This window comes from Stegostoma tigrinum, chromosome 1 (genome assembly GCF_030684315.1).
Source record: "Stegostoma tigrinum isolate sSteTig4 chromosome 1, sSteTig4.hap1, whole genome shotgun sequence".
Classification (NCBI taxonomy): domain Eukaryota; kingdom Metazoa; phylum Chordata; class Chondrichthyes; order Orectolobiformes; family Stegostomatidae; genus Stegostoma; species Stegostoma tigrinum.
In genome coordinates, this window is record NC_081354.1 from 168192591 (window position 1) to 168414885 (window position 222295).

General features: G+C 43.0%; 2 protein-coding genes and 2 non-coding genes across 6 annotated transcripts; 3 read left to right on the forward strand and 1 right to left on the reverse strand.

The window, feature by feature from the left end:
- Positions 1 to 22809: 22809 nt before the first annotated feature.
- On the reverse strand, positions 22810 to 155093 carry polr1a (RNA polymerase I subunit A). Of its 2 annotated transcripts, none has more exons than XM_059650164.1 (34): positions 154924 to 155093; positions 148757 to 148961; positions 145401 to 145550; positions 139491 to 139595; positions 134779 to 134864; positions 130760 to 130878; positions 128945 to 129031; positions 125733 to 125841; positions 125314 to 125488; positions 122233 to 122406; positions 121255 to 121377; positions 116578 to 116805; positions 113999 to 114253; positions 109297 to 109488; positions 105804 to 105953; positions 102300 to 102483; positions 99223 to 99305; positions 97020 to 97178; positions 94617 to 94715; positions 90548 to 90700; positions 86609 to 86691; positions 84444 to 84609; positions 83383 to 83574; positions 78171 to 78385; positions 70381 to 70548; positions 69881 to 70016; positions 62763 to 62920; positions 57297 to 57426; positions 49094 to 49210; positions 46037 to 46312; positions 42698 to 42898; positions 35745 to 35862; positions 30049 to 30213; positions 22810 to 23332 (listed from the first exon to the last, which is right to left on the reverse strand). In XM_059650164.1, exons 1-34 carry the CDS (start codon positions 154998 to 155000, stop codon positions 23232 to 23234), a joined length of 5139 nt encoding a protein of 1712 aa, XP_059506147.1. In that variant the 5' UTR covers positions 155001 to 155093; the 3' UTR covers positions 22810 to 23231. The 2 variants fall into 2 exon arrangements, with proteins under 2 accessions (XP_059506147.1, XP_059506139.1); XM_059650156.1 differs by having other exon boundaries at positions 83353 to 83574.
- A 248-nt stretch (positions 155094 to 155341) lies between these two features.
- ptcd3 (pentatricopeptide repeat domain 3) lies at positions 155342 to 211972 on the forward strand. Of its 2 annotated transcripts, XM_048543480.2 has the most exons (24): positions 155342 to 155495; positions 155603 to 155655; positions 155755 to 155794; positions 159613 to 159658; positions 159744 to 159812; positions 164358 to 164462; positions 165285 to 165408; positions 169717 to 169829; positions 171000 to 171079; positions 173369 to 173456; positions 173545 to 173605; positions 177368 to 177450; positions 183788 to 183932; positions 187233 to 187283; positions 192080 to 192169; positions 193698 to 193726; positions 196852 to 196958; positions 202757 to 202835; positions 204383 to 204473; positions 204577 to 204662; positions 206362 to 206504; positions 208009 to 208050; positions 209887 to 210045; positions 211689 to 211972. In XM_048543480.2, the coding sequence occupies exons 1-24, from the start codon at positions 155359 to 155361 to the stop codon at positions 211738 to 211740; spliced, it is 2073 nt and encodes a 690-aa protein (XP_048399437.2). In that variant the 5' UTR covers positions 155342 to 155358; the 3' UTR covers positions 211741 to 211972. The 2 variants fall into 2 exon arrangements, with proteins under 2 accessions (XP_048399437.2, XP_059506149.1); XM_059650166.1 differs by lacking the exon at positions 187233 to 187283.
- LOC125460203 (small nucleolar RNA SNORD94) lies at positions 186858 to 186995 on the forward strand. Its single transcript, XR_007249220.1, has one exon. It is a non-coding gene; the product is annotated as a small nucleolar RNA SNORD94 (small nucleolar RNA).
- LOC125460207 (small nucleolar RNA SNORD94) lies at positions 191562 to 191699 on the forward strand. The gene has a single exon (XR_007249222.1). It is a non-coding gene; the product is annotated as a small nucleolar RNA SNORD94 (small nucleolar RNA).
- Positions 211973 to 222295: the final 10323 nt, after the last annotated feature.

Genomic DNA, 222295 nt, shown 5'->3' on the forward strand with positions numbered 1-222295 from the left:
CATAGAAAAGTACAGCACAGTACAGGCCCTTCGGCCCACATGGAATAATCCTAATCCAAAAATAAAATAACCTAAACTACATTCCCCTCAATTCACTGCTGTCCATGTGCATGTCCAGGAATCGCTTAAATGTCACTAATGACTCAGCTTCCACGACTACCACTGATAAACTATTCCATTCACTCACAACTCTCTGGGTGAAGAACCTCCCTCTGACATCTCCTCTATACCTTCCTCCTAAACTATGACCCCTCGTGGCAGTCAATCCTGCATGGGCATACAATGGGCACCACTCCGCATGGCAAATCAGCTCTCCAGCCAACTGAATTATATGGCTCATACTAGTCACACTGTAGTGTACATACAAGTCTGAGCATCTTGTTGTGAGGCTTTAATTGCTAAACTTTATAAATGTCACTTTTTTATCTCCTTTTTCAACTATGTTGCTACTTTTAGTGATTTGTGCTCCTGTATCTGTTCCTCCAAAATCATTTCAACACTTGCTTTCCAAGGATTGCATAGACTCCCGATTTTTCCACTTACATTTTGAGCCTTTGCAATAATTTTGAGATGCAGACAGTATCAGGAAGGCAGAAAATGAAGTCATGGAATTCCTAATTTTTAACCTGTTCTTGGAGCCACGGTATTGCTAATGACTGGTCCAGTCTTCCAAACCCGTAGGCCTCTCTTACAGGGATAAGGGCAGCAAATGCATGGGAATATTCTGGCATTCTGGAGTGGATTGACCTGTTTATATGTGCAGCACCTGCACGTATGCCACTATCATATCAAATTGCTGAGAGCCAGAGATTAATGAAAGATGTCCAGTCTTAGTCACAATCAAACTCAATCCTCACCATCACAAGTCCAACTTTTCACATTTTACAAGATAGTTGGAAATCCTGGTATTCGGAAATTGTGTCTGGTTCTCAGGAACTACTACTGAGGAGAGGAGAGAGGGTTGGAGCTCAGGGTGCCTTCCTTGCTGACTGCTTGGGTCTGTAAATCAGAAAAATAAGTTGAGAAAGGATTGCTGGCCAACCAAATGTACAGACACTCCATAATCTTTTCAAAACTAACTGTTTCCAACAATGAAGGGCCTGCACTCCATCTTCTTGAAAACTTTGCTTTTCTCTTTCTCTAAAGTTACCTGATTTTCTTATGGCACAATTATAGGCCGAAGATTAGGGCTAATCCACATCTACAAAGAGCCAGCGCAGAGATGGTGAGCCGAATAGTCTCCTATTGCACTATCACAAGTCTGTGCTTTTTTTCTTGTAATCAGCAGGCGACTTAAAAACACATTTTAAACTTTAATTTTACAGACTAATCTCTTATGTGGGACCTCAGCGAAAGTCTTCTGAAAATCCAAGTAAAAATCATGCCATACAAATGCCTAGCAATGACCATCATCAAGGAGTCTGATTTGATTTATTTATCGTCACACGTAACGTTACAAAATACAGCAAAAGGTGTTTTATAGAGTCACCACTCTCTGGTGCCATCTTAGAACATGGAAGAATAAACCAATCTAAAAGAGGAAAAATGAAGAAATAAAAGGAAAAGTGTTCCACTTTGCAGTCCATCTTGTTAAGTGCTCTGCTATGAGCTATGGACCTGGTAGCCAGGCACAAGTCCCTTTCACCACACAGCCATCGCTGGAATGAACATTGCCATTCTTTGGTGCCATTTCACCTTCACCCACACCCTCACCACTGAGTCCTCACCAGACCTCACCAATGCAGACATCACCGACGCTGCCAGGTACCAAACCAGCCCATGACTTCGCTGCCATCTCCACGAATCTGCTCTGGAAGTAGACACCGCCAGGAAGCCAAGCTCACCTCTGCCACTGCAGCCACGAATCTGTGCCGCTGGGTCCACTCACTACCGCCACATCCAAGCTCATCACCAAGAGACAATCTATGCACCACCCTTTGACAATCAAAGGCTTTCTAATCGCTGAAGCCACCAATTATCAACATCCTGGGGGTTACCATTGACCAGAAACTCAACCGGACTCACCACATAAACACAGGGGCAACAAGGGCAGGTCAGAGGCTGGGAATCCTGTGGTGAATAACTCACCTCCTAACTCCTCAAAACCTGTCCGCCACCTACAAGGTTCAGGTCAGGAGCGTGATGGAATACTCTGCATTTGCCTGGATGAGTGCAGCCCCAACAACACTCAAGAAGGCAGCTCACCATATGAACATACAAACATAGAGCAGTACAGCACAGTACAGGCCCTTGAGCCCACAATGTTGTGCTAATCTATTTCCTACTAAGATCAATCTACCCTGCATACTGTACATTTTACAATCCTCCATGTGCCTATCCAAGAGTCGCTTAAAAGTCTCTAAAGTATCTGACTCCACTACCACTGCCAGCAGCGCATTCCATGTGCACCACACTCTGTGTGAAGAACCCACCTCTGACATCTCCCCAATACCTTCCTCCAATCACCTTAAAATTGTGCCCCTTCGTAATAGTCATTTCCACCCTGGTCTATTTTCAGGATAACAGTCTGAAACTAGAGTGAGTGTCAGTGGGATCAATGGTGGAGCCACAATTATTTTTGATATATATTAATGACTTGGATGAGGAAACTGAATGCCCAATAGCCCAAGTTTTGCAGATTACACATTAATAGGTGGGAAAGCAAACAGTGAGGATGACTTAAGATTTTGCAGAGATATAGAGATAACTTAAGCAACTGGGCAAAAACTTGACAGATGGAATATAGCGTGGGAAAATAGTAGTTCATGCACTTTGGCAAGAGAAATACAGAGGGGGGATATTATTTAAATGGAGAAGCTCTGTTGGAAGCTGCAGGACCGAGAGATTTAGGACCACACTGGATGTGGCACCAGGAGACAAGCGGATCAATCTCAGTGGGAGCGGGAGAGGGAATGGAGTGGATCAAGCTGAGTCAGAGCAGGAGAGGGAATAGAACATAGAACACTACAGCGCAGAACAGGCCCTTCGGCCCTCGATGTTGCACCGACCTGTGAACTAATCTAAGCCCCTCCCCCTACACTATCCCATCATTATCCATATGCTTATCCAACGACTGTTTAAATGCCCCTGTGGCTGAGTTAACTACATTGGCAGACAGCGCGTTCCACGCCCTTACCACTCTCTGAGTAAAGAACCTGCCTCTGACTTCAGTCTTAAATCTATCACCCCTTAATTTGTAGCTATGCCCCCTTTTCCAAGCTAAAGTCATCATCCTCGGAAAAAGACTCTCACTGTCAACCCTATCTAATCCTCTGATCATCTTGTATGTCTCTACTAAATCCCCACTTAGCCTCCTTCTCTCCAACGAGAACAGACCCAAGTCCCTCAGCCTTTCTTCATAGAGCCTGCGCTCCAGACCAGGCAACATCCTCGTAAATCCCCTCTGCACCTTTTCCAATGCTTCCATATCCTTCCTGAAATGGGACGACCAGAACTGCACGCAATATTCCAAATGAGGCCGCACTAGCATTTTGTACAGTTGCAGCATGAGTCCACACAGTCAGAGCAGGAGAGGGAATGGAGTGGATCGAGCTGAGTCAGAGCGGGAGAGGGAATGGGGTGGATCGAGCTGAGTCAGAGCGGGAGAGGGAATGGGGTGGATCGAGCTGAGTCAGAGCAGGAGAGGGAATGGAGTGGATCGAGCTGAGTCAGAGCGGGAGAGGGAATGGAGTGGATCGAGCTGAGTCAGAGCGGGAGAGGGAATGGAGTGGATCGAGCTGAGTCAGAGCGGGAGAGGGAATGGAGTGGATCGAGCTGAGTCAGAGCGGGAGAGGGAATGGAGTGGATCGAGCTGAGTCAGAGAGGGAGAGGGAATGGAGTGGATCGAGCTGAGGCAGAGCGGGAGGGAATGGAGTGGATCGAGCTCAGTCAAAGCAGGAGAGAGAATGGAGTGGATTGAGCTAAGGCAGAGCGGGAGAGGGAATGGAGTGGATCGAGCTCAGTCAAAGCAGGAGAGGGAACTCAGAGTGGGGCGGGGGGGGGGGGGGGAGAATCAGAGTGGCAGAGGGAGAGGTCCCTCCGCAACCATGGTGCAGAGTGGGAGAGGAAAAGGTAGAGGACCGGATCAAGTTGGACCTTCACAATCCGGAGGCAGATCTGCTGAGGTGACATCAGGATTCAGAAAGTGTTGCAGAACAAGAGGATTGGCTGCGTAGGAATCAATTTTAGGGACAGAACGAGTAATACTTAGTTTGGTAATTATTAGGAATAGAAAGAGACAGACAGAGAGAGAGAAATTTGATTTGGTGAGTATTGGGTAAGGTTGAGTAGTTTGTCCTGGTTTAACGCCTGTAGTTGGTAAGGATCACAATAACCGGAGAACTCAGCCCCTTGGAATATTCTTCCTGCACAATGTGGGAAATGAGGGACATGTCCAGTGTCCATGGTAACCATATATGCAGGAAGTATGTTCAGCTGCAACTCCTGATTAACAGTATGGAGTAGCTGGAGCTGCTGGTGAACTCATGCCACAGCCTCCAGGATGCTGAGGATGTGATAGGCAGTACGTTTAGCGAGCTGCTCACACCACAAGAACGAACTACACAGGCAGAAAAGCACTGGGTGATCACCTAGTAAGCATGGGCAGTCCCTGGGCCCACTCGCCTCTTAAACAGATGTATGGGGTGGGACATTGGTAGAGGGGCTGGCCTCTCGGGGGGAAAGCAGCAACAGCCAAGACTATGCGCCACGGTTGCAGAAGAGGTGGTTTAGGAAAGCTTTAATAATAGGGGGCTCGGTTGTAAGGGGAACTGACAGGCAGTTCTGTGCCAGCAAACGAGACTCGATTGTATGTTGCATCATTAATGCCAAGGTCAGGGATGTATCAGTCCCATCCCTAATTGCTCAGAGGGCAGATGAGTGTTAACCACATTGCTGTGTGTCTGGAGTCACACGTAAACCAGACCAGGTAAGGATGGCAGTTTCCTTCCCTATAGGACATTAGTGAACTAGATGGGTTTTTCCAACAATCATCATTAGCTTCTTAATTCCAGATATTTATTATTGAATTCAAATTCCACCATATGCCATGGCAGGATTCTAACACAGGTCGAATGTTGTTAAACTTGAGAGAGTGCTGAAATGATTGACAAAGACGTTGCTGGAATTGGTGGGTTTAAGTTACCGAGACAGCTTGAATAGATTGGGGCCTTTTTTCTCCTGGAGTGTCAGAGGCTGAGGGGGTGATCTTATAGAGGTTTACAAAATCATGAGGGGCATGGATAGGGTGAATAACCAAGGTCTTTCTTTTAGGCTGGGTGAGTCCCAAATTAGAGGGCATGGGTTTAAGATGAGAGAAGAAACATTTAAAAAGGACCTGAGGGGTAACTATCTCACGCAGGAGGATGATGCACGTATGGAACGAGCTGCCACAGAAAGTGGTGGAGGCCGGCACAATTGCAACATTTAAAAGACATCTGGATGGATATATAAATAGGAAGGGTTTAGACAGATAGAGGCTAATTGCTGGCAAATGGGACGAGGTCAGATGGTTGGCCTGGTGAGCAAGAATGAGTTGGACGGAAAGGTCTGTTTCCGTGCTGTATAACTCTGTCAGATTGGGGCTCTTAAACCATAGCAGGTAATATTTAACAAAAAACCAACATCACCCAATCTCCATGCATTCTCAAATGAGAAATTTTCCTTCAGATTGGAAACTGCACACACCAGTCCATGAAAAGGAAGGTGAGCAAAGGAAATCAGTTGACAAATATCTATCGTTAGGAATTTACTTACTTCTATCACTAAATGTCTTAAAAAAAACAAATTCAGCTGTTCAGACAGGTCCAATGTGGATTTTTAACAGATAGATCATGACTAACAAATTTGATTAAATTTGATGAAAGTAATGGACAATCTACAGACGCTACCTATATTGAATTTCAGAAAACATTTGATAAAGTCACTCATAAAAGGATAATTGCCATAATCTAAATAAATAGCAAAGGAGTTGAATATTACATAAAATTATATGAAGGCAGTCTCTCAAGCTTGTTCTGCCATTCATAGAGATCATAGATGATTTGTGATCCAGTTCTACATTACACCTCTTTCACCCACATCCCTCAAATTCCTTTAGTTAACACGAATCCATCAATCCCTGATATAAAAATAAAACCTGACCTAGCAACAGTTACACTTACAAAAGCAGCTCCAAACGTCAACCACTTTTCGCATGTCAGAATTCTTTTGTAACTTCACAGCTAAAAGGTGTAAGTTTAGAGCGATTGATTGATTTACTATCAGGTGTATCAAAATACAATGAAAAGCTTTGTTTACGAGCGGTACACGCACATCATTACAAACAAAGGACGCACAGATCAAGACTTAGACAGACGCATACAGGTTACATTGCACAGAGCGTGTTTTAGGCAAGATCAACATTAGCAAGATCAGTGTTATTTCAGGCTACAGAGTCTATTCAAACAGTCTGATAATGGTCGGGAAGATGCCAGCGTGTGTTCAAACTTCTGCAGCATTATTGAGGTGTAATGGGTCTTAAATGATGTTAGCCGCCCACTGGCAGCAGCAAGCCATGTAAGTAGAGTCCATGGATGGAAGATAATAAAATGTGAGGCTGGATGAACACAGCAGGCCCAGCAGCATCTCTGGAGCACAAAAGCTGACGTTTCGGGCCTAGACCCTTCGGAAGGGTCTAGGCCCGAAACGTCAGCTTTTGTGCTCCAGAGATGCTGCTGGGCCTGCTGTGTTCATCCAGCCTCACATTTTATTATCTTGGATTCTCCAGCATCTGCAGCTCCCATTATCACTGATCCATGGATGGAATGTTGGCTTCTGTGATGGTCTGGGCTGTACACACCACCTTCTGTACTTTATGGTCCTGGGCAGAGCAGTTGCCGTACCAGCCATTATGCACCCCAGGCAGCATGCTTTCAATGGTGCTTCTGTAGAAGTTAGTGAGGGTCCTTATAGACATGCCAAATTTCCTGAGCTGCCTGAGGAAGGAGAGGCATTGTTGTGCCTTCTTGACTGTCACATCTACATGGGAAGTCCAGGACAGAGCACCTGTTATCATCACTCTGACGGACTTGATGTTCTTCACTCTTGCAACCTCTGTTCTGTTGATGTAGATCAGGGCGCATTCTCCTCCTTTCTTTCTGAAATCAATGATCAGTTCCTTAGTTTTGCAGACATTGAGAGACAGATTGTTTTCAGTGCACCACATCACCAAGCCCTCTATCTCCCTTCTGTAGTTTGACTCATCGTCGTTAGATATCCATCCCACTACAGTGGTGTCATCAGCGAACTTATAGATGGCGCTCATTTGGAATTTGACAACACAGTCATAGGTGTACAAGTACAGTAGGGGGCTGAAGATGTATCCTTGAGCAGCTCCAGTGTTAAGTGTTAATGTGGAGGAGGTGCAGTTACCTAATCTCACTGATTTCAGCTTATGCGTCAGAAAACCGAGCAGAAGACGGAGCTGAGACCAAAGTCACTGAGTGTTGAGATCAGTCTGGAGGGGATAATGGTGTTGAAGGCAGAGCTGTAGTCAATGAGCAAGGGGCTGACATAAGTGTCTTTGATGTGATCTATGGTCCCAGACAGTCTAACCAGTGGAGATAATTTCTATCTATAGAGAGTTGAACAATATTTTGAAAGCCTCAATCTATCCCTTAACTTTAAAAATTACAGGGAACACAACATGAAAGTGCACAATTCCTCCTCATAATTTAACCCTTAGAGTCTAGACAATATTTTGTTAAATCAACTGCACTGTCTCCAAAGATATCCTTCCAAACGTGTGGTAGCTAGATCTGATAGTGGATACTGCAGTTGAAAAAAAGTGGATTTTAGTTTACAGTTCTGTGAAGGTCTGACATTTTTTTTTAAATATGTAAAAAGTAATTTTGAACAGCATCTTCAAGACATCATGTAATTTCCATTAGCAAGCCTCCCCCAAGACATAAATTTTAGGTTTTGCTAAATTGAGTTTTAGAACACAGAAGGACAGAGAGAGGGTGCTAGAAACAGGTTTATTCGTAGAAAAGTTATCTACTATATTCGCAGTGCTGTCAATAGAAATCTTCAAAACAGTCAAGAAGGTTGGGGTAAAGTCTTGAGTTGGAGAGCTGCAGAAGCAGAGACAAAGGAAGACATTGTTAAATGCTGTTGAAGACATGAGCTTAAGGAGCCAGGTTTAGCAGTAATAGTGAATTAAATTATCAGCTTGGATCTTGGGTAAGAGACATTAACTGAAGAAACTAGCATCAAGCCACCTATGTGTGGAACCGCAGGAGATAGTAAACGAGTTTACTGTATCTGTGTTTACTGTGGAGAAGGATATGGCAGCGTAGAGAAATAAATAGCAACATCCTGAAAACTATTCATATTAGAGAGAGGGGAGGTTCTGGATGTCTTAAAACACAGAACATACAGCACAGGAATGGGCCATTTGGCCCACAATGTGCTGAACATGACATCAAATGAGGCTAGTCTCTTCAGCTTGCCCTTGGTCCATATCCTTCTATAAAGTTGGATAAATCCCCAGGGCCTCAGGTATACCTACAACTCTGTGGGAAGCTAGGGAAGTGGTTTCTGGGCCCCTTGCCGCGGTACTTTCATCATCGTTAGCCATAGGTGAGGGGCTGGAAGACTGGAGATTGGCTAACATGGTGCCACTATTTAAGAAAGGTGATAAGGAAAAGCCAGGAAACTATAGATTGGTGAGTTTGATATCAGTAGTGAGCAAGTTGTTGAAGGGAATCCTGAGAGACAGGATTTACTTGTATTTGAAAAGATAAGGCTGATTAAGGATAGTCAACATGGCTTTGTGCATGGGGAATTGTGTCTCTGTCTAACTTGATTGAGTTTTTTGAAGTAATAAAGAGGATTGATGAGGGTAGAGTAGTGAACATGATCTATATGGACTTCAACAAAGCATTCAACAAGGTTCCTCATGGTAAACTGGTTAGTAAGGTTAGATCAAATGGAATAGAGGGAGAAATACCATTTGCATACATAACTGGCTCAAAGGTAGAAGATAGACGGTGGTCATGGAGGGCAACTTTTCAGACTGGAGGCTTGTGACCACTAGTGTGCCAGAAGGATTAGTGCTGAATCCGCTGCTTTTCATCATTTACATAAATTATTTGCAAGTGAACATAGAAGGTATGGTCAGTAAGTTTGCAGATGAGACCAAAATTGGAGGTGCAGTGGACAGCGAACCAAGCTTAATGCAGGCTGCCCATATTCGAAAGACACAAAATGGCCAAAGGTAATAAACGGAATGAAAAAGTCTATTCCAGCATTTGGACATAATATGGTTGACAAGTAATAAACAGAGTTAGAAGCCTGATCCAGCACTTAACTGAAACACAACAGTACCTTTCAAAAGGGGTCACTCCAAGGTGAAAGGGGAGCCGTGTACAAACTGCAATGAGAGACAGTTTGATAAGAAAATGCTCAGGGACAGACAGCTTGAAGATTTGTAACTAACATTGATGGAGGTAAACTTCTATGATAACAAACATAGGTGAACTAATGGGATTGCAGCTTGTAAAAATTTGAAGGATCAAACAAGTTCATTAAACTATGACAAGTGATTGAGTCCAGGCTCATTAGTGAAAGGGTGTTATCCCACTAGGTGAACAGCGTTAGTTAGGACAAGGACTGGAAATCTCATTCCAGGAGACAGTCAAATGGTACAGCCTAACTCATCACGCAGCTGTGAAAACAGCAGCTAAAGTTATCATGCAGTAATTAGCTGCTTCGTTGAAACTATTTACGATAGTAAGTAATAGGTTCTAGTTAGAGGTTCTTCAGATAACCACAGAGATTTCAATGTGATTACAGCTACACATATATGACAAGGTACACTGATTAGCATTAGGGGAAAAACTCAAGCCTAAATGTAAAAGTTATTTAGGCTCAAGAAACTTGTTTCCTTTATCACTAATGGGGTACTTGGTACATCTGGGGAAAAAAAGTTGCTCACAACTCATTAGCTAAAGGGTTCTAATAGTAGATGTTGCTACAAATCTTTACAATAGCTTTATAACATAAATTAATCTTACAGCAATTAATTGTTGTAGATGGTCCCGTGATGCTGTCTAGCCTGCTGTGTTCTGTAAGTTCCATACTGAATAGGCTGGAGCTCTTTCCCTGGAGCGTCAGCAGCTGAAGGGTGACCTTATAGAGGTGTATAAAATTATGAGGGGCATGGATAAGGTGAATAGCCAACTGTCTTTTGTACTTATTATGTATAATTAGGATAGTGAGAAAATGAGAAGTAGCAGAATTTAGAGTTAGCAAAGGAATACAAGGGGAAACAGAATTCAAGCAGTCCACAGAGATAAGCAAGTCTGGGACTTATCTGAAGGAGTACAATAATTTTAGAATGTGAATTAATAGGAAGAATCGAGAGATCCCAAGGCACGGAGATTACGACGACTGTTAAACATAATGAGATTGTGGGAACCTCTGTCTGTCCATAGGAGTGTCCATCATCGATGAGGTGTTTCACAGGATCGGATGTATACACTAAGGGGAGAGGCACAGTGACCTTGTTGTATGTGATTATGGTAACACAAAATGTATAAAAATATCTTATTTCATGTTAAAACCACAGCATCATTCATGTCTTCTGATCTGAGCTAAAGATTAAGGGAACAGTTCTCACGCCAAGGCCAGATGTGAGGAGAATCTTTGGCCCTCTCCCTACACGAACTGGTGATTGTTTGAATAAGAGTAAAGACTGTGACGTGCCTGAATCCAGCCTGCCTCCCAAGTCTTTGTCCCTAGTCCACGGGGACTTCAATCCTACAGTTACCTCAGAGTATAATGGGATCTTGGTCACATGGGCCATTGGGCTGGGGAGCAGCAGAATTTAATTTAGATATATGTGAGGTGCTGCATTTTGGAACAGCAAATCAGGGCAGGATTTATACACTTAACGATAAGGTTCTGAGGAGTATTGCTGGATAGAGAGACCTTGGCTCATATTTCTTGAAGTTGGAGTCCCAAGTAGACAGGATGGTACTTGGTATGCTTGCCTTTATTGGTCAGAGCATTGAGATTGGAATTGGGAGGTCATGCTCCGGCTGTACAGGATATTGGTTAGGCCACTTTTGGTCGAGATGCATTGACAACTGCAAATAGTCAATGGGAAAGGTCCTTTTATATGGTTCACCAGCAATTGGGATGTATGGCCTACATCTATTGCATGCAGTTCTGGTCTCCCTCCTGTAGGAAGGATGTTGTGAAATTTGAAAGAGCTCAGAAAAATTTACGAAGGATGTCAGCAGGGTTGGAGGGTTTGAGCTGTAGGAAGACGAATAGATAGCTAGAATTGCAAATGCTAGAGTCAGCAATAACACAGAATGGAGCCAGAGGAACACAACAGGCTAGGCAGCATCAGAGGAGCAGGAAAGTTGACATGTCAGTTCGGGACCCTTCTTCAGAAAGAAGGCTCCTGACCTGAAACATCAACTTTCCTGGTCCTGTGATGCTCTCTAGCCTGCTGTGTTCCGTAAGTTCCCTGGAGCGTCAGCAGCTGAAGGGTGACCTTATAGAGGTGTATAAAATTATGAGGGGCATGGATAAGGTGAATAGCTAAGGTCCTTTTTGCTGGGATGGGGGAGCCCAAAACTAGACAGGATAGGTTTAAGGTCAAAGGGGAAAGATTCAAAAGGAAGTTAAGGGGCAACTTTTTCATGCAGCGCGTGCTGCGTGTATGGAATGAGCTGCCAGAGGAAGTGGTGGAGGCTGGCACAACTACAACATTTAAAAGGCATCTGGATGAGTATATGAATAGAAAGAGTTTCGAGGGAATATGGGCCAAATGTCTGCAAACAGGACTAGATTAATTTAGGATATCTGGTCAGCATGGGTGGGTTGGACCAAAGGGTCTGTTCCATTCTGTACAGCTCTATAACTCTAAGGAAATGCACAAAAATTTTCCAAAAGGACCATAAAACATTGCAGTCCATTTGGACCATTGCACCATTCAATGAGATCATGGCTAATCTGAAAATCCTCGACTCCACTTTCCTGCCATTTCCCTTTGATTCTATCACTGATTTAAAAATCTATCTCAGCCTTTAAATATACTTGAAGGCATAGCTAGCTGTGGTAAATAACTTCACAGATTTGATTACACTATACTCATCATAGAATCCCTACAGTGTGGAAATTCCGCCCAACAAGTCCACACTGATCCACAGACATCCCACCCAGTCCCATCCCCTATGCATTCCTGAACACTACTGGCAATTTAGCACGGCCAATCCACCTAGCCTGCACATCTTTTGGACTGTGGGGGGGAAACCGGAGGAAACCCGTGCAGACACGGGGAGAATGTGCAAACTCCACACTGACAGTTGCCCGATGGTGAAACCGAACCCCAGGTTCCTGGTGCTGTGAGGCAGCAGTGCTAATCACTGAGCCACCGTGCCGCCCCTAAGTTTGGTTACCCTCCAAGAAAACTCTTCCTTATCTCTTTCTTAAACTGTGACACCTTACTCTGAGATTATGGCAACTGATCATAGTCAGAGATTATACAGCACAGAAACAGGCACTTTAGTCCAACTCATCTGTGCCGCCCAGATATACTAAGCTGACCTGGTCCCATTTGCTAGTATTTGGTCCTTATCACTCTAAACGCTGCCTTTTCATGTACACATCCAGATGCCTTTCCACCAACTGCAGCAACTCATTCGATACATACACCAGTTTTGGACTCCCCCTAACTACGATAAAGACCTTAACTACTCATCCTATCCACAACTCTCAAGATTTTAACCTAATTGGTCAACCCTCAGCTTCCAACACTGCCGCGAATTCTTTTAAAACATTTATGCTCTATTCCCTTCAAAAGGTCATTCATTGAGTATGTTTAAAAGAGGCTGTAAAGTGATTTCCAAAAGTTGCAAGGGTGCAGTGAGAAAGAAAACTTTTTCACTTAGTGAGTAGCAAGGGTATGTATGCACTGCCTTGAAGAGTAGGGGAGACACTTTGAATTGGAGCATTTAACAGAGCATTAGATGCTTATATCAATAAAAAAAAGCAAGTGTATGAGGAAAATGTCTTTAGAACTGAGATTAGGAGGAATTTCTTCAGGCGGAGGTGAATCTGTGGAGGCCAAGCGTGTTTAAAATTAGATAGGTTCTTGATTGGTAAGAAGATCAAGGATTGTTGGGAGAAAGTAGGAGAATTGGGTTGAGAAACATATCAGATTGAATGGCGCAGAGTAACTGAGCCAAATGGCCAAAAAACAGACAAGAGCAAATCAAAGAAAGAAGTAACTCTGAAGAATGAAACTGCATTTATTTTAATGCAAGGTGCCTGACAAGTAAGGCTGATAAACTGAGGGCTTATTTGGGAATATAGGATTGGGATTTCGTAGCTATTACAGAAACTTGGCTGGTAGGGCAGGAATGGCAGCTCAGTGTTCCAGGTTTCACATGCTAAAGGAAGGATAGAAAGGGAGGCAAGAGAGGAGGGGGAATGGCATTACTGCTGTAACTAGCAAAGGTATTTCAAAAAAATCCAGTGAACATAAATGGGTTGAAATTAAAAATAACAAAGGAAAGATCACCATGATAGGGTTGTACTACAGGCCTCCAAATAATTAGAGGGAAATTGAAGAAGAAATATTTAGAGAGATCTCGGATATATGTAAGAATAAAGTTGTAATATTAGGTGATTTTAATTTTCCAAACATTTACTGAGACTGCTATAATTTTAAAGGTTTGGATTGTGAAGGATTCTTTAAATGTAGGCAATAAAATTTTCTTTATCAATATGTAGATGTCCCTGCCTCCAAGCTGATATTTCATTGCCTCCAAACTGATAGCCCCCCAGCCCTGCACAGGTCACTTCTACCTCCTTCCAAAAAACCACAAACAGGACTGTCCAAGCAGACCTATTGTTTCAGCCTGCCTCTGCTCCATTGAACTCATTTCTTCCTACCTTGTCTCAGTCTTCTCTCCGCTGGTCTGGTCCCTGCCCACGTACCTCCGTGATTCTTTTGATGCTTTACATCAGTTTGAAAATTTCCAATTTTCAGGCTCACTGAGTCAGATTCATGGGTCTCTAGTTTCCAGGCTTTACCTTCTGTCCCTTCTTAAACAAAGGCACAACATTAGCCAGTTGTCCAGCACTTCACCCATAGTTATAGATGAAGCAAATATATCTGCTAAGGGCCTCGCAATTTCCCCTCTAGCTTCTCCTAATGACCTGAGATACACTAGATTGGTCTCAGCGATTTATCTACTTTTATATTTTCTAAGACCTCGAGCACTTCCTTTTCTGTAATGTGAGCTGTTTTCAAAATATCAGTATTTCCAAGTTCTCTAGCTTCCATTTCTTTCTCCACAGTTAAAGTGGATGCAAAATATTCAAGTAATATCTCTCCCAACTCCTGAGTTTCAATGCAAAGATGACCTCTTTGATCTTCAAGAGGCCTACTTTCTCTCCTTAGTTGCTCACTTGCTCTTAAAATATATGTAGAATCTCTTTGGATTATCCTTATCTACTAAGGTCATCTCATATACCCTCTTTGCCTTCCTGATCTCCCTCTTAAAAATGCTCCTAAACATTTTATACTGCTCAAGAGATTAATTTGAATCCAATTGTCTATATCAATGATTCTTTTTTATTCTTGACTAGAATCTCAATATCTTTATTCATAATAAAAACCAAAAGAACTGTGGATCTGTAAATCAGGAGCAAAAACAAAGTTGCTGGAAAAACTCAGCAGATCTGGCACAGGCAGCACAGTGGCTCAGTGGTTAGCACTGCAGCCTCACAGCACCAGGGACCTAGGTTCAATTCCAGCATTGAGTAACTATCTGTATGGAGTTTGCACATTCTCCCCATGTCTGTTTGGGTTTCCTCCAGGTGCTCTGGTTTCCTCCCACAGTCCAAAGATGTGCAGGTTAGGTGGATTGGCCATGTTAAATTGCCCATAGTGTTCAGGGGTGTGTGGGTTATGGAGGATGGGTCTGGGTGGGATGCTCCAAGGGGCAGTGTGGACTTGTTGGGCTAAAGGGCCTGTTTCCACATTGTAGGGAATTGAATCTAATATAATCTATGATGAAAAAATATGAGCTAACATGACCCTTCATCATTTCTCTCTCTAGTTGCTGTCTTGCTCTTAACATACATGTAGAATCTCTTTGGATTGCTGTTACCTACTAAGACTATTTCACATCCCCTCTTTGCCTTCCTGATCTCTTTTTCCTACGCTCTTCATACTGAGTAATGGTCACCAGACCCGAAAGGTTAACTGATTTTTTTCATTGCTCCCTCATACAATCAACCTTACCTTTCAATCTAACAGGAACACAATGATTCTGAACTCTCATTATCACACTTTTGAAAACCTTCCACTTACCAGACATGGTAAGTTTTACAATAACATTGCACAAATACTATTCCACACCACTAGAGCAGGTCATATTTGAGCGTTGTGCTTCCCAGCTCAGATTTAGGATGCTACCACTGGGTCACAACAGCCCAAACATAATAAACCAATCAACCCGTCATTGCACACTGGATGGTAGGCAGGATTTGAACCCAGGTCTGACAGGACATTATCTGGTTCTTTAGATTAATGTTTGAGTGATAATATCATAAAGCCGTCACCTCCCCAGACTGTCACTCGCAAAAAGATTTTAAAATTGTTCTCCTGACTGTGACTCAGACAATAATTGGCACCAGTCCATGGAGGAAATGTTTGGGCAAATGAACAAACATCCTGGAAAGAGGAAGTTTAACGATAGTACATTATATAATTTAATGGTGCCACAGATCTTTTTATGAGTATTGAATAGATATTGAAGTGTAGTTTTAATCATTGTCTAAACAGAGAAAGTGTGGCAGAGATGAATTCCAGAGCCTTGGGCACATTCACCAGTTCTGGGCCAAAGTGAGTTTAGAGTTTGCATAAGGCTAGAGTTGGAGGTGTACAGAGTTTTGTAGGGTCTGAAGGAGGTTTCAGGGAGAGAGATCTCAGGTCTGGTGGAAGTTATAGAGGGGTGTGGGTGCTGGAAGAGGTTACAGAGATGGGGAGGAATATGAGTGCTGGAGGTTACAGAGTTAGGGAAGGTTGTTGGGGTTGGAGGAGATTAGAGATTTAGGAAGGATTTTGTGGGTCTGGGGAAGGTTTCGGAGCTAGAGTTGTAGGGGCAGGAGGAGGTTACAGAGATAAGATTGTACAGATTAGAGGAGATTAGAGAAGGGGAGGACTGTTGGACTGGAGGAGGTTTCAAGAGAGGGTTACCAAGATGGAGATACTACTTTGTTTACAATATATCGTGCTTGACATAATGTAAGACAATGGCTTTCTTCCAACTTTGGCATACACAGTGACAAAGTGGAGGGAGGAATTGGATTATATGGAGTGATTATCTAAATTGGGTACATTCTCACAGGAAGAGTCAAGATTGACAGATGATACAATTATAGATTTGAAAGGGATAATTTTAGTTATAACAAGCTATCCAACTTCATCCAGAGTAGTAAAACCAGATAATGCAAACTGCTTGAAGGAGAGATATTCTAAATTAAACTGGGCCAATTATATCACAATAAGAGAAGGTGACCAAACAGGTAGATGAGAGTTAACCGGTTGATGTGGTGTATATGGATTTCAGCAAGGTGTTCGATAAGGTTCCCCACAGTAGGCTATTGTACAAAATGTGGAGGAAGGGATTGTGGGAGATATAGCAGTTTGGATCAGAAATTGGCTTGCTGAAAGAAGACAGAGGGTGGCGGTTGATGGAAAATGTTCATCCTGGAGACCGGTTACTAGTGGTGTACCCCAAGGGTCGGTGTTGGGTCCACTGCTGTTTGTCATTTTTATAAATGACCTGGATGAGGGCGTAGAAGGATGGGTTAGTAAATTTGCAGACGACACCAAGGTCGGTGGAGTTGTGGATAGTGACGAAGGATGTTGTAGGTTACAGAAAGACATAGATAAACTGCAGAGCTGGGCTGAGAGGTGGCAAATGGAGTTTAATGCAGACAAGTGTGAGGTGATGCACTTTGGTAGGAGTAACCAGAATGCAAAGCACTGGGCTAATGGTAAGATTCTTAGCAGTGTAGATGAGCAGAGAGATCTCAGTGTCCATGTACACAGATCCTTGAAAGTTGCCACCCAGGTTGACAGGGCTGTTAAGAAGGCATACAGTGTTTTTGCTTTTATTAATAGAGGGATCAAGTTCCGGAACCAAGAGGTTATGCTGCAGCTGTACAAAACTCTGGTGCGGCCGCACTTGGAGTATTGTGTACAGTTCTGGTCGCCGCATTATAAGAAGGATGTGGAAGCTTTGGAAAGGGTGCAGAGGAGATTTACTAGGATGTTGCCTGGTATGGAGGGAAAGTCTTACAAGGAAAGGCTGATGGTCTTGAGGCTGTTTTCATTAGAGAGAAGAAGGTTGAGAGGTGACTTAATTGAGACATATAAAATAATCAGAGGGTTAGATAGGGTGGATAGGGAGAGCCTTTTTCCTAGGATGGTGACGGCGAGCACGTGGGGGCATAGCTTTAAATTGAGGGGTGAAAGATATAGAACAGGTGTCAGAGGTATTTTCTTTACTCAGAGAGTAGTAAGGGAATGGAACACTTTGTCTGCAACGGTAGTAGATTCGCCAACTTTAAGTACATTTAAGTCATCATTGGACAAGCATATGGATGTACATGGAATAGTGTAGGTTAGATGGGCTTCAGATTGGTATGACAGGTCGGCACAACATCGAAGGCCGAAGGGCCTGTACTGTGCTGTTATGTTCTATGTTAAATGCAAATTTAAAGAGTCAGTGTAGGCACAACGGGAAAAATAACATCTTTCTGCGCTGTAAGGCTTCTGTGATTCTATGATGTGTAAAGTCATTGGATAAACTAACATGTTACAGCCATGATTAAATAGTGGAGCAGACTTGCTGCGCTGAATGTCTAATTTCTGCTCCTATGTCTAATGATAACACACGGAAAAAACATTTTCACGCAGTGAGTGACTAAGATCTGAAAGATACTGGCTCAGTCCAGTGGAGGCAGATTCAATTAATGACCTCATCAGGAAAATGAGTAATTATCTAAACAGAAAAAAAAATTGCAGGTTTACACTGAGAGGATAGAGGAGTGGGATATAGCGAGATGCTTTGCAGGGAGACAATCACAAACATACCAGATCCTACTGAGTTCATCCAGCTGTACGGTTTGTTATCGCGGATCAATTGACCTTTTTGTGCATTAACCATTCTACAATTCTACGATCAAACTTCATTAGGCACTGCAGCCGAACTAAATGGCTTGCATCGTGACATTTTGGCATTTAACCATGACCTGTCAACAGCTTAATTTGAAAACAAAACTTCCAAGAAAAAAACCTACATTGGAAAAATATTGAACTATCCTGGTAATGTTCTTTCACTAGGGACTGAGGCAAGTGTAGCTACAAAACTGATTAATTTGAGAGTCATGGGGCAGAATCATCTAAAGGTCTGAGCTACATGGGATATTAAAGTTATTTTTGGCAGAATTGCACAAGATTGTTGTACAGGATGATGGTGATGTCTCTTCTGGAATACTGTGTCCAGTTCTGACCACCCTGTCATAAGGATATTATTAAGCTGGAGAAGGTTCAGGAGAGATTTCCAAGACTGTTGCCGAGCATGGAGAGTTTGAGTTATGGGGAGAGGCTGGATACGCTAATACTTTTTTCACTGGAGCATAGGAGTTTGAGGGGTAACCTTGTAGAGGGTTTTAAAATCAATAAGGTGAATGGCAGGTGTCTTTTCCCTAGGGTGGGATATTTCAAGGCTAGGAGGTATAGCTTTAAGGTGAGGGGAGAAATATTTAAAAAAAGAAACCGGGGAAATTTCTTTAACAACAGAGTAGTTTGTGTGCGGAATGAATTCCCAGAGGAAGTGGTGGATGCAGGTACAGTAACAATATTTAAGACATTTAGATAAGTGCATGAGTAAGAAACGTTTGGAGTTATATGGGCCTAACGCAGGTAAGGTGGGACTAAGGTTTCAGAGTAGAGTTGTAGCTCGGGTTATAGGTGTTGTAGTTGTTTGGCTCGCTGAGGTGGTTTGTTGTTCCATTACCCTGCTGGGTAACATCACCCATGCAGCCTCCGGTGAAGTGCCCTTGTGTTTTCCCGCCTGTCATTTAAACTCTGGTGTTCATCGAACTGGGTTACCTCACTTCCAGTTCTCCTACGCAGTCACTCATCTTCATCCACATGGATAAGAACCACCAATTCGATTGGGACAACACCAGGATCCTGGGACAAGCAAAGCAGAGACAAGCACGGGAATTCCTAGAAGCCTGGTACTCCACGAAGAAAGCCATCAACAAACACAGAGTAAGACCCCATTTACACTCCACTGTGAAGGAAAACCAGAAGTGAGGTAATCCAGCTCAACCAATACCAGAGTTTAAGTAACAGACAGGAAAACACAACAGCGCTTCATCGGAGACTGCACTAATGAAACGTCTCGGAACAACAAACCAGGTGTAACTAGTTTAGTTTGGATTATGTTCACATGGAATGGTTAGAGTCTGATTCTGTGCTGCAGGAGTCAACAAGAAGTCCCGTGGGTTCTACAATGGCATCCGGAGCAACTCGCTGCATCTTTTATATATCAGCTGGGTGGCACAGTGAGTTACTCACTAACTAATGACAAGTTGCCAATTAAAGGGGATATTATTGTTTAAAGCTCAACTGCACTACTCAGCCCATTAATATTCAGCTTCCTATTTTACCGAAAGCAGCAAAGAAGCTGAATGTCAAGAATTATCTACATAGCAATCAGAGCAACTTTAGCTCATCGCTGGCTGAGAACAGCCTCCACACTCCTCAGCAACAGGTGGCATCCCAGGGCACAATCCACGGTCCCTGCCACAGGCACCCCTTGTCCATGTACAAAGGCATAAACATTATCAACCTCCCGACAATCCTCAAGGCATCTCTCCAATTCATTTGCAGGATGCATCAGAACCATGGACTCGCATTGCAGGGCACACCAGAAACTTGCATTGGAATTCTGCAGTAGGTACACTTTGGACACAGGGACAGGCACTTAGCTCAAGGGGTGGTCCAGATCACTATCTTAGTGCTCATTCACCTCATACTTACCTGCATGCTCACAGCACCAATGTCTTACCTTGCCATGCCAGTTAGTGAATAGGCACTACTGCCAGAGCCAAAGGTGCTCAGTATTGCTGAAAGGATGTGCTCTTTTGTACAGACACACAGACAGGCTGTCAGCAGGAACCTGTTCACGAGAGGTGGAAGTTATCTTGTACAGCACATCAAAACATGTTCACACATATGGAGTAAACACACAGCACACTATTTCAACCAAATGGTTATGTTGGCTCAGGCTCATCCTCAGTCAAGACGTACGGGGGCACTCGGGGGGGGGTGTGTGTGTGTATATCTCTGCAAAGAGTGGTCAGGGGTCTGCTCAGTCATAGGGGCTGCTTGTTGAAGTCAGATATCTGGGGTGACTTCATTTCTGGAGGTGTGGGAGTTTATAGTCAAGTCCAAGGAAGCTTTCAGGGGATCCAGAGGGATTGCTGCCAAAGCGGGTGTAAAAGTTAAAGTGGGTAGTGGAGGTTTACCAGGATGCCGCCTGGACCGGAGGGCTTAACTTATGAAGAGAGGTTGACTGAGCTCGGACTTTTTTCATTGGAGAAAAGGAGGAGGAGAGGGGACCTAATTGAGGTATACAAGATAATGAGAGGCATAGATAGAGTTGATAGCCAGAGAGTATTTCCCAGGGCAGAAAAGGCTAACACGAGGGGTCATAGTTTTAAGCTGGTTGGAGGAAAGTATAGAGGGGATGTCAGAGGCGGGTTCTTTACACAGAGAGTTGTGAGAGCATGGAATGCGTTGCCAGCAGCAGTTGTGGAAGCAAGGTCATTGGGGTCATTTAAGAGACTGCTAGACATGCATATGGTCATAGAAATTTGAGGGTGCATACATGTGGATCAATGGTCGGCACAACATCGTGGGCTGAAGGGCCTGTTCTGTGCTGTACTGTACTGTTCGATGTTCTATGTTGTAAAAGCAGAGGCATGTGGAGGTGGGGGTAAGGATGATTTTCAACATAAATGCGATGGTCAAAAAGGCACAACAATGCCTCTTCTTCCTCAGGTGGCTCAGGAAATTTGGCATGTCCTTAAGGTCCCTTGCTAACTTCTACAGATTCACCATTGAAAGCATACAATTCGGGTGCATAACAGCCTGGTAGAGTAACTGCTCTGCCCAGGTGCATAAGAAACTACTGCCCAGCCATCACAGAAGCCAACCTTCCATCCAAGGGTTCTACTTACATGGCTCGCTGCTGCAGAATGGCAGCCAACTTCGCCACGTAATGACCTCCTACAACCTCTTCTGTCAGGTAGATGACACAGAAACCTGAACACTTGCATGAGCAGGTTCAGGAACAGCTTCTTTCTGGCCGTTATCAGACTGCTGTTCGGATTCAATGTAACCTGCAACGTAACCTGTAGGCTTTTTGAAGTCTTTTTGATCTGTACATCCTTTACATGCTATGATCTGCCTGTGCCACTCGTAAACAAAGCTTTTCACTGCATTTTGGTATACAAGACAATAAAATCAAAATCAAATCAATGAGAGAAAGCCCAAGGTGCATGGTGGAGGGGGTAGGCAGAACAGCATTGGTGGGCATGGCAAGCTATGGGAATGGACATTTATTGGCAGTGACCTCCAACAATGACCCACAGGGAGGTCATACAGCAGCAGAGTAGACATCATTGAAGTGTAACATCAGGGCTAGGGGAAAGGTGACGTTAATGTGGTGGATCACCGCAGGGGGATAGATGGAAATGGCCTGTCAGGAGACGGCAAAGGGGACACCGGACAGAATCAGTGTCAGACTGATGGTAAAAGCACTGGGTCCATGCGTGGTGCCATTACAGCAAGTACATGAAGCAGGCTTTTGTAAACTGGAGTGAGATTTAATCTATAATAATTTCATTGTCTATTTGCTATGCAGATTGAATGCGTCTTTGTTTCAAATGCTGGTCAAAGGCGAACTGCATTGCTCCATTGTGCTTGCAAATCGAAATTTAACATTTCAGTGATTTAGAGGCTTGTGGCAATGACTTAAAACATTGGCCAAAAGCATCCCATCACCCTTGAGACTTGCAATGATGCTGTGAGAGGAGTGGAACATCACTTTATCATTTGTATGTCAATGTCTTGATAAGCTCTACTGAAATCAATGATAAGTTTCACAGTTGACGTGGGTTTGGGATGGAAGGGGCTTACCAGTACGCACTTCTATTTTGATGCAATGCATTGGTCACTCAGCTGGCATAGCACCTCCATCGACTTGGTGCCCATGCCACAACAGAGCCATGGAGGAGCTGACTATAGAGCTGCTGAAGATGTAGTTTTTGGTGGGGTGAGCAGCTGGTGTTGGTAGCAGAGGTGCTGCAGTGCACAGTGTGCTACATCATCCTGGTGTAGTGTGCTCTGCACAACTGGAGCAGGCAAAGTGGCAACCTGATAGATACTGAGGGGGGGGAAAACGGCAGCAGTCTTCCAAGGAGGATGAAAAGGACCAGGAAATTACGCAGAAAATACCTGCCACTGTCCTATGACAGAATTCAGCTGCTTCAGGTGCTACAAGCCAGTCAGGACCTGATTGAGAATATGAAGCAGATAATGCATTTAATTCTCTAATTAATTAATGTAAAGATGGCTCTGCAACAAGACTTGCGCCATGACAACAGCTTCATGAAAAGCCACGTCTTTTGAAAAAAAGGTTCACACTTAATGGCCAGTGAAATTTAATTCATTATTCCTGGGCACAGGACTGAGATTCATACTTCTCCACAAAGGAAGACAGTAAATGCTGTCAACTAGTAGTATCACGTGTAAACATCCTTGAGTTTGCTCCGACTGGATTCCAACATCTAATTGCAACTTGTGTGAGACTTTAGTAAAATTTCGTCTTCCTCTTTATGAAAATTTGGCTGCTCTTTTGTACTGCAATTAGAAGCAGGTCAAAGCAATTTGAAGTTGTAGGGGCTGGTTCATCACTTGCTGCTGTGGAGAGGCTTGTAGTACAGACACTTGTCTCCTTATTTGTCTCTTTCAATTCTGTATTTTAAAAAATATGCAAAATATACACACATTAAAATATTCTATTGATGTCCACTTTTAACAATAGTTCTTAGTCAGATGTGAAATCAGAAAAGAGCGTTCATCTGAGAGGCTGCTTCAGGTCAAAAAGGCCAGTGCCACCACGGACTACTTTCCCCACCACCAGGCAGGCCGATGGAGACTTCAATTCATCATGAGAACCTAAAGAATAATAAATCAGAATTAAGGATTAATACTGAGAAAACAAGTGATACAATATAATAGATTTTTCCCAAAAGAACTTGGCACATGATAGGGAAATACAGGATTGGAGCAGGCCATTCAGCCTCTCAAGCTGCCATTAGAGATCATGGGCAACCTACAACTCCTACCCCACCCGCCCCACCATACCCATATCATCATTAGTATCCAGAAAGCTATCAATCCCACCCCTGAATTTATTCAATGACTGAGCTTCCACACCTTTCTGAGGTGGAGAATTCCAAAGAGTCACAACCTTATGAGTGAAGAAATTCCTTCTCATCTCAGTTCTAAATAGTTTACCACTTATTCTGAGGTTGCATTCTCTGTTTTAGGTCCCATTTGGGCAAAGATCCTTTCTACAGCTACCCTGTCATAGAGTCATAGGGACAACATGGAAACTTGTCCAAACCGCCCAGATATCCAAAATTAATCAAGTCCCATTTGCCAGCCCTCTCAGATCTCCCTATTCCAGATGCCTTTTAAACACTGTAATGTTATCAGCCTCCACCACTTCCTCAGGCAGCCTAATCCAGTCACACACCAACCTCTGCATGAAAAGGTTGCCCCTCAAGGCCCTTTTAAATCTACTGTCTAATCCTTGTAAGAATTTTCTAAGTTTAAATGAGATCACCTCTTATCCTTCTGAAGTCTAGAGTATACAGTCCCAGTCTCGTCAATCTCTCCTCATTGGACAGCCTCACCATCCCTGGAATCAGGCTGGCAAACCTCTGCTGCACTCCATCAATGGCATGTGTATCTTTCCTGGCATTAGGGGATCAAAATTGCACATGACATTTCCATATGCAGTCCATCCAAGGTTCAATACAACTAAAGCCGGAAGCTCTATTCCGGAGTTCAAATCTTCTCATGATAAAGGCGAATTTAAAATTTGCCTTCCTAATTGCTTGCACCAGCATGTCAGCTATCAGTGGCTCATTAACATGGACAGGTCCTGGTGCCTTTGGAGATCCACATTTTACAATTGCTCACAGTCAAGAAATACCATGCACCACAGCTCATTCTATGAAAATGGACAGAGGGGGAGCTGGAGGGGGTGAGGGAGACCTGAAGTTCAGATATGCAGTCTGTAATTAAAAATGATTAGAATCAGAAAAGCTGTGATCCAAGGGAGCTATGCTAAATCAAAAGATGCCTCCATTTAACAGGCAACCTTTAGATGGTCAGAAGAGATTTTCAGGGTTAACCTCACCAGATGTAAAAGGGGTCCAAAAAAGTTTGAGTCCATACAGAAATTATACAATTAACATTGAGTCTAATAAGAATTTTTCAGAACTGGAAGAGGTGGAAAATGGTTTTTATGCTGCTGATAGACGAGGGGGGTGGGGGGGGGGGGGGGGGGGGGGGGAAGAGTCAAACAGATGGTGCCCAGAGAAAAAGACAAAGTGAGTGCTAACAGCAGTAAAGTACTGATGGAAATGTAAGTTGGTTTAATGATAGCTATGGCAAAAAGAAAATGGGTCTGCTCTGCAGAGATCAAAACCAATAATATCACAGCCAGGGAGGTATGGGGGAATGGAGTGACAAATTGTAATCAATACAGAGAACAGAGGTTGTGCTCTGCAGAATTTAAACAGTGCACCGAGTCCTACTGGCTCTGAAGAATCTAATCAGAAAATAATGAGGTGTTGGAACACCGTAGCAGGCCCAGGATGAAAATGTCAGCATGGGAGCAAGATTGTTTACTGAAATAGTAAGCCACCACAAGATCGTGGTCATCTTTATAGGCAGAGCAGAGATGTTCTTCAAACTAGCCACGCAATCTGAATTTGGTCTTAAAAACATTTCCGGTCTTTAATTTTAGATTTCCATGGAACCAAGATCAAATGGTAACTTTCCAACATTTAATATGTTTATAACATGGGAGCTTTGGTGGTATAAATCTAATGGGTGCAGGAGAGCAATCTAAAATGAAGGGTCTAGGCCCCAAACGTCAGTCTTCCTGCTTCTAAGCTGCCACTTGACCTGCTGTGTTCATCCAGCTCCACACCTTGTTATCTCGGATTCTCCAGCATCTGCAGTTCCTATTATCGCTAAAATTAAAACACTTGATTTTGAGCATAAGCAATGATGGCTATCGTATTTTTTTACCTCTAACCTAACTTACTATTTAATGTCTATTATAGTGAAATTGTACAAGTTAATTGATTCCTAAGACGAGTGTAAATAGGCCATTCAGCTTATCAAATATGATCTGCCGTTGAATGAGATTACAGCCGATCTGATAATCCTCAGCTGCAATTTCCTGCCTTTTCACTATAACCGCAAATTCCCTCACTGATTAAAATCTATCTTGGCCTTGAATATATTTAATGACCCAGCCTTGATAGCCTTCTGCTGTAAAGAATTTCATAGATTCACTACCCTCAGAAAAGTAATTCCTCCTCATCTCTGTCTTAAATGTATGACCCCCTTGTCCTGAGATTATAGCCTCTGGTTCTAGACTCTTGCAGAAGGGAAAGTAACCCCTGCTACCTAGGTGTAGAGCTGGATGAATACAGCAGGCTAGGCAGCATCAGGGGAGCAGGAAAGCTGATGTTTTGAGTCTGAGAAGGTTCCAGCTGTGTTCCTCCAGCTCTACACGGTGTTATCTCAGACTCCAGTATAAGCAGTTCCTACTGTCTCTGCTACCAAGTCCCCGAAGAGCCTTTTATGTATCAATAAGGTTGCCTCTCATTCTTCTAAATGTCAGAAAGTACAGGCTCGACTTTATCAACCTCTCCTCATAGAACAGTCCCTTCATGCCTGGGATCAGTCCAGTGAACTTCTTTCCCAATTACAAACATTAAGCTAACTGGCCTATTAGTTATCCTTTTTTTTTGGCCTTCTTCATTTTTCAAACAAAGGTGCTATAATGGCAATTTTTCATTCCTTGGGGACTTCTCCAGAATCTAAGGATTCTTGGACAATTATTCCCAGTGCATGCACTACCCTGTAGCAGCTACTTTTAAGATCATAGGATGCATCCCATCAGGTCCAGGGGACTGATTGGTATTTAGTTCCATTAGTTTCCTGAGCATTTTTACCACTTCTTATACTTATCTCCTCTTCTCCTTTTGCCCCTGATTATTCAGTAGTCCACAGGAAGCAAAGTTCATAAACCTTACCAATCTCATAACATTAACAAATCACAACAGTACTATAAATGCACTGAGACTTACAAGCCTTTGAGGATACTCATAAAAAAGAGCTGATTTCTTCACTGTTGATGCTGTTCCATTTTATTCCATTCCCAGACATGTGATTTGAAAATGCACTGCGTCAGGTCTTAACACCAGTTAATTTCAAGTTTATGTTTCAGATACTTATTTATATCCAGTTTACACACTTACAGTCAGACATTTTAAGCAAGTAGGTGCTAGCTGGGTAAATCTTCATCAGTCATGGCATTCATATAACTACGTTTAGTTCTTCAGGTACATTCAGTGAGGAAAATACAACAATCCAGTATCGAAACAAGTATTGAGCAGTTAAGGTAACTTGCCTTGTTTCCTTCCAAACCTCTGTCACTTCTTGGTAACTCAGACCTCTCTGATCGCCACATGGCCCTTCATGTCCTCCTTGTCAAGCTATGCCATTCTACTCATCCACCACAGCCTTTATAGTTTCCATGTTAACATATCCCACTTTAACCAGTCCTGTATGGCTCTTTGTAAACACTATAAAAATGTAGTACCAACTCATGTCAACTCAGTCTGTCCTGTCCCCTTCACCTACCTAGCCAACTCACCTACAATCCAACAAAGAATGCTCCCATGTGAAGATGAGATAAAACAAGATTCTATTAAATAAATTTCAAAGTGTGCATTTCAGACCTCTATATTGAAAACATTTTAGTAAAAACATTCAACTAAATAAAGCCTCATAACAAATATGTCAATCAAGTACAAAATACTTTATAACAACAAACACTGGAATTCATAATTCCATATTAAAGAATCCATAACGACTTGAAATTATCAAACCGACTGCGACAATGGAAGATATGAAATTAGTCATGCAACAACCGTCAGAGTGAAATAACAAGCAATATTCTAAAAATGGCAGATAAAAGTTTTCAAAAATTTGAAATGCGAGGATTTTAAATCCTTTGATAATTTGGACAGGTCAAAAGAGCCTGATGATAATGGGTTACTGGTCCTTTACAAACATTCACATCCTACTTTTCACCATCTCAAAGCATAGCTGACCTCCTCTAGAGGTGTCTTGGAACACAATCCAAAGAGGTGCCCCAGGAATCTAACCAGCGGGACTAAGTTCATGACTACTCTTACCCGGTCTAACCTGTACACTTTGGGTATGAAGGTTATCAAAATCCCACGAACAGTGCAGGCAGCATGTGACATCTACAACTGATCACCTTTGCAAAGCAGATGCCTTGTTGCTACAAAAACAGGAAGGTCCATGTTCAGAGGCAGGACTTATGGTTTGACCAGTGCCAGCATTTTCACCATAATGGAAAGCCTCTCTGGCAGAGTAAAATCTGGGCCCAAATACCACATAAAGAAATAAGTGCAGGAGTAGGACCCACAGCCCCCAGGCCTATCCCACTTTTCAATAAGATCATAGCTGATCCAAATGTGGCTTTAAATCCACTTTCCTACTGATCCCCTGTAGTCCTACACTTGTGTAGATGAAAACCTGCCTAACTGGGACCTTGAATTTATTTAATAGTCAGCTCTCTGCTGCTTTCTGGGATAGAGAATTGCAAAGATTAATTACCCATCAAAAGAAAAATATCCTCATCACGTTCTCAAATGGGAGACTTCTTATTCTGAAACTATGACCTTCGCTCCAAACGGGGAAAAGTTCCCTTGAGCATTTACCCTCTCTGCTCTACTGAAAACCCTCCTTATATCAAAAAGTTCACCTTTTACTCTTCTAAATTCCAATGAGTATAGGCCCTACATTTCCTACGAGACAACCATGCATTACTTGGCTGCAAAGACCTTAGTACCAATTTTGCTAACAACATTCCTCCGAGGCATGCTTTGACTGAAAGCTATAACAAAGAAAACCACCAATATGTTATATTTAACAAAAAAGGAAAGTGGGTTAAATCAAGATAATGATAGTTTCGGCTCTCCCACCTCCTGCTCTACTCAGTGCCCCCCACTCTCCCGTCCACTGCTTCTCTCAGCGCCCCGATATAAGATACTGAGATGACTTGGCTGGGTCGATGTTAAAAGTAGGAAGATTTGAAAATAGTCCTGAGAGTATCTGTTATTTCCTCCCTGACTTCCTTGAATGTCCGAGGGAACCATGTGACCCTGGCAACTTAGCCACTTTCAAGGATTCAAAACTCCTCTAACACTTTCTCTCTTGTTATGATTATTTTGTCCAATATTTCACAACGCTCCTATCGGTTTACTATATCCTTTCCCTCTGCAAATATGGAGGCAAAAGTTTCATTTAAAATTCTTCTCATACCCTCTGCATCTTAACACAAGTTGGTTCAAACATTATTTGTAACTTGTCAGCCCAAACGTGGATATTGTCCAAAACTTACTTTCCAATCCACACGAATGTAGTAACTACTATATCCCAATATTTTAAAAAGGGTGGAGAAAAGAAAAACAGGAAGTTATCGATTGGTTAGCCTGTGATTGGTAGTGAGGAAAATACTATTATAAATGATAATTCTTACAAAATTATTGTTTTGTATACTTTGATACTTTTTGATAATTATTATAAAAGACAAAAGACAAATGCCGTTAAAAAAGATTAAACAACAGAGCACTTGGAAATAGTGATTGGATTAGACATCATCTTTCTGCACAAGGGAAATCATGCTTGACAAGTCTACTGAAATATTTCGAAGATGTAAATAGCAGAGGTGATAAGGGAACCCAGCTGATGTGCTTTACTTGGGCTTTTGATGAGGTCATACATAAGAGATCAGCATATAAAAATAAATTGCATGGGATTTGGGGTAGGGTGCTGACTTGGACAGAGATTTGTCTAGTAGACAGGAAACAAAATCGAAATAAATGAGTCTTTTTTTTAGGGTGGCAGACAGTGACAGGTGGGATATCGCAGGGATCTGCGCTTGAACCACACCTGTTCACAACATATACTAATGATTTATATGAGGGAATTAAAAGTAATATTTCCAAGCTAATGGAGCGGCACAGTTAATGGGTGGGAAGATGGACTCTGAAGAGGATGTAGAAATGCTTCAATGTGATTTGGACAAGTTGAGTGAGGTGACAATTGCACAGCAAATTAAGAATGATGTGGATAAATGTGAGATGATCCACTTTGGTAGCAAAGAAAGGAAGTCAGATTATTATCTGAATATTATCTGAATGGTGATAGATCGGGAAAGGGGAGGTACAATTTGGCCTCAGCCTCCTTGTACACCAGTTGCTGAAAGTAAGCATTCAGGTGCAGCATACCATGATTCAACAATTAGTATATTGGCCTTTCATAGAGTCAGCCAGCTTGGTTGATCCTATGGAGCTACTTCTGGCGATTGACATCGGCGATGCTCCATTTTCAGTCCATTCTGCGCCCTTGTCACCCTCAATGTATCGTCCAAATGGTATGGAATTCAAAATGTTACTCTACTCATGTGAAGGATACTTGCTCAAGTTAAAATGGAAATAAAACAAAAAGTATAAACTTGTCTCGTATGTTAACAAAATCTTTCTTACCGAGCATAGCTGCATGTTTTAAGAACTTATAGCTGGTTTCAAAGGTCATCTGCTGAAGGGGCGAACAGCTTGATTGCATGCCAATTCGATTAAATGGCTTGTATGAACCATCAAAACACATGTAATCTGCCACAAGAGAAAGATGGCGAGGATCCACTTCAATGCCTACGTAAACAACAGCAAGAGAGAAAGAGAGAGGAAAAGAGAGGACAAGAAAATATGTCTCAGCTCATTAAAAATACTGAATACAATCAATGACACCAAGCATCCAGTTCACCATCAGGACAGCATCGCAATAATGGATCATCACTGGACAGCAGAAGTGTTTCGGCCTCATGACTAAGAACAGTATTCCTGAATTCTAAGTAACACCCTGTCAAATTAACAGCATTTTGTGGCAAAAGCTGATTTTGAAGAAGTTTGTCTATTGTGTATTAGTACAGATGACTTCAGACCCCGAGCAATGAGGTTTCATAAATACACTCTGGGATGGGCAATAAATGCTGGCCTCGGCAGCAACACCCTCAGCCTGAGAGTGAAGTTTTTAAAAAATCATTGACAAATTCCTAAACCTCGCTCCTAAACAGGGCTCGAGGTGGTATAAATAACTGTACTCATTTATACCAGTGCCTATTACAATTGACTGCAGAGGGGTTGGCCGCTGCAATGGAAGCTTCCCATCTCCAAATGATGGAATCATTGGCAGAGGGCATTTTCATGTTTGATCAGGGAATGTACTTATGCATCATATGATGGAGATACCTCTGGTGGGGAGGAGGTTAGGAGTCCTCTCACACTTGAGGTTCACCCATCAAGGGCCCAAATTCATTCTAATTAATTGACTTACACCCACAAAGCTATTATAATTTCAAGAGAGGAGGAGGTGATGGTTCAGGGGAAACCCTCTCAGGGCAATGTAGCAAAAACCAGAAGTATGTTCAGCAGTGTCTCTTTCGGTTTGAGCTCATTCCAACATAAATGTTTGGCAGAGGTCATTTGGAACTGAGTAACCACAGAAGTGTACAAAAATTACAGCACAAAGAGAACACTCAGCTCATCATGTCTGTAATGGCTAAGAAAGCTTGCAGCCCATTCTAATCCCATTTACCAGGAGTTGGTTTGTAGCATTGCTCATTACAGCATCTCAAGTGTCAACCCATGATCCTTTTAAATGAGTTAATGGTTTCAGGTTCAATTACTAACCTAGGCAGCAAGTTCCAGACACCCAAAAACAATAGTTACAATCGTTTGATCAGACCTTATCATTAGAGAGACACACTACTGGAGGTGGTTTAACTTAATGGTCACTACATCTCAGGTGAGGGGAGGGATTGAGAAGGGAAGGCAGCTGGTGTGAGAATCCAACCCAGGCAGTTGACTCAGCAACTGAGTCAACTGACACCCTGACACACTGAACACTATCTGCATCGTCCCCATTTTAATCCCCAGTCATCTTTAATGTGTGCTTCCTGGTAACTGGATTTTCTGCCACAGGAAACATGTTTTCTTGTCGAATCAAACAAGCTGTCATTATTTTGTATGATTAATCTTGATTAAGCTAGCCGTCAGCCTCCTCTGCTCTGGGAAAACAACCACAGATTATCAAATCTTTCATCAAACCTTCAATTTTCATACCTTGGGAACATTCTTAAAAATTCTCCTTGGGCAACTATGTAATGTAACATCCTGGAATACGGTGACCAGAACTGCACATAAAACTCCAGCTGTGGCCTAACCCTCCATGGGAAACTTAGCAATTGGATACTTTGGCAAGCTAAGCCCATAACCCATATACCAGCTCACTATTGGTAGTATATCCACAGAAGCTTCAAAAGGAGTCTGTTTGATTGGCATCAGTTCAAGAGCGACTCCATTACTAGGGTCATGATTTCAAGGTGAGAGGGGAAAAGTTTAAGGGAGAGATGCATGGAAAGTTCTTTACACAGAGGGTGGTGGGTGCCTGGAACGCACTACCAGTGAAGGCTGTAGAGGCGAGCACAGTAGCATCATTTAAGATGGATCAAGACAGATACATGAATGGGCAGGGAGCAGAAGGATACAGATCCTTGGAAAATAGGCAACAGGTTTAGATAGAGGACCTGGATAGCACAGGCTTGGAGGGCCAAAGGGCCTGTTCCTATGCTGTAATTTTCTTTGTTCTTTCGTTCAAATCCACAAATCTCACTCCCTTCCCCAACAACACACAGTAGCAGTGAGTACCATCTACAAGATACATTGCTAAAATTTACCAAGGCCCAGCCAGCAATACCCAAATCACATGAATATATTAAACAGAAATCCTGCCCAACATCTACGGCAATGTGTTTTAAAGGTTCAATGCATTTAAATAACAATGTCACCCTGGCAGCTGTTTTTGAAATAGACCTTTTACTTAAAATTGTGTTAGGAAAACAGTTATTTCCCATTCAAGTTATTAAAAAGTCAATTTGTAAATTATCTGGAGTCAAAACATAAAACTTGATTATCAACTTGAGATGTAATGTGTTATATAATTCACTGTTAAATATCACATGTTCTGGGATAACACATCAATGCAAAACCGAGTAGGCAGTATCCAATATCCCTTAGTCTTTCAAAGGAAACATTAAACTATGGTTTATCTGGTCTTTCAGGCAGTGGGAAAGGATCCCACTTCAAAGAATAAGGGGTTATTGCTTGTCAACATTTATTAATCAACTAACTTCACTAAAGCAGACTGAGTAATTATCAAATTGATGTTTATGGAAGCTTTCTGTATGCCGATTGGCTGTTGTGTTTTCCACACCACAATAGAAACTACACTTGAAAAATACTTCATTTACTGCAAAATGCTTTGGGAGAACCCAAGGGTGTGAGAGGTACTATATAAGTCCAAAATTTTCCTCTCTCATAGGCAGGATAGTTGCTTGATCATTACTCATCAATTTGACTCCTGCTTCTTAGTGTATTCTAAAGGCACAGTATCAGGAGATGGTAATTACAGAACTACACCTGTTGTACTCAACAGGTAAGACTATCTTCCAGTAACAATTTTTTTTATCCATTAACTGGATGAGGGCATTGCTGGTCAGGCACTTATTGCCCATCCCTAATTGCGCTGCGCCCCCCCCCCCACCCCAAGGGCAGTTCAGAGTCAAGCACATTGCTGTGGGTCTGAAGTTACATGTAGACCAGACAGTTAAGGATGGAAGTTTCCCTCCCTAAAGGATAATAGTAAACCAGATTTTTTTTCCCCTGACAATCGAAAATGGATTCATGGTCATAATTAGATTCTTAATTGCAGACATTTTATTGAATTCAAATTCCACCATCTGCCATGGCGGGATTTGATCCCAGGTCCCCAGAACATTATCTGGGTCTCTGGATTACAGTCCAGCAATAATAATACCAGCCCATCATCTCCTGTACAATTATGCCAGATGATAATTCTGATGTATTTATTTCTCTCGAAGTAACTGACAGCGATTGTGTCTGAAATATATAAGCCACTGTAGAAATCCACCCAAGAGACTCAGCTTGTTTCCAGTAAATTCTCAAAGGGAAACTACTACACCTTGGAGCGTGCATGGGATAACTGCCAGGAAAAATTCATTAACAATAGATGCTACATCAAAATAACATTCTATTGTTGGCATCTTTCAAATGATAATATGATTTAAAGAATGAGACACAGGAAGCATTATTTCCTTGGTCGAGGAATCCAGACTAAAGAGGTACAATATCCACTTTCAGCCAGAACATTTAGAAGTAGAAATCAGATATACCATTTTGTGCAGAGGGTAACGGAAATGTGAAACAGCCTCCCTTTTCTCAAGGCAGAGATCGATATCTCAAGAGATGTTCAAAAGGAAATGGGGACAGTACAGGCTCATACATTCCCTTAGGGTGAAATGTAGGACGTCTAGGAATACTCAGAACTGGATAAGGATCAAAGGAGGTCCAAGTGCAGTGTAGAAGGTCCAGGGGACATCTTAAGAAAACACACCGGCAGGTAAAATTCAGGAGAACCCCAAGATATTCAAGGAGCAGAGGTCAACCAGGGAAAGTTTAGGGCCCACTGGGACTAAGAGGGCAATTTAAATGCAGAGCAAGAGGAACTGGTGGCGTGCTAAACAAGTACTTCACATCTGTGATAACAAAGTGTGGAGCTGGATGAACAGAGCAGGCAAGCAGCATCTTCAGAGCACAAAAGCTGACGTTTCAGGCCTAGACCCTGAAACGCCAGCTTTTGTGCTCCGAAGATGCTGCTTGGCCTGCTCTGTTCATCCAGCTCCACACTTTGTTATCTCGGATTCTCCAGCATCTGCAGTTCCCATTATCTCTACTTCACATCTGTTTTGACTTTCAAGGAGGAGGATGTAGGTATGGAATTCAGGGAGAGGGACTGTGAGGTCTTTCAGCAGAATAAAATAGGGAGTGAGGATGTATTGGAAGCTTTGACAGACTTAACAGTGGATAATTCCCCAGGTCCAAATGAATTGCATCCCAGCCTCTGCAGACAATGAGGGAGAACTATACTGGGGCCTGACCCAAATTTTTAAATTTCTCTCTGGCCACAAGGGAGGGGAGAGGAATAGAGGACAGCTAATATGGGCTCACTTTTCAAGAAGGGTGGTAGGGATAAACCAGGGATTTACAGATCAGCGAGTCTCACATCAGTGGAAACTACTGGAAAACATTGCAAAGGAGAAAAATAACATCCAGTTGGGAGAGGCAAAGTTTGATCAGAGACAGTTGACTTTGTCAGGATGTGGTCATGGGAGTCACATAATGAAGGAGAAAGCACTTAATATCCAGAGCAGCTTGGTAAAATGAATCCAAAATTAGCTTAGTGGTATGAAACAGAGGTTGGTGGTGGAAGGCTGTTTAAATGACTGGAGGTGGGAAACCTCAACCTTTAAAAAGTACGTTGATGAGCACTTGAAATGTTATAAGCAGCAAGGCTATGGGCCAAGCACTGAAAAGTGGGATTAGCATGGGTAGATGGGCACAGACTTATTGAGACAAATAACCTCTTCTGCGCTGTACGATTCTATAACTTGAGTATCTTTTTTGCCAGGTATGGGATTTGGAACAAAGGCAAATTATGCTGATAGCAGCATCACCATGACCTACAAAAACAGCAACATAGATAGAAGGGCTAAACAGCTGCTTCATTGCTTTGTCAAGGAGTAATGGTCATATGTCAGGATATCTTAAGTGCAGGGTGACAAAATTTCAAATATCTTTTTGGTAAACATCATACATGGATGGCATTCAACAGTACTGAATTCTGTTCAACGAAACAATAGTTTTGTACATCAATGCTACTGTTACAGACACATTTTTGTAACACACGAATAGAACTGTAGCATTATCCCAATCCAACAAACCAATGAACAGTTTCATCAATAGTTGGCAAAGACCTACTCTAGGACAAAGCTGCCCATTTGACAAGCATACATTCATTATCTTGAATATTCAATTCACTCCATCACTGATACGCAATGGCAGCAATTTATACCATCTACATTGGGAATTGAAGCAACCCACCATCACCTTCTAAAACCCACAACCTCTATCCCCTGGAAAGATAACAGCATCAAGTGCATGGTAACACCACAATCTACAGGTCACACACCATCCTGACTTAGAAAATGTATTGCCGTTCCTTTATCATCACTGGGCCATAATCCTGGAGGAAAAAGTAGGCTTACCATATACAGAAAAAACATCTTTTATTTCTTTCTCTATGACTCTTAGAGCAGCTTCAATACCATATGTGTTGGCAAAGGCATGGATGTCATTTGAATACAAGCGATTGAGGTCCAAAGTCTAAATGGAGGGAAACAAAAGGAGTCAGAGAACATGAGTGACAGCTCAGAAACCTGAAATTAAATTTATTCTCACCATAATACAACCAACTATTAATTGGACACTCCTTGTTCTTTTTAATCTGCCATCCTTATTTACACAGACATAAGATTTCACAAGATTCACAGGCCTGTCAGATGAAGTAGGAGGGGGGAGACTTGTAGTGAGGCCACACTCTGTCAAAACGTAAAACCAAATTTATTTGATTACGTTTGGTATATCGAAAGTAGGTGAGACTGGAAAAGCCACATTTATTGTTTCTAGTTTCTCTACGTCTTGCTAGGTTCCCTTCAACAGCCCCTCTGGATTCTTCCTCCATCTCTTTCCCTCTGATTCCATTCCTTCTTTAAATCACAGTCTTGTCATGCATTCACCATACTCACTGACCTTCCACTCTCTTCTGCTAAACAAGTAATGGTTAGCTAAGAACTCTGTTTTATCCGTTACACCCTTGTCTCAATGAACTTTGGGCATGGCGTGACATTGAACACTCTTCTTCTATTGCCTTCATCTGTGTGCCCACTTCTAGGGTTAGAGGGCCTCTCTCCCTTTCACCTGGACCTCTCTTTGCCCTCATATGTGCATTTGATCTCTTCAGCAAGAACTGTTAACATGATATTACCTTCATTAATTTCTCTGTTCTCTTCACCTACTCTAAACTTGCTTCTCTCCGAACTTGCCTCACTCCCTTCTTTCAGGTCCAACTCTGACTTTGTTATCAAATCAACTGAAAGGGTGGTATTGTTGTAATATGGCATATCGATCTCCGCCTCACAGAGGCTCAGCGTCAACTGCAAACACCTCCTCCTATCTTCCTCTGGACCATGACCCCATCACTGAGGATCAAGTTGTGTTTCCAGGACTATCACTGACCTCATTTCCTTTGGAAGCTTCCCCCACAGCTTCCCACCTATTAGACCCCCAACCCCTCACTTTTACCTTCTTCCCAAAATCCACAAAAAAGGTCTGCTGAGGTATACCTATTATTTCAGTTGGAAAGGAACAAGCTGAAATTATTTCCTCCTATCCTAACCATATTTCCCCACCTTGTACAGTCTCTGTCCAATCACATTCATGATTCCTCTAAAGGTTTACCTCAGTTCCACAATTTCCATTTCCCTGACCCAGTCATCTCCTTTTCACTACGGACATGAAATCCCTCTAGACCTGCATCCCATCAGGATGGATTGAAGGCTCCATTCTTTTTCTCTGAAAACGGGCCTGGACAGTTCCCATTCACCACCATCCTTCCTTTTTTATCTGACTGAATTTGTCCTCACTTTGATCAATTTGTTTTTCTCGTCTCATGAACATGCATGAGTCCCAGTTGTGCCCATCTCTTTGCAGGTATGGCGAACATTCCTTATTTCAATCCCATTTGGGCCCCCACCCAGAGCTTTCACCAGTATATTGGTGACATTACTGGGGCTGCATTTTATTCCCATTCAGAATTGGAAAAATTAATTAGTTTTACTTCCAATTTCAATCTTTGTCTCACCTTCACCTGGTTCATCTCTTCACTCCCTTTCCTTGAGTATTCCACTGCCATTTCAGGAGAAAAGGAAGCTCATCTATATCCATTACAAACCCACCAATCTCGCCTTGACTATATTTCCTCACAAAATGCTTCCTGGAAAAACTTCAATCCATATACCCAGTTTCTTGACGCCTCATAGTACTTGTTACAATGATGTAACTAGGCACGGGGGTGCTTTCACATGTCTTCTTTTCACCTTATCTAAGGAATCCCATTCCCCACCCCAACACTGTTGACAGCTCCCTCAGCTGTATACGACCTTATTTCAGTAATTCCTCCCCACCCCTCACAAAAATGATACAAGTCTCTTTGTCTTCACTTTCACCCCACCAGCCTCTAAATTCAAAGGATCATCCTCTAAAACCTCCAGCGGGGTAGCACAGAAAAAACACATTCCCTCCTCCTTTCTCATGTCAGCATCCCTCCTGATGCCACAGTCAACTCCTCCTTCACTCCTAAGATATCCTCAACCCCTCATAACACCTGCCCATGCAATCACAAAAGGCGTAACACTTATCCCTTTACCTCCTCACCACCAAACACTTCAAACACAGCTTCTTGTTGAAGTAGAAATTTACTTGTACTTCTTGTGTACTGTATTGGCTGCTCTGAATTCAGCCTACTGTACACTGACAAGGCTAAACATAGACTGGAGACTGTGTAAGAATGAGCCCAACCTTCCAGTTGCTTGCCATTTCAATACACCATCTTGCTCCCATGTTAACATTTCTGAGCAAGGCCTGCTAAAGTGCTCTGCCGTGTAAATTTGATAAATTGTCATTATTTTCAGAAAAATATAGTTTTGTTGTGTCCTATTACAATATCTTTGTTAGAAACTACATGGAGAAAGCCTGCAGAATGCTGCAGTGCAGAAGAATCCACACAACCTTGCTAAAGAACCGCAGAAGATTAGAAAATAAAATCAACAAATTCTAGAGAATCTCAGTAGGCCTGGCTGCATCTGTGGAGAAAGAGAATTAGTGGTTTGATGCACTTGCTCTTTGACTCAACATTGAGTTAAACAACTTATAACCATGAGCACTGATCTCCACTTTGATGACAACCCCCTCACATGTCTTGACTGCATGGGTTAGTTCTCAAAAGAACTAACCTTTTAACATAACGAAATGTGAGGCTGGATGAACACAGCAGGCCCAGCAGCATCTCAGGAGCACAAAAGCTGACGTTTCGGGCCTAGACCCTTCATGATGAAGGGTCTAGGCCCGAAATGTCAGCTTTTGTGCTCCTGAGATGCTGCTGGGCCTGCTGTGTTCATCCAGCCTCACACTTCATTATCTTGGATTCTCCAGCATCTGCAGTTCCCATTATCACTGACTTTTTAACATGTCTACATCTACTGTTTATTGCTGTTACCATGAGCACCCTCATCTTTCGCTCAACTTGCTCCTCCTCGTGTTGTCAACAATTTTGATTTTCCAGCACTCTTCAATTCTGAGACTCGTACTGAACTCAAACCACTAACACTGTTTCTCCACAGATGCAGCCAGGCCTACCAAGATTCTCCATCATTTGTTGATTTTATTTTCTAATCTTTTGCGGTTCATTAACAAGATGTGTAGATTCTTCTGCACTGCAGCATTCAGCAATTATTTTCCACGTGGTTACTTACAAAGATATTGTAATAGGACACAAAAACAAAACCTTGTCATTATTTTCAGAAAAATAATGTATCAGCATTACAGAATAGAACAACTCTCGTGCTTTGGGAGAATGTCAAAGCAAGAACCAGGGAAAAAAAGCACAAGAGATCATTACACTTCTCAACCAAGAGTTCATTCAGTCACTGGAGATATATTAAAAATTAGAAAGCAAAAAACAAAGCGCCATTTCCCTGAAAAGGTCACAGCACTGCATAACACATTATGTTATCAGAGAGGGCCATTACAATTAGTCATTGAAATAGTTTCTGAACTGTGAAAGAGTGATCCAGTATACAAATGTCCTATTCATCCTAATGTGGCTGCTCTTTGTTAAAGCTATTCAATTACTTTCACATCAGGCTATGGAAAGATAGCACTTCTTCCAGCTTAAGTATAAAATCATGGGTGTCTCCAGCACAAAAATAGGTCAACTCAGCCCAACATGACCTTTGAAAAAACAAGTATGCATCCAACTTTCTTTTCGATACGGTTCGTTTCTACATTTACCTCCCACCACATTTTTGGCCTGAGAAAGACCACATTGTGACAGAGTCAGCATGCATGTATAAGAAAGGATAAATAACTGCCAAAGGTGCAAACCGCATTGCTTGATGCATCAATTGCACCAAGACAATTAGCAGCTATGTACAGGCTCATTTTAGCACAATCTCTGCCTAGTCAGTCAGTTGTAGAAGCACAGAGGCTAAGAGATGACAAGCTGGTGCTATGGTGCTACATCAGGGAGAGGGAGTTATCTGGTCACCGTTTTTCAGAAAGGCAGTCACACTCCCTTAGATTAATTACCTCAAATTTGGTCAATGATCAGGAACAGGAAGGGTGTGACTACAAATTAGGCAGCTAGAGGGGTCCAGAAGGTAGCACTGTAGGATTCTCAGTCCATGTCCAACAGATTCAAGATACTTGCTTTGTGTGGTTGAGAGCAGGGTCTGTACAGAGGATGAACAAACTGACCACAGCACTGTAGCAGAAGAGTGCTATTCAAGTGGGCGAAGTAAGGAGAAACTTAATCATAATTGTGAATATTACAGTAAGGTGAGTAGACATTGTTCTCTGTAGACATGAAATGCATTGATGATAATATTCCAAAATTCCCTGGATTCTATTAAAGTTCCAGCAGATTGGAAAAATGCTAATTTAACCCCTTTGTTCATAAAGGGAGGGAGGCAAAGACCAACCAGTTAGTTTAATATCCATCATTAGGAATTTGTTGGAATCCATTATAAAAGAAATAGTAACAGTCCATTTGGAAACACAATGTATACCACGGCTTAATGAAGGTTATATCATGCTTGATTAATTCGCTAGAGCTCTTTGGAGGAGGAGACTGGCAGATTTTTTTAAAATGAGTAATGGATCAAAGGGTTACTGGGAGAAGGTGGGGAAGTGGAGTTGAGATAGAGACAAGGCCTGAAATAGAATGGATGTGGAGAAGCTGTTTCCAATAGTCAGAAAGACTAGGACCTGAGGGCTTATCCTGAGATGAGGAGGAACTTCTTCAGCCAGAGGATGGTGAATCTGTAGAACTCATTGCCACAGAAGGCTGTGGAGGCCAAGTCATTAAGTGCATTTAAGCCAGAGGTGGATATTTTCTTGATTAGTAAGGGGATCAAAGGTTACAGGGAGAAGGGAGAACAATGGGGTTGAGAAACAGATCAGTCACAATTGAATGTGGAGCAGACTCAATGGACAAAATGGCCTAATTCTGCTCCTATATGGTCTTAAGGCTATCAGCCATGATCATGTTAAATGGTGAGCAGGTCTGAAGGGCTGAATTGCCCACTCTAGCTCCTCGTTCTGATTTTTTTAAAAATGTGAGTAACAGCAACCTACTTTCATCAGAAACTGGGCAGAAATCAATGTTTTTCTGGAGGGTTTGTTATTAAAACAAACACATTTTGTTGAAGCATTTCTTCTTGAAGAATAGAAATTCTTAGGAAAACTAACTATAAACTGCATGAGAGGAGAGTGTTGATTGGTTGACAAGTGAAATCTGATTGGTAGAGGTGTAACCATAATCAGCTGGGCTCACAATTTGGTGCACTTGCATGTACTGCAAACGAAATTTTGGAAAAAAAGAGGGTCCTACTCTTTGCAGTAAGAAACATGTTTCAACTAGCAAAATAGGCGATAGCCACTCACTTTCATTTCACAGCAGAAGGCCTTCATCAAGAGATAACCTGAGTTAAATTTAACAAAGCCTGGCTGTTAATTGTCAAGGGACATTAATGGGACCATTCTCCATGATAATCACTCTGCAGAGTCCACTTGCCAATCAATCTGCAATCTCCACAATGCAGTATGCATGTTGGTTTTCCTCCTGAATTTGCATTCATGTGAAACATCCTGACGAGTACAAGACAAAAAGCTTGAAGAAAAGCTCAATTCGTGACAAATGACTGCACCTCCGAGTCGCGAACCACTTGAACTCCCCCTCCCACTCCTTGGGAGACATGTCCATCCTAGGCATCCTCCAGTGCCACAGTGATGCCACCCGAAGACTGGATGAACAGCACCCTCGTATTCCACTTGGGAGCCCTGAAGCCCAATGGTCTCAATGTGAGCTTCACAAGCTTCAAAATCTCCCCACCCCAACCTCATCCTAAGACCAGCCCAGCTCATCCACGCCTCCTTGACCGGTCCATCTTCCCTCCCACTGACCTGCCCCTCCCTCCTAGCTGACCAACCCCCATCCCAACTCCCTTAGGTATACTCACCTTTACTGGCTCCATCCCTGCCTCCTTGACCTGTCCGTCCTCTCTCCACCTATCTGCTCCCCGATCCAATTTCCATCATCGCCTCCCCCTCTGTTTATTTCAGAGTCCTCTTCCCCACCCCCATTTCTGAAGAAGGGGCCAGACCCGAAACATCAGTTTTCCTGCTCCTCTGATGCTGCCTGGCCTTCTGTATTCATCCAGCTCTACACTTTGTTATCTCAGACTCCAGCATCAGCAATTCCTTTTATCTCTCTTTTAAAAAAGTGACTTTTTTCCACAATTTGCATGTTATGTACTACCTACGATGCTGCCTGGCCCGCGGTCTTCATCCAGCTCCACACCTTGTTATCTCGGATTCTCCAGCATCTGCAGTTCCCATTATCTCGGACTACTTTTCTGGTCTGGTTTTCAGCATTGTGTTTTAGTCTAGTATTATCACTGTTTATATTAAAAATGGCAAAATCAAAACAATTTACAAACCTCAATAATGTTTAGCACCATTCCCAAGAAATGCCATTCAAATGTTAAGAGAATGGTTGAAATATTCTGCGCTAATAAAGGTTTCTTGCGAAGTTAACCTCCAGGCATTCCTATCTGCCTGAAGTTGATCAATGGCAGCTGCCTTATCCTAGCTATAAGCATACAGCAAAATAGAGTTACCAGCTTAAATCAGGAGGAGATAGAGATACTGGTGGATTTCAAATTGCTTGTAGTAGTAGGACTGCAGGGTTGAAGAAGAAAGGTAGTTTATCATTTTGTAATACTTACTAACAAATTCTTAAGTTCAAATGCAGCTACACCTGAACCAGTTTTACCTGACCCTTTCCAAGTTACAATAGTACCAGACAAGACATTGCACTTACATCACCATATTTGAACATTTCAGTGAAATTTACTCCCTCTGTGTTCAAAACCGATTCCTTCTTTCCTCTCCTGTTGGTTGTTTCATTTAAGAGGCAACGGGTGATTCCTCTAGTTTCACAGACAACTGCATTTTGTGCTATTGACATCACCAATGAGGACAGGTCAAAATGCACTTTCATAATGGGAAGCTTGAGGTTAACCTGCAGGACAAATATTTAATTATTGGAATGTATTTAATTGCATGTTTCAACAAGAGTAGAGCATCTTTTAATTACTAACTCAGAGTTAGCATCGACAGAAATTTTATTGGTCCAAAAGCAGTTGTTCACATACATAAAAAGACTAAATTTTCTTCCTGCCTATTAATTTTGTTAAAATTCAATTTTAAACTAACTTTAAATGCAATCATGGAGATTGCATTAACATGTTTAATAATGTTGTGTTTTCACTTTGTGGGATATTTGTGTGTATGAAACTTCACAGATCACATATAACATTCAAAGCGTTCAAGGATATGTAGATTAGGTGGGTAATGGGGGGGGGGGGGGAATGGGGATGGGGATGGGTCTGGGTGGGATGTTCCAAAGGATAGTATGGACTTGTTGGGCCAAAGGGCCTCTTTCCACACTGTAGGGATTCTGTGATTAAGTCATGTTCCCACTCATGTTTCCCTAACAGATCTTGGTAACAGTTCTCCACCAATGAGTCAAGAACAATTTTCATAACTCCAACCCAACAAAATTTTTTTTAAAAATTGGATTATAAGAACCATAGACAATAATGATATCTAGGTTTGCAAGCTGAAACATGGTTGTAGCTACTGGATAATGGACAACCCTATTAAAGGCACTGTTACTAGGTAGTGGATTGTGGAGTCTGGTGGGCTGCACACTATAATGTCACTCCTTTAAGGACTATGTTAACCAAAACCGCTGAGCAGAAATCAGAGCAAGGACTTGCAATGGATCATGGACTTGCTTGCCTTGATTCTGTTGTCTTCTGGCATGGATTCTGATCTTAACCTCATCATTTGAGAAGGTGTAAGAGAAAGCCAAGGAAGGCAGTAAAGTCCAAGAGTTTCCAACATCAACTGCAGGGAAAAATCATATGTTGAACCATATCTCTGCATTTTTATTTGGCTTAAAGGAACAGTGGGATGTGAAGATGCAAATGCTTCTTTCATCATTGTATCAGTCAAATGACAAGGTTAGGGTGACATGAGCCCCAAGGAATCATACCAATTCTGCCTTCTGCTGCCATTACAGATGTGGGACTGAAAATTCTACATCCAGAGGCAATAAATTACCTTGAACAAGGCGGTTGCTGGAAAATGGCTTCTTTGTGAAAGGTAAAAGTCTACAATTTTTAAGCACGATTCCCTGCCCATCACACTCAAAAGAGCAATAAGGTATCACACTGAAATCCCTGAATCGTTAGGGATGAGACCCAGGGAGGGCTCAAATAAAATGAGCACTTCCCCCTCCTTTATACAAATTACCCATGTCTGAGGTGTTAGAGGGTTGCTTTTGGGGATGGGAATGGAGTGTCAAAGCTGGGAAAGACTGGCAGCCAGGTGTCCTAATCCACTGTACAGCAAACCTTCAGGAGTTGCCAGCTACACAATCCACTTTAGCAACGAAGTGCAAGCTTAACTTCAAGAAACCTTTTAGTCATAAAAAAATTTGACTAAGTTGAATGGCAAGACAGTTTGAGAATAGTTTGTTCCATTATTTTCTACTGTCAATTTTGACTGAAGTAGTCAATGTTTCATGGATTTAAAAACGCTGTTGCAGCACTTCCATATCTATGGCTGGGCACACAATAGTCAGCAGCAAGAATGTTCACAAGTTCACAGATGTCTGAAGTCCTAATGGGAATCAAATCTTGAAGATGTATGTTAACTTGCTGCTACCAATAAATTGTAAGCTCACTATCTAAATTGGACTGTTTATCTAAATGAGTCCTGGATGAGCAGAAAGCTCCTCCAAGTATTGGGAAGACCAAAATACTGACCTTAGTTTCCACCACAACTCCATTCTCTAGCTGTGAATTCCACTACTGTAACTGGCTGAAGCTGAATCAGACTGTTCACTTCTTCAATTCATACCATTGCCCAGATGGCCTATTTCCACCATTGTAGCATCACCTGACTCTGCTCCAGGAATCCGGGTTACTTCTATTCTTGAGTGATCTGTTGTACTCCTGCTGGCCTTCCAGCTACCACCCTCCATAATAGTGAGGTTATCCAAAACTTTGCTCCCTAAGCCCTAATGTCCTGTTCCACTATCACCTGTGTGGCCACTGGCCCTACATGGGTTCCCAGTCATGCAAAGTCTTGATATTAAAATTCTCATTCTTGTTTTCAAATCCCTCTTTATAGCCTTCATCCTCCCTATCTCAATCTCCTCTAGCCCAAAAAGCCTTCAGATACCTGTGGCTCCTCTATCTGGTTGGCCTGGGCATCCCAGGCTTCAGTCAATCTACATTTGTTGTGTCTAAGCTCTGGAATACCCTCCCCATATCTCTATCTTGCCACTACTCTTTCCTCCTGGAAGATGTTTCTTATAATAAGCTTTCACGGTCAACGTTCTGGCCATCTATTTTATCAATTCCTTATGTGGCGTGGTATCAGGATCTATTCAACAATGCTGCTGTGAAATGTTTTAAGACGTTTTGCTTTATTGAACAGCCTATGAACACAACTTATTGTTGCTTTACTGAACAAATACAGTGCCATTTCAGATGCCAAACCAGTGATAACTGGCAGTACACTGCAGTAATTGTTGAAATATTTTCCATTCTACTCATCTTGATTTGACCACCCTTTCCCATCCACAATCTATCACAACCGCTTATAACAATAGCTACTGTATTGGTTGAAGACTGACTATACACAAGAAAATCTTTGAACTAAATCCATTTTTATAAAAAACAAGTTAATTTTTTGCATTTTCTACAGAGTCAAAGAATGGACAGCACAGAAACAGATCATGTGGTCCAACTTGTCCAGGCCAACCAGACTCCCTAAATTAATCTAGTCCTATTTGACAGCATTTGGCCCATATCCCTTTAAACCCTTCATAATCATGTACCCATCAAGATGCTCTTTAAATTGTACCAGCTCCCACCATTTCATCTGGCAGCTCATTCCATAAACGTATCACCCTCTGCATGAAAAAGGTGCCCCTCAGGTCCCTTTTATAACTTTCACCTCTCATTTAAACCTATGCCCTCGAGTTTTAGACCTGGGAAAAAGTTCTTGGCTATTCATCCTATCCATGCTGCTAGTGATTTTATAAACCTCTACTATGTTTTCCTGCAGGAGTTTCTGATCTTACCTCACACCAAAGACTGTCTGCTGCATCATATTTATAATCTTCAATAGCAGAATGTAAATTCAACACTGATTTCACTCTCAGCTCATCCATAGTCTCTGTGGCAGCCTGCTTTCTTCTCCTCTTTTCTTTGGTGATTTTAGTAAAATTACAAGGATTTTCCAAAAGGTTTTGATCTGTGACTTCATTTTGCTCGCTACGTGAAAAATCTTCATCATCTTTTTCTTCTGGTTCATCTGCACTATCTCCAGCCTCCTCCTCTTCGCTGTCATAATCAATCTAAAATACAACCATAAATAGGAAAATAGTGAAATTATTAACTCATACACATGGAGCAGTGGGAGTGTTCATCACCTAACTGCTACTGAGCCATACAGAGCAGGAATGAGAGATAATGGGAACTGTAGATGCTGGAGAATCCAAGATAATAAAATGTGAGGCTGGATGAACACAGCAGGCCAAGCAGCATCTCAGGAGCACAAAAGCTGACGTTTCGGGCCTAGACCCTTCATCTGATGAAGGGTCTAGGCCCGAAACGTCAGCTTTTGTGCTCCTGAGATGCTGCTTGGCCTGCTGTGTTCATCCAGCCTCACATTTTATTATCTCAGAGCAGGAATGATTCAGGTTTATAACCCTCATCCTACTTTTTCATTTGAATTTCATCAAGCCCTTATTGAAGTTTTGGCTCAGATCAAATTTGATCTTAATTTTAAAAGTGAACACCCAGGCTGGAGGAATATTTATCTTTGCCCAAAATTCATTGCTGACTTATTGGCGGATCACAGCTTTAGCAGCAGAGGATTATTGCCTCAAAACATATCTGGTCAACTTAATTTACACTAAGAATACCTGGTGCGATGAAAACTCGATCTGTAAAGCTGATTCAAGAATCTTTGTTACACATAAATTATGTAGATACACAGGGGAGGAATTTAATGCCCTCCTCCTTGAGGTAACCTCCCTGCTTATACAAGCTTGCATCTGTGCACGTTGCTTTTAACCAGCTGAAATTGAAGGCATTGGATGTGGACCTCCACTGTTTCCTGCCTCCCTCAGATTTAGCTTGTGGTGGGAAGTTTCATAAACTGCCTTGTCACCCTGCCATCAACTGAATGGCTTCTTCAAGCTGCTGCCCTGGTATTAACACAACAGCAGGCAGGGCCTGACCATGTGAGGAGTGTAATTGGGGGTCCTTTCAAGGTTCCAGAGTGGGGTGGGTGATGGTCCCTTGTTCAAAGGCACTCAGTTCCTGATCAAGGAATCCAGCATGATGGCAACAGAGTGTCATGGTACTGGCTAAGATCCTGCCCATGCTGAAGACACCAATGGCCAATGAGCCGCACCTCACAACTCCACCCAGGCTATCAACTGTCAGTGGCATGGGATCCACCAATGATGTTAGACCTCATCTGGGTATTGTAATGGCACTCACTGCTGGGCCTGCAATTTAGTATATCCACTAGTCTCTAGTTGGTCAACATCTCTTGGCAGGAAGACCTTCCACTCTTGAGGTTCTGTCTAATTAGCTGTTCAGGAGGTGAACTTTCTTCTCCAGTCTACTGACAAGACCTACGTTCCCTTATTGAGACAGTGCCCAAAGAATGGAACTTCAAAATCTGTCCCAAAAACAAAAAAAAACAACTCTCTAAGAAATGTCAAAAAAATGACTTTCCAAGCTTTATCCTGAACATAAGAATGCTTCTAGTGATGTGAAAGGGTCTGGCCCTGACATTAAGGCAGCATTTCACCAGGAGTGGCATCAAGAAGTCTGAACAAAACCAGAAACAATGGGAACCACGGAGAAAACTCTCCATTGTTTGAAATTATGCCTGGCACAAAAGAAGACACTTATGGATGTTGGAGGCCAATCACTTCAGACCCAAGACATCTCTACAGGAGTTCCTCAGGATAGTATTCTAGGCCCAACCTGCTTCAATGACTTTCTCTTCATCATAGAAGTCTGAAGTGGGGATCGTTGCTAATGAATGCACAATGTTCAGCACCATTCATGACTCTTCAGATAACAAAGCAACCCATATCCATATGCAGAAAGACCTGGACAATACCCAGGCTGGCAAGTGGCAAGTAACATTTCACTACACAAGTTCCAGACCCTAAACTTCTTCACTAAGAGGGAATCTAACCACCACTCCATGAGATTCAATGGCATTGCCATCACTAAATCCCCCAATAACAACATCCTGGGGATTTACCATTGACCAGAAACTGGCTAGGTCAACTATGTAAATACTATGATTACAAAAGCAGGTTAGAGGGTAGGAACTCTGGTAGAGATTAACTCACCTCTTGTCTCCCAATGTCTGTCCAGCACACACGGCACAATTTAGGATTGGGACAAATACTTCCCACTTGCCTGGATGAGTGCAACTTTAACAACACTAAAGAAGCTTGACACCACCCATGACAGAGTTGACCCCTCAACTGGAGTCTTATCCATGTTCAAATGTCAATCCCTTCACAATAAAAACAGTGAGTGCCATCAACAATATGCACTATAACAAGTCACTAAGGCTCTCTCTTCCTCAACCGCTTCTGTCAAACATTGCTTTTCCTCACTGTCACTGGGTCAAAACTCAGAAGATCCTTGCTAACTGCATTCCCTACGACCCAAGGATGACAGTAGTTCAAGAGGAAATTGTGTCATGACCACCTCTAAGGCAATGAGGAATGTGCAATAAATTCTGAGTTAGCCAACAATCCTCATATCCCATGAAAGCATTCTTCTTTGTTTAAATTTGGTGTGGGGCAGGTGGTAAAAGGTGACAGAATTTTAACATGAATGTTGAAAATAATTTAGATCTCAAAAACCTCAATTCTACGAAATGAAAACCAACTTGACCTAATTACCTTAACTCATTGCAATGATTATGTTCGGATTGAACTGAAAGATACTGACCTCAGGGATTGCAAGTAAACATTGTTGCAGTATATTAAGTTTTAAAATTGTATGATAGATAATCACAATATCGGCAAAGAGTTCATTTAGCTTAATGCCAAATCACACTCCTCATAATTCAGGTACAATTTGCCTTGTTATACCTCCTCCTCCTGTTTTTCACGCCTTTTAGCTTCGGTTGCATCAGCATCTCCTTCTTCTGCTTCAGCATCAATGATTGGAGACTCATCTTCACCCTGAACATCATGGTCATCCTCCAGCTTTAAACAAAAAGTGTATGATGTCAAAACAAAGGGTAAAAACCTATGACAATCTCAAACCAAAACTTCTGACCAAATTATTTCCTCAAGAGATGCAATACAATAAGAACACACCAATCATATTACAAAGGTAATAAAAAGAAAAAGTAAAGACTCGATATCCAAGCATACATTGCAATCACGGAAAAGTAAACAAAGTCATTGAGCCATAGCAATATACAGCACACAAACAGACCCTTCAGTCCAACTGGTCCATGCTGACCAGCCAAAATTAATCTAGTCCCATTTTCGAGCATTTGGCCCATATCCCTCTAAAGCCTTCCTATTCAGATACCCTTCCAGTGCCTTTTAAATGTTGTAATTGAACAAGCCTTCCTCCTCCTCTGGCAGCTCATTCCATACACTGATCACGCGCTGCATGAAAATGTTGTCTCTTAAGTCCCTTCCATATCTTTCCTGTTTCACCTTACACCTATGCCTTCTACTTTTGCACTCTCCCACCCCTGGGAAAAGATCTTGTCTATTTACCTTATCCATGCCCCTCATGATTTTATAGACCTCGATATAATCACCCATCAGCTTCTGACATTCCAGGGAAAATAGCCCCAGTCTATTCAGCATCTCCTCATAGTTCAAGCTTTCCAACCCTGGCAACATCCTCGTAATTCTTTTCTGAACCCTTCCAAATTTCACAACATCCTTCCTATAGCAGGGAGACAAGAACAGCATGCAGTATTCCAAAAATGGCCTAAGCAATGTCTTGTACAGTCACAAGATGACCTCCCAACTCCTATACTCAACACACTGACCAATAGAGGCAAGCATTCCAAGTGCCTTCTTCACTGTCCTATCTACCTGTGACTCCACTTTCAAGGAACAATGAACCTGCATTCCAGGGTCTCTTTGTACAGCAACACTCCCCAGGATCTTACCATTAAATGTGTAATTCCTGCTCTGATTTCTTTTTCCAACATGTAGCACCTCACATTTGTCGAAATTAAACTCCATCTTCTCCTCCGTGGCCCATTTGATCAAGGTCCCGTTATAATCCGAGGTAACCTTCTTCGCTGTTCACTACACCTCCAAATTTGGTGTCATCTGTAAACTTACTAGCCATACCTCCCATGTTTAAACCCAAATCATTTATATAAATGACGAAAAGCAGTGGACGCAGCACCGATCCTTGCAGCACACCACAGATCACAGACCTCCAGTAAATATGATTTGATAGCCATTACTTCGGTGGGGCTGCAAGATGACCAGGACTGTGTCCTGAATATTTTTCTGACTCTCAAGAAGAATAGGAAGCTAAGCAAATATAGACAGGCAGCATTGCTAATCAAAGATGACATATGTGCAATCGCTAGTGATGACCTTGCCTCAGAAGATCAGGATGCAGAATTAGTTTGGATAGAAATAAGGAAAATAAAAGGTAAGAGGCCAACCGTGGGAGCAGCCTACAGGACCTTTAACATTAAGGTGTCGGTCAAAAAAAAAGCACCAGAAGAAATATTAGGTGCTTGTGACGAAAGGATGAAAATAATCATGGGTGGCTTTAATCTACACAAAATGGAAAACTGGAATTTCAGATTGATAATAGTAGCCTGGATGAGTAATTCATCAACATTCAAGGTGGTTTCTTAGAACAACATGTTGTGGAACAGACCAGAGGGTCTATGAGATTTTGTACAGTGTAATGTGACAGGATTAGTTAATGACCATGTAATTAAGGCACCTCTAGGTAGCAGTGGCTATGACATGATTGAATTTTACGTCCAGTTTTAAAGGGAGAATACTGGGTCTAACACCAGCATTTTAACTTCAACGAGGACCCATCGGTGGGCAAGAAAGCTGAGCTAGATGATGTGAACTGGCATACTAGACTAGGAAATAGATCACTAGAGAAACAATGAAAGATAATTTAAAGAGACACTACAGAATACTTAGAATAAGTATATTCCTGCTATAATGGTAAGTTCTAAAGGGAGGACACACCATTCATGGTTAACTAAAGAAGTCAGGCACAGTATCAAACTTAAGGAAAATGCATATAACTACAAAGATGAGTGAAAAATCAAATGGCTGATTAGAACATAGAGGAAGGCTGAAAATGACAAAAAGGTTAATCAAGAAGAAGACAAAGAATATAAGTAAAAGCTAACTAGAAATGTGAAAAAGCATAACAAGAGTTTCTACAGATATTTCAAAAAGGCAAAGTGAAAGTAAAGAGAGGTGGGTGCTCCAGAGTGAGAGGTGATCTACAGTAATAACCGATAATGAGATGGTAGATGAAAAGAAATACTCTACTTCTGTTTTCATGACGAAAGATACAAAAAATTCCAGTAATGGCTGTAAATTAGGAGGTGAAAAGATAGAAAGGAATTTAGTGAAATTACAATCATTTGTGAAGTGGCAATAATGAAACTGATAGAGTTACAGGCTGATAGGTTTCAGGATCCACATGGGCATTATCGTTGGGTCTTAAAAGAGGTGACCAATGATGCAGTGAATGCCCTGGTGTTAAATTTCCAAAATTCTCTAAATTCAGAAAAAGTTTCATCTGACGTGAAACTAGCAAACATAACTGCGCAAATATAAAACAAAAAAATCTGCATAAATGAACCATTGCCGGATTGGCGGATTGTGACGAGTGGAGTTCCACAGGAGTCTGGGCTGTGGGCTCAGCTTTTCTCAATTGACATCAATGAGTTAGATGACAGCAAAATCATGGAGCTAAATTCGCAGACCATATGAAGGTAGGTAGGGCAAATACCTTGTTTCCAAGATGGCAGTGGAGTAGGACACTTCACCCGGAGCTCATTCACTCCATCCATTTCTTTCTTTTTCTCTCTTTTGTGTTTTTTAATTTGATACCATACTCAATTTCCACAGCTAGCCAAAGAAAGGGTATCCTACTTCCAGCATCTCTTTCTCAAGGCAATATACCTTGATTCTGAAATCTCCCTAAATATGCCTGCCATCGTTTCTCTACCATCTTATCTCTTAATGTTTCTTCCCTGTCCAGTTTAGCCAACATGTCTTCAATAATTGAAACAGAAGCAACTACAAGGGTAGGAGGGAGATAGTAGGAACTGCAGATGCTGGAGAATCTGAGATAACAAGGTACAGAGCTGGGTGAACACAGCAGGCCGAGCAGCATCAGAGGTGCAGGAAGGCTGACGTTTCAGGCCTAGATCCGTCTTCAGAAAGATTTCTGAAGAAGGGTCTAGACCCACGTCGTCAGCTTTCCTGCTCCTCTGATGCTGCTTGGCCTGCTGTGTTCATCCAGCTCTACATCTTGTTATCAGAAGGATGGGATATTAATTTCAGACCAAAATTTTCACACTAGAATTGAATGTGAAACAGTATTATGCTATCAGTACACGTACCTAAAGGATCACTTACAATGGGATGACGATTTAATCCTGTCTTATTACACATTAAGGTCTTCAACAGTCCATTCCCTGATTGGATTTAGAATATACTTTTCTAAGGGCCTGTTCAAAACAACATTAAGAACTAATCATTCAGGCTATTTGATTGGCGTATTCTATAAGAAGATTAAAATGCTCCAATTATTGGACCACCTTTCTTAAAAGCTGCCAACTGTTCACTGATTTATACTGTCTTACAATGTAGCTACAAAGAGAAGGCCTATAAACAACTTCCACTAGTGACATCTTCCCTTTGCTTTTTCTGAACTCACCTAAACTGTTTGCGTATATTAAATCGACCAAACTAAAACCATCTTTACTGAAATGAAAACAAAGGGCTGCAGAAATTCAGCAGGTCTGGCAACATCTTTAGAGAGAAACAGAGTTGACATTTCAAGTCTGAAACAGTCAGGGTTAAGACTAGGGCTTGATATCAGACTCAAAGCGTTTACATTGTTTGCCTCTCAACAGATGCTGCCAAACCTGCTGACTCTTCCTAGCATCTGTTTTTATTTAGGCCAGGTATAACTTTTATTCTTCCTTTCTGAAACACTAGCTGCTTTCTAAGTTAGAAAGCACACAGCAACAGATATAAAGAACTTAAATAAATTAAAAATATAGTTTTAGTTCTGGATTACAATATTTTTTGTTAAGAGTTTAGAAAATAAAATAGTGCAGCCCAGGAGCAGCTCCATGTCTGTAACAACCATCATGCCATTCTAAACTAATCCCATCTGCCTGCATGTGGTCCGTATCCCCACTACTCCCTGTCTGTTCATGCATATCTAAATGCCTCTTAAACGTCATTATTGTACATGCTTATATTGCCTCCCTTAGCAGCATGTTCCAGGCACTTACCACCCTCTGTGTAGAAGACTTGCCACATTCATCTCCTTGAAACGCACCCCCTCCCACGGTAAACTTATGCCCCCTAGTATTTGATATTTCCATCCTGGGAAAAAGACTCCAACTATTCAACCAATCCTTGCCTGTCAATTTTATTTGCTTCTGGATGCGAGTTTGCTCGCTGAGCTGGAAGGTTAGTTTTCAGATGTTTCGTCACCATTCTAGGTAACATCAGTGAGCCTCCGGTGAAACACTGGTGTTATGTCCCGCTTTCTATTTATCTGGTTAGGTTTCCTTGGGTTGGTGATGTCATTTCCTGTTCTTTTTCTCCGAGGATGGTAGATTGATTTGGAGCCAATGTGTTTGTTGATGGAATTCCGGTTGGAATGCCATGCTTCTAGGAATTCTTGTGCGTGTCTCTGTTTGGCTTGTCCTAGGATGGATGTGTTGTCCCAATCAAAGTGGTGTCCTTCCTCATCTGTATGTAAGGATAAGAGTGTTAGTGGGTCATGTCGTTTTGTGGCTAGTTGATGTTCATGTATCCTGGTGGCTAGCTTTCTGCCTGTTTGTCCAATGTAGTGTTTGTCACAGTTCTTGCAAGGTATTTTGTAGATGACGTTCGTTTTGCTTGTTGTCTGTATAGGATCTTTTAAGTTCAGTAGCTGCTGTTTTAGTGTGTTGGTGGGTTTGTGGGCTACCCTGATGCCAAGAGGTCCGAGTAGTCTGGCAGACATTTTGGAAATGTCTTTGATGTAGGGGAGAGTGGTTATGGTTTCTGAGCCCGTTTTGTCTGTTTGTTTGGGTTTGTTGCTGAGAAATCGGCGGACTGTGTTCATTGGGTACCCGTTCTTTTTGAATACGCTGTATAGGTGATTTTCTTCTGTTCGTAGTTCCTCCGTGCTGCAGTGTGTCGTGGCTCGTTGGAATAACGTTCTAATGCAGCTTCGTTTGTGGGTGTTGGGATGGTTGCTCCTTTAGTTCAGTATTTGGTCCGTATGTGTTGTTTTCCTGTAGACGCTAGTTTGAAGTTCCCCATTGGCTGTTCGCTCTACTGTGACATCTAGGAATGGCAGTTTGTTGTTTTCCTCCTCTTTTGTGAATGTTATGCCAGTAAAGGGTATTATTGATGGTCTTGAATGTTTCCTCTAATTTGTTTTGTTTAGTGATGACAAAGGTGTCATCCACATAGCGGACCCAAAGTTTGGGTTGGATGATTGGCAGAGCTGTTTGTTCGAGTCTCTGCATTACTGCCTCTGCTGAGAACCCTGATATTGGAGATCCCATGGGTGTTCCGTTGGTTTGTCTGTAGGTTTTGTTATTGAAAGAGAAGTGGGTAGTGAGGCATAGGTCCACTAGCTTGAGAGAGAGATAATGGGAACTGCAGATGCTGGAGATTCCAAGATAACAAAATGTGAGGCTGGATGAACACAGCAGGCCAAGCAGCATCTCAGGAGCACAAAAGCTGATGTTTCGGGCCTGGACCCTTCATCAGAGAGGGGGATGGGGAGAGGGAACTGGAATAAATAGGGAGAGAGGGGAAGGCGGACCGAAGATGGACAGTAAAGAAGATAGGTGGAGAGAGTATAGGTGGGGAGGTAGGGAGGGGATAGGTCAGTCCAGGGAAGACGGACAGGTCAAGGAGGTCGGATGAGGTTAGTAGGTAGATGGGGGTGCGGTTTGGGGTGGGAGGAAGGGATGGGTGAGAGGAAGAGGGAGGCAGAGACAGGTTGGACTGGTTTTGGGATGCAGTGGGTGGGGGGGGGGGGGGGGGAGAGCTGGGCTGGTTGTGTGGTGCAGTGGGGGGAGGGGACGAACTGGGCTGGTTTAGGGATGCAATAGGGGAAGGGGAGATTTTGAAACTGGTGAAGTCCACATTGATACCATTAGGCTGCAGGGTTCCCACGCGGAATATGAGTTGCTGTTCCTGAAACCTTCGGGTGGCATCATTGTGGCAGTGCAGGAGGCCCATGATGGTCATGTCATCTAGAGAATGGGAGGGGGAGTGGAAATGGTTTGCGACTGGGAGGTGCAGTTGTTTGTTGCGAACTGAGCGGAGGTGTTCTGCAAAGCGGTCTCCAAGCCTCCGCTTGGTTTCCCCAATGTAGAGGAAGCCGCACCGGGTACAGTGGATGCAGTATACCACATTGGCAGATGTGCAGGTGAACCTCTGCTTAATGTGGAATGTCATCTTGGGCCTGGGATAGGGGTGAGGGAGGAGGTGTGGGGGCAAGTGTAGCATTTCCTGCGGTTGCAGGGGAAGGTGCCGGGTGTGGTGGGGTTGGAGGGCAGTGTGGAGCTTGCCTCTCCCTCACACAAAGCAATGCTCACTATCCCTGTTGAGTCTAAACTTTTCCAAATGCGAGTAAATACTGTCCCAAAGAATCTGCTCCGACAATTTCCCCACTACTGATGTAAAGATCACTGGCCTATAATTTTCTGGATTATCACTGTTGCCCTTCTTAAACAAAGGAGCAATATTGGCTATTCTACAGTCTTCTGGGACCTCATCTGTGGCTAAACAAGAAACAAAGATCTCTGTCAAGGCCCCAGCAATCTCCTCCTTTGCGTCCCTCAGTATCCTGGGATATATCCTGTCAGACTCTGGGAACTCAGCCACCTTCAAGGCTTTTCAAGACACAAATCCATCTCCTTCTTGATATCAAGATGTCCCAGATTATCAGCGTACCCGTCCCTAATCTTACCATCCTCCATGTCCTTCTTGTTGGTGATTAGCAATACAAAAATCTCATTAAGGATCTCACCCACTTCCTCTGTCTCCACGCATAAATTCCCTCTGTCCTTTAGTGGACCTATCCTTTCCCTAGCTAGCATTTTGCTGATAATTTTACATATAAAATGCCTTGGAATTCTCCTTAATCCTACATTTCTTGGCACCTTTTAGCTGTCCTAATTCATTGCTTAATTTATTTCCTGTTTATTTTATATTTCTCAGCAGCTTTTTCATTTCCAATTTTTTAGAACTTGTACATAAACTCAATATTTCTTGTCATCCAGGGTTCCAGAATTTTGGCATTCTTCTCTCGCATCCTCACAGAAACATGCTGGTTTGGAACTCTGTCAACTGGCCTTTAAAAGATTCCCACATATCAGATATGCATTTACCCTCAAACAGCTGCTCCCAACCTAACTTCTCCAATTCCAGCAAAATACTGTTACAATTACCCTTCCCCAAATTTAATGCTGCCACCTGGGCACTTCTTAACTATCTCAAAACTTAGGGAATTCTGATGTTCCTAAAGTGTTCCCCCACTCAAATTTCAATGACCTGGCCAGGCTCATTCCTCAATATAAGGTTTAATACCACCCTTTCCCTGTTTGGATTATCCACATATTGCTTCAAGAAACCCCTCCTGGATGCACCAAACAAATTTTACTCCATGTAGGCCTTGGCACTAAGGGAGGTCCCAGTCAATATTGAAAAAATTAAAAATCACCCATTACAACATATTTCTATCATCTGCTTACATATCTCTTCTTCTGTCCCCCACTAGCTACTGGGAGGCTTATAGTATGACACCATCATTCTGATTGTACCTTTCTTATTCTTCGAGTTCTACCTACATGGCCTCGCTGCATAAGCTGTTCAAGATATCCTCTTTTTGTGCAGCAATACATTATACATAAAACTGGAGCTTATAAATTAAAGGTCCAACATTTTAAAATCAATCAAGCATGACATTTAGCCCCTAAATATAATATGTACACAATACGAGTTTATGACTTTAGAAAAATGTGTAATACGCAAATCAGCATACAATGAACCTCTGTAAAAGTGCTGGTCTTACCTGTTTCCCTTCATTCTCTCCAGAGTCCTGATCTAGATCCTTCTGTGTGGCTTTCCTGACATTGACAACTTTAAATGAACCCAGCTTGGCACTCTTCTTTTTGATGCCATCAAGGAGCAATTGGAAAAACCTGACACAAATTGAGACAAACAACAGAAATCTTCTGTAAGAAAGGTCTGCAGCCTAATCATTTAAAAATCTCAGGCATGTACTGACTATGACTGATATGATATGGAAAACATTGTTTCCTTATTATTCTGCAGAATGTATCAGGCACATTTAAACCATTTAGCCCAATGATCCAAGTTTTATTCTCCAAATTTGCCTAAGTGGTGGACTCTTGAAATCTGGAGTTTACGGAGCTAATAAGATGCCTATGTATTACTGGCAGATAAACAAACGTGATGAAGCTACTTATAACCACTTCGAAAAAGTAAACACAAAATTGCACATACTTGACCATTTTATGGTCGACAGTGGTTCTCTTGAGATCAGATATGAAACCGCTGGCCAAATGAGTTTGCAACCACAAAAAAAAGCACAGGACCACATATTCAAATTATTTTCTCAGGACCTTGAGTTTCAGTGCAAATGTGGAATGCATCATCTGCATTGCATTCTTATACAATTAAGAACACCACAGTTAAGATCAAACAATTTTTAATGTGATCCCTTAACAGTTAAAGCACGATCCATATGATTTACTTAACTTCACCAGCAAATTAATCAGTCCTATGAGATGATAAGACTTAGAAAGAGAAGTAGGATATTTGTTACTTTGGCCCATTCCACCATTCAATAAGATCACAGCTGATCTAACAATCCTCAACTCAATTTTATTGTCTTATCCCCAGAACCCTCGATTCCCTCAGTGATTAAAAATATTTATCTCAACCATGAATATATTTAATGACCCACCTATGGATGATTACGGGATAGCGTAGGGGGAGTGACTTAGATTAGTTCACAGGTCGGCGCAACATCGAGGGCCGAAGGGCCTATTCTGTGCTGTATTGTTCTATGTTTTATATTCTGCAGTAAAGAATTCTGCAGCTTCACTATCTTTGGGAAATATTCCTCCTCATCTTGGTCTTAAATGGCTGACTCTGTGATTATGCCCTCTGGTCCTAGATTCTCACACATAGGGAAACAAACTCTCCAAATCTGCCTTGTCAAGTTATGTAAAAATCTTGCATGTTCCAATAAGATCTCCTCTATTCTTCAAAACTTCCAATAAATATAAGTCCAAACTACCCACCATCTAATATGAAAATCTCTCCACACTCAGAATCAGCTTAGTGAAGCTTCTCTGGGCTGCCTCCAATGCCACCACAAGTTTCTTAGATAAGGGAACTAAAACAATTCACAGTATTCCAGCAACGTTCTCTCCTGCACCGCACAGTTGCGCAGCCACTAAGACTTCTACACACATCAAAAATAGTGACGAAGGATGCTGTAGGTTGCAGAATAGTGACGAAGGATGCTGTAGGTTGCAGAGAGACATAGGTAAGCTGCAGAGCGAGGCTGAGAGGTGGCAAATGGAGTTTAATGCAGACAAGTATGAGGTGAGATGCACTTTGGTAGGAGTAACCAGAAGGCAAAGTACTGGGCTAATGGTAAGATTCTTGGTAGTGTAGATGAGCAGAGGGATCTCGCTGTCCATGTACACAGATCCTTGAAAGTTGCCACCCAGGTTGACAGGGTTGTTAAGAAGGCATAGTGTTTTAGCTTTTATTAATAGAGGGATCAAGTTCCGGAACCAAGAGGTTATGTTGCAGCTGTACAAAGCTCTGGTGCGACCGCACTTGGAGTATTGTGTACAGTTCTGGTCACCGCATTATAAGAAGGATGTGGAAGTTTTGGAAAGGGTGCAGAGGAGATTAACCAGGATGCTGCCTGGTATGGAGGGAAGGTCTTATGAGGAAAGGCTGACGGACTTGAGACTGTTTTCGTTAGAGAGAAGGTTGAGAGGTGACTTAATTGAGACATATAAAATAATCAGAGGGTTAGATAGGGTGGATAGGGAGAGCCCTTTTCCTAGGACGGTGACGGCGAGCACGAGGGGGCATAGCTTTAAATTGAGGGGTGAAAGATTTAGGGCAGATGTCAGAGGTAGTTTCTTTACTCAGAGAGTAGTAAGGGAATGGAACACTTTGCCTGCAACGGTAGTAGATTTGCCAACTTTAGGTACATTTAAGTCGTCATTGGATGAGCATATGGACGTACATGGAATAGTGTAGGTTAGATGGGCTTGAGATCGGTATGACAGGTCGGCACAACATCGAGGGCCGAAGGGCCTGTACCGTGCTGTTATGTTCTATGTTCTATAAAAATCCTGTGAGTGACTTTTGCTTTCAGAGGACTACATAGCAGCACAAAAAAAACATTACAGGGAACATTGCATTCTAGGTGTGGTTTGACCAGTGCCTTCCATAGCATAGCTTTCGCAAGACTTTCCTACTTTTATTCTCCATTCTCTTTGAAATAAAGGCCAATCCATCCATTTGCCTTCCCTATTACCAACTAAATTTGGATGCTAGCCTTTTATGATTCATGCACAAAGACTCCCAAATCCCTCTGTATTTCAGTCTCTCTCTCTCTCTATCCACTATATTAATATTCAGCTCCTTTATTCCTCCTGCCAAATGGCAAAATCTCACATATTGCCACATTTTCACCCACTTAATCTGTCTATACCTTTCTGAAAACTCATGTCATCGTCTATTTGCCTTCCTCACCTAGCTTGGTCCAAGACATTAGTATTTACTGTGGATCCAGCACTGATCTGTAAGGCACTCCACATATGACAGGTCATCTGAAAATGCCTCCTTTCTCACATTCTATCTATTTTTTGTTAGCCAATCCTTTATGCATGTTAAATACTATCCTTTGTTGACAAATGCTGTAGTCAGAATTACAAAGTACAATTATTTGAACTTAACAAACAGACACAAATGTAGATTAGAAACAAAGACACGAATCGTACAGTACTTCCAAGTTTCTTCCAGCATTCTACTGGCTCATTTTTCTTATCCAAAAGGCACAATTCATAAATTAAGTGACCTTGGAAAATTAACATATTGAACTTAAGAGTTCTCCTCTTCCTTCTCCACTGGACAAGTTTTAAAACATAGAACAGTACAGCACAGTACAGGCACTTTGGCCCAAGACGTTGTGCCGAAATTTTACCCTAAACCTAATGTCTATCTAATCTACGCCCCTACCTTATATTGTCACCCATATGCCTACCTAATAGTCGCTTAAATGCCCTGAATAAGGCCAACTCCACTACCCTCTCCAGCAATGTATTCCACGCCCCAAACCTACCTCTGACGTCTCCCCTGTATCTACCTCCACTCACTTTAAAACTATGCCCCCTCGTAATAGCTATCTCCACCCCAGGAAAAAGTCTCTGGCTGTCCACTATCTATACCTCTGATCATTTTGTACACCTCTATCAAGTCACCTCTCCTCTTCCGTCATTCTAAAGAGAAAAGCCCTAGCGCTCTCAACCTTTCCTTGTAAGGCCTTCCTTCCATTCCAGGCAACATCCTGGTAAATCTCCTCTGTACCTTTTCCAAAGCTCCACATCTTTCCTGTAATGAGGTGACCAGAACTGGACACAATACTCCAGATGTGGCTGAACCAGGCTTTTGTATAGCTGGAGCATAACGTCATGGCTCTTGAACTCAATCCGTCTACTGAGATGTGGCCTAACACTATTAATGAAAGCTAACACACCACACAACTTCTTAACAATTCTACCCACATGGGCAGCAGCTTTCAGGGTACTGTGGACATGAATCCCAAGATCCCTCTACTCCTCCACACTACCAAGAATCTTTCCGTTAACCCTGTATTCCGCTTTCAAATTTGTCCTTCCAAAATGAATCACCTCACACGTTTCAGGGTTAAATTCCATCTGCCACTTCTCAGCCCAGCTCTGCATCCTATCAATGTCCCCTTGTAACTTAGAACAGCTGTCCGCACTATCCACAACTCGACCCACCTTCATACTGTCCGTTAACTTACTAATCCAACCTTCCGCTCCTTCATCCATTTCATTGACAAAAATCACAAACAGCCGAGGATCCAGAACAGATCCTTGTGGTACACAAGGGTGGCACGGTGGCTCAGTGCTTAGCACTACCAGCCTCACAGCGCCAGGGACCCAGGTTCAATTCCAGCCTCAGGTGACTGTCTGTGTGGAATTTGCACATACTCCCTGTGTCTGCATGGGTTTCCTCCGGGTGCTCCGGTTTCCTCCCACAGTCCAAAGATGTGCAGACTAGGTGGATTGGCCATTCTAAATTGCCCATAGTGTTCAGGGGTGTGTGGATTATAGGGGATGGGTCTGGGTGGGATGTTTCAAGGGATGGTGTGGACTGGTTGGGCCGAAGGGCCTGTTTTCACACTGTAGGGAATCTAATCTAATTACCACTTGTAACTGATCACTATGTTGAATATCTCCTTCCACTACCACCCACGTCTTCTAAGGATCAGCCAATTCTGAATCCAATCTGCCACATTTCCCCCAATCCCATGCCTCCTCACTTTCTGCATGGGCCTACCACAGGGAACCTCATCAAACACCTTACTTAAATCCATGTATATCACATCCACTGCTCTCCCTTCATCCATGTGTTTGGTCACCTCTTCAAAGAATTCAATGGCGTTTGTGAGGTATGATCAATCCCTCACAAATCCATGCTGACTATCATGAATCAAACTGTGCCTATCCAAGTGATCATAACCCCTATCTCTCAGAGCCCTTTCCAACACTGAAGTAAGACTTATTTTTCCTTACGAGTTGAATGCTGGATATTTGGCCCTGTAAATGAATAACAGTAGACGCACAAAGCACACAAAAATGTAGATTCATAGAATCCCTACAGTGCAGTTAGAGGCCATTTGGCCCAGCAAGTCTGCAGTTACATCCTGAACAGCATCCCGCCTAGATACAGCAGCCTACCCTATCCCAGTAGCCCAACATTCAGAATGACTAGCCCACTTAGCCTGCACATCTTCAGACACAGCGGATGCGACACAAAGATGTGTGGTACAGATTGAACATGATGTGGCTAGTGAAAAAAACTGGCTCAAGTTGGAATGAACAGCTTACTTCAGGGCATAGGTTTAATGTGGTTTAAAAATAAGGAGAGTGTTTAAAGGAGATGTGCGAGGCAAGTTTACTTTTAACGTAGAGGGCAGGAGGTGTCTGGAATGCATTGCCAGAGGTAGAAGATGTAGATATGATAGTAACATTTAAAGGCATTTAGACAGACACATTAATAGGCAGGGAATAAAGGGATACGGACCACAGGCAGGCAGAAAGGACTAGTTTATAATGGTATCATGGTCAGCACAGACATGATGGGGTGAATGTCCTGGTCTACGTCCTGCTATTATTGCCATAAGGCAGCATGCCTCTTCTGCTGAAATCTTTAAGTCTGCTCAGCCCATTACCTTGTTTCCATGTAGTGCAATAAGTCATCTGGTGTCAAACACTTCTCTTGTCGATACAGATTGTAAGTGAGGAAATGAAATTTTATTTGGTAAATTCTGAACTTCTCCAGCCTGCTTTGAACCTGGAAGGAATCCTTTACCTCAATTTTGTGTAAAACCTGAAATGTATATAAAATGAAACTTTCAATTCCACAATTAAAGAAATAAGTTGCAAAATAACAAATTTGAATCTTTGTAATAAAGTTCTGAAGCTTCATATAGCAGATGTTAAATTAGTTTGACTTATAGAACATAGAACAGTACAGCACCGAACAGGCCCTTCAGCCCACAATGTTGTGCCGACCATTGATCCTCATGTATGCACCCTCAAATTTCTGTGACCATATGCATGTCCAGCAGTCTCTTAAATGACCCCAACGACCTTGCTTCCACAACTGCTGCTGGCAATGCATTCCATGCTCTCACAACTCTCTGTGTGAAGAACCCGCCTCTGACATTCCCTCTATACTTTCCACCAACCAGCTTAAAACTATGACCCCTTGCGTTAGCCATTTCTGCCCTGGGAAATAGTCTCTGGCTATCAACTCTATCTATGCCTCTCATTATCTTGTATACCTCAATTAGGTCCCCTCTCCTCCTCCTTTTCTCCAATGAAAAGAGTCCGAGCTCAGTCAACCTCTCTTCATAAGATAAGCTCTCCAGTCCAGGCAGCATCCTGGTAAACCTCCTCTGAACCCTCTCCAAAGCATCCACATCTTTCCTATAATAGGGCAACCAGAACTGGACGCAGTATTCCAAATGCGGTCTAACCAAAGTTTTATAGAGCTGCAACAAGATCTCACGACTCTTAAACTCAATCCCCCTGCTAATGAAAGCCAAAACACCATATGCTTTCTTAACAACCCTGTCCACTTGGGTGGCCATTTTAAGGGATCTATGTATCTGCACACCAAGATCCCTCTGTTCCTCCACGCTGCCAAGAATCCTATCCTTAATCCTGTACTCAGCTTTCAAATTCGACCTTCCAAAATGCATCACCTCGCATTTATCCAGGTTGAACTCCATCTGCCACCTCTCAGCCCATCTCTGCATCCTGTCAATGTCCCACCGCAGCCTACAACAGCCCTCTATACTGTCAACGACACCTTCAACCTTTGTGTCATCTGCAAACTTGCTGACCCATCCTTCAATCCCCTCATCCAAGTCATTATTAAAAATTACAAACAGTAGAGGCCCAAGGACAGAGCCCTGTGGAACTCCACTCACCACTGACTTCCAGGCAGAATATTTTCCTTCTACTACCACTCGCTGTCTTCTGTTGGCCAGCCAATTCTGTATCCAGACAGCTAAGTTCCCCTGTATCCCATTCCTCCTGATCTTCTGAATGAGCCTACCATGGGGAACCTTATCAAATGCCTTGCTGAAGTCCATATACACCACATCCACAGCTCGACCCTCATCAACTTTTCTAGTCACATCCTCAAAGAACTCGATAAGGTTTGTGAGGCATGACCTGCCCCTCACAAAGCCGTGTTGACTGCATTTAATCAAGCCATGCTCTTCCAGATGGTCATAAATCCTATCCCTCAGAATCCTTTCTAACACCTTGCAGCCAACAGATGTGAGACTTACTGGTCTGTAATTGCCGGGGATTTCCCTATTTCCTTTCTTGAAGAGAGGAATTACATTTGCCTCTCTCCAGTCCTCAGGTACGACTCCAGTGGAGAGCGAGGATGCAAAGATCTTCGCAAGTGGCAAAGCAATTGCATTTCTCGCTTCCCAAAGCAGCCGAGAACAAATCTGGTCTGGGCCTGGCGACTTGTCAATCTTAATGTTTGACAACATTTTCAGCACATCAGCTTCCTCTATCTCTATCCATTCCAGCATGCACACCTGCTCTTCAAAGGTTTCATTCACTACAAAGTTTGTTTCTTTCATAAAGACAGAAGCAAAAAACTCATTTAGGGCTTCCCCTACCTCCTCAGACTCCACACACAAGTTCCCTATGCTATCCCTGATCTGCTCGACTCTTTCTTGAACCATTCTCTTATTCCTCATATAGTGTAAAATGCCTTTGTGTTCTCCCTAATCCGTTCTGCCAAGCCTTTCTCGTGCCCCCTCCTGGCTCTCCTCAGACCATTTTTGAGCTTTGCATACAGGGAATGGCAGCAGAAGACAGAATAAAAGAAACAAAATCAGAAAGAGGATAGATGACTAGGCTCTCTTATCTAGAATGTAAACAAATGAGAGATAATCTCACTGAAACTTACAAAGTTTTTTAAATAGCTACATAAGGTGATTGCAGAAAGAAGGCTTCCCCAGCTCAGTAATCTAAAAATCAAGGGCCAGTCTTGGGATAAGTCTGCTGGGGGCAGAGACGGGGAAATTCTTCACTTGGAAAGTAATGATTTCTCTATCCTGGAGGACTTTGGAACGTACTCTCTGATCAAGTTTCAAGGAAGTGATCCATAGATTTCTAGGTATACAAGATAATGAGAGGCATAGATAGAGTTGATAGCCAGAGACTATTTCCCAGGGCAGAAATTCAGAAATGTTGCGGAGGCATCATTTGCAATTTCAGCACTTTTAAGAACATGGAATTGTGGAGCTATAGTAAAGTCTGTTTTGTCACCACGCTATACTCAAAATGCTTGCAAATCCCTTCAGTTAGATTTTACAGATGCAATGAATACATGTCCCACTTGTGTTTTCACCATGAGCAGGATAAGTCTTCTCACATCACTTTCTTGTGCATGTTCACTTCAACACCGTTGCAAAGCTACTATACATGTTAGCACAAGCCGTTTATAAAACAGTAGTTTAATTGTTGTTATCCCATCACGGGAAGAATGTTGAAGCAACATCATTGTTTTTGCCCTTTGTAGAACATGGCACTCTATGCCAAAACGATCAATAACTAATCTTTAGTAACAACAGCAAAATACAGGAAATGTTGGGTAACAAAGGCAAAAAAGGAACTGCTATTTTGAAACACCGAATAATGAGGAGACGATCTAAAAAAAATTTGCCAAGTTAAAAGAAATATAATCTCACCGCTTTCCTCATCAGCAAAGGCTGACCTGTTGAAACAGTTTTTACTTCTTTCACCAACTCAACTTGGCCCTGTGAAGTAAGGCATTTGAAGGCATGAGGATCTACCTACACTACACGGGCTGCAGCAGTTCAAGAGGGCAACTCACTATCACATTCTCAAGGGCAACCAGGGACATGCAATAAATGCTGGCCTAGTGAGCAACATCCAGGTCTCATGAGGGAATAAATAAAAATAAAATGTCAGATTAATTTGCTGTGGTGCTCACATTGGTCCAAGTCCATATGCCTGCTTTCTTGTTGGGGCAAATACCGTATAGTTTGTAAGAAATGCATATATATGGCAGGACATGCAGGTAAACCTAAAAACGCCACACCCACCAACCTCAAAACTCCCACAAAACAATATCTCCCCCTCCACTGGAATTCACCTACAGCTGCTTTCACAGATTTAAAAATGCTTTGGAAATGGGTTCAATCTTCATTAGTAGCAGAAATGGCCCAAAACTTAATTTTGGCATTAAAATGTAGCCAGGCTGAATGCTGGGAAGGGAATTGATTGTAATCATGTAGGCTTATGAAAATAAATTATTCTTTCTTTGAACCATGATGTGGAGTTCTGGTGTTGGACCAAAGTGGACAAAATCAGAAGTCACACAGCTTCACCTGATGTACGATCAGTGCTCCAAAAGCTTGTGATTTCAAACAAACTTGCAGGTCTATAACCTGGTGTGGTGTGACTTCTGACTTTGTCCACCCCAGTCCACAGTGGCACCTACACACCATGGCTTCATCAATACCACAAACTGTCAGCTGAAAGTGGAAAGAATCTTCAAGAAGATCGCACATATTGATGCAGACATCAGGTTCCTGCAGAGATTCGGACAGAGAGATGCAAGACAGCAGGTGAAGGAGCAGTGATTTCAGATAAAGTTGTTGGGCTATAAGCTGGTTTCTTGTAACTTCTGACTTCTTTGAGCCAAATGAGAAGTCACCTAGTCTACAAAAAAAGCAGGTAGTTCCTTGAAGGCAACTGGATAATATCTTTCCTTAGTCAGACTTGATAGCTGTTACCCCATTGTGAGCAAAGCCTTGAAGTTCGGAAGTAAGTATTGTCAGTCTAGGTGAGGGTGCTTCTTCGATGTGGAGGTCAAATATACTGAGCAGTCCAGGTAAAAGAAGGATATAAAGGACTAGATATTTCCTAAGCAGGCATAACACAGATTGCTCAACATAATTGGTCTAATTTCTTTTAAAATTAGAGATACTTAATAGCATTTCTGAACGTAAAATTCATTATCAGTTCTTACTTTAGTGCTAGCTTGTTTGGTGTTAATTTGTCCAGGTAGTGTTGATCAATATTCTTGCCACATAGAGTCCTTGGGTATACTTAAAGCTGAGATAGATTCTTTACCAGTTGGGGAATCTAAGGTTATGGGGATAGGGTAGAAGAGTAGATGTAAGGAGCGTCGGATCAAGCATGATCTTACTGAATGGCTGAGCAGGCTAACAAGGCCCAACGGTCTAGTCCAGCTCCTGTTTCTTATGGTCTTATGGACATTAGCGACTTATGGCAGCCCATTCTTCTATGGATGCAGTTTCAGACTGTCTGGAACAATTCATGACTATGCCAAAAATAGGTAGAAAATCCTGCTGGAGAAATGATCCTTAGCTTTAAAAATCTGAAACCTAGTTACCATTAAAATAAGTACAGGAAGCGCCCATTAAAGTAAGTGAAATCTATTTTAACTTTTTCTTGCTCAATAGAAGAGTCTCATGATTAGTTGCTATGTCTCAAAATGTTCAATGACAGAACGCGACTTAGAAAGTGTGTGGGACACCATCACGCAGTTCTATTCTATTCCTCTAATTCTGATTAATTTCTATGAGGCTATTACAAGATTTACTATATCCTTTCCATATACTCTACATTGAGATGAATATGGTAACCTGAATGCCGCAGGTTTCATCTGCATTGAAATTCTAAACAACTAATATTTGGTAACAGAGTGTACGGACAGGAGTAAGCCATTAAATGCCTTCCCAGCCTCCTCCAACATTTCAAATGATTGAAATAAAACAAATAACTGCATGTGCTAGGAGATTCTTTAGAAGGATCACTGTACTCGAAACGTTAACTTTATTTTCTCTCCACAGATGCTGCCAGACCAGCTGATTTCTTCAGTAATTTCTGTTTCTTTGTGTTTTGCGAGATTATGGCTAGCTGGGGTCTCAAACTCCACTTTCCTGCTTGCCCTCTGTAACCCACAAATCCCTTGTCTATGGAAAATCTAATTCATCCTTGAATTAATTCAGTGACCAAGCCTCAACTGCTTTCTGGTGAAGACAATACCACAGACTAACTACACACAGAAAATCTCACCTCATGTTCATGTAAAAAGCATGATCTTTTAATCTAAAACTGTGTTTCTTATTTCTAGTTTTTCCAATAAAAGGAAGCATCTTTTAGGGATCCACCCTGTCAAGTTCCCTCAAGATGTTAAATGTTTCAATGAGATCAAGTCTCATTTTCCCAAATTCCGATCGGTAAAGAAAAAAAAAATCAACGTGCTCACCCTATCTTCGTTAGATAAGCTCTTAGGCTATAAAACCATTAGATATTGAAGCAGAAATTAGGCCATTCAACCCATTGAGTCCTTTCTGCCATTCAATCATGGCTGATAAGTTCCTCAACCCCATTCTCCGACTTTTCCCCCATAACCCTTGAACCCCTCGATAATCAAAAACCAATCTACCTCTATCTTAAAGATACTCAATGACCTGGCCTCCACAGCCTTCTGTGGCAGTGAAATCCATAATTCGCCACTCTCTGGCTGAAGTTTCTCCTTCTCTCTGTTTTAAAAGGTCTTCCCTTTACTTGAAGGCTGTGGCCTAATCTCTCTTACCAACGGAAACACCTTCCCAACATTCACTCTGTCCAGGCCATTCAGTATTCTATAAGTTTCAATTAGATTCCCCCTCATCCTTCTAAACTCCGAGTATAGACATGGAATCCTCAAACATTCCTCGTGTGTTAAGCTTTTCATTTCTGGGACCATTCTCTGATCGTCCTCTGAACCCACTCCAGGGCCAGTACATCTTACCTGAGATATGGGGCCCAAAATTACACACAATACGCCAAATGTGGCCTGACCAGAGCCTTATAGAGCTTCAGAAGTACATCCCTGCTTTTATATTCAAGTCCTCTCAAAATAAATGCAACTCTTTGATTGACCAAAGTCAACATGCCAAACAATCAGCAATCCCTTTTTTCATACAGCATAACATGTTGCTCCCTTGCAAATATGTTGATGAATGCAAGATGAAAAGCTCTGGCAGTACATCTTATTTTTCGGCCATCTTCGTACACCTAAGATGCTTCAGAGGAGTACTATAAAACAAGTTTGAACATTGAGCCACATAAACAGGTATTAGGTCAGTTGGTCAAAGAGTCACAGTTTAAGGAGTGTCTTAAAGAAGGAAAGTCGGGTAGAATAGGGTTTAAGAAAGGAAATTCCAGAGCTATGGCCTCGATAACTGAAGGGAATGATAAAAACTTAGGTTGCTGAAGACACCACAATTAGATCACCAACTAACAACCTCCAAAATGTTTGTTGCGGCCACTTACAGTGCAACTTCCAGCATGTCAGATATCAGATGTGGAAATAAATACAAAGTTCAGTCATAACCAAGTCAATCAGCAAATATAATTAAAATAAATCAATCAAACTGAAAGACCAATTACAGGATTAAAACAAATTGGCAGCCAAAAAGTCACCGCATTCCCTTTAAAAATACAAATTCCCAGCAAGCTTTGATGGCATTTGTACAGAACTTTTTGACATCTTGCATTACGGAATGTGACAAGAAACTGGCCTAATGCCTGCTCATTTGAATGTATGATTTCTAATTCCACTCAACCCATGGCACACAGTCAAACATGTAATCAGCTGCAGATTTTAATGTTAATATTTAGTGTGAGAAATACATCAGTCTACAAACTAAAAGTTGTATCTTTTGGACATTTTATATATAGGTGCAGAAAAGAATACAAGTAGTATACCTACTTCTGACAAACACACCCTTGTGAGCTGCTTTTTCAGTTTTTTAACCTTCTTCAATGCTTTCTTTGTGTTCAACACAGGAATGCTCATCATTGGAGTTTTAATGTTAGCACTCGCCACCATGAGAATTTCACGCAACCTTTGTGAAAAGAAAAACTAGATAGATTACATTGTGTTAAGTCTTGCATAACAGTACTGTACTTGGTTTACTGGGTGTATTACTACATATACATGAAGAGAGGAATAAAACATGCCTTCTTTGTCATTTAGCCTCAACCACCCTACACCTGATCCCAAACCTTTGCCTTCTCCTTTCTCCATACCATCCCTCTCATTTCTATAGGTAGAATAACCTATAGGTTGTTAACTAATAGAAACAACATTTCTACCATCCTTCAGTTCTGAACAGTATCATTCAACTCAAAACGCTAATTTTGTTTCCATGTCACAGATTGCCAGACCAGCCAAGCATTTAGAGAACAGTCTGTATAAGTTTCTCGTACCTGGGGATACCCAATGTGACGTTCATCTCTCCTCTGCCAGCAAAATGGAAAGTGTTCAGTGTCATCTGTGTTGATGGCTCTCCGATACTTTGCGCAGCAAGGAGCCCAACAGCCTCTCCTGGCTCACATAGAGCACGTTGCCACTTGAGACACAAAAGCTCCTTTAAACTAACGAAAGGAAGAGCAAGGTCCAATCAAGTTTTTAAACTGACTATAATCCAAGTGAAATTTCCTCATCTTGTGCTTAGAGCTACTAGATCAATAGGAAGGTGCAATATTTGGCAAGTCTGCCTAATTGGCCCCATATTTTCAACGGGGTCATCAAACGAGCGGCAAAATCCACCATTTTAGTTTATGTATAAAGTATGATTTAACCAGAGGTGCTGTATAAATTCAAGAAAATAGTGTGGATCTTGATGAGTGCATTAGCTGCCATGTTTCCTAGATTTCAGAAAATTACTGTTGACTGTAAAAGTCTGTGTGACATCTGAGAACATAGAACATAGAACATTACAGCACAGTACAGGCCCTTTGGCCCTCGATGTTGTGCCGACCTGTCATACCGATCTCAAGCCCATCTAACCTACACTATTCCATGTACGTCCATATGCTCATCCAATGACGACTTAAATGTACCTAAAGTTGGCAAATCTACTACCGTTGCAGGCAAAGTGTTCCATTCCCTTACTACTCTCTGAGTAAAGAAATTACCTCTGACATCTGTCCTATATCTTCCACCCCTCAATTTAAAGCTATGCCCCCTCGTGCTCGCCGTCACCGTCCTCGGAAAAAGGCTCTCCCTATCCACCCTATCTAACCCTCTGATTATTTTATATGTTTCAATCAAGTCACCTCTCAACCTTCTTCTCTCTAATGAAAACAGCCTCAAGTCCCTCAGCCTTTCCTTGTAAGACCTTCCCTCCATACCAGGCAACATCCTAGTAAATCTCCTCTGCACCCTTTCCAAAGCTTCCACATCCTTCTTATAATGCGGTGACCAGAACTGTAGGCAATACTCCAAGTGCAGGCGCACCAGAGTTTTGTACAGCTTCACCATAACCTCTTGGTTCCGGAACTCGATCCCTCTATTAATAAAAGCTAAAACACTGTGTCTTCTTAACAGCCCTGTCAACCTGGCTGGCAACTTTCAAGGATCTGTGTACATGGACACTGAGATCTCTCTGCTCATCTACACTACCAAGAATCTTACCATTAGCCCTGCACCTTGCCTTCCGGTAACTCCTACCAAAGTGCATCACCTCACACTTGTCTGCATTAAACTCCATTTGCCACCTCTCAGCGCAGCTCTGCAGCTTATCTATGTAAGGCTGCAGAACGCGTCAGAAAAGTGCAATGTTTTATTTTCGTCAGCTCTCCAATACATATAAAAGTTGCATATTTACAGGTCTCGTGGTCACAAACATTTCTCACCAGGCACTGATTGTTCTGTTACATTTTCACAAATTCAGCATCTTTTGGTCTCTGCAATTTACAACTCTGCTAATAGCGAAAATGGATGGAATCAGCAATGACTGTGATAACTTGTAAGGGCAAACAGCCTGGCTTGCGTGTAACTGGGTATTGCGACTTGTTTCAAGAGAAACTAAGTGGGGTGGAGCAATAATTTTGTCTATGTATTTATGGATGGGCACATAAACACACAAACATCAAGTCCCACCACTGCTGTCTCGAAGTCTGCAGACCACAGCAACTAATAAGATACTGTGGGTTCAAATGATAAGTAAATTAGGTGATAAACAGCCCTTTCATAGTGCGGTTATTAGTAGAAAGTGGCATAGGCAGTCAGCAGTGCATGTTTCAAGGATATAAACAGAGATAACATACAAAGCTTCAAGCCTTACCAAATATTCAAAGGGAAAAGAAGTAAACAACTACCCAAAAAGAAAATAAACAAAAACAAGCTTAGATAGCGATAACTCTGGAGAACAAACATCATAAAAGTGGCCACCTTAGTTTCTGGAACCCAGTAATTTAAGATTTCTTTTAGAGGGCTCTGGTCATGTTTACTATTCATAATACTTAAGCTAGTTTGAGAGTCTGATATGTATTAGTAGCTGCTTGTTAATCGGTTGTAGCCAGAATAAAGGATTATTGAATAAACTGTGTCAGAGATAATAGGAACTGCAGATGCTGAAGAATCCGAGATAACAAAGTGTGGAGCTGGATGAACACAGCAGGCCAAGCAGCACCTTAGGAGCAGGAAAGCTGACTTTTCGGGCCTAGACACTTCACTCGAAACATCAGCTTTCCTGCTCCTAGGCTTGCTGTGTTCATCCAGCTCTACACCTTGTTGTATTGAATAAACTGAAATGTCTAAGTGATCATGTTAGTTGAGGTACAACAGTTAACAGTGAAAATGGACTGCACTGCCAGTGAAATTGAATTGCACTACCAGTGAAGCTGGTCTGAGCCAGGAGGAGGAAGGCAGCAGTGGTGATAACGTCATTGGACTAACAATCAAGAACCCCATTTTAATATTCTGGGAACATGGGTTTGAATCCCCCAGTGGCTAAATTTAGTGAAATTTGAATTAAAACATCTGGTTTAGTAATCCAAAGTTAATTTAAGGTTGGGCAATAAAAGCCAGCCTCACCAAACAGCCATATCCCAGGAACGAAAACAAAAATAAACTTGTAATAACAGACACCCTCATATGCTAAAGGTAAAATTGAGACAGGTTAGCATTAATTAAACAGCTGTAAATTAGTCAGAAGTACATGCTAACAATGACAGCCAACGCCTACAAATTCAACATCAAAAATGCAAACTGTGCTCTTATCAACTGTAGCAGACCGTGTCAACAGCCATCTTAAATGACTGCAAAACGTATAAATCAGTAAAGCAATATGTGAGATCTTTGTTATCAGTATTGCTGGAGAGGAGCAGATTGCAATGAAACGAATCTTGACAGCAATAGCCAGAACTGTGGATAGGAAGAAATACTGCATTCCTTGTAGAGACTGATTGAAAACATTCGTTATCAATTTGTGACAGTAATAAGGACTGTAGAAGTAAGGGTTCTTGTGGTACAGTAACAGTTTTCCTTCCCCTGGATTTGGAGGCACAGATTCAAGTCTACCTGCTACAGAGGTGTGTAATAACATCTCTAAACTGGTTGATGGCCCAGATTCAAGTCCCACATGTCCCAGAGGTTTGTAATAATGTCTCTGAACTGGTTGGTTAGAAAATAGGTTAAAGAAGGACTTTGAGGTTCTTGCGGCGCACTAGCAGTGTTGCTATCTCGCAGCCTGAAGGGCTGGGTTAAAATCCCACCTACTCCAGAGGGCTGTAATAACATTTTTGGACTGGTTGATTAAACGTTTAGAAAAGGACTCCACGAAAAGGTTAAATCAACCATGGTTAACCAAGGAAGTTAAGAAACATCATACAACGTAATAAAGGTTTCTAATAAGCCAGAGGATTGGAAAACTTTAAAAACTAAAAGATAACCCAGAAAAGAAGATGGAGAAAATAAACTAGCAAGTGCAATGAAAAGGGCAGAAAGAACTTCTTTAAATATATAGAAAGGGAAGGGAGAGGTCAATCAGATAACAAGGCTAGGGCAATAAAATGGGGACGCAGGGTTTTGATCTTCGGACTGAGCAGCAGCTTGTTTGGAAAAAAAAGAGAGAACAACAAAACTGATATTGGATTATGAGGCCTGACCTGAAAATTAATTCTTGGTACAAAATGCTCTACTGATGCTTTGACCTTGGAGAGGCCTAACACTCAAACAGATTGTATATGTTTGAATGGTAATGGGGGTCTCACAGGGAAACAGCCAGTTGAACAAAGAAAACAGAGTTTGAACTGGCTAGGTCAGAAAGATTTTGGCTACACAACTACTGGATGGAAGTTTCATTGCTCCTTGATTATCCTCTCATTATCAACTGAGTGAAAAGTTTAGAAAACAGAATTTCAGTTGTAAGAATTAAACACATTCCCCAGAGCCTGTTGAAAACTAGTTGCTAGAAGCTGAGATAACACAGTGTGAAGCTGGATGAACACAGCAGGCCAAGCAGGAGCAGGAAAGTTTGACGTTTCGGGTCGGGACCCTTCTTTCTGATGAAGGGTCCTGACCCGAAATGTCAAACTTTCCCGCTCGGCCTGTTGTGTTCATCCAGCTTCACACCGTGTTATCTCAGATTTCCAGCATTGGTAGTTCCCACTATCTCCAACAGTTGCTAGAAGATAGCTGTATTGATGTCAACTACTTTAGCTTAGTTGGTTTCTATTTGTCTGTCTTTGAGCCAGTGGGGAGATACTGTCAAGGAAGATTGGGTTTAAATCACAGACTTTGCTCTGGTAAATTAATAAACTACAAAATCTTTTGTTGCAGCTATAAACTTGATACCTAGAATTGGTCATTCACCAAGTCTGTTAGGAACTATTGGAGTCAACTTTGAGGGTCATTGTTATTTTAATTTGACTGTGTGGTGAATAGTTTGATTTGACTGTTTGTCTCTATGTTATAACATCAGGAAAAATGGCAGGCTAGGTTAATAAATGCTTTGCATCAGTCTTCATGGTGAGAGATATTAATAACGACTCAAACATTTCAAATGATCAAGGAGTAAAAGCTGCCGGAAGGAAATTAAGATAATAGCAATCACTATAGGAAAAGTACTAGGAAAATCGATGGGGCCAAAAATCCACAAATCCCCAGGATCTGAAGGCTACATCCTAGATTTATAATTCCTTTATTCCAAAATTGGAGGAGACAAATAAAACTATAGAACTATAAGCCAGTAAACTTCATATCTGTCATTGGGAAGATCTACATTGTTCCAAGTCAGAATGGTGTGTAACTTGGTGGGAACTTGCAGGCGATCATGTTCCTAGTCATCTGCTATCCTTGCCCATCTGGATGGTAGACAGTTGCAGGTTTGGAAGGTTCCGTCAAAGGAGCCTTGGTGAGTGATGCAGAGCATTTTGTAATCAGCATCTGCTGCTGTCATGATACAATGGTGGTAAAGGAGTGAAAACTGAATGCAGTGGATATAGTTGCATTGTCCTTAATTGTGTGAGTTTTTTTTATAAAGTATTAATAGACCTGTACTCATCTAGGCAAGTGGGGAGTATTCATCTGTGTCTCGAACAGGGCAAGCAAGTTCTGGGTTGTCAGGATTTGAGTTACTCTCCAAAGGAACCCTAGACTCTGACTTTTGCAGTATTGATATTGCTGGTCTAATAATTCCATAAATGGGGAGTTTCAGTTGAGTGGATAGCTGGGAAACTGGGGTGATTGGCTGAAGATTATGAGGAGATTTGATACAGGTAGTCAAAAACTCCAGGGTCTGGACAGAGTGATAGGGAGATACTGTGATCATTGAGTCAAGAAGTCATAGAGATACACCGCATGAAAACAGACTCTTTGACTAACCATCCATGCCAACAAGATATCCGAAATAAATTGGTTCCATCTGGCAGCATTTGGCCCATATCCCTCTGGAGGCTTCCTATTCATAGGCCCATCAATATGCCTTTGTGACTGCACCAGCATCCACCACTTCCTCTGGCAGCTCATTCCATACAAGCACCGCCTTCTGCATGAAAAAGTTGCCCCTTAGGTCACTTTTAAATCTTTCCCCTCTACCTTAAACCCTCTAATTTTGGACTTCACCACTGTAGGGAAAAGACCTTGTCTATTTACCCTATCCACGCCGCTTATGATTTTATAAACCTGTATAAACGTCACCCCTTAGCCTACAATGCTCCAGGGTATATAGCCCCAATCTATTCAGCCTCTCCCGATAGCTCAAACCCTCCAACCCTAGCTGCATCCTTGTACGTCTTTTCTGAACCCTTTCAAATTTCACAATATCTTTCCTATACAGGGAGATAAGAATTACACACAGTATTCCTATTCCAATAATGGCTGAGCCAATATTTTGTACAGCTGCAACATGACCTCCCAACCCCCATACTCAATGCAAGCAGCAGAGGATTCAAAGCTAAGGCAGTTGTCAAAATAAGCAACGGCATTAAGGAAAACACTTCTCTTTACACAACAAGCACTTAGGACCTGGAATGCACCTCATGAGAGTGTGATGGTCACAGACTCAGTCATGGTTTTCAAGAGATACATGAGCAAATACCTGAACAGAAATACCAAGGAAATGGAACTAAGTGAAGTGTTCATGCATAGAACTGTCAGATAGTGTGGATCAAATGGCTTCCTTTTATATTCTCATCAGACCTGTATGGTCCTGTGGGAGGATAACGTAATTCATTTTATTATTTCATTGGATGCTGACCTTATTTGTAACATCAACATTTGTTGCCCATCCTTCATTGCTCTTAAAGTTCAATGGAAACAATTAACGTACTTATTGAAAGATGTTATTAATACTGATCAGATATTTAACTGGTCATCTTGGCTTTTGATTTGATTTATTCTAGTCACCTGTATCCAAGTACAGTGAAAAAAGTTTTGTTTTGCGAACAGTGTTGGCAGATCACAGCAAACAAGGACATACGGATCAGAGGGTGCTTCGACAGAACCAGTTATAGAAGTTAAGAATTTAGGTTTATAAGTGCAGAACAGTTTTAAGATATTTAAGAATAAGATCTGTTGTAGAGAGCTCAGAAAGAGTCGTCTGGTGTCAGCACCATCTTGGAATTAGCAACCGGGGAAATTTTTTTAAAAATATTGTGACAAATTGCGACATAGGACTAGAGTGACAGTGAACTGCTTCAACCTTAGTAACAACAGCCTTTAGTGATCCATTGCATAACACTACAGACGAGTTTTTATTTATATTTTTCATTTTGGAACGTCGAATTTGAATGCAGAATACAGGGTTAACGGCAGGAATCTCGGCAGTGAGGAGGAATAGAGTGATCTTAGGGTCCACGTTCACAGATCCCTCAAAGTTGCCACCCAAGTTGATAGGGTTATAAAGAAGGTATATGGTGCGTCGGTTTTCATTGGCAGGGGAATTGAGTTTAAGAGCTACAAGGTTATGCTGCAGTTGTATAAAACTCTGGTTAGACCATACTTGGAATTTTATGTTCAGTTCTGGTCACCTCATTATAAGAAAGATGTGAGAGCTTTCGAGAAGGTGCAGAGGTGATTTACCAGGATCCTACCTGCACTGGGGGGCAGATCTTATGAGGAAAGATCGAGGGAGCTAGGACTTTTTTCACTGGAGTGAAGAAGGATGAGAGGTGACCTGATAGAGGTGTACAAGATGATGAGAGGCATAGATAGAGTGGATAGTCGGAGACTTTTTCCCAGAACAGAAATGACTATTATGAGGGGTATAATTTGAAGGCGGTCGGAGGAATGTATAAGGGGGATGTCAGAGGTAGGTTCTTCACACACAGAGGTGTGTGTGTGTGCGATGCGCTGCCAGCAGTGTAGTGGAGTCAGATACTTGGAGACTTTTAAGCGACTATCAGGTAGGCACATGGAGGATAGTAATATGCAGAGTAGGTTGATCTTAGTACGATAATAGGTCGGCACAACATCGTGGGCTGAAAGGCCTGTACTGTGCTGTAATGTTCTATGTTATATTTCACTGAATTCAGATTTCACCAGCTGCCATTGTGGAATCTGAGCCCATGTCCCTAGAGTATTAGCCTGGATCTCTGGTTTGCAAACAACGTGACCACAAAGCCAATACTGAGCACAAACTCAAACCAAAGGGACACCACATTGTTCAAATTAATTACAAAGTTTATAGTTGCTTATAATAATCATGCCTTGCCTATATTTCAAAAGTGAAATGCTAAAACAAAAATCAGGTAAGTTGCTTAATAAATACCGATCCAGTGGGAGGTCCGACTTGCTGTAGCAACTTATTTCTTTGCCCTCTTGGTCAGTGAAATATTTATCCACAGTATCACTGAAGTTTTCTGAAACTGAGCCAAAATAAATGTCTGGCCGATAAACTGACAAACAAGGGTCGGGACAGCAAGCAGACTTCTTCAAGTATTTAAACTTGCTCTTTTCATCCAGCGACCTCCAAATCTCTAGCAACTGTGGACAAGACAAAAATGGATCCACTTTAGTGTGTCCTTAGCTGACAAAATACATTGAATCTGAAAAGGAAAAGTCAGGATTCCTTCATATACTCAGTGCAACAGTTACTGGGTTCACAGTCTCTAACTCTAATCTCTTTCAGCCCTACAGTACTCCTAAGAATCTTTTGTATCTCTAACTCAGTGGCCATATGCATCCCTCACTGCTGCCCCATAAGCCCGACTGCTTCAGTGATCAGGTTTTTCAAGAATTGCATAAATACCTGCTTCGGCTCAAGTTTTTTTCTGATTATGCTTTTATCAAGTGCCTTGGAGCAATTTACTGCATTAAAGGCGCTTTGTGAATATAACTTGTAGGAGGGATGATATGGATATCTGGGGATAACTGATGACACTCAAAGTTCAAACACCATCCAAAAATTAATAGCTTGCCACTGCTTTTGATGGACATCAAATACTTGGATTTTCTGAAGGTTGTTGATAAAGATTCCCACAGGAGATTAGAAGTAGGGGTAGTGGGGATTGGTCAATGGGAAGGGTGGCATGGATAGGTGGGCAAGAGGATAAACAGGTAGTGTCAGGTCAAGGAGGTGGGGATGAGGGGGGAGGGTTGGACATGGAATGAGGCCAGAGGTGGGGAACTTTTGAAACTGATAAGTACAGAAGGGGCTCCACCTGTTCACAATATGTACAAAACATTTGGAGGTGGTAACTTACTGTAATATTTCCAAATCTGCAGGTGATACAAACCTAATGTGTTGCAAGAAAAATGCAAAATGGTTTCAGGAAGATTTCAACAGCCTTAGTGAATGGGCAGGAAAATAGCAGATGAAAAATAATGTAGAAAAATGACGTTATCCATTTTGCTAGGAGAAACAGATAGGGGAAGTGATAGCCTTGTGGTATTTTTGCTAGATTATTAAGCCAGAAACTCAGTTAATGTCTAGTGATCCAGCTTCAAAATCTGCCATGGCAGTGGGTATAATTTTAATTCAATGTTTTAAAACAAAATGTAATTAAGAATCTAATGATGACCATGAAACCATTGTTGCTTGCCAAAAAAAGACCCATCTGACTCACTAATGTCCTTCAGGGAAGGAAATCTGCCATACAGGAGACGATAGCCTAGTGGTATTATCACTGGACTGTTAATCCAGAGACCCAGATAACGTTCTGGGGACCTGGGTTGAAATCCTGCCATGGCAGATGGTGGAACTTGAATTCAATAAATATCTGGAATTAAGAATCTAATGATGACCACGAATCCACTGTCGATTGTCAGGAAAAACCCATCTGGTTCACAAACGTCCTTGAGGCAAGTAAACTACCCTCCTTACCTGGTCTGGCCTACATGTGACTCCAGACCCACAGCAATGTGGCAGACTCTTGGGTGCCCTGTGAAATGATCTGGCAAGCCACTCAACTGTGTCAACTGCTACACAGTCTCATCAAAGAAATATAACCGGACATACCATTTGGCATCGATCAAGGCACTGGAAACAACAACAGCAGAAACAGTCCTGTCCACCCTGCAAAGTCCGCCTTATTAACATCTGAGGCTAGTGCCAAAATTAGGGGAACTGTGTCACATACTAGTCAAGCAACAACCTGACACAGTAAAACTCTCAGAATCACACCTTACAGACAACGCCTCAGACACAGCCATCACCATCCCTGGATACACCCTGTCCTATCAGCAGAGTTGGCAGCATAGTGGTTTACAGTCAGGAGGAAGTTACCCTGGGAGCTCTCAACAATGTCTCTGGACCTCATGAAGTCGCATGGCTTCATGCTAAACATGGGCAAGGAGACCTCCTGTTGATTACAATGTACTGAGTCCTCCCTCAGCTGATGAATTGGTACTCCTCCATAATGAAATAAACTTGGAGGAAGCGCTGAGAGCGGCAAGGGTGCAAAATGTACTCTGGGTAGGAAAGTTTCAACGTTCACCGCCAAGAATGGCTCGGCAGCAGCACCATTGAACTGGTCAGATCCTAAAGGACACAACTGATAGTCCAGGTCTGCAGAAGATGGCAAGGGAACCAATTAGAGGGGAAAAAAATATATGACTTCATCCTTACCAATCTGCTGGCTTCAGATGCATCTGATCACAACACTATCAGTAAGAGTGACCATTACACAGTTCTTGTGGAGACAAAATCCCACCTTCATATTGAGAATACCCTCCATCATCATGTGGTGTGGGACTATCATCATGATAGACAGGCTTTGAACAGATCAAGCAATTCAAGACTAGGCATCCATGAGGCATTGTGGGCCCTCAACAGCAGCAGAATTGTACTCTAACACAATCTGCAACCTCATGATCCTGCATATCCTGACTGGAAACTCAGCTGGAGTTGCCACGTAAACGCAGTGGATACAAGAGCAGGTCAGAAGCTAGGAATACTGTGGCAAGTAACTCACATTCTGACTTCAAAGCCTGTCCACCATCTAAAAAGCATAAGTCAGGAGTGTGATGTAATACTCCTGATTACTTCCTGATTTACAATATCCATGGATGTTTCAGTTTTTATTTCCCATTTGCCTGGGTGAGTGCAGCTCTAACAACACTTATATGTAACTTGGCATGTTCTTGGACAAGGTAGCTGCTTGACCGGCACTACATTCACAAGCATTTACTCCCTCTCAGTAGCAGTAGTGTGGACTTTCTACAAGATTCACTGCAGAAATTCACCATAGATCCTTACACAGCACCTTCCAAACCCACAACCACTTCCATTTATAAAGGACCTTTTTTTAATTCATTTGTGGGGTGAGGGCGTTGCTGGCTAGGCAGTATTTATTGCCCATCCCTAATCGCCCAGAGGGCGGTTAAGAGTCAACCACATTGCTGGGGGTCTGGAGTCACAGGGAGGCCAAACTAGGTAAGGATAGCAGTTTCCTTCCCCAAAGGACATTAGGGAACCAGATGGGCTGTTCCGACAATCGACAATGGATTCACAGTTATCATTAGACTCTTAATTACAGATATTTGTTGAATTCAAATTCTATTATCTGCCATGGCAGGATTCAAACCTGGATCCCCAGAACATTATCTGGGTCTCTGGGTTAACAGTCCAACAACAATACCACTAGGGCATCGCCTCCAGCAAATGACAACCTGCAAGGTCCCCTCCAAGACACTGAGCATCCTGACCCGAAAATATATTGCTGTTCTTTCACAGTTATTGGGTCAAAATCCTGGAGTTTCCTCCCTAAGGGCATTGAGAGTCAAACTACAGCAAATGGACTACTGTGCTTCAATTGTATAGGACCTTAGCTCAACCTCACTTGGAGTACTATGGTCACCTAATTTCAGGAAGAATATTACCGCCATGGAATGAGGGCAATGAGGTTCACCGGACTTACTCCTGGGGTTGTAGGTCTGTGCTGTGGAGAGAGATTGGGCAACGTAGGCCAGTATTCTCAAGAGGCCCAAAGAGTGAGGGGTGATCTAAGTAAACTTTAAAAATACTTAAGATGATAGACAGGGCAAATGCAGGTAAGATGTTTCCCATGGCTGGGAGTTTGAAGCTATCCCAGAGGCCTTCTTTTATTCCTTTGGGGAACGTGGGCATCACAAGCAAAGCTTGCCCGTATTGCACATTCCTTCTGCCCTAGAGAAGGTCTGGTGTTCTGTGTTTGATACTACCTCTCTCACTACCACCTGAAGGAGGACTGAGGCTCTGAAAGCTTGTGTTTTCAAGTAAACCTGTTGGACAACAACCCAGTGGGGTGTGATTTCTGACTTTGCCCACCACAGTCCAACACTGGCACCTCCACATTAATGAACCACCTCACTGCTTGGTGTGTAGGGGAACCCACAATGGTCTTAGGAAACAGTCCCAGTATTTTCATCCAGTCAAGTGAAAAGTTGTGGAGGAGGGGCTGTGACAAAGAATTGGGGGTGGGGAGATGGGGTGAAAGTGAGGGGGGAAGAAGATGGGGAGAGGAAGGGGGTGGGGTGATGGGCATGGGAGAAGAGGAGTTGCAGAGTTGGGGTTAAATGGGGCAAGATGGGGGGGGTCGAGGGAAGTTTGTGGGTAGGGTGAAGACGGGAAGGAGTTCAACAGTAGAAAGGGGTGTGGGGTTGAGGGAATGAGGGAGGATGAAGGGGAAAGAAATGAGATGGATTGAGGGGGTATGTGGTATTGGGGTGGAAGAAAAGAGGAGGAAAAGAAGATGAGAGAAGGGGGTTGACAGGGTGGAAAGAGTTTCAGAAGGAGTGACATGTGAGTCATTCTGAGATTGCGCATCCAAATCAGAAATTAACTGTTGTTACATTATTTCCGGGAGATATGATGTTATTGGGGAGTGGATGGGTGGTGGATGTGGTTTTTCCCCACTGAGAACTGTCAAAATAGCAAGGCAGGTTGGGCTCAGGCTCAAAGCCTCACAACAACCTGTGGCAGTTTGAGTGACAGAGAGAACACGAGAAAACATTCACTTCAACATACGTACTTTCCTCATAAATCTCCATCGGAAATGAGGCTCAAATAAATGGATGAAGTCCATAAAACATTATGTTCTGTCAGCATTTTCATGCCAAAGGGTGTTTGAGTAATTACTTATTGAGAATTATTGCTGAATCCTTTTCCTCTTTTGTTGCTGGTCACTTCCCATTCCTCCATCTCTAAAGACTTATTGCCCAGGCTGTTCCAGTTCCTCGAAACATGGACTATGTCTTTCCCACCTTTGACTATTCCTCCATCATTGATTCTGTTTCTCCCATGCTGGCTGCTCTACCAGTCAAAAGCCTCACTGACCATAAACTGCTATCTTTGTAAATCTTAGTCAGAACAGATATTTAAAATGGCAGATTTGAAACACACGAAAGTTTTAAATCTGCCTAAAAGCAGAAATTTCTCATCGCTACACCATCACAAGTGTATTAAGGGATGGACAATGAATGTCGACCTAGCCAGCAATGCACAAATTCGAGAATTTGGCTTAAAAACTCACTTGGTGAGTTGCAGGATCTCTGGTATTTACCCATTCTCCCTCTGGGTTCATATTCTTTATCTTATTCCACTTCTTCTGTGAATAGAGCAGGAACGCGCCTAGACGAGGAACAGAATCTGGATGCTTTGTCTTCCATTTCTTTATTGCTTTATGCCACTTGCTTGCAGCCTGCGAATCTAGTTTGCTTAAAACCTCTTCCAAGTGCTTCGACTTTTTGATCCCCTGACAAATACAGCAGATACAGGAGCATTAAACTTGATTTTTTTTTGCTTAGTTTCCAATTCAACTTTCTTGTCGTCCAACTTAGTCCTCTCCCTTTATCGTTTGAAAGTGCAATTTATACCTACTCTTTATCTGGGTGCACAGGTATAAACCTTAGCAAGCTTTTTCAGCACAAAAGATACCATTAGCTGTGCAGAAGCTGAAAAGCGGTTAAAGTTAGCCTAAATGACACTTTCAGAACTAAGACTGACATATTCTAATTAGTCAAGTGTATCAAAATATTACAGAATTAAGGGGTGTTCTTGGAATTAAAATATAGATCAGTAATGCTCTATTTAATGGTAGGATGCACTGAAGAAGCCAAATCGCTATATCTTGTTCCTAGGACTTCGCTCAATATCTAAATATTGCCATTCATACTTGGAGTAAGCAACCTGTACATTACCCGTTTACCTCTAGCAGAAGCAGGTAATGCAGTGATTATAGTGGCAGTCCCTCTTTCTTGACGTGAGCTGAAACTTTACAGGCCTGGGCAGATACTGGATGGACGAACCAAAGGACTTTTTCCCCCCTTCTGTTGTTGTATGCATGACTCAACACCGAACTGGTTAGCATCATTACTAATACAGCCCATGGAGAATTTTCCCCTCTTTTTTAATCAGCCTATATAGCAGGATGATAAGGAATTAAAACTTATAAATGCTTGTACTGAAGGTATTTATCCCTTCCATTTACAATAGAAAGAAATTTGGACAAGCTCGCGAAGGGTCAACCTGCAGTAATTTCCATTCTTTTTGTCTGACAAATTTTCATACTTTGCACATCAAGCAAATCTTTCAATAATTGAGACACATTGAATGATAACTCACCTCATAGTTAGCAGCAATAAAGGGAAACTGCCCTGGCTGAAGGAACTGGGTTCTTGGAATATCCAAACCATCTTCCCCGTACAAGAACTGTACAACACTGCCATCGCTGTCTCGTACTGTCAGGTCATATTGTACCACCAGCCCTTCCAAATGTTTTATAATGCATCTAATGTAAAATACGAGAGTCAATCGTATATATTTTCCCCTTTACCTTGGTCAGCCATAGGTCAATGGTTGTATGTTCTACCAACTACTCTCCAATTTTTTTGAACAATCACCCCTTCACTACCTTCACCCTAGCACTTTCATATACATTTTCAACCAGTCAAACCTAGAGCTCAAATTCATTCTCAGAACCTATTCACTTCTCTCATGTTAAGAAAACCCACATTTTGATCATGTTTTCAGTTACCTCTTATATTAGGCCCTTTTGTACAAGAATGCTCAACTTAGCACCTTACAGTTTAAGGACACCACAAATCCCAAGCAAGTTTGATGAGCAATGGGCCAGACCACAAGATAGAAATTCACTTGACAGAAATTTTCCACTGTGCCATTTGAGTTGTACCTCTGCTACTTAATAACATACACAAGACAGTCGTGCATTTCTATGGCATTTTTTGTGACCTCAGGACATCCCAAAGTAATTAACAGTCAAAGGAATGCTTCTGCTCAGATATAGGAAAAGCATCCAGGACTCAGTTGCAGAATTTGCAGATAACAGAACATATTCATTGGTGGGATGAGCAGCAGCGTGGCAGGCAAAGTGAAATCCAGATAAGTGCAAAGAGATGCATTTTCAATCAGGAAGGCAATTGCCTTGTGGTATTATCGCTGGACTGTTAGTATTTTGGGGATTTGAGTTTCAATTCTGCCATGGCAGTTGGTGGAATTCAACTTCAATAAATATTTGAGATTAGGAGTCTAATGATAACTGTGGATCCATTGTCAACTGTCGAAAAAACTCATCCAGTTCCCTTCAGGGAAGGAAACCGCCATCCTTACCTGGTTTGGCTTACATGTGACTCCAGACACAGCAAAGTGGCTGATTTTAAACTGCCCTCTGGGCAAAGAATGCTGCCCCAGCCAGCGATGCCCTCATCCCATGAATGAATAAAGAAAAAAAATTGATAGGAGGCAAGGCGAAGCAATAGAATATAAAGGACATTACTCTAAAGTGGGTGCACATATGCTGAAGGCTGGGGGGCAGGTTAATTATAAAGACATGTGCAATCCTGGGTTTTGGAAAGCTAAACAGGGACAAGTGCATGCTAAACAGCATTTGCAACATGCAAATGGAAGGTTTAAGTGATCCCATATCAAGTCATGAATGGCTTTGGACAATTAAATAACAAACCAGAGAAGGGCAGTCTCATAAATATCCTCATCCTCAGCAATAGGTGAGATCAGTACATCAGTGCAAAAGGTTGAAGCGTTTGCAACCACCTTCAGCCAGAAGTGCCAAGTGGATAATCCATCTCAGTCTATTCCAGTCACCCCAGTATCGCAATGCCATTCTTCAGCCACACTCCACACCATATCAAGAAACAGCTGAAAAAACCTGATGTAATAAAGGCAATAATCTTGACAATGTTCTACTGTGGAACTGAAGACTGGTGCTCCAACTAAGCTGTTCCGTACTGTGATGGGAAATAAATTTCCAAATTTTCCACTATCTACAAGATTTAAATCAGGAGTCAGTTACCTCAGTTGGCTGAATGGCTGGTTTGCAGAGCAAAGTGCTGCCAACAGTGCAGCTCAATTCCACATTCACTTCTCAACTTGCCCAGGGCGTGGTAACCCTCAGGTTAAATCACCAGCAGTCATCTCTCTCCAATTAAAGAGGAGCCCCGTGGTCATCATGGCGTCTTTATCTTACAAGTCAGGAGAATGAAGTGCAACACAGCTTCAGCACTGCACAAGAGTTTTATCCTCCATCAATGTCTAGTGCTACTCAAACCCGCAATTTCTGATTTACAGCCGAGTGTCAATACTGAGCCCTGGCTGACACAATATCATGAAAATATTTTCAAAGGTTATATTCTCTCTGCACCCACCTATGTAACAATTTAGTCCTGTTGTTATGGAGTGAGAGAGAAGACTACACGAAGAATAATAAGAGAGGCAAAATTAAAAGAATATATGAAGTGGAAACAGTTTCTTACCTTTGAAGATATCCAGAACGGCTGGTCTTTACAGCTGTGTCCACCAGACCTTCTCTGCCAGCCATACAGTGAAAGAAAAATTCCTGGAGGACAAGCAAGCAACAATAAAACTTAGTATCAGAGATAATGGGAACTGCAGATGCTGGAGAATCCAAGATAATAAAATGTGAGGCTGGATGAACACAGCAGGCCAAGCAGCATCTCAGGAGCACAAAAGCTGACGTTTCGGGCCTGGACCCTTCATCAGAGAGGGGGATGGGGACAGGGAACTGGAATAAATAGGGAGAGAGGGGGAGGCGGACCGAAGATGGAGAGTAAAGAAGATAGGTGGAGAGAGTATAGGTGGGGAGGTAGGGAGGGGATAGGTCAGTCCAGGGAAGACGGACAGGTCAAGGAGGTGGGATGAGGTTAGTAGGTAGATGGGGGTGCGGCTTGGGGTGGGAGGAAGGGATGGGTGAGAGGAAGAACCGGTTAGGGAGGCAGAGACAGGTTGGAATGGTTTTGGGATGCAGTGGGTGGGGGGGGGGGAAGAGCTGGGCTGGTTGTGTGGTGCAGTGGGGGGAGGGGATGAACTGGGCTGGTTTAGGGATGCAGTAGGGGAAGGGGAGATTTTGAAACTGGTGAAGTCCACATTGATACCATTAGGCTGCAGGGTTCCCAGGCGGAATATGAGTTGCTGTTCCTGCAACCTTCGGGTAGCATCAATGTGGCAGTGCAGGAGGCCCATGATGGACATGTCATCTAGAGAATGGGAGGGGGAGTGGAAATGGTTTGCGTAGAGAATGGGAGGGGGAGTGGAAATGGTTTGCGTAGAGAATGGGAGGGGGAGTGGAAATGGTTTGCGTAGAGAATGGGAGGGGGAGTGGAAATGGTTTGCGTAGAGAATGGGAGGGGGAGTGGAAATGGTTTGCGTAGAGAATGGGAGGGGGAGTGGAAATGGTTTGCGTAGAGAATGGGAGGGGGAGTGGAAATGGTTTGCGTAGAGAATGGGGGGGGAATGGGAGAGGCAAACCATTTCCACTCCCCCTCCCATTCTCTAGATGACATGTCCATCATGGGCCTCCTGCACTGCCACAATGATGCCACCCGAAGGTTGCAGGAACAGCAACTCATACTCCGCCTGGGAACCCTGCAGCCTAATGGTATCAATATGGACTTCACTAGTTTCAAAATCTCCCCTTCCCCTACTGCATCCCTAAACCAGCCCAGTTCGTCCCCTCCCCCCACTGCACCACACAACCAGCCCAGCTCTTCCCCCCCACCCACTGCATCCCAAAACCAGTCCAACCTGTCTCTGCCTCCCTAACCGGTTCTTCCTCTCACCCATCCCTTCCTCCCACCCCAAGCCGCACCCCCATCTACCTACTAACCTCATCCCACCTCCTTGACCTGTCCGTCTTCCCTGGACTGACCTATCCCCTCCCTACCTCCCCACCTATACTCTCTCCACCTATCTTCTTTACTCTCCATCTTCGGTCCGCCTCCCCCCCTCTCTCCCTATTTATTCCAGTTCCCTGTCCCCATCCCCCTCTCTGATGAAGGGTCCAGGCCCGAAACGTCAGCTTTTGTGCTCCTGAGATGCTGCTTGGCCTGCTGTGTTCATCCAGCCTCACATTTTATTATCTAACAATAAAACTTAAATCACTTTTGCATCTTTTTTAATAGGATGTGAGCAGCACTTTATTGCCTATCCCAATTAACCCTTGAGCCAATTGGCTTTCTACATAATTACAGAAGGTAGTGAATAGTCAACCCACTGCTTGTGGTCTGGAATCAACAAGAGGGAACTGACCAAATGCTCCTTGACCCCAATGGGATTTCTACTGCTGAATCCTCCACTATCAATTCCTTGGTTTCATTCACCCCATAAACTGAAATGGACTAGCAGCTGAAGGTTAATGGGCCTGCGACACGACTCAGAGGAACTCCTGTTGAAATGACTGACCTCCAGCAGGCCTAACTAGCTTCCTGTGTGCCAGGTAGCATTCCCTTGAATTTTCTTAATGGCTACACAGGCTTCAGAGATCGGTTTATGGCAGTGATATCTGAAAATGGACGGCAGTACCATGACGTGAGTGGAATGGCTGTATATGCACATGGCAATGTAGCTTAGAGGTATAACTCCAATCAAACTGGATGAAGCTGAGCGCCCAAAAAATCCCCCACTTTACCATTACCACCAAGCCAAAGGATCAACCCTGGTTCAACGTAGAGTACAGGAGGGCATGCCACTGGCGTATCAGATATTGCCAAAACAATCGGTCGACATGGTGAGTCTACAACACTGGACCACTTGCATGCTAAAGTGCATTAGCAGCTAGTAATATATATGCAATCCCACAACCTACAGAGCAAATCTAGGGTATGCAGCCCTCCCACTTCCAGTCATGAACAGTGGAGGATGATTAAACAACTCATGAGGAGGTGGTTTCAAGGATAGCCCCATTCTCAATAATGGGAGAGCCCACAAATCAGTGCAAAAGATAAAGGTGCAGCATTAGCAACAATCTTCAACAAGAAATGCTTGCGTGAATGAGCCTTCTCGGTCTCCTCCTAAGGTTCTCAGCATCACAAATGCTAGGCTTCATCCAATTTGATTCACTCCATGTAATATCAAGACATGATTGGAGGCACTAGACACTGCAAAGGCCATGGGCCCTGGCAATGGTCCAGAAATAGTACTGAAGATTTGTGCTTCAGAACTTGCCATAGCATAGCCAAGCTTTTCCAGTATAGCTATTACACGAGCAGCTACCCAACAATGTGAAAATTACCCAGTTATGTCCTACACAAAAAGCATGACAGAGCCAACCTGGCCAATTACCGCCCTATCACCAGTAAAGTGATGGAAGGTGTTATCAACAATGCTGTCAAGCAGCACCTGCTCACTGTCTGGGTTCCACCGGGGCCTTTCAGCTCCTGACTTCATTACAGTCTTGGTTCAAACACGGACAAAGATGAGGTGAAAGCGACAGCCCTTGGCATCAAGAGTGTAACTGATCAAATGTGGCATCAAGGAGTCCTGGCAAAACCATAGTCAATGGGAATCAGGGAGAAAACTCACCGTTGATTGGAGTTCCACCTCTAAGCTACATTGCCACGTGCATACACAGCCCTTCCACTCACATCGATCATGGTACTGCCGTCCATTTTCAGATATCACTGCCATGAACCGATCTCTGAAGCCTGTGTAGACATTAAGAAAATTCAAGGGAATGCTGCCTGGCACACAGGAAGCTAGTTAGGCCTGCTGAAGGTCAGTCATCTCAACACGAGTTCCTCGGAGTTGTGTCGCAGGCCCAACCACCTTCAGCTGCTTCAATGGCCTTCCCTCATCAACAGGTCAGAAATGCAGATATTCAGTGATGATTACACAACGTTCAGCACCATTCACGATTCCTGAGATACTGAAGTAGCCCATGTCCAAATGCAATGCAACGCCCAGACTTGGGCTGACAAGTGACAAACATCCAGCCTCTAAACAGACACTCACTATCAGTGGTATGTGCCCATTACCAGATGCATCGCATCTATATACAATACCTTCGAAACCCACGACCATTTTCACCGAGAAGGACAAGGGCAGCAGATGCATAGGAACACCACCACCTGCAAGTTCCCCTCCAAACCACTCACCATCCTGACTTGGAAATATATTGTCATTCCATCAGTGTCATCGTGTCAAAAATATTGAAATTTCCCCCCCTACAGCATTGTGGGTCTACTTTCAGCACACAGACTGCAGCGGTTCAAGAGGCAACTCACCATCACATCCTCAAGGGAATTTAGGGATAGGCAATAAATGCTGGGCTAAGCTAGTACCATCCACATCCTCTGGTAGAATAAAAATGAAACAGAGCTTATCTAAATGAGCTCTTTTAACTTGACAGTAATGTAAATATTGCCAAAAACTTTCTTAAGAATTATATGTCTGCATACCGGAGGACTAATACCAGTGAGGAATCGGCCAGTAACAAAACCACCTGAACGTGGAGTGAAGTCATAAGGTTGGAAACAGGGCAATGATTTCCCAGATGGCATCAGCGGAGGACGTTTTCCTTCTAGTTCAATCTGACCAAGGAGGCATGAAATCTGGAAACAAAAGAAAAATTTACCTGTGACACAATTTTTACTGCTTAATGAGAATCGCAGACAGAAACAGATTTAGTTTGTTTTTGCATTGCAAATTAAAAATGCTTTAACTATTTAAATGTTAACAAAACTGCCTTGGATTAGAGCTAGCTCAGAATGACAAGTCATGTTTGTTGCCTTCTATTAGTTTACTCTACTACAACAGTGAGCAAATTCATCAGGTAAAGCATTTCTCAACGTTCACAGCTACAGAAGCTTCCATTGTCGAGGAAGATCTGCCTACTGAGTCAGTATGGGTGGAAATTAGGAACAGCAAGGGAGTAGTCACCTCGTTAGGGGTTTACTACAGGCCCCCCAATAGCAGCAGGGAGATTGAAGAAAGCATAGGTCGACAGATTTTGGAAAAGTGTGGACGCAGTAGGTTGTTGTAATGGGTGACTTTAACTTTCCTAATATTGATTGGAACCTCCTTCGAGCAGAAGATTTGAATGGAGCTGTTTTTGTAAGGTGTGTTCAGGAGGGTTTCCTAACGCAGTACGTTGACAGGCCGACGAGGGGAGAGGCCATTCTAGACTTGGTGCTTGGAAACGAGCCAGGGCAGGTATCAGATCTTGTGGTGGGAGAGCATTTTGGTGATAGTGACCATAACTGCCTCACATTCTACATAGCTATGGAGAAGGAGAGGATTAGGCAAAATGGGAGGATATTTAATTGGGGAAGAGGAAACTATGATGCAATTAGACATGAGTTAGGAAGCATGGACTGGGAGCAGTTGTTCCATGGTAAGGGAACTATAGACATGTGGAGACTGTTTAAGGAGCAGTTGTTGGGAGTGATGAGTAAATATGTCCCTCTGAGACAGGCAAGAAGGGGTAAGATAAAGGAACCTTGGATGACGAGAGCGGTGGAGCTTCTTGTGAAAAGGAAGAAGGTAGCTTACATAAGGTGGAGGAAGCTAGGGTCAAGTTCAGCTAGAGAGGATTACATGCAGGCAAGGAAGGAGCTCAAAAATGGTCTGAGGAGAGCCAGGAGGGGGCACGAGAAAGGCTTGGCAGAAGGAATCCGGGAAAACACAAAGGCATTTTACACTTACTTGAGGAATAAGAGAATGATCAAAGAAAGAGTAGGGCCGATCAGGGATAGCATAGGGAACTTGTGTGTGGAGCCTGAGGAGGTAGGGGAAGCCCTAAATGAGATTTTTGCTTCTGTCTTTACGAAAGAAACGAACTTTGTCGTGAATGAAACCTTTGAAGAGCAGGTGTGCATGCTGGAATGGATAGAGATAGAGGAAGCTGATGTGCTGAAAATTTTGTCAAACATTAAGATTGACAAGTCGCCAGGCCCGGATCAGATTTGTCCTCGGCTGCTTTGGGAAGCGAGAAATGCAATTGCTTTGCCACTTGCGAAGATCTTTTGCATCCTCGCTCTCCACTGGAGTCGTACCTGAGGACTGGAGAGAGGCAAATGTAATTCCTCTCTTCAAGAAAGGAAATAGGGAAATCCCCGGCAATTATAGACCGGTAAGTCTCACGTCTGTCGTCTGCAAGGTGTTAGAAAGGATTCTGAGGGTTAAGATTTATGACCATCTGGAAGAGCATGGCTTGATCAAATACAGTCAACACGGCTTTGAGAGGGGTAGGTCATGCCTTACAAACCTTATCGAGTTTTTTGAGGATGTGACTAGAAAAGTTGATGAGGGTCGAGCTGTGGATGTGGTGTATATGGACTTCAGTAAGGCATTTGATAAGGTTCCCCATGGTAGGCTCATTCAGAAGGTCAGGAGGAATGGGATACAGGGGAACTTAGCTGCTTGGATACAGAATTGGCTGGCCAACAGAAGACAGCGAGTGGTAGTAGAAGGAAAATATTCTGCCTGGAAGTCAGTGGTGAGTGGGGTTCCACTGAGCTCTGTCCTTGGGCCTCTACTGTTTGTAATTTTTATTAATGACTTGGACGAGAGAATTGAAGGACGGGTCAGCAAGTTTGCAGACGACACAAAGGTCGGAGGTGTCGTTGACAGTGTAGAGGGCTGTTGTAGGCTGCAGCGGGACATTGACAGGATGCAGAGATGGGCTGAGAGGTGGCAGATGGAGTTCAACCTGGATAAATGCGAGGTGATGCATTTTGGAAGGTCGAATTTGAAAGCTGAGTACAGGATTAACGATAGGATTCTTGGCAGCGTGGAGGAACAGAGGGATCTTGGTGTGCGGATACACAGATCCCTTAAAATGGCCACCCAAGTAGACAGCGTTGTTAAGAAAGCATATGGTGTTTTGGCTTTCATTAACAGGGGGATTGAGTTTAAGAGTCGTGAGATCTTGTTGCAGCTCTATAAAACTTTGGTTAGACCGCACTTGGAATACTGCGTCCAGTTCTGGTTGCCCTATTATAGGAAAGATGTGGATGCTTTGGAGAGGGTTCAGAGGAGGTTTACCAGGATGCTGCCTGGACTGGAGAGCTTATCTTATGAAGAGAGGTTGACTGAGCTCGGTCTCTTTTCATTGGAGAAAAGGAGGAGGAGACGGGACCTAATTGAGGTATACAAGATAATGAGAGGCATAGATAGAGTTGATAGCCAGAGACTATTTCCCAGGGCAGAAATGGCTAGCACGAGGGGTCATAGTTTTAAGCTGGTTGGTGGAAAGTATAGAGGGGATGTCAGAGGCGGGGTCTTTACGCAGAGAGTTGTGAGAGCATGGAATGCGTTGCCAGCAGCAGTTGTGGAAGCAAGGTCATTGGGGTCATTTAAGAGACTGCTGGACATGTATATGGTCACAGAAATTTGAGGGTGCCTACATGAGGATCAATGGTCGGCACAACATTGTGGGCTGAAGGGCCTGTTCTGTGCTGTACTGTTCTATGTTCTATGTTCTATGTTCTGAAAGGCAGTTCTTTTCATTTTCTTCCTTTCCTATTTCTCTTGGTTGATTTACAGGGTTCTATGCAAAATTAGGCTGTCCATTGCGATCTGCGCACGGAGACATCCTAATCATTTTGTTCTTCCACAGCCTCTAGTTGCTCTCTATTGAGAAATGTTTCTCATTTCCCTGTGTCAGTTACAAAGCGAATGATCATTGACTTTGCACACTGTGCTCCAGCTGTTGAGCTCAAGCCCACTCATTTAGTTTGTCTATGTTCTTTTGTAATCATACATCATTTCCTATTAAACATACAATGCCCCCTAATTTGATATGGACTTCAAGCATGGATATCCAAATCCAATCCATCAAAGTCATTAATAAATCATAAAATAGCTAAGTCCCCAGTACGGGAACATTAAGGAACTCTGATTATCACACTCTGCCAATCAGTCAGCAAATCCTTTATCCAAATTCCCTGTGCTCTCTAATCAATTAGTGATTCATATCATAAGGTTACCTCCAATTGTATGTCCCCTCATTTTCTTCAATATTTCCTCATGCAAAGCCTTTTTAAATTGTACGAGAATTCAACACTGTTATCTCAGTGGAAATTGTCTAACTGTGTAGCTGGATGAACACAGCAGGCCAAGCAGCGTCTTGGGAGCACAAAAGTTGACGTTTCGAGCTGAGGCCAGACGCCAGCTTTCCGTCACCTCCTCCTACTACCCCCTTAATCATGACCCCACCCCCGAGCACCAAACCACCTTTTAGTGATGACGAGTCTAGGCCCTAAACGTCAGCTTTTGTGCTCCGAAGACACTGCTTGGTCTGCTGTGTTCATCCAGCTCCACACTTTGTTATCTCAGACTCTCCAGCATCTGCAGTTCCCATTATCTCTGATCACAATTTTCATTGATACTTCCTTATGCATCATGCTTCTGACTTATACAAAAAAATTCAAATAGATTCATTTAATCATTGTTTGGACCTTATATAAGAGGTTCACATGCACATTTAGCATAAAATTGCTTGGCAGCTCTAGAAAAAAAAATTACCTGCATCGTATTAACAGTTGAACCTTTGGCACCAGACTGCACCATGAGTTGCAAGTTATTGTCTGGAAATCGTCTATGAAGGCCCAGGGGCATACATACCTGCCAATCAAAGCAAACACAGAACGTACATTGATGGAAGAATAAATAAAATCTGCAATCACAAAAGAGAATATTCGTGTGACAAGTGCAAGGAGTACAACTCCCTTTTTGTACAAGTAAGGTAACTGATTTGGATAGGATGAAAATGGTTGCTTCTGTCAGAAAAATGACACAACAAATGTGTGCAATTAGATGAATAAGACTAGAGGTTTCGCCCCCAACTCCAGTTAGACCAAATGTTCAATTAATCACAAGCAGTCATAACTGGATTACTGCCTCAAACAATATTATTATATACAAGAAGCACGAAACATGAGCATGTCAGCCGCATAATTTCTTGAGTGGGCTTCACTATCCAAACGATCATGGTTAATGACCAATATTAATTCCACTTTCCCGGTTTCTCAACATCTCTCAATTCCCTTTGAGTCCAAGAATCATTAATGTGTCTTCAATACACTCCAAAAATGAGCCGCTGCAGCCTTCTGGAGCTATGAAGGAAAAATTCACAACTGTGAAGAAATTTCCATTCATCTTGGTCTTAAATGGCTCAGCTCTTAGCCTGAAACTGTGTCTACTAGATCTAGACGTTCCAGCCAAAAGCACCAGCCTGTCAGTCCCTCAAAACATTTAAGGTTCAATAAGATGAACTCTCCTTTTGCTAAACTCCAGAAAATAAAAGATCATTTTTATCCCACAACCAATCTAGGCAACAGTCAGACTGCATTTGGGACATTGAGTGTGGCTCTGGGCCCCATATCTGAAAAAAAAATGTTTTGAAACGGATCCAGAGGAGATTTACAAGATTGATCCCAGGAATGAAGGGCTTATCATATGAGGAGTGGTTGAGGATCCTAGATCTGTCCTTGATGGAGCTTAGAAGGATGAGAGGTAAAGTAATTGATACTTACAAAATACAGAAAGTGTGGACAGACAGAAGATGTTTCCACAAGGAGAGGAGTCTAGGGCCTGAGGCACAGCCTCAGTACGAACAGATGACCCTTTAGAACTGAGATCAGTAGGAATTTCCTTAGCCAGAATGCGGTTAATCTTTGGGACTCATTGCCACAGATGGATGTGGCAGCCAGGTCATTTAGTGTATTTAAGACAGAGATAGATAGGTTCTTGATTGCTAAGGAGATCAAGGGTTACAGGGAGAATGAGATGGAGAAACATATCAACCACGATTGAATAGTGGTGCAGGCTTGATGGGCCAAATGCCTTAATTCGGCTCCTATATCTTATGGTCTTTAAATGGTTGGAAGAAGTTCACAGAAGCTTTGCCAGACTGATATCTGGAATGAGTCGGTTTACTTAAGGTGACAAGTTGGACAGTCTGAGCTTGTATGTGAAGTTTAGAAGAGTAAGAAGCAATTTGATAGAAATATACAAGATCCTGAAGAGTCTTGACACAGCGGATCAAAGGATGTTTTCTTTCTGGGGAGAATTTTGAGCTGGCACCACTAAAAATCAAGTGCCGCCTATATTTAAAACAGAAACCTGTTGAAACTTTTTTCTTGAAGTGTCATGAATCTTTGGAATAGACTTCCTGAAAGCTGGTGAGAGCTTGAATATTTTTAAGGTAGAAGTAGATAGACTTGTTCAATGAAGGGGATGAAAGATTATTCGGGAAAGGCAGGAATGTAGAATCCGAGATGCCATGATCTTATTGAAAAGAGGAGCATGCTCAAAAGGACCGAACAGCCTGCTTCCTGCTCATAGGGTTCTCGTTTGAAGCTGAGGTTCAGCGTACATTTTGACATACAAAAGATGAAATTTCACTGCATGTCTGACGCATTCCATCAAAGAACTGGGAGTCATCAAAATCTTGGAATTCTTGCCCCAATAGCATATTTGAGTCTACTTACAGCAAGTGGGCTTCAGTAATTCAAGGAGGCAGCTTATCACCACTTTCTCAAAGCTAATTAGGTACAGGTAATAATTACTGGTCAAGTCAGTGACACCCACACCTCATGAATGAAGAAACAAAAACAGCCAGCAAGCAGCATGGAACAGGTTTACAGAAATGTGTTTAATTTGAATTGTTCTTTCATAGGGTATGGCTCTTGCTAATGAGGTCAGTATTTGTTATTCATCCCTAATTGCCTCTGCAAAGGTGGTGGTGAATCAACTTCTTGAACTAGTTCAATCCACGTCATGCAGAAGTATTGATCCGCATTGCAGTTAGATTCGTAAACAGTCATTTCTGTTACCACACTGATACCATTTCTGTTGCCTCCACCATTACAGGTATTTGCCATTGACAAAAAAATTAATAAACTATTAAGTCGTTTCATTTCAGACCTTGTTAATTTGGTTGTTGTATAAATTCACTTCTTCCTTATATTTCAAATCCACCACATTCATGTCCTTGGGATCTTTACTGAGGTGAGCATTCTGCCATTTGTCCCGAACTTCATCACACGAGGCAGACTCTGGTAAGTTAAAAGCTTTTCGGACAGCCTGTGGGAAAAAAACTCTCATACCTGAAACAACTTATTTATCAATATTTGTGTTAAACATCCGCAATAATAAAACCCATCATGCGGAATGTTGTTTACACTCAATAGCAAAGAAAACGGTTGTTTTGAACTGTCAGCAAAATCTACATTTCCATGTTTTTATCAGATGCATAAAAAAATCTTCCTGCTGTGTTTATGGTGCTGATGAGTAGTTCCTGTGCCTTTGTTTGATCCCATTTTGAATACGGTCTAAGTTTTCACGACTGCAGTTCAATTTCTAGTACTGAACAGTAGTGTGGGTGAATTAAGTGAGCATGAAGGATGAAGCATAGCTTCACCACACTGATACCAGAATGAAGGGTTATGCTGATGCTAGATTGCATAAATTTGGCTTGCATTCTCTTGAACTAAGAAGGTCATCAGGATCTTCCTCTCGTGGAGGAACAGGAGAGGAAATAACCTTCAAATTCTTTCAGAGAGTTAGTAGGAACTGCTGAGGCTGGACAGTCTGAGATGACAAGACATAAAACTGAACAAACACAGCTGGCCAAGCAGCATGAGAGGAGCAGGAGAGCTGACGTTTCGGGTCTAGACCCTTCTTCAGAAATTTCCTGCTCCTCTGATGTTGCTTGGCCTGTTGTGTTCATCCAGCTGTACATCTTGTTATCTTCAAGTACTTTTCACATTTTAAACACTCTGATAAGATCATCCCTGCAACTTTTCTCGTCAAGGAAAAGTAGCAAGTCTAAACAGACTCTTCCCAATTTAGCCATCTAAGCCATGAAATCATAGAGTCCTACAGAATGAAGGCAGGCCCTTTGGCCCAAACAGGTCTAGGATGACCAAAATGTCCATGCACGCCAACTTCATTTCCCTGCACTTGGCCCATATCTTTCTAAGCCTTTCCCATCCCATGTACTCGTTTAATGCCTTTTAAATGTTGTTAATGTACCCGCCTCAGTCACTTCCACTGGCAGTTCAGTCCACATGCGTACCACCTGCTGCGTAATTAAGTTGCCTCTCAGGTTCCCATGTATTCTTTCCCCTCTTGCCTTAAACTGATGCTTGCTCGCCCTGATTCCTTAACTCTGGGAAAAAGACTGAGTGCATTCACCCTGTCCATGCCACTAAAGATACCTTCTCAGTCTCCTATGCTCTAAAGAGAAAAGCCCTACCTCGTCCAACCTCTCCCTTTAACTCAGTCCCTCAAGTCCTGGCAACATCCTTGTAAATTTCTTCTGCACTCTTTCCAGTTTAGTAACATCCTTCCTATAGCAAGGTGACCAAAACTGAACACAATATTCCAAGTGTGGCCTCAGCAATGTCCTTTACAACTGCAACATAACTTCCCGACTTCTGTACCCAATGCCATGACTGATAAATGTCAGTGTGCCAAAAGCCTTCTTCACTGCCCCGTCTACCTGTGACTCCACTTTCAGAGAACCGTGCACCTGAACTCCAAGGTCTCTGTCTTCCACTACACTCCTTAAGGCCCCACCATTCACCGTAAAACTCCTACCTTGACTTGCCTTTCCAAAATGCAACACTTCACACTTAACTATATTAAACCACATTTGCCATTTCTTGGCCCACTTCCCCAACTGTTCAAGATTTGGCTACATTTCCTCATAACTTTCCTCACTGTCCACCTATTTCAGTGTCATCCACAAACTTACTAAGCATGCCCTGGTCAAATATTCAAACCCTTCAAATTTACAAAACACAGAAGTCGTAGAATTGTTCCACCACAAGAGGGCATTTGACACAACATGTCCACACACTGACTTTTTGAATGCCAGTAAGTGAAACGGTCATTTTCCTGGCATTTTGTCTCTCTCCATCTCTCCAACCCCTTCAAGTTACACAAAAGGAAATTCACTCTTTTTTAGCATCTAAAAGGCAACTTCCTGGCCATAAGCCTACCTCACAACATGGCTCCTTTACTGTCACTTTTGATTTGGTTTGGAATTTTAAAACATGAGATACAGACCAAGCACACTATTATTTTAGCTTCTTGCATAATTATAAATTAATGGCATCTTTACCTTGGCTCCACACTGCGTTGACTCTTCAATGATTTTCTGCCTCTTCAGATTTGCCTTGGGCTTCACTAGAATATCTTCAACATCTAATATGAAAAATCACATTTAGCAAACATTTACATGTTTGAACAAAACCTTTCACGTATAGTCACTTGATAAATATTCCTTCTACCAGTGTGGTAGTCTTTTTAAATGTTCAAAATATATTTGAACTAAAACAACTTCATAAAGATTAACAAAAACAGAAATTGCTGGAAGAGCTCACCAGGTCTGGCAGCATCAGTGGAGTTAAATCAGAGTTAACATTTCGGATCCAGAGACCCTTCCTCAGAAAAGGTTACTCTCTTACCTCCAAAAAAGAACCTGTTAACCTTTGTGTAAAAAGCAAGATTTTAAGTTGTCAAATTATTTTGAATGTCTAACCTTCCGTTTGAAATCTTGTGGCACAGTGGGTAGCATTCCTGTCTCTGAGCCAGAACTCCAGGATCAAGTGCCAATCCCAAACTTAATGGTCAAGAGCACCAGCACATGCCCCAGTAATACTCGTCTCTTTGTGGGGTATGTTGAACATTCCTTATTCCAGTCCTACTCTGGCACCCCACCCCCACCCCCAACCAATGAGTCTTTCTCTGTTACATCAGTTACATCATTAGTGCTGCTTCTGTCTCACCCAGAATTGGAAAAGTTTATCTATTTCACTTGCAATTTCTACCCAGCTCTCCACTTCACCTGTCCATCTCGGGCTCCTCCCTTCTTGGGAATCTCTGTTTCCATTTCAAGAGTTAGGCTGGCCACCAATATTCACTACAAACCCAGTTACCTTGACCATACAACCTCACACTGCTTCTTGTAAAGATGCTAATTCCATTCTCCCAGTTTCTCTACTACATTTGTTCCAGTGATGCCAGCTTTGACAATAGGGCTTCCAAACTGTCTACTTCTTCCTCAACCAAGGACTCTCTTCCACGGCAGTTGACAGGGTACTCATTCAGGTCTGATCAAATTTCTACAATTCAGTCCCTCACCCTTTCTCTTCCCTCCCACAACAGCAATAGAGTCCCATGATCACACTAGCACTCATATGCAAAGGACCATTAACCTCCATTTTCACCACTTCCAGCAGGATGTTACCACCAGACACACATTCCCTTTCCCTCCATGTCAGCAGCAGAACTATTTCCTCTGGGATGCCTTAGTCCATCCCTCCTTTACTCCCAACACCTCTCCACACCTCCATGGCACCTTCCCATGCAGTTGCAGAAGGTGCAACACTTGTCCATTTACTTCCTTCTTCCTCACCATCCGTAAACCCAGCCACAAACAGGTGAAGCAATGATTTACCTGCACTTCACTCAATTAAAAGCCAAAAGAACAGAGGATGCTGTAAATCAGAATCATGAACTGAAAATGCTGGAAAAGCTCAGCGGGTCTGGCAGCATCTGTGAACAAAAATCAGAGCTAACGTTTCAGATCCAGTATCGCTTCACTCAATCTAGTCTGCTGTATTTACTGCTCATGAAGTGTATTGCTCTACTTTGAGGAGGCAAAACACAGACTGGTGAACACTTTGCAAAACACCTGCATTCTGTCTGCAAAAATGGCTCAAAGCTTCCTGCTACTTCAACACACCATTGTGCTGCCTGGCCAACATCTATGTTTCAGGTCTGCTGCAATGCTCCAGTGAAGCTCAGCACAAGCTGGAAGAACAGCACCTCATTTTCCACTTGAGGGCCCTGCCGCCTTCAGGGCTCAATTTTTCCCCATGCCCTTACCCCAACCCACACACTCTAGACCTTGTCATCATCGTGGGCTATTACCACAAACAACCCATTGTCAGCCACTAATGGTCTTGATTCTCCCAGAGTGATCTTTACCCACTTGTCAGCACAACTGTTTCTCTCTCTCTACGGGCTTCAACTCCAATCATCATTTACTCCTACCCCCTACCCACACCCCATCTTCAAAATATATACCAAACTTTTCCTCGCGAAGATCAGTTCTAAAAGACAGTCAATGGTCCCAAAACATTTACTCTCAATTCTCTCCACGGTTGCTGCCAGACCTCAGTTTTTCCAGTAATATCTGCTTTTGTTTCTGTTTTCCAGCATATGCACTCTTCGAGTGCTCAGCTCTTTAATGCTCAAAGAAGTTTCATTCAAAACTGCCCAACCTGGCTGACAATCAACTTGTAAATACTTCCAACACAAGTCAATGAGCAGTAACAGTGGGAGAGATGTCTGCTGAATCATGTAATGGAAATAAATTGGAGCAATTATCATCACTCATCACGATCTACACCTCTGGCTACAACTTGCCATGGTGGTGGTGGTGAATTTTTTTTGGGAAGCACAGCTTAACTCTGTTGGTGGTTCAGTCAGCACAGATCATATCAATGCCAACAGCACATGATTTGATCACTGTTTCAACTATGGCGGATTGCAGGTCCCAACTGCTTGTCCTAACATTAATGGATAATGTTGTTGTAAATCAGATCTGCTTTCCTAGAGAATACAAGAAAAATAATAATCTGAGACATATTTAAAAAACTTTAAGCAGCCATTTCATTAGAATCTAGAAACTTGTACAAATAGTCTTTTGATTCTTTCTGAGCCTAAGATTGTCACACTCTGCCTTCTATCCCAAGCCAGCTGTTTAATTTACAATTTCCATATGCCTTGATCTGCACTAAGAGCTTCACTTTTGGAACCTTCCCAAATGCCTTGAGGAAATTCAGGTAAATAATATGTACTTGACAGTGCTCAATTGACTAATTATACACAAGAGTTACATTGAGGTACATTTCGTTGTGAACCATGTAACATTGATCTCTTTCCATTTAAAGCTTTCACAGCCCGACTAAAAGAACAGTTCAACCTTTGCACGTTTCTCTGGAAGGAGCTGAATGAGCAATCTATGTACAGACAGGAGTTAACCAGCCCATGCAAAGGAATTTCCTGACGACCATGTAATTTCATGTTGGCACATTCAACAAAGTTTTTGTTATTCAACGTATATATCTAAAATAAAATTTGAATACAAAAGGTAACATGACAAAGACTAAGTAAGCAATACTCTGTTACCTAAAGTAAATCCTCTATACAGCTGAAGGTAAGCAGTGAAGAGACGAGCCAGACAGGTGAGTACTTTTCCACTTATCTCACCACCATACAGTTCCTGACAGCAGTGGACCAAGCCATAGGCTGAGCTTCCATAATGCGCCTTGTCCAGAACACCACACAGCAACTCTCCTTCCAGAATGACAACCTGTCCATCCAAAAGAAAATGAAGGACAAACACATTAAACATGCATCGGATAGACTGAAAGTAAAAACTACTGGAGCTCACTGTGGGTCAGGCATGGAGAGAAAGTAAGCTTATGATGACTCTTCAAAGTCAAAACATTAGCTTGCCTTGTCTCCACGGATGCTACCTGACTGGCTGTGACCTCCAGCACTTTTAATTTTCGATACAGATCCCAGCATCTGCAGTAATTTGCACCCAGTTCATTGCATAGAATTACTTGCTGGATTACTGTGAAAATGCATGTGCCAATTTAACAAAAGCCTTAATACAGAAACAACATGCATGAGTATAAGAGGTAACACGGTGTACAGCTGGATGAACACAGCAGGCCAAGCAGCATCAGAGGACCAAGAAAGCTGACGTTTCAGGTCTGGACCCTTCTTCAAAAATGGGGGAGAGTAAGGGGATTCTGAAATAAATAGGGAGAGAGGGGAAGGCGGATAGAAGATGGATAAAGGAGCAGATAGGTGGAGAGGAGACAGACAGATTAAAGGAGGTGGGGATGGAACCAGTAAAGGTGAGTGCAGTTGGGGAGTCAGGGTGAGGATAGATCAGTCCAGGGAGGACAGACAGGTCAAGGAGGCAGGATGAGGCTGGTAGGTAGGTGTTGGGGATGCAGCTTGAGGTGGAAGAAGTGGACACACAGGTTAGGGAGGCAGGGACAAGCAGGGGTGATTTTGAAGCTTATGAAGCCTGTTTCTCTCTCCTTCCCAAAATCCACAAACCTGACTGCCCTGGTCGCCCCATCATCTCTGCCTGCTCCTCCCCTATTGAACTTATCTCCACTTATATTGACTCCATTTTCTCTCCCTTGGTTCAGGAACTCTCCACCGACATCCGTGACACCAACCAAACCTACCACCTCCTCCAAAACTTCCAATTCCCTGGTCCCCAATACCTCATCTTTACCATGGACATCCAGTATCTATACACTGGCATTCCCCATGTAGATGGCCTAAAAGCCCTCTCTGTTTCTTTCTGTCCTGCAGGCCCGACCAGTCCCACTCCACTGACACCCTTATCCGCTTAGCTGAACTTGGCCTCACCCTTAACTTCTCCTTCAATTCCTCCCACTTCCTACAAAGGGGGTGGCCATGGGTACCCGCATGGGCCCAAGCTATGCCTGCCTCTTTGTAGGTTACATGGAACAATCCCTCTTCCAGAGCTACAGTGGCCCTATCTTCCACCTCATCCTCCATTACATCGACTGTATCAGCACCACCTTGTACGCCCACGAGGAGCTCAAACAGTTCATCCACTTGACTAACACCTTCCACCCCAATCTTAAGTACACCTGGACCATCTCCAATACCTCTCTCCTTCCTAGACTTCTCTGTTTACATCTCTGGCAACCACCTGGAAACCAATATCCATTTCTAGCCTACTGACTCCCACAGCTACCTAGAACACACCTCCTCCCACCCACCTTCCTGCAAAAACGCCATCCCCTACTCCCAATTCCTTCACCTCCACTGCATCTGCTCCCGAGATGAGGCATTCCGCTCGTGGGCATTCCAGATGATCTCGTTTTTCAAGGACTGCAACTTCGCCTCCACAGTGGTCGAAAACGCCCTCGACTGTGTCTCTCACATGTCCTGCAACTCATCCCTCACACCCCCTCCCAACAACAACCAAAACAGAATCCCCCTCGTCCTCACGTACCACCACACCAACCTCCGGATCCAATGCATCCCTCCGGCACTTCCACCATCTGCAATCTGACCCCACGACAAAAGACATTTTTCCAACCTCACCCCGATCTGCGTTCCAGAGGGACCACTGTCTCTGTGACTCCTTTGTCCGCTCCACACTCCCCACCACCTCCAGCACTTTTCCCTGCAACCACTGGAAGTGCTACACCTGGCCCCCCTCACCCCAATCCCAGGCCCCAAGAAGTCTTTCCACATCAAGCAGATGTTCACCTGCACATCTGCTAATGTGGTATACTGCCTCCACTGTTCCCGTTGTGGCCTCCTCTACATCGGGGAAACAAAGTGGAGGCTTGGAGACCGCTTTGCATAACACCTACACTCGGTGTGCGACAAACAAATGCACCTCCCAGTCACGAACCATTTCAACTCCCCCTCCCAACCCTTGGACGACAAGACCATCCTGGGCTTCCTCCAGTGCCACAACGATGCCACCCAAAGGGTGCAGGAGCAGCAACTCATATTCCACTTGGGAACCTTGCAGCCCAATAGTATCAATGTGGACTTCACAAGCTTCCAAATCTCCCCTCCCCGACCGCATCCCAAAACGAGCCCAGCTCGTCCCCGCCTCCCTAATTCTAAGGTCAGTTTTGAAGAAAATACAATGGGGTGTTTTAATGGGTTGCCTCCAACAATGATCAAGGGAGCGGCTTCTCCTCAATCGATATTAAAAAGTATAGAAATCAATTGACATTTCAGCTCCAAATAAGAGAGAAGTTACATTAGAATCCTGATCCATGTTAAGACTGCTGTCAAATGCCCCTGCAGGGTAGTCTGTTTTCTACTTACTGACATTTCAATTTCCATGTTTTAAATGGTCTTTTGGGATTTCCCTAGGTACAAGCATCCCAGTAATTAATCCACAATAGCACTAAGAGGCAGTCAGTGAAATAAAGAATTAATGGGCGATGAGCCTCGAGCAGAATGCCTGAAAAGATGAACCAACTCCATTCCCACAAGGTAGAACTCAATGCCAAAACTCTGGAGTCATCTAACTCTCCCAATTTAAATATTTATTTCTTTATGAAATTGATTGTCACAATAAAAATTTCTACGAATACTAGTCAGAGCATCTCAATGTCATTATTGTCTAGCAGATAACTTTACTATCTATATATTTTGGATACATCATGCCACTTGGGTACAACAACAAAATTCTAACACAAATACCAAGCAGTGACCATGTTGGGAAAATCATTGCCAAGCCCTACACATCAGCAAGAGCCTACTCTAACAATCCTTGTTTGAGTCAGCTTGACTGATCTCAGCTGGGAAGTCATTCAGAACTGGCAGATGAATTGGAAGAGGAGAAGGACAAAAATCACCTTGTTTTATCCACTCCTGGTCACTACGCATTAAGCCTATTGCAGAATCTATGCTTGTGGTAAAAACCTTGGTTGCATCCTTCAACCCTCAATGTAACCAATATCCATTAAATCTCATACTGCCAAACTCTCAGAATTGCCACAGATGCACTATATGCACAGAACCATCTGAGTCAGGACAGAAGGTGAGAAGATAACAAACAAGTACCAAATTCAATTCTGAACAATCAACAGACACATAACATACCTTGGACTCGGACATCCATTCCAGATCAAAATTTGCCACCGTGCGTTGAGCTTCTCTAACCCAAGCCTTGCCACTGATTTTAGATTTCCCTATTAAGTTCAATGGTATTTGATCCTTGGGAGTTATATTAATCAGCAACGTAGAAACAACCTATAACAAAACAGCAATGTCTTTGATACCGCACAGAAAAAAGACCAGCCAGTTATGTACACTTCAGTAAATAGCAAAGCATTAATACAATTATTAGGAAGTAACAAAGGCATCAAAGCCATGTCAGTTAAAACACATTTTTATCCCTTGCAGTTCAAGTAGGGTTAAAACGCACATAAGTTTCCCCGTTAGAAATCTCCCTGTTCCTTTACTGAAGATGAAATCTTCAACTCAGTGATGATTCCAAGACGCAGCTTCCTTGTATTGTTCAGTCTTAGCTTCAACACAGAGTTGCTGGAAAAGCTCAGCAGGTCTGGCAGCATCTGTGAAGAAAAAAAATCAGAGTTCACATTTCGGGTCCGTTGACCCTTTCTCAGAAGCAACGGTAGCTGGGAAAACGTTGACTTATATGCAGAAATTAGGGAGGGAATTGGGGTGGGGAGTAAATGATAGGATAGAGCCCAAAGAGAGAGAAGTGAAGTTAGATAGACAAAGGAGTTGATAACGATCTGGCTAGGAGGAGGAATAGGTGTTAATGGGGACTGTTCATGGCGAACTGTGGGTAGTGTGTAATGGCAGGCTATGGCTATGTGTTAACAAGACCTGGTGTGCAGGGTAGGGGACTAGGACATGGGAGAATTTAGGCCGTAAAATGATTGAACTCAATAGAGTCCAGAAGCTGCAGGGTCCTCAAGTGGAAAATGAGGTGTTGTTCTTCCAGCTTGAGTTGACCTTCACTGGAACACTGCAGCAAGCCAGAGAGACGGAGATGTTGGTCATGGAACAGGATAGCGTGTTAAAGTGGCAGGCAAATGGAAGCTCAAAATCTTTTTTGTGAGCAGAACGTAGATGTTCTGTGAAGCAGTCACGCAGTCTACACTTCACTTTCCCAATGTAGAGGAGACCACACTGTGAGCAGCAAATGCAGTAGACTGGAGATAAGAAGGTGAAGAGCTCGACACTTTGTTATCTCAGATTCTCCATCATCTGCAGTTCCTACTATCTGTGAAGCAGTAGACTGGATTCTGGGAAGTGTAGGTGAAGCGCTGTTTCCCCTGGAAGGATACTGGGGAGGGAGGAGGGAAATGAGCAGGTGTTGTATCTTTGCCAGTTGCAGGGAAATGTGGCGTAGGGCTGGAGGTGGGGTCAGCGTTGGAAGTGAAAGAAGAGTGGATGTAACATCCCTCCCGCAACAGCAGTAGGGTTCCCCTTGTCCTTTCCTACCATCCCACCAGCATCCACATCCAGAAGGTCGTCAGACAACATTTCCACTACCTCCAGCGATATGCCATCACCAGTCACATATTTCACACACATCCCACCCCCACCCCCTGACTGCCTTCTGCAGGGATCATTCCCTCCGGAACACCCTGGTCCACTCTTCCTTCACCCCCAACACCTCCCCACAATCCCACGGCACCACCCCCTGCAAGTTGCAGTGGCGCAACACCTGCCCATTTACCTCCTCCCTCCCCACTATCCCAGGGCCCAAACATACCTTCCAGGTGAAGCAACACTTCTCCTGCAGTTCCCAGAATCTGGTCTACTGTATATGCCACTCACAATGTGGTCTCCTCTATGTTGGGGAAATGAAGCAAAGACAGGGTAGCTGCAGCAAAGAACATCTACGTTCTGCTTGTAAAAAAGACCCTGAGCTTACAATTGCCTGCCATTTTAACACTCTGTTCCCTGGTCAACATCTCTGTCTCTGGCTTGCTGCAGTATTCCAGTGAAGCTCAACTCAAACTGGAAGGACAACACCTCATGCTCTGCTTGGGGACCTTGCAGCCCTCTGAACTCAATATCGAGTTCAATAATTTTAAGGCCTAAACTCTCCTAACCCACACACTAGGCCTTGTTATCACATATCTCACCATTGCACACTATCCTTTGTTAGTCATTAACAGTCCCCATTGACAGCTATTCAACCCCTTTGTCTATCTAACTGCTCTCTCTCTCGTGCGTGCGTGCACACGCACGCACATCGGGCTCTATCCCTTATCCTATCGTTTACTTCCTACCCCATCCCCCTCCCTATTTTCTACATATAAATTGTCATTTTCCCAAACACCATCAGTTCTGAGGAAGGGTCACCGGACCCGAAACATTAACTCTGATTTTTTCTTCACAGATGCTGCCAGAACTGCTCAGCTTTTCCAGCAGTGTCTGTTTTTGTTCCTGATTGGCAGCATCTGCTGTTCTTTTGGTTTTTGTTCAGATTCAATGCTCTGCTGATTGTGGATAATTTGACAGCTCAGCCCAAACTGTCCTCAATTAACATCCATAGTTTCTAGTGGTGGAGGGTGGGGTAGGGGGCAGTGTCACTGTTTACACTATTGATACCCATAGCACACTCCTTTCACACATCCCATTCTGGATGTCAACTCCATCTGACAAAGGAGGCAAGCCAATTTCTCACATTAATCCTTCTCTGTATCAGGCAATTCTTCTACCTTTGCTATGGAAGAATAGAGGCTATCTTTCTCTCTAATATAGCTCTTAACATCAAATTATATATCAAGTACATCCTGTGTGGACAGACTATAAATAAAAGATGCCATACCTGACCATTTTGACAACATCTTTCTTCAAAACTACAAATTAGAACAGTGCAAATTATTACTGTATTAGGTAGCACAGTTACATTGCAGATCAGAGAGTGACGTGAACCTGGCCACTCTAGCCGAGTGGAAGCTGTATCCAGGAGTTTATATATTGCTGGCAGGTATAATTTCAAGGGTGCATCTCACTGGAGATACTTTCAATCACCCATCCTACTGAAAAATTAGGACAGCAGGAAATTGGAAAGTTAACTGAAAAATGCCAAGTGAAAACAGCAGGAGCAACCCCATCCTCTCTGCGAAAACGGACACAAACCTTGCATCCTGTGCCTACTATGTTTGATTACTTTTTTCAAACCTGTTGTTTCATTGTTAAGTAGTGAACCACAGTATCATCAGTGTAGCTAGCAAGGAGCAAAATTGTGCGCAGAAACAGTATAAAGCGTTCTTAGAGTGGGGTTGAGGGGCCAGGGCAGATTTAGATGCAGACCAATCCCAATGATCCAAAAGAATGGTGGAATAGGCTTGAGAGGCTGCAAAGGATCTGAATAACAGTTAGCAAGGTTTTGCCGTACATAAATTAAGAAAAACATTTTAAAAATCACCCACTGCATTATGTGCTCAGTCAGACTTTCTGACCGAGGACATCCCATTGAAATAAATCATCAGTATTCACTTTTTTTGTACTGTCACTAAGTGAGCTCAGCTTACCATCCCAGCACTAACTAGAACCTTACCAGTCAGTAATTTACAATAAGCTGGTTGATAGTCAGCGGAATTACCTGCTTTCCTGTCCAGAGAGGAAATGGTTTAAACACCGCGGGTTGAAGAATCTTCACCCGGCCCTTTTTATCCGTAAGGCCTCGGTAAACAAGCTCCATGTACTGTTCCCGGGTGAAGAAACAGCCACGAATTGTCATACTGGTGCCAGAAACCATGTGATCCTGGATTAAACCTGCCAAAGGTTTCCCATCCTAAAGGAAATAAAATACCAATGAGCAGCTTATATTTAATAACTCATGTAACATCCACAGGGAGGTAACAGGGTTACATTCCACAAAGCATAGAAAAACATCCTTTATTATCAAGTGGATGGCAAAACATTTTCACTGTTCTGACTATAGCCACTGCCCCAGGGACAACTAGTTGTAAATTAATGCTGAAGCATCTGTTCACTGTCAATAAAACATCCTCAGCTTCAAATGCTGTCAACAAAAACACTGACAACTAAATACAGTTTAAAAACATCACCAGAGGAGAAGTTAGACATCGAGCAAGAATTGGATGAAAATAGATTAAAAAGGCATTAAACAAGAGATTGTTTACTGAAGTGGGAATTAATGAGGAAACATGCTTTCAGGCAAGAATTCCCAAGAGCAGACTTGAAGGGTGGTGGGTAGTCACCAACGATAAAGGGAGAAGAAACTAACTGGTGATTGGTGAGCTTAAAGCTGAGTTTGGGTGATAGAATGAAAGACAGAGCTGTAGGAGGTGCAGATTGAGACTGGAGCGAGAGCAGAAGGTGCTGAGTATTTTTCAACAAGCTCTTTGAAACTACAGGTAGTACAGAATAGGCCACATGTGACAGACATTGAGCTCAGGAAGCTAGTAGGGAAGGCATTAATGAAATCATTTTCACTGCAAAGTTATTATGAGATATTGAAGCAATTCAGAAAAACTGAACCGAGTCAATCAAAAATTAAAATCCTTCCACTGAATGACTAACCAGCAAGATGGCTGATAAATGGAAGTGGAGAAAGGAACAGAAGGGGTCAATGGAATAAATTTAGTATAAAATACAACCATCTCAGAAAAGGCTGAATTTAAAATCAAGAAAAAAAAAGAGGCAATTGCAAAACATTTGAGATATCAGGTGAGAATGGAATTGATGTTTCCTTATTCCATCAACCAAAGCGCACAAACACAGCTGTAACAGAGAAGGGTAAGGTTTTATAGGACACCACGCTCAAATCAAACAAATGCCCTTTTACAGTTATTTGCTCATACTCAGAAATCATTATGTCCTTCAATAATTAGGTTTCATGCATATTATCAATAGATCACTGCAAAGCAATTTTCAGGTGACACAAGAAACTGAAGCAAAAACAAAATATGTTGCAAAACTCCTCAATTGCATCTCACCATTTACTAACATCTCTTTTTTTAAAGGAAGATTTGCTCGTGGGACGTGGGTAGTTCTGACTAACCAGCAATTATTGTCCATCGCCAATTGCACAGATGCAAACTAATAGTCATTTAGTGTATTTAAGACAGAAAAAGATAGTTCTTGATTGGTGAAGAGATCAAGGGTTATGGGGAGAAGGCAGGAGAACTGGGTTGAGGAACATATCAGCCATGATTGGGGAGCTACTTCCTGGTTTGAAGGTAGGAGACATAGATAGAGGTTGCTTTTCAGGCTGGAGGCCTGTGTCTACAGCTTTTCATCATTTATATAAATGATTTGGATGTACGTCTCGGAGGATTAGTTAGTTTGCAGATGACACCAAAAAAAAAGGTGGTGTAGTGGGCAATAATAGAAGAATACCTCAGAGTACAACGAGACTTCGATCAGATGGGCCAATGTGCCAAGGAACAGCAGATGAAGTTTAACTTAGATAAATGTGAGGTGTTACCTCTTGATAAGGCAAACCAGAGCAGGATTGTACAGTTAACAGTAGGGCCCTGGGAAGTGCTGATGAACAAACAGACCAAGGGGCATGGGTGCATAGTTCCATGAAAGTGGAGTTGCAGGTATACAAGGTGGTGAAGGCACCATTTGGTACACTCGCTTTCATTAGTCACAACATTGAGTACAGGAGTTGTGGCTGTACAGGACATTGGTGAGGCCACCTTTAGAATACTGCATTCAATTTTGGTTGCCCTTTTAGAGGAAAGATGTTTTTAAACTTAAGGGGGTGCAGAAAAAATTTACAAGGATGTTGCTGGGATTGGAGGGTTTCAGCTATAGGGAGTGGCTGAAATAGGCTGGGTAATTTTTCCTCCTGCAGCATCGGAGGCTGAGAGGTGACCTTACAGAGGAATATACAATTATGAAAAGCATGGATAGGCTGAATAGCCAGGGTCTTTTTCCCCATGGTGGAGAAGTCCAAAACTAGACAGCATGGGTTTAAAGTGAGAGGGGAAAGATTTAAGAGGGACCTGAGGATCAACTTTTTCCATACAGTGTGAGATGTGGATCAAATGAGCTGCCAGAGGAAGTGGTGCAGGCTGGTACAGTTACAACATATAAAAGGCATCTGGATGGACAGATGAATAGGAAGGGTGTAAGAGGGATATGGGTCAAGTGTTAGCAAATAGGACTAGATTAGTTTAGGACATGTGGTCAGCATGGGCAAGTTGGACCTTGCTGTTTAACTCCATAACTCTACATGTTCCTTATTGAAGATTACTTTTGCATCTACTTCCACCACCCCAATCCTAACTTATCTGATCTTCTGCACTTTAGAACTTAGCTGTTCGCCTAGTTCCAGGATCCACCAGGCACATGCTTTGAGGAAAAGTCGCTCAACTCGAAACATTAACTCTGATTTCTCTCCACTGATGCCACCAGACCTGCTGAGCTTTTCCAGTAATTTCTGTTTTTGTTTCCAATTTACAGCATCCACAGCTCTTTCAGTTTTTGTTTAGTATTTAACACATGGTCTGCTAGCAGTCTGTCTACCTCTTAAGTGCTGTTATTCAGATCTATGGCTGTTGCATTATTCTGAGCTACCCATTCCTTTTTGAGAAAATTGTTCTTCAGCAACTTAGTACTGAAACAGGCCAAAATGGATCTGACTTTGTAAGATGAGCAGCATTTACAGAACTGGCAAAGTTTCAATGCTGCTGGAACAGATGGTGGTCTACAACCTCAGTTTATAAGTGGCCATGATTCTCTTAGCTAACAAACAACGCATTTCCAGAGGTCAATTTTTCTATCTCCTTCTAAATGTTTAAATAATTGTTCAATGATAGAGTGAAGACTTTCATCTTTCAAGATTAGAGTATCTAGATTTACAGTGAGAGGGAAAAGATTTGGGGGAGACCCAAGGGGTAACTTTTTCTCACAGAGGGTGGTGCTTATCTGGGACAAGCTGCCAGAAAAAGTGGTGGACGCAGTCCAAACACAACCTTTAAGAGGCATCTGAATAGGTATATGAAGAGGTTAAAGGAAAAAAAGGTACCAAAAGCTGGCAAATGGGACTAGGTCAGATAGGGATGTCTGGTTGGCGCAGATGAATTGAACTGAAGGTTCTAGTTTCGTGTTATGATTATGACTGAACGGTGGAGAAAACTCAATGGGCCAAATAGCCTAACTCTGCCCCTATATCTTATGATCTTGTAGTCAATCACATTTCTGTGGGTCTGGAATTACATAGTCCAGACCAGTTATGGATGGCAGACTTCCTCCCCTCAAGTACAGTTGGTGAAACAGGTGAGTCTTTACAACAACTGACAGCAGTTACAAGGCCACCATTAGATTAGTTCTTTATTACTTTTTTGTTTATTTGAACTCAAAAGTTCACAAACTGCCATGGCATCAAAAAACTCGTCTCCAGAGCATTTGTCTCAGGCTCTGGATTGCAGCGGTCATGACATTACCTTAAGTGCACCATCTCCCCCTAGTGGCCTCAAGTCCAATATCCTGTTACTTGGCGCAAACCTTGATAGCCTGTTGGTCATAGATCTATTCATCCAACCCAGGTCTCAAGCATGCCACCAATACTGACCTATATTCCACACGCCCTCTCCCCTCAAATGCTCTGTACCCCGGAAATCCGTCTATCAATCTAAAGTTGGACAACTCAGTGAAGAATGTCAGCCAGTGTTGCTACTCCATTGTGTCTGAGAGTCTGTGCTGGTTTTGGACTATATATGTACAGCAACACAGCGCACAGGCGCAGACTCTTTGTATTAGTGCCATCGAATCCAGGACAAATGGCATTCGGGAAGCTCATACCCAGGATACAAAGAAAAATTCCAGACAATCATGGAAAATCTGGGATGGTTGGTCACCAAGTACTGAGTGGAAAATGGTTGTCAATATTCTCCATTAAGACACAGTCGAAATTGTAATTTGTGCCAGGTATAGAAAGACTGTCAGCACCTGTGAAACCATATCCTGACCAGAAATCTCACTATTCCAGAATCAATATTAAAATGCAACAAATAGGAAGGATAAAGGGGTTGTACAGTGCCTACTTTACAAAGTCGATCACCACTGTATCATGGAAATATATCACTGTTCCTCTACGACCACTGGGATAAGTTCCCTTCTTTATGGCATTCTGGGTGCATCTATACCAAATGTTCTGCAGGGGTTTTAGAACGTAACTCACCTTCTCGAGGGTAACAAGAAATAAGCAATCAACTGGCCCAGCCTGCGATGCTTACATCCCATGAATGAATGAAAAAGAAAATAAGGTCTTAAGGAGAGAATGATAATTTTACGACCTTTTTCAGCTGCTAACATGATGTACTTGCCTTGGGAACCAAATACTGTTCGTCGGTACTGGCAATTACGTAAGCTTCTGCTCGGCCAAGTTCATTCTGCGGAAAGTGTGCATTCATTTCATCACCATCAAAGTCAGCATTGTAGGCTTTACAGTTTGCATAATGAAGCCGCAGGACCTTCTCTCCCGGTAGGATACGGGCCCGATGGGCTTGGATGGATGGCCTGTGCAAAGTGGGTTGACGGTTCAGCAACAGAACATCTCCGTTTTTAATATGCCGGCAAACCTTTCAAAATGATATGAAATAGTTTATTATTTCCTTGTTAATAAGTCATATGGATGTATTAGATTGAAGCACTAGTTGATAATAATACATGTCTTTGATAGCACCCTCGTAGGATTCATGAATATTATTGCCCTCACTATTTCCACACCCTCCCTATCTCTAAAACTCAATTTTCACTCGCGTATCAAACACAACTATCCTCCAGTGCCACTTGAGGCTTAGATTTGAATATCTTGCCTTCTCTGGAAGGCCTCTATCAGTTCTTGTACAATAGGACAGGATAGAAGAAAAATCTCTCTCGGGTGTATATCTAACATTGTCATAAAGTCTGCCGACAAGGGGAATGCACAGAAGCATCCACCGCACTGGGGCGAAACCCCAACTTTCTGATACCACCTTCATTTTTACCAAGTTATGACAGTACCACTGAATACTATGGCATTGTCTCCAGGATTGTGACTGACCAAATCTCCTCTGAAGATCTTCTTTTCAGAGCCTTCAACATCACAGCTGATACACACAACCCAACTTTACCTCAAATTCCTCAAATGGGACTGCTTCGACAGGCCTATTATTTCACTCTGTCCCATCAAACTAAAAAATTTAATTGACTTTGATTCCAATTTCAATCAATCTCTCAGGTCAATGAGATTTCTCTTTCCTTAAACAACTTCAGTAATCAACTCTCAAGATTGGTGATCAAATAATGATCATTATCAAGTCCATGACCACGAAAACTATACTTTCTCACAACTCGTTTTCTGTGCCAACTCTATCCCATTCTACCAGATTCTCTACTTCAGTCATGTTGTTCAGGTGTTGCCATCTCCCAAACTAGAACTTCTGCTACATCTTCTTTTATCCTTGACCAAGGATTCATCCCAACCATGGCTGACTTGGCCCTTAACCATATCTGGTCCAATTCAGTTCTCATCCCATTTCCTCCCTCCTAAAACCACATGTGGTTGCAACCTGCCAGCCTCCATACTTCATGACTGATCTGCTGCAAAGTGCATCAGCTCCTGTTTGGTGATTCCATTACACACATCATCCACTCCCATCAACATTCTGAAGTATGTTCCCTCCCTTGTCATACCCAACACCAACTCTCTTTTCTATGTCACCTTTCCATGCAAGCATAAGAGAACCAACATTTGCCCTTTTACCTTCTCTATCCTCACCATCCAGGACAGGAGTATCACTAACTGTGAGACTAAGGTTAGACAATTTCATAGAATGGTAGAACAGGCTTGAGGAGCTGAACATAGTACCCCTGTTCCTAGGCAAAAGGAGCTGAATAAAAGTCAAAACATTTGCTGTTCTTAAACTTGCAAAAGTTTTGAAAAATCACTCTGCTGTGCCCAGATTTTCCAGCCAGATGCATCCCATTAAGATCATCAGCACTCAGTTTTTACTGTCACAAACCAGATGCAATTTATCATCCCATCACAAATTAATCTTTAATCAACTATCAATGAAGTCAGGCTGCTCACTTGTCAGTAAAATCTTTACAATTCTGTCCTTATACCTCCCCTGTTGAAGGGCTCAATCTACTCCTTTCAAGTGATGCAGGGATTTATTTGCATTGTTTCAATTCAGTACAGTTGCATTTGTTGTTCAAGACATCATACTGCTTTTTTTGTAGAACGAAACACAGACTGGGGGATCATCTTGTAGAACACCTGCCATTCATACCTGTGTGGGCACATCTTTTGTTTAGACTCTAATGGCAAGATAACTGAAGCCCAAATGTAAGGTGAGAAGAGAAACTGAGGAAAAAAAACACACCTGTCCCATTGTGCTATGACATTAAGCTGCTGATTTCACTATCTACCCAGAAGGCTGCAGAATGCTAACTTGAAAGATGAAGTCACATTCCTTGAGCTGCATGCATTGAGCTGGTTTCTTTAGTCAGTCACTGAAATCAAAATATTAATGCTTCTTTCTTCTCCAATGATGCTGCCAAAGCTACTGAATTTCTCTTTTGGTTCTTTACTCATCCTGTTAGCACTCACTTGGACTAGCACCAAATTTTTGTCATTTAATATCTCCTGTCCTCCACCTTATCACAGATCTTCACTTTTGTTTTTCCTCCATCCTACTCACATCTACTCAAAATATTTCTAATTTCCATCAGTTCCAACGAAAGGTCTGCGACCTGAAATGTAAACTCAGTTTTTCTCTCCATAGATGCTGCCACACCAGCAGAGTATTGCCAGCATTCTGTCCTTTGATTATTAACTCACTTGAACCTATTTGTGACTCTGTGCAAAATAAATAAGACAACATTTCCTCAGTTTTACTTGTAAATGGCATCCACTTACAATTTTCATGCCTAAGCTCTGTTCACCGGTGCTTGGTGTTAACAGTTGTTTGGCAATGGCTTCTCTCTGGGTTGGGTTGGATGCACTCAGAATAGTACGAGACCCATCTTCATTGATTACCATAGAAGCCCCAGGATGTGCATTCGGCCCATTTAATACTGCCTGCCTCAGCTCTTGCACATTCCATGGTGTCACTGGCTGAGGATAGGTCAGCTTTGTAGCAAAAACCTTGTAAGAGAAAGAAAAGTGAGCACACATATACATATTACATGACATGCATTAGCCAATTTCCAGCAGTTCAGTGAGCCCCAGTTTAAAAGCTGACAGAAGCTGACCAAAGTCTCTCTATTGCCACTGTCTGCTGTAATGCCAACAGCAGGACAAGATTTGGTCCAGCTTCAGTGAGCTATTCACTCTCAGCCATGAGGAGGTTGAGAAGTGGAGACTTTTAACAGCCTCATTCATTTGGTTTGGACATCCACTGTGTAAACAAAGAACAAAGAACACGACATCCACTGTGTAAACAAAGAACAAAGAACAAAAAATTACAGCACAGGAACAGGGCCTTTGGCCCTCCAAGCCTGCGCCGATCGAGATCCTTTGTCTAACCTATCATCTATTTTCTAAGGGTCTGTGTCCATTTGCTCCGTGCGCATCCGTGTACCTGTCCAAATATATCTTAAAAGACGCTAACGTGTCTGCATCTACCACCTCCGCTGGCAAAGCGTTCCAGGCACCCACCACCCTCTGTGCAAAGAACTTTCCACGCATATCTCCCTTAAACATTCCTCCTCTCACTTTGAACTCATGACCCCCAGTAATTGAGTCTCCCAATCTGGGAGGGGGGGGGGGGGGGGAAGCTTCTTGCTATCCACCTTGTCTATACCCCTCATGATTTTCTAGACCTCAATCAGGTCTCCCCTCAATCTCCGTCTTTCTAATGAAAATTATCCTAATCTACTCAACCTCTCTTCATAGCTACCACCCTCCATACCAGGCAACATCCTGGTGAACCTCCTCTGCACCCTCTCCAAAGCATCCACATCCTTTTGGTAATGTGGCAACCAGAACTGTACACAGTACTCCAAATACGAACCAAAGTCCTATACAACTGCAACATGACCTGCCAACTCTTGTACTCTATACCCTGTCCAATGAAGGAAAGCATGCCATATGCCTTCTTGACCACCCTACTGACCTGCATTGTCACCTTCAGGGAACAATGGACCTGAACACCCAGATCTCTCGGTTCATCAATTTTCTCTAGGACTTTTCCATTTACTGTATAGTTCGCCCTTGAATTTGATCTTCCAAAATGCATCACCTTGCATTTGCCCGGATTGAACTCCATCTGCCATTTATCTGCCCAACTCTCCAGTCTATCTATATTCTGCTGTAATCTCTCTCTGACAGTCCCATTCACTATCTGCTACTCCACCAATCTTAGTGTCATCTGCCAACTTGCTGATCCGACCACCTACACCTTCCTTCAAATCATTTACATATATCACAAACAGCAGTGGTCCCAGCACAGATCCCTGTGGGACACCACTGGTTGCCACTGGTTTCCAATTTGAGAAACTCCCTTCTACTACTACTCTGTGTCCTGTTGCCTAGCCAGTTTTTTTATCCATCTAGCTAGCACACCCTGGACCCCATGTGACTTCACTTTCTCCATCAGCTTGCCATGGGGAACCTTGTCAAATGCCTTTCTGAAGTACATGTATATGACATGTACAGCCTTTCCCTCATCAATCAACTTTGTCATATCCTCAAAGAATTCTATTAAGTTGGTAAGACATGACCTTCCCTGTACAAAACCATGTTGCCTACACTGATAAGCCCATTTTCTTCCAAATGGGAATCGATCCTATCCCTCAGTATCTTCACCAGTAGCTTCCCAACCACTGACGTCAGGCTCACCAGTCGATAATTACCTGGATTATCCTTGCTACCCTTCTTAAACAAGGGGACAACATTAGCAAGTCTCCAGTCCTCTGGGACCTCACCCGTGTCTAAGGATGCAAAGGTATCTGTTAAGGCCCCGGCTATTTCCTCTCTCGCTTCCCTCAGTAACCTGGGATAGATCCCATCCGGACCTGGGGACTTGTCCACCTTAATGTCTTTTAGGATACCCGACACTTCCTCCTCTTTCCTTATGTCAACTTGACCTAGAGTGTCCAATGAACACAATGAGACTACACTCTAGACAGAAATGCCTCAGGATTTAGCATCGTCTTCAAAGCTTTCAGATACTAAGCTATGTCCAAGCATCTACAGGCCTTGAAGTCCAAGAGGGGAAAAAAAAGTAAGGAATTGCAAGTCTTAGTTATTTAATTACTGAAGAGACTTAAACTTAAATTTGACATGTTATGTACACACATCTTGTCCAGTTTGTCACAGAAACATAAAGATAGGAGCAGAATGAGGCCATTCAGCCCTTCAAGCCTGCTTCGTCATTCTTCACGATCACAACTGATCATCCAACTCAATAGCCTAATCCTGCTTTCTCCCCAAAGCCTTGGATTCCATTCGCCCCGAATGCTATATCTAATCACCTCTTGAACACGTTCAATTTACTTGAGACATCCACAAAACATTTGAAAATATTGTCTATCAGACTGCAAACAGAACTAAAATTAACTACATTTTGAAATGTGATCACTATCATTTGTTAGGCAAATCTAGCAGCCAATATGCTGCAAGATCACATCAACAATAATGAGATGAAGGACAAGTTGTTAACGTTGGCCAGGATATTCACCATTCCTCACATCCACCATCTGCATCTGTTTACACTTACCTGTGTAACCCAACGAGGCTTCAGTTCAACATCACATCGGGAAGGCAGCAAGTCTAGCTCAACATGACCTGAGGAAGTGATTCATTTGGTCTTTGATGTTTCAATTTTTTATGAAAGGCCTGAATATCAGAACAAAGGGTTTACTTGTACTCATTACCTCATCCTTCTAGGTGGTGACACTGAGTTTGGAGGTACTGCATAAGCAGGTGGTGAAGACACAAATTTAATCCAGCAAAAGGTAAATTTCAAAGTAATTTGAAGGAATCTTCAAGGACATTTCATACTTTGTGAATTTCCTGGATGAAGTAAGCAGAAAAGCAAAGACTACAAACTTTCAAAACACAGCTGGATGCTACTCGGAAGAGCAAATTGTCAGGATACCAAGTTTCAATGATTGAATAAAGTTGTCTGTTGTTTGTCCCTCTATTTCTTTTGGTCCATTCGTTCTATGTGAGCCACATACTGATAGTTACTGAATGAATCAAGATGTTTTTTAAAATGGATGTGAGTTTGCTCGCTGAGCTGGAAGGTTAGTTTTCACACGTTTCGTCAACATTCTAGGTAACATCATCAGTGAGCCTCCAACAAAACGCTGGTGTTATGTCCTGATTTCTATTTATCTGTTTAGGTTTCCTTGGGTTGGTGATGTCATTTCCTGCATTTGGTGATGTCATTTCCTGTTCTTTTTAATCAGAGGTTGGTAGATGGGCTCTAAATCAATGTGTTTGTTGATGGAGTTCCGGTTGGAATGCCATGCTTCTAGGAATTCTCGTGCGTGTCTCTGTTTGGCTTGTCCTAGGATGGATGTGTTGACTCAATCAAAGTGGTGTCCTTCCTCATCTGTAATGTAAGGATACTAATGATAGTGGGTCATGTCGTTTTGTGGCTTGTTGATGTTCATGTATCCTGGCGGTGAGCCTGTTTGTCAAATGTTAGTGTTTGTCACAGTTCTTGCAAGGTATTTTGTAGATGATGTTCATTTTGCTTGTTGTCTGTATAGGATCTTTTAAGTTCATTAGCTGCTGTTTTAGTGTGTTGGTGGGTTTATGGGCTACACAAACCCACCAACACACTAAAACAGCAGCTAATGAACTTAAAAGATCCCATACAGACAACAAGCAAAACGAACATCATCTACAAAATATCTTGCAAGAACTGTGACAAACACTACATTGGACAAACAAGCAGAAAGCTAGCCACCAGGATACATGAACATCAACTAGCCACAAAGCGACATGACCCAACAATACTATCCTTACATACAGATGAGGAAGGACACCACTTTGATTGAATCAACACATCCATCCTAGGACAAGCCAAACAGAGGCACGCACGAGAATTCCTAGAAGCATGGCATTCCAACTGGAACTCCATCAACAAACACATTGATTTGGAGCCCATCTACCAACCTCTGATAAAAAGAACAGGAAGTGACATCACCAAACACAGGAAATGACATCACCAACCCAAGGAAACCTAAACAGACAAATAGAAATCAGGACATAACACCAGCGCTTCGTCGGAGGCTCACCGATGATGTTACCTAGAATGTTGACGAAATGTCGGAAAACTAACCTTCCAGCTCAGCGAGCAAACTCACATCCAGAAACTCAACCTGAGCTACTAATCTTCTCAAAACTTGCTCGCATTTATTTTAAATCTTTTACATATAGGTCTGTCTCTCACACTTTTCAGATTGCTTTCCACCTGTCCAATTGATTTCCAAGGACATCAGAAACTTGCAGTCTGGACAGAACTGTAAAATCCTTATTTTCATTCTTTTCCCCATGACTCTTAACCCACAACTAAATCTATAATACCATAAGAATAGCCACTCCTACTTATGTATCATGACAGATCTAAATCATGAATACCATTGGAATGCCAATCTCATTGGTATTGATGTACATGTCAGGGCAGATGACGGAACGGGCTGCATAATCCACACGTTTTCCCATCATGTGTTTGCGGAAGAGGCCATCCTTCTTCTCCAGGATCTGAGTTTAAGAAAAGTGTAATCTTTAGAAGCGGAAATGTCACTTCCTACTTGTTCACCCACACAAAAGACTCGAAACATGAACTTGCTTCTAATGTGCCCTTTCACTATGAACAGAATAGGAAATAGTATTACAAAACTGTGAATGTAGTTTTACTTTATTGCTAATCCCACTACCATCTCTAATGAAGAGGTCTGGTGCCTTCAGTATTCTACCCAACCTGCATACTTCACAGTGGATAATGCTGTGCAGACGCCGTGCAGTAAGGCAGCAGGTTAGATCTTAATGTTACTTAATGCTCATGCCGAGGTTGCCAAGGCAACACTCCAGCCAAACAGAATTGTTAGTCAACTCCACTGAGCTAAGCAATCAGCACCCTTTCCCCATATACAAACTGTCTGGATCGTTTGAAATTTGGAATTAATGTGTTTTCCTGATAACTGCAAGATGGTTTGCAACATATCTCTCTTTTCCACAATACTTATGTACTGTATTACCAAGCCACTATTCACAATTCTTCACCCAGATGCTCTTCTTTACTTAAAATATTGGTTGTTCCCAACTTTCATGTGAAGCTGTCAACCCATTGACTTCCATGACATGACTCGTAAACTTTTATATTCTGGTTACAATGGTAAACTTTAAAAACCACAACAATGAATAGCTCAGCTTTAGGTAGCTAGTCACCAACATGCACATTTCACTGTTGCCTCAAGCAATCTATCTGTGGAGAGATTTTGTTAATCAATATTCTTTAAAAATGTTATGTCATGTCATATTTGGTACTAGCAACCCAATTCATGGAATAAATTACAGGAAAGTAGAATACAACAATTGTTTACATCTCCAGCATACCTGACGGATACCTGGAAACTTGTCTGTAATCAGCTTGTCCATATCACTGTCAAAAACAATGTTGACATGACTTTGAAGGTGTATCCAGGCACTGTAAAGTTTGTCTGTCAACGTCTGCCCAGGAATACCAGCTAAAAAGGCAAGGTCCATCCTGGTTGGTGTGTTCTCGTCTGGCTGAAAATTCAGTAAACAGTATTTATAGTGAAGTCTGTCACCTCTCTTAAGGAAGGTAATCACCTTGAAGTCTTACTTCTGCTTCTGCCCACAGTTGCTGCCAGATTTGTTGTTTTAATTTCAGATTTCCAGCATCTGCGAATTTTTTTTTTTTAAAAACTATTTTTTTGTACTGTTGTTCGTTTGTACGCACACATGCCCATTGTCTGTCTGCCTCTCCCTCACCCTGTCTAAATGGTCATCATTTTTGTGAACTTTGACAGTTTCTTAAATTCATTAAATGGGATGAGGACATCGCTGACTAGGAAACATTTATTGCCCAGCCTAATTGCCCAGAGGGCAGTTCAGAGTCAACCACATTGCTGTGGTTCTGGAGTCACATGTAGGCCAGACGAGGGAAGGATGGCAGTTTCCTTCCCTAAAAGACATTAGTGGCCCAGATGGGTTTTTCCTGATAATCAGCAATGAATTCATGGTCGATTTCAGATATTTTTATTGAATTCAAATTCCACCATTTGCCGTGGTGGGATTTGAACCCAGGTCCCCAGGACGTTATCTGGGTCTCTGGATTAATTGTCCAACAATAGTACCACTAGGCCATTGCCTCCCCTGAGCAGTTAACCAACGTTCAGACTGTGTGCAACAATACATCAGAACCTGTGTCTCACCTGATGATCAAACAACACATACTGTAAGCAGGGATCAATGAATGCAGATCAGGGGCCAGAACACACTTTTTCTGTGTCCTTGCAACAGACACAGAAGTCAACTGCAACTAACTCCTAATTGGCTGTCTCATCCAATGAGATCAGATATCAGACAAATGAGAAAGGGATAGATATAGACAAAACAGTCAGGACAACCTTTCAAACATAAAGACATAAACTAGGAACGAGGGTAGGCCATTGGGTCCCTCAGGCCTGCTTCGCCATTTAATAAAATAATGGCTGATCACGTTGTGGCCTCAAATCCACAAACCCACCATTAACACACAATTACAATGCCAGTGAAGAATCTTCCTCCCTTCCCTAAAAGTATTCAATGACCTCATCTCCATTGCTCTCAAGGGAAGAGTTCCAAAGGTACATTGCACTCACAATAAACCTCCTCTTCATCTCTGCCTTTACAGGGAGATTCTTTAGTTTTGAACTGTTTCCCTCAGCTCCAGTCTCCCACACAGAGTGAAACCAGCTTTTTAGCATCTACCCTCTCAGGACATATTGTTTCCACAAAATTACCTCTCATCTTGCCTAAAGGCAAGAACAGGCTATTCAGCCCTTCAAGCCTGCTCAGCCATGTGTTATGACCATGGCTGATCACCCAACTCAATAGCCTGTTTCTGCTGTTCCTCCATATCCTTTGATCTCCTAATCCCCAGGTCCAATTCCTTTTGGGAATCATACAATGTTTTGGTCTCGTCTGTGTTCTGCGGTAGCAAATTCCACAGGCTCACCGCTCTCTGGATGAAGAGATTTCTCCTCATCTCTGTCGCAAAAGGTTTACTCATATCCTTAGACTGTGACCAAACTGATACAGGCCTAGCCTGTCCAACCTTTCTTCATGAGATAACTTCATTCCAGCGATCGGCCAAGTCAACCCTCCCTGAACTGCTTCTCATGCATTCACATCTTTTCTTAAATAAGAACACTAAAACTGGACACATCACTCCAGCCTTATTACCTTTCTATCTAACTGCAGAAAAATATCCCTACTTTTGCTTTCCATTCCCTTACAATAAATGTCAACATTTCATTTGCTTTTCCAATCATTTGTGCCTGCATACATGATTCATGATTTATGACAAATGTCACTGGGACACTTTTGTTAACCAAGTTGTGTTCATCCAGCTCTACAGCTTGTTATCTCAGATTCGCCAGCATCTGCAGTTCTTACTATCTCTTCTGCAGAAAAATGCAGTTTTTCTCTCCTTCCTGCCATAGTGGACAAGTTCACATTTTCCCACATTATGCTTCATCTGTCAAATTCTTGCCCACTTACTGAACCTACTTACATCCCTCTGCAGATTCACGTCCACTACTTTCCTACGTATTTTTGTACTACCAGTAAATTTAGCAATGCTATATTCGGTCCCTACATCAAAGTCATTTAGGTAGATTGTAAATAATCAAGATACCAGCACCAATCTCTACAGCATACCATTTGTCACATCCTGTTAGCTCAAAAACGATAACTTGTGCCCACCTTCTGCTTTCTTTTAGCCAACAATCCATTAATATGTTACCCTGGACACGAGCTTTCATGCTTTCTGCCGAAAGCATATTGATACATAAGGAACAGTTATCCCTAATTAATCAAAATCATTCTTCATAAATAAATTATTGCCAACAAGTAGAAAAATGTTCCCTCCTGGGTAAGGTTTTCATTACAGCATTGTGTGCGAGCTTCAGCATGAGAGAGGGGAAAAATTAGGCAGAAAGTAACTGAAGCTAGAGATCATTTGAGAACGTAACTAGAAGGATGAAAAAGGAGAGCCTGAAAATGACATTTACTTGGATTTCCAAAAGGCATGTGATAAGGTTAACATTCACGACAAGGGTCACGAAGTAATAGATTAGCATGAATAAAAGATTGGTTGACACAAAGGAAGCAGACTGCAGAGGTGATTGGGACATCAACAAGTTGCTGAGGTGTTCCTTTATTCTTTTTACAGGAGGTGTGTGTCATTTGCAAAGTCAGCATTTGTTGACTGTTCCTAGCCGATTGACTTGCTCAGTCATATCAGAGAGAAGAGTCAATAACATCACTGTGGGTCTGGGCTCTCATTTCGGCCAAATCAGGGAAGGATGGCAGATTGTTTTCCCTATAGCTGTGCTTAAACTATTTTTAGTTAGTTACCACAAGCTAGCTTCAATATATTTCAAACAAACATATTAAAAAAAACCTTACAACAGGTATTTCTGATATCTTCTCAGTGTGAACGGACTGTACTGTCTTGACTTGCTCTTGTGCCATTAGAGCCAGAAGCTTGTGTATCACTTGAACATCTTTCATTACAGCTTGTAGATTAACCGTTTGACCATTGGTGAACATCTGGTCTCCAAGCCGATTGACCGGGCGAAATCTATTGATTACAAAAGAAAAAGGGATCATGTTCCACAAAAACATAAATCATTCTAAAAATCTGCTGTGGCATTTTTACACCAACTGTACTGGAAAGGTTACTGTTCCCCACCAAGAGTTCTGAGGACTATGACTTGCAATGAATGCATGCTTTTTTTTAAAAATGTGAAAATGTTGCAACATAGTTAAATGACATTACTACTTGGTACCACATTGCCATTTGCCATGACAAATTGACTCTTTACCTGGAAGGAGGCACAACAACAACGTCCAGAAAAAACATATCAAGGTTCCAGCTGGACTTAGCACTCCCATGTATTCTCAAGCCAGGAAATAAATATTTCAGGAAGAAGCCTAACGGAAGTAATAAATTGGTTTTAGTGAAGATCAAGGATACAGAATTTGCATATACCATTATTTCCTCAGCTTTTCTTAATACGTGCAGAGGCTGTCAAACATTTAGAGTAAAACTGCTTCTGAATTTAATTCACAGCAATTTAGTTTTAATTTCATTTCAGTGTTTTGTCTATAAACAGATCACTAACCTTGTTTGAGCCATTATACAGAACAAATTTACAACTTTGCAAGTTTGATTCCAATTACACTTGACCAAAGAGTCATGCATGTGCAGATCTGAAAATACCAATCCAATTTATAGCATGTATGCATTGTGTAAAATGCTAACTTGGCACAATTGACAATTTAGGAGCACAAGGCTATTTTTTGAGAAGTAGGTGAATTTCATTTGCTCAGGAGGACAGTTCAGTGGAAACTACACAAATTGTGCCGTCCCTGACTAGAGTCCCATTCATGGTTCAAGGCTTCAACTATTCGAACACTGATACTACTAGACTTTCTTTTAAAGAGCACAAAATATTTGCCTTTAGAATACCAAACAGAAATATTTTACTTTAAATCAGCAGCACACAATACAAGATAACATTTGTTTCACTGAAAGTCAAAGCAATTTATGTAAATGTGCAAGTAAATGCGCAATTTTTGATTTTGCCCCTCTCTTTATGTAAAGAATGCTTCTTCCCCCTTAACTTTTCCAGTCTTCTCAAGGGACAATAATCGCTGGTGTTTAAAAGAATTAGGACTTCACCTTGCAAGATCTCAAAGTCTGAAAAGATTTCAGGATATCAATTTGATGCAGTACGTAGTGAATGGCTGCTGTAGAGTTTAGAACTCAGAATCAAAGTGGCAGAATAAAAAGCTTGGCCATTTAGGACTGAGATGAGGAGGAATTTCTATATTCAGAAGTAACACTTCCATAGGAACACAGAAGCAGGAGTCCCCAGCCCCACCATTCAAAATCATGGTTAATTTAGTTCCAATAAGTCACAGCAGCCTGGAAGAAACCACCTGGGAGTTGGTCTACTTTAAAGTACTTTGAAAGGGCAATGCATTGAGGAAAAAAAAATGACCACATACAACATCGTAAGCGGAAGAATCAAAAACTGTGAATTTTTGGAATTCTCTAACCCAGAGGGCTGCAGTTCAAAATATGTTTTTGTTTTTCTTTCATGCGATGAGGGTATCCACGGCAAGCCAGTTGCTGTCCATCCCCAATTACTTTGGAAAAGATTATACTTCTACAGCCATTTCAGAGTGCAGTTAAGTGTCAGACACATTGCCATGGGTCTGAAGCTACATTCCATCTAATTATTTTTCTTTTATACACCATGTCTGAGATCTGTCGACAGCAGCAACTTGTGAAATTGGAAGTTAACTTGTCAGCACGTTGACAGATTGATTTGTCAGACCGATTTCATGAACACACAGCTGAGAGAGAATGCTGATCTGAACTCACATTTAAGACAAACTGGATGAGGCCAGATTTCCTTCCCTGACAACCATTAAGTGAGCCAGTTGGATTTTAATGACATGGTCATTAGCTTCATGGTCAACACTGCAGAGTTGTAGAGCTTTCGATTCCAGGCTTTTATTAACTCATTTTAAATTTCACCAGCTGTAAAACCCCACCTTTCTTAGAGAACATAGATAGAACATAGAACAGTACAGCACAGAACAGGCCCTTCAGCCCACAATGTTGTGCCGACCATTGATCCTCATGGATGCACCCTCAAATTTCTGTGACCATATGCATGTCCAGCAGTCTCTTAAATGACCCCAATGACCTTGCTTCCACAACTGCTGCTGGCAACGCATTCCATGCTCTCACAACTCTCTGCGTAAAGAACCTGCCTCTGACATCCCCTCTATACTTTCCACCAACCAGCTTAAAACTATGACCCCTCGTGCTAGCCATTTCTGCCCTGGGAAATAGTCTCTGGCTATCGACTCTATCTATGCCTCTCATTATCTTGTATACCTCAATTAGGTCCCCTCTCCTCCTCCTTTTCTCCAATGAAAAGAGACCGAGCTCAGTCAACCTCTCTTCATAAGATAAGCCCTCCAGTCCAGGCAGCATCCTGGTAAACCTCCTCTGAACCCTCTCCAAAGCATCCACATCTTTCCTATAATAGGGCGCCCAGAACTGGACGCAGTATTCCAAGTGCGGTCTAACCAAAGTTTTATAGAGCTGCAACAAGATCTCACGACTCTTAAACTCAATCCCCCTGTTAATGAAAGCCAAAACACCATATGCTTTCTTGATTGAACTCATGTCCTCAAAGCATTGGAAAGGGTCTGTGGACTATTAGTTCAATGACATTAGCACAATACCACCACCTCTCAGTTGAAGTATGGTCACCAGGAAAATCAAGAGTACAGCAGAGGATGGGAAAATGAAGCTGGTGCAAAAGATCAACCATAATCCTACCAAACGGCCAAGCAGGCTCACAGAAGAACATGGCAAACACCTACTCTTATGCTCATGTTGTCACTCCTTGCCTCCTCTTCAGCTTTGTACATTGCTCTGCTCATCTTACCAGAGGAGGTAGAGTCAGAACATCCGCTACACCTCATTTCAAATAGACCAGCATTGTGGTACTAAGCCAGGCTAATGCCTATACACTTACAGACTGATGATTAACACCACGAAAAGTCCAACTGAGTAATGAAAACTATAACTGCATGGGTTAAGTTGAAAATGCAACACTATGATTAAAGACGCAATCAACTGAGTTCAGCTCGAATGTAATGGAGGAATCTATGCGGACACTACATGATCAAAGATCATAAACGGATGTATGCCTGAGTCAGCTGTACAATGAGGAGATCCGCCATGGATTGCCAGCACAAACTCTTCCCCTTAATTCCAAATAATTATTACCTTCACATGTAGATGGGAAGGTTGCAAACGATAAACATTTGTAACTGCATTGCAGGCTTGTCAAATTTCAAAAACCAAAAATAGATATTTACTGTTTAACAGGAATTTTCCACCTCCAGCAAATGCACCAAGCATCCTTTATGCATAATTAAATTCGCTCTACCACGCTCTCCAAAGTTGTCATTAGTCCCCCTAAAGGCAGACACATAAACCATTTACCATCATTTTTCCACAGTTCCAACACGTGATCTTTGGCAGTAGTGGGAGTCAGAAATCCTCGTTTTCCTAACAGCGAATCATCAAGACCTTGTCAAAAAGATGTAACCAGAATTATAATTGTTTGTCTTAAGACATGATAAAATATGAAAAAAAATGAGGAATTGTTTATAAAGCATTTTAGACATTCTCAGCATATTGCAAATCATACTAGAACTAACAATTAGTCTTGAAGTATACCCACTGTTAGGTAGGAAAACTTGATAAATACGAACACAGTAAGGTCTCACAAATAGCAGTACAATAAATTACAAATTAATCCAGTCACCTATTCAATCACAACTACAGCATCTCGAGCAATGGCTTCTTTTGTTCATTTCAAAATCCCTTTTCAACCTCAATACAACAAATCTCTCCAACATTTTCATGTCACATAACAGCAGCACCACTCACTACGTATCCAAAGCTCTCTATTCCTCTGACCTCTGAGTACTCGACCTTCACCTCACCACTGGCCCTAATGCCTTCTGCCTCTTAGGTTCTATTGAATGGAATTTCATCCCTAAACTGCTTTACCACTTCACTTGCTGCTTTTATTTTAACAAAACTTTGGGATCACATTCTCCAATACTGCTTTCTTTAGCTTGAAGTCCATTTTTTAAGATTACATCTTTGGGAATCACTGTGGTAGGTTGCAATTCATGTTGTAGATCTGTGTTATGGTGCTGGCTGTGGGGTGAATGTTGGTCAATACACCTTGAATTCTTTTACATTCATACTAAAATGACAAATGGGGCATCGATTTAAGAGTTGAAGTCATACCTCCATCAATGCAGCAATCTATCAGTAGTGTAGTGGAGCATGAGACCTGATTATGAGCTCAGGTCTTGGATGAGTAGTTTGAAATTCCAGATCAAAAGTCAAGAGTAGCAGGGGAATGAAATAGAATGAAACAAACTAAATAAAACAATTGCTGCATTTACCAGTCTGCAGTTGTAGGAGAAATATTCAAATTGACAATGCTAACTATATTAATGCTAATAAATAAAGAAATAGGTTAGCACAAGACAGAAAGGAAAAACAGACCAAAAAGTGCCAGAGATAAAGTGTGGAGCTGGAAGAACACAGCAGGCCAAGCAGCATCTTAGGAGCACTAAGATGCTGCTTGGCCTGCTGTGTCATACAGCTCCACATTTTATTATCTCGGATTCTTCAGCATCTGCAGTTCCTATTATCTCTGATCACGGAAAGTGCCATTTCAGTTCCAGTTAAAATTTTGTTTTTTTTAACTACATGTAAGTGCTATTATTCATGACCAAATGACTTTTTCAAACATATTTCCTTGATGGTAAAATGGACATAGGTGTACATCAATGAAAAAGCAGTAATAAAAGCCAGAATAAATACTGGTAATGCTGAAAAATACTGCAGGGCTGGCAGTATCTGTGGCAAGAGAAAGAGTTAAAGTTTCATGCCAGATCCATTGAGTATTTCTAGCAATTTATATCTAGTTTCCAAAATTAAAAGTAGTTTGCTTTGATACAACTCCAGAATTTGATCAAAATATGCCAAATTAAAGGGTACTCCTAGCAGACTGTCTCACAGCACTGAGTGGGGAGGTTCATGCTGGTTGCTGCACATTACTGATACTGTTCAAATTGGATTTGACTGCATCGTACATTATTTTTCATTAGTGTTCTGAAACATTTGTGAAGTTCTTTTTGAAATCTTTAGACATTACATGGAAAGCACAATACCCAATCCAAACTCATCAGCTGTAGAAAGGTGTGGTGCACAAATAACTTTATGCAGACTTACCTCCACTGTCTTTAACAGCCTCGTCTGTGTCTTTATTCTCTTTGACTTTCAGAGCAGTTGTGGGGTATGTCACAATTAGTTTGCTGTTGTGTTCTTTCCGCACAACTGATTTACCAGCGCTACAGAGAAGGTAAATAAGAAATTTTATTACTCCAATACTTCATTATCACCTCAGTCTAATCAGCAAACACAAAAAACATTTTTCCAACTGTAATACATTTATTTTCAGACATCAGAAGTAATTTTTCTCTGCATCTTTCGATCCTCAAAATGACTTTAAATAGGCTACAATTGACCCCACTTTTCTGTCTATTTCTCTGTTTACAGTGCTCCCTGGGTTACATATCTCTCGCTTCCAAGAGTGCAGATATACTGGTTACATGATTGGATCTCAAATAAAATCTTACATTTTCCTAAACTGAAACCCACAATCCCAAGCAAGCATTTCTGGCTCTTTACATCAATGCTTTACACAACCATAATATTTTTTTCCCCAAAGTGTATTATTGTCCATCTCCTGCTGGATTCTTCCTTATATGTTCACAATGCTTTCATGATTCATTTCCACTATCATTTCCAAAATTCCTATCCTGTCCTGTCCACCCCACCCAGATTGATAGGGTTGTCAAGAAGGTGTACAGTGTGTTAGGTTTTATTGGTAGAGGGATTGCATTTTGGAGCCATGAGGTCATGTTGCAGCTGTACAAAACTCTGGTGCGGCCGCACTTGGAGTATTGCATACAGTTCTGGTCACCGCATTATAGGAAGAACGTGGAAGCATTGTAAAGGTGCAGAGGAGATTTACCAGGAGGTTGCCTGGTATGGAGCGAAGGTCTTATGAGGAAAGGCTGAGGAACTTGAGGCTGTTTTCGTTAGAGAGAAAAAGGTTAAGAGGTGACCGAATAGAGACATACAAGATGATCAGAGGGTTAGATAGGCTCTCACTGTCCACCCTTTCTCCTCAGATGGAGATGGCTAGCACAAGGGGACATAGCTTTAACTTGAGGGGTGATGGATAAAGGACAGATGTCAGAGGTAGGTTCTTTACTCAGAGAGTAGTAAGGGCGTGGAATGTCCTGCCTGCAACAGTAGCAGACTCGCCAAGTTTAAAAGCATTTAAATGTTCATTGGATAAACATATGGATAATAATGGAATAGTGTAGGTTAGACGGGCTTCAGTTTGGTTTCACAGGTCAGCGCATCATCGAGGGCCGAAGGGCCTGTACTGTGCTGTTGTGTTCTATGACTTCATAGCGTTTACCAAGTTTCCCTACTCACCTGGACACACCCTCCTGCTGCACATCTCCACAGTACTCTTGCCAGAAAAGCAAAATTCTTGCACTCATCGCTTTGAAATCCCCCAAATTCAACTCAGCAATACACTGCATGTACAAACTTAATTAAATTGTTTAAAAAAACTAAAACCTTATTTTTTTTATTATTCATTAATGGGATGAGTGTGTTGTGGCTAGATAGAATTTAATGCCCCTACCTAATTGCCCAGAGCATAGATCAGAGTCAACCACATTGCTGTGGGTCTGGAGTCATATGAAGGCCAGATTAGGCAAGGATGGCAGTTTCCTTCCCTATAGGACAGTAGTGAACCAGATGGATTTTTCTGATAATTGACATTAGATTCATGGTCATCATAAGATTCTTAATTCCAGATTTTGAAAAAAATTTAAATTCCACAATCTGCCACGGCAGGATTCCAACCCTGGTCCAACATTATTTGGGTCTCTGGATTTATAGCCCAGCGATAATGCCAGTAGGCCATCGCCTCCCCTTTTCTTTCTGCTTGGAGTTAAATTTCTGTGACTAAATTATTCCTGTCGTTCTTTGTTAATAGTAACGATTGGTTTCACATACTGCAATATTAACATAGAACACAATCCAGAAAAGATATAAATAATTACTTGCACGAGAACAAAAATGTTTTTTATCAGTGCCAGACGACTGGAGGATAGCAAATGTGGTTCCCCTGTTCAAGAAGGGGAGTAGAGACAACCCTGGTAATTACAGACCAGTGAGCCTTACTTCAGTTGTTGGTAAAGTGTTGGAAAACGTTATAAGAGATAGAATTTATAATCATCTAGAAAAGAATAATTTGATTAGGGATAGTCAGCACGGTTTTGTGAAGGGTAGGTCGTGCCTCACAAACCTTATTGAATTGTTTGAGAAGGTGACCAAACAGGTAGATGGGAGTAAACCGGTTGATGTGGTGTATTTGGATTTCAGCAAGGCATTCAATAAGGTTCCCCACAGTAGGCTATTGTACAAAATCCGGAGGAATGGGATTGTGTGAGATATAGCAGTTTGGATCGGAAATTGGCTTGCTGAAAGTAGACAGAGGGTGGTGGTGATGGGAAATGTTCATCCTGGAGATCAGTTACTAACGGTGTACCGCAAGGGTCGGTGTTGGGTCCACTGCTGTTTGTCATTTTTATAAATGACCTGGATGAGGGCGTAGAAGGATGGGTTAGTAAATTTGCAGACGACACCAAGGTCGGTGGAGTCGTGGATAGTGTAGAAGGATGTTGTAGGTTGCAGAGAGACATAGGTAAGCTGCAGAGCTGGGCTGAGAGGTGGCAAATGGAGTTTAATGCGGACAAGTGTGAGGTGATGCACTTTAGTAGGAATAACTGGAATGCAAAGTACAGGGCTAATGGTAAGGTTCTTGGTAGTGTAGATGAGCAGAGAGATCTCAGGTGACCATGTACACAGATCCTTGAAAGTTGCCACCCAGGTTGACAGGGCTGTTAAGGCATACAGTGTTTTAGCTTTTATTAATAGAGGGATTGAGTTCCAGAACCAAGAGGTTATGCTGCAGCTGTACAAAACTCTGGTGCGGCCGCACTTGGAGTATTGCGTACAGTTCTGGTCACCGCATTATAAGAAGGATGTGAAAGCTTTGGAAAGGGTGCAGAGGAGATTTATTAGGATGTTGCCTGGTATGGAGGGAAGGTCTTACGAGGAAAGGCTAAGGGACTTGAGGCTGTTTTCATAAGAGATAAGAAGATTGAAACATATAAAATAATCAGAGGGTTAGATAGGGTGGATAGGGAGAGCCTTTTTCCTAGGATGGTGATGGCGAGCATGAGGGGCCATAGCTTTAAATTGAGGGGTGAAAGATAGGGGACAGATGTCAGAGGTAGTTTCTTTACGCAGAGAGTAGTAAGGGAATGGAACGCTTTGCCTGCAACGGTAGTAGATTCGCCAACTTTAACTACATTTAAGTCGTCATTGGGCAAGCATATGGACGTACATGGAATAGTGTAGGTTAGATGGGCTTCAGATTGGTATGACAGGTCGGCACAAGATCGAAGGCCGAAGGGCCTGTACCGCGCTGTAATGTTCTATCAGTTCTAATTCACAAAAACACAAAGACGCAACGTTTAATATGTTAATTTGTGCTGAACTATCTGAACGCAGCTGGGGCAACAGGAAAAACTGCAACAGTTGAACCTGGCAAAGCTGACTGTCAGCATTACATTTCCTATTTGTTGCAACACGTCATGCTTTTCATCACAGGGCTGTTTCTAGAAAATGGCATTAATGCTCTTAGCACTTTGATCCTCAAGACAGTTGAGGTATCTGTGTTTGCAACAGCTGACATGCTCACTGACCGAGTACAGCTTCTAATGACCTCATTTCTATGTTAGAGCTTCCTGAGCCTCTTTGTCACTTTCCTTCATCTTGTTTCCATTAATTATATCCGATAATAATAGTTAGACTGAAGAAATAAGGTTCTTCAGTATACTACCTCCTGCTCTGCTATGTGCTAAATCTCTGGTGACCCTGAATGCCACCATTACAGCCAGTGCCAAGAATGAAGTGTCAACGAAGACGAAAGCTCAAGTAGTTTTTAATAATAAATTAATGCATATTTCATTCCTTTAATCATTATCTTTAGTCTGCAAGCATGAGCAACAAAACGCATATCAACTGGCTGTTGCCATTGGCGTTTATCCTAATGTACAATGTAATCACACCTAACATCATGGAGAGAAATCACTTACTGGCAGTTCGGGCACTTTCTTGATTTCATTTGATTTTTCCAGAAGTCTCCTATCAATTTATCCTTGCAGTCACTCACATTTTTCACCTTGCAACAAAACAGAATTGTAATGCAATATAAGTGTTACAACGTTTCAAAAATAAACTTTAATACATTTGTTCACAAGGCAGCATATTTTTGAAAATTTCCTCGCAATATTTCTCTGTCTATGTATTCATTAACTTGACTCTCTTTTCCCAAAGAGCCGCTTGTTCACGTCTTCGAGAACAACATCTCCATATTCAAACAATTCAATTGCACATGCTGTATGAAATCATATTTAGAAATAATTACTTGACTAAAAGTCATACGGGACTTGAACCACTTACACAACAGGAGGGTAGAAATAATAGTGACCAGCAGATGAGAGGAGGGGAGGGAACAGGTAGGTTGAAGGAGACACTTAAACTGAGGTGCAGCCCAAGTTTAGGAAAAGCATTTGTGATGATTGAGGTCTTTACCACTGTTGATGGGGTGGAGAGTAGGGTTAGAATTTGAGGAAAAGAAACAATTAGAGGCAGAATTTAGCCAGTGCAAGACAACAGGAGGAGGTTGGAACCTTCAGGAACTGAAAGGAGACGAAAAAAAATTGAAGAGCTTCGAATATGCCATCAGAATAAAAGACTGAATGAGGTCACACAAAACAGAGCAGACTAAATTGATTACCAAGTGTGAAGCTGGATGAACACAGCAGGCCTAGCAGCATCTCAGAAGCACAAAAGCTGACGTTTTGGGCCTAGACCCTTCAGCAGAAAAAGGGTCGAAGCCCGAAACATCAGCTTTTGTGGTCCTGAGATGCTGCTTGGCTTGCTTTGTTCATCCAGCTCCACACTTTCTTATCTTGGATTCTCCAGCATCTGCAGTTCCCATTATCTCAGACTAAATAATCACTGAATTATAACAAGACGGGCGGCACAGCGGGGGGCTGAGTGGTTAGCACTGCTACCTCATAGTGCCAGGCACCTGGGTTCGATTTCACCCTTGGGCAACCGGTCTGTGTGGAGTTTGCACATTCTCCCCATGTCTGCGTAGGTTCCTCCGAATACTCTGGTTTCCTCCCACAGTCCAAAGATGTGCAGGTTAGGCAGATTGGCTATGCTAAATTGCCCATAGTGTTCAAGGGATGCCTAGATGAGGAGGGGTTAAAGGGGGATGGGTCTGGGTGGGAAACTCAAAGTCAGTGTGGACTTGTTGGGCCGAAGGACCTGTTTCCGCAGTGTAGGGATTCTGTGATTCTAAGACACTTAAACCAATTCTTAGAGGCCATTCAAATCTGACACTATAATGACAAATGAATATGACACAACACTGTTTTGGACTTAACGCTCAGAATTTTCAACTATTGTTATTTTCTCGGAAGTTCTGAATTTTGAATGTGCAGGGGAATATATAGACCTTAATTCACAGCGCATTCTCAACAGCATTTGAAAAATATTTATGCTGAAATACTGCGTATGCACAAACCACTGAAGCTCCCATTATAGTCCACCTCCAGCAGTAATTGGATAAGAAAGTAGGGTAAAAATTACTAAGTAACAGGAAAGGAAAGCAAGGAAAGAACATTGCTTCTAAAAAAAAAGGTGCATTCATGTGCATTTAAGAACCTCAGCAAATTCCAGAGCCAAAATCACAAGCTTCTTTTAAAGAAAGTCATCACTGTTCTAATGTCGGACCCAGAAGTCATATTATGCACTACAAGATCACACGACCAGTGATAAAACAGACAAAATAACCTGATTATTTGAGGTATCAAGAGAACTCCCCTGCTCTCCTTCACATACTGGCATGAAATCCTGCACAACTACCTGAGGGCATTTAAAAGATGGCATCTAAAAGATGGTACCTTCAACAGTGTGCATTCCTTTAATACTACATTTACGGATCAGCCAACTGCATGCAAACAAGTGGGGTTTGAGCTAAACCTTTGAATTAAAGGCAAGCGCTTCAAGAGGCTGGTCATGGTTCACATCAATTCCAGTCTCCCATCCTGTTGCAATCCCCTACAGTTTGTCTACTGACATAACAGGTCCACAGAGGATGCCATATCCCTAGCCCTGCGTTCATCCCTGGAACACCTGGACAATAAAGACACCTACGTCAGGCTCCTGCTCACTGACTATAGCTCCACCTTCAACACCATTATCCCCTCCAGACTGATCTCAAAAATCCATGACCTTGGTCTCAGCTCCACCCTCCGCAATTAGATCCTTAGCTTTCTGATCGATAGGCCACAATCAGTGAGGATAGGTAACTGCACCTCCTCCACAATAACACTCAACACTGGTGTCCCCCTCCACCCAAGAATACATCCTCAGCCTGTACTTCTTGTACACCTAAGACTGTGTTGCCAAATTCCAAACAAGCACCATCCACAGATTTGCTGACGGCACCACCGTGGTAGGACAGACATCTAACAATGGCAAGTCAAAATACAGAAGGGAGATAGCAGGCTTGATGATGTGGTACAATGAAAACAATCCGTCTCTCAGCATCGGCAAAACTAAAGAACTGATCATTGACTTCAGAAAGGGAGGAGGAGAACCTGCCTCATCTACATGAACAAAATGGAGGTTGCGAAAGTGAGGAGCATCAAGTTCCTCGGAGTGACGACAACTGACAACCTGTCCTGAATTTCCCACGTAAATGTGACAGTCAGGAAGGCACAACAATGCCTCCCCTTCCTCAGGCAGCTCAGGAAATTTGGCATATCTAAGGCCCCTCACTAACTTCTACAGATGCAGCACTGAAAGTGTTCTGTCCAGATGCATAACAGCCTGGTATGGCAACTGTTTTGCTCAGGACTGCAAGAAATTATAGAAATACAGAAGACTGAAAACATTCACGTGCATGTTCGGGAACAGCTTCTTTCCAGCCATTATCAGACTGTTGAATGGACTCTAGCCTCAAATATGTAACCTGCAATGTAATCTGTATGCCTCTAAGTCTTTTTGATCATTATGTCCTTTGCTTGCTAGGTTCTGCCTGTACCACTTGTGAATACATTTTTTCCACTGTATTTCAGTGAACATAGAACAGTACAGCACAGTACAGGCCCTTCAGCCCACGATGTTGTGCCAATCTATTATCTTAGAATAAGATCAAATGCCCTGCATACCCTACATTTTTCTATCCTCCATGTGCCTATCCAAGAGTTGCTTAAATGTTCCTAATGTATCTAACTCCACTGCAACCACCGGCAACACATTTCACACACCCATCACTCTCTGTGTAAAGAACCTACCTCATATCTCCCCAATGCTTGCCTCCAATCGCCTTAAAATTATGCCACCTCATAACAGTCATTTCCGCCCTGGGAAAAAGTCTCTGGCTATCCACTCTACCTATGTCTCTCATCATCTTGTACACCTCTGTCAAGTCACCTCTCATTCTTCTTCATTCCAATGAGAAAAACCCTAGCTCCCTCAACCTGTCCTCATAAGAGCTGCCCTCCAGTCCAGGCAGGATCCTGGTAAATCTCCTCTGCACCCTCTCTCGTGCTTCTTATAATGAGGTGACCAAAAGTGAACACAAGTTCCAAGTGGGGTCTAACCAGGGTTTTATAGAGCTACAGCATAACCTTGAGGCTCTTAAACTCAATTCCCTTGCTAATGAAAGCCAGCGCTCCAAACACCTTCTTAACAGCCCTATCAACTTGGGTGGCAACTTTGAGGGATCTAGGGACGTGGACCCCAAAATTCCTCTGTCCCTCCACAGTGCCAAGAATCCTGCCATAACCCTCTATCCTGCATTCAAATTCAACCTTCCAAAATGAATCACTTCACCCTTTTCTGGGTTGAATTCCATCTCCCACTTCTTTGCCCAGCTCTGCATCTTGTCAATGGTCAGGAGCTGTCTACTTGAAGTAAACAGTAGCTGACCGGTGCAATCTAATTGTCCTTTCCCCATGTCGAGATAGTACATGTTGGAATTATCACCGTAAATGCAAACAGTTGTGTTGTGTTAATGTTCTGCTGTAAAATGGGAGGTTCAGGGTGCTGGTTTGGGAGGAATTTATGGAGCACCTTGGTTTCCAAATATCAGGGGGAATCACATCTTGTCTTTTCCAGGTGAGGCCAAAAAGATGCAAATCACTATGTTTGACACTGTTTTGGTTGCAGGAGCTGCCGAAAAGACGATGTATGTAAAAATTAGTCTTCTATTAGACTCCACTCCAGATGTTTGTCAGGTTTTACTCCTTTCGCCTTCAACTCTCCCAAAGCATTCATAGAATAGTCAAGCTATTTGACCAAAGGTGAGAAATAAAAAAAAATCAATGAGGACGGACAACTGGCATTTGCTCACCTCTTCCATTAACTGCTGCTGTTTTTCTGATGTTTTGTTTTAGAAACTGGGCCTTTTCATTGACCTAGCTTTCTCATTTTCTTTTACCATTAACACATTTTGAAATTGCACGCACCCTTGCAGGCAATGAACACAGCACTGGATCAAACATTTCCGCCATTAATTCATTCCATCCTTGTCCAATGTGAGAAACAACTCTTTGCTTCTTACCTAATTGTCTTTTCATGGTATTCATTTATTTTTAAATACCATACAGCCACACTTTTGTACCAAGTCTTTTGGGATACATTTTATTGAAGTCCTTCTGAAAAGGTATTAGTCACGTTAACAAATGCCCACGTGGCAACACTTACTGATCAATTTCACACCTACCTGGGAAACCTTGTTGTTCATTTGATTGTTCAGAATAATTAAAGTATGTTCATTCAGTGCAGTCTGGATTTCATCAACAGTGGCATTTGAATTTTCCTCCAGCACCTGTTCAAAATAAAATTCTATTAAACCAAAAGGAAATATTGAAAATATGTCTTTTTCTACACTTAGAAACCTCTCTACTACCATGGTTCATGCCTAAACAATACCATTCATCAGGGCGAGTCACGGTAGCAGTGGATTTCAATTCAGAAATACACAACACACTGAAATCATTCTCAATAACTCTGCACGTTTATCTACCTAATACTGGAGAGATGAACTACTTCAGAACTGTTCTGAAGAGGAGTCATACTGGACTCAAAACATTAACTCTACTTCTGTCTCCACAGATGCTGCCAGAAGTTGGATTGCTCTGACATTTTCTAAATTTATTGCAAGTTCAATCTCTGGTCTATGCTGAGTTAATTAGTCTCAAGGCAAGACAGTGATAAACGAAGTCTTAATTTATCCTTGTGCCTTTCATGACCATTAGAACTCCTGAAGAGGGGTCACTGGACTTGAAATGTTGTTACCTCTGCTTTCTTGTCACAGACGCTGCCAGAGTTGGTGAGTTTTTACAGAAATTTGATGCTTGCCAATTGATCTACTTTAATGATGTTGGTCACAGGATAGAAGAGAGAAAGAAAGCCAAGATATCAGGCAGAAAGCATCGCCTCTTCAAAGTGCTGTGAGATCTTTTAATGATCATTTTAATGGGATTTGAGGGGCAGACAGGGCCTCAATTTAACACGTCATCCAGAAATAGTACCTTTAACAGTGAAGCATTCTCTTAGTGTTGCACTTAGAAATCCAGGCTGACACTTTCTCATGCTCAAATCTTCAGAGTGAGATAACAAGGTGTAGAGCTGGACGAACACAGCAGGCCAAGCAGCAGAGGAGCAGGAAAGCTGACATTTTGGGCCGAGACTCTTCTTCAGAAATGGGGTAGGGGAAGGGGGTTCTGAATTAAATAGGGGGAGAGAGGGAGGTGGATAGAAGATGGACAGAGAGGATAGGTGGAGAGCAGACAGACAGGTCAAAGAGGCAGGGATGGAGCCAGTAAAGGTGAGTGTAGGTGGGGAGTTAGGGAGGAGATAGGTCAGTCCAGGGAGGACAGACAGATCAAGGGGGTGGAATGAGGTTAGTAGGTAGGAGGAGGGGAAGGTGGGAGGAAGAACAGGTTAGGGAAGCAGGGACAAACTGGGCTGGTTTTGGGATACAGTAGGGGGAAGGGAGATTTTGAAGCTTGTGAAGTCCACAGTGATATCATTGGGCTTCAGGGTTCCCAAGCGGAATATACGTTGCAGTTCCTGCAACCTTCGGGTGGCATCGTTGTGGCACTGCAGGATGCCCAGGATGGGCATGTCTTCTAAGGAATGGGAGAGGGAGTTGAAATGGTTCGCGACTGGGAGGTGCAGTTGTTTAGTGCAAACCGAGCGTAGGTGTTCTACAAAGCGGTCCCCAAGCCTCCACTTAGTTTCCCCAATGTAGAGGAGGCCACAACGGGAACAGAAGATGCAGTACACCACATTAGCAGATATGCAGGTGAACATGTGCTTGATGTGGAAAGTCTTCTTGGGGCCTGGGATGGGGGTGAGGAGAGAGATGTAGGGGCAGGTGTAGCACTTCCTGCTGTTGAAGGGAAAAGTGCCAAGTGTGGTGGGGCTGGAGGGGAGTGTGAGGCGGACAAGGGAGTCCCGGAGAGAGTGGTCCCTCTGGAAGGCAGATAAGGGTGGGAAGGAAAAATGTCTTTGGTGGTGGGGTCGATTACAGATTGAGGAAGTGTTGGAGGATGATGCATTGGATCCGGAGGTTGGTGGGGTGGTATGTGAGGATGAGGGGGATCCTGTTTTGGTTGTTATTGCAGGGAGGGGAAGTGGAGGGGGTTTGGGGGGGGTGGAAGTTGCGGTCCTTGAAAAACAAGGACATCTTAAATGTACAAGTGGAATGCCTCATCCTGGCAGCAGATGTGACAGAGGGAAAGGAAATGAAAATAGGGGATTGCATTTTTGCAGGAAGGTCGGTGGGAGGAGGTGTATTCTAGGTAGCTGTGGGAGTCGGCGGGCTTGAAATGAGTATTGGTTTCTAGATGGTTGGCAGTTTGGAGACAGAGAGGTCCAAGAAGGAGAGAGAGGTATTAGAGATGGTCCAGGTGAACTTAAGGTTGGAGTGGAAGGTGTTGGTGAAGTGGATGAATTGTTCGAGCTCCTCGTGGGGAGCAAGACACGGCGCCGATACAGTCTACAATGTATCAGAGGAAGAGGCAGGGTTTAGATTAGATTCCCTACAGTGTGGAAACAGGCCCTTTGGCCCAACAAGTCCACACCACCCCTTGAAGAATCCCACCCAGACCCATCCCCCTATAACCCACACACCCCTGAACACTACGGGCAATTTAGCATGGCCAATCCACCTAGCCTGCACATCTTTGGACTGTGGGAGGAAACCGGAGCACCCGGTGGAAACCCACGCAGACATGGGGAGAACATGCAAACTCCACACAGGTGGTTTAGGGCCAGTGTAGGTACGGAAGAGGTATTGTTCCATGTAACCTACGAAGAGGCAGGCATAGCTTGGACCCATAGCCACCCACTCTGTCTGTAGGAAGTGGGAGGAATTGAAAGAGAAGTTGTTGAGGGTGAGGACGAGTTCAGCTAAGCAGATGAGGGTGTCAGTGGAGGGAGATTTGTCGGGCCTGCAAGATAGGAAGAAGCGGAGGGCCTTTAGGCCATCTGTCTGGGGGATGCAGGTGCATAGCGACTGGATGTCCATGGTAAAGTGGGGTGTTGGGGACTGGGGAATTGGAAGTTCTGGAGGAGGAGGAGGGCATGGGTGGTGTCACGGACGTAGGTAAGGAGTTCCTGGGCTTCTGTTTGAGTCATGGCTAACATTCTATTGCTAGCTGAGGCACTATAATTGGTATCAAGCAGTAAGGTGAGAAAGCAGAAACCATCAGGGACCCTGGCCCTATTTTACATTCAGAAATCCCAGCAAAATGTGCACAAGTCTAAACTTCAGCTTTCGGCTTAGCTGTGGTGTCCCCAAAGCTCAAATAACCTCCTGGAGTTGAGTCTCCAGGCTTATAAGTATTAAATACTTAGACAAATTATGAGTATCCAACAAATAATTAATTACTTCAGCACATGGAGCAAAATTACCTCTAAGCATCATGCTGACAACAGCCTTATGCCTACTGCAAACTTCCTGGTAACCAAAACTACTTTGAGTGTAATTACCATCATGGATAATGCGCCAAGCCATCCTCCTACCATTGGCAAGCTTTCTGAAAATATCAAAATGCCATTTCTACCTCTGAGCACAACCTCTCTCCTTCAAACCATGGACCAGGTGCAACAGCAGCTTTAAAGCCTTATTATTTAAGGCACACATTTAAGAGGCTGATTGCAGCCCCTGAGAGGGAACAAGGACAGTATTCTTCAATTTTGGAAGAGGTTTAACATCAAGAATATAATCGACATTATCTTGGAGGCCTGGGGTGATGACAGTAAGGACTGCTTGCGTGCAGTTTGGTGGATGCTTCTCCCGGATTTTTCCCATTCATTCACGGGACATGGGCATCGCTAGCTAGATAAGCATTTATTGCCCATCCCTAATTGCCCACAGGGCATTTAAGAGTCAACCACATTGCTGAGAGTCTGGAGTCACATGTAGGCCAGATCAGGTAAGGGTGGCAGATTTCCTTCACTGAAGGACATTAGTAAACCAGATGGGATTTTCCTCACAATTGGTAACGATTTCATGGTCATCATTAGACTCTTAATTCCAAACTATTATTGAATTCAAATGCCACTATCTGCCATGGTGGGATTCGAACCCAGGTCCCCCAAACATTACCTGGATCTCCGGATTAATAGTTTAGCGATTATACCACGAGGCCATAGCCTACCCGATAAAGGCTTTGATCTGTCAGAGGAGTTCCCAAGAATCAAAGAACATTGTGTTGATCTTGCAAAAAAAAATTGGATTTGAAGATGTGGAAAATGAGCATGTTGAGGACCTACTCGAATCCCACTGTGAAGACTGCTCTACAGCCGATCTGATACAGCCGATTTACAGACATCCTCTTCTCGATTAACTAATTTTTGCCCTAATCCTGCAACCACAACTGCACCTGAAGATGATGAGGACCCTGAGGCCCTGCATTAACAACACAGCACCTCAAAACCTTCTCCACCATCAAGTCATCTTGACATTTTTTGAAGTAAGGTGTTAAATTTACTTTTATTTCATTACAAGATATGAATTAAACATTTATTCAAACTGTGCTAACCGTTGTGTTAGGCTAAGAGTGATGTTTGAGCTATTTTGAGCAATTTTTTTGGTGGTCTGCTCCTAACCCTGCTTTATTTCTACAGCGCAATGTTGTGCACAAATGCAACTATCATGTTACAGCAAAACCAACTGCATCCATCCAGAGATAATGGGAACTGCAGATCCTGGAGAATCCAAGATAACAAAGCGTGTAGCTGGATGAACACAGCAGGCCAAGCAGCATCTCAGGAGCACAAAAGCTGACATTTCGGGCCTCGACCCCTCATCAGAGAGGTCTAGGCCCGAAACGTCAGCTTTTGTGCTCCTGAGATGCTGCTTGGCCTGCCGTGTTCATCCAGCTACACACTTTGTTATCTTACATCCATCCAGATGCCTTTTGAAATGTTGTAATTGTACACGTCTCCACCACCTCGTGTGGCAGCTTGTTCCAAACCCCAGACCACATGAAAAAGTCTAATGAGGATTTACTTCAATGGTGTTTAATCAGCAACAAATGTTGTCCAGGATACTGTTAAAATTCCCACACTCTTCACCAAATATTGCTTTGGAATTTCAATGTAATGATGCTGAAAAGAATGTTGCTCAAGCTGTTGTCATCATACAGTCATCAGGGCTGACACAAGGATGCCAAATTTCAAATTATTCACAACAATTTATACTACAGGTGAAAAGGGACCAATTTCCAGGCAAATCAACTCTGATTAATCAAGATATCGTATTGGAGGAAACAAATGGGGAACAGTGGGGTTACCACGCTCCCCTGTAATTTTTTTAAAATTGTGTACGTCTTGAACATTTTCCATTTGGACAGAATGGCACCCTCTGTATTAATGTACGCTGCTTTGAGCAAGCACTATTGAGCTATGTTGCAAGTTCAATCAATTGTTAGTGCAGAATCGCCATAGTACTACTGGACCATAGGATTGTTCTCTTATTACAGACAAATGACTGGTGTGCTTTAACCCAAGGGTCACTACATTTCAGGCAAGAAGAGAGGTTGAGGAGGAGTAATCTTAGTAACCTCAGCCAATGCAGACTGAGCCCACACTTTTGGGGTTCCTCTCCAATGCAAACCAGCCATCCAGGCAAGTGAATTAACTGTACCCCAACTGCATTAGTGTAGCTACTTGCGCACTCAGTGACTTCCCATTGGTTTCTCCACAGCAATTCATCAGCTAATCAGACGTGACTTGCTATTTAATCAACAGCTTTTGCCCTGTAGAATAAATTGTGATCATTTGAAACTTGGTACTTCTGAAGTCGTCTTGATGAACTCAATTTGAAAAACTTCAGCAACACATCTCTCTTTTCAACAACCATTTCAGTGCGTAATTCAAAGTAAGTACAGCTTTAATATTGGTTTGATGTGCCAGCCTAGATTCTCCATTCTCCGGACATGGACTTGAACTTGAACTTTTGACCCTCTGAATCAGATGCAAGAACACTGTCACTGAGAAAAGGCTGACACTTGAATTTGTCCAAAGACTTTTAATTATCTGAAATCCTACAATTAGAAAAGGGCATAAAATTATCAAAATGAAACAATAATTTTTCCAGGCAACGCAAATTACTCACCTTATTCAGTACTTTCTCCAACTCATAAACAGCTTCAATAGCTCCAACATCTATAACTTGCAGCTGATTCAGCAGCAGGTACATCATTGAACGGGGGCACGTCAGTAAATGGCAATTCAAACACGAGCCTCTTATCAACAGATACAGTTTCTGTGCAGAAACATATTTATTTTTAGTCAAAAAAGAGAATCTTTAAATAACAGAAATGAAATGAAAATATCCCTATCAAATCAGTCATTCAGAACCAGACATGGATAGCTTTTCTCTTTTCCATTATCCCAATACAATCAAAACTTAATTCAGTAAATATACTTTAAAACAAAATGAAACAGGGCAAAAAGAACCAAGCTAAAATGTTAATACCAACTCCAGTCGAAAGAATGATGGACCCAGTTAATTTCATGATGCCAAATTGTTATAAAATCCATTTATCTGCTAGTCCTGAAAAATAAGCTGAATTACAAAATTACAGTAGCACTTGACCCATTTCATATTACAACCTCCAAGTGTATTTCTGCCCTCATCAACATTTAAGACCAAGGATGTAAAGAAGCATTCGTGTTGAAGCTTTAGCTTAATACCAGCTGCTTTAACTTCATTGCTATGACAGTGGTTAACAAAAACCTACACTTTTAAAAAACTGGTTTCTGGCTGAACTCAACATATTATTGCAGTGACTGTTCATTTGGTTGCAGACAGCTACATGAAAGATAAGTCTGGGGGTTGGTTAGCCCAGTTGACTGGACAGCTGGTTCGCAACATAAAGTGACACCAACAGTGCAGAGTCAATTCCGCACCGAGGCTGCCTCAAAGCGTCAGAGGCTCAAGTTCAATTCCACCCTGTGCAGAGTTTGAATATACTTTCCATGTCTGTGTGGTTTTTCTCCAAATGCTCTGGTTTCCTCCCACAACCCAAAGATGTGTAAGTTAGGTGGACTGGCCATGCTAAATTGCCCATACTATCCAGAGATGTGTAGGTTAAGTCTATTAACCATGGAAAATGCAGAGTTGGTGTGGGGGTCTCTCTGGGTGGGATGCTCTTTGGAGGGTTGGTGCAGACTTGATGGACCAAATGGCACGATTCCACACTGTGGGGAAGTCAACAAATTCTGTAGTCAGCTGGGACTATCACTTGAAAGATAAACCAAACTACTCAATTCAAATACACACACAAGCCACATGATTTGTTCAGATGCACATCTGAATGGCAATTTCTCGAAATTTAACTTGATATTGCTTCGCATTGGTTACTGCTTCAGAAGGATCCAAAGCTTACATTTTCAGGCCACTTTATCTGGAACCCATGGTAAGGAATATGCCTTTTTAGAATGATCACATCTGAAATGTGAAATCATCTTGTCAAATTTCAATTAGGGATACAGAATAAATGTTGGTCTCACAAATTAAAAAAAAACAAGCTCTATAACTTAGCATTTGGTAAAAATACTAGAAAATGTTATACACAAATTTTCTTTTTACTTGAGCACATTAAAATGACCATTACAGTAGTATAAGAGATAATAGGAACTGCAGATGCTGGAGAATCCGAGATAAGAAGGTATGAAGCTGGATGAACACAGCAGGCCAAGAGGCATCTTAGGAACATGAAGGCTGGCGTTTCGGGCCTAGGCCCCAAACATCAGCCTTCCTGCTCCTAAGATGCTGCTTGGCTGCTGTGTTCATCCAGCTCCATATGTCTTTACTGCAGTATAGTTGAGTTAAGAGGTATATACTTGCAACATTTCAATCTATGAATAAATCTAAATTGAGAAATGATTGACTCAGTTTCATCCTTCACAGCTGGCTAACAGGAATATAACAAGCAAGCTGAAACTGGCAGAGTACCGCAAGGGTCAGGGCAGGGACTAAACAATTAATTCTCTATTAATGACTTGGCCAAATACACCAGAAGTATCCACTTTTTCTCAGGACTCTTGTGGCACAGTGATAGTGCTTCTACTTCTGAGCCAGGAGATCCAGGTTCAAGTACCCCTTGCCCCAGCAATAAGTCATAACATGTCTGAACTGAGTGATTAGAAAATATCTAAACCAATTTGCTGATAATGCAATGCTAAGTGGAGAACATAAAGAACCGATAAGCAGATTACATGAGTGGGCATCAGGTACCAGATGGAGTATAATTTGGGGAAATGTGAGGTTATTTATTCTGTTAATATAAAAAATCTGATTTTTTTAAAAAGGCATGAAAATTGTAAAATTTGGTGTTTGGAGTTACAAGGGTATTCTCATACAAGGAACACTAATAATGACCTTGCAGATACAGCAAGCAATTTAGTAGGTAAATGGCATGTTAGTCTTTATCGTAAGAGAATTGGAGTACTGGAATAAATAATAAATATTGCAACAAATAATGCATTTGTACAGAACTATAGTGACACCACACCTCGAATAAAGCATGCAATTATGACTGCCAAATAAGGAAAAGCATATTTGCATTAGGAGCAATACTCAGAAAGCTCACTAGATTTGTTCCTGGCATGACAGGGTGATCATTTTTCAGAGGCTAAGTGAAATATGTCCATATTTGTTGAAGTTAATAAGAATGAGAGGTGATCTCATTGAAGGACTCAAGGTGTTGAAAGACTTTACAGCGTAGACACAGCTGGAGAATCTGAAACCTGGGTCACAATCTCCAGATAAGCACAACTGTTTAAAAATGAGACAAGACAACAGTTTTTCATTCCAACGATTTGGAATTCTCTATCCCAGAGGGTTGAGTGTTCTCTTCACTGCATACTTGAGAGGCCAATAGTCAACGGTTTGGTCTTTGGAAGAATCACAGAATATGGGGAGTAGGTAGGAAAGCGGAGTTAAGGCCATTTCAGTGAAATTCAATGAAGGGGCAAACTTTATGGCCAACTACTGCTTCTATTCCTCATGTATTCAGAAATTACTAATGCAGTTCTATTAGCACAATAATCGTTAGAAACAATGGACAGAAGAACTTTATATAAAAGCTTTACTTGCAGTTTGCCAACACGAGCAGCAATATGTTTTTTTTAATGTTGGTAAATCATGGGGCTATTTTAGAATAATGCATGCCTAAATGCAAGCACACAATTGCAAGGGTACTAGGGATTCAAAACCTCTTCTAGTTTTATAAGGGGAAGCCAATGGACATCACACAAATTATTGTCAATGGTAATTCCTGCAACAGGAATCAAAGAAATCAGCCACAACGGACCAACACGTGGTGATTTACCAAAGCCCTCTTCATTGCCCCTGAAGTTTCAAATACAACTGACTACACAACAAAAATAGCAATCATCTCCAAATATCTGTAACCCATTGCATATATTACATTAGTGTACCTTCACACCTCAAACAATACTTACATCAAAAAATAGAGGATTATAGACAGTTAGTGGGAGGTCTATATGCCCAATGTGTCCAGGGCAATTATTGTAATCTTGCGCGCAGGTACCACATACTTCCTTAGAATCAGCCGGACCCAATGCCAGATCATAAAGACCATTCACTGCTGGGTTGCCCACATTATCCAGGAAATAAGGATTAGTGATTGCCTTTACACTCAGTTTCCTAAGAATAAAAAAAACATCATTTTGAGTTCACCCAAAGCAAGGGGGTTGTTACTAAACAATCATGAACAAACACTGTTAAACCCATCGCGATTACTTCTTAATTTGCACTTAAAAACTGCAATATTTCCAGAAGCATACAAATCATTCCAAGTGTTTCTGACAACATGCCTGCATTTCAACTCAGAGACCCAGTGTAATTCTTTTCAATTGATGCACAACTGCTTTTATCTCAGTCAAGATTGTAGAATTGGAATACAACATTGACACTGGTTCTCAGAAAGAACAGCATAAAAATGGGCTATTTGGCCCAACTGGTAGTGACCAACACACACTCCAAACAAGCTCCTCTCAACAATTTCATCCAACCCTATCAGCACAGGGAGATCTTAGTGCTGTGGTAAAGTCACTACACTTAATCCAGAGGTCCAGCTAGTGCCTTTTGGACACAGGTTCAAATCCCACCATAGCAACTGATGGAATATTGAAGGTTAGTCTCAATGACCAGCATAAAACTTCATCTGGTTCAGTAACGTAGTTTTCCTTCTCAAAATTGTCTTTTTTTTACACATCTGACCTACTTGCGACTCCAGGTGATGTGGTTGATTCTTAACTGCTCTCAATTAGAGATGGACCTCACCAACACTGCCTTGCCAGCATTCCTCATAAGAATTAAAAAAAACCTTTCTACTCATTTTCTTGTTCATGTGTCAATTCAAATTTCACTATCTGCCATGGTTGGGATTTGAAGTTGGGTCACCAGAGCCTAATCTGGGTCTCTGGATTAACAGTCCAGCAATAATACCACTAAAGCATCACCTCCCCTAGGTGAACTTAAGAGCTCTGGTTAGTACTTGCAACCATATGGTGACTTGGCTAAAAGACAGGGCTGATAGCTGAATGCCCCAGGATTTAGATATTTCAAGTGTGATAAAAAGGGATGTAAAAGGGGTGAGGGAGGTGCCTTACTGGTAAAGGAGCGTCTCACAACTATACAGAGGGAGGATACATCAAAGGACACATGCAGCAAGGCAATATGGATAGAACTCAGGAATAGGAAAGGTGAAATCACAATGCTGAGGATATCCTACAGGCCTCCCAAAAGCCAATGAGACACACAGGACAGAATGTGTAAACAGATTTTGGAAAGATGTAAAATCAACACGGTTATTGGGGGTGATTTTAACCTCCCTCATTTCAACTGGGACTCACTTCATGCTGGAGGTTTGAATCGGGCAGAATATGTTAAGACCATTCAAGAAGATTTCTTTACACAGTATGTAAAGAGTTCACCAGGAAATGAGTTTTTACTGAACAAAAATAAAGTTGCTGGAAAAGCTCAGCATGTCTGGCAGCATCCATGGATGAGAAAACAGAGTTAACGTTTCGGGTCCAATGACCCTTCCCCAGAACCGATGGGAAAACGTCAGTTTAAATGCAGGAAATAGAGAGGTGGGTGGGGTAGGGAGTAAACGATAGGGTAGAGCCCAAAGTAAGAGAAAGACAATTGGACAAAGTTGCCAACACCTGTGCTTTTCTTCCTGATTTACAGCATCCGCAGTTCTTTCGGTTTTTATTGGGTTGTACTGAACCTGGTTTTGGGAAATGAGCCCAGCAAGGTGACTGAAGTTCCAGTGAGGGAGCATTTTGGGAGTAGTGACGATAATATCGTAAGTTTTAATATACTCAGGGATTGGCACAACAGCAGTCCTCAGATGAAGGTGTTAAAGTGGGTGAAGGCAAACTACAACAATATTAGCAGGAACTGTACAATTTTGATTGGAGGCGGCCGTTTGAGGCTAGATTCACATCGGACACGTAGGAGTCCTTCAAACAGTAGTTGATTAGAATTCAGCAGCAGCACATTCCTGCAAGAATAAATTTGGGAAGTTACGTGAACCTTGGATGAGCAGGGATGATACGATCAAAAAGAAAAAGGAACATACACAAGATCTAGGAGGATTGGAATAGACGAAGACCTTGAAGTATATAAGGAAAGTAGGAAAGAATTTAAACAAGGAGTTTGAAGGGCTAAAAGGCTGAAAAGTCATTAGCGAACAGGATCAAGGAGAATCCTAAGGATTTTTTATTCATGCATAAAAAGCAGGAGGATAGCCACGGAAAGGGCTGGCTGACTCAAGGACAAAGGAAGGAATCTACGTATGGAGTCAGAAGAGATAGGTAAGGTCCTAAACAAATACTTTGTGACGGTATTCATCAAACAGAAGGAATTGATGGAGTGTCAAGTTTCTAAGCCAAGTTGCTACTAAAAAAAAAGTGGCGTACAGTATCTTAAGTAGTACTAAGGTAGGTAACTCTCCAGACTCTGATGGGATCTATCCCAGAATATTGAGGGACACAAGAGAACAAATTGCTGGGGTATTGACAGACAGCTTTGAAACCTCTTTGGCCACAGGTGACGTCCCAGAGGACTAGAGAATAGCCAATGTTGTCCCATTGTTTAAGAATAGTAGCAGGAACAATCCAGGAAATTACGGGCCTGTGACCCTCACATCAGTGGTGAGGAATTATTGGAGAAGATTCTTAGGGATAAGATCTATATGCATTTAAAGACAAATAGACTTATTGGGAGTAGATGTCATGATTTTGTGCAGGGGGCATCATGTCTCACCAACTTGATCAATTTTGTTTTGAGGAGGTGACAAAGATGATCGACGAGGGAAAAGCGGTTGATATTGTGTGCATGGACTTTGGTAAAGTCTTTAACAAGGTAGACTGGTACAAAAAGAGAAATCACATGCTATCGGGGTGAGCTGGCAAGATGGATAGACAATTAGTTTAGTCGTAGGAGATAGAGGATAGTGGTGGAAGGAAGCTTTTCAAAAAGGGAGGATTATGACTAGTAGTGTTCCACAGGGATCAGTGCTGGGACCTCTGCTGGTCGTGATCTACATAAGCGATTGAGGAAAACATAGCTAGTCTAATTAGTAAGTTTGCGGATGATACAAAAATTGGTGAAGTTGCGGATAGCGAGGAGGATTGTCAGAGGATAGAGCCGGAGAGATATCAGTTGGAGGCTTGGGCAGAAAAACAGCAGATGGAGTTTAATCTGGACAAAGAATCTACTTATCTCGGTCTTAAAATATACTCACAAAGTAGATCATTAAGGGTTCTACAATGGGCTAAGAATAGGTTAAGTGCATGAACAAATCTTCAGATGGGAATATAACATGGGTAAACGTGGCCTTGTTTATTTTAGCAGCAAGAATAGAAAAGAAGCATACTATTTGAATAGTAAGAGATTGCAAAACTCTGGGCTATGTTCTGGTCCATAAATAAAAAAAGTATGCAAGTAAAACAAGTAATTAGGAAAGCAGAGATAATGGGAACTGCAGATGCTGGAGAATCCAAGATAATAAAGTGTGAAGCTGGATGAACACAGCAGGCCAAGCAGCATCTCAGGAGCACAAAAGCTGACGTGTCAGGGCTAGACCCTTCTTCAGAGAGGGGGATGGGGTGAGGGTTCTGGAATAAATAGGGAGAGAGGGGGAGGCGGACCGAAGATGGAGAGAAAAGAAGATAGGTGGAGAGAAGAGTATAGGTGGGGAGGTAGGGAGGGGATAGGTCAGTCCAGGAAAGATGGACAGGTGAAGAAGTTGAGATGAGGTTAGTAGGTAGGAGATGGAGGTGCGGCTTGGGGTGGGAGGAAGGGATGGGTGAGAGGAAGAACAGGTTAGGGAGGCAGAGACAGGTTGGACTGGTTTTGGGATGCAGTGGGTGGAGGGGAAGAGCTGGGCTGGTTGTGTGATGCAGTGGGGGGAGGGGACAAACTGGGCTGGTTTTGGGATGCGGTGGGGGAAGGGGAGATTTTAAAGCTGGTGAAGTCCACATTGATAACATTGGGCTGCAGGGTTCCCAAGCAGAACATGAGTTGCTGTTCTTGCAACCTTCGGGTGGCATCATTGTGGCACTGCAGGAGGCCCATGATGGACATGTCATCTAAAGAATGGGAGGGGGAGTGGAAATGGTTTGCGATTGGGAGGTGCAGTTGTTTATTGCGAACCGAGCGGAGGTGTTCTGCAAAGTGGTCCCCAAGCCTCCGCTTGGTTTCCCCAATGTAGAGGATGCCACACCGGGTACAATGGATGCAGTATACCACATTGGCAGATGTGCAGGTGAACCTCTGCTTAATATGGAAAGTCATCTTGGGGCCTGGGATAGGGGTGAGGGATGAGGTGTGGGGGCAAGTGTAGCATTTCCTGCGGTTGCAGGGGAAGGTGCCGGGTGTGGTGGGGTTGGAGGGCAGTGTGGAGCGAACAAGGGAGTCACGGAGAGAGTGGTCTCTCCTGGAAAGCAGACAAGAGTGGGGATGGAAAAATGTCTTGGGTGGTGGAGTCAGACTGTAGATGGCAGAAGTGTCGGAGGATGATGCATTGTATCCGGAGGTTGGTGGGGTGGTGTGTGAGAACGAGGGGGATCCTCTTTGGGCGGTTGTGGCGGGGGCGGGGTGAGGGATGTGTTACGGGAAATGCAGGAGACGCGGTCAAGGGCATTCTCGACCACTGTGGGGGTAAAGTTGCGGTCCTTGAAGAACTTGGACATCTGGGATGTGCGGGAGTGGAATGCCTCATCGTGGGAGCAGATGCGGTGGAGGCGGAGGAATTGGGAATCGGGGATGGAATTTTTGCGGGAGGGTGGGTGGGAGGAGGTGTAAATTTCATCCCCTATTCCCAATTCCTCCGCCTCATCTGCTCCCACAATGTACTACCTACAAGATGCTTGCAACAACGCACCAACGACCCTTTTTTAGCACTTCACAAATCCATGATTCCCTCGCATCTAGAGGTAGAAGGGCAATAGCTACATGGGAACACCACTAACCCCAAGTTCTTCTCTAAGTCACACAGCCTCCTGGCTTGGAACCAAAGCACTATTATGCTGCTTGGCCTGCTGTGTCCATCCAGATCTACACCTTGTTATCTCACGATTATATCAATGTTGCTCGTTTAAATTTCCAAATGCTTCCAAACCACATTATGGGAATACCTCCACTGCAACAGTTCAAGAAGGTAACTCACCACCACTCTCTCTAGCAATTAGGGATGGACAACAGACAACGCCATCAGTTCAAGAGCAAATAAGTACACCCTCTCTAATATATCCAATCACTCTCCTATCCTCCAACATCGTCTCTATGATGGACTCTCATAACCCCAATTTAGTATTAAACAAAACCCAAAGAACTTCAGATGCTGTAAATCAGGAACAAAAGCAGAAATTGCTGGAAAAGCTCAGCAGGTCTGACAGCAACTGTGAACAAAAAAATCAGAGTTAAATTTTGGGTCTGGTGACCCTTTTTCAGAACTGAAGGGTCTGAGGGATGCGTGCGGAGGTGATGTGAGGGTGCGCTGAGGCAATAGGGGGTGATGCGAGGGCAGGGGGGATTCATGTGACGGGGCGACGCGAGGGACGGGGGCGCAATACGAGAAACGGGATGCGGGGGGGGGGAGGGTGACGTGAATAGGGGATATGAGCGACAAGCAGGGGGTTGATGAGTGGGGAGGGGGTAATGTGAGTGGGAGGATGTAGCATGGGGTAAGGCGCATAAGGGCATGGGGTAAGGGGGGAATAAGGATGTGGGGTAAAGTGGGTAAGGGGGCTGGAGTGAGGTGGGTAAAGGGGGAGAGAATGGTGGGAGGGGGTAAGGGAGTGGGGATGGTTGGGGTAAGGGAGTGGGGTTAGGGGGGGAGGGAGTGGTAGTGGGGCGGTGGGGGGTAAGGGGGGAGGGGGTGGTGGGGGTAGGGGGGTAAGGGGAGGGTAGGGGGGTAAGGGAGTGGGGTTAGGGGGGAGGGGATGGTAAGGGGGGAGGGGATGGTAGGGGGGTAAGGGTGGTAGGGGGAGTAAGGGGTGAGGGGGTGGTAGGGGGGTAAGGTAGTGGGGGAGGGGATTGTGGGGTAAGGCCTGCTATCACCACAATACTCCCCCTCCCCAGGCACTTTTACCTGATGTCTTCCGCGGAATAAACGTTAAACGCGATACTTTCCAAGCGCCGCCACGGAACCTCCTTGCCGATGAGCATTTTGTTCGGAGAATGTATGGAGACAGAAACGTTAATCAACGTGAAATAAACGAGAAAAGCTCCTCACTTCAGCTCGAGCCACATGGGGGAAAGGAAACATATCATACCAAGGAGGGGGGGGCTCATACAAAACGCCTGGCACGGATACAAAATCAAGACACCGATAAGAAGGTGAATTGGGAAATTCATAAGTGACTCATATTTCTGACGGGACATGGGCCAGTCAGTGCTTTGCTTTCTTCGGATTTTAATGAAATGAAATGATGCCCCACTGAGTCTCACCCTCCGTCCCCTCACCACCTCTGCCCATTGGTAGGGGCCGACCTTTCCCAGCAGGTAGTGCGCTCGGCTGGCCAAGATGGCGGCGCCCGGCATCCGCGCCTGTTGTCGGTTGCTGAAGAGGAGCGGCTCGGTTGGGTTCCACTGCCTGCTGAGAGGTGGTGGCTGCTGGAAAGAGGGGCTGTCTTTTTCAAGCAGCAATGAGGCGAAGTGGAGGTTTGTGACTGTTTGGGGAGTTGGATGTCAGCGCGGGTTGAGCAGGGTTCCCTCCCCCACCCGCTCCCCTTCTTGTAACTTTCAATTTGATTAATTTTGTTTGACAGGAATTATTCCACAAGCTCAACTCTCTGTCAGGATGCAGTCCACCAACAAACAGGTAACTTAGCTGTTTCCATTTCTGATAAGTGTTAGTAGAGGCCTTTCTGACCACGTTTGTTGCCAAACTTTGCTGACCAATTCAACATTCTCTTTCAAGGCTTTACAGAAGAAATTGTCATTCCAAGAAAGAAAAATTGGTAAGTATTTTTTCAGATTTTCTATTGTCACTTTGTACTGTGCTCAGCCAAAGAGGTCTACATCAGTTGTGAAAGAATGATATAGTATGGTGTTTTGATAGGACAGATGCACTATCTCAAGTCTGGCAAGTTCAGAACTGTTTTAGTTGTCGCCAGATTTTGAATCCAATTGGTTTGGAGCATTGAAAATTTGTCAACCTGGGGTCAAGGGTTGATTGGGATCGTAAGGGAAGCCCATAACTTGTTATGAACCACAGCTAACCAAATTGTTCAGCTAAGTTTTTTTGTTTTATTTCTATTGAATTAAAATTGATGCATTAAACACGGTGGAAGTATCTAGTTTCTGGACAGAGATAGTAGGAACTGCAGATGCTGGAGAATCTGAGATGACAAGGTGTGGAGCTGGATGAACACAGGCCAAGCAGCATCAGAGGAGGAGGAAGGCTGACGTTTCGGGCCTAGACCCTCCTTCAGAAATAAGGGTCTAGGCCCGAAACGTCAGCCTTACTGCTTGGCCTGCTGTGTTCATCCAGCTCTACACCTGGTTTCCAGACAGTTGGGTTTGAAGTACATTCAGTTATTTGTTGGACTTTGCATTGGCACTTGAGTGTCTGTTTGATGGAGTTAGCAATGGAGTCATAGTCATACAGCACAGAAGAGGCCTTACAGCCCACCAAGTCTGCACCTACTGATCAAAACTTCCAATTTCAAGCACTGATTGTTATGATTTTTCAAGTGTTTATCCAGGTACACTTTTAAAGACTGAGGTTTCCAACCTTTACTACACTCCCAGGCAGTGCATTCTAGACTCTTGCCACTGTCTGGGTGGGGGAAAAAAAATCATCAAATCTCCTCTAAACCACCGCCTCTTCATGTTAAAGATGTCCTGTTGATAATTGTCCTACAACTAATGGCACAGCTTCCTGTCCAGCTGGTCATGCCCCTCAATCTTGTATACTTCAATCAAGTCCCCCCTCAACCTTTGCTACACCAAAGAAAACAATCTGACTTTATTCAGCCTTTCTTTGTGGTTAACATGTTCCAACCCAGGCAACATCCTGGTGAATCTCCTCTACACCCCTCTAGTGCAATTACATCTTTCCTGTAGTGAGGCAGGCAGAACTGCCCACAGTAATCCATCTGTGGCCTGATTAAAGTTTTGTACAGTTCCAATATAACCTCACTGCTGTTATCTCTATGATCACAGAAGGCAAGTGTCCTGTATGCTGGCCTAACCACCCTATTAACATTTCTTTAGTGCTTGGAGGACAAGCTTCCCAAGGTCACTCTCTGTTCCTGAGTTTTCTACTGTCCTGTTCATTGAGCACTCCCTCGTCTTGCTACTTTAAAAGTGCATCACGTCATTGTTGTCAGGGTTAACTTTTATCTGCCACTGGATCAACTTCCCAAGTTATGTTGGATCCCATGTGCTTTACCATCTTTATCAGTCTCCCATGTGCGACCTTGTCAAAGGCTTTGCTGAAATCCGTATAAACTACATCAACTGTGTCACTCTCATCTATACACTTATTCACCTCCTTTAAAAAACGCTTATCAGATTTATTAGGCAGAATCATGTTGATTATCCCTGATGAAACCTTGCCTCTCCAAGTGGAGATTAATTCTCTCCTTCAGAATTTTCTCATGTAGTTTGCTACCCCTGATGAATGGTAACCTCCCCAGGATGTTGACAGTATATGATTCATCAGTGTTAGTGCTGTTGAATGTCATGTACTTAGCTTGGCAAATTGCATTTTAAGTAACACGATGGAACAGTGTATAATTTTAGTACAGAATACAGTGTGCAGTCCTGATTGTCAAATAATAGGAATGATGTGATTGCACTAGACAGTGTGCAGAAGAGATTCAAAAAGATGTTATCTGGGCTGGGGTGATTCTTCTATGAAGAGATTAAATAGGCTGAAGTTGTTCTTCAAGCAGAGAAGGCTGAAGGGAGATATGAATAAGGGGTACCAAGTTTGGCCAGGAGCAGATAGGGTAGCAAAGGGAAACATTTTCCCTTCAGTAGGTCAATAACCAAGGATCACAATTTTAAGGTAAAGAGCAGGAGGTTTAGAGAGGTTTTGAGGAAATACGTTTTCACCCAGAAGACATTGGAACACCATAGTATGCAAGGCTACAGGGCGAGTGCTGGAAAATGGGATTAGAATAGATGTCCTCGTTGTTCAAGAACCGCAACCCCCCCCCACCCCGTAGTGGTCGAGAATGCCCTCGACCGTGTCTCCTGCATTTCTTGTAACTCATCCTTCGCACCCCATCCCCGCAATAACCACTAAAAGAGAAACCCCTCGTCTTCACATACCACCCCACCAAACTCCGCATCCAACGCATCATCCTCCAACACTTCCGCCATCTGCAATCCGACCCCACCACCAAAGACATTTTTCCCTCCCCACCCTTGTCTGCTTTCTGGAGGGACCACTCTCTGTGACTCGCTTGTCCGCTCCACACTCCCCTCCAACCCCACCACACCTGGCACTTTCCCCTGCAACTGCAGGAAGAGTGACATCTGCCCCCATTCTGTCTCCCCCCGCCCCCATTCCATCTCCCCCCACCCCCATCCCAGGCCCCAAGAAGATTTTCCGCATCAGGCAGATGTTCACCTGCACATCGGCTAATGTGGTATACTGCAGCCGCTGTACCCTTTGTGGCCTCCTGTACGTTGGGGAAACCAAGTGGAGGCTTGGGGACTGCTTTGCAGAACACCTATGCTCGGTTCGCAATAAACAACTCCCAGTCACGAACCATTTCAACTCCCCCTCCCATTCCTTAGAAGACATGTCTATCCTGGGACTCCTGTAGTGCCACAATGATGCCACCCGAAAGTTGCAGGAACAGCAACTCATTCCGCTTGGGAACCCTGCAGCCCAATGATATCACTGTGGATTTCACAAGCTTCAAATTCTCCCCTCCCCCTAACGCATCCCAAAACCAGCCCAGTTTGTCCCCACCTCCCTAACCTGTTCTTCCTCTCGCCTACCTCCCCCACCACCAACCCCAACTCAAGCCGCACCCCCATTTCCTTCCTCCTAACCTCATCCCGCCCCCTTGACCTGTCCGTCCTCCCCAGGCTGACCTATCTCCTCCCTACCTCCCCACCTACACTCTCCTCCGCTGGCTCCATCCCCGCATCTTTAACTTGTCTGTCTCCTCTCCTCTATCCATCTTCGTTCCACCTCCCCCTCTCTCCCTATTTATTTCAGAACCCACTCCCCATCCCCCTTTTCTGATGAAGGGTCTAGGCCCAGAACGTCAGCTTTTCTGCTCCTAAGATGCTGCTTGGCCTGCTGTGTTCATCCAGCTCTACACTTTGTTGTCTTAGAATAGGTGGATGAAGGGTATCCTTCTACGCTAAAACATCTGACTCTCTTGGTTCTGATTCAAGGGTGAGGTACGAGTGTTTTTTTGAGAGTTGCACAGTTTGATATGATTATCAAAAATATTAAGAGTATTTGCATTCCTTTAAGTCCTTTAGCCTTGTAGTGTTTCAGTGTGGTTACAATAGTGCTTCACAACTATTTTCCAATGTAACCCCATCTTTACACTTTAAAAAATCAACGTGACCCCAAACGCCAGTGAAAACAATAAGATCCATAAAGTGTATGAGAGACAAAGACAGTTTATGTAGATCAGGATGAAGTTTAGTAGGCAGGAGGTTTGTATACAGAATAGACATTTGCGATGAATATTCAGCTTAGTCATGTTATTTTTATGTAAAGACTGTGTGAGACAATTGTAAGACTCCTGAAATATTGAATATTCAGTGGGTGCTGTTAATATTTCTCTTTATTTTCTAGGGACAAGTTAGCAGTCCTTCAAGCCCTTGCTGCAACAGTGAACAGAGTGAGTAATTGTCATGAATCTGCTGAAAGAGATTTTATTCTACATTAATTACAGATACTCAACATGCTTTGGCTTTGTTTTACAGGACCACACGGCTGCACACTATAGGTTCCAAGATGACCCTTATCTCATACCAAGGACATCACCCGAGTTTGTGTGTACTCCATCATTTTATACTTGGCATGGCGTGTTGCAGTTGCTGTTTTATTAAGAATAAACCCCTGTGAAATGAACCAGTAATGTAAGCTGGTCAGAATTGTGAATTGCATAAGAGCTGAATGGTAGTCACCTACAATGTGACTGCCGTGTTTCTTTTAAAAAAATCTTCTTTAGGATTGGATTATTGATCCTTGTTCCAAGGTCCTGTGAATGACAGTCTGATTTCTTTTCTTGCCTCTTGTGACAATTTCACAATGTATTCATTTACATTTTCATTGCTCATATTTTGCTGAGATGGCATTGTTGTTGGAAAAGAGGTAAATGAGAAGAGCTGAGAAGGTCAATAAAAATTACTTGGAGGGGGACGGGGGGAAAGAAGGGTTGTTGTTCAGGTCATCAAAAGAGAACTTTTTTTTCATATAATCATCACAGTGGCTTTTTGAAGCATAACCATTTCTATCTGATTACCTCTAAACAGTCAGTCTTCTAAGCCTACTTTATATTTGATTTTTTTTACCAAAAGAGAAACGTTCTGTTCCCCTTCCTAATTAAATGTTAATAATGTTCTCCATTTTCGCTGTGCAGAGCTCTGAGGTCCACTTAGGACAGCGACAAACCAAAAATCAGTTCATCAGCTTCCAGTCAGCATGTGTGGAACCTCCAAGTTGCTTGGTGGAATGTGGTTTGCTATCCCTGTGTGATGTATGAATGTGAGTTCAGATTTTTGTGAAGTTGCTCAAGATTTTCTCCAACCCGCACACCATCCTGACTTGGAGCTGTATTGCTGAGAACTGACTAATGGAGTGTCTGTACAGTAACAAGGAGAGACTTAGATATTTGGTTCTTGTTTCATACTGGGGCAAGCCAGCAGTGTACATTGAAAGTATGGCATGTAACAGCAAAAAGCATGTTAACTTTATTCACCAGGACAGGAGATGCAATTAGACATGCACACATTAATGTAGACTAAGTAGTTAAGGCCATGGCCGCCTCACCGGTTAGTTTGCCAACCTCAAAATGGCCAGTTGATCCAATTATCTTACATCTGTTAGCCAAGCTTCTAACCATGCTAGTACATTACACCAACCTCATCAGCTTTTTCTTATCTTGTGTTTTATCCTTTCAAATGGCACCTTACTAAATGTTGGTGTGTTTATGAAAGGAGAAGCCAGTGAAATAGATTGAAATATTAGCAAAGCCAAAGGTTTTCACTGAATATTACAGCACAGTCCAGGCCCTTCAGCCCATGATGTTGCGCCAACCTATGAAACCAATCTGAAGCCCATCTAGCCTACACTATTCTGTTATCATCCATATGTTTATCCAATCACCATTTAAATGCCCTTAAAGTTGGCGAGTCTACTACTGTTGTAGGCAGGGCATTCCACGCCCTTACTACTCTGAGTAAAGAACCTACCTCTGACTTCTGTCTATATCTATCACCCCTCAATTTAAAGTTATGTCCCCTCATGCTAGCCATCACCATCCGAGGGAAAAGGCTCTCACTGTCCACCCTATCTAATCCTCTGATCATCTTGTATGCCTCTATTAAGTTGCCTCTTAACCACCTTCTGTCCAGCAAAATCAGCCTCAGTCCCTCAGTCTCTCCTTATAAGGCCTTCCCTCCATACCAGGCAACATCCTGGTAAATCCCCTCTGCACCCTTTACAATGCTTCCACGTTCTTCCTATAATGCGGTGACCAGAGCTGTACGCAATACTGTGCAGGTGCAACATGACCTCACGGCTCCGAAACTCAATCCCTCTACCAATAAAACCTAACACACTGTACGCCTTCTTAACAGCCCTATCAACCTGGGTGGCAACTTTCAGGGATCTACGTATAAGGACACCCAGGTCGTTCTGCTTGTCCACACTACCAGGAATCTTACCATTGGCCCAGTACTCTGTATTCTTTTTACTCCTTCCAAAGAGAATCACCTCACACTTTTCCACATTAAACTCAATTTGCCACCTCTCAGCCCAGCTCTGCAGCTTATCTATGTCCCTCTGTAACCTGCAACGTCCTTCCACACTATCCACAAATCCACCAACTTTAGTGTCATCTGCAAATTTTCTAACCCATCCTTCTACGCCCTCGTCCAGGCCATTTATCAAAATGACAAACAGCAGTGGCCCTAAAACCGATCGTTGTCGTATACCACTAGTAACTGAACTCCAGGATGGAACATTTCCCATCAACCACCACCCTCTGTCTTCTTACAGCTAGCCCATTTCTGATCCAAACTGCTAAATCACCCTCAATCCCATGCCTCTGAATTTTCTGCAATAGCTGACCATGGGGAACCTTATCAAACACTTTACTGAAATCCATATATACCATATCAACCGCTTTACCCTCATCTACCAGTTTGGTCACCTTCTCAAAGAACTCAATAAGGTTTGTGAGGCACAACCTACCCTTCACAAAACCATGTTGACTATCCCTAATCAAATTATTCCTTTGTAGATTATTATGAATCCTATCTCATATAATCTTCTCCAACACTTTACCCACAACCGAAGTATGGTTCATTGGCCTATAATTACCAGGGTTGTCTCGACTCCCCTTCTTGAAAAAGGGGACAACATTTGCTATCCTCCAGTCTTCTGGCACTATTCCTGTAGACAATGATGACATAAAAATCAAAGCCAAAGGCTCTACAATCTCCTCCCTAGCTTCCCAGAGAATCCAAGGAGAGATCCCATCCGGCCCAGGGGACTTATCTATTTTCACATTTTCCAGAATTGCTAACAGCTCCTGCTTATTGAACCTCAATCCCATCTCGTCTAATAACCTGTATCTCAGTATTCTCCTCGACAACGTTGTCTTTTTCCTTCATGAATACTGATGAAAAATATTCATTTAGCGCCTCTCCAATCTCTTCGGATTCCATGCACAACTTCCCACCACTTTCCTTGACTGGCCCTAATCTTACTCGAGTCATCCTATTCTTCCTGACATTCCTATAGAAACCTTTAGGGTTTTCCTTGATCCTACCTGCCAAAGACTTCTCATGCCCCCTCCAGGCTCTTCTTGGCCCTCTCTCTTTAGATCCTTCCTGGCTAACTTGTAACTCTCAAGCGCCCTAACTGAGCCTTCACGCTTCATCTTTACATAAGCCTCCTTCTTCCTCTTGAAAAGAGATTCAACTTCTTTAGTAAACCATGGCTCCCTCGCTCGACAACTTCTTCCCTGCCTGACTGGTACATACTTATCAAGGACACACAGTAGCTGTTCTTTGAACAAGCTCAACATTTCAATTGTGCCCAGCCCCTGCAGTTTCCTTCCCCATCCTATGCATCCTAAGTTTTACCTAATCACCTCATAATTGCCTTTTCCCCAGCTATAACTCTTGCCCTGCGATATATACCTATCCCTTTCCACTGCTAAAGTAAACGTAATCGAATTGTGGTCACTATCACCAAAGTGCTCACCTACCTCCAAACCTAACACCTGGCCTGGTTCATTACCCAGTACCAAATCCAATGTGTCCTTGCCTCTTATTGGCCTATCTACATACTGTGTCAGGAAACCCTCCTGCACACATTGGACAAAAACTGATCCATCTAAAGTACTCAAACTATAGCATTTCCAGTCAAGATTTGGAAAGTTAAAGTCCCCCATAACAACTACCCTGTTACTTTCGCTCTTATCCAGAATCATCTTTGCAATCCTTTCCTCTACATCTCTGGAACTTTTTGGAGGCCTATGGAAAACTCCCAACAGGGTGACCTCCTTTCCTGTTTCTAACCTCAGCCCATACTACCTCAGTAGATGGGTCCTCATCAAACATCCGTTCTGCCACCTTAATACTGTCCTTGACTAACAATGCCACACCTCCCCCTCTTTTACCACCTTCCCTGATCTTACTGAAACATCTAAACCCCGGAACCTGCAACAACCATTCCTGTCCCTGCTCTATCCATATCTCCAAGATGGCCACAACATCAAAGTCCCAGGTACCAAACCATGCTGCAAGTTCACTCACCGTATTCCAGATGCTCCTGGCGTTGAAGTAGACACATTTCAAACCACTTTCCTGCCAGCCAGTACACTCCTGTGACCTTGAAACCTTATTCCCAATACATTTTCAAGGTTTGGTCATGGGTCTTTTCGGCAATGATTTTGATTATTATCTTTCAATGCGAGGTCAGGGTGGATGCAGAAAGGTTGTTTCTCCCTTTGTGGGAGAGTGTAATCTCGGAATGAGGAGTTGCCCATCTAAAACAGATGAGAAATTTCTTCTGAGAACAGTGACTCTCTACAGAGTGCTGTTGAGATTTGACCAATTGATATATTCATTGCTGAGATTCAGATTTTTAATCAGTCAAGGAATCAAGGGTTTTGGAGAAAAGTGAGTCAAGTGGAGTTGAGGATTCAGATCAGTCATCATCTCATTGAATGGTGGAGCAGACTCAATGGGCTGAATGGCTTTAAATTTGCTCCTGCTTGTTAAGGTCTTAAAGCAGTCTTTGGGATGATCTGACCAAATTGCATAATTCGATATAAATCTGAATATCTTTTCCTTCTCTTGTAGCGTCTCTACTCTCTATCACAGGAGTCAGGGTGTAATGCTGCGAAGTATATCATTAACACCTATCCCCACCTTTTCCAGAAGGATATTGCTGAACCTTCTATACCTGTAAGTTTAAATTTCTTTGTGAAAATAGTCATAGTCTGCACTATAATAGAAAAGGATGGCAAATTACTGAAGGATGGACATTACTGAACCAGATGGATGTTTTATGGCTGCATAATTGCTATTAGGCTAGTTTTTCATTCCAGGTTTTTATTGACTTTCAATTTAACCACCTGGTGAGATTTGAACCAATGTCCCCCAAAAAGACTTCACCTGATGAAAGAGCAGGACTCCGAAAGCTTGTGATTTCAAATAAACCTGTTGAACTGTAACCTGGTGCTCTGTGACTTCTGACTTTGTCCACCCCAGTCCAACACCAGCATCTCCGCATCAGGACCAAAATAGTAGCCTCAATTACTAGTCCCTTGACATTACCAGTATGCCACTGCCTCCCTTTTAAACTGTCCTCACTGTAATCAGTTTTAAATATTGTGTAACATCTGATTCCTGACTTGAATTTCACATGCTGGAAACTACTTGCTCTGTTTGTTGGCCAGTTTGTTTTGCATTTCTTTCTGTGCCCAACTTTCCTGCCCTCTGAAGGATGGTGAATTATCCTGAGCTGCTGATCCGAGCGGAGGAGAACCCATCTTTTCTTTTGCTTGTGCCTAATATACATGCAAGTTAGTAGTAGAACGTTCCGTAAGTTTGCAGTACTACTTCTCTGCACCCTTGCTTCTCTTTTCAAGAGCCCTGTTAAAATCTAGGTTTTTCTGCCAGCCTTTTTCCATCTCTTATTCTCTCGTTGGTTCATTGTTTCTCCCATGCGATGATAAATCTTTGGGTATTAGTCAAAGCTTGTTAATAAAATGTTTTCTTTTGTAGTGTTTAATGCCAGAGCAGTTGGAGCCTCTAATAAATGAAGTGTGCGTGGCTGCCCTACAAGAACGCATTCAGCTGAGGAAAGTGAAAGCTTCTGTAGATATGTATGATCAGCTTGTGCAAGCAGGTAATCTTTGATTTCCAACAAGTGTAACCTGTTGCCAAGCACATTTCATGAAAGCACAATGTGCTTTTCCTCTACTTAACGGGAAGGGATGTTCTGAGAAGTACACTTCTTGAACCTACACATGATGCAATTTTTTTTTCCCCCCCTGGTGTTTGGCCCTTCTTGATTTTTCCAAAATGTTGGTTTCTGCTGGAGTGAATGAACCTGGCCATGAAACAAATGACCCCTCCTCTTCCCCTAGGAGAAGAAAATCTCTTCACTGTGTATTGTATTTCTAACGTGCTGAAAATGTTTTTTTCTTCTATGATTCAGGGTAGGCGATGGCCTAGTGGTAATATCACTAAACTATTAATCCAGAAACCCACCTGATAATCTGGGGATAATAAAATGTGAGGCTGGATGAACACAGCAGGCCAAGCAGCATCTCAGGAGCACAAAAGCTGATGTTTCGGGCCTAGACCTTTCATCGTGCTCTCTGATGAATGGTCTAGGCCCAAAACGTCAGCTTTTGTGCTCCTGAGATGCTGCTTGGCCTGCTGTGTTCATCCAGCCTCACATTTTATTATCTTGGAATTCTCCAGCATCTGCAGTTCCCATTATCTCTGATAATCTGGAGACTCGGTTTCGAAACCCACCACGTCTGATGGTGAAATTGGAATTTTTTTAAAAGTCTGGAATTAAGAATCGACTGATCACCGATTGTCGGAAAAATCTATCTAGTTCAGGGGAGGAAGTCTGTCACTCTTACCTGGTCTGGCCTGCACGTGACTCCAGACCCACAGCAATGTAGTTGACTCTCAACTGCCCTCTGAAACGGCCTAGCAAGCCACTCAGTTGTACCAATCGCTACTAAGACTCAAAGAAATGCAATTGGATGGATCACCTGGCATCAGCCTAGACACCGGAAAAGACAACAGCAGAAACAGCCCTGTGGTCCCTGCAAAGTCCTCCTCACCTACGTCTGGGGGTTAGTGCCAAAATTGGGAAAGCTGTCCATAGACTAGTCAAGCAACAGCCTGCCATAGTCACAGTCACACAATCGTACCTGACAAAACATGTCCCAGACACCACCATCACCATGGATAATGGGAACTGCAGATGCTGGAGATTCCAAGATAATAAAATGTGAGGCTGGATGAACACAGCAGGCCAAGCTGAGATGCTGCTTGGCCTGCTGTGTTCATCCAGCCTCACATTTTATTATCTTGGAATCTCCAGCATCTGCAGTTCCCATTATCTCTCACCACCATCACCATCCCTGGATATGTCCTGTCTCACTCTCAGGACAGACCCAGCAGAGGGGGAGGCACAGTGGTATACAGTCAGGAGGGTGTTGCTCCAGGAGTCCTCAACATTGACTCTGGACCCCATGAAGTATCATGGCTTCAAGTCAAACATGGGCATGGAAACTTCCTGCTGATTACCACATACCATCCTCCCTCATTGATGAATCAGTATTCCTCAATGTTGAACAACACTTAGGGGAAATACTGAGGATGGCAAAATGTACATTTCGTGGGGATTTTCCATGTTCCCCTCTCAGCCGTACTACTGATCGAGCTGGTCAGGCCCGAAAGGACATAGCTGCTCTACTGGGTCTGTGGCAGGTGGTGAGGGAACCAACAAAAGAGAAAAACATACTTGACCTCATCCTTAGCAATCTGCCAGCTGCAGTTGCATCTGTCTGTGACAGTTTTGTTAAGAGTGACCATCGCACAGTCCTTGTGGAGATGAAATTCTGCCTTCACATTGAGAACATCCTCCGTTGTGTTGTGAAGCACTATCACTGTGCTAAATGGGACAGACTTTGCATAGTTCTAGCAACTCAAGACGGGGCATCCATGAGGTACTGTGGTCCATCAACAGCAGCAGCATTGTACTCCGTCACAATCTGTAACCTCATCGCTCGGCATATCCCCCTCTCAACCATTACCGTCAAGTCATGGGATCAATCCTGGTTCAATGATGAGTTCAGGAGGGCATGCCAGGGTCAGCACCAGACATACCTGAAGATGAGGTATCAACCTGGTGAAGCCGCCAAACATCGAAAGCAGCAAGTGATAGAGCTAAGCAATCCCACAACCAACAGATCAGATCTAAGCTCTGCAGTTCTGTCACATCCAGTTGTGAATGATAGTGGACAATTAAACAACTCACTGGAGGTGGAGGCTCCATAAATATCCCCATATCAATGATGAAAGAGCCCAGCACATCAGTGCAAAAGATAAGGCTGTAGCATTCGCAGCAATATTCAGCCAGAAGTGCCAAGTGGGCGATCCATTTCAGCTTCCTCCGGTGGCCCACAGCATTACAGATACCAAGCTTCAGCCAATTCGATTTACTCCATGTGATATAAAGAAACGATTGGAGACACTGAATACTGCAAAAGGTACCATCTGTGACAACATTCCAGCAATAGTACTGAAGACTCGTGCTCCAGAACTTGCAGCTCCCTTAGCCAAGCTGTTCCCGTACAGTTACGACACTGGTATCTACCCGACAATGTGGAAAATTGTCCAGGTATGTCCTGTACACAAAAAGCAGGACAAACCCAACCCAGCCAATTACCGCCCCATCAGTCTCCTCTCGATCATCAGTAAAGTGATGCAAGGTGTCATCAACAGCACTATCAAGCAGCACCTGCTCAGTGACGCCCAGTTTGAGTTCCACCAGGGTCACTCAGCTCCTGATCTCATTACAGCCTCAGTTCAAACAGGGACAAAAGAGCTGAATTCCAGAGATGAGGTGAGAGCGACAGCCCCTAGATATCAAGGTTGCATTCGACCGAGTTTAGCATCAAGGAGTCCTAGCAAAGCTGAAATCAATTGGTATCCGGGCAAACGCTCCGGTGGTTGAAGTCATACCTGACACGAAGGAAGATAGTTGTGGTTTTGGGAGATCAGTCAACTTCAGGACATCTCTGCAGGAATTCCTCGGGGTTGAGTCCTAGGCCCAACCGTCTTCAGCTGCCTTATCAATGACCATCCCTCCATCATAAGGTCAGAGGTGGGGATGTTCAGCACCATTTGTGACTGCTTAGATGCTATTGCAATCCATGTTCACTTGCAACAAGATTTAGACAATATCCAGGCTTGGGCTGACAAGTGACATTCGTACTACACAAATGCCAGGCTATGACCATCACCAGTAACAGATAATCTAACCACTGCCCCTCGACAGTCAACAGTGTTGCCATCACTGAATCCCTCATGATCAACATCCTGGGGGTTGCAGTTGACCAGAAACTCAACTGGACTCACCACATTAACACAGTAGCTACAAAAGCAAGCCAGAAGTTAGGAATACTGCAGCGAGTAACCCACCACCTGACTCCTCAAAGCCTGTCCACCTTCTACAAGGCACAAGTCAGGAGTGTGATGGAATACTCCCCACTTGCTTGGATGAGTGCAGCCCCAACAACACTGAAGAAGCTTGACATCATCCAGGACAAAACAGCCCGCTTGATTGGCATTATACTCACAAGCATTCACTCCCTCCACCACCGACGCTCAGTAGCAGCAGTGTGTACTATCTACAAGATACACTGCAGAAATTCACCACAGATCCTCAGACAGCAGAAGGGCCTAGGCCTGAAACGTCAACTTTTATGCTCCTAAGATGCTGCTTGGCCTGCTCTGTTCATCCAGCCGCATACTTTGTTACCTTCCAAACCCATGACCACTTCCATCTGTAAGGACAAGGGCAGCAGACCTATGGGAACACCACTACCTCCAAGTTCCTCTCCAAGTCATTCACTTCCTGACTTGGAAATCTATCGCCATTCCTTCACTGTCGCTGGGTCAAAATCCTGGAATTCCCTCCCTAATAGCATTGTGGGTCAACCAACAGCAGGAGGACTGCAGCGATTCAAGCGGGCTGCTCACCACCACCTTCTCGAGGGCAACTAGGGATGGGCAAGAAATGCTGGCCAGCCCACGATGCGCACATCCCACAAAATGGATAGAAAAAACAACTATCAAGTGAGCAGAAACTACCATTGAATCAATTTCACATCAAGATTTTCTGTCCCATTTGTTTTCTTCCCTCTCAAATGTTACGATGTAGATATTTTCACCTTAGTCACAGAAAGGTGCTGTGTAGCACAGCTTCCTTTTGAACTGAAAGACAATTAATATAGCAGAAAGTTGAACTTTGTGTTGAATCTGCACAGTCTGATTGAGGTTTGTCTTTAGGCTACAAGCCTTTCTGCTGCTGAGCAAAGTTCCCAAAGTAAATCTTGTGAACTCTTCTTTAAAACTTCAAGCAATCAGGAATCACAGGAGTTGGCATTTTGTTTTGTGATTACAGGAACTCCTGTGTCTCTTGAAGTTGCCAATAGCTTGCTAGATCTACTCTGTGTTTATGGAGATAAAGAGCCACCGAGGGAGGATCAACTTGAGCCAAGAGAAACTGAAGATAAGGTATCAGGATGTGACATCATTTCAGTGAATGCATGTATGCAGCCAACCAAAACTAGCAAGGTTCATCTAATCAAAATTGCTCACTACTGTTGCATTGTATCACTAGTGGCACTGCCTTCAGCTGTCTAGGCCCTTGTCTTTAGAGCCACCTTTTAAATAAGTCTTCCTCAAGTGACCCGTTTAACTAAGGCATTGCTCATTTGTTGGATAACCCTTCCTTAAGCGTCAGTAGTAATTCCTTTAGTTGAGTATGCTCATATGAAGTACTTCCAAGCTTTGCCGTATTCAATGTGTTATTATAGATGCATATCATTAGCGCTTTCTTTAAATACTCTTTTTCAGCATCTCTGGCCTGCAGTGATTCAAGAAGGCAGTTGACCACCACCACCTCAAGGGCAGCTAGGGACAAGCAATAAATGCTAGCCGGCCAATGACGCTCATGACCCACGAGTGAAAAATACAAATAATAAACTCATCATTGTCACCTCAAGACCATAAGATGTAACTTGTTTTTGATGCATGTACTGTTCACACTTAAAAACTGGCAAAGATGGCTTTTTAAACTTGTACTACAAATGTCATAGAATCCCTACAATGTGGAAGCAGGCCATTTGACCCTTTGACTCCACCTGACCCTCTGAAGAGCATCCACCCACACCCACATCCCTATTCTATCCCTGTAATCCTGCATTTTTCATGGCTAATTGATCTAGTCTGCGCGTCTCTGTGCACTATGGGAAATTTAGCATGGCCAGTTCACCAAACCTGCACTCATTTAGACAGTGGGAGGAAATTGAAGCACCTGGAAGTAAGCTGTGCAGACATGGGAAGAACATGCAAACTCTCAGCCAGTCCCCACAGGTAGGAATCAGACCCAGGTCCCTGGTGCTGTGAGGCAGCAGTGTTAACCACTGAGCCACCCTGTTGCCCAAATGTCATTCCTGCCAGATGTTTTGGACCAGATGTTCATGATCCGTGTCTTTTTAATTTGAGAAAAGTAAAATTACGATCCAAAGCATTGAAGTTGGACATTAGCAGACATGCAGTACAACTTAAATTCTTTCCATGTGGCGTGTGATCAGTGTTTAAAAGAGGTTTTACTTTTTAAAGTTGTATCTGTTCTTCCCTTCCCTGACTCTTGTTCTAATTCTCATGGATGTCCGTTTTTAGGATGAGGTGACTGGAGTCTTGCAGAAAATGCAGAGGGGTCGTCCACGCAGAGTTTCAGATTTGCTTAGCATCATTTGGAGGTAAAGAGGTGGTACTTTTGTCATCTTCGCTGCTTTCTCTTACATGGGGTTTGGGCATCATTGGTTGGCATTTGTTACCCATTCCTAATTGTCCTAAAACTGTAAAAAGGCCTTTTAGACAACCAGACAGGAGTCAACTATATTGCTGCAGATCAGTTGTAGGCCAGACCAGATGAGGATGGCAGATTTACTTTCCTAAAGGGCATGAATGAACCCTGTGGTTTTTTTTTACAGCAGTCAATAAAAGTTCCATATTGTTCAAATTTTTAATTGAAATTCACTGTCCACCATGGTACAGTTTGAACCTGTGCCCACTAAACCGTAGCCAGGCCCTCTGGATTGTTGGTGCACTGACGTAACTGCTATGTTACCATCTTCCCTTGAGACTTTCCGCTTGAGGTCACTAAACGTTCTGAAGTTAGCCGAGTTTTATTTTGGTTTCCCGTCAATCAGTAAGATTCTTGCATGACCTGTCTTCACAGCTGTTCAACTTTGAACTGGAGACACTGAAATGCAGAGTATCCAAAGTGTTCTGTTTGGCTTCCAGTTTTAGAAATCTCTTGAGCAAAGCTCCAGCCATCTCAGCCAGTAGTATCTGGTCCCAGAACAAGTGAACAACAGCTGGTGCCAGTGGCTTGATTGGTAAAGGTGCAGAGTTTACTTTCCCAAGACAAGGTTAAGACTTCAGTCTGGATTGAATTATCTAAAACAAAAAGAAATGCTAAGATACTTGGCGACTGTGTGTTCTCATCTTGAAGGTAAAGAAAAAATGTGGAGTTTTTGCCAAGGTCTTGTGATTTCTTTTATTTCAGTATTTTTTTCCTTTATCTTTTCATTGATTTGGCTGCATTTTTTGATGAACATCATAGAGCAGAGAGGCAACTGGGTTGAAGTATGGGGAGAAAAGAAGGGCAGGGGTTGCGTCAGTATCGTTTTTTTTTAATTCCACTTAAAAAGGTGTCCAAATGTACCCAAGTAGTCACTAATGACTGGCCCATTGTGCAATCCAAGTTCCAGCATGAATGTTAAAAACAATGGAGAAATGTGAAGACCACAGTATGGCTTTTTTAAAGAAAAAGTTGTCTACCACAAACCAGGGACTGAGATTGTGTTGGCTGGACCTCGCTTGGTACAGGCTGATTTATTTCTCCAAAAGCTGTTGTTAAATCAATTCATTCTGAGTTTCTGTTTGAAAATCTGTTGCTTGTTGTTGATATCTATGCAAGGTCTTAGAAGACAGTGGAACGACATCTCAGAATAGAAGAGCAATGGGCAAAAAAGAATTAGGCAGTGGCGTCTCACCAACCTATTGGTCAAAATCTGTTGTATTCCTAACTTTTTTCAGTTCTGATAAGGCCTTCAACGTGATGTGTTCCTCTGTCTCTACACAAGTACTGCCAGGTCTGCTGACGCATTAGTGCTAACCACTGAGCCACTGTGTGTGTATGGTACCAGCAGTTATTGTCACTAATAATCTCACAAGTTCAGTACAATCCAGCCTTCACTTCTGATGGTCGTTACAATATTCATTACTCGTATTTGCGCTATTTTGCTTTTATCCAGTCATTGCATTTGAAATTCCACCAAAAAACGTGCATACGGTCAGAAAATAGACCAAGACTTTTGTGACAATACCATCACTTTAAAAACGTTATTTTGTCCTGGGTTTTGTGGGGTTTTTTGAAGAGGGGTTATAAAGACAGCGATGGTGAAGTGGCTACTAGAAACGGCCTAAGCCAATAGTTGAGGAGACCTTTAGGTTTTTTTAAAAATAGTTTTAACAATGGAAACAAAGTAACCAGTTTTCATAGATCAGGCTTTCTAGATTTTTTTTATGCTGTAGCAGTCAAAGCTGTTTTGGGTCCACAAAGAATTGGATCTTCAGTAAATGATTCCTAGTTGTGTGACTTTCTCTGAAGTTTTTTGATGTTGCCTTCTGATTGGAAAACAGCACGTAAGAATCTATCTGAATGTACTTTTTTTGCCAAGCGTTGTGTTTGAGATGTTACTATATTGAAACGCCTAATTGATAATAGGTGCTGTATCTATTATTCAGTTAAGTTTTCCTAAAATTAAGTTATTCTAAATTCCACTAAATTTGTTTTTTTTTTGAATTTTGAAAAGAAAGTTTAAATAAATTTGTGTTTTGCTTAACATCGAGTGGTTTGACCAGTCAGATTAGGATGGAACAGACTTGAAATCTGGCTTTAAAATAACAAAACGTTAGGGTCTTAAAATATTTTGAAGTGGTTTGGTATGGTGCATAACACTTTCTCTGCTCCCGTTCAGGGAGAACAATAATGCAGAGAGGATATTCAGCCTGATGCCTGAACGAAACGAACGTTCTTTCTGTACGATGATTCGAGGAATGATTAAGGTATTGTGGGTAATACCAATCCTCACCATTTGCTTCTGTATTGCTCATCAGTTTTGAGCTATTGTTAACACCTGCTTTGTTTGTTTAGCATGGTGCTTGCACGAAGGCGATGAACTTGTACACGGATTTGTTGAACAATCGAATGAAAGGTGAGAGCTGGATAAATGGTTTTTCTGGTTGTACGTGCTCCCTAAATTTTGAAAGTCTCGACCCGTAGTCTTATTTAGAGGCGTGAGGTAGACAGAATGCTGATCAGTTGCACTGAATATTATGCAAAAAGTTAAAAGGGAGGGTCAGCTCAGCAGAAGCTATTGAAGTTGCCACAACCAGCAATAGGATAGCATATGAAAAGCTTCAGGAATCTGAACTTCAGCCATTGCATGTGAGGGTGCAATTAGAAGGAAGGCTGTCAACATTGGCCTAAGTGTGTTTAACTTCAATGCATGCAGTATACAAAGCAAGGTAAGTGAGTTTGTACCACAGACTGGAGTTAACAGGTATGATGTTGTGGGTATCATTGACATGGCTGTAATAGGATCAGGTTTGGAAACTAATTTCCAAGGGGTACACATCCTATTGAAAGAACAGGCAGATGGGGCAACCTTGCCTTGTCAGAAAGAAATGAAATTAGATCAAAAGCAGGAAGTGAGAGTTGGAAAGTGTAGAATCTGAGAGGGTAGAGTTGAGGAGCCACAACGGAGAAAAGATCCTGCCGGAAGTTATGTCCAGGCCTCCGAGCGGTAGTCAAGATGTGGGGCAGAAAATAAACCGCGAATGGAAAGGGCATGTAAGAAGGGTACTGTTGCAGTCATCAAGAGGGACTTCGTTACAGTTGGTAATAGATCCCAAGAAAAGGAATTTGTGGAATGTCTGCGATGGGTTTTATATTTGTTTTGGAACAATTTTTAGTAATTCTGGATTTGGTGGTGTGTAATGAGGCAGATATGATTGGGAAACTTAAGGTGAAATAGCCCCCCCCACTCCCCCCAACCAAGCCCGGGGCAGTGACCATAATATGATTGAATTCACCGTGTAGTGAGAAGGTAAGGCTTGAATCAGATGCATCAGTATTAGAATTGAGTAAAGGTAACTTCGAAGACCTGAGGGAGGAGCTGGTCAGAGCTGATTGGAAGGGGAGCTTAGCAGGGAAAACAGTGAAGCAGCAATGGCAGAAATTTCTGAGTAATTTGGGTAGCACAACAGAAATTCATCCCGAGGAAGAAGAAATGTATCAAAGGAAGGATGAGGCATTAGTGATCATTCAGGGATCTCTAGAATCAAGGAGTGTCTCAAAGGACTGGGAAGTGGCTAATGTAACACCCTTGATTAAGAAGGGAGAAAGCCAGTAGACAGGAATCCGTAGGGTGCTGATTTGTTAGTATGATTTTAGAGTGTATCGTTTGAGGATGCGATTGAAGAATACTTAAAAGTGCATGGTAAAATAGGACTGAGCTAACACAGCTGAGTCAAGAGGATGTCATGCCTGACAAATCTGTTCAAATTATAGCCATATTGCATGAAAGCAGACCCTTCGGTCCGACCAATCCATGCTGACTGTAATCCCAAACTAAACTAGTCCCTTTGCTGCAGCTGTGCTGAGTGGGAGATTTCAAACAGGCACTTTCAAAATCTGGATGGTCTCGAACAAGGCTGTGTTTTAGCCTCATAGTGTGGGCAACCAACTTAGTGTTTATTCGCCGCATCAAAGTTCAGCTGCATCTGCTATGCATATTAAATGCCACCTTGATGGGAAATTTTTAACTTCCATTGTTTCTGTCAAATCTCAACAACCATAGACCTACAGTTGGCAGATGACTACAGCATTGTTGTTCACTCAGCAACAGGTATTCTACTCTCAATCATTCCAATTCTCAATACAAGAAACTCGGCCTGTATTTGAATTTGCCAAAATAAAAATTATACCAAGCCAAACCTGATCAGCTAAATATTCCACCACCCGTGTATTGTTGAAGGAGATACTCTGGAATATATTGAGTCCTTCCCATACCTTGTCTGCCAGCTCTCAAAGATCATGAATGACAAGGAGATCCAACTATAAATCAGCTGCACCAGCTTAGCCTTCTATGAATGTAGCAGCCAATGTTTGATGACAGAAAACACCACAGAAATCCAAGTGTGCAGAACAGTTCCCATCATCATCATGTGCTGCAGTCAGCTCTGGACTGTGTATCAGTAACACAAGCAATTTTCAGCAACATTTCCTCTGCTGCATCCTCCAGATTCCGTGGGAATTTCTTGAAACCAGCTCCGCCAGATATTTTGTCACAATGCCCTAAAAACGAGGGAGGCTAGTTACAGGAAAAGGAAATAAATCCTATATTCCTGAACCTGCTGTCTCATTGAATGTTTTGTCCTACATGAGCATAAATCTGAGAGTTGAGAATCGACCTCTTTAGATTCAAAGAACAAAGATCTATGAAGAACTGTGTCAGATTCTGGACTGAGTAAATGTTTTCCTCCAAATAACAGGCAGGCAGTGACCTGGCCCATCACTGTGACATTTCCCAGTGCATCCGCACTGTCTTTTTCCTGGATGGCTTTGTAATCACCTGGCTCCAACCTCGTCTGATTAATTGTCATCCAATATATCTAATCCTAGCCTATAACAACTTATCTTCTTGCTCCCACATTGCTATCTCAGCTCCCCTCCCTATCCCAGTGACACTCTGCCTAGCTCCATCCCTGTTTCTTATCGCCATGCTGCCCCTCCACAATGTTATTGGAAAATACATCAATCTTCATAGTTAGGCTGAGGACACCAACTCAGCCCACCCGCTGCCACTTTATCACCTCCACCATCTGTAAGATAACAAGGTGTAGAGCTGGATGAATGCAGCAGGCCAAGCAGCATCATAGGAGCAGGAAAGCTGACGTTTCGGGCCCAGACCCTTAATTTCTGATGAGGGGTCTAGGCCCGAAACGTCAGCTTTCCTGCTCCTATGAAGCTGCTTGTCCTGCTGTGTTCGTACAGCTCTACACCTTGTTATCTCAGATTGTCCAGCATCTGCAGTTCCCATTATCTCTCCACCCTTTCTAAATTGGGTTGTTTGCCAAACCAGTGAACTTGTCTGCAGCTAACATTGTAATGCCTGTTGTTATTTTCTTCAGTCTCTGCCACAAACACCATGCCTTAATGGCCAAATGCAAATGCGCCTAAGGTAATCCAAAACTGCTGCCTGCATCCTAAATCTCTCTGTTCCATTAACCCATTTCCCCAATACTCACTGTCATATACTGAGTCCCAGTCAAAACTACAACTTTTAGATTCTCAGATAACGAGGTGTAGAGCTGGATGAACACAACAGGCCAAGTAGCATCAGAGGAGCAGGAAGGCTGATGTTTCGGGTCTACAAACGTCAGCTTTCCTACTGCTCCGATGCTACTTGGCCTGCAGTGTTCATCCAGCTCTACACCTTGTTGTCTCAGGCTCTCCAGCATCTGCAGTCCCTACTATCTCCTAAACATTTTTTTAGATTCTCATCCTTGTTTACTTTCCTTATTTTTAATCACTAGTAACACAACATTCCCAATCGTTGCCCTTTGCTGTGCCAGCCCCACTGCATGGTCAATTTAAGACTGCAACAGTTATTGCGTCTTAGCGACTGTTTCCTGTGTGTAGTCTGCTCTTTCTGCCAATGGCACATACCTAGTGTTGGTGACTCCGGGTTCTGAAACCTGAATCTCTGGAATTCCATTCTTTAAACCGCACTCTCTTGAATCTGCTTGAAAACACTTGACCGAAGTTTTGTCTGTCTGCCCTACTAATTCCTTTTGTGGCTAGGTCGCAAATTTTGTCGATGCAGCTGAGAGGTGTCTTGGGACATTTTATTTTGTTCAAGGCACTATATCAGTATGAGTATTTATTTATTAATAAGTAATCTGTTTTACAGCGGATGTTCATACTTTTAATGCACTAATATCAGCGGTGCCAGAATTGAAGGAGATGTACAATGACAAAGTGGATTTAATTGTGGTGAGTGGAAAGCCAGACGATTAATCTGACTTTGGTGCATGTTAGGCGATGTACTGAAACTGAGCTGATAATCACAGTATCATTGTGGGTGATCAAGAGGTCCAAAGGCTAACAATCCTGCAGTGCGTAACTGCATGACCTAACTCTCCAAAGCCTGTCAACTAAGTTCAATGGCATCTCAGACAAAAGAACCCTCTTTGACTTGCAGCCAATCCACAAAAATTCCGCCCCTCCACTATCAGTCCACTGTAGTCACAACATGTATCATTTGCAAGATGCATTGCAGTAATTTACCAAGGTCCCTCCAACAGCACCTTCCAAATTTTCAACCAGCTAGAAAGACAAAGGGCAGCAGATAAATGGGAATACCACCACTTGCAAGTTTCCTCTGAGCCAGTTACCATCCTGACAGGAAGTATATTGCCATTCCTTTAGTGTTACTGGGTCAAAATCGTTGAACTCCTCCTTCACAGCATTGTGGATGTCCCTATGCCAAACAGACTTCAGTGGTTAAATAGGGCAGCTTGCTACTGCCACCTCGTGGGCAATTAAGGATATGTAATAAATTGTGCCCTAGCCAGTGATGCACACGTTTCTTAAATTGGAACAAAGGAGTGTATCTGATTCATATCAGAATGCCTGATGCCACATGATTCACTTCCCAATCCTTGATGTCCCCAAAATTAAGAGGTAATCTACAAAATAAGAGAAGCTGTTATGGCCACTTGGCCTAATTTCTCTCGCTTTTGCTCTTTCTTTTCAACCCCAAGAATAATGTGATTTTAGCACCTGTCCAATGGATTTGTCTAGCTGCTTTTTTGTGATGTTCAAACGCAATGGCATTAGAGCATGAGACTTCATGCTCATTGGGCACTGTTTAAAACACTATGACATTCAATCTCCTTTTCCCTGTACATTTTCATATTGAATGATTATTTGAAGGAAACAATGCCCTCTTGAAACTTCAGTTGACTGAAATTTACCACACTTTCAGTTACAACTTTCCAGACCTGGGCCATTCATCGTGTGACAAAGTACTTTGTCATGTGATATCTGTAAATTATTTTAAGTCATTTTGTTTTCAATTGTCTGCAGGCACCTCAAGATTTTGAAAACTTGCATCAAATTTCCTGTTCAAGGATGATTTAACCCAATCTTCCAATCTATTCTGAAAACTAATATCTCTCATTTGTGGTACCATTCTTTCAAACCATTTCTGCACACTCTTCAGTGAGTTCAAATCTTCCTATAGTGTCCTGCCCAGACTGCACTGTATCCTGTAGCTGAGATCTAACACTAGAATGGGGTAGAGAGAGATGATGCGAACTGCAGATGCTGGAGAATTCCAAGATAATAAAATGTGAGGCTAGATGAACACAGCAGGCCAAGCAGCATCTCAGGAGCACAAAAGCTGATGTTTCGGGCCTAGACCCTTCATCAGAGAGGGGGATGGGGAGAGGGAACTGGAATAAATAGGGAGAGAGGGGGAGGCGGACCGAAGATGGAGAGTAAAGAAGATAGGTGGAGAGAGTATAGGTGGGGAGGTAGGGAGGGGATAGGTCAGTCCAGGGATGACGGACAGGTCAAGGAGGTGGGATGAGGTTAGTAGGTAGATGGGGGTGCAGCTTGGGGTGGGAGGAAGGGATGGGTGAGAGGAAGAACCGGTTAGGGAGGCAGAGACAGGTTGGAGATAATGGGAACTGCAGATGCTGGGGAATCCAAGACAACAAAATGTGAGGCTGGATGAACACAGCAGGCCAAGCAGCATCTCAGGAGCACAAAAGCTGACGTTTCGGGCCGAGACCCTTCATCAGAGAGGGGGATGGGGTGAGGGTTCTGGAATAAATAGGGAGAGAGGGGGAGGCGGACCGAAGATGGGGAGAAAAGAAGATAGGTGGAGAGGAGAGTATAGGTGGGGAGGTAGGGAGGGGATAGGTCAGTCCAGGGAAGACGGACAGGTCAAGGAGGTGGGATGAGGTTCGTAGGTAGATGGGGGTGTGTCTTGGGGTGGGAGGAAGGGATGGGTGAGAGGAAGAACAGGTTAGGGAGGCGGAGACAGGTTGGACTGGTTTTGGGATGCAGTGGGTGGAGGGGAAGAACTGGGCTGGTTTAGGGATGCAGTTGGGGAAGGGGAGATTTTGAAACTGGTGAAGTCCACATTGATACCATTAGGCTGCAGGGTTCCCAGGCGGAATATGAGTTGCTGTTCCTGCAACCTTCGGGGTGGCATCATTGTGGCACTGCAGGAGGCCCATGATGGACATGCCATCTAAAGAATGGGAGGGGGAGTGGAAATGGTTTGCGACTGGGAGGTGCAGTAGTTTGTTGCGAACTGAGCGGCGGTGTTCTGCGAAGCGGTCTCCAAGCCTCTGCTTGGTTTCCCCAATGTAGAGGAAGCCACACCGGGTACAGTGGATGCAGTATACCACATTGGCAGATGTGCAGGTGAACCTCTGCTTAATGTGGAATGTCATCTTGGGGCCTGGGATAGGGGTGAGGGAGGAGGTGTGGGGGCAAGTGTAGCATTTCCTGCGGTAGCAGGGGAAGGTGCCGGGTGTGGTGGGGTTGGAGGGCAGTGTGGAGCGAACAAGGGAGTCACGGAGAGAGTGGTCTCTCCGGAAAGCAGACAGGGGTGGGGATGGAAAAATGTCTTGGGTGGTGGGGTCGGATTGTAGATGGCGGAAGTGTCGGAGGATGATGCGTTGTATCCGGAGGTTGGTGGGGTGGTGTGTGAGAACAAGGAGGATCCTCTTTGGGCGGTTGTGGCAGGGGCAGGGTGTGAGGGACGTGTTGCGGGAAATATGGGAGACGTGGTCGAGGGCGTTCTCGATCACTGTGGGGGGAAAGTTGCGGTCCTTGAAGGACTTGGACATCTGGGATGTGCGGGAGTGTTGCCTGAGATGGAGACTGAGAGGACCAGGAAGGTGAGGGATGTGCTGGAGATGGCCCAGGTGAGCTGAAGGTTGGGGTGGAAGGTGTTGGTGAAGTGGATGAACTGTTCGAGCTCCTCTGGGGAGCAAGAGGCGGCGCCGATACAGTCATCAATGTACCGGAGGAAGAGGTGGGGTTTGGGGCCTGTGTGGGTGCGGAAGAGGGACTGTTCTACGTAACCGACAAAGAGGCGGGCATAGCTGGAGCCCATGCGGGTGCCCATGGCCACCCCCTTAGTCTGTAGAAAGTGGGAGGAGTCAAAAGAGAAGTTGTTGAGGGTGAGGACGAGTTCGGCTAGGCAGATGAGGGTGTCGGTGGAGGGGGACTGGTCGGGCCTGCGGGACAGGAAGAAGCGGAGGGCCTTGAGGCCATCTGCATGCGGAATGCAGGTGTATAGGGACTGGACGTCCATGGTGAAGATGAGGTGTTGGGGGCCAGGGAATTGGAAGTCCTGGAGGAGGTGGAGGGCGTGGGTGGTGTCACGGATGTAGGTGGGGAGTTCCTGGACCAAAGGGGAGAAAATGGAGTCCAGATAGTTGGAGATGAGTTCGGTGGGGCAGGAGCAGGCTGAGACGATGGGTCGACCAGGGCAGGCAGGTTTGTGGATTTTGGGAAGGAGATAGAAACGGGCCGTGCGGGGTTGGGGAACAATGAGGTTGGAGGCTGTGGGTGGGAGGTCCCCTGAGGTGATGAGGTCATGAATGGTGTTGGAGATGATGGTTTGGTGCTCGGGTGTGGGGTCATGATCGAGGGGGCGGTAGGAGGTGGTGTCGGAGAGTTGGTGTCTGGCCTCGGCGATGTAGAGATCAGTGCGACATACTACCACTGCGCCACCCTTGTCTGCGGGTTTGATGGTGAGGTTGGGGTTGGAGCGGAGGGCTGCCCGTTCTGCGGGGGAGAGGTTGGAGTGGGTGAGAGGGGTGGAGAGGTTGAGGCGGTTAATGTCTCGACGGCAGTTAGAGATGAAGAGGTCGAGGGAGGGTTGAGGCCTGGGGGTGGTGTCCAGGAGGAGGACTTGTGTTGGAAGCAGATGAAGGGGTCAGTGGATGGAGGGTTAGGCTCCCGGTTGAAGAAGTAGGCATGGAGGCGAAGGCGGCAGGAAAAACTGCTCTATGTCCAACCGTGACTGGTATTCGTTGATGTGTGGTTGTAGGGGGACAAAGGTGAGCCCCTTGCTAAGGACTGACCGTTCGTCCTCAGTCAGTGGGAGGTCTGGGGGATGGTGAAGATGCAGCAGGGCTCAGTTTGGCTGTCTTCTCTGGGGTTGCTGGCTGTGGAGGTTGTGGGCGGAGCGATGAGGTCATCGGATGTGGGCGGGGTTCCGTCGGCGTCGGCCGTGGGCGGGGTTCCGCACTCCCGCACATCCCAGATGTCCAAGTTCTTCAAGGACCGCAACTTTCCCCCCACAGTGATCGAGAACACCCTCGACCGCGCCTCCTGTATTTCCCGCAACACGTCCCTCACGCCCCGCCCTCGCCACAACCGCCCAAAGAGGATCCTCCTCATTCTCACACACCACCCCACCAACCTCCGGATACAACGCATCATCCTCCGACACTTCCGCCATCTACAATCCGACCCCACCACCCAAGACATTTTTCCATCCCCACCCCTGTCTGCTTTCCGGAGAGACCACTCTCTCCCTGACTCCCTTGTTCGCTCCACACTGCCCTCCAACCCCACCACACCCGGCACCTTGCCCTGCAACCTCAGGAAATGCTACACTTGCCCCCACACCTCCTCCCTCACCCCTATCCCAGGCCCCAAGATGACATTCCACATTAAGCAGAGGTTCACCTGCACATCTGCCAATGTGGTATACTGCATCCACTGTACCCGGTGTGGCTACCTCTACATTGGGGAAACCAAGCGGAGGCTTGGAGACCGCTTTGCAGAACACCTCCGCTCAGTTCGCAACAAACTACTGCACCTCCCAGTCGCAAACCATTTCCACTCCCCCTCCCATTCTTTAGATGACATGTCCATCATGGGCCTCCTGCAGTGCCACAATGATGCCACCCAAAGGTTGCAGGAACAGCAACTCATATTCCGCCTGGGAACCCTGCAGCCTAATGGTATCAATGTGGACTTCACCAGTTTCAAAATCTCCCCTTCCTCAACTGCATCCCTAAACCAGCCCAATTCGTCCCCTCCCCCCACTGCACCACACAACCAGCCCAGCTCTTCCCCTCCACCCACTGCATCCCAAAACCAGTCCAACCTGTCTCCGCCTCCCTAATCTGTTCTTCCTCTCACCCATCCCTTCCTCCCACCCCAAGCCGCACCCCCATCTACCTACTAACCTCCTCCCACCTCCTTGACCTGTCCGTCTTCCCTGGACTGACCTATCCCCTCCCTACCTCCGCACCTATACTCTCCTCTCCACCTATCTTCTTTTCTCCCCATCTTCGGTCCGCCTCCCCCTCTCTCCCTATTTATTCCAGAACCCTCTCCCCATCCCCCTCTCTGATGAAGGGTCTCGGCCCGAAACGTCAGCTTTTGTGCTCCTGAGATGCTGCTTGGCCTGCTGTGTTCATCCAGCCTCACATTTTGTTGGCAGAGACAGGTTGGACTGGTTTTGGGATGCAGTGGGTGGGGGGTAAGAGCTGGGATGGTTGTGTGGTGCAGTGGGGGGAGGGGACGAACTGGGCTGGTTTAGGGATGCGAATGGGGTACTTGTTTTTGTAATCTATGCTCCTGTTAATAACCTGAGGACACTGTGCTTTATTAGCAGCCTTCAACTTCGCCTGCTGCCTTCTGACCTGTGCATATGTATAGATTCCTCTTCTCATACACACCCTATATATATTGTCTCTCCATGTTCTTGCTACCAGAATGTCTTGCCTCACACTTCCATGTTGAAGTTTATCTGCCACCCATTCACCCACTCCAACTTGACTGCCGTTTCGGAGTTCCACACTGTTCTCCTCAGTTTATCGTGCTTCCAAACTTTGTATCATCTGCAAATGTTGAAATTGTCCACTGAGCCCCAAGTCTATATCGTTACATGTGTCAGGAAATGCAAGAGCCCTAGAACTGATTCCCAGGCAACCCCACTATAAATCTTCACCCAGGTTGAAAAATATCTGTTGCCCTTTACGATGTTTTCTATCACTCGACCAATTTTGTATCCACATAATTTTATTTTCACTCGTTTTGGAATGTAAGCGCGACCAGCAAAAACTTGTTGTAAAAGCATGAGGTCCATTTGATCTACAATGACCCTCACTGAACCTGTTATCTAATTAATCATACTCTTTGTCATTCATTCGCTGCAACCTGCAATTCTTTTCTTTCCAGATGTTCACCCTTGTGTTGCTCGGAAAATCTTGAGTGCTGAGTTGTTATGAGACCTGGATCCTTCTTGATATTCAGTTAATGAACTTTTCATTTCTTTTGAAAACAGGACCTGCTGAAGCAAATGGCTGAACAAAAGGTGCAACCAAACTTGTTAACTTTTAATTCCGCAATGAAGAGTCTCCGAAAGTGTGGTTCAGTTGCAAAAGGACTTTCCATCCAAATACTTAATGAAATGAAATATCTAAATATAGGTATGACCATTTTCCTTTTTTTCTTATATTTCCCGTAACCAATAAGTACAACTTTTGGTAAATTGATAATGCCAATGTTAATTATAATTGTCAAAAAGAAAACACTATCTTTACTGCGTGACCAATTAATCATATGACCATTTCCCCACAGTCACAAGGTCACATTCTTAGACTAATTCATAAAAGCTCCTTTAATAGCACCTCCAAACCCACAATCTCTATCACCCCAAAGGATAAGGGCAATAAATGCGTGGACGTCATGTTCAAGCTCCCCTCCGAATCATGACTTGGAATTATTAATGCTGTTCCTTGACTCTTTCTGGGTCCAATTTCCTCCTGACAATGCTGTTGTGTATCTTCACTATATGTGAGTGTTCCTTTCTTGGGCACAACTATAGTTAGGCAATAAATGCTGGCCTTGGCACCAATTCTCATAATGTAGAAATTGAAAATTTCAAAGAACTCTGGTCTATAACTTTATCTCAACTGCCATTGAACCACAATGCATTGCAGGCCCACACTTCCCTGAAGCTGGAGAGGGAGAGAATCAGCTTGCACCCCAGCTGTTCGTTGCTGTTTGTGGGTGTGGGTATTAACAGGATCAAGCTGGGCTGCAAGTGGTGTTTAGTAATAATTTCACACGCTAAGGCTGATAGCCCAGGAAAGGTGCAAATGAAAAATGAAGAAAAAACTGTTGCAACTCAATCACATTTTTCACGTTTCAGGGAAGTGTGTTGTGGTATGCGTAAGGGCAGAATGAGGTGTGCAACAAACTGAGCTGCATTACAAAATAAATCACTGCCCCCTTTGTGAATTTCCTTTTTGGACACTAGGAGAATTTCCAGTCTCAAAGAAACAAAGAAACCTACAGCACAGGAACAGGCCCTTCGGCCCTCCAAGCCTGCGCCGACCAAGATCCTCTGTCTAACCTGTCATCTATTTTCGAACGGTCTGTGTCCATTTGCTCTCCAAGGGTGCACACTCCGTTAGGATGACCAACATCGACAAGGGGACCTCTGATATGTCCACCTTCTTCCTCAACCTAGGATGCCCCAGCGCTGTTGCTGACAGAGCCTTCAGCCAGGTCCGACCCATCTCCCGCACTTCAGCCCTCACTCCCTGTCTCCCCTCAAATAACAGTGATGGGTCCCCTTTATCCCCACTTACCATCCCACCAGCATGCACATCCAAAGGATCATTAGCTGTCATTTCCACCACCTCCAGTGAGGTGCTGCTACCAGACGCACATTCCCCTGCCTTCCCTTGTCAGCCTTCCTCAAGGGCCATTCCCTTTGGGACACCCTGGTCCACTCCTCATTCTCTCCCACAGCCCCTTCCCCTGTAACTACAGAACGTATAACACTTGTCCATTTACTTGCTCCCTCCTCAGTACCCAAGTGCCCAAACGTACCTCCTAGGTGAAGCAGCACTTTACCTGCACCACTCAATCTGTTCCCTGGCAACATCTCTCTCAGGCTTGCTGCAGTGAAGCACCGCACAAGCTGGCAGAATGCACCCAATTTTCCATTTGGGAGCTCTCCAGCCTTCTGGGCCTTCATATTTGAGTTCAACAGTTTTAGGGCCTGAGTACTCTTTCCTGTGTCCCTACCCACAACCCCCACGCACCAGGCCTTGTTATCATGTAGTCTGTTATGACACACACAACCCATTGTTAACCACTAATAGTCCCCCATTGGTGTCTAGTCATTCTCCGAGGCTGATCGTTATCCATTCCTTTGCCCAATTGTTTCTCTCTTTGGGCTCTATTTCCAATTACCTTTCGCTCTTTACCCCCTCCCAAACCTTCTGCATAAAAAGCAACTTTTTTCTAGTTGCCATTAGACCTGAAGAAGGGTCACTGGATCTGAAATGTTAACTCTGATTTCACTCTACAGATGCTGCCAGATCTGCCAGATTTTTCCACCAATTTTTATTTTTGTTTTCAATTAGCATAAGCCAAGATTCATAAATATTTGTCGTAATTGAATTCCCATAGCAGACATCGCGATCTTAAGTTGAAATAGGGTGATGGAGCAGAGTAGAATTGGATTAAGGAACAGGGGTGTAATTTAGTGCCAAGTTGGACCTTTTTTTGATATCAGTTTAACAACATAAACTCAACTTGTAGTAGCTCGAATAGCCAAGTCATGAAAGTTGGAGGGAGAATCTGACTCTTTATACCTCTCTGCAGTTTGTACTGAATGGAGAGATACAACTGAGCACTGAAGCAACACTACTGGTCGACGTGTTTAATTACATTACAGGAAAACGTGTCTTTGTGGTAATGTCACTGGATTAATAATGCAGAGGCCAATGCTAGTGCACTGTATATATAGGCTTAAATATCACCAAGGCATGTGCTGGAATTTAAATTCAATTCACTATAAACTATCTCCATTTCTTATAAAACTTTGGTGATCATGGGGACTGCAGATGCTGGAGAATCCAAGATAATGAAACGTGAGGCTGGATGAACACAGCAGGCCCAGCAGCATCTCAGGAGCACAAAAGCTGACTTTTCGGGCCTAGACCCTTCATCAGAGAAGGGTCTAGGCCCGAAACGTCAGCTTTTGCGCTCCTGAGATGCTGCTGGGTCGGATAAAACTTTGTCTGGTTTGTACATGTCTTACACGTGATTCTCGACATTCTAGGCTTGATTAGAGGCTGTCCTCTGAAATGGTCTTGCACAGTACTTAATTCAAGGACAATTGGAGATGGGCAGCAAATGCTGACTTCATAATGATAACCACATCCTAGGAAAGAATAAAGGAACAAAGACGCAGTTACATTATAAATGTTGGTTCAAGTAAGAATTTAGGATGGGGGAAAATGTGCTCTAATCTTGTCAACCAGAGGTGCATTTTTGTAGGCAACCAGTAATTTTCTTTTCCAGGCATGTGTGTGTGAGATAAGCAGATCAGGCTGCTGGCAGTGATGAGTGGCGCAGGGGTACAGACCTCAGCTGAATAATGGGAGCTGAGTGTGGGTGTTTCTCACTCAGTTTGCATGTGGCAAGTTGTTTGGGAAGCATCTACATGAGAAAGCCGCCTAGATCTGAGCCAGGGCTTTACCAGTTTGAAGCGTGACCTGAAAGAAAGGCAACCCTAAATTTGTTGACATGAATTCTGTTGAATTCACTGAGACTTGTTTTGGTGGCTTATTTTGTGTGTGTAATTTAGCTGAAGGTCTTAGCACATCAGGGTGCCTTCAGTCCTGGTCTGATATTCTCCAAATGTCAAACAAATGCCAGTGCACATGAGTTCCAATATGTGCTTTTTTTAAAAATTCTCTTTTTTTTAGAACCAAGTTTGGCTACCTTTAATCATCTACTCGCTATATTCCATAAACCTGGTAAGTAAACACAAGTATAATCTAAAATTTGAAATTCATGTGGAATCCAGAAAGACAGGTTGGATGAGCCTTTTTTGTTTTGTTTTCTTGGTGTGGTTTCTATTTCTAGTGTCACATTTTTCAACAGGAGCTTTCCCTTTCTTGTGTCCAAAAGAAAAGTCTGGATTGTCTATTGTATGCCTTATGGCTATCCTCATGGTACTTTTGTACCTGGGACCAAGAACATCCCATCTGCCATGTTGTGGACAAAACAGGCCATTCAGTCTCATCAGTTCACGTCAGTATTAATATGCTGCATAAACCTCTTCCCATCTAGCCTCATCCAAATCTATCATTGTTATTCGATTTCCCTCACACACCACCTGCCCACTTCCCCCATGTGCCTGTCTAGTATCTATACTGTTCACCTCATCTGCTGTGGTAGCAGGTACCATGCACTCTCATTACATTCAAGGTGTCAGCAGAGTAAGGCTCCTGAGCCAGAGCTTATATGCTCTCTCCATTTCTTCTATAGCTTTTTCTCTTTTTTTTAATTTTTCCTTTGTACCTGCCTCTTGTCCACAGATGGCATCAGTGATGATGAGACGAAGCCCAGTGCTGATTCATCTGCCTTTACTTTCTTTTTTTCTTTCCCTGCTTTCTTTTTACTTTAACCGTACTTACCTTCTATGGAGAATGCCCAGAACCTTCAGTGGTAGCTGCGTTGCCAAGATCCACCCAGTGCAGTCTCGTGGTGACATCCTCAACAATAGATGTAAGATGGTACTGAAGAATGGCGCAACAGTTTTTGCAGTGGCAACGCAGTGAGGGAGGGCACACTGGCTGGTGATGGTCTCAGCAAAGGGTGGAAGAACCCAGACCCAGGACCAAGGCTAAGCACTTACGGATTGTTATGCTAAACGTCTAACTTTATTTTCTACGTTATATCTAAGATTTTGTACCAAGGTACCTTTTTATCTAAGATAATACTGGAGAGTAGCAACTTCATACACTTTTCACTATACTGCTGTACTTGAGTACAAATGACAATAAAACCTAATTCTAATTCTCTCTCTAAGAAAATAAGTTTCTTCTCCACTTATTCTGTAGTTTCTTGTGAACTATCTTAGATCTTTGGCTTCTAGTTAATCTCTTCTCCACAAGAGGAAATAATCTTTGTATGCAACATATCAAAACTTTTTCAGAATTTAAGATTCTGGTTCACCTCTGCCACCAGGTCCACAGTCCCCTGAGAGTGGCAATACAAGTGATTAAGTTGGTCAAGAAGATATGTGGCATGCTTGCCTTCATTGTTCAGGGCATAGAATATAAAAGTTGTCAAGTCATGTTACAGCTGTATAGAACTTTTAGTTAAGCCACACTTGAAATATTGTGTGCAGTTCTGGATATTACACTACCAGAACAATATGGTGGCTTTGGAGAGGATATTGAAATGGTCACCAGAATGTTGCCAAGTTTGGAGGGTATGAGGAGAGATTAAATGATCTCAGTTTGTTTTCACTTGAAGCTAAAGGGGCAACCTGATAGTTTGCAAAATTATTAGGAGCATGAAAAGAATGGATAGTTGGAATCATTTTCCCAGGATAGAAACGTCAATTACTAAGAGACATCGGTTTTAAGGTAAAAGGGAGTAGGTTTAAGGGAGATGCCAGACACAAGGTTTTTTTGTACTGAGGGTGCTAAGCGCCTGGAATGGGCTGCCATTGGAGGCGGATACTATAACAATGTTTAAGAGGCATCTTGACAGATAAATGAGTAGGCCGGGAATAGAGTAATACGGACCATATAGAAGCAAAAGTCGTTTAGTTTGGAAAAGGCATCGTGCGTTGGCACAGGGGTGGGCCAAAGGGCCTGTTCCTGTCCTGCACTACTGTTTCCCCAGGGACATAATTTGGCTTGTCCCCCTGGATCACTTTGTCCCTTCCCTCCTATCCCTGTTCTGGGGGCTAGACATTAATGTTATATCAGTCACCCACCTTGCCACTCTTAGATGGATGTTGTCCCATTGCCCACCTTCATGGGTTAGTTTTCATTCCTTCTAAGAAGAAAACTATTATTTTTGAAAACGTACATTGATAATAAGGTGTATTTGGCATCAGATGAATTGATGCCGGTTAAATGCACACCATGACCCCTCTCTTTTGTCATTCCCCTTTGTTTTCCCATGATAAAAGTTTGAAAAGTTATTTATTGGGACAGGAACTCTTAAATGAAATCACATGCTAGACGTAAATACTAGGAAAATTCCATTTTTAAGGGACTTCAATATCCAACATCTAGGATGAAGTCATGTGGATCCAGAGATCGCCAGCCCCTAGTTTGACAAGTTGCTTAGTATGCTGTGATTGTAATTTCACTAAGTTTCTCTTCTCCTTCCATCTGATTTACGGCTATCGATGGGATTTTTTTGTATATTCCCTAATGAAGACAAAAGCAAAATGTTCATTCATGTCATCTGTCATTTCATGATTTTCTGCTATTAAATCCTCATTCACTCGCTCCTGAGCACCAATGCTCACTTTACTCGCTTCTCGTTTTTAGACATTGTAGAAACTCTTGATTGTAATATGATTTTTCACATTTCTAATTATCTTTCTATTATATTCCTGTTTCTTCCTCTTGATTAACCTTCTAGACATTTTTGTCCTTGCCCAGTCATTTGACTTGATGTCCGTCTTTGCAGTTATGTTTTTTCCTTAAGTTTGGTACTTCCTGGTGGGTTCCAAAAGATGTTGCAGTAAGATGCCGTGAACAATTCATCAAGGCTACTAACACCAATTCGATTATGTAGATTTAAATCACTCATGATTATTGCCATCAATTTACCCAAAGAACGGAACAGCACAGGATCAGGCTCCAGTGGTCCACTAAACCTGCTCTGACACATGATGTCTTTCTAAACTAATAAATGTTTTCCTCTACGAATTCATATCCCTCTGTTCCTTGTCTGTTCATGTATCCGTTGTTATGCATCTTAAACATTACTATTGTTTCTGCTTCTACCACTACCTCTGACAGTGCATTCCTAACACCCTTTTGCCAAGAGGGTGGAAGCATTGGGGTGCGTACAGAAAAGGCTTCCCAGGTTGTTGCCTGCATTAGAGGGTATTACTTATGAGGAGAGATTGGACAAACTTGATTTGTTTTCATTTGAGTGTCAAAGATTGAGGGCCAAACTGATAGTTTGCAAAATTGAGACGAATGGATAGAATGCCTTTTATTTCCCCAGAATAGAAACATCAGTTATTAGGGGAATGTGGGTTTAAGGTAAGAGGGCAAGATTAAACAAGTTCCCAATATTTATTCTTTTATGCTTTGACCTACATTGTACTGTTTTTGGGCACCTGTCGACGAATGGTCTCTTACTACTTCTATTACCTACCTCCACTTAAACTGATTCTACATCCTGATCTCTTGAAACAATGTAATCTCAAGCTACTGCGCAAATATTATCTTTGTTTTACAGTGCTATGCCTTCACTTTTACCTACCTTCCTATTCACTGTAAATGTTGCATAACTCTTCAATATTCAGATCCAGTCCTTGCCATCCTGAAGCAGTGTTTCCATACTGGCTGTCAGATCACATTTATTTACTTCAATGTGTGTTGTCAATTAATTTATGAACGGCCTGTGCATTCGGATGCAGAGTCTTTCATTTTGTCTTTGTCATCGTTGTACCATTTAATCCTGATTGTTGGTGCATTCTTAATTTTCTCTCTGCCCCTTCCGCCATTCTATGCTCCTCATTTCCTATATTACTGTTTTCCTTTTTGATATCTCACATCTTTCCACATTTGATCCCTTTCCTCCAATAGTTAGTTTAAAAAAAATCTCACTACTTCCCTAATTACGCAGTTTGCAAGAACGCTACTTAACATGGTTCAGGTGTTGATCTTCCCAATGGTACAGCCAGTTTTATTTTCCCAATACCAATGCCACATATTCATCTCTATTTCAGTGTACCCTGTACCAACGTATGTGTCTCAGGTACACATCTCGAATGAGTAACAAATACTGGCCTTGCCAGCAATACCCACATCCCATGAAACAAAAATAGTCGGGAATTGATCCCTTTTAGCATCCTAAGTAATAAAGGCAGCAACAGAATGTACTGATGCCCCAAATAGTGCTCAGAATGAACATGATTGCTCTCACTAATCACAACTGAGCTGGAACTGATCCTTCTCGATAATAAAGTAATGTAATAACTCTCTAATCTTTATCTGGAGAAGTCGTGAATTGACTGGTGTGTATCATTGGTGAACATGTGGAGCAGCTTGGCAGTGATGAGTGGCGCAGGGGTACAGACTTCAGCTAGATAATGGGAGCTGAGTGTGGGTGTTGTCTCTTCAGCCTGCGTGTGGTGGGCTTTAAGCAGCATCTACACAATAAAAAGTCGCCTATTCCTGAGCCACTGCTGCTGTACTTTTTAAAAAGATGTTAGATGTGAAGTGGCCCCGCAGTTTCACAACATCGTGCAGGCTGAGAGCAAAATACCTCAAACCATGCACACTGTTTGAAATGGAAACCTATCATTCCTGTGACATCCGAGCTGAAGTTTAACCACAAATATAAATGAAAACCATTTACTCTCTGGTGCCATTCCATTCCGATCTTTCTCATGTACACATCCCTGATTCTAGCCTGGCGTTTCTTGACAAATTCAGTTGCAGTTTGGCATGAATTTTCATTGCAGATCTGGGGATGCCACACTTTGTGGTGTGTTTTTATTGCATTTTAATGATGACCAGGCTTCCCCTCCAGTGTGCTAACAATTTCCCTTTTTACCTCCCAGGTGCAGTTACCCGACCACACACTGACATCATCTTTGAGGTTCTTGATGAAATAGAGGGGAAGCATTTTGAGCCCCGGGATCCTGATGATGGTATGTGAATACAATAAACAACAGCAGTACGTCCTGTGGTTGAACTAAAGTCTATGAAATAGTAACAACTTATTATTTTTCTTAGTAAATCTCCTGAATTCTTCCATTGTTATTTTATTTTTGGCATCTGGTTTGTTTCTCAATTCCTGACAGATTGAATCACGTGGCAAACCACTATCATCTTGGCCAACCTTAAAGGATTTTTGCCATTCTTGCTGTTCTGCACTCATTGAGCTTTTTGTTTTAAACACAGTATCATAAAATCTAGTCTCTGTTAGTAGTGTTGGGACTTGCAAATCTGTGTTGATCATCTGTGTCCTTTTTAAATTCACTGATGCCTTTTTTTGGGATTTATGTATTGGTCATATCTCATGGGTGTTAACCTCAGCGTGTTATGTGCCACAGTGAATTGCATCAATTCAGCATGGGTCAGCCTACAACAAACTGCAGCGGTTTGAGACAGTAGCTCAATACCAACCTTCTCCAGGGCAGTTAAGGGTAGGCAGTAATAGATGGCCCACCCAGTGATACCCACATTCTGTGAACCTCTCCACATGTGCACGTAACTGAAGTTCCTTATCTTTGAAGCCATTGTTGTGAATCTTTTCTGCACACTCTTGGTGCCCAAAACTAGGGACACAACATTCCAGTTGAGGCTGAACCAGTGTGTTGCATGAATTCTTCATAACTTCCTTGCTTTTGTGCTCAATACTACTGTTTTGAGTCTGTGTCCCTGATGCCTTTTAACTGTTTTCTTCACCTACCCTGCTCCCTCACATGATTTGTGCACAAGTACCTCCAGGCCCTCCTACTCCTGTACCCTTTATTGTATATGGCTTCTCTTTAGAGTCCATTACAGGAGGGAGATCTTGGCACTTGTCTGCATTAAATTTTATCCACTGTTTGGTCTATGTCTTTTTGAAGCCCATGTTTATCCTCCTCACCATTCACAGCATTTTCAAGTTTTTGTCAACCGCGCATTCAAAGCACGAAGATTGCAAGAGTGAAGAATAGGTGAAATGAGGATTTTGTAGTTATGAATTTGTAGGGGTGGTGGTTAAACGTAGGAAACTGCAGCTGGTTTAAATTAAAATGTGCCATGGATCTCTAAGGAGGGGTGTGGAGGGGATAGTTTAGTTGAAGTAGATGTAATAAGTACGGGCCAGGTTATTAATGCAGACAAAATTGAGGCAGAACTGTAATAGTATTGCCATTAGGTGAAAAGCTATCAGTCCATAGTCACAAACTTATTGGCTAGCAAAAATAATCTTTGTATCGTTGTGTTGAGGTGTATTTATACAAAGCAAATTACACAAGGAATGTTGCAGAAGTAACAGCTTGGCTTATGTGAGAATAAGAAGTTTGTGATTTTGAGCCTCAGTAAATTGGTCGTACTGCAATGTGGATGAAACATTTAAACCAATAGGTGTGGAAAGATCCCTTGATACTGAGATCTGAACAGCGTTCCTTCATGTACTCACTCTTGTAACAATAATGCATTAACTGGTCTCATTTCCTTTCCCCACAGTGAACTTCTTTATCAGTGCTATGAGACTGGTAAGCATTTCACTCTTTCTGACATACTTATCCTTGCATAAATGAAGCAACTGTTTCTACTTCCGCTTCTTTTCAGTATCAATGATGCACACTACTGTCTGTGTGATGATTATATTAACTGTTATTTTAAAAAGTACCCTACTAACTCTCATAAACCCATGGAATGGTGATGTTATCTGAGTGAAGGTGTGAGCCATGTCTGAGTTGGAACAATTCCTTTCCAGTAAATGTGGCCCTGGTGCAAAAACAAGTTGATGGGAAAACTGGCAGCATCTGTGAAGAAAGAAATCAGAGTTAACGTTTCTGGTCCGGTAACCCGTCCTCAGAACAGGCTATCCAGACCAGAAATTTAAACTCTGATATTTTCGTTATAGATGCTGCCAGACCTGCTGAGCTTTTCAAGCACCTGGCTCTAGTGATTGACTGCTGCACCTTTCCAATGGTCCTCTGACTTTGTGTAATCAGATTTAAAGCTAAATATAACTGGCATTTAAAGTGTTTCAGTTTTAGAAACTTTTTGAAGTGGAAAGGTAGTTGGGATCGCAGTATTGTTATGCTGCAGAAAGAGGCTGATTTTTGCCTGCACTGTTCTATTATCAGATGCCTTTTACAATATCCCTAAATGCTATTTCTACCCATATGCCTCACTTAAACCTGCCCACACCATATTTTAAGGCAGTGTATGCCACACCCTAACTGCATGCTGAGTGCAAGCGTTTTTTACCCCATCACCCCTGCTTTGTTTTGCACATCACTGATAATCTGTGCCCTTTCATTTTTTTTTGAGTGGGAAGGTTTCTCCCTATCTTCTGTATCCATCCCCCTCCTGATGTTGAAAACCTGTCAAACTCCTGGGAGAGAGGCCAAGAGGAGAACAGTCCTAACTTCAATCTATTCTTGTATCTGAAGTTTCTTATTCCAGCAACCATTCTTGTAAATTGTTTTTCTGCCCCCTCCCCCTCCAAATATCAAATCCTGCCACAAACCCCAAAATAGCCCAAATAATCCAAGTTCTTGCCTGCATATGCGCACATTTGTGTACTGTAGTTGTCAGTAATATACACTTCATAGCTGCTGGAAAACATTAAGTTTTATAGCTGGCTCAAATATTGCACAGTATGGAAATTGAGCTGTATTGGGTTGTAGAAATGTCTCTGGAGTTCAAGCCTTAAAGCATTGAGTCAGCTTATAGATTATTGCAAACAATGGAAGTAATACAGAAAGCTGTGAAGAGGTTAGCAAAGGACCACAGATATCATTACTTGAACAAAAACAGAAGTTGCTGGAAAACCTCAGCAGGTCTGGCAGCATCTGTGAAGGGAAGATCAGAGATAACTTTTCGGGCCCGGTGACTGTTTCTCAGAACTTCTGTTTCTGTTCTGTGGAAGGGTCACCAGTCCCGAAATGGATATTTTTTCTTCAAAGATGCTGCTAGACCTAAGCTTTTTCCAGCAACTTCTGTTTTTGTTTCTGATTGACAGTATCTGCAGTTCTTTTTTTTATATCATTTACTTGAGTCTGAGGAAGCTAAATCTGTTGAATAGTTAAATATTTGGGCACATAAGTGAAGGGAGCAAGCATGAATGAAAGATTATGTAAACCCAAAATGGGAGAACTCAGTTTCCTAAGACTTAAATTTCCATTGGAGAATTGGTTCATGCTCAGAGGTGGCTTATGGGACACACTGCCATCTAGTGGCAGTATGAATGGATTTCGCTGAGGGAGAGAAGTTGGCTCTGCTTTGCATTCAAGTCTCAAAAGGCTGGGGCTAAGTGTGTATTTTCAGGTGATAAGAATGGTGAGAGTATAAGTTGGGCAATTAGTAACGTGAACCAGATAGGACTTGCACAATAAATGTTAGGGCCCTGGGGAGTTATGTGATTTGGGGATGCAGATACGTAATTCCTTAAAATTGCTGTCACTGTTGTATGTGATTGTTACTTTAACTTGTTCAGAAAGTACCCCACTGTGTTTCACCCAGGGAGATAGGCTGGTGAAGAAGGCATTTGGCACAGTTGCCTTCATCAGTTGGAGCATTGAATACAGGAGATGGGACATTATGTTACAGCTTTACAAGGTATTGATCAGGCCACATTTGGAGCACTGCACACAATTCTGGTCACCCTACTACAGGAAGAATGACCTTACATTGGAAAGGGTGCAGAAAAGATTTACAAGCATCTTATTGAGACTGAAAGGTTTGAAGAATTAGGAGAGGCTGGATAGGCTTAGACTTTTTTTCCCTGGAGTGCAGGAGGCTGAGGGATGGCCTTATAGAGGTTTATAAAATCATGATGAATATAGATAAGATGAATAACTAAGGCCTTTCTTTTCCCCCAGGGTAGAGGAGTCCAAAACTAAATCCATAGAATCCCTGCAGTGTGTAAGCAAGCAGCCCATTCAGCCCATCAAATCGGCACTGACCATCCGAGCAGCATCTCGCCCTACCAGCAACCCCACACATCCTATCCCTGTAACCCTGCATTTCCCAGTCCACCTAACCCATGCATCTTTGGACTGTGGGAGGAAACCCTCACAGACAGGGGAAAGCGTGGAAACTCCCCCAAGACTGTTGCCTGAGGGTAGAATTGAACCCAGGTGCTTTGAGGCAACAATGCTAAACACTGAACCACCTTGCTGCCCCAAAGGTAGACAATATAGATTTAAGATGGGAGGAGAAGGGTTTAGAGGGGACCTGAGGGGCAGCGTATTCATATACGTTGGATGGTGCATAAATGGAATGAACTGCTGGAGCACATGGTAGAAGTGAGTCCAATTAATACATTTTTAAAGACATTTGGACAGGTACATGGATAGGGAAGGTTTAGAGGGGATTTGGGCCAAATGCAGGCAAATTGGACTAGTTCAGATCAGGAAACCAGGTTGGCATGGATGAGTTAGGTGGGAAAGCCTGTTTCCATGCTGTATGACTCTAGGACAGCTGTGCCAATGTGCCAAATCTGAAAATGCAATAAATGATGAGAAAATGGTTGTGTGTAAGCAGCCTTGTCAAGTTCCTTAATTTTTAGCCAACGTTGTACAAAGAATTGTTGATTTAGTGAGGTAGATTTAAAAGTTACTAAGTGTATTGTACAATTTAACAATTTTCTCTTCCTTCCTTGCAGTGTTTGGAATTGAAAGACATTGAATTGGCTTACAGATTACACAAGACTCTTGAAACTGGAAACAACTGGGTATTATTGGGCGATTCTTATCAGCAGAGTATTTATTAGTAAGAGCATTTGTGATTTGTGTTTACCTTCTTTTTGTTGTCCATCATTGATTGCTGTTGAACTGAGTGGCTTGCTAGGCCATTTCAAAGGATGGATAAGAACCAACCACATTGCTGCAGGTCTGGAATCACATCCAGATCAGACCAAATAAGGCTGACAGATTTCCTTCCCTAAAGGGCATTAAAACCCTTCCTGGTTCATTACAACAATTCATGAAAACTTCATTGGTCACAATGACTTGACAAGATTTAAGTTCCAGATTCATTATTTAAATTTAAACTCCACCTGCTGATTTGGTTAGACTTGAAGTCATGTCCCTAAATTAACCGGCTCATGGTTTACCAGATCACTGACATCACGAGCTGCCATCTTCCCTTTATTCGGTAGTCCAGTACCTATAACATGTACAGGTGTTGGGTCAACAAGGGACGCCTGATCGCCCTGAACATTTGTCGTGATGGCTTGATGCTTTATTTGTTCATTCATAGGATGAGGGCATTGTTGGCTAGGCCAGCATTTACTGTCCATCCCTGATTGCCCATAGGGGACTATACTCAATGGAGTTTAGAAGGATGAGGGGGGGATCTAATTGAGACTTACAGAATACTGAATGGCCTGGACAGAGTGGATGTTGGGAGGATGTTTCCATTGGTAGAGAGACTAGGACCTGGAGGCACAGCCTTCGAGTAAAGGAAAGAGCTTTTAGAATGGAGATAAGGAGAATCTTCCTCAGCCAGAGAGTGGTGAATCTATGGAATTCACTGCTACAAAAGGCTGTGGAGGCCAGAACATGGAGTAAAGGTAAGATGGAGATAAGTTCTTGATTGTCAAGGAGATCAAGGGTTATAGGGAGAAAGTGAGAGAATGGGGTTCAGGAACTTATCAGCCATGATTGAATGGCGGAGCAGACTTGATGGGCTGAATGGCCTTATTTCTGCTCCTATGTCTTATGGTCTTATAGGGCTGTGGGTTTAGAGCCATATGTCGGCCAGACTGGGTAAGGATGGCAGTTTCCTTCCCTAAAGGACATTAGTGAAGCCAATGGGATTTTCTAAAAATGGATTCATGACCATCATTAGGACCCATAATTCCAGAATTTTTTATTGAATTCAAATTTCACCACCTGCCATGCCAGGATTTGAACTCAAATCCCCAGAACATTACCTGGGTCTCTGTGTTAATGGAGTGATAAAATCACCCTACCATCACCTCCCCCTGTGCTCCACTACAAACAGCAACAAATATCTTGCTTAGTCTTAATTGTGACGTTTGTCCACTCTTGACTTTTTCAGACAGATGCTGGGATGCCTGAAGAGTATGATAGGTTATTTCAAAAACCCGTTTAAATACCAATTATATTTATTTAGGAATGAAGACAAGTAGTACTGCAACAGGTTTTTCTCCCCGAAAAGAGATTAGTGAATGTGTTGGACTTTCTTTCTAACAAGTTTTCAATCGAAATTGAAATTATCAAATTGTAGTCAAGGGATTTGAAGTCTTTTCCCTGGATTTTAGTCTAGACACCACTCTTTCACCTCCCCTGCCTCAAACAACAGCTTAAAGGTGCTGTGATAGAATCTGTTAATTTAGTGATATAACTGTGCAAAGAGCCTGCAAAGTTTAAAATCATGGAAAATGTATCCATACAACTTAGGAGTATGTTACCTGATCCCCGATTTAAGAACATGATTACCTGCTGATTAATGGATCTACCTCTGCCTTAAATATTTAGACTCTACGTCCACCACATTTTGAGAGAGAATTCGATAACTAATGACTCTCTGACAGGAGAATTCTCCTTGTCTTTGTCTTAAATGGGTAACTCCTTACTTTTTAACTATGACCCCTCGTCTTTAGATTCTTCAAGAGGAAACATCCTTTCTGCATTTACCCTGTCAAGACTCCACAGGATGTATTTTTTAAATTGTCACTTCTTTCTCCCCTAAACTCAAGTGGATACAACCTCCACTGTTCAATCTTCCCTCAGGCCCAGTTACTCCCTCTATCCCTCCTATGTGTACCCTGTGCAATGGGTGGCAGGGGAAACATCCAGTTGTTGTGGTCCTCATAGGTACCAATGATATCGGTAGAAAGAGAGACTGAGCAACTAGGGACTAAATTGAAAAGCAAAAAGGTAGTCATCTCCAGATTACTCCCTGAGCCATGAGCAAATTTGCGTAGGGTCAACAAACAGCATTAAAGAAGTAAAGGCATGACTCAAAGATTGGTGTGGGAGAAATGGGTTTAAATTCATGGGACATTAACATCCGTATGGGGGAAAGAGGGAGCTGTTGTGATGGGGCAGGCTCTGCCTAAATCACTCTGGACCAGAATCCTGTTAAATAGCATAAAACATGGGCTGTGGATATCTCTAAACTAAATAGTGGGTGGGTGGGTTCAATTAATTGGAAATTATAGCAAAAGTTAAAGTGAAGGGAGAGCTCAGCAGAAGTTATTGAAGTTTTTAGCACAAATAATTGGATAAAAAATACAATATGAAAAGGCTCCAGAATCTAAATTCAGGCACAGTAGATAAGGGGTCAACTGTGAGAAGGGGGCAGTCAAAGCAGAACTGAGTGTGTTATACTTGAATGCAGACTGCATATGAAACAAGGTAAATGAGCTTGTAGCGCAGATCAAAATTGATTGGCATGACATAGTGCATATCACACAGACGTGGCTTCAAGGGGATCTGATCCAAGAATTAAAGATGTGCAGTCCTATTGAAAGGATAGGCAGAGGTATCAGGGTTGTTTTATTCGTAAGAAATGCAGTTAAGTTGATAGCAAGAAGCAATACAGATTCATAATTCCAGATAATTCAAATTCCACCATCTGCCATGATGGGATTCGAACCCAGGTCCCCAGAACATTATCTGGGCCTCTGGATTAACAGCCCAGTGATAATACTGCTAGGCAATCGGGTCTCCATATCATCTTTTTCTCTGATTTGAACAACTTTAGCCTTCTGGTTGCACCAAGTGCACAGACTGAATTCCCTCTTTTCATTTTTCTTGTTGGATATATTAACCTCTCACCAGAAGTAATGAAGCCTCAAATCAAGCTGTTCCAGTACAGCTGCAGTGCTGCTGCCCACATGATGACGTGGAACGTTGCTTAGCTATGTCTGGTCCCACCAAATCTAGTCCAGGCCTCCATACTGAGCAAAGCGATAGAATGTGTCATAAAGCAGAAAGTGCTTGGAAACTCCCATAGGTCTGGTAGCATCTGTGGAGAGATGACCAGATTAGTACTAAATCCAATATGACTGGAATCCTGAAAGACATCAGTGAACCAGACGTGTCTTTATAACCATAAATTGTGATTTACGTGATCACCTTTTAGACTAGTTTTTTATTCCAGAAATTTATTGAATCTGAATTTCACCATCTGGCATAGTGAGATTTGAGCCCTTGTCCCCAGAACATGAGCCTAACATCCAGAATTACTAGTTCAGTGTCATTACTACCACCAATAAAATTTATACCTGGGGCATAATGTAAAACTTTTTTATGTCAGTGTCTATGTAGCTGTTTCTTGAGCTTTCATAGATTTTATTCAAATTGTTGACTCAGCTTCTCAGCATTTTTTGTTTTGTCTGAAGCTTCCATTATCAACAGTATTGATGGTGCCGTAGCTGTGATGGCACTGGCCCGGGTCATCCAGAACCCCAGACTAATGCTGTGCTGACGTGGATTAAATCGCACCATGGCAGATGGTGAAATCTGAATTAAATAAAATTCTGCTCACCTTAAAAAGTAAAATGGTCTGAAGGGAACTATATGACAACTAACAATTGTCATTAAAGACTATCCAGTTCACTAGAGTCCCTTTGTAAGGCAGATTTCCTGCCCTAATAGTGGGCCTTCAAACCTGCTCCATCATTCAATACGATCAAGACTGACCATCAAACTCAGTACCCTCTTCCCACTTTCTCCCCATACGGTTTGATGCTTTTAGCCTCAAGTACTGTGTTTGATCCTGTTATCTGATCTGGCCTATGTGTCATTCCGGACCACCAGGTTAACTCTTATTTGCACTCTGGGCAGTAGGTATGGGCAATAAATGCAGGCTTAGCCGGTGGCACCCACGTCCCATGAACACCAAATCAAATCCCAGTGTTTTTTACAAAGTGGAGTGTCAAAACCCCATTGCTATCAAACATCACATCTTCAGCAACAACGTGCTCACTGATGTTCAGTTTCTTTTCTGCCAGAGTAGCTCATCTCCTGACTTCATTCCAGCCTTGATACAAACATAGACAAAAGAGCTGAACTCTGTCAGAAACTACCATTGACATTGAGATAATATTTGATAAAGTACAGTGTTAAGATGCCCTAGAAAGTCAGAAACCTGTAGAGTTCAGAGGGAAAGCACCTCACTGGCTGGAGTCAGACTGAACACAGGTTGTCAGGGGACAATCATCTCAGCTCCAGGGCAACTCTACAGAAGTTCCTCAGTAGTATCCTCAACCAAACCGTCTTCAACTGCTTCATCAATGATCTTTCCTCCATCATAAGGTCAGAAGTGGTTCACCGATAATTGCAAGACATTCAGCACCATTCACAACTCCTCAGTTACTGGAACAGCCCATGTCAATTTGCAGCAAGGTCTGGACACTAGCCAGGTTCTGGCTGATAACATAGTGCAAATGTTGATTGCTGTTATGTGCTTGGAAATGACTTTCTATCTGATGTATAATGTCTTGCATTCAGTGAGTTTCCCACACCTGAATTCCCCACAATCAGCATTCTGAGGGTTACCATCGGCAGAAACATAACTGGATCAATCACCTAAAAACTGTAGCTACAGGCGAAAGTTTGAATGCTGTAATATATTCGAGCAGGTAACTCGCCATCAGACTCCCCAAATCCTCTAAAAGACACAAGTAAGGACATGATAAATACCCTACATGGCTGCAGTTCAAAAAAACATTTTCAAGCTCCAAGATTATCCAGGATAGATCAGTCATTTGATTGGCAAAACATTAATCACTTGAACCAATCACTCACTCCCTCCACTGAAGTTTTAAAAAAAAATCATTTGACACCAGTTTACAGCCCAACAGGTTTATTTGAAGCCGCATGCTTTTGGAGTCTTGCTCCTGTCTTCAAATAAACCTGTTGGACTATAACTCGGTGTCATGTGATTTTTGACCTTGTCCACATGAGTCCAACACCAGCTCTTCCACATTATCCCTCCACCAATGCAGCATGCTGGCAGCAGCGTTTACCATCTATGAGATGCACTGCATCAACTTACCTCACTTTAAGCTAGTTACTGAGTACTGCCTGCTGACAGTCAGCTAGAGATGAGCAGCAAATATTTACCTTCACAGCAGCACGCACATCCCATTAATGAATTTTTATTTCACTCATGAGCATTTATCTTCAATCAGTTATTGCACTTTACAAAATGGTGGTGAGCTGTTGCCTTGAGCCACTGCAGCCCACTTCATTGTAGGTAGGCCCAGTCAGTCAGACAGACACACCCCACACACACACTAATCTTCATAGCAGGGCATTCAGGCACGAATAGCACACTACCCATTTGTCAGCTGACAGGATATTGTGCAGTCGTTGGTGAGCATCTGTACTTCTGATATTATGATGGAAGGGAGGTCAGTGAAGCAGCTGAAGATGGTTTGGTCTGGGACACTTCTCCTGAGAAATCCTGCAGAGGTATTCTAGGTATATTTTAAAGCTCCAGTGATGTACCTTGAAGAGTTTGGTACAGTAATATTATTAGCTAAATGCAAACAGTTGCTAATGTTTATTAAGTTTACTTTTAATTTTCAGTGGGAGATTCTTTAGCCTCTTATGCACGATGGAGAGCATTGACGTGGTTCTCAAGTGGTATAAAGCCCTCATTCCATCGGTATGTTTGTTACAGTGTACAATGCTTGCAATAGTTATAACAGCACTTATTGAGCAATTTAAGTTATGATCTTTTGGTTCTGAAGATAAAGTAAAAATGTTGTGTAAGATGGATTTTGGAACCTAGAAGTGCCTGGTACATCTGAACGAGAAAAGTTTAGTCAAGTGTTTGTCAGATTGTTCATCAGCTAGAGGTTTACCCAATCATAGAGTTCACAACCATGTGGATAAGTGTAAAAACAGGAAGAAGGATAGGGACTAATTGAGGAAAAAGTATTGCAAAATCTCTAGATTGACAGATCTCCTGGACCTGATGATCTGCATCACAGGCTCTTGAAAGAAGTGGCTACAGAAGTGGCTGTAATTCTCCAGAACTGCCAAGATCCTGGAAAGGTTTTAGCGGGTTGAAAAACTGTTAACTTTTAACAAGCCTATTCCAGAAAGATGGTGACAGAAATGAAGAAACTGTCGACGGGTTAGCCTGGCATCTGTCTTTGGAGAAATGCTTCAATCCATTATTAAACAATGGCAAACCATTTGAAAAGTTTCTGATACAATGTTGACTCTGGAATGTTTTATGAAGTGAAAATGGTCTTAGGCAAATTTATTGGTGTTTTGAGGATGTAACAAGCAGCTGTCTAAAGTTGAACCGGATGTAAAGTATTTGGATTTCCAGAAAGCATTCAGTAAAGTCCGTACACAAGACGAGAGTTGTTGTTTGTATGATAATACACTGGCGTGGATAGGCAATTAACAACCAATAGGAAATATGATAAATTAGATATTTAAGGTTAGCAAATTGAGTGTAGTGGGGTGCCTGTGCTGAAGGCTCAAGTGTGTGCAGTCTACGTTAACAACTTGGATGAAAGGACCAATTGTACTGCATCAAAATTTGCGGAGATGCAGGGGTATTGGGGAGGATGGAGGGAAGAATCAGCGAGGGGGTGGTATTTGAGTATGCAAACAATCGGTAGACGATTTATAATGTAGAAAAATGCAAGATTATTCACTTTGGCAAGAGGTATTAAAAAGAGTATCATTTAAATAGAAGGAGACTGCAGAATTTTGTGGTACAGAGGGTTCTGGAGCACAGTCAAAAAAGTGGCATTAAGGCTACAGTTGGATCAGCCGTAAACAGGCTCAAGGAGCCAGACAGCTGCTACCAGTATTTGTCACGTTCATAACAGGAGAAAGGCTGATTGGACAGGACTGGGCTGGCTGGAGTAACCATATTTGTAAACCTTGGAAAAGGGTAGAAAGCAGCAGGAGATGTGTGGAGAAACAATAGGCAATGGGGGTGATAAACTGTGCCTGATGCTTGGTAGTGAAAAAGTGTGGTCTACTAAAGAGAAATGGAAAGTAGGGCTTAGTCCATGGTTTGTTTAGGGGGTCATGTAACCTCCAATTTGTAATTGTAGCAGAGCATATGCACCCAGAATGGACATTTTATGGATCTGCCTGACCTATTTTAATATTTTGTCTAAATTTAATGGAACTGCAGGAAACATTTCAAAAGGGAAAATACTCAAGTGCTTTTTTTTTAACCAGCTGTACTACCCCAATGTGCAAGGAATGAGGGACCTGCTGCAGGCATTGGACACTGAAAACCACTTACACCTGATTCCAAATATCTGGAAAGGTCAGAGCAGCCTATTTAATCATTTTAAGGAATGAAGAAAAATAAAGTTTACAACCCTTTAAGATGAAGATTGAGATGTTGGTATTTTTCTTCTTTCGCACAGACATAAAGCAACTTGGTCACAGTAATAAGCAGGATATTGTGGAAGAGGTCCTTGAACTGATGAGTCGTGACAAACACAGTCCAGACGTGAGTAAGCTTCCTCTATTTGGCTCTGCTTATTTGTGCATTCAACTTAAATCATTGCTGTAGAATTCAGGAGCAGCTGTATTTTAAGTTGATGTTCAGAAATGTGAATAAATAGAAGTGGACGTCCAATTTTTAAAGACAAACAGAATATTGTAGCAATGAGTTGAGAAATGAACTGCAGATAGACAGGTACTTGGAGTCCGTGACCTTTTGTTTAAAGATTTTTTTTTTAAACTTTGTTCTCTGATTGTTGTCAATTGCTGGCAAGACCGTATCTATTACCCATCTCTAATTGCCTTGAGAAAGTACAAAAACAGAAATTGCTGGAAAAGCTCAGCAGGTCTCCAGCACCTGTGGAGAGAAATCAGAGTTAATGCTTCCAGTCCAGTAACCCTTCTTCAGAACAGATAGTAGCTCAAAAAAAGTTATCTTCGATGCAGAAGATAGGGTGGTGGGAAGAGTTAAGCAGTAAAGGATAGGTGGGGATAGAGCTGAAAGAGAGAGAACAGTTGAACAGACAAAGGAGTGGATAACAATTAGGTTGGGAGGGTGAATAGCTATTAATGCAGGCTATTAGTGGCTAACAATGTGTTGTGTATAATAACAGATTGCCTGGTGTGTTGTTTTGTTTTTGGTGACATGAAGCATTATTTCTGTTAATGCACGGGACACCAGGGTGTCAGTGAGTTTGTAGTGGACATTGGAGACACCAACACACCCACTGATTCCGACAGCTACCTTGACTACACGTCCTCTCACCCTATTCTATTCTCCCAATTCCTCCTTTTCTGTCATATCGGTTCCAATGATGCCAACTTCGAAAAGGGAGCCTCAGAAATGTCCACCTTTGTCCTCAACCAAGGATTCCCTAGCACTGTAGTTGGCCAGGTCCTCAGCCAAGTCCGACCCATCACCAGCACTTTGGCCTCGCCCCCTCTTTCCCTCCCACAACAGCGATAAGGTCCCCCTTGTCCTCCGCTACCATCCCACCAGCATCCACATCCAGAGGATCATTAATAGGCATCTCCACCACATCCAGCAAGACACCACCACACATTCCCCTCCCCTCCCTTGTCAGTCTTCCGTAGGGATTGATCCCTCCAGAACACGCTGGTCCACTTCTCTTTCACTTCCAGCACCCTCCCCACAAACACAGAACATGTAGCACATATCAGTTTACTTCTTCCCTTCTCAGTATCTAAAGGCCCAGATAAATGTTCCAGATGAAGCAGCACTTTTACCTTCATTTCACTTAATCTAATCTACTGCATTCACTGCCCACTAACGTGGTCCCCTCTATATTAGGGAAACGAAGCATAGACTGAGGGACCACAGCACAGAACATTTATGCTGTCTCTGCCAAAAGACCTTGAGCTTCCAGTTGCCTGCCTCTTACCACATCACCCTGTTCCCTGTGTGACCAGTCTAACTGTGAACTATTAACTGAGATGAATTATAGATTTTGGTATAAAAATAGAATTTGAAATTTAATTCTGTTTTGTGAAGTTACATCTACACATTAGAAAACTTTTCCATTCTAGAATAATCTTGCTAGCTTGGAAGGTTGTTTATCAGATATTGAGTCAAAGATGGGCCAAATCTTTCTGGAAATTAACTCTAGAAACTGCCTGTGACTTTCCCATTATACGTTGAGGTATTGCACACAGGTATTGAAATTAATCTTTGCATTTCTTTCCAGTTGCAAGCTGCATTTTCTGAGACTGCACTGGACATAAAGTCTGTGTATAAACAGAACCAGCTCCATAACATGCAATGGACATCTACCTCTTTGGGAAATGTCACTGTTCTACTCCTGAGAGGAGGTCGAACTCAAGATGCTTGGTGAGAATTTTGGACGGTCATCTATGGGTGACCAAAAACTACCTTAAACAGTTATGTTCATACACAAGGGCACATTTCATGCCATTGTATACTTTGGAACTGAAACATGACAAGCTATTAATTATCCCTTTTGGAAACCTATTTTGGGGTCATAAAATCTCAATCCCAGAATAGACTGGGGGAGATAACAAAGTGTGGAGCTGGATGAACACAGCAGGCCAAGCAGTATCTTAGGAGCAGGAAAGCAGATGTTTTGGGCCTAGACCCTTCGTCAGAAATGGGGGAGGGGAGGATGGTTCTGAAATAAATCAGGTGAGAGGGGGAGGTGGCTCGAAGATGGATAGAGGAGGAGATAGGTGGAGAGGATGGAGCCAGTAAAGGTGAATGTAGGTGGGGACGTAAGGAGGAGATAGGTCAGCCCAGGAAGGATGGACAGGTAAGGGGACGGGATGAGGTTAGTAAGTAGGAAATGGAGGTGCGGCTTGAGGTGGGAGGAGGGGATAGGTGAGAGGAAGAACAAGTTAGGGAGGTGGGGACGAGCTGGGCTGGTTTTGGGATCAGTGGGGGGAGGGGAGATTTTGAAGCTTGTGAAATCCACATTGATACCATTGGGCTGCTGGGTTCCCAAGCGGAATATGAGTTGCTGTTCCTGCAACCTTCAGGTGGCATCGTTGTGGCACTGCAGGAGGCCCAGGATGGACTCAGGAATGCGAGGCGGAGTTGAAATGCTTCACGACTGGGAGGTGCAGTTGTTTATTGTGACCTGAGCGTAGGTGTTCTGCAAAGCAGTTGGGGACGTGGCTTATTTAATCCTATTGGTCAATGCTGGTGTATATTCTTTCCCTGACCTGTTCTGCTCCCATGTCCCTCTGTTCCCTTTCTTCTCATTTATCAGCATCAGATGAAATGCATCAATGCTATCTATCTTCAAGCATACTATGTGGTGACAAGCTTTGTGTCCTTGTCATTCCTGTAAAGAGTTCTGTCCAGAATTAATTATTTGGTCTGTTGGGTGACTGTCATTAACTTGGGCCTCCCTTATTCATCGCTCGCCACAAGCGGAAACACTTTCTTATCGATGCTATCAAGCCCCTTCACAATCCCCTATCTAATCTCTTTATTTGACTTGGAAATATGGTTAATTTTACCTGAGCTACGGAGTACTACTTTCACCTCCCAGTGGTGCCACAGAAATAACATCACACACAAGGGATTTGGAAACGTAGATAAGGCAAAACAGTTTTCAGTAGAAAAACTAGAGGACATAGGTTAATGGTAATTGGCAAAAGAACCAGAGGTAGCGTGAGGCTTTTTCATCTGGACAGTATGTTATTGAGATCGTCGGTGCACTGCCTGAAATGATAGCAGGAGCAGATTCAATATTCCTTTTTCAAGGATATCGGGTAAGCATAGGGCCATGAGGAATGAGATTAATTGGATTAATTGATCAATATTGTTGATTTCAGTCAACGTGTGTCTAATAACTTGTCATCTCTATTGCCAGGGAGATGCTGCAACTTTTTAAAACTAACAACAGGGTTCCTGGGTAAGTTGCATCTGTTGGTGATCATCTTTTCAAATTAATGTCGTGTGGAACTTTGTTTGCAGATGACACAATGATAAGTGGAGGGGCAGGTAGTGTTGTGGAGGTAGGAGACTGCAGAAGTCCTAGGACAGGCTAGGAGAGTGGGCAAAGTGTCAGCTGGAATATAATATAGGAAAGTGAGAGTTTTAGAAACTGTGGTAGGAATAATAGAGATGTGGGATGTGGCCATCACTGGCTGGCCAGCGTTGATTGCCCATCCGGGGTTAGCCCTTGGTAAGGTGTTGGTGAGCTGCCTTCTTCAACCACTGCAGTCCACAAGCTATGGGTTGACCCACAATGCCATTTGAGAGGGAATTCCAGGATATTGACCCTGCGATAGTGAAGGAACAGTGATATATTTCCAAGTCCGAATAGTGACTGGTTTGGAGGGGAACTTGAAGAAGGTGGTTTTTCATACACAGTGCTGATACTGACCATCCGTTGTAAAGTGAATGGATACTTGTGGATGTAGTGCTGCTTTAACCTAGATGTCCAGGCAAGTGGAGAGTATTCCATCGCACATCTGACTTGTGCCTCGTAGATGGTGGACAGGCTTTGCAGAGTCAGGAGGTCAGTTACCTGCTGCAATATTCCTAGCCTTGACCTGTTCTTGTAGGCGCTGTATTAATGTGTCAAATCCAGTTGAAATTTTGGTCATTCGTAACCCCCAGGATGTCAGTAGTGGGGGAATTCAGTGATGGTAACACCATTGAATGTCAAGGGACAGCAGCTGGATTGTCTCTTATTGGTGATGGTCATAGCCTGGCATTTGTGTGGTGTGAATGTTACTTACCACTTGTCAGCCCAAGCCAACATAGAAATTGCTGGAAATGCTCGGCAGGCCTGACAGCATCTGCGGCGAGAAATCAGAGTTAATGTTTCAGGTAGATGATCTTTCCTCAGAACGGATCCATATCTTGTCACATTTGAACACGGACTACTTCAGTATCTGAGCAGTTGTGAATCGTGCTGAACATTGGGCAGTCATCGGCAAACATCTCCATTTCTAATGTCACGATGGAGGGAAGGTCATTGCAGCAGCTGAAGATGGTTAGGTCTAGGGCACTGAGGAACCCCTGCTGAGATGTCCTGGAGCTGAGATTACTGAAGACTAGCAACCGCACCCACCTTCCTATGTGCTAGGTATGACTCCAGCCAATAGAGAGTTTGCCCCGGTACCCATGATTCCAGTTTTGCTAGGGCTCCTTGATGCTACGCTGTCAAATACGGCCTTGATGTCAAGGGCTGTCACTTTCACCTCATCTCAGGTTTACAAAGTATGATCTAGCGATAAAGGGCTTGTCATGTGAGGGGTGTTTGAGGGCTCTGGGTCTGTACTTAATGTAGTTTAGACAGATGAGAGGGGCAATACTGAGAGGCCCGGATAGAATGGACATGGAGCAGATATTTCTACTGGTAGGAGAGACGAGGACCTGAGGGCACAGCCTCAGTAAAGGGATGACCCTTTTAGAACTGAGATGAGGAGGAATTATTTTCGCCAGAGCATGATTAATCTGTGGAACTGACTGCTGCAGAAGGCTGTGGAGGCCAAGTTATTCTCTGTATTTAAGATGGAGGTGTATAGGTTCAAGGTTAGTATGGGGAGAAGGCTGGAGAATGGGATAGAAAAACATGTCAACCATGATTGAATGCAGACTTGAAGCGCTAAATAGACAAATTCTGCTCCTATATCTTATGGTCTAAACTTCAAAGTAAAGGGAGGAAAATTGTTTGAAAGATTGCTATACTTTCGTAAGATTTTCTGAAGAATCTCAATATTGTTTTACTTTTATTTAGTAAAGAACTATTGGATGAGTTTTTGGATCATGCTAAGGAAAGCAATAACAACACTCTGGCTATTGACTTGGTAAAACTGGCCGGGACATTCAGTTTGCCTGCAACATCAGAGCTGTTTGAGCGTGTAATGAATGAGTATCAACTGACGGATGAAGAGAAGTAAGCCTGTTTGCTTAGTTTATCTATAACCTGTGATTAAACATAGGCAGAGGGAAAAGTGTGTTTTATTTAATTTGTGCAAATCCATTGCCTGGCACATGTATGGTGCAAATGTTCCTTAGCATTTGTCAGCCCAATCCTGGGTATTGTGCAGGTTTTGCTGCATTACTGCTTCAGTATCTGAGGAGTTGCAAATGGTGCTGAACATTGTGCTTTTATCTGTGAACATTTCCCATGGTGGAGGGAAGGTCATTGAAGCAGCTTGAAATTATTTGGGCCTGGGATACTACCCTGACGAAGTCCTGGACCTGAGATGACAGACTTCCAACAACTGTAACCATAGTTAACTCAGCCACATTAGGGGCATTTAAACAGTCCTTGGATAAGCATATGGATAATGATGGGATAGTGTAGGGGGATGGGCTCAGATTAGTTCACAGGTCGGCACAACATCGAGCCGAAAGGCCTGTTCTGCGCTGTATTGTTCTATGTTCTATCTTGTTTGTGCTGCAACCAGTGCAGAGATTTCCCCTTGATTCCCATTGACTTTAGTTTTACTTGGGCCCCTTAATGCCATCAAATCCTTTATTCGTTAGTGGGATGAGGGCATTGCTGACCAGGCAGCATTTGTTGCCTATCCCTAATTGCCCAGAGGACAGTTAAGAGTCAGCCACATTGCTGTGGGTCTGGAGTCACGTATAAGCCAGCCCAGGTAAGGATGGCAGTTTCCTTCCCTAAAGGACACTAGTAAACCAGATGGGTTTTTCCTGACAATCTGGAATGGTTTCATGGCCACCACTAGATCCTTAATCCCAGATTATGTGGCTCCGTTTTAAATTATTTCTAAGGCTTTTTGAGTGCACCTTGGTACATGTTATTATGTTCAATGACCAACAGGGTTCCCCACATAGCTCTGTTAGGGCCTCAATAATTCACATTATTTATTAACAACTTTCTCTGTTATTGTCCAAGTTATGTCTCCAAATTTGCTGTTGACGCAAAAGTTAAGATGCTTTCTGTTAAACAGATTAGATGATGGCGTAAAAATACAAGGTTTTTTTTCCTTTATTGGTTAATGAGTTGAAGGCGTCACTGGCTGTGCAGTATTTATTGCCCATCCCTAATTGTCCAGAGGGCAATTAAGAGTCAACCACCTTGCTGTGGGTTGGAGTTACATTAGGCCAGACCAAGTGAGGATGGCAGTTTCCCTCCCTTAAGGCCATTAGTGAACCAGATGGGTGTTTGCTGACGATCAACAATAGATTAACGGTTACCATTAGATTCTTAATTCCATTTGTTTTGTTTAAACTGCATTCAAAATCCACCATCTGCTGTGGTGGGATTTGAACCCAGGTCCTCATAATGTTATCTGGATTAACAGTCCAGCAATAATACCATTAGGCCATCACCTCTGTCAAATGTGGCCTTGATATCAAGGGCTGTTACTGACTCCTCCCTCTGGAGAGCACCTGTTTAGCCTGTGTTTTGATCAAGGCTGTACTGAGGCCCCGAGCTGAGTTGTTCTGATGGAACTGAAACAGTTTGTTAAAACTAAAGTACTCCAGCTCTGAAATTTGTTGCAAAGCAAACTTATGGATTTTGTAAAGTTTTCATGCTATTCTCTTTTATTTCCAAACAAACAGAAAATCACTGGAAGAGCTGGATGCCACCAGCAGTGATAGTGACCAAGAATAATCTTCTGATGTTTGAGTCTTATCACATGATCTTCTGTTGAATTTATGGCTGCACAAGGATTGACCTGGGTATTTGCTCGCTATATGTGACTTCTGCACTGGACTGAATGTTGAACAGATACCTGGACTGAAGGAATCTTATGACTTTTATAGTTTTATCTGCTGTAAAATTTAATTACATAACTACAAAATTATGTAAGTATATGGAATATTAAAATATGACAGATCTGAAATGGCCTCTTTCGCATTTCCTGGAATTGTGAAAACATTCTCATACCTAACCTGTTGATAGCATGGCTGAAAGTCCAGGATATTAAAATAGTGGGTTCTATGTAGTTCCCAATTTTTTCTTTACAGGCACATCAAATGAATGCAGCCATTGTAACACTGAAAACTATCCTCTGAAATTCAAATTCTTTAATAGTGGCATAATTGTAATTGGAAGTTAAATTCATTATCTAAAATACTGAAGTATAGGCACAAGAGTAGGCCATTCGAGCCCTCAAGAGTGCTGTTAGTGTTTATTTTTTATGTAATTCAATAACATACCAATATTCTTACACAGAATTTGGACATATCGTTCTCAAAGCTGTAGACTGCTGGGCTATTCATTCTGCTGTATTTGGGTCTTTTTATTGATTAATTGGCAATTTGATTACTGGATCAGTCAGCAGGTCCATTAGTGTTACATATGATATGTGTATGTGGAAGGTAGGGAGCAACTAGATAGACGTTGATCATGAGATAACAAGGTGTGGAGCTGGATGATCATAGCAGGCCAAGCAACATCAGAGGAGCAGGAAAGCTGACATTTCGGGTCTGCACCCTTCTTCAGAAATGGGGGAGGGCTAGAGGATTCTGAAATAAATAAACAGAGAGAGAGAGAGGGGGAGGTGGAAAGAAGATGGATAAAGGAGCAGGTAGGTGGAGAGAAGACGGACAGGTCCAAGAGGTGGGGATGGAGCTAGTAAAGGTGAGTGTCAGTGGGTAGTTAGGATAGGGGTTGGTTCGTCAAGGGAAAACTGACAGGTCAAGGAGATGGGGATGAGACTACTAGGTAGAAAATGGGGGTGGGGGTTGGCTAGTGAAGTGAGAGGAGTGGATAGCTGAGAGAAAAGATGGACAGGTTCTCCCACCTATCTACAGAGAAGGTGCACAGAAAGATCAGCTCTAATATGAGAGATCCATTCATAGGGCTGATAACAGCAGGGAAGAAGCTGTTCTTAAATGGCGGAGGACTGCCAACTCTGCATCCCCCTCAAATCAAGCTCTGACATTCATGCCCCTTGTCAGCCCAAATCTGGATCCAGGCATATGGACACAGACTGCTTCGTCTCAGGAGTGAGGTGCAAAATGGGAACTCATCCAATCATCATAAGTCTATGAAAATGAGTCCAGGAAATGGCAACCTCTGGGACAGCATACATTAAATTAGACTCATTGCAAGAGTTTTTTTAATTCACACGTGAGATGTGGGTGTTGCTGGCCAGCCAGCATTTTTACTGTCAGTCCCCAGCTGCCCTTGAGAAGGTGGTGGTAATTTGTCATTCTTAAACTGTTGCAGTCCATGTGCTGTAGATGGATCCACGATTTTTTTTTTAGAGCGGAAATTCCAGTTAGAGCGGTCTGTTGGATATAGGGTGGATTGTGCCAACTTGTGTTGGGCAATGGAGATCTCCATATGTCAAGTGAATGCAATGCATAAAAGTAAACACTCAGCAGGGGCAGCATTAATTTATGATGTGCCTGTTCAATCAGTGGTCCATCTTAGAAATGGCCCTGAGCTGGTAAAGTCAAATAATCATGTTAATGGAATGAGGACAAAATATATTTCAGCTGTGCATTATTCTACTTAGGTATGACTATTTGGCTGTGTGACTAATTAATTGCAGTGAACTGTCTGGACTCGCATGAAGTCCTTTGCAGCTCCCTGAGAAGGAGTAATTCCACAGAAATGAGAAAACTATGTTGAAAACAGTTCATTCGTACATGCCAGAAGAATAACTGGGTAGTTGTTTAGTAACCTGCAGAAGAGTAGCCAGACCCTGACGTACGACCTTGGAGTGGCCTTTTCTACTGGCTAGAAGCTAATTGTGACTTGGCTCCATGGAAACCTGACACTGAGGATTGATGTCTGCAACACAACTGGCTTGAGGAGGATGTGACTTCCCACATTGAGAATTAACGGCTTTGTTCACCGTGGCGGCAGCAACACCAAGATGAGACGGACACAGATCCACTCCAGCCTGGGGTCTCCTGTCAGACAGGATGCAGTTCCTAGGCTGACTCCCCACAACCCAGACTTGTAGACTGGGCCAAGGTTCTGGGCTCACAGCTAGAAAAGATGACTGAGTGGAAACATTGGCAAAAGGCGCAGGCGGCCGATCAGCAGCAGTGACTAGGGGAGCATTGGATGGGCAAGAGGAGGCATCTTCTGGCCCAGCGACAAGGTGGCTTCCAGCAACCCTGCATAGCATTCTTGTCCCGGCTGCATCTTCAGGGTATTCTATCGTTCCTTATTCAGCTTTTCCCTGAGCCGAGGAGTTGTTAGCTGAACTGTGATCAACTTAACACACAGTTTTACAGTTTTTCTTTATTAAGACAATTTCTGTCATTAACATAGGTGCCATGGTGTGGCAACTTAAAGCATTTCACTGTAACTTGCATGTCAAAGTACACATGACAATTTATTTCCTGTCTGTTCTGTAAATTACCATTTCTATACCTTTCAGCCAGCTACAGACTATTGTTTCATTCCATAGGCTTTAATAATGCACCTTTAGCAGGAGAAAGAATGAAAGAAGCCTTTTTACTCTTATTGTAGTGTGAGCAAATGACTGTCGAAGGGCAATAAAGAACTGGCACTGCATGTTTGTATGCTGGAATTTAAAGCAATGAGCCAAATAAGAAAGAAAGTATTTCAACATTCCATGCTTCTGACTTTATGACAATAGGAAGGTCAATAAGGTTCTGAAGATACGACCCTGAGGACCATAAGCCTAAAAATATCAGGTGTCAATAAACACTCGCATTCTTTGTGCTAGGCACATTTCCAACCTGACAATTTTACAAGGGTAGCTTGGTACAACTCCTGGTTTTGTCCTGCCTTGACTTCAACTCCAACCATTTGCCACCTCTGGATTTCAAACATGTTTTCTAAGTTTCAACGCAGTAACCATGACTACAAGTAATTTACACACACAACCAGAAGGCACTTGGTTCTTTAAATAATCCATCTGAGCAGACAAAGATTTAACGTTTCATCTGAAAGACATCTTCAAAGATGCATGACAAAATAAAATGTCTTGTTTTTATTTGTTTGTTTCTGTAAGCTTTTGAAATTTCAACGCTGTTGCAAAAGGCACTATGCTAGGAATCTAGCAATTTTTTAAATTTGAAGTTTTAATTAAATATCCATACATTTATAGGAGGCTGGTTAGCTTGGGTGGCTAGACAGTTGGTTTGCAATGCAAAGTAACAAGTGTGGATTCAATTCCCGCATCACCTGATATGTGGTGACCCTCAGGTTAAACTACGACCACCAGTCATCTCTCTAATGAGAGAACAACCCAATGGTCCAGTAGAACTATGGCAATTTTACCTTTTATATATTTATACTGTTTAAATCACCGAACTTCTATAGCTTTACACCTAGTGCCAAGTTAACAAGTGGATATCTGAGTGTAGTAAGCACTGTGTACCACAACGTTTTTACATGTTATTGTTCAGTGAGTTTTGTGTACTGCAGAAATTACTGGGTTCTTGATTACCAAGAAGATGACCCAGAAATGGAAGGGTGCTAAGAATTGCAATGGGAAGTAGCATTGGCGGTACATGATTATCACCGAGGCAGTTACCAGGGCCCTCTAAACAACAAATACAAGGAAGAGGCAGCTTGCCATTATTGGCCCACTCTTGTCATTTGAGATCTGATTGTAACCACAAATCCACATGCATACCTATCCCATTTTATCTTTGGTTCTTTCATCCAAGTCACGTATAAAATTGCAAACCGTTGAGATCCCAGCATAGATCACTAGTGTACCACTCATTACATCTTGACAACCTGTTTCCTGTAAGCCTGCTTATCAAAACCAATAATGCCACTCCCGACACCACAAGCGTTTGTGCAGCAACCTTTGTGATGCTTCATCAAATGCTTTCTGGAAACTCAGATACAGTACATCCACCAGTGCCCCTTTATCCACAGCACCCTACTTGCTCAAAGAACTCCTCATAGTTTGATTAAATTTGATGTCCCTTTCGCAAACCGTGATGACTTTGTCTTGAACTTCACAAATTGCACTGCAGTAACTTTAATAGCAGCTTGTAACATTTTCCGTATGGTACATGTTAAGCTAACTGGCCCATCGTTTCTTATCTTCTGTTTCCCTTTTATATAAAGGAGGTTCTTTTATGCTGTCTACCATTAAAATAGAAATGTTTGCAGAATCTGGAAAATTTAAGGCCAATGTATCAATATCTCATTTGCCACGTCATTTAAGACCCAAGGATGGAATCTGGCAGGACCAAGGCGCTTATCGGCTCGCAAATCCAGCAATTCAGTAAGTTGTACTGCAATGGAGATTGTAATTTTCCCTGAGTTCTGCCAGCTACCCATTTCCTGTTATCTTGATTTATCAATGCTTTTGGGGTATTCCTTGGTCTTTTTTGTATCTTTTATGCAAAAAACTGAGGAGTGATGTGAAATACCTGCTCAATTCAGCTGTCATCTCTTTATTGTCTGTTATCAATTTCCCAATATTTTTAATTGGACCAATGCTGATGTTAACTCAGTTTTTTGTTTAAAAAGTACTTTTTAAAAAAACTCCAAACTGCTTTTATAGTTTTGGTTGGGTTTATCTTGTGCTCTAATTTTTCTCATTAATTTTTTTGTCAGTTTTTTTTCTGTTTTTATAACGTCCAATCTTCTAAACAATCTCCTGTCAAATTAAATATTAACAGTTAGAAACTTTTTTTAAAGCAATGTACAACTTTTGGTAACAAAGTGTGCAGCTGGATGAACACAGCAGGCCAAGAAGCATCTCAGGAGCACAAAAGCTGACGTTTCAGGCCTAGAGCCTTCATCAGAGAGGGGGATGGGGTGAGGGTTCTAGAATAAATAGGGAGAGAGGGGGAGGCGGACTGAAGATGGAGAGAAAAGAAGATAGGTAGAGAGGAGAGTATAGGTGGGGAGGTAGGGAGGGGATAGGTCAGTCCAGGGAAGATGGACAAGTCAAGAAGGCGGGATGAGGTGGTAGGTAGGAAATGGAGGTGCGGCTTGAGGTGGAGGAAGGGATGGGTGAGAGGAAGAACAGGTTAGGGAAGTGGAGACAGGCTGGGCTGGTTTTGGGATGCAGTGGGGGGAGGGGATGAGCTGGGCTGGTTTTGTGATGCAGTGGGGGGAGGGAAAGAACTGGGCTGGTTTTGGGATGCAGTGGGGGGAGGGGAGATTTTGAAGCTTGTGAAGTCCACACTGATACCATTGGGCTGCAGAGTTCCCAAGCGGAATATGAGTTCCTGTTCTTGCTACCTTCGGGTGGCGTCATTGTGGCACTGCAGGAGGCCCATGATGGACATGTCGTCTGAGGAATGGGAGGGGGAGTTAAAATGGTTTGCGACTGGGAGGTGCAGTAGTTTGTTGCGAACCGAGCGGAGGTGTTCTGCAAAGCGGTCCCCAAGCCTCCGCTTGGTTTCCCCAATGTAGAGGAAGCCATACCGGGTACAATGGATACAATATACCACATTAGCAGATATGCAGGTGAACATCTGCTTGACATGGAAGGTCATCTTGGGGCCTGGAATGGGGGTGAGGGAGGAGGTGTGGGGGCAAGTGTAGCACTTCCTGCGGTTGCAGGGGAAGGTGCCGGGTGTGGTGGGGTTGGAGGGCAGTGTGGAGTGAACAAGGGAGTCACGGAGAGAGTGGTCTCTCTGGAAGGCAGACAAGGGTGGGGATGGAAAAATGTCTTGGGTGGTGGGGTCGGATTGTAGATGGCGGAAGTGTTGGAGGATGATGCGTTGTATCCGGAGGTTGGTGGGGTGGTATGTGAGAACAAGGGGGATCCTCTGGGGGCGGTTGTGGCGGGGGCGGGGTGTGAGGGATGTGTTGCGGGAAATGCGGGAGACGCGGTCAAGGGCGTTCTCGACCACTGCGGGGGGCAAGTTGCGGTCCTTGAAGAACGTGGACATCTGGGATGTGCGGGAGTGGAATGCCTCATCCTAGGAGCAGATGCGGCGGAGGCGGAGGATTTGGGAATAGGGGATGGAATTTTTGCAGTATGGTGGGTGGGAGGACGTGTATTCAACCATAGATGGCAGGTCTATTTTTTGAAATTGCTCTTACTCATTGGAATGTGTACTCTGAAATATCCCCTCAAATCTATATAGTCCATAATCTTCTTTTTCTCAATTGACCTGTTCTTCAACCTAGAGGAGCTACCAACTGAATCATTTCATACATTTCTACAATGAAGTTCAACTGCCATTTATTTCACCCCTGAAACCTGTTATAACCATCTTTTCTATTTACATTGTTTTTCTTTGTGCCATCTTTTAATCTTTGAAATTATGCCCTGTATATCCAAATCCAGGTTATTTATATGGTAGGAGTTATGGCTAAGATACTAAATTATAGAAAAAGCAGGTACTTGATTTGCTGAAAAATTATAAAAAAGATGAATCATTAGAAAGGTTGGCTTTACTTCAGAAATGAGTTTGCCAGAATCAGATGACATAGATCTAAAGACTCAGAATTAAGTTTTTATTGTCATATGTACTCAAGTATGGGGTACAAGAGTACAATGAAAAGTGTACAATGTCACCAAACACAACGCCATCTTAGATAAAATAAAACTTAGATACAAAATCCTACTTACAAAAGTAGAAAAATAAAGATATAAGTTTAAAAAGTTCAGCACTACAGTTGTCTTTTGGTTTGATTTATTGTAGCCACAAGTATTAGCTTTCATCAATAAAAGGATTGAGTTCAAGAGCCGTGAAGTTGTGCTCCAGCTATACAAAAGCCTGATTTGGCCACATCTGGAGTATTGTGTCCAGTTTTGGTCGCCTCATTACAGGAAAGATGTGGAAGCATTGGAAAAGGTACAGAGGAGATTTACCAGGATGTTGCCTGGAATGGAGGGAAAGTCTTACAAGGAAAGGTTGAGAGAGCTAGGGCTTTTCTCTTTAGACCGACAAAGGATGAGAGGTGACTTGATAGAGGTATACAAAATGATCAGAGGTATAGACAGAACGGACTGCCAGAGACTTTTTCCTAGGGTGGAGATAGCTATTACAAGGGGACACAGTTTTAAAGTGACTGGAAGTCGATATGGGGAGATGTCTAAGGTAGGTTCTTTATTCAGAGTGTGGCCGGGGTGTGGAATGCATTGCCGGAGAGGGTAGCAGAGTTGGCCTCATTTGAGGCATTTCAGCAGCTATTAGCTAGGCACATGGATGATAGTATAAAGTAGAGTTGGAGGTTAGATAGACATTGGGATTCGTGTAAAAGTTCAGAACGACATTGTGGGCCGAAGGGCCTGCTCTGTGCCATACTGTTCTATGTTCTATGTACCTCAGTACAGTGAAAAGCCTTGTTTTATGAACAGTCCAGGCAGATCATAGGGTGCATAGACAGAGTGAGACATTCAGATTATAACTGCTCAAGAGGTGCACAAAGCAAGACCAACCTTAGCAAGGTCAATATTATTTCAAGCTGAGCAGTCTATTCATCGTCTAATAGCTGTAGAGAAGAAGCTGTTCTTGAACCTCCTGGTGCACATGTGTGTTCAAGCTTGATTATCTTCTACCTGACAGAGGTTCTAGAGAGCATCACTGGGGTGAAATAGGTCTTTGGTGATGTTGGCAGCCTTTCTGTGGCAACAATAAGTGCAATGGATGGGAAATTAGCTTCCACGATGGTCTGGGCTGTGCACACACCTTCTGTAGTTTTGTCTGGTCCTTTGCAGAGCAGATGCCATACCAGACTGTTATACACCCGGACAATATGCTTTCAATGGTGCACCAGAAAACATTGGTGAGGGTCCTTAAGGAAATTAAACATGTCCAAAGCCTCCTGAGGAAGAGAAGCAGTTGTTGTGCCTTCTGTCACGTTTATGTGGGAAGTCCAGGTCAGGTGGCCCATTATCGTCACTCCTAGGCACTTGACACTCTCAATCCTCTCCTCCACAGCTCTGTTAACGTAAATGGGGGCATGTCATCCTCCTTTCTTCCTGTAGTCAATGATCAGTTCTTTTGTCTTGTCAACATTGAGAGAGAGGTTGTTATCATTGCAATATAACACCAAACCCCCTATCTCTTCTGTATTCTTACTTATCATTGTTTGATATCAATCATACCAAGGTGGTGGCATCAGCAAACTTTTGGATGGTGTTCTTTCACAATTTAGGTATACAGTAGTGGCTGTACTGGGATTACAGGTGGGGCTGAGAACATATCCTTGAGGGGCTGCAGTGTTGACGGTCATCATGGAGGAGGAACAGTTGCCCTTCCTCACTGATTGCAGTATATAGGTCAGAAAGCTGAGGATCCAGTTGCAGTGGGCAGAGCCAAAACCAGAGTTTTGAGATTAGACTGGAGGCGTAATGGTTTTGAAGGCAGAGCTTTAATCAATGAGTAGGAGTTTGGCGTAGGTGTCAATGTTATCTAGAAGTTCCAGGGATTAGTGTAGGGCTAGGGAATTGGCATCTGCTACAGACTGTTTCTTCAGTAGGCAAACTGCAGGAGGCTGGTGCTGATGTGGGCTATGACCAGCCTTTCAAAGCACTTAATGATTGTGGAGGTCAAATCATGTGCTGTCTTGGTACTGGGATGATGGTATAAAAGTAGAAATATAAAGTTTAAAAAGTCAAATATTTTCAGTCCTTTTTTAAGATGCTCCAAGCTGGGCCTTCCCCGAGAGGGCTCGCTCTCCCCTGCACTGTTCACCAGCCGCCTTCACCACCAACCACCACTGCTGACCTCCATTGGTATGTCAGGCTTCATCACCACTCAAGTCTTTGGCACTGACCGCTACTTCACCATTGACTACTGCCACTGCCATCAGTCTCCACCTTCCACTGCCTCAGCCTCCACCTTCCACTGCCGTCAGCGTCCACCTTCCACTGTCCTCAGCCTCCACCTTCCACTGCCTCAGCCTCCACCTTCCACTGCCTCAGACTCCACCTTCCACTGCCGTCAGCCTCCACCTTCCACTGTCCTCAGCCTCCACCTTCCACTGCCTCAGCCTCCACCTTCCACTGCCTCAGACTCCACCTTCCACTGCCGTCAGCGTCCACCTTCCACTGTCCTCAGCCTCCACCTTCCACTGCCTCAGCCTCCACCTTCCACTGCCTCAGCCTCCACCTTCCACTGCCTCAGACTCCACCTTCCACTGCCATCAGCCTCCACCTTCCACTGTCCTCAGCCTCCACCTTCCACTGCCTCAGCCTCCACCTTCCACTGCCGTCAGCGTCCACCTTCCACTGTCCTCAGCCTCCACCTTCCACTGCCTCAGCCTCCACCTTCCACTGCCGTCAGCGTCCACCTTCCACTGTCCTCAGCCTCCACCTTCCACTGTCCTCAGCCTCCACCTTCCACTGCCGTCAGCGTCCACCTTCCACTGTCCTCAGCCTCCACCTTCCACTGCCTCAGCCTCCACCTTCCACTGCCTCAGACTCCACCTTCCACTGCCTCAGACTCCACCTTCCACTGCCGTCAGCCTCCACCTTCCACTGCCATCAGCCTCCACCTTCCACTGTCCTCAGCCTCCACCTTCCACTGCCTCAGCCTCCACCTTCCACTGCCCTCAGACTCCACCTTCCACTGCCGTCAGCCTCCACCTTCCACTGCCGTCAGCCTCCACCTTCCACTGTCCTCAGCCTCCACCTTCCACTGCCTCAGCCTCCACCTTCCACTGCCTCAGACTCCACCTTCCACTGCCGTCAGCCTCCACCTTCCACTGCCGTCAGCCTCCACCTTCCACTGCCGTCAGCCTCCACCTTCCACTGTCCTCAGCCTCCACCTTCCACTGTCCTCAGCCTCCACCTTCCACTGCCGTCAGCCTCCACCTTCCACTGCCGTTAGCCAGCTTCACACTAAGCCCCAGCCGCTGCTACTCTCCGTTGCCACGTTAGCCGTTACACTGCAGAGACCCACTCTGTTACTGCTCTGGACATCAATGAAGCTGCGCTGTCCTGTGGCCAACTAAAACCAAACAACATGACAATGGAATGTGTAGGAGAACTAGCAATAATTTTCAATCCTGCTTAGGTGGAGCTACAGGACTGAAGAATTACAAGTGTAATTTTTAAAAAATACTACAGTTTATCCTCAGTGGTAGAAAACTTCATTAGAAATGATAACCTGGGACAGAATTAACAGTCACAAATGTTGACTAATCGATGACGAATCATGATGTTAAATACCAAGAATGTTTAATGAAGGTAATGTAGTCTACATGAAATTTCAACAATCATTTAGTGAATTGTCACAGAAATGGCTTGCAAACAAAGTCAAATCCCATGAGTACAATGAACTAGTAGAGGTAAATTAGTTTT

What these genes read in the sequence shown, in the direction of transcription:
- polr1a (XM_059650156.1), bottom strand. Translation starts at nt 155,000, where the DNA reads ATGCTCATCGGCAAGGAGGTTCCGTGGCGGCGCTTGGAAAGTATCGCG. An exon ending in AGAAAGTGCCCGAACTGCCA is followed by an intron (nt 130,879 to 134,778) that starts GTAAGTGATTTC and finishes CCTTCTCTGTAG; the next exon opens with CGCTGGTAAATCAGTTGTGC. An exon ending in TCGGACCTCCCACTGGATCG is followed by an intron (nt 70,549 to 78,170) that starts GTATTTATTAAG and finishes TCCTTTCGTTAG; the next exon opens with TTTAAAGGAGCTTTTGTGTC.
- ptcd3 (XM_048543480.2), top strand. Translation starts at nt 155,359, where the DNA reads ATGGCGGCGCCCGGCATCCGCGCCTGTTGTCGGTTGCTGAAGAGGAGC. An exon ending in AGCAATGAGGCGAAGTGGAG is followed by an intron (nt 155,496 to 155,602) that starts GTTTGTGACTGT and finishes TTTGTTTGACAG; the next exon opens with GAATTATTCCACAAGCTCAA. An exon ending in CAACTGACGGATGAAGAGAA is followed by an intron (nt 210,046 to 211,688) that starts GTAAGCCTGTTT and finishes CCAAACAAACAG; the next exon opens with AAAATCACTGGAAGAGCTGG.